This window comes from Apus apus, chromosome 13 (genome assembly GCF_020740795.1).
Source record: "Apus apus isolate bApuApu2 chromosome 13, bApuApu2.pri.cur, whole genome shotgun sequence".
NCBI lineage: Eukaryota > Metazoa > Chordata > Aves > Apodiformes > Apodidae > Apus > Apus apus.
In genome coordinates this window covers 2098736-2387093 of record NC_067294.1, presented here as the reverse complement: position 1 = coordinate 2387093, position 288358 = coordinate 2098736, and the positions used below count along the sequence as shown (strand labels likewise).

The window sequence follows — 288358 nt, the reverse complement described above, 5'->3', positions numbered from 1 at the left end:
ATTCACAGAGCGGGGAGATTTGTATTATCATTAGAAATATGATTACGCCAACATCTTAATGCAGCATCAATATCAGCTCAGCAGAGGCATGAATACAGCTAGCTTGAACTCCTCAAGAAGCTATCAGCACCACGTTCAGATGTAGCTATATGATCTTTGAATCATGATAGACAAGGTTTTGCTTAAAATTAGTGTCATGTTTTCCCATCATAAATCATTTTCTACTTACCTGCCAGTCAGGCTTGGCTTGGTCGGCTGCTGCATGGGAACAAATCAATTTCTGCATAGAAGTAAGACAGAAATTGCTTCTAATTGTTTTCTGGGGGAGCCATTAGATCACCCACGTGAAACCTAAGCCTGTACAACCTTGGTGTATTTCCATGAATAACCCGTTTCAATACTTTAGTGACCCAATTATTTTAGCTCTTGAAAAAATGAACAAGTAAGTTTGACTCTCACCAACTTTCCAAGGACAAAGAGCCAAGTACTTACATGTATTCTCTTTACTGTCAGATTGATGTCAAAATACCAGTCTGCTGGGGGCAGAACTCCCTCCTCACCTTGTGCTGAGCAGAAGAGAAATAGCATAAAGTCAACCTGTGCAGTGAGAGGAGGGGAAAACTCCTCTGTAGCACAGCTCAAAAACCGAGGTTGAGCTTGTCCAGCTTCCGACATTAAATTGTCATTATACTTTTCCTTAATGTCATCTCTTCCCTAATACTAAACATCCCTGTGTGTGAGTATGTTTGCTACCCCTGTGTGTTGTCCTTGGACTAACTCAGTGAGTTCCGCTCCATGAGCTTCATGCATAAATAAGGTGTATTTTACTTTTCAGCCACTGGGTACATTCTGGTCATTCCTGCAGTTTCTGGGTCCTTGTTGCAGTCCTTTCCCAATAGTTCCATGTCCTTCTTGAACTGTGAACCCAGGGACCAAACACAATGGTTAATTTAATATTTAACAGCAGTTTTGCTACTGTTGCTTTAGGAGTCAATATCACCAGGATGTGATGCTTCCCATCTGTTGAGGTTTTCAGGGAGCTGGGTAAGGACAGTCAAACCTCTAGTGGAGAAAACTTAGTGACAAATGTCCTTAATGTTATTTTAGGTAACATGTTCCCTCTGTACAGATATTGACAAAAAGGCCATTAAAAATTACTAGGCATCAAGAAGGTTACTGAAGGAAAGCAAAGATCTATTGATTTCTTGCTTTACAAATATGCTATTTATCCTATTTAGCAGTTGCAGTTTTGCTGTGGTATCTGTTGTAAGGGCAATTATCAAACCAGTAGAATTAATTACAGGGCCAGAAAAATCCTATGGATGTTTGTATAAGGAGAGGGCAAGAAGGGAGGGAGCAGCCCTGGGGCTGCTGAGGGGCAGCTCTTCCTTTTGGCTGTGTGGGAGTGAAGCAGCCCCCCCAGGCTGGGCTCCCTCATCTCTCCCTGATGTCCCAGTGCCTCATTCAGACCCATAACCAGGAAAGCCCCCAGTCATGGGTGTGCAACAGGGTCCTCCTTTACATGAGCACTTGCAGCCAGGTGTGCACATACACGTGTATCCTCCCTGTTTACAAAGAAAAAGGACAAGACTTTTCAGCAGGTCAGGAGCTTCTGCTTTTCATTTGGCAATTCCGTGGCAGAGTCTGTTCTGCTTTTTCCCTTCATTTTCTCCCTTTAACACTGGATCCCAGTTTAGGATCACCTGTGCAGTGTGTTTTGAATTCCTTCTTTCTCTCATTTTGGAGAAGTTGATGATTTCATATAACTTTTTGTTTCTCTTGTCTGTATTGAGCAAGCAGCTGGAATCAAAGCAGAATCTGTAACATCACAATTCAATGAAATATGTAAAGGAAACTCCTGGAGGCTGCTCTAAGCACAGTCCTACAGAAAGCTCTCCAGATCTGTTCCCAGAGGTTACAGAGCAATGGAAATGGAACCACCAGTTACCAGGCTGCTCAGTTGTACATCAGCCTAAAACCAATGGAAAGTTTTGGATGTGAACTTGACTTGTTCAGGAGGCAAAAGGTCTCCAGAGAAAGGGAACAAAACATGAGGCTTATTCTGCTGGCAGGGACCCACCAGCTCAACTCCACAGCTGCCCCTGTGCCCTTTAACCCCATCCCCACCTCTGTGGAAACCTGCCTCACCATTGCTCTTACAATTTATTTTCTCCTTAAGTGACCAACTTCTCCCAAGTTCCTTTGTCATGTAGTCTCATCAAGATTTGTCTCTTTATTAAGTTGTTAATTGGCTCTAATAATTCAGACCTGTGTTCTGTCTATACTCCTGATGTCTGACAGGTTGTTTCATTGCCTCTTCTCCACTTTCATCTTCTTCTGGAGTCTTCATCTCTCTGCCCTACCTCCTCCACTTTTCCTCATAGCCTGAAAAATTTGACCCTACTCTTAATATCTCTGCTGACATTTCACTTAATGATCCTATTACATGTTCTTGAAGCCCTTTTCACTCAAGACTCTCAGGGCTCTACCAGTATCAATTAATTTCCAAACACCTCCCTTTTATCACGCAGATTTTACACACAGATAAACTGGGGCATGGAAAAGTCAGACAGTGCTCAGCATTCCAGACAGATCTTCAGTGCCACGGAGCGTCTCCTGCTCCTCTAGGCTTCATTTGTAGCTCTAAATGGTAGAAATCAAACTAGAATAGATTTCATCCCCACACACTCATCCGTTTCCCATGTGTCGATGTGAATGAAGCCTCTCTGTGGGTCTGTGCATTTACAAAATGCAGAGTTGCAGTCAGCTTGATGTGCAACTGAGCACTTCAAAAATGAGCTAAAGAGTGCAGGGGAACATTTAAGCTCCTTAGATAAAGATCAGTGTCCCGAGCATCCAGTGACATAAACATTTAAACATCAGGAGAGCCACTCTTATCACAAACTTTTGGTCTCTTCCACTTTATCTAGTTCAAAGTACCTTGAACACATTCATCATGATTGAGCTGAAATTTGCCACTTCAATACCAAATCCTTTAATGGCTTTTTCATGTGACCAGCACTGCAGGGGTCTTGTTTTGATGTTTGACAAGAAGAACAGATAAACATAAGTGCCTGACTCCTGTCTTTTGCTTATTCTTTTAAATCGAATTAATGAGTTTTCCTGTCAATACAAATTAGATAAATAGCTGGAAGAACTTGTTAGCTGTTTCTGGTGTTTGGGGGTTGTTTTTTATTTGGTTTACTAGACTTGATTACGAGTTTGTTGACAAAGGGAAGGGAAAGAAAAAAATCCATCACAATTATGCACGTTTTGCTGCAAGGCTTGAAAGGGCAATTTGGAAATCAGAGGAGAAAGCAGATAAACAGATATATTAAAAAATGGCTAGGCAACCAAATTCCAGTTTTTAAACTGTCAGGCAAATGCTTATGCAATTGCTCTATGTATGTAATCAAATTAAACAGTAAAAGATCTTAATGTCCTAAAATATCCAGCTAATATCTGGTGATGACCATCAGGGATTTTCCTTCAATCTGTGCTGGACCAACTGTGATGGAATATGGTGAGCTGGTCATTGCAGGAGGCTTGAGCAGAAGTCAGAGCTCTCTCCTTCTCTGATTGAAGGCAATGACAAAGCTCGTGGTGGTTAATTGTAGCAGGTCAGGGGCACCAAAAAGACCCATGATGAAGTGATGGTTTAGAGCAAGAGGTGAGCAGGGAAGAGGCAGCTTTGTGATTCTGGATACTGTGAGGAAGCAAGAAGCAGACACAGTTCCTCCTCCTCGATTAAAAGTAGAAGGATGTGGCCAGGCAGCTTTATTCTCACTCTTTGAGATAACTACTTATTTGCAAACAGTCAGCACTTGCCTATTAAAAAGTAATATGTGGCAAATCTTGTCCCAGTGTGGCACTCAGATAATGAGCTCATTCACCAGAGGTTTCATGTTGTGGTCAGAGAAAACATGTTTCAATTAGGACTTTTCTGCAGGAGGAGAGAGAGTTTATGAAAATTAATTTGTCTCTCTGATCATTACCCCTTCTGACCATTTACAGTGCATGCTACTCTCCTACCCATGGCAGATTTTTCTCCTGAGCTTTCTCTAGTTCCTTTTGTGGAACTTCTCCCCTTGTTTCAAAGCTTGTTTTCAAGGTCTAAAGAGGAGAGCAGCAGTATCTGAGCCAAACCCTTCTCTTGGAATCACTCAATGGAAAAGACATGTGCTCATTCATGCATATTTGATACATCACTTCTAAAAATAAAAGGACTTTTTGTCTAAGAACAGCACGTTTTCCAGTTAAAGTCAGAAATAAATCAGATGACACAGCTATTCTGATCTGTCTTCATGCACCTGTGACTGCAGGGCATGTTTCCTGAGCAATACCTGTGGAAAAGGAGAGCAAAAGTTGATTCTCAGCTTGGCATTTTTCCCATGATACCTTAGGATGCTGGGGTAGCCTGAAAGGAATGATGGGTGTTTCACATCCCATAAGATAAAGTTGAAGGACACAGCAGAAGCTTGGAAAAGAAACATGAAAGGAGCTGCTTTCTCATTTTTCAGGAACAGAGTAATGGCCTCTCCTATGAGATCAGGTTGTTTCCCCCAGGCTGCTCTGAGCCTTTGTTTCTCAGAGCTTAAGAAAATGGCAGGGGGTATCTCTGCTGCATTTCCAGGCTACACCAGGCAGATGCTTTCCTGTCTGCAGGTTGCAGTGCTGCCCCACCACAGCTGGCTGCTGAGCTGCAGGAGACACCATAATTAAAAGAATTTATCTCCTCATCCCAGGATCCTGCCTACCATGGCAGAAAAACATTCCTAATAAAATGATCTGAAGGAAAGGGAAAGCTTTCTGTGCTCAGTGTTACTCCACAGAGGCAGAGATTGCCATTTGTCTGGGTGAAAGCAGCTTCACTCATCTGAACATCAGAAGCTTAGGCTGAAACTCTGGGTTTAATTCATAAAGCAACCCAAGTTAGGGGCTGGGTCCAGCCTTTCCACCGTGGAGGACACTGTGTCACTGTGGTTTTTGTTCTCTCTGCATAGATGTGTGCTCTTGTATTGTTCTTGCAATTGCTGGGAGAGGCTTTCCCTCTCCCTGTTTTCCCTCCAGTTGTAGAGATCTTATTATCTACCTCAGACCACATAAAGTCACTCTCTGACTCTTGCCAGCCCTGAAATGATGGCTTCTGTTCTACAGGAGCTACATTTTGTCTGCTACTGCATTCTACCCTTTGAGGAAGCACTGATATTGTTCATATTTCTGCCCAACACTGTTACTAGGAAATGCAAAGGAAAGGCTTCCTCTCCAAGACACAGCTGCTGTTTTCTTAATAAGAGAGCAATAGGTGGAAGGTCTTCCAGGCACTAAGAGAAAGGGAAGAGTAGGAGCAGCATCCTTTTCCTCCATGCCCTGTTAGTGTATCCTGAACTCCCTTCACCAGCACAAAGGCAAAGGCCTGAGCTGTGCCTTTGTGTGCACAACAAATGCAGATATTCCTGGTAACTGTATTTTCCTTTATTTATTTTTTTTTTCTTCTTCTTAATATTCTTGTTTTTGTAGTCATTTGGTATATTTTGTCTGAAATCTTAGTTAAGCATCTATTCTTGGTTATTTCACTGCAGTTTCATATAGACCAAGGAGGAAAAAAAGAAATTAGCTTACAGAGGCTGGCCAGAGCAGCAGAGTTGAGAGAAGACAAGCCTGGAGTGACTGGTGTGCAGTGTAGAGGGTTGCTGGAGAGGGCTGTGAGTTATGTCAAGTGCAGTTCATCAATTATAGAGCTAAAACTGTGAAGGAGAGTGCTTTGTCAGAAAAGATAAGAAAAGAAAGAGTGCACCTAGATATATATCCTGTGCTGATGATCTGGTCATTTTTAGAAGTGAGAGGAGTCACTTGTAGAAGCCACTTAATAAATTTAATTACTATTGGAAGGGATGGGATAAAAAAGACCTAGGATAAAAAGTTATGTGCACTTGCAATTGGAAAATCAGTGCCACTTTCCTTTAAGTTTGCTGATGCCCGTAGGTGTGATCTGCATTCAGGGCTGGATTTGGGTAGAGGCATCACCCAAAAGACACCTAGGCTCATCAGAAGGTGCTTTCTCAGGTAATTAGAGGTGAGAAGGTCAAGCACTTCCCCCCCTCCAGGGTTACATTTGCTTCCAAAAAATGTGGCCATTTTATAATTTCTTCTCCGTTCCAAATGGAAGGAGGGCAGCAAGAACAATTTGCACATCCACAAAACCAGACAGAAACATCCTTGAGTACCAAAATAACTTGGCCTGGATTTTCTGGTATTTCTCCTCTTCCCTTACCCAGGAGTTGATGTCACCTTGTGCCTCTTTGCAGTGGGGAGCTGTGGGGCAGAGCAGTTTTTTGGTGAAAACCAAATCCCCCCTCCTAGCTCTGTCCAGCTGGCATTTTTCTGGAGCAGAAGACAAAATTACCTCCTCTATGTCAATGACAGAAAGTCCTCTGAGCTGTTTCAGAGATGGGCCCTGTCCAGGGGGCAGTGACAGGGGTGGTTTTTCTTTGCTGAGTTACTCTGTGGCTTTGGGAGAGGGGAAGGTCCTTTGGGAGCAAATAAAAATGACCTCACCTGAAGAAAAACAGCAACTGGGAGGAGGAGAAGGTGTAGCCTGAAATGTGCTGTTGTCTGGTTTTAACACGCTACCCATCCAGTTGTTTAATTGTCTCATTTCTGTGGATAATAAATTGTAATGCTCAGAGCCTGTGGATGGGATTGATGGGGTGTTTCATCAAGGCTCTAAGGAAGTCCTTAGCATTAAAATACCAGCACATCTTAGCAAACCCAGCCTTATTAACAGGTGTTATCAGTGCACACTGCTCTGTGGCTTTATTTGCCAAAAAATGCCAATAGACGAATATATAAACTTTCCAAAGGGTGAAAAAGTAGAGGTTGCCACTGTAGTGTGACCAGTGCTACCTCTGCTCTGTCCTGGCTGGATGATACTGTCATCTTCTAGGGCTGAATTACATCCTTGTCACCTCTTGATGGTGATTTGTGGATCTCACAAAGCTGAATACTAAACTACTCCAGGTGGGTCACTGCGTTTTAGAACACATGTCAGTGCTCTGGGTCACCTTGCAAGGATCAAGGGTGACCTTACAGCACAGACACCAGGGTGCTCACTGAGACCACCCAACAGGCAAAGCCTGGCCAGCTCAGGAGTCTCACAGAATAATTCAATGGGCAGCTTTTCATTAGCAGCAAATGAGTTTGAGAAAATTCCCCTCTGTTCTAAATCTGCGTGACTGCTGAAATTGTAGCAAGTTACATCCTCAGTCAATTTGGGTTATTATTTGATTTTGTAACTTGTACCCAGACAGTATTTTTTAAAAATTAAACCAGATCATTCCCATTTCTGTGTCTTACTGCTGACAGCAGGCTCTCACACAGCAAAGTTTACCTTTCATTTGTTCCTGTGTGATAGCCCATCAGGTCTGGTGAGAAGCACCGTGCTTCTTATGCAATGTCAACACCTACTTCCATTTACTCTTCCTCTTCAGAAAACACAGCATGAATCCCAGATGCTGCAGCATGCTGGTGCCCTTGACCCATTGGAGTGCTAAGAGAAAGTAATTAAAGGAAACAAATTGATGAGGATTTAAGGCTGGTAAAACTTACACACAGCTTTTTGTTTTCTCTTCCCTTGTCGCAGTGAAGCTCACTGAGCAAAGTGAGGTTGAAGGGTTTCCAGCAGGGTCATAGGCTCTGTATTGGTACTTCCCAAAGGCCAGATGCCTGAACAACTACAAGAATGCTTTACTTTATTTTTCAAATTTACTTTCTATCGTTTGCATCAAACAGACCTCTGAGATTTCCTCTGTTACTAAATAATTTTCTCTGCTGAGGAGAAATAGGCAAGGTTAAATGGAAAGATGCCATCTAACATTTTTATCTAGGCTGTTTACCAACAGAATCTACCAGCAAGTTGTTTTCACCTCTAACTCCTGCCTTCAAATAAAAATCTACTGTATTTTTTTGTGGAATGTGTCAAAGTCATGAGATTCATTTCAGATACTTGAATAACTCAAGCACTGGTGTGCACTACAGCCCGTATTTCCCTAGTACAGTAACACAGACTTTAGGCTGTCAGTTTTAAGTGATTCATCCCCGTGTGTTAATAAAACAATGATTCTGAAAGACTCTTCCAGTCTCCTTTAGTTAAACCTTGAGTACTCCACCAAGTTGTCCCGGTACCATCTGCCTGTAAATCCAATCCAAACACATGCTTTTGGGGTTTATTTAAAAAGATACTTTTGCTTGAATGGTTTCTTAACCAGTAAGACTGACAGTGGCTGCCAGGTAGCTTCCAAAAGCTGCCAAAACCAAAGTTTCAGCCAGAATTAATGTTTCTGGCTGGTATTTTGGGGTTTATCTCCATGTATTTTAATGTTGGTTAAATAAACACAGAGCAGGGGCTTAACATCAACCAGCTCTTCTCAACTTTGAAATGGCTGCGCATGTATTTATTCTTTGAAATCTGAGTCTTATTTAGACCCAGAAAATATCCCCTGAAGCTCCTCCTATCACAAGGGATCCCCAAAACATCTAGAAAAGCTCTAATAACTTTATTTATTATTATTATTTTTTAATATGTTTAATTGGATTTATGCTTTTCAGATTCTTTCTAACTAACAACATGCAGCTCCTGCAGACCTGATAGCACTGAGCAGGGGGACAGCTCAACCCTGCTCCTGCTGCTGAATGTTCTAGTCTGGTTCCATAATGTACTGTTTGGTTGGGGTGAGGCAGGTTGAGGCTTTGGAGATGGCTTGAGGACAGCTGACTCCATGCAGAACAGCTCCCTGCATGTTAGAGACCTCCTACTGCAGCCCCCTAACTCTGCAGAAATGTTGTGCTGTGACCCTGACCTCCTGCCAAGTGGGTTTTAGGAGTGGATGAGAACTGGGATAATCAATGATTTGCCAGAAGAGGTAACGGAATGAGGATGGAGACACAGCTGTGAATATTTGGGGTGGAGGATAAATGTGGCAGGCCTGGCTGTTGTATAATCACTTTCTTGCCATTGGTGAGACTCTGCTCCTGTGGAGAAGCTGACTGTTCTAGCTCAGTGGTAGGTGTTCCAGCAGACAGAACCCTAATCAAAGGAGGTATTGGGTTTTTTTAAGTTTTGGAGCACAAAGTTGGTACGTAGGCATTTGAATAAGCAACATTTGTGTATCATAAGTTAACTTCTGATGTTGGTGTTTAAGGAGGGTGGCCTGTGTGGTTTGCTCCAAAGTCAATCCAGAAGTCAGTGAGGCAATTCGGAGCAGACCCCAGGAGTTTTCTGCAGTTGGCCTGAGCAATGTCATCTCCACCCCGTTTGGGACTCGTTCTAAATTAAGTGTTTGAAATTCTAAATTTATAGTGTATAATTTATGTTTTTAATATGATTTAAATGCTGAAACGTTACTTCTACTGGAGTCTGGGCTTGAGAAGTCCCTTGAGCACTTAAGCAGTTAACTTTGAACAAAATGTAAGTCATGAAGAAGGACCAAATTAATTCCCAGGTCACTTGATTTCTCCTGGTTCAACCAAAGTAGCACAGAGTGTGTTTTTAGAATTTTCTCCAGTTCATTTTTTCATTAGTGTATTTTGGATTTGAGCCCACAAAAATCCCAGAAGAATGTGAACTTGGATTGCACGGCTCTTTATATTGAATTTCTGCTCTTTTTAGGGTGGGTAGGAGGAGGTCATTAATCACATACCTTAAGACATCAGTAAATGTAATACTTAATATGCACATCTTCCTGTGCAGTTACATTGAATATTATGTGTACTTAAAGACCCTTACTAAGCTGGTGGAGGAGGAAGTTGCTTTATGCCAGCAGGACATTGTAAGGTAAAAATACCTTGGAATGAAAGCCCAAACAGGCTACATCTGTAGCACAGTGTGCTTATTTCACCAGAGGACCAGTGGTCATTAACCCATACTCCAGAGTTCATTCTGTATTCCCTGGAGCTGTTGGGCCAGTAGGTGTTTTCCATTTCATAAGAATCACTGATTTTCCACCATCTTTGGCCAGGATGGCTGGCCCAGCTGATGGGGTTTCTTCATGGAAGATGCAGCTTTTGGGTTACCCCTCATGCCCTTGTGGTACTGGCTGGGAGGAAGCAGGACTTGCCTTTCAGCTGCTCAATGCTCTTTAAACAGTTTCTTTGGGCACAGCACACTTTAAAAAGTATTTGTGCATTAAGCACCATCACACACACAGACATGCATTGCTTTATCTCCTCTTTCCATCTGGCTCTATATTTCTAAGTCATCATCTGAATGGACCAAGGACAGTGAAGGATGCTTGTTTTGGAGATGGGTATAAATGGACATTTACAGGCCAGACACTGGGGTTTTTATCTCTTTGCACTTGTTACTTCTTTACTTTTTCTCACTTCCTCTTACATAATAACAGAAATATCAGAAATAAAAGACACCCCATGTCCTGGACCCCTGTACCCTGCCTGGGTATCTGCCAGTGCTATAGAAACATGAGAGGAACCAAAACCCCAGACTGGGGTTATTTCCAGTGGCCAGTGAGACATTTCAGCCAGCCCTGGGAGGGTCTGGAGCCTCTCTGCAAAGCTCTAACTTAAACTAAATTATCTTTATTTTCCTAATAAATGCTGAAAAATAACTGCAGGTTATTTTTAGAAAAGCAGCATGGGTTACATGTTGAAAGAAAAAACCTTTACATCCAGTTCTTTGGCATAATTTTGGAAAATTCTGAAGTAATTCCCATCAATGAATGTTTATGAAGGCTCTGCCTCTTTCTCTAATTTTTTGCTTTCCTACTTAAACCCCTAACACTGAAATGTTAAGGAATGGAATTATTTAATTTGGATGCTTAGGTCTGTGAATTCTGTGGCATTTTGGCAGGAGCTCAGGAAATTGCCCTGGGGCTTCACAGGTGTTGTCTGATGGAACCAGTGATCAAAGGATTTGACAGACGGATCCTTGTGAATTTTACAGGATGTTCTTGTGGCCAAGGACAGACCTGGTAAAAACAGGGAGGACAGTTGTGATCCAGGTCTTGAAGATGAACAGAGAACCACAGCTATAAGAAGTACTAACTTCCCTTCTCTTCTATACGGGGTTTAGGTTAAAGCTTTTCACAGGCAGATCTCAAACCAGACAATTTTCTTTCCAGATTTTGAAGATATTTGGGAGTTCTCAGGGAATATGGAAATCCATGGAAGGGCTTCACTGTGGATTAAATCCTATGGAAGAAAATAGTGACTGGAGCCTATGAAAGGATGATTTAATAGATGAGCTGTAGGATTATGATTTGTAAATGAAATTTTTATCACGGTGACAGACCTCATCTCTGGTCAGTCTGTTCCCTTTTGGCTAAAATAGAATGATGTTCCCATTTGTCAGGGTGGTATTAAGAGAACAAAATCCAATAACTGAGAGTGTTTCAGATGCTGGTCATACAAACTGCCCAGGGTTGGGGTTAGTGAAATAGAAAAGTGGTCACCTTCTGGTGCTTGGTTTCCTTCCTTTTAATTTCACCATATGCAAAGAAAAAGAGTATTTGAATGACACCTGGACAGTAAAACACTTCTATTGCTTGTTTTTCCGATTCTTTAATTTCTCTTTTGCTTTCACTTCACTTGTAGTTTACAGTGTGTGCACCTTCTAATTGTAGTAAGAATTTGTGCAAGATGTGACAGGCTGGAGAAGAAAACTAGAAACTATTGAGTGGTGAAACTTTTTAAGAAATGTGTTGACTTGGGAAGGTTCTTTGCTGCTATCATGGTGATGTTCACCAATATTGGAAGGAAAATTCACAGATGCATCTAGGTTTTTGTACATATATGTACAAAATGCTGCTGAATCTGAAAGACTTCCAAAGAAGTGACAAGCTCATTTCAAAGTAGTTTTTAATCATCTTGGTTGTTGGGAATCGCTCCAAACCAAGTAAATATTTATTGAAGTCTCTGAATCACAAAAATAAATAACCCAGAATTGAATATTTTAAGTCAGTCTTATGTTTTTTGATGCAGTCTTGTGATTTTGGGAATGGGGTGGGGGCAGGGGCAGCTGATGCAGGGTATCTTCACTTCTGGTGCTCTCAGTATTGGCAGACAGGGACAGTATTTTCTCCCAAGCAGTGACATTTGTCATGGGTGGGTGTTGAGATCCAGGCTGAGCTGCTCACAGGTGGCAGTTGAGAAGCTCATGCTGACAGGTTTGCATACAGTGGGTTTTGGTGCCTCCAAAAGTTGGGAGCTGGAAGAAAGAAATTCTTCATTTAATACCATAAGGGCTGCCTGTGCACTGAGTGTATCTCAACAACCACATCCATGCAGATCTCCACAGCATAAAAAAACCCCAAACTAGACTATGCAATAGCTGTCCATTCTTTTGGGGACAGTACATCTTGTTTGGCAGGTGTGTGTAAAGATGCTAACTTCGTGGAAGGCATGAAGACCCTTCTCTCTGCCTGGGTGGGCTGATGTTCCACACCCAGCTAAGCAACCCTTCAAGGAGGCAGCTGTATTCCCCTTTCTACTGTGGGTAAAATGGATATCAAGAAAGAGAGAAAACACTTCCCTGGGTGGCTCTGTATCTTTGAGTATTTGAGGTTTTTTTCCATGAGGCTTTTTCTTTTTTTTTTTTTTTTCTTCAGTGTCACTCTTAGTCCTTAAGTAACTCTTCTAGCATCTTCAGCTCTGCTACCTTATTTTCCATATGCTAATGAAATTTGGGATGTTTGTTACAGTACCCTAATCAAACTTTAAAGCATCTTTGTATTTAGTGAGTAGTACTGGCAGTCTTAACTAGTCAGTATGGCTGGATGATGAAAACATTTAATTTTCTCAGTGAGATATATACAAGTCAAAGCTTCTCTTAAGAATGGTGCAATTAAATCCAAGTGGTCTATAGTTTTCCCTGACAACAAAAAGCTTGGTTTAGTTTTTTAATGTACATATGCAATAGAGATAGTTGAGGCAACCAAAAACTAATCACAGCCCAGGAATTGACTTTAAAATTCATGAACTCTCTTGTATGCAAAGCCTTTCAGTGTGGCAGATGAGAACAAGTAGGATTAATGCAAGTGGAGAGTCTGGGGCTTGTGACCATCTTCCTTTTTCTTTTGTGCCATTTCAGACCCATTCCCACTATCCCTTAATTTTACCTGTTTCTATGACAATGTTCTAACACCAGCATGGAGCAGCCAGTTGTGTTTCTTACCCGAGTTCTTCACACCAGCTGATCCTTTTAGCTGAAATTCCAGTTTGCTGTTGTTGTTTTGCTTTTCCTGTACAGGGACATAATTGTGGATCTTAATGTGTTTTGTTGTTTTATTTTGTTTTCTTGCTTAATGTTGATTGCACACTTGACTTCTAGCAAGTACCATTTTACAACCTGCCACATAACTCTGCAGCTGGAGATGCTCCAGCTGATCCTGACCTGGTGTCCCAGCTGTGGGTGGCTGGGGTTGGGTGCCTGATCTGGGCAGCTCTTCTCTTCTGGCCAAGAGAGACACAAATATAAAAGATGAGATAATCTAATAGTGAGAAATCCCAGGAGAAGGCATTGCATTGCTTCTATCATAAGGTTGGACTTGATCTGAAGGACCTTTTCCAACCTAAATGATTATATGATTCTACATAAAACCATGAAACCCCCAGAATATAAAAGAAAGGGCAGGATAATTTCTGAAGAGGAAGCCAGTGTGTTTTCATTAGGATTTGGAGATGTCTAGATGGAAAGAAAAAAACAAAACAAGCCTCTTCTGAAGGGTTTTGTTTTCCCAGAGAAATGTCAGTTTCCCCAGAGCCATGACCCATTGTTTTGCAAGGAAATCTATCTTGATGACTAGCATCAAGAAACATATGGACCTGGAATTGTCAATAAGAGGCATCTGAGCTCCCTTCTGGGAATATTCTCAGAAGCTACTAATTGTTGGTGAGGAGAAGCAGTGGGTCTTTTGATTAAAGTGATTAAAGTAATCTTCTGATAGAGAAATTATCTGTTTGATACGAGTCCTTCAGACTTCATCCCACTTCTGTGCCTATCAGTAAGAGCAATTATTTATTGCCCTGACAGGGGGCTTGCTGCTTTATGGCTCTCACCACTTGAACCAATAACCCCAATTTTGCTGCTACTGCTGTCATCACTGCATGACAGTGTGGATATTTCCCCCTTTTCTGTATCTCTTCCTCCTTCTCCTGCTTCTCTGAGTGTCTTTTTAAATGAAAATATAAATTAAAAACCATTTCCAAGACCTTGAAATAATTTTATGAAACGAATCTTTGTTTTCCAGCCAGTCTTTATCAAAGCCCCGAGCCCGGCTGTGTTTCTCTGGTTTGCTTTGGGGCCAATTTTAGTTGTCTTTAAGGCAACTTGCTGCCATTGCAAAGACCCCTCAAAGTTCTGCTGGGCATTTCAAACAACGTTTACGTTTGCTGGAGGAGCAGAGCATTTGAAAGGCTTTAGCAGTTTTATCCGATCCTTCTGCTGTTGAATTATGTGCCCTTGGTTTACAAACATTTACCACAGACCCTCACTAAACATTTAAGAAGCTGCTTGGATATTTTTCAGAGACTTCATTCACTAGGAGTACTTGTAGTTTCATGTGAATAGCTCTGCATTTTCCTTTCTGTCTTCCCTTGAGTTTACTCCTTATCCACAGTTTTGCTGATATTTAAGTTGCTGGCACCATGATTTTCCCCATGTTTAAGATGGCAGAACATGGCTTTGGTTTCCCTTCCCTGTCCCACCATTTTGATGTACACTTAAGCAGAGCTAAAACTGGGAACTCTTTCTGAGAAGTGTGTTAGAAACCCCAGCAAACAGAGGCTGCTCAGCCCCCCAGTTTCCTCCAGCCCTGGAGTGACAGTTTCAACAGGGAACTTAATCCCTGTTTAATCCAGTCTTCCCAAGCCAAGTATTTCTTTTGATGTTTAAAGAGAAAAATACATTATTTTCTGGAATTCTTTTTGTCAGAGGAATATATCAGCTGGAGACAAAGCCCTTGGTGTGTCAGAGGGTCTCCATCACCTGTTATTGTAGCATTTCACATCTTTCTTTCTCAGCTACATGTTCTCACCCCCTTCCTTGGGTCAATGCTCAACTGGAAGAAGCTGCTTTGGCAGGTCTGTGGTAAACTGGCATAAGGTAGCACTCTGTAAGTTGTTAAGTTTCCAAAATACTGGTGTTTGCTTACATCTTAAGGAAATTAGCTGCTTATAATGCTGTGAGTGGCAATTAATTTCTCTAAAGAAGGTAGCTCATCTCTGTCACCTCTGGAGAATCACTTCTTCCATTGGACCCTTTTGGGAACGTGGCTCTGGGTGCTACCTGTAGCCAGAAGCAATAATGCTGCATCCTTTGAGTTGACAATTGTAATTTTTTCCTTTTGGGAAGACTATGAAACTTTGTTTTACTCTTTCTTTTGTTGCCTTTACTTCTGTTTTTGTTGTGGCTTTGGTTGTGGTTTTTTTTGCTGTTTATTTTTCTCTCTGTGGTGCTTTTCTGTTTTGCCTTTTCTTTCGTGTCTCTGTTGGAAGGAAAGAGGAGGAGAGGAAATATGTCGAGTTCTACAGCATGTTGTAGTTGCTGCTCTGTTCTCAGCTTGGCCATTTACCAGGACTTCCAGCTGTCCTCTTTGGATGAAATGCATAGCAGAAACAGCTGGATCTGTAGTATGGAAACACTGATAATTAATCCATGGCAAACAGCAGTGCTGATGGTGTTCTGTGCTGTGCAGGCCAAAGTCTGGGTGTCACTCATAGTGCTCCAGGGAAGCCACACAAAGGGAATCATGGGAACACCAATGATTACTTTTGTAATTTCTTACTATTCCCCACATATTTTCTTTTTCCTCTTTATTTATTTCCTCCCTCCTTGCTGCTGTAGTTGTATGAATTATACTGAGGAAGCAGTAATACTTCTTTTTGGTCATGAGAAGTTAAGTTTTCCTCTCAAAGCTGAAGGAAAAAGCAACTCCCTAGCAATTTCTAGTTCTATTGTAAGTCCAGAATTTAAAATAAACAGTAAGCAGAATAATATCCTGGTTTATTTGTAGTCAATCCTTTTGTTTCTTAAAAAACCAAATCTATAATATAATGCTTAAGGACTTTAGTAGGATTTGCTCCTGTGTAATCTGTTCTCCCCCATAAATAGCTACAGTTAGTATTGAACATTTCCTCACATAATTGCACAAGTGGAAATGAACCCCATACTTACCACAACTAGCTGAACCATCCGTGAGCTCATGGAATTAATATGCTTTTACCTCAAACTGCAGCCTGGGTTATGTTATTTAGAGGCGTGTCAGTACAGTGACATTAAGATTTTACTTGCTTTGCTCACTGTTTGCTCTTTATTGATCAGACCTGCTGTACTGTGGATAGGTTAGTCTCCTAAGCTGTATGTTGTATTATTACTAGTGATAGCAGAACATCCATTCATGCTATTTCTGATATACATCTTTGGCCCATTAAAATGCAAATTTTAAGGTGTGCAGCAGACAGAAATCTCTCACCTTAAAGCACTGAAAAAGCTGGCTAATTATGACTCCAAATATTTTTCAGATCAGTGAACAGTAAGTCATAGTAAAATTCATAATGTGAATCCTTTTCTTTCCCTTGTCCCCTGCCTATTGAGTTGCAGCTAATCTCATAAGGCAATCTCTTGTTTCCAGAATTAGTGCCCAGGAGTTGGTTCATTACTATAAATTTGAAAGCAAATAGAGCCTTGAAAACCAACCCATAATGCCTGTTATTTGTCCAGAGCTACAGAAATAGATACAGCCCGAAGACAGGTAATTTGCATCAACAAGATCAAAGATCAAGGTTTTTCTCATCGTGTAGCTATTGGATGCCTCTTCTGTTTGCAGAAATGATTTTTGGATAGTCCTGTTTCTGGTATCTTCCATCTCTGAGGCTAAGCAAGAACTTACAGATTCATGCTATTAAACATGACTTGGGGACAGACCTGACTTGGTTTCCAGCAGAGAGCTGCCCTCTGAGGACAGACCCTCTTGGATGTTGCCTAAAACCCTTCCATACACCAGCACCCTGTGGTCTCCCAGGCTGCAAATCTCCTTGGGAAATTTCTGCCCTGAGCACCAAACTATTAAACCAATGTCTGCAAACATGTCAGCAAAAATTAGTACATTTTAATAATAATTCAATAAGAAATGGGTGGGATCATTTGTGCAATGGCATCGAAGTATGAATGTCAATTTTTTGTTTTTGTATGTGGGAATACTCAGTGGGCAAAGCATCTTATGGATTTCATTCCATCTGAATTTACTTTCCTATTGAAGTGTCTCCTGATCTGGTTGCTCTGGTGTTTTTGAGAGTCATTCCTGTTTGAACATGGGTGGCCCTGTAGTGTTGCAGTCTCCAGCACAAATGCAGTTGCTGTGATTAAATAAAGTTACAGGGAAAAATCCAGCCTTCTGCTTTGCAACTTATGATCTTCTGCTTGAATATTACATTTATGATGATGATTTTTCCTTTTTTCCCCAGTTTTTAACTTTTTGGTCAAAAACTCTGTATGTGTTAAGGCAGAGCTAAGCCCTAGGCCATATGGCAGAATCACTTTGTAACAAAGCAGGTCCCAATATTTGTTCCAAACTGAAGAGGAAACTTTTATTTGTGCTAAAGTTAGTTCACTTTCCCCACGTCGATTTTTCTTTGACTCTCTTTGAAGAGCTCACCTCCAGCTGGCTTTTGAGACACAACCAAGATCTTTGAACAATCAGCAGCTACATTAAAGGAAGAACAGAGCAGTTCCAATACAGCAGGTTAAACAGGAAAGTCTACGTCAGGAGCTTTAATTACAAAAATGACACTGTGTGGCTACTCTGAGGTACTTTGTATAACTTGTATGTGGAGCCAGAGAAAGGAAAACCAGACAAATCTCTCCCTGCTTGTCTCCTGTGCAGAGGTTATAAATGATGTTTCTTGTTCCAGCTCCCACTGAATTTGGGGCTCTTTCCAGTGGGAATTGGGTACCACTTATCATCAAGGTGGGTTTAGGATTCTCTCCCACAAAAATATCGTCTCTGCCTCTGGGATTTGGTGGGACCTGGAAGGCAGGAGGCGAGTGGTCCTTGGCCAGAAAATGTTTGAACTCACTCATAAAGACAAATTCATTTCCACGGTCCTGGCAACAGGATCTGCAGCTCATTTTGGGGAGAGAAGAGTGGAGGGAGAAAAAAGAGTTTCTGTGTTAAAAAATAAAAATAATAATAAAAAAAATCCTGGTTTTGAGCTACTTTCTAAATGTAGCAGGACAAGTGCAGGTCCCTCAGAGGCTGCTGCCGGAGCCTTCCCAAGCAGGGAGCCGAGCCCTCCTGCACAGCTGCTGGATCACCTGGGGCTCCAGCCCTCCAGTGCACCTTGTGGATTGTGGGGCTTTATTTTGAAGTTCTTTGCCAAATAAAGGAATAGAAATCTGGGTGGCACATGGGGATCGGTGCCTGTGCAGATTACAGAAATAGGAAGCAGGGGAATAAGACATCCAGACCTCAACTCCATTTGTGCAGGGGTGAGCTGTGGGGTGTCTGTTCCCCATGGGCATCATCAAGAACCCCTGTCTGTAGGGGTGCATGGGCTGATACCAGTTAGGATTTCTGCCTCACTGGTTTTGGAAGCATTTGACTTTCTGATTGGAAGAACCTGGCTTGAACCCTGCTTTCCAAGGCAAGTCTTTGGCATGGATCCATTCTGGGGTGCGGGTGGCATTTCTCTTTTTGTTAAGCTATAGTGGAAGGAAGACAGGATAATGCAGCCAAAATTGGCTTTTTCTGCCTCTGGCCGCTTCAGATCAATGAGAAGATCTATGGAAACCCTCAGCCTGGAGAAAATAAAGAAAAACAAAGGGAAAAAAGGAAACTCTTTTCCTGAGTGATCGTTTAAACCTCTCTGACAGCCTGGAAATGGAATTTCACTTTCTCCTCCACAAGTCCAGCCCAGATTGTTTACTTTTATCTGCAGACTTGTCTTCACTAGTTTTTCACCTTGACTTAATTGATTGATTGCCACAAGGTAGTTAGTTAATGCAACTGCAAACCTGGGTGCTCCCCAAACATTTGTTGCAGTGCTGCTACCACGAACCCAGTCCCAGCACTAACACTTTGAGCATATTTGAACAGCAAAAAACCTGTAGCATCTTTCTACCTGTTGGTCTGTGTCTGTACAATTGCCACAAATAGTTTTTTAGGTATTACAAATATTTAAGCCAAATTTGTAACAGGGGGAGTAAAGGTGACCTTTCCTTATTAGATCTTTGTAATTTTAGTAGCTAAGGTAAACGTCAGCAGGACAAAAGGAAGATGAGAAAATACTGATTCCTGTGATGGAGTTTGTTTAAAAGTATAGAGTAACAGTGTACAGCACAGGCAACAGGCTGGAGAGGAGCATCTTTAAATTAAAACTATAAGTTTTAACTGTGTCTTAGCAGAAAGCAATTACCCAGGCTGAAATCGGACCCAGGCATCAGGATTAATGCACCATCATTCTTGAAGAAAATGCCTTTGGATATTTAGATTTCATAAGCAGATAGAGGGCTGGTTTTATATCTCAGCAGAAGGAGATAAATAGTAAATAGCAGTAGCTGTAGCAGTTGGCTTATTACAGGAAACTATTAAGATGTCATCCTTTGTATGGCTGGTGCCACAATTCCCATCACCTCTCAGGCAGTTTGGAGCTGGATTGCAGATGTGGGTAGCACCTCAGCCCGTGCAGCTATGATGTTTGCATGCATAATATAGAACATCTTGCCCATAGACCATTTTTTTATCTTACTTAATTTGTTGTGCCTCCATAACAGTATATATTTTTATTCAATCTTTTACATATAAATGAGTTTTATTGAATAAATGTTGCCATTGTCCATTCTCCACGCCATATTTTAGCTCTGTAACTCTAGTGAGTTTATGATTCCTCTTCAATTCTATTGCAGTAACAAGTTTGTTTATAGCTTTTTAAATCTCCTGTGCTGACACTGTGCAGCTGTAAGGACGTGGTTACATTCTTTATAGTTTTGGGGTATTTTTAAAATTTCACATTTCCATAACCCTGAATGGCTGGTGTCACAAATCACAGCTGAGATGTGGTGGCTAGCTGGGTGCAAGCTGGTGGCAAGCTGCTGCAATCTGCAGGGCTGTGAAGGTTTCCTAGGCAAAGGCAGTGCCCTGCTCAGCTGTGAGGAGAAGGACTGAGATCCTGTACAAGCATTTTTCTCTCATGTTATAGTTTCTCCTTTTGCTTTACAAGTCTGTGTAAATCCAGGCTGGAATCAGTGGAGGTGTGTGGCTGGCTGTATTTAAAGAGTTTCTCATAAGGCAACTTTTTTTACCTCTTGGCTGGCAGAGAATATTTGTCTGTGTATGAAACATTAAGATCCCTGCAATGTGGGTTTGAACAGGCTCATCAGCTACTAGTATTGACAGAAACTAATTACACAGCCAGTCTCAGGGCTAATGCATGCACAAATAGTATAACTATAACAAGAGATGTCTGCAAACATTCCAGACGAAATGAAAAACCACGGGTCCTAATCCATCTCTTCCTTAAGTCAACAGGAGTGTTGCCTTTGGTGGGGAAGGTTGTGGCTGTGCAGCAGGGCAGGGGCAAAACTGGCAAAGCCAAGGGGGTTCCTCTAATCTCTGGCTGGTGGAGCTCAGGATGGGAGTAAATTGAGGCAGAAATGGGCTGGACAAAGCCTTCTTGTGCCACTGGGGTCAAGCCAGTATCATGCTGAGGGCAAGGTCAGGTCTTCCTTGGAGAAGACAAGCATTGTGCTAAGTCCAGGTGTTCTGAACTGGAGGTAGACCACTTCCAGGACCTTTGTATCATCAAGTTTTAATCTAAAGTTAATTAAAATGTGGTTTATAGCAATTTACTAAAGCAGAAAGGGTTTTTTAAAATAACATCATAGAGACTGAAATGGTACTTTCGTGTGTGCAAATATGTGAATGTGCTCTGTGTGTAGCTCAGGCTTTAGCAGAGAGCCATCTAATAGCTGAAATGTTAATTAATAAATGCAAATCAGAGGCTTAGGCAAATGGAAGGCTTTAAAATGGTCTTTTCAGTAGCGTCACTAACACACCATTTTCCTTTTAATTTTTGACCAAGTAAATGGGGAACGTTTCAGTCCCTTTGAGTGCCACACTGGAAATCAGGGCCACTTTTTGGCTTGTGAATAAATCTTTGTGGCTATTTGGCTCCATATCTCCCGTGCACTCTGCTCCTCCAAGTGTGGAGATGCTCCTCCCTCCTAAGGTGGATTTTGAACTCAGGAACAGCCGAGCCTTTGCTACAAAGTGTTTCATTATGGGGTCAAGAGAGAGGACATCAGATAAAAAACGAATCACAGCCCCTACGTCCCCAGGTAATTCAGTATATTAAGGAAATGGAGGAATTTCTATGGGAGTGAAATAGCAACTAAATACCTGTTGAGATGGATGGCAGGACTCCCACAACCAGTGGGGGAGGCTGGCTGGGACTCAGTGGCTGCTAAATTATGGCTGCTGCTTCAGAGGATGTTGGTGAGGTTATTACAGGCACGGTAATAGGGAGGAATTCAGGGGGAGAGGAGACATTTCAGGGTGAAATGAAATAGCAGAACAAGCTGGTCCCTCTCCTTCAGCTGGGAGTGAATGAGCAACACGGGGGCTGGGACTTGATTCCTGACTGCCTTGATCTGCCAGAGGGGGGAAAACAAATTAACTCCAGCAACAAGGTGGAGGCCAGTTTCTTCCTCAGGATCCCCAGGACACAGGAAAAGCAGGAGCAGTGCTGCAGCTTGTCAGAAGGACAGGCTTGCCTCTGCTCCCCAGGCTGAATGCTCCTTTTGCCAAAGCAATTTAGGGAGTTTTTTGGATGAACTTGGTTTTGGCTTTTATGCGCCTTAGCATCAAAACCAAGGGTACTAAATTAAACAGCTATAGGCTGTATTCAGGTCTTAAAATTGTAACAAAGTGGATTTAAAAGGTTTTTTTAAAACTGGAAAATATAGGTGCCAATCAACTCCTATTTTATACCCCTTTCCTTGCTGCACTATCTGCATTTCTTCCAGTAGCACTTTAAGTGTCATGACTAACATCTGGCATGTGTATCATTCTTCCTCTCATGCAATATTCCAAAGATACCAAGAGTAAATACATAATGTAAGGGATGCTTGCCTTGGAGGAAAATCATGCCATGCTTCAGGGAACAGCCTCTGCCTGCTGCTCAGTGCCACAGCCCTGCTCTCACAGCCCACCCGCAGCTTCCCCATGAAGTAGCTCATGGCTCTAAACATGAGGATGGTTCCTGGGGTCCACCCTCAGCCTGTGGTCTCCATTGCTCCCCAGCTGCTGCTTTCGGTGGCTTTGCTAGAGGTGAAGGTGCCACTGAAACCCTTGCAGATGGAGCCCTGGGAGCTGTGAGGTTGCACAGCTTGACCAGGAGTGACTGCAGGGAGCTGGGAGACACCTCCCTCAGGTAATTACCTAGAAAAGTTGGACCAGATGATCCTTGAGGTCCCTTCCAACCTGGCATTCTATGCTTCTACGAAATCTGCCTGGAATATAATTAGGTGGCAAGTCCAGGGTGAGTCACATGCTGCTGCAGTGACCCTGGCTTAACTAACCAGGTTATCCTAAGTGAGGGTAACCACAGCTTTGGTCCTGCTGTAGGGATGCAGTGAGAGTGCAGCCACATGTGGGGCTGCAGCAGCATCCCAGGGATTTCTGCACTTGGCTGCATTATAAGAGGAAAATGACATTGAAATGAGTTATAGAGGGGCTACAGCTGCTAGGAGGATACTTCTTTGCAGTGTGGATGTAACCATTTTTTGGAGCTGGTGAATGATGTTAAGTCAAATACTCCAGGGGTCAGGCCTAATTAAGATGTTAGTATCAGATTCTGAACTAATTATGCAGGGAAAGTGAGCTCCACATCATTATGTGCAAGTTGTTGCACACAAAGGTAATGCTGATTTGTGTGGTGGAGGAAGACGTGATCCATACTGCACGTGTTGTGCTGAAGTCAGACCAACTACCCAGCCTGGGCTGAGCAGAGAGGGGCTGAGGGACACAGGAAGTCCTGCTCCTTTGGAGCTGCAGACGTTACTTGGACAGTGACTTATTTATGAGGAAGCCCTGGTCTGCTGGAGGATATTCCCCAAGGGATGAACGAGGCCAAATTCATCAGATGCCTCATTCACTGTAAATTCCCTCTCTGTAGCTGTGGGGCGAGGGCACCTGCAGCTGCTTTGCAGAGCAGCTCAGAGCACAACCAGCTTCTACATGCCAGCAGCACAAAAATCATAGCAGTGTGTTGAAAGGTCTCACTTCTAACAGTCCTTCCTCCAGCTCACCACAGCTATTTACATCTTGGTGATGCTGCTTCTCTTGTAAAATGCACCAAAAATCCTGTGTTCAGCCCAAATGAACCATTTATGAGCAGCAACATTTAATGGCTGTTCCTGCTGCCATGGACACCAGTGGCCAGTTGAATTGATGAGTAGGTCTCCAGCGACTTTAGCCAAAAGTCAGAAAACCAGAGTAGAAATTATCTTCAAGGATGTAAAAGGCTGCTGAGAAATGATGGGTGTAACCTGTTTTCCCTCGTGTTAAAAGGCTTATACTGAAGGAAAACCAGGCTAGACATTAGGGAAGAGATTTTCTAATGTTAAAGATTGGAAAAAGTGGGAATGGTCTTTGAATTAAAAACATCACCCCCTCCATACTGTACCTTCTAAAAGGCTTCAAAACTAGGTTAGATAAACATCTGGGACTACGACCCTGTGACAGCCGCAGTATCAGTCCTGCCACTGCAACTTCTGCTCTGTGGCTTTAGCTGTTCCACTCTCCAAAGCCTCATGTCCTTGAGCAAATTTCTTGTAGATCATCTTTGCAAATAAATAGCAATGATTTAAGACAGACAGGTTTGTCTAGGTCTTTCCTGCAGGCTGTGGTACAGAATGAAAACTTCCAAAACTGCCATTTTACAAGAGTAATTTCGAATCTTAATGACATTTTACTTAAGCCAACAAATTCATCCTCAAAGCAGTCAAATTTTGGAGTTACTGAATAACTTACTTGAACTCTTTGTGCTCTAGAGAGTCCTGGTAGACAAGACAGTTACGTACAAATGGAGAGCAGGACACTGTGTCCTGGTTTCAAAGAAGCAGCCCCTGTAATTTTGTTTTCATCAGGGCATTGAAGTGACCCAATTTTCTCCTGCTTTGCTATTATCCTCCTTCACTTATAGGTATTGGTGATATTTAAACTCATCCTTCTTTGCAGAATGTCAGGTGCTAAGACATCAGGACAGGTGGTGGAAATTGCTGGTGGAGAAATAGAATTAAAAATAAAAGGTTTCTGGACTAAGTGGTGCAGGTCTCTGTGGGGAACCTGCTGTGCTCGTGTCTGTGCTGGGATGCACACTGCTTTCCAGGCCGGGCTGGTGCATGAGCAGGCAAATGGTTTGGGGGGGTGGCAGCTGAAATAAAGACCTGGGTAACAACAGAGGTTGTCATCTTTGGATCTCAGCCAAGGCAGGAAAACCTCTGATACTAGCACTGGATAAGAAATGCAGTGTAATCAGGACCTGTTACAGCCTGCTGCTGCTTGAAATCCAAGTGGTTTGGAACAGAGTTCATTTTATATATGCCCCTAAATAAATTTAATGTGGTCCCTACTTCCCCTTCTCCCTTAGTCTGTACTCTAACTTAATGAATAACAGGTTCAATCACTCTGGTATCAGAGTGATACCTTTTTACAGCCATGCAAATGTTCTTTGCTATGTAATTTGTACATGCTTCACTCATCTATTATCATTGTTCTTTCTAAATGAGAAAATGCAAATGTTATACCAAGGGCCCCATCTTCACAGCTTACTGAATGTTCCTGACAGCAACATGAAGCTGTTTAGCATAATTTTTCTGTTAATAAACTGCCAATTACAATAATTTAGTTCTTAGCTTCAAAAGACAAAAAGGTATATGATGATTTCCAGTGCCCTCCCAATTAATGTCTCAGTTTATTATTTTGGTGCGTCTGAGAAAACAGAAAAATGGGAAGGATTCAGTTGGTTAAAGATAATACTAATGCAATTGCCTTTCACAAATTCAGGAGCTTTTCTCACCTGAGAGGCAAAATGCAATTTGTGGGTATATATCCCTCCCTTGCACATGCATATTTGTGCATGTAAAACACAAAGAACAGCAGCAGAGAAATCTCTACTACACATGAACGCGAGTCAGCTTGAAAAACTACCAAATCGAACTTTGCAAAAGCTCTCAGAAACACCTGCTGGCAATGAACAACTTTCTTTTGTCTTTTTTCTTTCCCCCCCCCCCCCGTAACTTCTGTTTGTTGTTTAAATTCTTCCCAAACTCAAACGGTTACACAGCACTTTAATAAAGTCAGTGGGAAATACTGCAAGAGAGAGGAGGGGGAAAAAGAGAATATTTAGGGAAATGTTTACAGTTGTTGGAAATGATTCAAAAATATTATATTTAGAAGCAATTATGTTTTGAGCAGCTCTTCACGTACAGTGTTTTCTGTTCAAATCTCTTCTTCACCTTTTTTATTGAAGGGAATTTGCATGAAAACAGAATTCTTGTTTCTTAAGAGCTTATCTGATCTTCCTGCTTGTTTCTTCACTCCCTGCTCCATCTGCTCCTGAAATCATCGTTCTTGGTGATAGAACCAAACAGTTTTGGAGGCAAGTCAGGCTGATTTTAATTGAGGAGTAAACAATAGAGGGGATCTCAGGAATTAAAAGTCCTAATTGTAATGCAAGTATCTCAGGGGGTAAATGTAGGAAACAGATGATCCTGGTTTGGGAAGAAGCTGAAGAAAATAACCAAGCTTGATGGAGCCTTTTGAATGGTTTGGTTTGGATACTGCCTTTCCCCCCCTCCTATTTGCCCCGTGTTTCCTGATCTATTATTTCTTTCAAGAATATACCCACAGATCGTGTGAACAAATTTTGCAAAATTTGTTTTGGGTAATTACAGCTCAGTTAAACCAAAACTGTGTGCAATTCTAAAGTAAGAAACTCCCATCACCTGCTGGAGGACAGAGGCAGGCAGGGAGGGATCAGACCCCCACTGTAACGTTTATTAGACACTCGGGAGTCAGGTTGGGCAGGGAAGTTTCCATTACCTGTAGAAATACTCACGTGAAAGTCAGCTCCGGCTCCTCTGAACACCCAGAGCGCTGTTGCTCAGGGCTCGGTGCTGGTGCTGCTGTCCTTGGTAAGGAAAAGGAACAGGCTCCTGTGGCTGCATGGGCAGGTCCCTGCTGAGCAGCTCCTCACAGCCCTTCCTGCCAGCTGTCTTTGGAGCACCAAGCACACCTCGTGCCACCACCATGAGCAGGAACGTCTTCAGCTAGGTCAGGCTGCTCAGTTCTGAGTAAAGCCTTTGCAAAGCCTAGTACTGAAGTTTGGAATTGACAAACAAAATAAAAATTAAATGAATTAATGAAGAAAGTCTTAGAAATCACAGTGTAATTAGTGAGTTGCCTAAGTCTTGACTAATAAGGAAACGTGAAGTATTGTGTTTTAGATCCTTCTTGTACCTTTGTTTGGACCTGGATGACAGGAAAGATGTTGCCCTTTACTCATTATCATTAGAAATTAAAGAGAGACAGAGAGAGTCCACAAGAAGACCAGAGACATGTGTCCTGTTTCTTTATATTCATCACTTGACACCTGTAAACATTTGTCATAAAAAGAATTATGGTTATTTGTTGAGACAAGCAAGAGATCAACATCAGGACAGTCCAGTGGGAGCTGATCACTGCAGCAAGGCATGGTCTTTGTAGAGAAATTGCAATAGCTTTGAGGAGGAAAAAAAAAATTAAACATCCAAGAGAGCTTGTTTGGGACTTTATTCAAACCCTGCTAAGCTGTTTGTGTGTCTTTGATGTTGTTGATGGTCTTGGTCTGCTCAGCCAACTCCTCCCCATTGCGATGCCTCAGGCAAGGGCTCAAACAAGAGAGGTTCCTCCAACGCTGTGAAAGCTAAATTGAAACCAAGTTACTGAAGTTATTAAACTTTAAGAAAGGCCAAGTGTATGTGCCAGCTATTTTTTCATAAGTATATTCTATTAATAGCACTTTAAAAAAGCCAACTCAAATCTGCAGCATGGGTGTTCTTCAAGATACTTTTGACTAATATGAGATTAATGGATATGGGGCAGTTTGGACCTGATAAATTAATTTTAATCACTTACCTCAGTTTGTATTAAGGAGAGAAGTGGGCAAATCCTACAGAAAGACTGGAGAATATATATCTTAGAGGCTTATGTGGTGATTTTACATTGTGTGTTAGAAAGCAATTGCAAAGCACTGAAAATAACTGACAACTGAATTTATCAGATGGACACATCCAACACACAAGGCACTGCAGCATTATCTATAACAGCAGCAATGCCACTTTTCTATTAGGTTAGGTCAATCCTGAAATAAATCTGAGGAGTGAAATAATTGTATTTTTTCCCACCAAAGACCTTCACATGAGCCTGTTGGGAGTGTGCTGGGGTGTATTTGCCTGTGAGTGCGGCCTTATGGCCATCTTATGGGTTTTTATACACCTGAATGTTTGGTTGGAGCTGGATGACTGAGATTTAATCACATTACTTTTCAAGTGCCTTTCGGTATCAGTTGTTGTTTTCTTGTTGTGTTCGGTTTTTTTAATTTATAGACTAGAGACTTAGGGCTCTATAGTATTTCCTTGCTGGCTTCGAAGCAAGCAAGTGCTCTTCTTTTCTAGCCTGACCTCTCTCCCCTGCTCTCGCTGGAGGCTCATCTCCATAGCCTGAAGCTGGAAAAGCCTGACAAGGGGCTGCCCTGGAACCAGTGCCAGCTTATTAAATGGAACAAGGAAAGAGCTTTATCTGGCAGTGACACCCCTGTGAGTCTGCCCGGGGGCACCATGAACACGTTATGTCTAGATCTTGTCAGCCTGAGGACTGAGAGCTCCAAGATAGATGCTGCTGATGTTGTGTAGCACAGGCTGAAGTGCCACTGCCATCTTTTCAGGCTTGGGCTTTGCTCATTGGGCTGCCCAGAGGTGATTTAACATGATGGGATGGGCTTTCATCACTAGGAATCCTACAAGTGCTTGCTGTTATCATTAGGGAATGTGCTAACTTTCTTGTTAATCTGATTGATGAGAGGGCTTGGTTGGGCAGCAAGCTGATTTTTCCCCACATGACTGCGAGAGAAGATCCATTTAGTTTGAAATGGGTGTTAGCCAATTTCTGATGGTGGCTTTAACCAAGGAACAAATGGGTAGGTGCATCTTGAAAGGTTTGTAGTGAGGGAAGAAACTCCAGAATGAAGATATGTGTTACAGGAGGGCAACATTTTTTTTTATCCCATACCTAGGACCACAGCACAGATGGACAGCCCCTACTCAACCACCATGCTCTGTCCCAGTGCTGGGCTGTGTCACCAACCCAGAGCAAAGCTTGCTGACATTGCACCAACCCCACCAGCTATCAAATTTAAGACGTCTGTCCTTCCAAAAGGATGGGATAATTTTAAAATAACTGTGAGTAGAAGAACCACGTAAAAATCTAGGCTGATTTTACCAATGCACCAATCCAGGCATGTTATTTGGGACCCAGGCTGGTGTTTGCACAGCATCGAGCTGGCCTTGCCACCTCGGGTCAATGCTGTTCCCTACCTCTCTGTGCTGTGGGCTATGGCACTGTGAAGATGTATCCTTGTTGACCTAACAGAGTAATAGAGAAATCTGCTCTCTTTTTTATGCAATTCTGGGAGAAAATGGCTTCTTTTCAGAAATAAAATGGTTTCTGCTGAAGGTTTTGCCAGCACAAATGCACTAGTGCTGTAGCTGTGCTGTACAGCTCTTCACAACACAGTTTCTGACCTGAAGAAGAACTTGGGTGCTCAAAAGCTTTTTTGTTCTCCAGCTGTATTCACTGGTTTAATAAAAGATCATGGCTCTCCATGCAAACCTTTGTCTATACGGTGAACTAAACTCCTGCATCTAAAGGACTCCATTTTGACCTTAAAGACCTTGAAATCCTGTTAACATTAGGCAGATGGAAGGAGACATGTAGAACCAGAGTGGGTTATCCTTCACTTGTACACAGGCAAACAAAGCTTTGTAATATGATCAAAAGCCAAAAATTAGTTCTAAGTAGATACAATAGAGCCACAATGACAGTTATTGGACAACACTTTGTCCCATTATTATTATTCATGTATTAGTTGAAGGCACAATAATATTAAAGTCACCCTCACTAAACATACACCACTTTGTCTTTTGACAGCTCTTCATAAACATTAGTGAATTAAGCTGAAGTAAACACTTCTCTAGTATCAACCTTTCCTGAACTGATCTGCAAAGGCACATTAAAGGCAATGAGGAGCATATTGCAGTTCAAGTGCATAAAAACCCCTTATTGCCCACCCAGGGCTTGACAGGAAAAAAAAAATTGGACCTTCCATCTGCTGTAGACCCATTAACAACTTATCACAAATGACTTTTATGTGCCTTGTCATTTAGACATTATACTAATGTGGGAGAATGAGAAGGGTCAGGATAAAAATACAGCTCAAAAGAACCTCACAGAGCTCAATGAATTTGGACTGGCAGTGAGAGAGAAGATCTGTGCTTGTGTGCTGAAAAAAAAAGGGAAATTGCACCCCAGGTTAATCTCATCTCTCACTGGTTAATTCTCAAAATTCAGGTGGTGCCACCTTCAGGGATTTTATTTGAAATAACCCAAGTGACAGCAGCAAAGTTACACGGAGGCAGGTAGCAAGGACTGCATGTGCTGAAATGGGGATTTGGTGTCTGTAAGGACAGGGTCAGAGCACCTCGCTGGCCCTGTGCTTTGGACAGCAGCTGAGTTTGGGAGCGAGCTGTGCTGTCACTGTGTTCAGCAGGAGGGACAAGTCCTCCGTGGTCCCAGATCCATGTCACAGTCAGAGCCAGGCAGCACCAGGCTGGCTTTAGCATGAGGGGCAAAGTCCTTCACACAAAGGACTTTTTGTGTGAGTTTTGGACAAGCAGAACTCAAACATCTGAATGGGGTTTTTTGCTGACCTAGCAAGAACTTCTAGATGCAAACTTAATTCCTCCCAAAATATAGACAAAAAACTTCCTTAGAATCTTAATGGTCCCTTTAGGAGAGCTGGCCAAGTCAGAAGGTAATGTTCAGTAAATCCTTGTTATCTATGCTTGCTTTACTAATGAGCCTGAGTATCATCTCTAAATCCCTGTAGCTACATCTCATATATTGACTGGAGTGAAAATAAAATATTTTTATTGGGCATTTGGTGTATATCACAGGCAGCTCTGCTCTGCTCCAGAAATGCCTTTCATGTTATTAGGACGTGGTGGGCTTTTGAAGGGTCACCATGATGAGTAAGATGGTGAAAGCCATTGGAGGGGAACATTTCAAACTGAAAATGTTACAGCTATTGGAGGGTAATTGAGATACTGTGTGTTTACACAGGTGTGTTTAAGAAATACTCTTTGAGCAAAGGCTGAGTTTGGTTAAGGGCTTTCCCCTTGGATCAGGGCAAAGACAAATTGAAAAAGCAAGAGGAAAGAAAGAGCAAGGGAGGATGAAAAAGTAAAATGGGACATTTCCAATATAGCCCAGTTATGCGGGAGCTGTGGGGTTATTGGTTGGGAGCAGATGGATGCAAATCTACTGTGGAGGCAGGAGGTTTTAGTGTCACCTTATCTGAGTTTATCACGACCCATTTTCTTTTGATCAGATTTGTGCTGTGTTACACAATACGTTTTAAACAGTGTGTTCCTCAAGGGATATTTTTGGTAGGATTAAACTTCAGGAATAAGCCTTTATTGGGCAAGGCCTTCCTTCCTTGATGTGTTTTTCTTCTTTTCCAAGTTGAGTTAAGAGGAAAAAAATATTATTTGAAGGTTTATGGAGGTCTGTGCTCCCTTAGGTCATTAGTAAAACCAACCGGCTCAAATCCATGCTGAGGTTATGTTTGGGAAGCTGTGTTTGGTTCCGCTGCTCTGCGTAGGGACTCGAGCTGCCATGGGGAAAGCAATAAGATTTTAGAGGACAAACATCCAAAGATCTTAGAGGGTAATCTTATTCTTTCACTTCCAACCTCTGGGAATGGTCCTCAGTGGGATGGAGGAAGTGGCATGTACAGTTTGAAGAGCAGCTCTCCATGCTCTCAGGGAAGGTTTGCTTCCAAGGGAGTTGCGGGGTCTGAAAACATGGGCTTGCTTTGTACACAGGAGTTTTTCTGTCCTGCTGTCTCATTATGTCTGTAACTTACTATAGTTTCATGTCTATGTTGTGCTGCAAATGGACTGCCCATAATCCCCTTTTTATAGACTTATTCTGGGTGGTGAAAAACGCCTGTGGGGTCAGCATAGCAGCTTCCTGTGGGTGGCGGGGGCACAGCCTGTGCAGTTCCTGGGCAAGATGAAAGCACCCCTCCTGTCTGCATTTTTAAATCCTTTCTATTCCAATCTGACTTTAAAAAGGTGTTGATATTTCTGTGTGAAATACCACTGCGTGTTTACTTCTGGAAGAGTCACTGCCAGCTGTCAGAGCTGCCATCTTCTGCATGTGCACCACAATGGTCTGATTACCATCCCCTTTGCTACCCGGGAGCTAAGGTGGGACAAGTCTCTAAGGATGTTTTTGGAGATTTTAGTAGCTTGGGTATATACTGAGACAGACTGGATGAATTTTAGAAACTGCCTTCTTAAACATTCCCTGAAATAACTATTACTATTTCACATCACCTGTACACATAAGCCAGTTAATTTGTTTTCAGTGAACATTTGTACGAGTGAATTATTCACCCATCTGCAGTATTTATCTTTAAAATGACTAGACAATTCAGCTCTGTGTGGAGATGTGTCTTCACATGAATTCATAAATCCAGGATCACTGGCAGGACATTTTCTGCCAGGCCTGATGATCTATTTATTCTCCCTTTTCTTCTCTCCAAGGGTTGGTCCAGGCCCTATTGCTTTGACATGAACTGCAAGCAAACAACTTGTATAATATTTTACTACTTCTGGTTTGAATATAAAGCTCCAACAATGCTCTCTGCAACTGCAGCCTGGCAGGTTAGCAGCTCTCCCAGTTGAGTATAAGGCAGCAATTTTGTGTGAATTTTTTTCCCTTGCACACAGCAGACATAATGAGCAGAAGGGATTATGTGATGTGCTGAAATTACTGAACTAAATGAGGAATTGCAAATGCAAATCTGGAGCCTTCACAGCTTAGGGGTTGGAGCCTGCTAGCAGAGGGATAATTTTGGGAGGGGGTGTCCCTTGTTCTGTTCAGAGGTGCTTGGAGCTCCCACACTCTGGGACAGCACAAAGAGGACATGGAGGGACATAAAATTTCTTGTCTAGATATTGAAAATCCCTTGTCCCAGTGGCTGGAATTTCCGTAGGGCTAGGAAGTAACAGGGCTTGCTCTGTATTTTGATGGCAAATGCTTTTCCTGGAGGGGAAGGGGACGAGTATTAATGGCAATTGATAGTTACCTAAACTAATGATTCAGAAAATTGTTCCAACAGCTTCATCTTAAGAGAGTCTGGGTATTAAAGAACACTGAGGATCTCACTTAAACGGCATTCCACTGTGGTCATTAATAAAGCCATTTTTTGTCAGGGAAGATCCAATATGATGAGGATGAGGGACTTCATCTTACTAGGCTGGAGATTTGGGGCTTGATCTCAGCTTGTGTGAACTAGAGAAGTTCCAGTCAACTGAGCAGTAATTTCCATAACCTTAGGAAGTAATCCTGAAGATCCATGTTTTTGAAGAACAAATTTGCTGAAGCATTTACTTAAGAAAATGCATGATTTGAACAGACCAACATTTATCCAGGTGCAAAGAAGCGAGTAGTGCCCTGTGAGGGAAAGTTTTCCTCACGGTTACTAAATGTTACAGACACACTTTTGTCTAGTTGCTGATACCTAGTGTACAAAGAACTGTACCTGAATTTCTCTCCTAAGAGTTTCTTTCCACACATACTTTCTTGAGCCCTTTCCAGAAAAAGAAAAGCATGCTTCTCTGTGAGAAGAAAGTGTGGATTTTTTTCTTCACCTACCAAGGAAAGGTTGCATTTGCCCCAGCTTTAGATTATTCTGAAATGACTCATGAATCTCACCTTGAAAATGAACTGGTTGACTACATTAAAGAGCCTTGTGAAGAAAGCAGCTGAAATACTGTAACCTATTTCCACTGATTTTTTTTATTTAAGTTCTGCTAATGCATATGTACCCTTTGTGAGTGTCAATGTGTCAAGTGTTTCACACTTGAACTTCAGTACCTGACAGTGAGAACAGTGCAGCTGCAGTTGTATCACTGAGCAGAAATGATCATACCCAGCCTGGCTCTGACTACTCCATACCCAAAAAATAACCTGAGCTGGAGTAGATAAACCTTCTTCTGCTACAAGAAAGACTTGCCCAGTAAAAGAAGAGTCTGAATTGAAGTTGTCCAGGATTCACTAGACACCAGCTCTCTAACCTGTATAATTTTCTTATCTGAGCTGTTATCTGTGGTGTGCCTCCACCCATGCTGCTCTAATTAGAAGGATAACTAACAGAGCAATGTGACACTGCTAACAGGGAGGCAGAAGTTTTAGTTGAATGCACAAATTAGCTTTGAAGTTTCCTGCAGTCCTAAAGATTTTATGGTAATTTTCCATTTCTGCATAGGCATATTTGCATTTTGCATGACAGTTTAGCTCTAATCATTTGACAGATAGTGCCAATCTGCAGTCAGCAAGGTAGAGCCACCAACCTAGAGAGCTTTTAATATCACTGTGATCTTTGTCTGTAATGGGCATCTGGGAGCTGGCTCCTGGGGACTGAGCATAGATGTTCCAGAGCAGAAAAGGCATGAAGGCATCAGTCCATCCAAGTGAACAACCCAGACCAGGTCTGCAAAATGCTATAGGCAGCCAAGCAGGTTTGTGGTATCTGACCAATAATGCATTGTGGAACATTTCTTACCTCCCACTCTAATTTTTCCATTTGACTCTGTGGGACAGATGATGCTGACCTGTTCAAGCATGGGGCATTGTGTAACCCCTGGTTTTGGCAGCAGTTACAGATGTCTGTAGGTACTTACCAGAGATATCAGTTGTGTGAAGAGCTCTACCTTTGGTTACTCCTCTTGGAAAATGAAGGAGCAAATTGAGAATTAACTCTGGAGCATAAATTCTCTGGATGTGTCCTCAGGCAGATCCTGTTTTCATCACAGAGGCTGGCAGAAGGCTCTTGCTCCTTCTGCTGTGTTGAAATGCAGATTCTATTATCAAACAATTAAAAATATGGTGCCTGTCACCTGTCTTTTATTTATTTGCCAGACTGGGTTTTTTTGCAGTGCTGTGCAGTGTCCCTTCTCCCCTGACCTGTCACCTCCACTTCATCATGTCACAAATTCCTTTGCTTTTCCACACTATCCCTGTTGACTCAGTTCCACCTCTTGGTCTTGCTTACACATCACCTCACCCAGCAAGTTGTCCTGGTGGTTCTTTTCCAAGGTAGCAGCAGATGGTGATTACAGTGCCCTGCTACATTTCAACATCAGGCATTCCTTGTGTGTGCCCCCAGCCCAGCAGCTTCACTCTCCCCTGCTCCAGCTCTGCTGTTTCTTTCTTCAAAAGATCATTCCCTCAAACTGGGGTTTCTCTTTCTGCCCAAGCCCTACCCAGCCCTGTAATGCAAAAGTATCTCCCTAGATCTCTGCTCACCCCCCACACCTCTCTGGACCACACACACCCAGACTGTTGCCTTGCCTTGCGGTGCCTCTTCCTCATCCCTCCTCCACCAGCCTCCTCTCTTCTGCTGTGGTGGGAAAGCTCCACATTTTCCTGCCTCACTGTGTTCAGATCATGAATTATATTCACACTAACTCCCAGTTCCTCCTTCCACAGTCCTAATTGAACTTTAACCAGCTGCTGTCACAGCCCAGGCCTCATTTGTTAGCCCATTCCTTGTCCAATTGATTATTTCACTAGCCTTGCTGGTTTAACAGCCTTATTGAAGTTCACGTAAATCATCTCTCCAATCTCGCTCCTGTTCTCTTTTGCTGTCCCTTTCTCAGAGATATGAATCAAACATTAATATTGATCAGCATTTAATGCCAGGCACAAAGGAAAATCCACTTTAATATAATATGAAATATTAAGAAAACATTAATGAGGGCAAAGAAGAAGGCTAGAATTATGATGGCCAGCTCATCTCTTTCCTCCTACTCTGGTATGGTATGAAGACATGCCTGCCTTGTGCAGTGGGCTGGGCTTTCAGCCTGCATTGAAATTTGGATTTGATTTCTAAATCCAGATCTGGAAAAGTCAAGGGACTTATCACTCAAAAGGATTGACGGGGAGACCTAGGATGCTTTTATCCTCTGTACACACAGGATGGCTCCTCAAATACTAGTGCTCTGAATGTTAACATCAATCATTTTATCACAGTTGGATGTGTTAGTCACTTTCAAATGCCATGGCTCATTTAGCTGGATATTTACTCATGTTCTGCTCTGTGTTCCCCATGGAGCACGCCCATATTTCTAACCGTGTACACTGCTGCTCAGGAACCAGCAACTGAGCTCAGTTATTCAAAGGGACTTTGACAGGTGAGGCCCCATTTTGATTTTGGATAGGTGTGGGCTTGCTTTGGATGGTTCATCAGGGAACTCTGAGGTATTAAGTGCTGAAAGTGCCTTCTCCTTATTAGCTTGGGTCTGGTGAGGAAGAAAATATTGAATTCAGGTGTGAAGAAAAGAACCAGTTAAATCTGTTTGGAGAATCTGGTAATAGAGAAGCTGAAATGATCTGTAAAACTGTACTTTGATCTGATTTACAAGCATGGCAGGGAGATCACATCTGAGCTGCAGCAAGACAAGCAGCCTCACTCTGCTGGGTGAAGGTAATTGGGGATAAAATGAAGAGAAAACAGGTAGGAAAAAATGAAAAATAGAAGAGGAATACAGGATGAGAAGAGCAGAGAGCCCATAGAGAGGACGAAGACCAAAAACATAATGAAAATTGCATCTATAAAATAATAAAAAAACCCACAATAACCCAGAGCACTCTGTGTTGTGAAATTAGTCTGTTCAGTGTAGACTGCTGAGCAACTCCAATGGGTGCATCCAGGGTATTTGGATATACAGAGGCAGTGCTGGATGCACTTTTGGTGCATTGGGTTGGATGTTCTGGGTTCCGCCTGACTTTGATGTGGTTTATCCAGGTGTGTGTGAGGGAAGAAGCTGTACCCTGAGAGCAGTTGTCAAGTAATGACAGGGTATAAGACAATAAGAAAAATAATGCTAAAAAAGATTATGAGAGCCACCTAATCTGGAGATCATTATACTTCAAACATCAGATCTTCCTAGGAAAAAAGCCACTCTTACCTCAAGTTGTTTTTTTATCATGAACTTTGAAGATGCTTCAGTGTTTACCATTATCTGCTGATTGTTTGATCTTGAAGTTAAGTGTAATCCCTGCCAGATTTATGATCTGCTGAAAGAAAGAGAAGCAGAGTTATATTTTTTCTGCACTATGGAGTCACTAGAAATGCTGCAGTCTTCTAAATCTTTATTTCTTGTTAGGAAAACTTTTGTTTTCACTGCTGCTGGATGACAGCTTGTTTTAATTTTGCTTTCTGAGGATCCTCTCTATCAATGACCTGCACTCTGTTTAAGTGAGAATATAAAGCAATTGACATGAAATGGATATTAATTCAGGAGTGTTTTGTGTTTTTTCCTCTGTAGCTGATACTTATCAGCGTGTTAAGAGCTGGAAGTTCACAGCTGTAGAACTTCCAAATGCAGGACTCTGAGGTTCTCAGAGGGATGATCCTGAATGATCACAGGCAGTGTCCTTTGGGCCATGGCTGTGTTCTGTGCTCAACTAAATACCGAGATTGCAAGTCAGCTTTCTGTTCCTGGATTTTATCAAAAACAGCTAACTGCAGTTATTTCCAAGACATAGAGAAACTGGTCTAGACTTCACAGCTGCTTCTCTCAGAATTGTGTTGAGCAACTGTTTTGTTTGGTCAGTGTTTGACTGATCCGTTTTATTTTGCTTCATTTTAAGTAGAAGTAAATGTAGAGAAGGAGGTTTTTAAATAGGTTTAAAACAGAGTTTTCACTTGTGAATCCAGGATCAGGACTAGACTTTCAAACCATCACAGTAGAGATACTAGAGCAAAGTTTAAAGGAAGCTCAAACAGAAGTAATGGGGATTTTATTGAGGTTTCTCCCAGTGTATAAGATGTTAAGTGGTAGGAATCCCGGGGATATGAGAGAGAAAAGCTGATGTCTATGGATCAGTCTGGCACTGGAGTCACTGCAGGACGCTCTATCTGTTGGCCATGCTGGAGACTAAGTTATGAAGAGTTTCCTATTTAAAGACAGGAATATGATATTTGATGTAGATTGGAAGCTGGTAACTCTGGAAGGACTCCAAGAGGAACTTGCTGTGCAAAGAGCAATAAGCCAGGATGATTTTAGGGGCAACGTCTCAGGAGACTGAAGCAAAAAAAAATCTTCAGTGTAGATGACAGAGGAAAACATTCCAATCTTTTATTAAACAGTAATCTAAGCCAACCTTGTCAACAGAGGCTTGTGCTCAGGAGATTTGAGGTTTATTTCTGGCTTTGTAATTTATTTTTCACCTTAAGCAAGTAATTTTGTTGCTCTCAGCCTCAGTTTCCCATGCTTAAAAAAGGCATTCTTGATACTGTTCCCCTTTACAGCATACTTTGTAATGTATTTGATTAAAGTGTCTAATAAAACTTCAGCACTATTTCTTGCACCTGGGAAAAGCTTTTCCAGTAGCTGTAACCAATAGAGGAAAAAAGGTCCATCATCCAAGGAATATGGCCACTAAGCATCTCTCTCGTCAGTGCTTGGGGACTGATGAGTCAAAAGGCTGCTGTGCAGATCTGCCTCCTGCACACCCTGCCTCTGAGAGGGGTGAGGGCTTTAGGTTCCAGGGCAGTTAATCTGGCATCTTTAACCAGGTATCTAGAAAAAATTGAGAGAATGATGAATCATCCGTCTCAGGTGCTTGTTAAGTGTTCTTGTTAGAGCCTGTTTGCAATGGTCTGTAGCTTTGGTCTGCCCAGAGTGATTCTGTTCTGGCTCCTGACTGCCCAGCACATGAGCAAAGTGACTGACAGCAGAAATATTCCAAAGCACGGGATATTAAGCAAGCACACTGATGACTGATGTCTGCTGTTCTCCCAGTGGAGTTATCACTTATGTGATTTAAGTTGACTTCAGTGACATTTTTGCCCTTGAGGATTTCTCTTTTCCTGTGCAGAACCATGTGTGCTTTACTTGAAGTTTGTAAAGAGCTTGATGCCACAGACATCAATCAAGCAGGGCTCTTCCACTGACAGCAAATGTCACGCGCGTCCCAAGACTTGAGCTGTTCTCTGCTGGCCACTTGATCAAACCTAAGATCCCCATGTCAAGCTGTGGAGTCCCCAGCTGCCCTGGGGCTGCCCTAACTGAGACTCCATGGTGTTGTCTCACACTAAAACTGCAGCTTTTGGCAAAGGGAGTCAGCCTGATTTCCCACATTAAGGCAATGATAGAGACTGGGGAGGATCCTTAGCTCCAAAATGGGTTTTCCTCGAAAACTTTGGTGGCTTTGGGGACACTGGAGTGGGGTTTGCAGGGGTTACCTGTAGTGTGGCTGATGGGAACACAGAGAAAAGGAGGTGCAGCTATTCCTGCTGTATTGGCCAAGGCACAAATGTATCTTCCCGCATTGATGTATGCATCAAAGCATATAAATAGATAAGTAAAGTAACTTCATACAGTATCAAACCAGAAAGATGTGATGTAACAGCTTCATTATCATATTTATGTCTTCCTAATTGCACTCCACTGAGATCACTTGCAAGTCTATGATGGATTTCTGTATAATAGGATCAAGTTCTATTTGATCTTAAACCTTTTTACACAGGAAGCTGAAATGAAAGGTGAGACTCAGAAAAGAGCATGAAAATTATTGCCTAAATTTCATACCAAGAGTCTTTTCTCTTAACAGTACTTTCTTCCTGTAAACCTGTGACTCATTTTCTAGAGTCCATCTGCAAGTTTATAATGTGCTGTGGGAGCAGGAACTGAACACCAAGGACTTGACAGGTTGGGTTGGCCATGTGCTAAGCAAAACAGCAGTGGCACATAGGGAACCCATTGGTGGCAGGGCACAAGAGGAGGAAATATCCCTCCTGCATGCACAATACTGACTTAAATTAGTATCTGGTCTCAGAGGTCATCTCCAACCTTGGATTACTTTTGTCTCTGCGCTCAACGTTGGTTTTACTCACTGGTTATTTTGAGTGGCACTTATCAGACAAAAGTACGTAGAATTTCTTATTTGGGGATGATCAGCTGTTGCAGCAAAGAGCCAAGGAAAAGGAGCTGGTCTTTATCATAACATGGCAAAGCGTGACACAGTTTTGGAAGGGATGGTTTCAAACAACTGCTTGCGCTGCTGCGTGTGTCAGAGACTGACGGGCAAGTCTTCCAGGCTCTAAGTGCTGCTGACAAGATTGAAGGTGTGTTACGAAAACTGCTTTCTCCTGGGCATGAAATTATTCCGACAGTCGCTAAGGAAATGTATGCCAGTAATCTACTGCCACTTAATGTGCACTGCAGAGAGCTGGAGATTGCTTCAGCAAAAAAATACTGTCTGTGTTAACACTGTGTAAAATCATCAAAAATCAACCACTTGCTTTAGTCAGCAGTCAGGGAAGTGAATTGGTGCAATTAATGGATGTAGTGTTTGTTTCTGTGTGTGTGTATCCTTAGTCTGCCCGTTTCACAGATGCAGACCTTGAGTTCACAAAGAAGTCATCTTAGGAAGTCATGATTTCAGCTGTATCCTCATCCTTTGGATTTCACGGTGGGATCTCCCTCTGGCAGAATTGAACGCAGCTGAGTCTCAGGTCCTCAACCACCAACAACCAAAATCAACTTGAAGAAGTCGTTTGTGACAAACTGGTTGGTGCAGAGGACTGTGGCCCTACTGATGTGAGAGGTCCTTGCCAAAGAGGCTTGTTCTGAGGACAGTGAGCAGTGACAGAAGGAAACAAGAGGAAAAAGTTAAGGGAAGCATACTGAAGAGTCTTACTGAAGGCTATTTTGTTCCATATTAGTGTTATTCACAGCTGCTGAAAGTATGCTAATGCCAGAAAGAGGTGAAGACTTCCTGCTTTAGGGATCATCACTCCAAGTTGGTAAATAGTCCATGGGCTGGACAGATTTTTGCCCACTGCGTCTTGCTGCAGGCAGCCCAGGACCAGGCTCCCAAGGTCTGCCCAGGGGCTGAAGAACTTCTTATGGTCTGTGTTCCCAGTGCAGCATCTCAGCGTGCTTCCAGGGTGGCTAGCAAAGTTAAAAATGCCTTGGCATAAACCCACCAAGCTTTATCCTCCCTATAAATTCGTCCAAGGACTAGGAGTGTTTTAAGGCACATCAACCTAAAGAAGTTTTAGAGTGCACTGGAAAAGCGCTATAGTGCTGAGATTTACAGCCAGGAACATTCACCTGGACAATAAGAATCCTGGTGCATTGAGCTGAAAAATATGCTGCAGTGTTTGGTATTGGCTTGTTTGTAATAAAACACGAGCCTAGTACATTTTATTGGCTTTACAGCCATTTATCGTTTTGTTTTCAGAAATAAAGTATGTAAGCAAAACTGATTAAATAGTTTATTGCGTAGTAATTGTTCAAGAAAAACCTATCAGAAGAGCTATCTCTTAAAAAGTGTTCAGCGGGTCTCATGTATTAGCAGACAAATAGAGGAGATGGTTGAAGACTGTCCTGAGACCTTTGTTGTCTTTAGTTGTGCTGGATGGACAGTTTTCACAAGGTCTTGGACAAGTGTCCGTGACCTTTATCAGTGGGAGCCCAAACAAGTCAATAATCACAGAATCACAGAACAGTCACGGTTGGAAAGGACCTCTGAGATCACCGAGTCCAACCATAAAAACAAACAACCAACAAAACAAAACAAACAACCAAACCCCTCCCAAAAAAAAAAACCCAGAAAGCACACACCAAAAAACCCCCACAACACACAACCTGCAATCTTGGCAACTAAAGCGTGCCCTGAAGTTCCTCATCTTCACATTTCTTTCATACATCCAAGGATGGTGACTCAATCACCTCCCTGGACAGGCTGTTCCAGTGCCTGACCACTCTTTCAGTGTGGAAATTCTTCCTAATATCCAATCTAAACCTCCCTTGCTGCAACTTCAGGCCGTTTCCGCTGGTCCTCCCATTATTCACTTGGGAGAAGAGGCCTCCTCTTCTCCAAACTAAACATCCCTAGTACCCTCAGCCACTCCTCATATGACTTGTTCTCCAGACCCTTCCCCAGTTTGGTGGCTCTTCTCAGGACATGGTCCAGCACCTCAATATCCTTCCTGTAGTGAGGGGCCCAGAAATGAACACAGTGCTCGAGGTGTGGCCTCACCAGTGCCCAGTACAGGGCCACCATCACCTCCCTACTCCTGCTGGCTACGCTGTTCCTGATGCAGGCCAGGATGCTGTTTGCCTAGCTTTGGACCTGCAAGTTTGCACCAGCAGCTATGGAAGGAGTACTTCTCCCCAAAGGATGCCTTTGGGAAGTCAAATTCCTTCAACAAGTATCCTGCCTTTCATCCTGACCTGAACCTGTAAGGGGGAGTGTGTGGTGCATGACTGGTCCCACCTGCAGCCTCCCAGCAGCTCGCAATGCTTGCTGTGTCCCAGGTCCTGTTCTGCTTTTCTGTTTAGCTGCCTGTAGCTGAGCAGCTCTTCCCAGCACAGCCACCACAGCTTCATCCTTATCCTGCAGGAGGAACCAATTCCAAGCTATTATTGCACTGCTTAATGACCCCATGCAGGCTGTTTTGGAAGAGTAGTCCTTAGCTCTGCGTCTCACCCCAGGGATTTAAATAGGCTCGTACATCAAGGCCAAGCCTTGATAATTCCTTTATTTCTGGTGGCATTTTAAATCACAGAGAAACCAGGAGCTTCTGAGCAGGGAAATGACTTCCTGCCATTAGGCAGCACCTATCACCGACCAAGAGCACTCTTGAAATTTATATTCTTAGCTCTGGCACTTGCTCACATCTAATGAATTGGGCTGGGACAAACAAATCACTGTTTCAAATGTTACATTTCTCATCAAAGGATTTGCTTTCAGCAAAGTGTTTTATCACTGAGATGCTGGAGTTTTATTTTCTGTGGTTTTACTTTGTTTACAAGACCATGTGCAGTTCTGTTTGGCTGTTTCAGACTCTCTGAGAGCTCTCACACAGAATCCATGCTGTAGAATACTCTTTGCCCATATACTCTATTTTCTTCCTTCACCCTTTCATTTCTTTAGCCTTTGAGTGAAGGACTCAGGATAGTGTAGAGAGCAAAACACTCACATATTTCAAAGCAAACGAAGAACTTTTATTTTTAAGAATAGTCTGCATTATGGAAATAATAAGCAATTATAAGAAGCTGGTAACGTTTTGCTCATCGTGCTGCTATTGCTTTGTTCAGCAGACGGTAGTTCACGTTTTTGATTACTCCTTTGTATACTTATAAGATCTTCCTTGTAAAATAACAGATTTCCTGACCTTTCTCGTCTTCAAGGAATTTTCACTGAGCATACTTGTTCTACAGAATAATTGTTGGTAGCACTCCAGTTCTCCAGGTAGTGTCAGCAGAACTTCTAGCGGTGTGAAGTTCTTAATTTCCAGAATATGAGATTCTCTTGACCTTGTTGAGTGCCATCAGAAATAATTATAGATGGATTTCTTTGTAAATGTTGCTGTCTAAACAGAAGTTTATCAGAAAGGCAGGAGAGAATGAAACAGCTCTTTCCTTGGAGACATCTTTATGGGATTCAGAGCTTTCCTTACATGAGGGCAAGTGGATTGTGCCTGGAGAATAAAATTGTCTTCTAAGAAAACCACAAGGGTTGAAAGCTGTAGAAAGAAGAATTAATGTCCAATAGTTCCATTCAATCACAAAATCAGATCTAGATTTTATTTAGGATGCACCAAAAGCTGACAGCTGTCTAAATGTGTACTAAATTTTAACATGAGATTTGTTATACAATGCAAATATTCTAACACACTAATTGTTCAATTGTTCAACTAATTGTTGAATTACAATTACTAATTGTAATTCACTAATTACATTACTAATGTAGTTGGAAATGAATTCATTGATACAGCTTGCTTATGAAGTTCTGTTAAAAACACTCAGCACCAGAACCACAGAGCTGTGCTGTGCTGGTTAATGACAGGAGAATTTTTGTCAATGGTTCTGCTCCCTGATTAAATGCTGTAACTGAATTAAATATCCCTTTGCAGCCTTGTTCTGCCACCCACACTTTCTCCATTTTAGCTGCCTCCTCCTGGCCACCAAAGAAGTGGTCAGGATTGCTGGGTGTCCCCAGGGGTGTTTGTCACATGATGATGAATAACGCACTGAACTCATTTTACTGTGCGGCCATTCCTACTGCAAGCTCTTGAATTCAAGTACATCTTGGGTCTTTCTTTGTATTCAAGTTGATTGAGAGGGTTTAACCATACACAATATTCAAATTGCTTTTATGCATGAGAAGATTTTCAAGAAATCAATGCACTCTTGGAGTGAAATAATTAATACATGAACTGACTGCCCTTTAAAGACAGTAGTAATGCTCCTTACCAAGACCAATGCTCTAATCCTGCATTCACTAATGCACTTTTTAGAAGTTAAATTCTTCATCGTTGGTATTTGAGTAGGACAGAGAATTAGGCATGCTGAGCTGTATTTATTAGCAGAAAACTGATTATTATTACTGACCAATCTGCTTTTTAATGATTCAGTGAGCATGTTGGTTTTTACAGTAATGAATACGGGGCTCTTAATCAGGTGATCTGACAAGTGTGCCATTTGCCTGGAAAATTATGCTGGAATGAAAGTGGTTTTGTGAAGAATAAAAAAGGGAAAAGAACCTATAAAATGTTGGCATTTAGAGGAAAAAGAGGCAGGAGAAACTGAAGTAACAACATTGCAATGCTTTGTGTCTATCATATATATGCAGATATTTGGCCAAAATTCCCAGCTAGTATCAGGGTTGAACTGTGGCCAGTTCAAGGCAAGTTCCAGGTCTCTTTTTACAGTTTTCTACTTGGAAAGGAGCAGGAGGATAATGCTTTTTGTGAGCAGGATGGTAGTGCTGGTGCTGTGAAAAGCCACTGTGGAATCTGATGGCTGCAGTCCCCTTGTGCGCTGGCAGCAGGTCTACAGTCCTTTAGTTAAAAGAAAACTATTCATTTTCACTTTGAGTGCCTCTTTGTGTCATTCTTTACCTGCTCATGGGCCCCTAAGGCACCTTAGTCTTTCTACCAACCTGATCTGTTTTCTGATACTTTTCTTCTTTTGCATCACACCCCTGAAAGTCGTCATCTCCTACATCCCAGAACCTGGGCTGAAGGTACAGTGGTGTATCTTGTGAGCTGCTGTTCACACTCACCACAGTGTAAGCAGTTTCTCACACTGAGGAAGTCCATGAAATAGCTGACACACACGTGGCAGCAGAGATTGAATGAGGCTCCTTGGAGACTTCTTCTGTTCACTGTAATGGCCTTTGATCAGTCAATAGAGTCAGTGTCACCAGTGACCTTTATCAATGTACAACCTGAAAAATTAATATACTCTTAAAGAATACACCAAACATTTCTCTTTTTTTGACTTGCCTTTATTTAGCAATCTCACTCCCTAGTCTGCTTTCTCTGATTGACTTGATGGTACTATTCTATTTCATTCTGCTGATCCAGCTGTCTGGGGCTTCCTTCCTTCCTTCCTTCCTTCCTTCCTTCCTTCCTTCCTTCCTTCCTTCCTTCCTTCCTTCCTTCCTTCCTTCCTTCCTTCCTTCCTTCCTTCCTTCCTTCCTTCCTTCCTTCCTTCCTTCCTTCCTTCCTTCCTTCCTTCCTTCCTTCCTTCCTTCCTTCCTTCCTTCCTTCCTTCCTTCCTTCCTTCCTTCCTTCCTTCCTTCCTTCCTTCCTTCCTTCCTTCCTTCCTTCCTTCCTTCCTTCCTTCCTTCCTTCCTTCCTTCCTTCCATTATGTCCTCTTCCCCAGCCAATATGCAGAATACTTGATTAGAATTTCAAGGCAACAGGTGTGTTTTCCTTAATTGCTTTGGAAATAAGTCATCAAATGTGACAGGAAACAGAAACAAAACATGAAAGAATTTTACTTTCTTTTTCTACAAGGACTAAATGGAGCAAGGAGGCAATTTCAACCCTAGTCTCATAAAAACCCTTACTTTTCCTTCCTCTTAGGTTTAGTATTATTTTTATATTGTGCTCTGACCTTGTACAAAAAAGGGTGTGTGAAGCTGATAGAGAATAAGCACCAGCACTGAATCAATATGGGTGACTTAACTCCAGAAGTAAAAGTGCATTGGAGAGAAGCAATATTGCATTATTTTTGTATTGTCTGCAACACCTGAGCCTTGAGTATCATTTGGAAATACAAAAATGTCCTTTTATCTACATTGTTGAACTGAAAGGGTTCCTTGTCTATTTGCTCTTTGTCATCAAGAGCTGTTGTCCATGATTGCACGGTATTTTTGTTGTCTTCTGTTAAACCCTAAAATAACTGTTTAGATTGAATGCCTGAAGTGAGCACAAGGTAATTCAAAGCACATTGCATTTCCTTTCCAGGCCTAGGAGACAGATGTGTCACTCAGGAACATCTTTTCTCTACATTACAATCACAAGGGGCTTTAGTGCTTTTGTTCCTCAATGATGAAAATTACTCTTTCTTTTTTTTTTTTAACCTGTCTTGAAAGCCTCTTGGTGGGGTGAAATTTGGTGTGGAGAAACTGTAAAGCTTGTAGTTACATGTGAGTTGGTCACTGGTGCTGCCCATAGCTGACCTTTCCAACAAACACATAGCTCAGAACCATTCCCCATAACCTCCCTCCTTGCAGACAAAACTCCCACTGCTGCAAGATTAATTATTTTCATTATGGAAAAAACTTGGGCAGCTATCAAAAACTGGGCTATGTTCTACCAGGAACTACATAAATTCAGACTAATAGGGGCTTTCTGCTCTGATGAGCTTCCAGTCTAAGACAAGGCAGCCTTGGGCTGGGAAGTATAGAAGTATAACTATTTTTTGATAATCTCACATCAACCTATGGATTTTTTTAAGAGTGATGGAACACAGTCTTCAAATGTTATGATTCCCTGTACAACTTAATATCTTCTTAGTCTCCAAAACTCTATTTTCTTGACAAAAATAAATCAGTGATGCAGTGAGCACTTCTACACACATAGCCTAGCCAGCAAAAAACCAACTCCGCCTCTCTTCTCTAAGCCTCCAAGGCTGGACACCACAGACATCACTCCTGCCCCTTCTGTGAGAAACTGTGGCATCCTAGAGCAAGTTTAAATCACACCATAAAGTGCCACCATAGCTGACTGGCCTTTTCATGGAACATTCCAAGTATTTAGAGTGGCAGAAGGTGTATGTTTTTATTGCACTATTTGGTAGGTGTTATCTGACTCGTCCAAGATTTTCAGCAGGGACTGGCCATGGAGGATTCTCAGACAAACTTACACCTGACTTGGTTGCTGGTAGAGTCCTCTTCCAGTTGAGTAACTTCTGAGTTTTTCTCACCTTGATAGCTGCAGGCTGACAGTGATTCTGGAAACTTAGTTCATTACAAGCGACAAGAATTGGACCAGGAAAACCCAGCACCTGTCAAAATGCTTTGCTCAGGTAACATTTAAATATCTGAAAGTACCTTCAGTACTGTCAAACATTACAAAATGCTTCTTACCTGAAGTTAGAACTCTTTTAGCTTGGTGGAGAGGGAGGGGGAAAGATTAAAAAAATAATCATAATCTAGGGTAGGCTAAATGAGCTCCTGCTTTTACTATGAAGATCAATGATCATTCTCTCCTGTGCCACAGTTTTAGATGTTCTTTGTTATGACATGCTCAATGAAATAGCTTTCATGTAGTGACCATTGGGAACCAGTGGAGAGTCTCAGCAGCAAACATGGCTTTTTTAAGTGCAGTATCGTGCTGATAATTTGGAAGTTTTCTAGTAAACCAGCAACAATCAGTAGGAACCACCAGGAGGGGAACTGGAGATCTAATAATTCTATTTGCGTAGAGCTGGTAACCAGGAAGATGATAGGAATTAATAGATTTTAACAAGATATTTGTGTTTATTTCACTGTAAAAGATATGGATGACTAAAAACACTGTATGTGCCATTTGTGGAGGTGCTGAGCAGCTGCTTGTATTTTATGTTTTGGTTTTACTTGGGGCTCTTTTCTCTGTAGTCAATGCTTTTGTAACAAATTACATATACACTGTACTTTGTAAACTGAACAACTGCTTCCTGAATAAGAGCCTATGATGGCAATTAAGAGTCCTGGTAGCCATGGAAATAATCACTTTTCTTGACCTAACAAAAGAGATGTTCTGCTTTCCTGAAATAAATTGCAAAGCTCAGCTTTTTGGATAATTTACATGTTTCTCATTCCAATGATGCAAGACAGTTATTGCTCTTTGGAAAATATAGGGCATAAATCAGTGAGAGTGGTCGTTCCATGCAGGGCAAAGCACAGTCCTTGGATGTGCACATACCTCATTGGCTGACTGAAATCAATGCTCTTTTGCTCACCTAGGGACACGATCTGTCCCAGGCACCAGCTGGAAAACCTGAGCTGATGAAGAAGTGACGGGGCTTGCACAGAGAGAAAAAGGCTGATACCCAGTGCCATAAAAATCAAATAAGAAAAAGTTCATAATTTAAAGCTGCCTCAGGTCATATTAAATAATTCAGTCCTCAATTATATACAGTTTCTCCTTAACATAGGATTATCTTCCTAGTTTTTTTGTAAAAATCAGTCCATAGACCCTTATCATCTATGCATGTTTATATATGAGCAGACAAGTAAATATAGGTATATACACTCTCTTGTCCTGGTGATAATTTGATTTATCAAGATTTTCTTTTTGTCCATGAATGCTTATCTTTTTGGGATCTTTGTACTATATGATCTACAGTAACTCAAGCAGTAAAATAGGGGTTTTCATGTGTGAATTTATTGGATGTATATTCTGTAGGTATGGTATGGATGCATGAGGCATTGCCAGTGTGAGATTTAACTGAAAGGATAAAGCCGAACGTGTGCTTTGCCAGAGCCTTAATTCACCCTCACTCTCTCCTCCTCAGATTGTCACTAATGAGCAATGACTGCTCCTTAACTATTATTAAAGTTTAACAGCTGATTATTACTGCTTAATGATAGGAATACTTCTAGCTGTGATTGGCCAGAGAAATCACTTTGCATTTCAGGTTCCTGATTAGATATGTTTGCAAACATTTTGCCTGGCACTTCTATTTAGGAAGAGTTGAAGTCCACGTTTCATGAACACGCTTTCTGAGTCCTTTAAATTCCTTTTCTACGAACACATCAATTACTCTGGGAAAGGCTGTGAGCTCTTCTCAGATATGAGCAAAAATAATTTAAAATTTGGATGAATACAGGCTTATTTCTTTGCTTCATTGCTTCTTCACTTTTATTTGAAATAGAAAAACGTCTATTGAATTAGGTAATAGGAGCTGTCTTGGAAAGTCTTTGTCATGCAGCAGATGTGGAAGAGCAAGCAGAGCCAACAGGGCTTAGCTCATCCCACTGAATTTTAGGATTTAACTGAGGCACAAAACTGAACCTCCATTTTGGCGAGTGCCAGAACTGCCCTGTGACATTTGTCTCCCTCCTAGGGCAGAAAAGGACATGTTATTTTCCAAAGGAAATAACCTCCTTCCCAAATGGTCATGACCCAAAATGCTCATTTTCCTTTCCCAGGAAGTGGAAAACTCAGCTCTGTGGAACAAAACCCACCCACCAGTCAGCCAGCAGCCTTGTGTGAGGAAGAAGGTAAATTTTGCTCCTGTAGAGAGACTCGAGCAATTAAATTTGTGAGCTCTTCCACAGAAGAGTTATAATGCTAACACATTTGCTTCTGGGTTTCTTTTGCCCTCTCCACCTCAACTTCTCTTGAGCAAAGGCAGGATTGACTTCCACCAGTCCCCGGTGCCTCTGGGGCTGCCAATGGACTTGTTAAATTGGGATAATAATTTTTAGGCTGTTGGCCACACATTTGTTCTGAAGTGAAGGTAACTCTCTCCACATGAGCTGTCAGACAGAAATTACTTCTAGTCACGATCAATCTAAATTTCAACTGGAGACTTCAAGGTGAAGGCTGTGAACTTTGTTACCTACTTCAGGCCCAAGAAGCCATCCAAGCTTTTTCATTTTTAGCTAGAACAGTATTTCTATGCTCCTGTGCTGTAGAAAGTATTGTTTATATGCCAAAACTCCATGACATTAAATGCAATAAATCCTCTCTTTCAGGGAATGACCTCCATCAAAGTTGAGGTTTAATTTCTTCAGGCCAAATTCTGTTCTCCTCTCCTTCTATTCTTCAAAGCAATAAATGCTTTAAATAAACTCTGGGGGAAGTTTCTGGCCCCATGGCAGCAAAACCCAAGAGACGGATCAAAAAATTATGTATTCATAACATTTCATTAGGGTTAAAATTACCTCTGTTCTTCTCCTATGAATGTTCAGGATTCTCCAGGCAAACGACAGTTTCATTGTGCTCCTTATAACCCTGGAACCATCGAAGTACAGAGCCCATGAATTTTGTGGCCTTCAAAGTCATCTTGTGGAAGGAGCTTGAACAAGAGGCAGTGAATGTCCCTAAGCGTTTGAATCTACACTGTACTTGTCATTTGAGTATGTCTCTTTAATGCCTTTTGCTTACACTTCGTTTTTAATCAAGTGGGTTGAATGCAACCCAAAATAAAACCTTTCCCTAATGCTGAGTTTAATGACCCTTTTAAAGCCAGTAGTGTTGGCTGCCTTCTCTCTCTCCGTGGCTCCCTGGCAGCTTTGGAGCCTTAAATGTGTTATAAAAATGACTTTTTGGTAGCGTCCACAAATGAACTGAAAGATGCACAGAGGCAGGATGCTCATCCAGCATGAAATCAAAATCTAATCACTACAGATTATGTTAGATTAGCTAGCGAGTAAACAATTAACCCAGTTAATGTTACCTACCCTGTCCTTCAGCACCAAACAGTGAAGGAATTTGTCTCTCTGGACATGTTTAGTTCCAGTTTATGTTGGCGACATTGAAAGTTCTTGGATGAATTTTTCAAACTAGCAACTCCCATCATCCTGTGGTTTTCATTCTGGTGTGAGTCTTGGCCAAAAGTGAAGGGATTGTTGGTAGGAAGAGGGGGTCAGCTGCCTGGGAATGAGTTGTGGATTTGATGTGAACCCATGATGCAGACTAAGGAATTATTCTCAGGTTTGAGTCGTTGCACAGAGCAGCCTCTTCCCAGGCTGGATTCTGTGGGATTAGGCAGGATTACAATGCTCCTCACTCCTGGCAGGGGTAAGGGTCTGGGACCCCAGGCACCACCACCCCACTGTCCTGGAGGCTTGGGCAGACTAGGGAAGACAAAACTGCTCCAACCTGACATGTCATTCTTTTGGCAAATACAAAACCAAACCAAACCAAAAACAAACAAACAAACAAAAGTAGTTGATTTTGATTCTAATTTAGTTGATGTTTTAAATTATTATTATTCGTACTGACAGATACATGCAAGAGTTTGATTCCTCCTTCTGAGTTCCCCACTGTTCAGGTCAATATTTTACTCATTAAGGTCACAGAGAAAATGAAATTAGCAGCTGGAATGGTGGGGCAGAAAAGCCTGCTGCTCTATGGCTCTGCCCTTTGCTTCAGGTCTCATAAAACTCACTGAGAAGTGATGGTCTTTGAAATGTCTGTGGCATATGCACAAGTCTCTCTACAACACTGCATTTCACTTCTGATTTACTCTGCCTTGCTTCCCCTTATTTTTGGATTAAGGCAAACACACCAACAGAAATAATTAATTTTGCAATATTAAACCAGTTTCAGAGCATCTGTTTGCTGATATCACTGTTACCCACCTACAGAGAAACTGTTGAGTCTGATTTTAAAAGTTTTCCTAGTAATGCAGTCATTATATACAGCATAGTTGCAGGGTTGATTCCCTAAAACCAAACATAATCCACTTTTAGCTGCTGTTTCTACCAAACTGTTGATGAAATGGAATTCATCCAATGGTCATATCTAAAATATCACATGGATCTCCTATCACTAACACAAGCTGCTTCAACTTTTTTTCACTCTAAATAAGCCTTGCCAACATGATACACCCACCTTTACATCAGTTGTCTCCTTTACCTGCAAAACTTCTGGTCACCTCGATTTTTTTCATGTTATTATATGCTTTGGGAAGGATTACAATTCCATGTTAAACAGTATCACAGCCACTAACAATTTTCATACAATGTATTAGTATGTGACTCTAATCAGTGGCTGCCATACCAGGGCACCTTCTCACTCTTTTTCAGTGGGTTGAGAGGGAAATCACAGAACGTTTAAGATGTTTGTCATAGAAGCTGGAGTTGTTATTTAGTTAAACCAGTCCTACCTGCTTTTTTATGATCATGTAAACTGCTTTTTTCCTTTTAAATTAAATTTAACTAAGGTGTGACTGCTCAGGACCAACCACCATCAGCCTTTCCACCCCCCCCTCTTCTTTTGTTTGGATTTCCCCAGAGTTTCCATCAGCAGAATTTGCTCAGATTTGGTTTTGTTGGCTTTTTCTGGTGCTGGGGGGTGGGAGAAATATGATGGGGATATTTGCACCATGGATGGGTGGTATCTTCAACCTCCCAACATTAGCAGCCCTGAACAGCCTTGTGAGCTTGGCACATTGAGCAAGACAATCCTCTGCCTTGTGTGTTTATGATGGTTGTTAATATCTTAGCTGTTAAGTGAGATTTGGTGGCCAAGTGGCAGGGGCAAGCACAGGTATTTGTGCATAACCTGATGTAGTGCCATCAAACAGAGCTCATGACCTCCATGCTCTGGGGTTTTCACTTCTCTCAGCAGGGAAGATTCTGCTGGAGTGAAGTCAAAAAGTTTCTCCTCCCAGCAGAAAAATGCTGAAGGTCAAATACAATTTTCTTCACAGGTTTTGGGGGTGTTTTTCCACTTTAACAAATTAATTATGTTTCTTTTGATCTTCAAAGGCTTTGCTGAATCATAGTTTGTTCCTTTATTTTTTTTGTTGTTGTTGTTTTGGGTTTTTTTTGGCAGGGAACCTTATTAGCAATTCTGAAAAATAAATTTCAAATGATTTCTAACCTGAGGCCAAAACCTGCTGGCGTTTGGGTGTTTCCAGATGGCTAATATAAGAGGGATTGGAAAAAGTAAATTAACACCAAGGTCTACGGGATAGTTTTTTTCATTTTTATCAAAATCAAAATTGAGAAATGTGCCTAGTTATTATTAATGCATCAGATACTGGCTACAATTTGTGAAGATAATTTATTAATATTGAAATTGAGGGCTTTCTGGTCTACAGACTCTTTTTCCATATTTTACAATTTGCTTCCAGATTTGTTCTAAGGGCTATTTGATTTGAGACAGTAACAATTTGAAGCAGTCCACTGCTGCAGCAGCTCCTGGGATGCTCCTCATGCCCTCTGCAGCCCATCACATGCCTGGTGACTTTGAGCCTGATTCTGCTGTCTGTACTCACCCTGTGAGATCTTACTCAGTGAACACTCTGTTTGAAAGATGAGTGTAATCCCAGGGTAATGTACTGTTCCTCTCAGACTTAACTTTAGCTGATCCCTACAGAATGAATTTTTTAGCAGGAAGGAGTAATCTGTCTGGGAGATCTTGACAACAGGGTCCATAAGGAGGATGGAAGTTTCTAAATGTGCAATTTAAAAGCAAAACCATGAGGATGTTCTGTGGTGATAAGGACTGGGCAGAGAGGACCAAATTCTGCCAAGCACCAGTGACCTTTGCTCCTGAGAAAAGAAAAACTTGGCCTCATCTGGACACTTACCATCATGGTCCAGCTCCTCACAGACCTTCGGCAGGTGTTGTGTGTGTCTCCTGGCTTAGCTGCTTGGCCACGGCTCCCATACAGCTCTGGGGACTGAAACTGGGATGGAGTCTGCAGCACTAAAGGAAAAATGGGATTTGTTGTTGTTGCCAAGTCTACAGCTGGATCCTTGCCAAGCAGATCCTTGGGGCAGCTTGGATTTCCGTTTCTCCAACTGCTTGACAACATCTAGGGATCATTGCAACCAGCTGTCATATTGGTGAGACCAGGAGCCTTTGTTCTGTGACGTGGATCTTCTGGGGGCCACAACGGCACAAACAACCCAAGGAACAACACAGCAAAATACCACAGACCACAGCCCAGTGCAAGAGTAATTCTGAGGCAAAAGAGCCTAAATATGAAAGCAATCTTTGATACAAGTTTTACTTGAGTCATAAAGAAGACTGATTCATATGACAGGATTAAACTTCACCAAGTAATAATCATAGGCTGAATTCAGTTACCTGGAAGTCTGGACTTATTTGAGCTTTAAATGCAGTTGCCTTTTAAGTTTGTATTCAAAAAGAAAGCAGCTTCGAACAACTGAACTTGTAAGGAAATTGTACAGGGGTTCATTGAAGAAGTGCAGTTTTTTCAGGACTTTAAAAAAAAATGATCAAGATTTTTGCAACTTGTTTTAAGTGTCAAGCTCTACATTGTTGAAGGACTTTGATAGTGTAAACAAGTCTCCATTAGAAAAAAGGAGAAATTTGATTTGTTGGTCATTTTCCAAAATTTCTTCAAACACACATATTTTATTCTTTTACTCTGGAAAAGGAATCCAAATTATGAGACCCGTTCAAATTTAATAAACATTGAAGCCACAAAAGTGCAACTCAAACCATGCAAATGAAGAGAACGGATACTGAGCTGAGGGGAAGTGGGACTGGGGTGAGCTGCAGAGTATTTTGGCAAGAACACAGTTTGAGACTTGGACATTTTCATTGATATTCAATTTATTTGTAATTATTTTCATGTTTCTGCAATTCTGCAGCTTAATTTATTTTGGTGGACCACATTTTGATTTGTGGAGTTAGTGAGACAGAGTGCAAACCTAGCCCAGATTAGCTGGTGTTGTGTATATATGTGAATTAATGGACAAAAGAATAACCACCACCTGAGATTTATGGATGCTTCCTTTCTCCATATCATTCTTAATGATGTTTTCTGACAAATCTTATGGAACAAAAAGGGTAAGATTGTCTTTAGATCTAGAGCAGGTGCTTTTTGCATCCTGAGAGTCAGAGGAGTTCTACTGGTTGGCTGCCTTGACCCATCCAAACTGTGGTAAGTAATTGTGAAAGTTTGTGCACTCTAATTTACTTCAAACAATGTGTTGTGCAATGACAGCAGAGAACAAAAGCCTATCAATAATCAAGAGGTTATGGTTAGAAAAAATTAATGGCTCTCAGTATAAAATTGGATCTCCAGGTCTTCACTCATCCACTTCAGGACTAGTTCAAAGCTATCCAAGGTAATAAAAGACCTTGCTAAAATAAAAGACCTATCCAAGCTAATAAAAAACTTGACAGAGTTACTGTGTGTCATTTCCCAGGGAGCTGTAACTACTGCGTTATGGCCAGTTCATTGAGAACTAAGTACAGAGCCCAAACACTGACGAAGCTGTGGAAGAAAAATGAAGCACGGCTGGATCAGATACAGACACAAAAGTGCTGTGTTAGAGGTTAAAACCATTCCAGGAGCTGAATGCCTTTGCTATACAGAAAAGGATGTGACAATGAGTTTCATTTAAAGCCTGAATTCATTTGCCATGGGAACAATGTGGTTTTGCTTTTTTAATCAAAATGCAGACAAGTAATTTCTTAGGCACGCAAAGCTCTGAGTTATGCTAGGGAAGATACAACGTGAGTAAACAGCCTTTTCTGTAATACAGCTATAAAACATTAGAATATACATATACATGAAATAAAGAAGTGATTGAACTTGTCATTTAATTGTACTCTCAGATTTGTAGCTTGTGAAAATGTCAGGGAAAATAACACAGTATGTAGGATGGGTCAATTTATTAATTGTGGATAATTTTTGAGCCAACTCCAGTCAGCGCTGTTTTGTTTCTTATGTGTAAGTGTTCAGCAAGTTACTGAGACAAAGAATGTTCAGCCAGCAGGTTAGTTTTCTTTTATATTGTTCTATTTTTGATTACCTGGTTGTCTACTAGGATCAGTGGCTGGTGTCCAAGGTCACACAGCATCCTTTCTACTTTTCCAGAGGGAGAGTGACCTTTAGCGCCTGGCCAGTTTGACCTTTGCATGAGCTAATATTTCTGACACTGAAGATTTGTAAACTTCAAATAACAGGAGAAAAGGGTGAATTTTGCATATCTTCATAATTCTTGCCCACTTTCCCTTTCTCCAAACCAGCTCAATTATGGTCAGCTTCACTTCTTAATATTGAATCACAAAAAAACTGTACTCCAGGTAGACCAGTCCAACGGGGGGCCAAATCTTGGTCTAGTCATCTATTCTTACTCCCCCCAAAATTGGGAATTTTATCTGAATGAGAACTTAGGACTCAAAATTATTAATTAACAGAGCTAAAATTCCAGTCAAAGATCAAAATGACCTGTGAATACGTGCCTGAGGTACATGCCATTGTTGTTATTTTCACCAGAAAAAGGAAAATGACTTCGAATTTCTCCTTATGTGAGGAGCAACACTCATGTCCCAGCTCTCAGCAAGAGCTTAGAGAAACTGCCCCAACAGCAACACCAATAAATCTAGCTGCCCCAAATAAAGCCTCATCCATGCAAGCTGTCCCCATCAGGGTGTTTCTTTGCCTTCTCCATGATGCAGGAATGACAAGAGTATCTAGAAACCATTGGGAAAGAAGAGAGGGTCTCCAGAGATGCAGAGATTGAACACTGCTGGTGAAGGGACTGCTCATACTCTCCAGAGGGATTTACAAAGCCATATTCAAGGTAGGCTTTAGAGCACAAAATTCACCTGATTTTCAAAATATTTCAAGGCCAGCTGTACTCTTGGTAGTCTTGTCACATTTTTAAGTGAATGTGAGGAAAATGGGGAAGCTAATCTGAAGCTCTTTCTCCCTTCCCAGGAGAGCAGCTCTCCACAGGGAGATAACCCAGCTCCCCATAAATCTCACCTATGTCCAGTATGGAGTAAATGTTCTCTTCTGTGAGGGGAAAATAATTTCGTGGGCATGGAGAGTGAGGTAGGAGAAAAATGGAATATTTTATCCACTTCCCATGGGAATGCTGCTGTAAAAATAGATATCGTCCTGGTTGTAGAAGTATTATTTCATCAGGTTCGTGCCTTGACTCCAGCACCCCTAGAAGGGTAAAGCCCTCTAAGCTTGTCCATACTTCCTCTTTATGCTGTAACTCTTTTTAGCTTTAAAGCTCTATGTATTTCCAGAGACTTGTTTGTATGTTGTTCAGGAAGCCTGAAACAAACTATTTCCTGGTTTTCAGATTTCAGTTTGGGTTTTTAGGTTTGGGAGAGGATATTTAAATGCAGAATTAGATGGTACCTGTGTGACCCTGGACAGACAGGATTGCAAAATCTTCATGAAGGCCATGTGAGAGGCAAAAAAATTAAAAAAAAAAAAAAAAAAAAAGAAGAAAAAAAGGACTCAGCTCTTCATATTATTCCTAGACAGGAACACATTGTCTTGAATATTAGCTTTGGGTCTCATCCTTGGAGATCTGAACAAGCTGACAATGAGGAGTTTTTAACAGGTTCTCAAGCATTAGGGAGTTGCACAGTACATGAAGAAAGTGAAATGAGATTAGGGACTGGAGATGTCCCCATTTTTCCTGTTTAAAATGCATCAATATTAAAAAAAAAAAAAAGACAAAAAGAAAGTAAAAAACAGAATAGCAGCAGATTTTGTAAGCCTGTCAGAGAAAAAGCAGAAACAAGGATAGTTACAGCCTGCAGTTGACACTCTTTTTCCTTTCTTTTCCACCTGAATCTGAGCTAATAGGCATAATGACTATTCTGCCTGCCCACTGACCCAGCAGATGTGTGTTATGGTGCTAATCCTCTTCTACCAGTATTGACTGCTGGTCCCCAGGGGTTTGCCTTGCAGAGTCAGAAATAAATTACCCATCAGGACCAATGAAACTCATGGCTCTGGATCACACAGATGTAGCTCTGCCATCCACCCTAGGAAGTGACACATGCTTGCAGATGACTTCCATACCTCATCTCTCGAGTGTGTAAGGACATGCCAGCCACCCTCAGGAGAAGACTCACCAGTGTGTGGTCACTTTTGGATCATTGCTCTTGCTTCTTCGTACCATTGCATTAGACAAATTAAAGTATCTTAAAAACCAGCATTGCTTTTTCTCCTTGGTCTGGAAATGAAATAATTGAGTGTTGTGATGTTGGTAGCTCCAGGAGATTGCACTCCCCCAAAGCTTAAATTAAACGGTGAAAGCACAGCTACTTCCCAGCCTGTGTTGTACCTGGTACACCTTGACTTGTGGTTCGTTCAGCTTGTTGGTTATAAGCTGCCAGATGTAGACAGTTCAGTGACTGCAGGATCAGTGTTGGGAGTGAAGGAAGAACTAAGCCACCTAATGGGGAACTTGTGACTTGGAGATATCCTCTGATAGCATTAAAACCCACAGAAGAGGGACGTGTATAACAAGAGTGTACCATTCAGTTTTGGAAGAGATGGGATTCAAGAACTCAACAGCAGCACTAGTAATATTTAAAGCTAAGTCACGTAACCTCGAGCTGAAGAGAACTGTGTGTGCAAGAGAGATAACACTTGGAAAAGTAAAGTTGGTACATTGAGCATCTGCTGAGGCAGCAGCATCACCCAGAACATGCATGACACCATTGCAGATGAAAGGGCCGAGTTGAGACCTCATCAGGAGATTTCATTAGACTGAAAGTGAAATAATGCATTTTTTACATGTGATAAATCTTATTTAATATCACAGCAGCAACTGTTCAACATAATATCCCACATGTGATTTTCAACAAAACTTCTGCTTCTAGGTGGAAAATAAGACTTTCTGGCTCCCTTTTCACTACTGATTCAGAGTCTGAGCCTCTGTTTTGCTCTTTTAGTTAGAAGTCAGTTGGATACTCACTACTTTCAATAATGTTGAAATATCCATATGCCAGCCTGGTTGCCTGGAAGTGATCATGGGATTAGCTGTTTGCACTCAGTAAGTGGTGCTCTTTTTTCTAGAGGCTGATGTCAAAAGTGATTTATAAAATCACAGAATTGTAGACTAGCTTAGGTGGAGGGGACCTCTGGGGGTTGCTAAGCCCAACCGTTCACTCAAGGCAAGGTCTGCCAGAGCAGGTTGCTCAGAGCCTCATCCAGTCAGTTTTTAAATATCTCAAAGGAAACATGCCACAACCTCTCTAGACCCCTCTTCCAGTCTTTACTGCCTTCAGGGTGACTTTTGTCTACCCCTCCTATCTTACCAGAACATCTCCTGTTGCACCCTGTACCATGAATGTTTACTGTGTGCCCAGGAGGAGCATCAGGGTCCATCTCACTGCCCTCCCTCTCTGTAGCTTCAGATGCAGTGAGGTCCCCTCCTGAGCCTTTTCCTCTTAGGGCTGAGTAAACTCATTTAGAGAAGTCTTGATTCTTCCATTTATGGAGTTACAGCATAACAAGTGTCATTAACCCAGCCTAACTATAGAGATATTTGGGGTTTTTTCATTCATTGTAATATTTTCCCCATCTGTGTTTGTAGACAGCTCTGATAGGAAACTGTAAAAGTGCTGTTTCCTTTCATACAAAGTGTCTGTTGGTTTCTGTGCAGGCTGTACACTTACAATCAGGGTGGCCTGACATGTTTTGGCTTTATCTGTGACCCGTTGTGGTTCCTTCCACCCCAGAATAACCCCCAGCAGTGTGACTCTGCCCCTCCTAATGGCAGAAGATGAAACTGAAGTTCATCCTGAGGACCTGATTAAGAGGCAGTAGAAAGTTGCTTTCAACTGAAAGGATGTTGAAGGAAGAAGTCCTTGTTTCAGTATCTTGCCATGGACCATCAAACCCCCACTGCCCTGGGGGACACACTCAGGAGGCCCATGGCACCCTGCAGCACCCTAGCTGGGGGGATGGGTGCAAACAGTGCAAACCCTCAGGGCTCTGATGGGTTTTACAGCCCCTTGCTCTGCTCTCAGTGCTTCCTTTAACCCAGCTGAACCACTGGGGAGTCATGGTGGGATATTTGCACTGTAGCACAGATGTACCCAGTATAACACCACATACAACTTGGCAAGGACAACATCTGGTCCCATTAAATGTGATAGAAATACTGTTGCTGGTTTTAGTGGGCCTGGCAGCTCCTTCATTTATTTTGCTGGGGTTTTTTTGTGTTTGTTTTGTGGTTTTTTTTCCCCTACAAAAAGTAAAAGTCACTCATATGATTAAGTAATTTGTCTGAACTAGTCAGAGCTCTGACCCAAAGGTTTGGTCCATAGGAGCAATTACATGGTTGGTCACGTGATTTTCACAGATTTTATGCTTTCTTCCAAGTCACTATTTATTACCTTCAGAAGGGAAAATTCAAAGCTCAGAAAGAACCTAATAGTTTGAGAGAGACAATGTCTTCTAAAAATGTTATTGCTATTGACTTTGTGGAAGATTTGATTACAATGAATTGGCAGGGAAATGATTGAATACTAAACATTGACAACTGTAATATCCAAGAGTAATTCTGGACAATAAGAGACAGGAGAATAAAAAAATGTATTTTATTTTACTGTGGGAGAGACTGTTGCTGAAGGGATAACAGAGCCTCAGTATGGTGACTACTGAGAGGGATACGCTTCTAATAGCAACACAAAAGCAACAAAAATGGTTTGTGTTGGAAGAGTTACAGTAGAAATATGGCCAAACAAGAAAAATATATAAGGAAAAATAATTCTATAAGCAGCTGAAACAAATCTAAAATTAATTTTTATTCCTTAAAACATTTTATCAACAGATGTTACATGTGAATGGCCACAGATAAGGTGAAAGCACAAAAAATCAATATCTGCACAAGGTTCCATGGCAGCTTTGCTGAAGCCATCCAGCACCTTGCCTCCTCATTGATGTGTGGTTGAGCCTTAAGCATGACAAATTTCTACTACTGGCTCAAACTGTGGTCCCAAAAATTCTCTGTCAGGCTCGATTATTTCCCCACTTTCTCCTTGCAGCTGGTCACGTGTCCCAGTGCACCGTCCCAGCCAGGGTTCATAACTCGTTGGTTCGGTTCAGCTGGAGGTTGTGTTGCACTGCAGCCAAGCTGCTGCCTGCAGGGAAGTCAAGATCTTTGTGTGATTCCAGCTGGAGAATCTTTAACTTCAAAAGAACAACATTACCAAGCCTGATGTCCTCTGGTTTTATTAGCCGTTCTGAGGGTGCTCAGCTGGCAAGTGCAGCATCTGCCACCGGCTCATGGCTGCTTTAACCACCCGAGAGCAAACATCCCAGCCTGGGCACTAATTATATTTTATGGAGCTGATGGCAGGTGGGAATGGTGGGTTTTGTTGTTCCCAGGCTGCTGGTTCCTCTGGGATCCAGGCACAGCAACAGCATGCAGGATGTGACCCTTCTCTCAGCAAAGAGGAAGATGGGTCCTTGGTCCCTGCAGAGAGCAGTGGTACCTGCCCCTCCTGGTAAACCATCCTTTTCTGAGGGAATCCATCCTTTTTACCCTCTTGTAGCTCACAACAGTCAAGGGAAAAAGAGGGGTTGTTTTTTGCAGTTCAGGGACAATTTTTCTTGTGTGACCAGCAGGTATAAACCCCACAGTGGAGCCTGCTCATGCAGAGGGGGCTGTGCATAGCCAGTGACACTGATTTACCCTGAGGGGACAATTCCAGCGTAAGCGGCCTCCAGTGTGTGTAAAACATTCCGAACCAGTGACATTTGCTCTTCTCTTAGTGATAAAATATATTTATTTGGGAAGTAGATCTTAATCTATCTCAGAAGAGTGTTTTTAGTTTTTCACAGTAGCATTTATAATGATTGAAAGTGTAGGCTAGAGAGGACATCTTCCTGTAGCAATGAACAAAAATAAGAATAACTTTTCAGCATTACCGTATATCAATAGCCAATTATTTTTGTATGGATGGGTTCTGGCTGGCTGCTAATGGACTGACAGTGAGATAAGTCTTCTAGGAGAGAAACCATCATTTCAAAGACGGAGTGGCTGGCCTTTTAATTTTAAGGTATTACCAAAATCACACCTTTCATCTTTAAAAATTGTAAATGATCACAGCCTTGTCCTAAATCATTTAATTGCTGTTTGAACTGAGTCTGGGTAATGCTTTGCAGGTGTTTGTCTTTCTTAGCACTGATGGTGCCATTTACATTTCTTAATTTTTCTTGAAGAACGACGTCCTCCTTGCTTGTCCCCTCCCTCTCAGCCTGCCTTTGGGCCATCGGTCTGCAGAGGCAATTTCAGGAACCTGCAGCCAGTTCACCCTTGCTCAGATGTATTTCTTGAACTTGATGAACAGCATAGATTTGAACAGGAGGGAAGTAAAACCTATTAAACAAAAAGATGAAATACACAGATGTTTCAGAAAACTTTCAGATGTTTCAGCTGAGACCAGCTCACTTTTCTTGCAGTTTTTCTTCTGCTTTGGTGCATATTCTTTCAGCTTCACCTGTTTCATTTATATGCCTCTTTTTCTCTGGCTTGGGCAATTTTGACAACATGGCTTTGGAGTCCAGTACCTCTGACCAACTGCCTGCTCCTGCTGTGCAGCCTGTGTCCTACTCCTCACTCTGAATTTCCTCTTGGAAACAAGCCTGAAAGAAAAATCACCATGTGCTCCAGAATATGCACCAAGACTTTCCTGTAACTGAATTGTATGTACGGATAGCCAAGGAAAAGAATGAAAGCAACTTACTATTCACCATGCCCATGGATCAAAGCTTGTCTTCAAATAAACCCTGCCCACTGTCTTTCATGATCTCTCTTGTGCATCTGTGAGAAGAGACTAACAAAATATTCTGTGATGGGTAAATGGAGGAAAACAGGCTCTGTGCCCAAAGCAGCAAGTTTGGTCATTGGCCAGAGCACCTGCTCAGCCCTTAGCCCTACAGCTCACCTTGTGTCTTTGGTTTCCCAGAGCAATGGAGACAGAGAGAGACACTGGAAGTTGCCACATCCATTTTAATTCAAGTATCCGGGTATCAAGTATATTTATTTGAACCCTCCTCATTCCTCTACACAGACAGCTGCTCTGACAACTCCTAAGAAATAAGAAATATACCTTGAGTTCCTGTGATATTTTATATTCCAAACTTTGCCCAGTGGCTGATAGTTCCTTCCTCAAAGTGACATATTGATTGCGGGTACACGTAGGGTGTGTATGATTGTGTTCAGTATTTTGAGCTCATCATCTGTTATCCCATTCTCATTGTCATCCGAGGCCCAGACAGTATCAAATTGGAAGCAGTAGTGTAGAAAATGATGAACAAATCAAAAAAGACTACAGCTGTGAAATGAATTGAGCCCCTGTTTCTACATTTAGTATTTGCTTTGGTATAAAACATCTTTTACAATTTATTTTTTTATTATTTGGGGCTTTGAGCTACGAAAGCAGGTACAAGGCACAGCAATCCAGCATCCTGTGCTCTCGGGCACTTACCAACCAGAGTAATCGTTCACTAAAACATGATGAAGATGGAGTAGGATGGCTCACCAAGGGCAGCACCTACTTAGATCTGGGCCTTTACCCATCTTGAACGCCCAAAGGACCTGCCACTGCTACAGAGTCTCATCCATAGACCATCCTGGCTGGAAATGGCATGGAAGAATTGTACCCATAAAAAAACTCCTGCCTGCTTCCAGCTCTTGGCCTTGGTCCTCTCCATTTGTTGCATCTTCAATGGAGTGATGCAGCTAGGAAAGTTCAAGTCCAAGCTCCATGTCAGCTTTCCAGAACAGCCCCTTGGTGTTCCAATGCCATACCCTGAGAGCAGGCTGTAAATCCCTGTGTGCTTGTATGAAGATGGCCACATTAAATTTAAGCAGAAATAATCAGCAATTTAACTGGCACAGATACAGGAGGTTGACATAATCTCTAAAGGTTTAAGGCTGCTATTAAATTTGTTCTTCCTTACTAATTTGTGACCAAGAGGATCACGAAAAACTGGCAACTCTAAAGTTGACATACAAAGTAAGAGATATACAGTTGGCATGGGTAATTTAATGCGTTGTCAAAGCGAAAAGGCTTTGCTAAATGTATGTAGGCAAAGATACACGCTGCCATCTTAATGAGCAATTAAATGATGGACTCCTAATAATTGAATCGTGACTCTTGTCACATTTGTATTTGTTTAATATCTGTAGTTTTTGTTGAATCTGGTTTTGAGTTCCTATTTTAATCAGGTCTGATTTAGGCTTTTTGTTCAAATAACTAAAAGTAATGAGCATGAATCTTGTTGTCCTATTACCTCCTCATCTTCTTGTTCCCAGTGAATGCAATGTTCTTCTAAAAACTCATGTTTAATTACTGCATTTAGCTAGTAACAGAACAAGGGGGGTGAGTGGGTGATTTGCTGTCGTTCACAGTTCGAATTTTCAGACAAAACCTTAGCTTCCTCTTCTGAACATCACTTAGTAGATTTTGGACGTACTTCAGATGGCTCAGATGGTTACCAGCTAATTCCTTTGCTGGAAGAAATCAGGAAGTCTTGGCTATGTGCATTACTCTGTCGTGTGTGTGGGTTTCATTTAAAAAAAAAAAAAATAGTCCAATAAGGGAAGACCATCTGTTCTTCAAAACTTTTGCCTTTAAACTAACTGCTCTGGTCACCCTCGAGTGCCATAGTATCTTCAGTGGCACGGATTTCTGCTTTGTCAATCTGGTGTTTAAAATTTTGCACCACATTTCTGAAGTGGCATCAGTTGAAGCTGACAACAAGTTGCACATTTCCAGCTCCTCTCAGCAAAGTATGTGTGATGGGGCTGGCCCAGGTCTCTCCTCCTTCATAGTCCTCGTATTTGCCCACGTCATATTAAACATATTGTCACTCAAGTCCTCTAAACACCCAGAGTGCTTTTACTTGCTGTCTTGTTTTCTGGAGGGGAGGATGCTTAATTCTCATTTTAATAAACTGATTATCCTATATTTTAACAACAACAACAAAAATTAAAGAAATGGCAAACTTGGATTTCCCCTTTCTCTGCATAAGGCTCTTCCCTTCCTCAAATCTGTCCATTTTTATTTTCCTTCTAACTCCAATCACTGTTTTTGGGGCCTTTCCAATTCCCAGTTCAAAGGAAAGCAACAATTATTTTGCTTCAAACTCAGCCAGCCCTGAAGATGAGGAATTTATCAGTTCTTCGTTGCCAGCCCACCCTGGAACAAGCAGCAGTTTGTTTCTGCAGTTCTATCTCAGAGTTGTTTGCTTTGCCCAGCGTTTGTGGGTGGATGACCCAGCATGGGGGGACAGCAGAACCTCCCCCCCAGCCAGCAAAGGTCCCACAGCAGCTTTGCAAAAACACCCCTTGGGATGCAGCCAGGCTTCCACTGGGTTTTTAAAAGGTCTCAAGTGAGATTGAAAGTGTCTCAAAAGGAGGGGATTGGAGCTGAGGAGGCTGAAGGTGCAAGGAGGAGTGTCTGCCAGTCACTTTTTGTAAGTAGTATTTTCAAAAAGTTGGAAAACATCAGAAGATTTTGAACCAAAACATCTGAGAATTGCAAGAGAAGACACTAAGTAATGGCTGTTGCTACCAAGCAGTGACAACAGCAGGAAGGGGGAATCTGGGCATCCTGAGATACCTGGGGCAGGAACACGGTCACCTTTGGCACCCGATAACTGATGGAGGAAGGGACGGGCACCAGGAGCTGGGACCCTCAGTGCCCAGAGCTCACAGCACGGCCATGCCATGTGCTCCTGCTCCTCCCACCTCCTGTGGAAACTTCAGCCCCAGCCTGTGAATGTAGAACTTCATTAGATGGTGTAAAATGAGCAAAACGTGCCTCCTGCCTCAAGTGTGTCCTGGCGAGGGTCACCCCAGCAGGCTGCTGGTGGTGAGGAACACCACACCTCCTCCATGTGTGCAGATCAGTAAGTCAGGGCTGTGCAATACTTCAGATGTCTGCACCTCATGTTTATGTCCTTCTTCAAGAGACAGAGATTACTAAGTACTGCTAATTGTCAGAACAGACATTTCCACAGGAAAAAACAGATGATGTTGGTTAGTGGCAAGACTCCTCTTCCTTCCCTTTAGGAAATGGGGAGGAGTTGTCTCCTCTGATACTATTTTCCCTCTGGAAAGAGAAAAAAGATCTCACTGAAGATAATGTATTTGTCTTCGATTAGATTTGAGCTTTATTTTTCAAAAATCTCAGACCTCTTAAACCCTCAGGCCAGCTGTGAAACACGTACCCACTGCTGCTGGTAGGATGCTCTGAGACCTCCCTTATGTTGTCCACCCACAGCTCACAGTGGGTACTCCCCACTTTCCAACATTCGTGCTTTCTTTTTTAATCCAAACCTTAAATCAGCCATTGCAGATCGTTTCTCTCCTAAAGAAACCACGAAACCAAGAGTCTCTACAAGCTTTTGTGCATGATTTGGGAAGAATGAACTAAACTTTTTAATTTTTTTTCATTTTTTATTTTTTTTTGGTACACACTGCAAATATTTGGGAGGTGCTGCATTTAACAGGCCAGAACTAAAGGTGTGAAAACTCCTGAAAAGCAACCTGCTTGATCACTTGGTGTTTCTTGCAAAGAAAAAAAAAATATAAAAACATTAAAGCAGCATTATCTCCTGAAAGAGCCTCTTCTACAGCCTCGCACCTGATTTTGTGGAATTGCTTTTTAGAAAACAGATTTTCTACTAGACTAGACCTGGTTTCTGAGAATAGCCTGTGTCTTTTCTAAACATCTGAACTAGGGGATCCTGTCATGGTCCCACCAAAGCCAGTGAAAACTTCGATTTAATCCATCAGGATCCAGCTCTAAGATTCTTTATAGAAAGAAACACAAAACCTGGCATTTTTAGCAGGTCTTCCAGGCTGTTTGTCTCCTTCTATTGTTAAACTTGATGTTGTATCGTCTTTGCCATGTGCCCAGTTAGCCCCTCATCCTCCTCGCAGCCTTTGAAACCAAACATCCCAAATCCTGCAGCCCCGTTGTGTCCTCCTCTCCCTTAATCACCCAGCCCCGTTAAAAAATAAATGAGAAATTAATATATTAATTTTTTTTCTTTGTTTGTTTTTTCTTTGGAAACCAGATGCGACGCTGGAGAGGAGAATGAATGAATTTCAAGGTTTGCCTTTCCCCGGAGCCGCGGGTAGGCGGGAGCAGAAGGAGCGCATCCCCGAGGAGCACCGCGCTGCCGCGGGGAGCAGCGCGAGCTGGCGGCGGGGCAGGGCGTCCCACCGGGGAAACTGGGGGCCCCGTAAGCCCCCCTCCCGCCCCCCGCTTTGGGAACACATCTCAGCGATCGGTGGGCGAGAGGAAGCCCGGGACCCGCCTTGTCCCGCAGCCGCCCTCCCTGCTGGGGGGGCTGCCTGGGGGGACATCCCGGCGGGGCAGCAGCACCAGCACCCCGAGACTCTGCCCCCCCCCCATCAGGGGACACCCCCCCCCCTGTGTTTCTGACCCCCCGATCGGAATGCTCCAACATCCCCGTGAGCCTCTCGCCCCCTGAGGGGGCGGCCCTGCTGTCCCCCGCGTGTGTGCCGCCCCGGGACGGCCCCGCCGCCCGCGTCCCGTGCTCTGGGGTCCCTCTCCCCCTGCCCGGAGCGCCCCGACGGGCACCCCCGTCCCCCCCAGCCCCGCGTGCCCCCAGGGCCGGGCCCGCCCCCCGGCTCAGGTGCCGGCGATTGGTGGTTTATGCAAATGCGGCGCTGACGTCAGGCGGCTCCGGCCCAGAGAGCACAAATAGGCCCGGCCCGGCCCGGCTCGTCTCGCCCGCAGCCGCTCCCGCGCCGCCGCTCCGCTCCCCAGGTGAGTGCCGCGGGGACGCGCCCCGCCGCTGCTGCCGGCTCGGGCTGCGCGGTACCGCCCCTGCCGCGGGGTTCCGCTCCTCTCCGCGCTGCCCCGCGTCTCTGCGCGCCCTGCCGAGCTCTGCCGGCCCCGCCGGAGAAGGCTCCTGCGGCAGCCGCGCCGCTGCCCTGCGCCGTCCGCTCCGCGGAGCGCGCTCGGGGCTGGGCAGCCTTGGGATGCTGTCGCTCAGCGCGGACCTTCGGCCGCTCTCCGCCGTTCCCCGGCCGGCCCTCGCGGACCCCCCGTCCCCCGCTCCTCTCCCCCGGGCTGGACGCAGTAACAGGTGGGAGCCGGCGGGATGGGACGGGCTTGGACGTGGTCGCCCCTTCCCCGCTTGGCGTTGGCTCAGGGTGGGGAGCGAGAGGGGGAAATGCCACCGGGGGGTGCGGACGCGGCTCCTTCGCCCCGGGCGCGGGGTCAGCGGTGCTGCCCGCCCGGGGCTGCCGCTGCCCGGGGGGCGCGCGGCCGGGCGGCGCTTCCCCCTGCGGCCGCTGGGTGGCGCCAGTGGCCGCCCCCGCGGAGCGCCCCAGGTCCCTCCGTCCCCCCCAGGCACCCCTGTCCCCCCACCCCGGGCCGCCCGTCACCTCCCTGTGCCCCCCGGCCGCCTGGCAAGCACCACCACCCCTCCGGGAGGTCTTCAGCCTCCAGTGCCGCAGGTTAAGCCTGCAGCCGGCGGCAGCGCGGTCACTTCTTGACTTATGAAAGATCCCGAAATCCCTTCCCAACTTGTCTGAAATGCTCCTGAGTAGGGGAAATGACTCAGTGCGGGGGTTGCCCAGCGCGAGGGGGGGGATGGCAGGGGCTGCTCTGACCTCAGGGCAAACCTGGGAATGAAACGGACCAAAGCGTCGTGGAGGCAGCCTTGAAAACGCAGGTTTAATAATATCAAAAGTGAGATTTAGGAGCTTCTCGTCCATCCTTCATCCCTGGTGGACTGATGCACCCCAGATTTCCTTCTGGGAAACACTGAAGCGTCTTAGAGGCTTTACTCCTATCTGTGTGTTTGCTCACATGAAGTATCTAGTTGGTGCACCACAGCTGATTCCAGTGAGTTCTTCATGCATCAAAACTTTGAGTATTTCTCCCTGATACTGCAGGCAGCTGCCTGAAATGAGTATTGGGCTTCATTGTGGTCTCATCCAAGGGTTATCTCTGAACAGGTTTTCTTCTTAATTTTGTAGCAGTTGCAGCACTCGACAAGAAATTATGGACATTAAAATTATTTTATAGGCCATAGAAATGCTGTTTAGATAAGGGTGAAGAAATTGGAAGAGCTGATGGCAGAGGAACTGAGGACCAGATTCTTATCTGGTGTTAATAGAGACAGTTTGTACCGAGGGAATGGTTTGGTCCCAATGCTTTCCTTTTGCTATAGCAACAGCCAGAATGTCAGGTTATTAAGTGCAACCTCGTTCTTTCTAACGTGAAGCTTGTTGTTAAAAGCTGTTGTGAACTATTTATTTCTCAATTCCAAAAAAATAAGCCGCAATTCAAGTAGCCCTGAAAACAAAACCGAAATCTGCATGTAACAAATTCTTTAATCCTTGTACAGTCCCTGGAATTGAATTCCTAAAGCTTCGGTGTTGTTAAGGAAAAAGTTGTGGGATGTCGGCAGCAATCCAGCGGTTGGACAGCTCACCCCGCAGGGTTTGTCTTGCTCTCCACACAAACGGCCAATGTGCTTAGTCCCCTTCCCTTCTCAAGGTGACCCTTTTTGCTCGAGTAGCTCTAAACCCTCTACCTTTGGCTTGCATCTGCTTGCTGCTCCTCTGCCCTTCAGAACCGTTGCACGGATTTCCTTGCCAGCTGAGGCTCTCCAGGTGTGTTGGTGCCTGCAGGAGCCCAGCGGGGCTGGGGTGGGTGATCTGTGCTGGCTGGTGCCGCAGCAGCCCCGGTGGGGTGGGTCGGGGGGCAGGGGCCCGGCAGGGTGGGCACTGCCCGTGCCAAGGAACTAACCTGGGAGTGCTACAGATGAGGCTGCTCAGGGAGGTACCGCTGTGCCATGGTGGGGTCTGGTGGGAAAGCAATGCCAGCTGCTGGGAAGGCTGTGATGCTGCTCTAGCTCAGAGAAGAAACCACAGCTTTTGGGTCAACTTTAAGGCTTGGCATTATATCTTCTTTAAAGTAGGAGCCGTGATTGCTTTGGTGCTGATTCCTTTGAAACCAACGGAAATGCTGGAAATGGATGCGATGCTAAACTTTGTTGACTCTGAAACAGTCTGGTTTTATTCTAGCATCTGCATTGCAATTCCTGATTTCTGCATTACACAGTAGATTAAAATCTGTTTGTTCACATGTATTGCTAAGTGCAAGCGTGTGATAGACTGCCCCTCCACCCCCAGATCTTGAGACTTAGTGTTTAGCCATGAATGTTGTTCATTTATTTTTTCGTCTGAGTACAACTGCTTATTTTCTGCAGGCATTCCCATAGGCAAGCTCTGATTTATCTGGGCAGTGATGTCTATACAGACTCACATGCAAATCTGCCCCTCGTTCAAGTGAAGAAAGGAAATCAGTAGTAAAACTTGTTTGAGTTTACAGAGGTGGTCTGGATCTATTAGATCAATTTGAATTTTCCTGTCCATTTTGGGAACTTCAGGCTGCAATTCAGTAGCTGTATTGCATGATGCAGCTGCAGAGCAGGTTCTGCAAGCAGAGAAGCTTCCACTAAGCTCAAGGTAAGGTGATGCTGAGCTGTGATTTAGGATGCCAAGTGACATGGAAATGCTGTATGATTTCAGAGTTGACCCGCAGTTGACATCTATGGTGCATTTTTGTTGCTTGATGTGGGCTCTTCAGATACACAATGTATATTAGTGTGCCCTCCTCTTATTATGAGTGAGAACACTTAGTGTGCTGTTGCTCAGTATGCAATAAAAATAAGTAATTCCTAAACTGACTGGAGAAAGGCACTCTACAAATTCTATTTCTAAAACAGAGTTTCTAGCAGGTGGAGGCTGCCCTTTCAGTTTCACCAACATAACAGGCATCCAAATCCAAACACCATCATGTTTTCTAGCAGTTATTTACTAAACATATATAAACCAGCGAGTCCCCTGTTTTGCTCTAACATTCTAATTTCAAGCAGTGTGTGAGTCTGAGGTCTGGAACTGCAAGCTGAAATAGTTGTGTTTGCTGTGATGGTATCAATTGAGGATACAAAGTACCTCTATAAACAGACGTGAGAAACAGTGTTGCTGTGCGAGAGCAATTAATAATGTAACAATGTACTTGTCGCTTATTGACACAGTGACTTGCTTTATTAAACATTTATTTGGAGCCCCAGTGACATTACATCTGAGGTTTCTAATTGGAATTTAGAAAGCCTAATACATTTTGATTTCATCCTGAGTGCTCTCAATTCAGGATGTTTACATGAGTGCTGAGGAAAAGCAGTGCCTGAGCTCCGTGGGTGTTGTGGCTGTGGGCTCTGCTCCTTCCACTGACCGTGAGTCTTGGGGCAGAGAAAATAGCTGAGCCCAAGTCAGTGCTGGTAGAAATGGTCGTGGCTCCAAAATTAATAGTGATGCACCAAGGCTTGGATGTACCCTGCAGCAAGTAGCATGAAACCCTGGAAAACGGGTCCTGTCAAGGCAAGGTGTGTCATGGTGACTTAATTCAGGTAGGCTTAATTTTGCCATTAGCAGGTAACTTGCCTTGTTAATGTCTATTGCTCACACCAAGCAGCAGCCTGGCACTTGCATGCTATAGAAATGCCATTGCTGGCTTCATTAAGTGATCATTATGTTTTGTTATGGGTCCCTGTCAACATCCTCTGCAGCTGCTGGGAAAGGTCAAAACTTCCCTCAGCTACCACAAAAAATGGTACCAGGTCTGAAGACTCCTTTGGTATTTTTAATGTGAAAAGGAATAATACTGTCTAGTGTTCTGTTCCCAATAAGGTTAAGATGAAGCACAGAGCTCTCCTGGCTGAGATTCCAGGGGGCCAGCGTGGGGCCGTGAATGTAACACCTGGTAGTTCCATCTGACAGTCTTCTGAGTAACTGCTCTGGTTTTACTCCCAAATGAATAAAAAACAAAACAAAACCTGCACAAGGCAGGAACCACAGCTTAAAGTGGATGCTGTTGTGCTGGACACCCTGGCTTGCATCTTCCAAGTCTCCTGCAGCTGGTGTGGGGGTGTGATGGGACACTACCAGGGAGATGGTGCTGCTGCTGAGTAGGATGATTCTGGGAAGGGTTGAAAATGTCTCTGGGATGGAGGCAAATGAGTGGAGAAATCACATCCCTAGATGTGGGTCACCTACAATTATGTTGGAGAAACACATTAGTCCTCTTCAGCACAGAGTGTGTTTCAGGTCTTGCAAGTTTTAGTGGGTTCAGTGACTATCTGTGGGAAGAATGACTCTTCCTGTTTTTGGCGTCAGCTTGCTGGCTGGCCCTGCAAACCTGATTGGAGCCTAAGGAGATGACAGTGGCTGTTTCTGCTCATGGCTGTGACCTCTTCTGAATCAGAGGAGTAATGATGGTTTTGTCACACTGCTGGAAGCCTCCTGTGGTCAAAGAAGTGGGGCTTTCCTGAAAATCTGCTGAGTGGACAAGAGCGTGTCCCTGGCTGTGAGTGACCCAGTGCTGCTGGGGGTTCTGGAGTTGGGATGAAGTCACCCTTTGGCTTTCCCAGTACCATAATCTCATGTTTTAATGTGATTTGCTCTTGACTGCAGTGGTTAGATTTAGAAATCCCAGAGATCTGGTTCTGCAGGTGCTACATGAGAACAGCATGTCCTGTGGAGGAGAGTTTTGGGGTAGATATCTCCCAAAACTGCTACTGTGGGAATTCATTGCTAATTCACTGATGGGTTAGGAAAATGGGTAATGTTTTGCCACATGTACCTTGGGAGTCTGCACAGTCTGCCAGCACTGGCCAAGTGGGATAGGTGCTGCTGGCTGGAGCTTTCCTTGTGTTATTGAATCTGAGCTGAGTTTTATTGAGATGATTGTTTTATGACTCTTCTCTTGTTTTCAGCAGACGTGACATGATGAAATCAAGAAGCTTTTGGTTACCTCTCGTATTGCTTGGGGTTTTCCCGTCGGTCACAAGGGGATGGATGGATGTGGATGGGAGCAGAAGGCTTTACTCGGATGCAGGGAGGTTACACCAGGAGGTACTGTGCATCTGCTGCTGCAGCTACAAGTCTTGTGCTTCTGTTTTTGTGCTGTGTTCAGGCCCCCTGTGCTGTGAGAACAGAAAACAAGTGAGGGCTTATCCATATATATTTGTATTAAGCACCTGCTGAGGAGGCTAAGGAAGAAACAATGGTTGTGTACAAGTTGTGGAGCAGAAACTCCAATATTTTTTGAGTTTACTGCCACTGTTCAGGAGTGAAATTGTACATCTGGTTATCGGGGGCTGGGGCGGAGGTGTGCTGTCTTTGTCCCAAAGACTTTCTGGTATGCTTTGTCCTGGGTCTGCTGAGATCAATGAAACTGCATTTAACAAGTAAATTCCATTCTGGCTGTTCACTGGGTCACATTTTTTTTTCAGGTGAAACCTGAAAAGACTCCTCTTGCTCCTTGCAAAAAGGAGCTCTGAGGTATGGGTGGTTCTGAGAGAACCAGCAGTTACTGCCCAGGTGGTTCCCTCCTGACTTTTGGATTCAATCCCTGCAAAGCACAAAGTTATTTGGGAGAGACCCAGGGACACGGTGGCCATAGCAAGGGACGATGAACTTCCTCCAGCTGGAGGTGCCTCCTGGGGAGGTGGGATTCCTCACACATTACTGCAGGATGGTAATTAACTCTTCATTCTGTCCCTGAGCTTGTGGGAGTGGAGAAGCCACTGAACCTCTTTTCAGTGCTGAAGTGTCAACTTCCCTTGCAGTGCTGTGGATTAAGCAGGTTCCTGTTGTGACAAGTGTCCTGTGCAGGATGTCCCAGCAGGATGGTGGCTTTCCAGACCAGAGCTTGCAGTGTGGCTTGCTGCACAGATGTGGATAGGCTCAGACTTTCACATTTCTGAGTCTGAGGCATCTGAATAAGGCCATAACAAAAAATAATCAGAAATGTGACTATCATGAAAGGAAAACTGTGAATGCTGAAACAGTTTGTTATTTAATTAGTTCCCAATTGTCATGACTTTGCTAAATGGTTGTTCCAATGCCTGAAAGTGGGAGATGAGGGGGATGAGAAAAGAGACTTGGGTGGTTTTTTTTAGCTGCCATTGCCTAGAACACTAATGTGCTGGCAGACAGTAATATTAGTCAGTGCCAGGGTGATGATGAGCCCTTGATGGATTCACACTGCAATTGGATCTGTTTAAGCCTCAGGATTTTGTTCTAGTTGGGGAATCCCATTTGTCCCAGTCACATCCCATCTACAAATACTCATAGTTGTGTGTGTTCCTTCAATAAAGCCATTTAAGCCAATTTAAAAAGGTGCTTTTCCCTGCTCAGCAGGACTTGAAAATCATTTCAGTGGAGCTGGAGATTCTGCAGTTCTGCCTCAGGTGCACATTTTCCTTGAGGTATCCATCCTCTGCTGGGCAAAAGTGAAGAAAAACAATTGCACTCTTCACCTCCAGTGCTTTATTGCTGTGTAGACTTGGGCACTACCTTGGTGCCCTGTTAAACACATTCTTGTATCATCCCAGATCACTTTTTTTTAAAATAAAATATATTTCTCATGCTTTTGCATTTTAAACCCCCTCATTTTTCACTAATACATGTTAGTTTTGATTTTTTTGTTACTCTGAGGAATTAATTACTCAAATGATTTACTTTAATGTAAATTGTAGTATTACTAACTGTATTATACTACTTGAAAGATATTAATTCATTTGATCTTCCTCTAAAAAACATGAAATTATTGTAGCAATTACTTGATCTTGCTGGAGGTGAAAGGATCTAAACTAGAAATATTTGTTCAGATCTGCACAGGATTTCTAAAGGGGGCAAATATTTAAATTTTTCATGCACAACGAATGCAGCTAAAATAGCTTCAATGGCTGTAGGTTATAATGCAGATGTAAAAAATTGTACAGGAAGCTTGTTCCAGAAGAAATGGTGTTTATACAGTGTGGGACCAAGCACCAAGATCAATCTCTGGCAGCCCTTGAACGTGGCTTTCAGGTAGGGCAGTGACACTGAGACAGCTGCTGTTTTCTTTCAAAATTTTCTTTTTTTCAGAGAACAGTTTAGCTGTGGTAAGTTTTCAATAATAATTAAAAAATCACATTAAATCCTTTTCTAGCAAGACTTGGCTTCATTCATTTTGGATTCCTTACTTATGAGAAGTGTTTTAGTTCCCAAATTCATGGTTTGTTTAATATGTAATTCCATTACCACATGCTTCAAACTTTGAATGACAAATGGAAAAGCTGCTGGCAATTTCCCAAAATTGCTTTAGACATGCAGAAAGGGTTAATGTATGGGTCAAATAATTTGAAGTGTGCTCTGATCTAAAATTCCTATCAACTTCATGGAGGCAAATACTTGGGTATGGGTCACTGACCTTCACTAATACTTGTTCTGATCTACATAGGAACAAGTTTACTGAATCAAAAACATTGCTTAATTTATGTTCAGATTGCTAAATCGATTTCTTCATGGTCTGTGGTAGAATTATTGTCGTTGTGCTTTGCATTTATAAAGGAAAAGTCTTCAGGCCACAGACTGAAATATACAGCCCTTCTGCATGAGAAATTAAGTCTCTAACAGAGCAGTGATGTGTGTTTTCCTGATGCTCAGCCTTCCAACTCTGAAATTTATGGGGTGTTCCTAAGAAGAGGTTTATTTTCTGAAATATTTTTAGTCCTGATTAGAATATCTAATAAACATGTGTATGCAATCTGAAATTCCATGGGTGGAGAATGAATGAAAGTAGAAAACCTAATTAAAAAAAGGCCAATATTCTTTTTTTAACTGAGAATCTGCCACTTGCTTCTTCCCTATTAATTTTTGGAAGACATTGTTCTCACTTTTATGCTGTGAAACTTTACATGGTGAGGGTGCTGCCAAGCTCTTGAAGCTTTTTGATGTTGCTTGTGGACTTCTGTGGAGCTTGGAGGTGCAGCTTCCCAGGGCTGAACCATGGCAGGACTAAATCCTGCTGAGTGAAGTACATGACAAGATACCTGAACATAGAGATCTCCTGGTCTGGGGGGATGTTTCTGGACAGGTTTTGCCTCTACCTTTACCAAGGCTGATTCCATGCTAAAATTCAGAGGTGACCACATTTCATGGGCAACTCTGTGCTGGTTTAGATGTCTTAGAGTTGCCCATGAAACACCAGGTGGTATGTCCTGGGGTCACTTCTCCTTTCTTGAAAGAAATTCTCAGAAACATAACTCTTGTCAGGCATTGCCATTGGCGGTTGGTGAGGGGAGCTTCCAGTACAAGTGCTGCAAAAAAGACACAAACTACCTGGATCTGAAATAACCCTGGAGCTCAGATTTGAAGAATGTGGCCAGGAGATTCTGATGGAAAACCAGTGGTACTACTCCACTCAAACATAGAATCACAGGGTTGTTTGGGTTGGAAGGGACCTTGAAGACCATCCAGTTCCAACCCCCTGCCACGGGCAGGGACACCTCCCACCAGACCAGGTTGCTCCAAGCCCCATCCAACCTGCCCTTTAACACTTCCAGGGATGGGGCAGCCACAGCTTCTCTGGGCCACCTGAGCCAGTGTCTCAGCATCCTCAGTGAAGAATTTCTTCCTAATGTCTAACCTAAATCTACCTTTAGTCTTTACCAGTTAATTCACACCAGAAGCTCACACTGATTTTTCAACCTACTGGAGTGCTTTACAAAAACATCTTATTAAATATTAGCCTTTGACAGGGATCTTCCCTTTTCCTGTTCCCTGCTTTCTGTGTGAGAGGCTGCTTTTCTGTATGTGCCAAAGCCAAGCTAGTTTTGCTACAGTTCTTGAGGCAGGTTTCTCATTTCTTCAACCTGGGGTGCAGCAGAGCAGCTCTGCAGGTCTTGAGCAGCTTGATAGGTCTTCATCTGCTCTTCCAGCAGTGAGGCTCCCATCTGCTGCAGGGAGCTCCTCAAACACAAGTCAGCACAGCACTCTGTCTCAGAAATTGCATTCTGTATTATGTTTTCCAGGGCCCTGCTGGCAGGTAGCCTGAATGGTAGTGTCCTAGTTGGATGGTGTGAAAGTGGAGAATAATCCTGTGTTGGTACATGCATAGCTGGTTTGTGCTGAGTTGTTAAAGGAAGTGTTTGAATGTCACTGGCTCCAGAGTGATTCCAGTGCAGAGTGGCAGGTGTCCTGTGGCCTCCTTTGAGCTACACAACCAGAGCTGCTCTGTGATTGTCCAGAAATACTTGATTGCTTTCATTTGGCTTTCATGCCATGCTCTCTTTTTGCCCTCCCCTCTCTTATTTGAGAGGTCTCTTGAGACACAATGTGCACAGCCCCCCTGCTGCTGTGGGCAGAGCTGTGTCCCCGGGGAGGCTCCCCAAGTGCAGAGCCCCAGGGGATGCTCTCAGGGCTCACACAAGTTCTAGTGGCTCTTGCAGATCCAAGCCATGGCTTGTTTGCTTTTCCTCTCTCCCTGCTGTGAGCTGTTCGTACCTCACTGATGCACCTCTTCCCTCTAAGGAGCAGGACACTGGTGGCATGCAGTGGTGCATCTAATTTAGGCTGACAACACAGTTCAAGGCTAAAGTAGACCAGCTGTGCCATATCATTCCAGTTCCTTGCTAATTGTTACCCATTGTATTGGTTACCTTATCTGGCTTATGCCTTAAATCGTATTATCAACCTGAAAGTATCATGTGTAGTTACACCAATACTTATTTTATGCTAGTGAATGTAACAAACATGCTCATTTCTTTAAGGTGCTATAACTTTCTGGCTGGCATTTTCAAGGCATTGGCTGTATAGACTCTCTGTCACTTGACTTGTTCATTAGTTACTACTTCCATGGCACCTGAATGGCTTAAAATCCTCAGGTAATAAATGTCACCTTAACCTTCACTGTGACAGCAAGCACTGGGTCATGCCAGCCCTCACTGCCATCCTGCCCAGGACAGAGCATCCCTCTGGAGTCCAGTTCTACCTCAACTGCACTTCTCTGGGAGTATCAGTCCTTGCTGAAATTCCTAATTATCTTCAGAATCTTCAATGTTATTTCACTTTCTGCTGTGGCTGAAGACCACAGTTGTCTTTTCCAAGCAGCAGAGGAGTCATGGGGGTGATTTTGTGCTCCTGCCCCCAGCAAAGCTGTATTTCCTAATCTGACAGACTAGGAAATGAGTGCTTTGTGAAGTGAGGCACAAAACTGCAAAGGCTTTTGAGAAAAGCTTTTGCTTATAATTCAAAAGAGGCATAATTTCAGAGTGTGAGCTTGGAATAAGACAAGCATAGTCTATCAATTTTTATATGCACTGGAAGATCCAATATCCTGGTATTTATTTTAAGAATTATTAGTAGTAATGTATTCTCTGCCATGTGTGTGCTCTTCCTGCTTGTAAGTCAGTTTGGAGAAAGGAAGGAAAGAATTAGGTTTAAATTAAAATCTGTACTGGACCACAGCCTGCTTCTGTTTTGAACATTCATGAAGGTAAAGGGAGGCAAGGCTTAAATTTCTTTTTGTGTCACTTTGATATGTACTGATGATAGTTCCCACCTTGTCATCTGATTTATGATATCTCTAACAAGCTGTAATTGCTGTTTGTAGACTACTCTAAATCTTGACTAGTCTGTTATCCCAGTGGAGATGAGAAGCTTTTACCCTAGGTGCTGCTTATCAGAGTCATCTGCAGTTCAAGGTGCTGTGAAATGTTTTCACAGAATTTGGATACATGTTGGGGTCCTTCCTCTGCATCCCCAAGCCCCACCTACCCCTTTTTGTGTACCCTGAGGGCTTAATAAGTGCTGTGTCTTATGACATGCTATTATGCTTGAAGCACTAGAAAACCCAGAGTGCCCAGCTCTGTGCTGAGCTGTGCCACAAACTGACCCCAGGAAGCAAATTTCACTGCGTTTTTCTCACAGTTGGGCAACTGTGAAAAATCATACCTGGGCAGGGAAATGCTGGTATGTTCCTGAAGCAGAGAGTAAGATCAGAGTAAAACACCTTGCAAATAATAATAATAATAATAAAAATCTAAGGCATTTTTCGTTTGGGCTGTGATATGGCAGAGTGTTATCTTTTTGGATATTCTGTTCAGAAGCCACTTAACCTTAAAAGGCTAAATATTGACTAATTTTTTTCCAATGTAACATATTCTCCCTTCAAAAAAAAAAGAACCTGTAGCAGCAGCTTCCAAAGGAAGGCACTTCTACTTAAAGTGCTTCCCACTATCAAGCAGGGGAATTTTTAGGGTTTTTTGATTAGCAAGGGTACATCTGCATATCTGAGATTTCTAAAACAGGCATCTCATGAGCTTTCCTATGACAATGTGGAAATTTATGGAGCTAAACCTGATGTTTCTCATCTCAAGTCCAGAAATAGTGGTGAGTAAAATCGGAGATGCAGCAATTATCTCAATTAGGTACCGTGTGGCTGAGCAGATGATACTGTGTGATGTGGGACATCAGAGCTTCTCTCCATGTTTATACCAGACAGGACAAACCTAAATTGCCAGTGCCTGTACTAATAGCAAGCTTTCTCTAAGCAGCAGTGCCTGATTTATTTTCTTCCTCATGCCTGGCTCAAAAAAATAAGTGGATATTCTCTGCCTCATTAGCATATTTTTTGAAAATATACTGTGTTCATGGCTGTAAACAGAAAATCCTGACTGTCAAACTAAGCTGTGTGTTAGTCATAACCACTGCAAATGCTACAATCTGTATGCAGAGTGTCTCACCTAGCCCTGTACTGGATGTCATTGTCATTTTCCTGACCCTTCACTTGAGATAAGGAAGAGCATGTTCTGAAGGGGAGGGAAATAAAAATCCCCAGGATGATAATCTCTTAATAGGAACAGCCACCTCTTCATTAATTTGCTAAATGAGTCAGGGCTGTATATTTAGAAATTGTACAGCCGTTAGGCTGATCCTGAGAGCAGGTCCCTGCAGACTTGGTGTGTGCAGAGGTAACACCTAATTTAGTGATGGACCCAGCATGAGCCCAGCTGTGTGTGCCAAGTTTTCTTTATCACCCTGCACAAGCACTGCTGCCTCTTCCACTAAGTATCCGGGAAGGGAGTTGCTACAGTCCAGCAGTGCAGACATCTTGTGAATCTGAAATGTGCCACCTATTCTTCTGCATCTCTTCCATCTGCTGCCTTCATTGTTTTTGGCAAAGTGCCTTATATTAACCTCTGCTTATGGGCATGAAAAGGGACTCCTGACTAAATCTAATACCAACGTATGTATTAAAGGGCAGGAGACTGAAAAGACTGCAAGGTTATCCTATTCATTGCTGTTCTTCAGGGCAGTTGGGACCTGTTTGGTACCAGACTTGGTGGTACATGTTAAGTACCACACTGGTGGGATCAGAGGCTGCTGAAAATGACAATGGCAAATGCACAGGCATGTACAAATCTCTGGAAATACTGGTCTGGAAATGGAGGAATTTGGGAAAGAAACAGAGCACTACAAAGAGACACTATACTGTGAAGATTTACTCAAAATATTACATTGAGCTGTTGCTCTGGTTCCTGCTTATGATGTGCCTCTGTGCACCTCTGGGTTGTCAGCACTCATCCTCTGGCCTTAGCCAAAAGAAAACTAGGAAGAAACAGCAGACAGGAATTTGTCTTTCCTAATTTCAAGCCTGATTGTTACTGCTTAATTACTAACCATGCAAAATGTGCTCACTTTTCTCTTCAAATTAGAGGGCAGGAACTTGCATGTGGCCACATGTGGATGCGCAGAGACAAAAGGAAGAGCAACTGTTAGAGAAAGATCAGGAAAGAGTCTTATTTCCTATTTGCCATTGAAGTGTGGGAATTAGTTTTCTGCATGACAAGTCAACACAGTTTGGTACAGCAACTTTTTTGGCTTCACAGGTAGTTATGTTCCAAATGAGAAATAAGCCCTGCAGTGCATTGGTCCTGCCTGGAGTTATAAATCTAAGAGGAACATGCACATGGTCCTTCCTTGCCCAGCCTCCCTACCCTGTTTAGTTCAGGTCTAAGAAGTGAAAACAATCAGCTGCTGGTCAACACTGGTGTAAAAAAGCTAAGCTCAAGTGATCTTCTCAGAGAAATTGGCATTCTTAGTGTAGTGTTTGTTCATTTGTGTTTCCTGAGCTTCCCTTATTGAAGCCATTCAGGAACAGCACCCTAAAGGGTGCACACCAAGACCCTGAAAAGGGCTGGCCAGTAAACTTGAGTTTGTTTAACCAGAGGAGAGTTGAAGGCAAGCCTTCCATTATCCAAGAGTACAAAAAAAAAAAGCATATTAATTCAGTGGAGGCTGAAGTAAAATATAGCATTTGAGAAAGGAAACCTTTGACCACAAAGTGTTCTGTTGGAAATGGAGCCTAAGGTAGGAAGCTGCTGTGTGCTCCCTGAAAGCAATGTGATGCTCCCCTTTTCCAGCAGAGTTGAGATGAGGGGCCTCATGCTTCAGCAGCAGGAGCTCCTGTAGCTGCCTCTCCCTGCAGCAGGGATTTGCAGGCAGAAGAGAGCATTGCTGTGTTTTATAGGGCAAAATATATCCTTTGTAGGTATATGGGTCAAATGTAGATATGTTTTTATACAGGGGTGGTAAAAAGTTTTATTTACACTGATACCAAACAGCCTGAAAGGGGTTTTGCTGCTTGGATCAGTCATTAATGATTGTCAGTAAATCAGTTTGCAGCACATGGACTGCCAAGCTCTGTGCTGTATTGTGTATTCCCCCTGTGTAGCTGTGTTTTAATACTGCACGATGAACTTCCCCCTGGGTATGTTCTGAATGAAATCAGATTCTTCGTTCTAGAAGTGCTCTGCTCATCTGTGGGCCCATGATTCAGCATTAATGAGGAGCCTATAATACAAACCAACTATTTATGGCTTGGCAGGACATCGAGATGCTGTCTTCTGAAAGTCTGGCATTCCCTTTCTGTAGGAGCAGAAACGGGCTGTATACAAACCTGTTGTTAAACTGTTCCAGGTTCAGGCGGGTGTTGGATGTGCAACGTGGCAGCTTTGGGGAGGGAAGCTGTGTAACAGCACCTGGTCAACTGTAGTTCTGGTCTTTGTTTTTACTTTTGACCCTCCTAATCCAGGTAGGATTAGTAGCCATACTTGGCGATGCTATATCTGCTCTCCTGTGCTGACACTGGGTTGGTTAGTCTTTTGGAGACATGGCTTTTCAGTAGCTACATGTCTGGTGGAAAGCAATTTGGAGCAAACATACTACATTGATTTCCACATAACAATGATCAGGCACTTCAGATGCACCACAAAAGGACCTTGTATTCTGCATTCAATCAGCTCCTATTAGAGTGAGTTGCTGAAAGCAAACCTTGACAAATAAAACTGTTGTGTTGCATTAATGAAATGCTATTTAGAATGGTATTAATGAAGAAGCTTTATAGAAGGAATAAGAAAGCTGAAACAGATATTTTCCTTCTAAGCCTATGATTTATGCACTGATAAAATTGGAATTTTAGTTAAAGGAATTGGCAGTCATTAAATGGTGCCCAGGAAATAAGTCTCATTTATAACCATCTGCTTTATGGCTTCTGCAGAAAAGTATTCTTCCTTGGGCAATGCATCCGAGAACTTTAGTGTCATTTTTATCAAAATAGTTTAGTTCTCTACTAGTAACACTATTAATACCTCTCTGTGATTTATTTTATTTTATTTTAATTTTTTTTTACCTGAGAACAGGATCTTGCACTTCAAAGAGGGTGACTACTCCTTTTTGTGAAGAGATCACCCAAGTCATAGCGTGTGGCACCGTGCTGTGCCTGTGGCCAGACTTGCTGGTAATGTCTCTTCGTGGCATATTAGATCACTAATAGAAAGGTCTTATGTTCAAGATGCCCTTGAGGAGAAAAATTAACATCATTTCCTCTTTTCTGTGTTACAGAAGAGAGAAATTAGTTGGCTAAGGCAACTAAGCAAAATGAATCCTTGCTTTTTTTTCACTTGACTAGAAGCCACGGTGGTGTCTCTACCTGGAGTTGGTGCCTTTTTGTGGCTGCTCTTTAAACCTTGCCATTTTTCCCGTTTTCCTGAAGTGCTGATCTTTCTCAAAGCCACTGGTCTTTTCTCCGTGGAATGGGACATTTTGCAGCATGTCCCAGGTGCTGATATTCTCCCAGGTAATGAGGAGCAATGACTTGCAACCTGTCCTCACCTTCTCCCATTGCATTTCTAACAAGCTTTTCCTCTGACACCCGCATCTGGTTTTGATGTTGCTTACATTTGTTAGAGCTTAGAATCCTAAGAGGAACAGAGTGAAAGGGAAACTTTGAAGACTGTCCTTTGTTTTTCATGATGTCTGTGCAGTTCTTTTCATGGAAATACCAAAAGTGTATTAAATACAGGGGAGCTGGCACTTGAATTTTTATGGAATGTGATTGTCTTTTTTTTCTTTTGATCAATGTAATAGTTGTAATTAGTTTTAGTGTTTCTGAGCTTTTGAACTGCAGAGAATTCAAACAGCTTTTCAAAGTGAGAGACTCCAGGGGAACTTTAAAAGTACTCTTCCCTTTTGCATATATTATGTGTACACGGGCTTAATGACAGCCAGCTGGATCTGATTTTTTTTTTTTTTATCCTGTGCCCCACCTCCCAAACTAATATTTGGAAAAGCTCTGAGAGGTCCCTGGAGTAGCACTGTCTGTGCAGCTCAGAGCTTTGATGCCTGGAGAGGATAAATGCTTTGAAGTCTGTACTAATCCTGAATGCCATTTTACATATTTCTCAAGATCATTGAGGTAGCATCCTATGGGGAATAATAACTTAGTAATTTTATAAGTAAATGCTCTTTTATTTTTTTATATGTTTATCCCCCTCAGTTGACTTGGAGAGCACCAAGGAGATCATTCCCAATGTCCTGATCCTTCTTGATTTTTATGGAAGCTTTGTGTTCAAGAAAAACAGGTTGCTGGTCGCTTGTAGGAAAGGGAAACACTGTCTCCTGCTGACACAGCAAATGGGCAAAGCAGAAATGGTCACCATGTTTGAACAGAACTGGGTCAGTTGATGTTTGATGTGGTGTGGTCCCCAGGGCTGGAGGAGCTGGGTCCTGGCAGAGGGACAGGAGGCAGAAAGCAGCATTTCTGTAGGCAGTAAATGAGTAATTACAACCCAGTGTTGTGTCTTGTGCGTGACATTACACCCATGCCCAAAACACCTCAGTCTGCTTCACCTGAAGCTGCCCGATGCACCCAGGTGAGGGAGGTGAGACCTTCAGGAGCTCTCTGAGCAGGTACTGTTCTTACTTCCCTACACCAATTTTTTTGTTTATTTCTGTCTTCCACTCTGAACAGCCCTCTTTTTGATCATGTGCCTCAGTAACAGCTTTCTGTATTCCAGTGCCCCTGTGGCAGGGCACTTGGCCCTGCCGTGGGGACTGTGGACATGTTGCATGACATGGGCAGCATGAGACTTGGCTTCCCTTTGTCTAAACGTGGTCTGCAGAGAGGTACTTTATTTCTCTTTAAAAAACAACAACAAAAAAACCCAAATAAAACTACAATAAGAATCAAAAGGGCCAGAAAGCTCCCATGTCTGGGGAGGCTGTGTTATTTTTCTATCAAAAGCAGGAGAGAAACAAACCTTTTTGCTATTTCACTCTCAGAGAAACAAACATCTGAGAACAGTGAGGGAATGAAATGAGCTGAGAAAATGAAATGAGGTTAAACAGGGCACATCCACAAGAGTAAAAACCTGCCTTGTGAGCTTTTGGCAGGAGAGCTTGCTGCTCTTCCCTGTGTCTGTGCTGGGGGGGTTATTGTGGTGCAGATAGTGCTGAGCCTGGTGGCACTTCAGGGTCTTCCAGGTTGAAGTTTGCACTCAGGGGGGTTGATCCTGGATTTTCCATTCATGGGCACTGTCTGGGTCAATGTGACTCCAGGCAAGGTGGTCTTTTAGAGTCCTCTGTGATTCCACTGTTTCTAATACTGGTTGCAAGAGATAGCTCAATTGATGGAAATTATAAGTATTTGTAATTAACCCATAAATAATGTTCCTGCTTGGAATTAAATATTTATTCCTCTGGAGTCTCATCATTAGTATAAGGAGATAGTGTTGTCTGGGAATGCAATACCCTTTGAGACTATGCAATGTCTTTTAAGAAGTTTCTTTATTAAAGATGGTAGTGATGCTTGGCAAGCAATAGGACAAATGCTGTAGGTGTGCCAAGGCTGCCGTGAGCCCTCAGCTCTGAGCATGAATACTCTGGTTGTTTTGAAATTATTCAGTTATTTGAACAAGCCTCTGCCAAAAATGTCTGACTCCTCCCTCCTCAAACCTAAACCCTTAGTATAGTGATAATAATCCTTGTAGCTGCTCCCTTTTAACATCAATAGGGGGGGGAAAATCCATTTTAAAGGAAGATATCGTGCTCTACCAAGTAACTTATCACGGACACTGAATCAGATTGATCCGCTAAATATCTGTGGACAAACTGAAATATATGATTGCAATTCCTCCTCAGTTACTGTGCACAGCTTCCAAGATGCTTCTCTAGGACAATGACTAATGTTTTTTTAGGGTACTTCTGTTTGTGCTGCCTTTGAACAGTTCTTGTATTTAAAAAAGAAAACCACAAACAAAACCAACACAAAATTATCTTTTTCCTTATAGGACTCCAGAAGGTTTGAAGTTACACGAAGAAAAGGTAGGAAAAAATATAGTTTTCTTTCAATGTGTGTGGTGCTGTTGAGTATTCTTGCGGTAACTTGTAAAAGCAAATAGGAGTTCACACACCTGAAGCCATGTCCTGCTGTGGGGCTTCAAGGAGACTACTGATCTTCTGATGCTCACCTGAGTTCTTAGTGTCACAAACTGTAGATGGGGTTGTTTGGTTTTGTCCATGAATGGTTGTTCTTCCAGCACAGAACTGCCTGATGGTGTTGGGGATGCATGTTAAAACTTGTTGAGTGCTGGCCGAGGATCTGAACTCTGACCCTGGGGCATTGTGGGGAGAAAAAGGTCCAGGCAAGGCTGTCCACGCAGCAGCACACTGCAGATCCAGCCAGCGCTGCAGCAGGGCTCAGTGCGAGTTGTGCTGGTGCTCTGAGCTCAGCTTCTGGAAATTATTTTGTGTTGGTAACTAATTGACTGCTGCCATGAGTGGCTCCTTGATGGTTCCTGGCAGGTTGGTGAGAATCAGCCATCAAAGAGCTTATTCTGGTTATTGTTCATTTGAGTTTTGTTGAGCAGAGGTTTTCTGGATCAGGCAGTTGTTTGCCTCATCTGGCTTGGCATGGCACGGAGGGGGTGGCACTGGTGGCACTGTCCTGCTCAACAGGTTCCTGCATTCCTTGGTTTGTTCCAGCAGCTTCTTGAATTTCTTCAGGCATCTTGTATATTGGGAAGAGGTTGTAACTCCTACTGTCATACTGCATCACTGGAGAAGGTCAGGTCCAAGGGTAACTTTTCATTTGGGTAAATAATCTCCCTCTGGGTCTCTTGTGGTTGTTTTTCATTTTATATTTTTGTTTTCTGTGAGGCTGAGGCAGCAGAGTCTGTTGAATAAATGAACTACATTACTGTTGCTAAAGGTGAAATCTCTCTAGCTCAGGTATCCAGCATGTGTGTGTGTTTGGTCAAACTCCTGCCACTCTTCATGAAGAAATTCCGTTTTATTTGACTTCCTTGGATCTCAGACTGAGGAGGGCTCTTGGGTGGTTCAAGGTTGTCTTGAGATGCAGAAGGACGTCTTGGCATCCTGGATGTGGAGACATTTCAATCATGTTCTAGTATAGAGGTTTTAGTGCAGGTCATCATAGGTGTGGAGACTGAATCCAGTGACTGTGAAAATGGGCTTCATTAATAAAATTGGTGGAAGTACCCCTAGTCCTGTTTCAGATATGATGTGGGTCTCCAAAATTTACTTCCCAGTGACAGTAGCCAAGACCAACAAGACCTTAAATATAGTAATTTTGGAAACCAGAACTGAGTTTACTGATCATGTGGGTGCTTGGGAAGTGTTACTTCAGAGCAGCAACTGGATTTTGGGTTTGATGCCTCTAGACACCGAATTTCCAGGCTCAGCTGTGCTGATTTCTTACTGCCTTTGCAGGATGGGTAAGACTTGAGTTGCATTTGGAGGGGTGAAACCATACTTCTTCTTTCCAGAAATTAATTGAATATAATGAACTTCTCCATCAGAAGGCTTTGCAGGTCCACGAGTGCCACAGAGAGAAGGGGTTAGCAGTGTGGGAGTTAATGGCTAGAGATAAATTGGATTTAAGCCAAGCAACACAATCTGTGACTAATCAAGTATGTCTGAAGAACTGCAAACTCCTCAGAAGTCAGGAAGAAAATGCCAACAAACACAGTAAATACATCTTGGTCACAAAGGCCTGTGGATTTGCGGAGCTGCCTGGGGATTTTTAGCAATGATTAAGTATCTTCCTCTCTAGAGTTAGTCCTCAATAGTGCCTGTGAAATAATTCAACAGAAGCTTCCTTCAGAAACCCGTTCAGTATTGAAATGTGTGCAGAGCAGATACCACCCAGTGCAACAACAAAAAACAACAGGAGGGTTGAAATGTTTGTTATGCACATTAGAGGATTTCTAAGTTTTGTCATTTGGTGTGATCTAAGATTCAGGTCTTTTTTCCCCTAAAATTATATTTTTTCTCAATAATGGGTTTTACCTGAGGAAATTAGATAACAGGAAAGTGTTTAAGGGTGGAGGGTTCTGCTTGTGGCCTTTCTCTGGAGGGTGATTTGGCTTTCTGTTGGAAGGCTGTAAAAATTTGGAACTTAAAAATATCCAATAGAAACCACAACAAAGGTGGTGTAGCAAACTTGCTCTGTGCCTGCTTTTATTATCCTATCCTCATGGATGAACCAGGATAATTAAAGAGCTTTTGGTGAAAGGGGGGGAATCCTGGTTTCCACTTGTCAGAATTTTTCTTTTTCTTTGCACAGAAGCTTTGAATCCTTTAGACTGAAAGGAGACACTTTTCTTTGAAGGCGAACACAGCCTTGCTGCTTGTTCCTGTTTGCTACTTAGTGCACAGGGAACTGAACAAAAGTGTTAATAACCTGCACATTCACATCAGCTGCTCAGGACAGTGAAATAGAGAGCAGATGGCGAAGAGCAAAATAGGAGCAGGGAGCCAGGAAAAGAAGCAGTTTGTGCAGATCAGGTGGACACAAAGGATGGAGAACAGCATGCAGTGGAAAATGGGGAGCCTAAAGGATTTATGGTAAATTGGAAGAAGCACTGGACCGAGCTCTGAGGGCAACACCTGGAAACATTTGGCTTAACAGGGGCAGGGCTTAATTTTAAAGATTGGTGAGTTTTCACTGTGTAGTGGGTGTAGATGGATGTGTGACACTTCTCTGTTGCTGTAAATGAAACCACACAATTTATGTATGTCACAGCCATATTCATTCACGTCCATCAAATCCCCCAGTCCAGCAGAACAGGGTCTCCAGTGGTTTTCCCAGCTACACAGGAATCAATTCTGCAACTTCTGGAGCTGACAAATGCTCCTGCTCCTCTTAGTGTGGGGCTAAAGGATGCTCAGTACTAGAGTGAATAGTCTGCTGAGTATAACCCTATACTCAAGCATATGTACAGTCACATCAAGCATAAAGAGCCAGATCCTCAGCAGATAAAAATGAGGAAAGCCATGCTGAATTTAATGGACCCACTTTGCTCTTTTACTAGCTGAGGATCTAGCCCTAGCACTTAAAACTTTTAATTTGTTTTTATGTTGCTCACAATCATCAATTCAACAAATTAGTGTCAAAGATGCTTTGGAAATCATTCAGGCAAGAAATGTTCAAGCAGATTGCTTCCACTCTGTTTGTCCTGGTAATCTTATTAAATGAGATGCAACTCCAGATTTATTCAGTCAGATGACATCACACCACCATAAATGTCTGAACTTTCTCTGTTTTGAATTAGAAGGAAGAAACCTTTCTGAAGTATTCACAAGTTCTGTATTGTGGATGTCCTGTTTGTTCGTATATACACTGATTAAGAATACACAATCCTCATTGTTAGTGAGGAGCAAAAAGAGCACACCTTGAGCTTTCCCACCTTGCTGTGGTTTTATTGAAAATCTATGGAGCTGCATCATTCAGCAGTGGTGGAGGATCCAGCCAACAGCTTAAGAAATATTTCATTACTTGCCACTTGGCATCAATTCTTATGTCCTAGCTGAAAAACTGACTCATGGTTATAAAACAGTAATGCCCTTTAGAAATCCTATTCACTTCATCCTTTCTTCTTTCACATTTCAAATTTCCACCTATCTGTGGAAGATGAAAGGCTCTCAAAGCTTGGCAGGAATGGCAAATTTCTTCCCCCAAACCCTTCACGAGCACAATGAAGTGATCAGCTGTAATCGCTTTTGTAGTGAATCACCTAGTAATTTCCTATCCTGTTGTGCTGTTCCTATTGCTGGAGTCCAAGAAATCTGGTTTTGTTCCTTGTGACCTGGTCAAAACACACCAAAAATCAGTAGCTGTGTCTGTGTTGCTCTTGAGAAGCAGCTGTACCCCCCAGATCTTGGTTGTCTGGCTGTCCTGGAGGCTTGTAGATGATATGATACAATAAATATACATATCTATATGGGTGTGCTATGTATGGATAGAGCTGGATTTTCAGAAACACACTAGCTGTGTCTTCAGGACATGGCCTGGAAATTCAGAGGGCAGGTTTTACGTTAGAAATGCCTGTTTTGAAGGATCACAAGTAGGAATATTTAGACTGATTTTAACAAAGGTTTGTGTCTGTTCATCTCAACTGCTTTATTTCATAGGCATTTCTATTATCTCTGCCTTTTCAGGGCGTATGTTGCCAGTGAATAGTAATCTATTAGCTGTGGAAGGATATTTGAATGGGTCATAATATCAATCTGATGTTCAGCTCCTATTTTTCTAAGCTTGAGAACTGGCATTTTTTTGTACCTCATCCAACTTGAATGTTATCCTGAAAAGACATGATGCAGTGGGGATGCCTGATTTTGCAATGTTGGCAGGGAATTAGGTAGAAATGATGAGGATAAAAGCCTAAGGCATTTTTAAACTTGGATTTTATTTTTAGACTCAGGTGAACCCAAATTTAGGAGGGGGCAAGGGGCAAAACTGTTCATTCCCAAGTATATGTCAGCAGTTAAAAAATGGAACATTTTGTAGTTCTAAGTGACAAGAGTTAACAGAGGGAGTAAAAACATGTGGAGGGGGTAGAACCTCAACTGATCAACTCGTTAGCTGGTGTTAGGCACAGTAGTAAATTAAACAATAATGCAGATACTCCCAGAGAGTCTTGCTATAGCTGTTGTGCTGCACACGTGTGTGGGCAAGGACGAGTAGCTGCAAACACTGAGCAGGGAATTGCAGATCAGCCAGGGAGTTTCTGAACTGTTTTCTAAACCAAACAACGCTGGCCCTACTGGTCCTGTTTGACTTCCAAATGACTGTTCATACAGATGGATTACTTCTGAGAATGTGGATACAGCTATGGTGTTAGCCCAGCTCTGCCAGCAGACAGATGGCCAGCTCTCTCACTGCTGGAAGCAGAAAGGTTTTGAAGACTTAAAGCTCTTGGAAACTGATACATCAGTTTCTGTAGTTAAGTACTTTGGGGCAGGAGAAGGAATGAATTCTGTTCATGGCAGAATGGCCGTGGATGTTTAGTAAGTAACTAGTAAATAGAGTAGTATGTGGCTCTGCGAGAGCAGCAGATTGATGAACACAAAGGAGATGAAATGAAAACTTCCTGAGCAGCAGGAAACCTACCTGGTGCTGGTAACAGCAGCGAGTAGAGGAAAGGAGCTTGTAGGCAATGTTAGGAAGTGGCCAGACTTCAGTTCCCTGGGTGGGAGAGAAAGAAGATGGAAATGAGCCAGAAAACCACAAGACTCTGTGAGGATTTACAGGGAGATGCAAAATGCTATGTGTGTTTCATACTGCCATGATTCATAAACAGGAATCCCCAGTGCAGGTGCTGAGGCTGGATGTGCCTGAAGGCATCTTTCCTTTTCCATCTGAAAGCAGAATGAGCTGTGCTGATCTGGCAGCAGAATAAGCCCCTTGTGCTGCCGGCTTCTGTGTTGCTGGGGGTGGCTGCCGCACGATGCTGCCCACCACGGCTGTCCTTGGCCACGTCCCACCTCTAAGTCAAAAGCAGGCAAAAAAATATAAAGCCATGTTGAGGGAGGCAGCAGAAAGCATGTAATGTCCAAACTAGAAAGTCCTCCTCATCAGTTAATGGAATTTGGAAACTTTGGAAGACAGATGAGCTTTGGAGTTAAAAGGAGAGGAGTTTTGTCCTGCTACCCACCGAGTGCTGTGCCTTTGAGGGCACTCCCAGCAGTGTCTGTCCATGTCCCCCAGCATGGTGTGTCAAGGGCACCCTCCATGCTTTCAGGGAGGAGATCAGTCCCAACAGGTCATGGTGCTGTGCTGATGGTGCTGCCTGCTGCCAGCTCCTGCCTGATATGAATGACTTCCTTGCTAGCTTGAATGCCAAATTTTTATGAAGACTTAATAGAGAGATTTGTTTTATTCCCCGGGGCAGTCTCTCCCTCTCTTTTTCACTTCTCGCTCTAATGTCTCTGCTACACAGCCTGTAAATTACCTGTCTTTCCCCAAGAGAGAACCACTTTAACATTTTTCCCTTCCCTAGCATCCCTTGAATCCACAGATTTCTCACTTCTTCTAGCTAAACCAGGCAGTCTTTTGGAAGATGCCACCTTCTCCTGCAAACCTTGTCTGGTCTGCATCCTCACTCCCCCACAATACTTCTCTCCAGCTGACCCAGAGCTGCACAGTGGAACTGGTTTGCACTGGTCTTTTAAGACAACATGTCTTTAAGAGAAGGAGAGTTTTGCAGACAAATGGGCTTTTGTTGACTTAAGCATCCTTGGCAGCAGCAAAGTTGAAATTCAAAGTGAGATTTGAAGTTGTGTTGGCCATTGTTCCAGGTGCTGCACTGCTATTTGTATCAAACACAGCAAATACTCTTGTCAGGCAGAGCAAGGCATGACATGAAAGGGTCTCATGTGGGAAGGACATGTGCTGCTTGCACATAATGCTGAAAGGTGAAAATGGATTGGAAAACCCAGAGTTTTCAGTCCAGCCGCAAAATAAACATCTTTCAAAGGCTGGATAAAAAAACCTGGCATCAGATATTTCTGATACTGGCAGTATAATGTAATATGCAAATCCTCTTCAGCAAGTCAACTTATCCAGCAAATCTCAGAAATTAGTAAAATAAGTAACTCAGAGTTTGAGCCAGCAAACTTGAAGTTCAGGATCATTCATGAGCTCAATCAAGTCTTTGAGTCACAATTTTTGAATGTGCTGCTATTCTATTTAGTATGTAAGAGCCTGGTATATTTTCAATAACAGACTTATTAGGTGCCATTTCTTCCTGAACTGAGCTTAAACCACAAGGCAGAGCACTTGGGTTAATATTTCCTGAGCTTCAACTCACTGCCCATGTATGAGATAAAATAAGACAGAAATTACCCTCTCTGTGCTCTCTTACTTGAGGCACCTAGAAGCAGGTGGCTGTGGCAGCTGAGGGTGCTGAGCTGCCTGCCTGGGTTAGCCCAGCTGGAGGACTGGGCTTTATGGTAGGGAAGGCTCCAGGGCTGTCCTGGTGTCTTCTCCTGGAGGTGCCTCACTTTGCCAGGGCAGTGGCTGAGGGAAGCATCAGTGGACTTTGCAGCACTTACCTGTGGGACCTTTATCTCCTTCCACCACATCCAGTTCTCACCAAATCCCACAGGATGTGGAAAGTGAACCGTTCAGGTGGTTGGTGCTATAAGCCACACCTCTGGCTGGTGCCATAACAAATACTCTGCTTAAAATAGTGATTTTTCAGGGTGCTCTGCTTTGTTTGTAAATGTTTCCTTTGGACTTTACATTTCCAAGCAAGATTTCAGATCAGTAATTAGTGTGTGTCAGTATATTTTTAATAAGAACTTATGAGCCTGTGAAATGGTCCAGTTGTTCTTGTTGTTTGGGAAAGAAAAATCTACTGTGTGTAAGGTAATGTAATTACTTTTCTAAAAGAGTTTTTTATTATGCACCTAACTGCACATTTACTGTACTTGATAGACCAAAATAAAACCAGAACAGAATGAATAAGCCATTTTGGTCCACTGGGTAAATAAACCAGCTGAAGTGTTTATAAATATGTATTTAGTCAGCAGAGCTGTTGGCGACTCTGCAACTGCTCCAGTGTCTGAGATAAGTAATCCGAGTTTAATAGCTTTCCATAAATATTTCCTTGTTTGTCACTAGGCAATATGTATTTATGCACACCATGCTCCTCGTTTGTGCTGTTTGATGAGATCTCTTGAAGAGTATTAGAGGTTTGTTGTTTTGCATATAGTAGAAGGACGGGCACTACGTGTGGTTCCGAAGTAGCACGAGTGTGATCCTCATATCTTGTCCCCTTCTCCTCCTCCTTTCCATCTTTGCCTCTCCCAGGCAGGTGGTATGTGTTCTTGTAATTCTTTTTGCTCTTTTAGTTTTGGTGAGGTTAAAACATGCCTTCTTTCTGCTAACCTTCTGAATTCTGTCTGCTAAGTTTTCCCCCCAAAGACGGGACATTCAGTAGGACTGAATCTCTGCCCAAATGCCTTTTCTAATTGAGTATAAAACTATTGGACACATATTGTGAAGTTCACCTAGTAACATGTCTTACCAGAATGAAATTAATATATGTGAAGAGTGGTTCTGGACCCATGGACTTCAAAGCCTGTTCCAAGTTGTATTCTGGCATTTAAACTTGTACAGCACATTGGTCCAGCTCTGCTGGAGTTATCAATAAGTGTCTGTTCCTGTGGTTTGTTGTGTGTAGTACTTGATGGAAAGGCCACAGCTGAAATCCACCTTGTGCAGCCAGCAGATAATGGCATAAAGTTATGCTTTTTCTTGGAAACTACAATAAGAAGTGCTGTGTTTTCCATCAGCAGAATTGGAAATTTTTCAAAATGTCACTTCTTACAAGATTTCAATTTAGTTTCTCATTGCAACTGCAACGCAGGTGACAATGGCACGTAGTGCCCCTTCTATTTGTTTTGCTTCTCCCATTGAAATGCTATGATGTGAATACCCTATGATTTTTCTCTTTGCTTTTCATATTTGAATGTTTTAAAGAACAACTTTTCTCTCAGTTACTTAAGTTAGATTTTACTATCCTTCCTAAGTTTCCTGTTTTGTTTCCATAGTGTCGTTTCTTCTTTACCCACATATTTTTTTCCAGAAGTATTAGTTGTCATATTCAGGTTATAACTCTTCTTGCCCATTAAATGCAGAAGTTCGTCAGCAGCTTTTTTAGCAGAATCAAAATTGTGGCAAACCTTATTCCCTTGGAAGTGAGGCAGTGAAGCCAGAAATTGGAAGCAGCCCAATGCAGCTCCTCAGCTGTTATCAACACGTCCAACTCTGTTGGCATCCTTGTCAATGAGGGATGATCCATTGCCAGAGACATTTGTATGGAAAAACAACAGTTTGTGAAAACAGAAGGTTGTTGCAATTACAGCAGATGAACTGCTGAGCAGGAGAGTTGACCAACCCTGCACCCCGAGGTGCTGGTGGGGCTTGTCTGGTGTGTGGGGTCAGGATCCAGCCTGTCTCCTGACACTGTTCAGCAGTGAAATAAGTGTATGACCCATAGGAAACCCTAATAAGGAAGAACTATATTCTCCTAACTGTATGCTACTGCTTTATGCAATGATTCTCTGCAGCAGCCAACAGCTGAGCTAAATTGGTGGCTGAGCCTGTGTGTGGGTCTGTCTGATGGGTGAGCTCACAGCCCCTGCTCTGCTACAGTCTCCTCAGGGGGCTGGAACCCGTGCTGGGCTCCTGATGGTGGGAGTTGGAGTGAGGCACAGCAGCCAGGATCACAGAGAAGCTGGAGAGAAGGCTGTTGGAAAAACAAGGTTGTTTCTGCCATTGTAACAGGGTGAGCTGTCCATGCTGGGCTGCAAAACATGCTGGATATGTGACTGCCACAGCTTACAGTGGTCTGTTGGCCTCAGAACCAGTAAGAAGCATGTCCTTTCTGTAAGACACAGCATGGGAAATAAGTCAACGCCCTTACAAGTACATTAAATTATCCTGGAAGCCCTGACTGCTCCTCAACACTACAAGGCATGTTAATTAGAGGGAATTCTCATGGATGTAGCAGTAAAGGAGCAGAGACAGCAGAAAGCCCTCTCTTTTTCTTTTGGAAATAAAACGCATGCCTTCCACTTTTGGAGGTTCACGTTTGGTCCTCTCAATGTGTTCAAAACAGGTCAGCTGGATTACAGGCATCTCTAAGTGAGCGTTTTTGATAAGCCATGGAGTTTGCAGTTTTCACTGGAACATCCTAACACATTTCCTGGAAGTGTGGAGATGCTGCTGAAGTGATCAGGCTCTGACTGAATTTCAAAAAGATTTCTGTTTGAATGTGAGACAATGCTGAGAATGACTCTTTGCCACCTTTTAATGTTCACCCATCACCAGAACTAATCCTTGCTGATCTGGGTATCAGAAATTGCAATTCTGCCTTCAAAGGAAAGGTTTCATGAGGGCTTGTTTATTATAGCTGAGCTGTACTTGCCCTGATTAGATGTGACCCCATGATCTTTCAGGCATCTTTAACTGAGCACCCTGTAGTATTTTAAAAGAGAAATAATAATTACAGCCCTCTGTCTTTTCTTTCACCCCTCTGCCTTTCCACCAGCCAGAGCTCTAACGTGATTATTTCACAAGATGATGTTTGTTGACTGGAGGGTGAGAGGCTGGCCTGGCTGAATGTCTCTGCACAAACATGGACTTTGCTGTGGTTTGTCTTCCTTTGGGGAACCTGAAGCATTGTTTTCAGTTCCAGATATCACAGCAATTAATAGTGGGGGTGACATAATCGAAATACATTTTATTGTATTCATTTAATAACAGGAACATGATGAAAATCATTAAAAGCATCCAACTTGTTTTTCTTCACATGGAGAAACTAGTATTGACTCAGTGCTCTAACGGTGGAGTTTGCATTTTACTTCTGTGGTTTTGTAGCAATAATTTTCAGATCTTCCTTAAAAAAAAAGTGAGATTTATTTTTTTTCAATGTGTTCCCATGGGATAACAGGAATTCTGTCAAAACCTCAAGAGAATTCCGGAAGCTCTGTGAACAGCAGCAGCTCCAGTGGGAGAGCCATTAATATCCAGCCCCTCTGCCGGTGGGAGAGGAGTGTAGTGCATTTATTTAATTTAGACATTAAATCTTAAAAATCTTAAAATTGTCCTCTGCCACTTTGGGGACAGAGTTTTTTTACTGCAAATCTGCCCTTTTGGGAAGGCCCGTATGGAGGAGGTGGTGGGTCCTTGGGAGGTCTTTTGAAGCCCTGCTGACCCACACTGGCTGGTCACTGCTGGGGCCAGGGAAGGGGACTGTGTCTCCTTGGTGGCTCCAAGGGCTTTAGGCCACTGAGTGGCTGTTCAGAACTCCTCTGTTGAGTTTGCAATTGAAAAAAACAAACAAGGAAGAAACCAGCCCCTCAGACCAGACAGTTTTAGCTCATCCCTGCAGAATCCCATCTGCAGTGTGTAAAGAGGCACCCTGTAGCTTTACTTCTAGCTAAAGCCCATATAAGCAAGAATAAGATGAACCAATAGAGCTAATAGCTGCTAAAATCGGGTCTTCTGCTGACTTAAAAGAACAACTTTGCTGTATTTAATTTCTAGTGAGAAAGGATGAGTTCAGATCTTGCTTCTTCATAAACAGATGAAGCTAAGTGATGAAGCTGAGCATTTTCTAGATCCACAGAGAAACAAATTCCTCATCGTTTGATGCTGAACCTGTTGCTGTAAAAATAAATGTATTGTTTTCCACAAATACCACCTATGCTAGTATTTCTTTTTAATTAGTGGAAAAATTGCTGGTACTACCACAGTTTCCTTTCAGACATGCTGTGTGGCAAAAAGATGAGCTAAAGGTTCCAGGAATATACCCATGAGCTATTGGGAAATTCTCTAAAGCCCAAAGGTTGGGTTTCATTTAAACAAGATTCAGTTAGTTCGTGGAGAGAACATACAAAATTATTTTTTAAATTCAGATAAAAATTTGTGGGTTTCGTGCTGGTTATTTCTCAGTGCTGGAATGTGGAAGTCAAGGTTTGTAGGGAGAAGTGATATATTTTATTGAGCCAACTGAGACAGAATGGAACCAAGGAAGCTGTTGAACACAGGGTATGTTGGTCAGGTCTGGAATGTTAGTGGCAATTGTCAGATACTGGGTTCCCTCCTTTCATTCTTGAACAGAAATTGCTGATTTTAAAGTTAATGTAAACACAGCCTTTGTACTTGCTATCAAAATCTAATGATGTGTATTTGCCAGCTATTTTGGTAAAAATGGCTTTCAGGTCTCCCACCCTTATCTCCCTTGTCTGTGTGTCTTTTTTTTTAATCTTTCATTTTTGGATGAAAAAAACAAAGATAACTTTGGTAGAGAGTGTTTAATGTGATGCTGATTGACTTCAGATAAGACTGTAATCTGGCAGCAAAAGCTTTGGGGTGACCTGTAATGGTGGGACATCAGTGGAGTCTGAGCCTGGCACCTTTCTACATTGTACTTTAGAATTTATTCTTGATATCTTGGAATTTCCTTTTTGCTGGTGACATGGACAGGGCCACCCTGCTGTGAACGGCTTCCAAGGCCAAGTGATAAGTTCACATGGTCCTTTCAAGTGTGTGGCCAAGGTTTGTGTCTGTCCATGGGTGATGCTCCTTGAGGAGCAGTAAGTGCTGCTGACTTCTGGCCAAAGCAGAACTGCTCCCTGCATGGCTGCCAGTGTGGGGCTGCTGCTGAGCTGCCAGCACCTTCCACAGTCCCTGCATTAGCTGTCTGGGGTATTATTTCACCCAGAGTTAAATCTTACCTGAGAGCTGAGCTGTTAGAAATGAAAATTCACAGAGCAGATTGTCAAGCCAGACTAGGTTTGTCTGGGGTACTCATGGATCCCAGCTCTTTCCTGCAGCCAGGCTGTGCCCTGCTGTTAGCTGGCACCAAGTGTAAATGTTTTAGTTGAAGTTCTTTACTTGTTTCTTGTCCTGAGACCTCACGTTTTAATAGGAATTAGTTCTTGTAGAAGTTAAAAAGTAATAATCACTTCTTCAGTCATGTTCCTGGGTATTTTTTTTTCCACTAGAATTTCTTCCTTTTGCATCCTCTGATAAGAAAAAACATGAAAACATGATTCACTGGAATGCAAACACCACCAAAGCTGGAATGATTTTTGAGATAAAATGAACTTAAAACTAATTATCGTAATATTTAACTTCATAATACTAGCACAGAAGTTAGTGTCCTGTAATTTGAGAGTCATGACGTGCCTTTTTCCTTACAGAGTGGTAGCAAATCCTGGAGGTGTTGGTTGGGGTTTAGTTTGTCACTGTCTGCCAGTGGCTGTCCCATCATCATTGCTCATCCAACCCTATCGACTCTGGTGAGCTCCAGATAAACTAAAATTGTGTGCACATATTAATAAAAAGGGCAAGAAACTTAAGTAGCAGAACACTGTCCAAAGCTGGAGTGTAGCTTTTAGTATTTTCCCCTGTAACTGGGGTTGCTTAGTTGGCAAGACAGATGTGAGGCTCTGAGGAAGACGTGGTGTCAGCCAGAGCAGAGCCCCAGTCATTTGTGTAATTGTGTAATTATTTGTCTGAAAAAGGAAAGGTTTTTTACATGGTGTGAAGAAAGCTCCTCTCCCTAGGTGGGATTAATCTGTAGCATGTTTTTGGTGTATCTCCTGGAGGAGGAAAATGCACATAAAGGAACTTTTGCTGCCATTTCTTGTTGCTGTTAGTGTTCGGTTTGTAGGAGGAGGAGCACAGCAAAGTGGCTGATGCGTTGAAGGCTGTGAGCTGTGACCCTGTCCCACTCTGCCTTTCTATGGCTTTTGCAGAAGCAAACCAAAGTGCCATGAATTAGACTCTGTCGGTGCCTGGGAGGCTCCATCTTTTCTTGTACTTCCAGTAGCAGAAGCAAAGAAGAAATTTATGAGAGTGGTTAAAAATACTCCTATTGATTCCCGGAGCTATATCAGTCTTAGTGATTTGGTACACTTTACTTTCTGTGTGCAAACCTTATTCAGTTGCTGTTTTGTGCCTTTGTCATGATTTCAGTGAGGCAAGTTTAAAAGGAAAGTCATATCAATTGACCTATTACACATTGTTGTAGTTGCAGGTAGTGCTTTGGAAATTGCAGCAGGGAGATGCTGGCTCTTCCATGGTGCTGGTGCTCCAAAGCTTTGTCCTGTACCAGCACTTTTTATGCTGAACATATGGATTTACTGGATTGGTGCTAGTCATTTCACTGATAAGCTGCTTTGCTTAGGCAGTTAGGCTGTATCCAGTAAGGAAACCCTAACGTTTGATCTAATGGGTTTGGAGGCCCTAAAATCTATCTTGATTATTATGAGCCCGGTGCCTGTAACTGAGTGTCTTGGATTCAGAAATAATTTAACTCCTGTTCACACAATTTTGAAAAGAACAGGAGTTATCAGAAATTTTTTGTATCTTTATGTTGACTATGTATATGTTCTTGGATGTATTTCAGCATTGTACAGTGAACTTTACTGACTTGGGGTTTTGTCCTAAAAGCCACTGAATTATCTGAATCACAGCAAGTAACATTTCCCTTTTTCATGTGTGAAATGGAGGTAAGACTAAGCAAACTTAGAAACATTGTGTGGGGTGGTTGAAATTATTTTGACATCTTTAAAATTAAGCTGTGAAAGAAACTCTCTCTGTGTGTTTGTGTGTGCCACTTGGCTTTGGCAGGCAGCAGCTTTCTGCTGAGGTGACACTGAGTGGGTCAGTGACAGATCAAGACAGCTACAGAAAGTTGCTAAAATTCTTAGATGGGTTGGGAACCACCCTGATGGTTGGGACAGAACCTGCCTGACTTTGATGAGTGGGGTTTGGATGTTCCTCAGCAGCATCCCTTGCAATAGTTGCAGGATGTGTCTCTCTTATTTAAGTCCCTGGGGCAGGAGGGGCTGGGCAGGCTCTCCCTAAGGCTGTTGTCCCCCAGTGATGGAAGTGCAGAAGGAAATGCTGTGGCAGCAGTGGGGCTTGCCTGGAGAGGTTCCCTGCCCTGTGGGAAGCTCTGGACTCTGGGGGACAAGTAAGGACAGTAATTTGCTGTGCTCCCTGGTGCTTCTGCTCCTCTCCCTAGCATAGCTCCTCCATTTATAGATTGAAGTGTGCCTGATGCTCTCAGATATAAAATGTAAATTTATGTGGAGACATTAAGTCTTTGGGAACTTAATTAAAATGAAAAAAAAAAACAAGCTGTTGGCTTCTGGCCTTGTGTTGCACCCATCAGTGATGCTGGAGGGTGTTGGGGCTGGCAGTGGCTGGGGAGGAGGTTGGGTCTGATCCAGGCTGGAGCAGAGGTCTCCACTGTGGGTCTGCTCTCAGCTGCATTTCTTCTTCTGCAGAGCCTGACCCTTCAGAAAGGCTTGTTCCTGCTGTGTTTGCCCTGCTGTGTTTGCCCTGCAATACTGCATCATGTGTGGGTGGTCAAAGGGATACTTCAAGTCTTTAACGAAACAGCTATAAAGTGCTCTTCTCTGGAAGGAAATTTATTGGCTAAAGGGAAGTTGAAGGGGATCATTTGTGAAAGAGGAGCAGCAGCAGAAGGCTACGGCTGCCAGGAGCCTGCCTGCTGCTGGGGAGGGAAGGGCAGGAGGGTCAGGGAGATACAACTTCTGTCCTGTGGCTATTAGAAAGGGTGAGAGAGAGGACTGAGTGGAACAAAAGAGAACCAACCCCAGGTCTATTCTGATTTACTGCTCTGAGCCTTGCTTGAGGCAGCCAGTCCCGAGGCGCTGCGGGGCAGGAGCCCGGGAGCGGGGTTTGCTCCCGGCAGACGCGGTTTCCTGGACAGCTCCCGCTGCTGATCGCTGCCTCCCGCTGCCTCCCGCTGCTGATCGCTGCCTCCCGCTGCTGATCGCTGCCTCCCGCTGCCTCCCGCTGCCTCCCGCTGCCTCCCGCTGCCTCCCCCCTGCCTCCCCCCTGCCTCCCCCCTGCCTCCCCCCTGCCTCCCCCCTGCCTCCCCCCTGCCTCACCCCTGCCTCCCCCCTGCCTCCCCCCTGCCTCCCCCCTGCTCACGTTCGGAGCAGCTCAGCCTCCTGCTCAGGAACTCTGACTATTGCAGAAGAAAAAAGCCTGGCATCCTTAGGTGCACTCAGAGCACACATGTAGGGAAGCCCAGGGCACTTGAGCAGCAGCACGCCCTGGCAGGGGTCAGCGTCCTTCAGGGCTGAGACATTGCTGCATGCTCCAGTCCACAGGCTGTTACCAGCCTCACTTCTGCATGAGGATCTTGTCCTTCTGCCCTGAAGTCCCCTGCAAGATGTGACCTGCTTCCTGTAGTGTGGCTGTGGGCCAGGCCTGCTGGTGGAGCCTCCCTTGCTCCCCCCATCCCGTGCTGCTTGCTGCCCTGCCTCAGCCTTCTGTGGTGGGAGCTGCATGCCTGGCTGTGTTTGCAAATTTGGCCTTTAGCTGCTTGGGCTCCTGTTTTGTTGATGGCTGGAGAGATGATGCAGAACATTCAGAAGGATGTGGTTGTGTGCAATGAATAATTATAAGTGCCTGGCTTGTTGTTGCTTGAGCCAGGTTTGAGACAACCTTTGTGGTGTTTCTCTTACAAAGCCTCTGTCGGAGCAAGGGCAAGCTCAAAAAAAAAAAAAAAAAGAAAAGGTGACAAAATTCAGCATCTCAGCTGGTGCCTTCAGGTCCAGCACTCTCCTGTCTGTTAGACATCTTTGTGTGCCCTTCCAACAACCCTCCCTGTATTTGATGAATAGGACCCAATATGCTGGAGGTGGAGCATCTTTAGAGGAGGACTCCACTGTCAAAGTCGCTCCAACTATTCTGTTCAGCTGTGCTGAATTGTTTTTGATAGATGTTTCTGTGGAATGGACCAGTCTCAAATGACTTCCTTCTGCACCTCATCGTGATACACAGCTCTGCAAAATAGCTTCTTGCAGCTTTTTCAGGATAAGGCAGTATTTTACATTGAGTGAGAGATGAGATTGCAAGGTCTGCACTTATCTTAAGAACAAATAAAAACCATTTCAACAGCCTGAGGCAAATAAGTGTTACCCTCTTATATTGTAGCAACCTTTTTATGTAAAGGGAGGCTTTGTTAATATCATAGTACTGGGGCAGTACTCTACAGCTGACATCTGCAAAGTCTCTTCAGGTTTGTATTGCTTTATTTCAGTAGGCCTTACTCATCCCTAACCTGATTTAGTTTGATGAAAAAGCAGATGTGTGCACGTGTGATACAGAGTCACAAGAGAAGAACATAGGTATGCATGCTTGCTTTTTTCTTATGAGTAGGAGATTCCAACAGAAAAATGCTATAACTTCATGACTGCCTGTGCTCTTCTGCTCAGTTAAACCAAGAGACCCCAAATATAGTGGGTGCAGGAGCTGGTGCACAGAGTGCCAGGGAGTGGGGGCTTGCACGCGTGTTTGCATCATTGCAAATGCTCCAGCTGGAAAGACACAGCAGAAACCCACCTGCTTGTTACATTTTCTGTAAGACTATATGGGATTTTCCTCCTGATAGCCCACCTACAGGAGGTGGGAGAAAACTGAAGCCTTTACAGATTTGTCCACGGCCCTAGGGAACACAGGAAAGGGCTTGGGTAGCACGGGCAGTAATAGATCATGAGCATGGCTCCTTATCTACAGCTTGTGAAGATTTTGCCTCAAATAACTCATCCTGCTCTGTCCTTCCTATCTCTCCCTCAGCTTTGGAAAATGTATTTCTCATACAGAGTGTCTCCCTGCTTGAGCCAGTTATCTGGCTCTCAACAGCTACTTATTCTTTCAAAGTATTCTATTACTGTTAGGATTTGATTTTTATATATACACAATCATTTTGCTATTGTGCTGCATGTGTGTGGCTATGGATGCAAAATCACCTTAGCTTCCTGCCTTCCCCTGCTCTCCATCTCCTGCTGCAGTATTGATATTTCTATACCTGGTGGTAAAATTAATTGCTCTCTACTTATGAAGTAGTTTATGGCTTTAATCATTTATTGCTACTGCTGCTAATTTGATTCAGGCAATATTTAGTTCTGTTTCAGTAACTTTTCATTTTAAAACAAACTGCTGGTTTGAATTCATTGGCATTAACAACCTCTTATTGATTAGTTTGGCCTCAAACTGTGTCATGAGGAATGAGTGGCTGTGTGCCACTCTAAGCCTTCAGAGCAGAGTTAACAGCAAGTTAAAGCATGTTTTTCTGGGAGTAGATCTTTGGAAAGTGTATGACGACTTGCAGGTGGCTAAGGAAGTCCAGAGCCCCTCAACAATTTCTGTGGCTTGAGCTTATCTTTATAAGAAAGCAAAAAGTAAAGGGTGCAGAACTAAAAGACTTCAATAACTCCTCCTACTTTTGTAGCTCAATCACAGCATCCAGGCATGCCCTTTACTGCAAAGATTTTTTTTTACAATTGGTAATAGTAAGTGTAGTGCTCCAATTCGCTCTGCTAGTCTGTGTCACTCTTAAGGTCTGCTCTCCAATTTGAAGAGCTTAATTTAAAACCTATTAAAATCAATGGGAAGGTTGTCTCTTCCACTTGTGCATTATTTCAAAGCATATCTCCAATAATGACTTGCCAGCTCTTCTCTGTGTCCTTGCTCTCTACTGACCATTCATGATTTAAAAGACCAAGAGGTTAAATAGCTTCTCTTCCACCATCTCTGGTTATGTGTGAGAAAAGCTCAAGGGCTACACTTGAGAGCAGAAAATGAAGGTCTTGTTTGTAAATTATAGTTCAAGGTCAGTTTAAAGAGTGTTTCTTGAGGGACCAGGGCTGGCCCTTCTTTTCCATTCACAGCAGAGTGGCATAGCTTGCATTTCATGTGTCTGACACCAGCACGACTCTGGATTTGGTGAGGTGTCCTGTCTCTACCCTGGGAGCTGTGACCAGAAGATGAGGAAATGAGCCCATATTTAGAGGCACAGACCATTGAGGGCTGCTCTGACCTGACCAGTGGACACAAGGGAGAACATCAGTAAGAGGGTTTTAGGTAAATGCCCAGAGTTTGTAGCTTATAGGCAGTGTATGGTCTGCCCTGTTCTGTTGTAGAGCCCACAGCTGGGTGGCCTTTCCACCCTTCAAGTTGCTGTGGGGTAGCAGAAACCTTTCGCTAAGGAGATCCTATGAACAGGGCCTTTTGATCTTTTCCCTGGTCACTCCATGATGATCGGATATCCATACAATCATCTCAACACCCTTTGTACCAATTCTTTTGGTCTACAGCAGTTTCTCTGATCACAGTCCTTCTCTTTTGAAGTGAAGAGGGCCAAACATGGTCAGAGAGGGGGAGGTTGTTGTCAGCTGGTTATCATGGCCGTAGCATTGGGTTTGTGGTCAGCCAACCTGAACTTGTGCCAAGCCCAGACCACTCCTGGGGCCGAGCTGTCCCGGTGGTCAGATTGCTGCTGCCCACCCAGTGAGGCTGGGGCCTCTACTCTGCTGTGTGGTCCTTCTGTTGGGTCTGACCAGCTGCAATTTCATGTCTTTGCCTCCAATTGAGCATATGCTTCCTGATGGATATAGAGTGCTGCAGGTTCCCATACTTGTCCTACCTTCCAGGGGTGCAGGTCATGACTTTTTTCTGTCCTTGGGTTCTTTTATGGAAAAACAATAGAGTGAGGGAGGCTTTCCTGTAACCTCCTCCTTCCCCTGACAAATATCCTTAATTTATTCCATACTGCAGTGTGTTGTTTACAGCATATGCAGTGATATGAAACAGCTGCCACGTCTCAAGCCCGAGGTAGCTGCAGCAACCCTGGAGTGCCTACATAAGCTCACATGGAATCCCCAGGGATGAAGGGCTCTATTAAAAATGTAAGATCATTATCACTAATCTTGAAAGTGGACCGATGCATTTAACATAAATAATTATAAACTTTCAAACAAGATTATTTCATCTGGTGGAGCATCTGGGAATTGTTTTTTCATTATCACATTTCAGAGAGTGAAAAATCTTCCTATTCTCTTGGAGGATTTGGTGGGATTAGTTGCTTCTGTTTGCTGTTCTGTTTTCCTGCAAATGTTTCTGTTATTATGCATATCTCTCATCTGTTCTGCAACATTTTGGAGGGCCCTGAGTTGCCTACCCCACTGATGGGCTGGGATGGTCCCCTACAAATGGCAAGGAAAAAAAGGACAGGCTTTCCCCATGATCAGTTTGAAAAATGGTCTGATAAGATGTGCAGGAGTTTACTGATGTGGGAAGGTTCTTGCTGGCACAATCAGTTTGGGAATAACTGCACTAACTCAGAAAATCACTTGATAAATGATATTTTCTGCATGAAATCCAATATTAAGCACAGACTGATACTTTCAGCCAAGGGTTGTCTAAATTCCCTCCTAAGCACCTGATAGCAGCTCACACTGTCCAGGCAGCAGCTCTGACCACTTGTGTGCAAGGGCAAAGTGTAAAAAGAGGGCTCTGTCATCCTGGTGATTGCAAATTTGGCCTGATGAAGGAATTGATTCCTCAGTAGGATGTTAAGATAACTGGTACAGCCAGTCAAAAGTTGCTATGAGACTGCTTTTTCCTGATAAGAACAGCTTATCCCAGTTTGGATTTTCAAAGTATAGGGCTACTGGCTCTTGTGGCAACTACTGATCTAAAACTTTTCTATTAGAATAACACCCACTAAAGGCAAGACCAAGGCATCCATATTTTGACAAACAAGGCATGAGGAAAAAAGTCTTTTTGTAGACTTGAAAAAGTTATTTTACAAGGGTAAACTTAATTATCAGAATCCACTGACACCTGCAGTTGAACTGGCTTAAGTCATCCTCTTTCCTCAAATGTTTCACAGAATCATTAAGGTTGGAAGGGACCTTGAAGATCATCAAGTTCCAACCCCCCTGCCATGAGCAGGGAACCCTATCACTAGACCAACCTCATCCAACCTGGTCTTAAAAACCTCCAGGGATGGGGCATCAATAACCTCCCTGGGCAACCCACTCCAGCACCTTCCTACCCTCACAGTGAAGAATTTCTTCCCAATATCTAACCTAAATCTCCCCTCTCTAAGTTTAAAACCACTCCTCCTTGTCCTATCACTGTTTTCTCTGATGAAAAGTTTCTCTCATTACTAGTTTACCCGCTTGTAATTAATACTATTTTGCAGTCTGCTAAATCATCTCTAACTTCGTTCAGCCTTGGAGAAGCTGGGGGATTCTTTTGTAAGAACTCAACTGTAATACCAATTTCAATGCCAAACCTCTGCTTTTACTTGGAGGTGACCAAGTTCCAGTGAAAGAAGGATCAGAAGGGTTTGAGATGCGTTTTGTTTGGTTGGTTGGTTTTGGTTTTTTAATGGGCTTGCATGGTTGCTAAGCCTGAATGCAAAATGTCTGTCTCTGCAGCTCCACATGGAGCCCATTCACTCCTCTAGAAATCATTTCAAAGGTAGAAATTCAGGAGTGCATACAATATGTGAATTGCTTGAGTGACTTAACACTATTTAAAACAAAGGAACTCGTGTTATGCCTCTCTCTTCCCTTTCAAGCATTTCCATCAAGAGCATTTGAAATCAATGACTTAAACTCCTCTGTGCATGTGAATGTCTTGAGAAAGGACTGAGGATGTTGCTGAAAATTTAAATGGTGACTTTGGAAACGAATAGCAACATGAATTGAGTGTATCTGACAGTCCCTGCAGTCCCCTCGTGCAGCAGGGAAGGAAAAACAGGCTTTAAAGTGCACGTGGCAAGACAGTGACCTTAGTGACCTTGCACACCTAAAGTGCAGGGTTTTTTTTCTCTGTAAGCTCAAAACAGGTGATTAAAGTCAGGTGAAGTTTTGCATATATACAAGGGCTGGATTATAGCTTTAAAACATGATGGTTAAGAAAAAAGATCAGAAATAAAAGGGGATATTAATTTTACTTAGACTGTAATATTGCAGCAGTTATGTTCAATCACTGCTAAGTCAGGAGGCTGTAAAATACACCCTGTGATGAGGTTATAGTAAAACTAACACAATCATAGATAAAAAAATTAAACTATTTATTTGCTGATCTGTAAATAAGGTGTGATTGGAGTAAATATGATGGGAAAGATTTAATTAAATTGAATGAAGAAATTTTGTAAACAAGACAACATTGCCAACAAAACAGGAAATTAATGTGCTGGCAGACCAAATAGCTAAGACTCTAAAATTCATCTGTAACTATGTGCTTCTGATAAATGTTTCAGTACCCCTGTGAATGCTTTTAAATTGATTCAAGGACATCCAAGTGCCATAATATCTTGCCCAGCCTCTCAGTCAGGGCTGTTGTGCTGCTTAAGTTCAGTGAAAAAAATTGCAAGAAAAGACTGTATTCCATAAAGAGAAAACTGGCTCCTACCCACACCTCTATAAAATGAAAATACCCTTTGCATTTGAAGGATTGATGGGTGATTGTCACAGATGTCAAACTCTTCTGGTCTTGGTAGTAGTAAATATTTTCCTCTGGACTGGTTCTATTTAATTTTTTTTTTGTATATTTTTAGTAAACACACCAAAATACATTTTAATTGATCCAATGTCTGCTTGTATGGTTCTGCTCTGTTCTCTTGTTTTGTTTTGGAATTGCTGGGTCCAGAAAAGGGGAAGGATTCCTCCTGTGTCACAGAGAGCAAACCTTCTCTAGGACGTGGCTCCAGGTGGAGACAATGCTGCCAAAATGCAACCCAAAGTCTTCTGCTTTGCTGCAGTAGAGTGTATTTCTTGTCCACTCCATGCAAACTGCTCTACTATCTGCATTTAGACCCCTTCTCTGTTTTTTAATCTTTGAGGGCAACCTGGTCATATTCAGGTTCCAGTGTCCCATCAGACAACCTGACACTGTCCTGGTGGTTGTAGCATCACCACAAGGGGGCTGCTCAGGGTGCACGAATGAGTCTGACTCTTGAATCATCTGCCTTTCACAATGTGAACAAAAGCAGCATCTGTGTTTCTCTGCTGCTTCTCAAACCAGATCAGAGCCTAATTCAAGGGAAGTCCCTGTGCAGTCTACAGAGCTCTGTTCACTAAAAAAATCTCAAATTCCTCACTGCATGCCAAGTAGCTAGTAGGAGTTTGCATTCACAGGAGAGGTTTCAGAATCATCAACTCACCAAGTTGGTAAGTGCTGACTTTGTGCTTTTGGAGGACTTTCTCCATAAAATGAAGTGGAAAGGAGCTGAGGTTAGAGCACCAAGACAGATCAAACCAGAAGTTGTTAAGCCCCATGTCTCTGGAAGTGTGCTTTGTGACAGAGGTACCAGAAAACCCCTCACTGCAGGTTCCCATCTCTAACGGTGCTAATGGAGCTTTGAATAATGCAGTGCAGCACTGCTGCAGTCTCAGGGTTTTTTCACTCTTTTCCCATTATTTTTACCTTTTCTATGGGAACCAGGCTATTTTTTTTATTTTTCTTTAATATTTTTTTTTTTTTGACATGGAGGCTGCAGGACACTGCCAGGTGGGCATCCCTGCCAGGAAGGTGGCAGCATTGCCCTGTACCTCTGCAGGCACACTGAGTTGTCCTGTGCAGGTTTGCACATCATGCAGTGCAGATCTTGTGCCCAGCAACTAATTTCTCTCTTCCTGCCATTCTTCTGGACCTGGACTGAGTAGGATGTACAGACTGCACCCTGGGGAAGCTGGGAAGCAGAGCTACTTGTTTCTCACTCTATGTGTATTTAAATAAGTTGGGAGCAGAGCCCCTGCACTTGACATTTTATCAATAGTGCCTTCATTAGAAGTTCACTTCTGTTCATTAAATTTCCCATTTTAGATGTAATTTGTCACTTCCATTCAAGTGAAAATAAGGGTATCTGGAGGAACAGAGTGGTTGTGTTATTTCTTGATGTTGTAGATTCACAAAGAACTGGGTGGTGTCAGCAGGTCTGGTACTCCTCTCCCACTGCTGGAATTATTTCAGGTCTGTATAAACCCCCACAGGTTAAGACCCACCAGTAGTTTTGTCTGGTAACAGTCAGCTGAGCTCCAAATGGCTGGTTTCATGGAGCCAAAACATCCTTCTCTTCCCTACCTATGTCTTCCATTTGACATGCAGCCATGTAAGTCACCTCACTGAGGGCAGGTTTCAAATTCAGTGTATATTTGTAGTGGTGGGTTTGTTTAGAGTCATGTTTTTTGCTTAAATCCAGTCTGAGACTTCACCTCATGATTTCTGTGATGTCTTTTTTTAATCTGGATATCTATGTGATGACCTGCAGGCTCCTGAACTACTAAGAAAACACTGAGGAAGATATTCAGACTTCATTAAAGGCTTCAAAATGTTTGAAGTATCTGGTATGTTTTTAGCTGTAAAGAAATAGTTGCTTTTCCCTAAAACCTACAACAGTCAATCTGAATGTGGAAAACTGGATGAAAGTCTCTTATCTACAAAAGATCTATTATGTGCAGTACTCTGAGACTTCCCGCTCTGTGCAAAAATGAGCTGTTGCAGGTAGATGGTTGATCATAACAAAATGCAAAACTGACATACTGGGTCAAAACTACTGGTGTGGTGTGTGCACATGCTTAAAGGAAGGACTCAGCATAGCTTTCCTTGCTCTCTGAAGTGACTGTGCCTTGATTCCTGTTTATTAAGTTATGATAGAAAAGCTGGGTGGCTTCTTGAGAAGCAAATTTAACACTAATGTTGACAATTAACCCAGTTGTTCTACCATGCAAAAAGGTGCAGTTTTCCTCTTCATGAAAAATTAAGATCTGCTTTGATCATTTGGAAAGCATGAAGTAAACTAATAGAGCCACTTCTGTGCATGAATTCCAACCTTCCTGGGAAGTAAACACATCACATCGCTCCTCGTAGGCCCAGAGGATCTAACTACAATCTCAAAATAGAGAATCACCAAAGAAATGTCAATTACATTTGCAATACATGCAGGGAGGTGAAAGGGGATGGTGTCAAGCTTGAAAATGTATCATTTATTCTCTTTGGCAATTTATACAGTTTTTCCCCTCTCCACCACAGCCAGCACCAGCTCTCCAAGTCAGCAGAGAAGCTGGCACTCAGATGTTTCTTGCTCATTAATAAAGTCAAGTGTTTCAAGCACAGACTCAAGAGCCTGACAGAGCAAACTGCAAGGTGAGCAGGAGGGCTGCAGGAGCATTGCAGGAAATGCAGCAGTGATGTTCTGCTGAAGGGTAAGACATGTCTGCTGTGTGGATTCATCTGGTGAGAAGAAAAGCTTGCTGGGCTGTGCCTGTGTGGGGGTGTCTTAGGGATATCTGAGCTAGGTGATGAGTTTGGAGTTAAGCCTACATTTTGGTTTGCCATAAATAGTGATGCCCCTGAAAAGGAAAGGGGGACTTTTGATGCAAGGAGAAGCCTGGCAGAGCTGTTGCTCATGGTGCTGGCAGCAAGCTGGGACTCAGGCAGCCTGTGAGCAGCTTCAGTAGGTGCTTCTTGCAGCTTGCTAAAGTGCCTAGAAGACAAAGCCCATCTCTGCCTTATGTGGCTTAAATGACTCCTTCAGGAACCTGCATCTACTCAGGAAAAAAAAAAAAACAAAACACAAGAAAAAAAGAAGGGTAATCACAATTGCAGCAATTGTTTGCTGTGGAAAAAGTTCATATCACTTTCATTCTGTAATTGAACAGTTCAGCTACTGAAGCAGCTGAGGAACATTCATGCCCATCAGCATTTGAGGACTATGTTTATTTAAAAACCTTTTGGAGAGAGAAAAATGATTGCTGCTGTGAACCTTGCAATAGAGCTGTGAACAACTTCTTTTTGAGCTCCAACAGCTGCATCAAAATAGTGAGAATTAATAAGTGGACGTGCCAGCACAAGCCTTGCATGGTGTCACCAGGAGCCCATCTGGGGTGGCAGAGGCACCCATGCTGAAATAAATACTGCTCTCACTGGAGCTAGTGAGAAAACTCCCACCAAGAGAAATGCAAGCTTAATGTGACAAGACAGAACACAGCAAGGAGAGTTCAGTTCTGAAAAGGACAACCCATCCAAGGATTATTATTTTTTATACTTCAGTATATGCTTCGATGTGTCTAATTGAAGAAGAAAAGTATTACATTTGTTCAGAGAAAAGTGCCAAGATGTATTTTCAAAAGCATTCAAATGTTTTGATAAGTTCTGGAGCACTTCAGAAAGTACCTTGGGGTTTTTGCATAGCTTGGCTTGATATGAAGAGTATCTCTGCAATGTGGAAGGAAATTGTATCTTGAAAAGGCATCTAAGATTGCATTGACTTGGCTGTTATTTTCATGCTAATAGGTTATTGGAGGCTGAGTTCAACTGAAGACAGGAAACCTTTTGGGTCTGTTTAAGCCATCATAAATTGGGATACTTTTCTTTCCTATCTTCATGCAACTCTATTAAGAAAACAAAGTCAAAGAGTTTTTCTTCTAAAGACCTCACTAACCAGAATGATTAGTATGTTAGTTGATTTTTTTGGTATTTTTTCCATTCAGAGAGTTCCCGCAGTCAGGGATGTGGTCCTGCCCACTGTCCTGCTGGACAGCTGTGCTTATTTGGCACTGAGGTTGCTGACAGGAATCTGATTGATGGTACTGGTGGTACAGGAGGTCTGGCTGTGCTCTGAGCTCCAGGCAGAGGGGAAGGCTCTGCCTCAGCAATCCCAGCAGAACACCAGTGAGGAAGCCCTGTGTACCTTTTGCAGAAGGTTTAGTGTCACCACCTCACTTTGCAGTGTCAGGACTCAGCAATGGCAGTTGTGTGACATCCTACCATCCACTGGCATTGGGCAAAGTGGGATTGGAAATCAAGAAAACATATCTTCAGAGACAGCTGAACCTTACAGAATTAATAGGAAAAGAGGAATGGTGAGCTGCTCTTTCAGCTGCTGAGCAGAGCATTTCAGTTTAATTACAAACGTTAATACTTTTCTCGTGGTTCAAGATGGAAAATGAGGTCTGTGTGTTAGAGTAGCTTGGGATGGGGAGAAGCAACCCACCTGTAGTGCTTCAGATCGTGATTTCTAACCTCATCACTATGCCAAGAATCCACTTGCTATTAAGCACTGCATTTTGATAAGCTGTTTATGCACCAGGCTGCCAGATGAGCCTGTTGTCTCCAAAACCCCCCACTCCTTCCTGCTGTCTGTGTCTTGCTCCTCTGCCTTTTTCTGGCCCAGTCCCATTGCAACAGTTTTGATGATGTGACAGGGAAATGCAAAAGAGTTTTAGAAGGGTTTGTTCACTTTAGCTGCTTAAGGAAACTTTTCTGCATCAAGGATAACATTCATTAACATCCACTGTACAGCAATTGAGCTAAGTAAGGCTAGCTAATATTTACATGACATTTGAAGGAGCATGGTGTTAAATTCCCATGTGGTTTTCCAGAGATAAACTTAATATGAGATCTATGAATAAACAAGAAACAAACCACAAGTAAGACAAAGTGGGTGAGTATCAACCATTTGCATCTCCAGCCCTTCTGTCATCTATCCTTCTTGTTCCTACCATATTGCAAAGCAAAGGCAGTGGAAGTTGGGATTTCTCCATCAAAGAAAGTTGTTTACTCTTTATTCTGATTTCTTTACTCCAGACTGACCATTTTGTCTTCCAGACTTTAGAGCTGTGTTAATGGATGTTTGTTCACTTTTCTGTAAATAGATCAGATAACAAATAGTTATTTCAGAGTGCAGGTCTACACACTCAGCAAAGCTACAGGCAAGTGAAACTTGCCAGAAGCAAAATCAATTGGTTAAACTTGGAATATTTCAAAGAAGTTCAGTGCTGTGTGGGAACAAAGATTAAAGATGCTGTAATGCACTTAGGCCATTTTTTCCAGCTACAAAACCATATCTGATGGAACGACAACATTGCTCAAATATGCAGAGGTAAACAATGCTGCCCAAAAATAAATTACCTATGAAAATGGCTGGTCTCAGTCCTCTAATAATCCTGCTCAGATGCAGAGCTTTAATAGTCTGTAACTGTTGTAACAAGCCTGGGCTGCAAAGCTTTGAAGAAGGAATGGATTAAAGCTGAACCCCTGTGAAATGTGTTCCCAGTTGTGGAAATGAGCCGAGCACTGGCAGGGAACAGGCAGTGCAGCTGCCAGGGACCTGCAACCTGGAAGGGCCTTTCCCAGCCATATAATATGCCTGTCCCTGCCCTGGCACAAGTGAACGTGCTGCTACAGCCTTTGGCTCCTGCAGGGTCTCCAGCATGGGTTGATTGAGCAGCAGCAGGGCCCCTGAGCATGACTTTGACACTGTCCCTTTGGGATGAGCCTCTGGGTTGTGGCTGGAGGGACTCCCTTCAGTGTGAAGCCAATGTAAACAAGGGACTGCTCCTATGAAAATTTCTAGGACTTTTTTATTTATTATTGGTTTCTTAAAGGCCCTTGAGGTAGTTTTTTTAAGGATGTTTTTACATCCTTTGTTGATCCTTAAAGCTTATTAAGCATCAGCATCGTTAAGGTCCATAACGTGAAGACAAGAGCAGTGAGCTCTCCTGTCCTTGAGTTAATGTAGTTCTGTTGTATTCAAAGATCTGGCCCTTGCTCACTCCAAAGTCTATTGCAGTACACCCTGGTTAGTGTTAAGCAGAGCCATCAGGGAAAATGCATTACTGGGGGTTTATATTTTAATTTAAGTATGACAGATGGCCTTGGTCTGCAGGTCTCCACTGCCTTTTTATTGCCTCATGCAATGCTAAGTGCTCTTCCTGAACAGTCTTTTCAATGTTTGCCAGAAGTTCTTCGCTGTACAAACTTCTAGTAGTAAGATATATTTAAATTCCCTCTGGAAAGAGGGATAAAGCAAGGAATTAATTTTATTCCTTATATTCTACCATAGTAATTCAAAAGTTTTGTGAGAGAAGACATAAAATAATTTTGTGTTTATCTCTGAAATTCAGTAGGATAACATTTACTGACTGAGAGCACTGGCTTTGGAGCCTTTCCATGCTCAACTTTTTTTTGCATACAGCTATATAAATTTTCTCCTTTTCTATATCCATTTCATATTCAGCAGCAACTAATTAAATCTTTTCACTTCTCTGGCTTCTGTGGTTGCTGTCTTTTCCCTTTGGCTTGCAGGATTCCCAGGGAGCCCAGCAGTGACCAGCACACAGAACTGTACAGCATCTGCAATTAAAAGCATTTTAAAAATGCAACTCAATACACAAGGAAAAGATGTGCATAAAAACTGCATGTTTTTGAAGTTTGCTTGTAAGTGCAGTTGTATTCTTCTGAAATAAGTTAACCTGAACATGAAAATGTTGTAAACGATTCTCACCTGTTGAGCACAGGGGGTTGAAGAGTAGCATGTGGGGAACCCAGGCTGTGGGGTTTTTTAAGGCTGGAAAGCTGGCTGCTGTGCTTACAAGAATGATTATCTGCACTTACAATAATTTTATCTGACAGCACAATGTTGAGTTCTGGCTCAGTATCATTGCTTAGAAACTTTCCAATCCGGTGCAGAAAGCAGAGTCTCCCAGCAGGGCCTTTGGAATCATCTTAATGGATGAGGAAACCGATTCTCTGTCCATCGGTTGTGCTGCCAGGAAATCCCTATTCTCAGCAGTGAAAATTCCCCCAGGTCTTGTTTCCAGAGGCGGGAGACCTGCCCAAATCACAGGGGAGTTTCAGCACAAAAAACATCCTGGGCAATTAATAATTTTTCTCATCCCTCTTATCTCCCTTTTTCATTCAGAAAATGCTGCAGTTCTGGCAGAGGCTGATGCCTCTTTTGACACTGATGGTGTCTGACACAGCATTAATGTGTAGTCAGACATGAAAAACAATGCAAGTAGCATTGATTTGTTGTTTTCCAGGTTGGTTAAGTTCCTTCCTATTGAGGAAAGTGATTTAAATATAGTTTGGTAGGCTGGAGGGAATAAATAGAAGCAGGAGTTCTTGTTCCCAACGATATTCATAGCAAACTTCCCACTGCTTTCAGGGGATTACAGATAGGAACCTCATGATGCTTCCGGAAAAAAATAAATAAATATGGATTTTTAGTTCCTTTTTAATTGTGGCAGGTGTTAAATGCAGCACCTGCCCTCCCTCCACACTCACACCGAGCAGCACATTAACTCCAGTTTCTATTAAATACAGTCCTGCACATGCAGTCAGAATTGCAGCTGCAGGGTGTAAAGCTTCCTCAAGATGAGTCTGGATGATTCTCCTGCACCTCATGTCACACTGAAATTTTCTGTATATGAGCTTTGCTCCTTTCCTCCAATGATGCTCCCAAGCTGAAATGCATTGAAGGTGCTTGAGATCCAAGGCTCTCACTTCACTGAAACATCACTAGGATCTGTGTGGTGTAGTGCTGATGAGATTTCCTTTACTTTGCTGTTTCATGTATGTAGCAAACTGGTTTGGGAAACCCTTCATTTGTCCCAGCCAAGGCTGTGGCTGGTGATGCTACAGAATGGGGCAGTGGCTGCTTATCACCCTTCTGCACCAACTGCTCTCTCCATATCTGTACTAATTCCAGCATTTGGGGGAGTGAGTGCTAGTTTCTGTGGGTGGAGATCTGGAATTTAGCCATCAAAATAACACCAAGCAGTCAAAACCATTATTTTTTCCTAAAGAAAATGAAAAAAAATTCACTATGCTAGTGAATTTTTTCAGCTAGTGGCTGAAGTAACTTAGGTTTTATTTTTTTCCCCACCATTGTTGTGTTCTTGCAAGTGAGAGAGAAAATTTTTCCAAAGATCAAATTCACAGCTGCTCAATGAGGTTTTGCAAATTGGTGTTTACAAAGCAAAAGCCAGTGGGGGCTGCTTTCAAATATGTTGCATTTGCAAGTTCGTCTGGCACTATTTTTAATTAAAACTAGAAGTAGTTTGTCCATGATGCCTTAGGAACGAGAAGGCACTTCCCTTCTTTCTTGAATTGTATTTGTTTTTTTTACTAAGCCTTGGATGTTACATTTTGTCTGGGAGGTTTCCAGGCCTCTCTTCCCCTTAGGGATCTGTACTGCAGGGAATTGTTGATCCATGGGGTTTCACAGCTGGTCAGAAGATGATGCATCTGAGTCTTATGCATGATACCAGAAAATCACAGCATAACATAAACTTATTTGCAGTACTTCATATCATGTAAATTGTATTTCTGAAGTACACTGGGAATGGACTTTTTAATTGCCTAGGGGTGTGGGTGCTGTGTGACATTACATCAGGCACAGGAGAGGGCCCTGGGTTTGCTGGGTTGGGATGGAAACTGTGTGTTATTTGAACTAGTAGGAGGGAGGAGAGTCAGGACCTGAGCAATTAGAGCAGTTTCCCTCTCCGTGTTTCAAAGCTGAACAGACAGATGTGTCAGAAGTCAGAGCAGACATGAGTTTGCTGTGCAGCACCTCCTACCTCCAAATACTGTTGTCCTGCTGAATGAGGGAAAGGTCCAACTTCTCAGCTCTAACTGCAGGGTGAAAGCACAGACTTGTGCTGAGTGTGATGGAGAACTGGCAACAGGGTTCCCAGTACGGGCTGTGCTGGAGTCCAGGGCTGGTGGCCACTGGTCCTGCTCCCCTGTGGTCAGCCCCAACACCCAGGCTTCATGCTGTGGGGTAGGGACTGTGCCCTGGCATTTTTAAGCACACGTGAGAAGCAGCACTGAAGGTCTGTAGCTCCAGATACTTTAAATGTTAATGGATGCAAGGATCAGGAAGGGCAAACCTTCACTGGGTGGTTCTGCAGGCAGCCCATGTTTGTAGGAAGGGTGTCATGAATAGAATCACATTGCCCCTAAAATGTTTGGGATTTAAAAATTGTAAATTTGACACTTCCAAAGTTTCATTTTTGTGCTTAATTTGAAGCGAGAAATCAATTTCTGCCACATGACCTGGCTTCACATTTACTCCTAGGAACACAGATCAGTTGTGTGAACATGATGGGGCTCAGGTGTGAGTTGGAGCAGGTGAAGCAAGGTGGAGTCTTGCTAATGCATCCCAGCTGGTGGTGCTGGGGGAAGGGGTGAGGAACACTTTAGTCCTGATAAATTCAGGCTCCCTTGACTTGTTCCTTTGCTGCTTCTCTGTGTGCTTATATACAGAGTCAGTATGGAAGAGGCTTTGGAAGAGCAAGCAGGAGGTGAAATGCCGGGCAGAGCTGGGTATCCCAGGTGAGCAAACTTTGGAGTATTACAGTAGCAATGGCAGGAGCATTCATGTGGCAGGGGTTGTGTCCTACTGCTGAGGACACTACAGAGAAAGTAGGTTGGGAGAGGAGCAGTTGGCCAGCTGAGACATGAATGCTGTGAAATGGCTCTGCTGAGCTTCTCAGGCAGGCATTGTTTATACCCCCCCCTCAAATACAAAAACAAAGTAAGCCTTGGGCTGGTTCATGTTGGGTGATGGATGGTTCCAGCAGCTGGAGCAGCAGCTGTATGCCCTGGGCTGTGCCTCTTATCAGCTCAGGGAGGCAGAGCCCCATTCTGCCTCAGTGGGGGAATATCTAAGTGTGATCAAAGTACTTCAAGGAGTAATTCTGACTTGCAATGAGAGACTTCTCTCCTCCCAGGTCAATAAAGAAATGCTTCTGCAGAAGGGATGCTTTATTCTCTCCTGAATGGGATTTTTTTAATAACCCTTTACTATCCATAACCCTCCAAGAGCTTACAAGGGTCATTGCAGCAGCCCTGGGCTGGATGTGCCCTTCTGGTTCTGCCTCTTCCACTGACCCCCAGATAAAACTACCTTTTAGTTTATTGGCATTCATTGCTCTGCTCATGCCCATGGCTTTCAGATGATTTGGAGAAAAATGAATGGACCCTTCATCAGAGATGCCTTTTGGTGCAGAAAGGAAGCTGCAGAAGTCCTGCATTTGGTTGTTCAAGCTAGAGTGTAGGATTTTTGTGTGGTTTTTTCCCCCCTCCTGTTTTCATTACTCAGCTTTCTAGCTCAGAGAGAGAGATTTTACCAAGTCACTCATCTTATTAATTTGCTTGGAATTTTTGCTAGTTCCAGATGTGCTGCTAATTTTAACACTATATCAGTAGAAGGTGGCAGCAGAGATGCCATAGATTGTTTTTTCAGGGGATAACATAGTCCAGAGCTTTCCCTGAACTTCATGGATCCAGGGAGGTTCAGGTGTTCAGAGAAACACTGGAAACACCTCATTTAAATTCTTCTCTAGCTACTGGAAGAAATAAGATAAATCATAAATGAACCTAAATGATGTTCTGCCTTCTTTGCAGATTCCTCTCCCCACCTCACGTAGTAGAAAAATGTGTGTTGTAAATCCCCTGTGAAGCACTTTCTGCTGGCAGTTGATGTGGCTGCGTTAGAAGGGACGGTTGCTGCCGTATTTCAAACCTGCCCCTGTTATTTTCCAGAGGCAGGTGTGCTCCTGCCTGCAGCTGGGGGGGAGCCAGTGATTTGTCTAGACAATGGGCTCTGCAAGTTCAGATAAGAATGTTAGATCATGACCTAGAGAAAAGAAAAACGAGGGAGGGGGGGAACCCTAGTAACTCAGGGGCCCTCATTTCCTCAGATAATATGGGCGCTGCTCAGCACACCTGGGGATGGTGTGTAGTGAAAAAGTGGTGGGGCTGCTAGAAAAGGGGCTTTTTGACCAAAGATTCAGGCTCTGTGCTGATGCTGACTTTTTTTTTTTATAAACACAGCTTAGCTTTACTGGCCAGCTGAGCACAACACAAAGGAAGCAAAACCCTGCAGTTTTGGTGCTACAGCATTAACTGCAGAAAAGTGGTACTTGGACTGATAATGGTGTGATGGCATCAGGAGATGTCCAGGATACTGTGAAACCTCAAAGATGATGGTAATCTCCATGAATTCTCCCTCTTTAGGGGTTGTTCCTAGTTCTCATGTGGCTTCTGCAAAATTCCTCTGTTATACAGAGTTTGGCTGGGAGAGCAGGAGCTGTGATAGGCTTGGCTTGAACTTTCTAAGTGGGGCGTTCACTGAACAGCTCTGCATTTGTGGATGGTATCAGGTATATTCTGCCTCTTTAGAATCATTCTACGACTAATTGCAGAGGGACTGATGAGACAGAACCAATCAGATGAAAAAGCTAATTTTCTTTTACTTTACTGATTTACTGGGTCTTCTGGCAGCTCTGTCCCCAGCAGCCTGACTCCTTCCTTTCTAAGGAGTTGAGGTTTTTCTCTGAATATACATGCTATGGATGAACCTGAGGATGGTGGGAGAAAGTCACCGTTCCAGCTTTCTCTTTACCAGGAAGAAATATTGACTAGAAGCTGGTTTAGATTGAACAATCAATTAATACCCCTCAGTGTGTGCACACACTGAATTAATTTGATAATCCCTTGTGTAGAGTCAGTGGAGAGAAGAATCTTTTTTGTTAGTTTACAACAGGAAGGACACGTGTCCTCTGAGGGTAAATGTCACCCTGTCCATCAACATTCACAGCAGCATCTCCAGAGCTTTGCACCGTGCCTGGAAGACTGGCTGTATTTTTAGAAGAGCTGCCAATACTTTTCCCCTTCCTTTCCTCCTTTAATTTTAAAGGTAGCACCTCTCACAATCAGTTGCACCACAAAAGTTTTCAAGGAGTGGGTTGTTTTTGTTGTTGCAGTTAGGTTTGGTTTTGTGGCTTTTTTTTTTTCTTTCATGCTGGTTTCACCCAGTGGTTTGTGCTTGACTGATCATTCCTGGTGAAATCCTGCATTAAATGGGCTGCTGGTGGGACAAGGGTGGGGGTGCTGAGCTAAGGAAGGGTTTGCTCTGTGCTGTGATGAAGCTAATGGCAGAACACTGAGGACAGCTGTGGGTGCATCTGGTGTTAAACTACCTTTATTTAAACTTTATGATGCAGGAGACTGCCAGCTCTCCCACTTGCAGCATATAAATTATGTCAATTGCTCATGCACTTTTTTTAACCCTGATTTCTCTTGAATTATGGATGATAGACATGGCCAGAATTTGCTTTTAGTGTTCCCTGGTGACCGTGTGTGTGCTGAGTGCACTGAGCAGTGATAATCTCAGTGTGTGCAGTCAGGAGAAGCATAATAGGGTTTGGGCTGTGACCATGTAGCTTGTATCCTAACCATTAAATGGGTTAGAACATCTGAAACTTGGAGCTATTTTGGGATAGGGTGGGTGTTTTGATCCCAGGTTTGTGGGAAAAAGGCTCTGAGGCTGGAAGGGTTTGTAGCTGTGAGTTCTGTGTCCCAGATGGGTTTTTGAAAGCCAGCGTGATGTTCCTTTTCAAGACAGCTCTCCATTGTGGAGACTAGAGACTGTCTTTCAGGCTTCATTGTAGGGAGGAATAATAGCTTCTGTTTTTAATGAAAATAGTGTGGTTGGCTTGCTTTGAAGTTTTCAAGCCTGTATGTGTGGTGGTGGAGTGTGTTCATCAAGCCACACACTTAGTTGACTGAATACTCCTGTGTGGGCAGGGAACAGGTCTGAAAGAGGGTTGGTCTCTTCCTCCACGTAACAAGCAGATAGGACAAGAGGAGATGGCCTAAAACTGTGCCAGGGGAAGTTTAGATTGGATATTAGGAAAAATTTCTTCCCCAAAATGGTTGTCAGGCCCTGGCACAGGCTGCCCAGGGCAGTGTTGGAGTCACCAACCCTGGAGGGATTGAAAAACATGTAGATGTGATGCTGAGAGCCATGGTTTAGTGGTGGTCTTGGCAGTGTTGGGTTGATGGTTGGACTTGATGATCTTAAAGGTCTTTTCAACCAAAATGATTGTGTTTCTAATTGAGAGCCAGAGCTGGTGGGGACCCTGCTGAAGCTGCTGCTCTTGCTGTGACTTTGTCTTCTCAGACTGTTGCTCCGAAAGGGAAACCTTTACAAAGAGATAAATGCAGTGAGTGGGTATTGTAGCACTTCTGCAGAAGCCAGGCAAGGCACTGCCACTTCTGACATCATTTCCACAGCGTTTGCTGAATAATGTGTGTTTTGAAGGTGTTCTAACAGCAGGTGTTTGTAAATTGTGTAAAACAGCTACAGATGCTGACAAACAGCATGTCTGTGCTCCTGTTGTTGCATTTGAAGGCTGCATAAAATTTAAGACTTTTTTTTTAATGCTTAAATATGAAGACAGCTTCACTCCCTGGCATATTGATTTCACAACCATTAGGTCTTTAATCAAACAGGCCTGAAGTTTTGCACTTCATTAACTGATCTTTACTCCTAAAGTGCAAATTATTCTCAGTGGGATGCTTGGGTGAGATCTGTCATTGCTGAGGACAATTGAAATGCCCAGTGCTGGAAGATTCTAGAAGAAGGTTGTGGTTGGAGTGGAGACAGCAGAGGTTAGAGCTATGGAAATGACTGAGTGGAAAAAAATGAGAATGATTAGGTGTTGTGGCAAGAATTGCTAAGGGAAAAACACAGCAGTTAGTAGAAAGAGTCTTCCAAGGCAGTTAAGTTGTACGGAAGTGAACCCTAGTTGGACCTGGAGGAGATGGGATGAAAAATCCTTTGCTGTGGCCAAATCCTCCTGTAGAAGGAGGGGCTGTGGTAGCTGCTTGAGCATCAGAGTTGGGCTGTGGGAACCCTGACTGGGTGCTGCTGTCTGCCCAGCCCTGCCTGCACATGCTGCACACCTGGCTGTTGGGGCCCTGCAGCTGGTTCTGTTTATAATGCCAAGGGTGAACTGTTTGCACACACAATTATCAGGGCTTATTAATACTAAGCTTTGTATAACAAACACATTTGCAAATAATTACTTGATATTTTTGCCTAAATCATTGCTTTAAAAGTAACTACAGTGTTATTAATGCTTTTTTAAAAAAAAAAACCCACACCACCAACCCAACAAACCTATGCCATCAAAGTTGATTTTCTTTTGTATTTTCTTTATTTTTCTGGTTTTCAATTTTTCTTTCTATGCTGTTTTTTACATTCAGGCATATCCAGACCATCACCAGTAAGACACACTTGCTAAAACCACTCTGGAAACACTTCCAAAGTAGGAGCTGTCTCCTCACAGCCTGTAGTCTGTCACTTCCACATACATGTAAAATACTGTGTCATGAGCAGCATGTAATGGGTACAATTAATTAAAAGAGTAGAGAGTAGAACCTGCTTCTCACTGCCAAGAGCCGCTTGGTCCCCAGGATGTTTTGCAAGCACAGCCCTCTCAGAAGGAAACCACTTAATCCTTGGGTGAGCAAATATGATGATAATGTTCTGTGCTTTGCTGTGTACTATGATCTAATTGAGATTTAATGCATTCTGCCTTGTCCCTGCCGTGGACTCCCTTTGGACTGTGCGGTACAAAGCTCAGTGTTAGCAGCTTTCTTTGCTCTATTTATGTCTTCAAAGACATCTAGGCATTTTTTACTTTGAGTGCATGAAATAGTTGTGCTGGTAAGATACACGAGAAGGAAAGAAACGAGATCCTAGCTTTTCCTTTCAAAATGCAATATTTACTTTGAGGAAAAGAATTGAATTATGAGTCTTTCATTCTCACACCCTCCTGCTTAATAACTGTGTTTGTTGCTGATTGTGTTAAATACATATGCACCTCACAGGATGGTATCTAATCCCACAGCAATATTTCAGTATAAAATCAATTTAAATTGCCAACACAAACGTGCATAACGAATCCAGAGGGAGGAAGTCTCGGGCAGCTTTTGCAGCCTGCTTGCTCTGCCTGGGGTGACCCTGTAAGGGGGTCTGAGCCCTCAAAGCCAACTCTGTCTGCTTGGGGACACTGAGCCCAGTACTTGGTGGTTGCCCTTTTGTTGCTGACCAGGCACGTGCTTTGGGTTTTCATAGTGTAAACCAAGAAAAATTGTCTTTTTCCTTCACCCCTGAACTCTGTTCCAGGGAGTCTGAGCCGTTTCTAATGGAGAGGCATTTACATGGGAAGAGATCTTGCATTTTGTACATTTTCATGCATTTTTCCCCACTTAGGTGGGCTCTGTTGAGACAGTTACAACTTTAAATGTGGACTTTTGGGAAACTTGGTTTAGGTTCAAGGTGGCTCCTGCCATGACACACTGATACTAGTTTGCTTCTTCCTCATTTTTCTTTCTTCTTCCCTGCCCCCTCCTCGCCAGCTGCTCATTCACTCCACTTCATACTGAGACTTGAGGGATTTCTTTTCATTGACAATTTCAGACCATTTTCTCCCCCAAAATGGGCACGGTGCATGTCCTTCCACCTGACTAACCTGGAGGGAGCCATTTAGTGCCTGTGAGTTGTGTTGGAGTCAGTAAAGCACCCTCTGGGATCTCTGTGCAGATCTGCTCTGCAAATGCAGCTCCCCTTGGCATCAGTGAGGACTATGAACAGGAACAGTTGGTAGCTCTGGTTTGTACTTTAGCTAGAGAGCAATATTTCCATGGAGAAGCACAGGTTTTTAATGCAAAGCTGTGCAACGTTGTTTAGTGCAGATCATTTTAAAATAAAACTTTTTTAAACATTAGCTCTGTCTGTTGGGCAATCCCAGCTTGTAGCAGCTCAGAAGTTGTTTGACTCTCCCCATGCTGGGTGTTAATGGGAAGGGGAGCAGGCAAACACATGCACATCAATGGGAGACTCGGAGGCGTAAAAATTGAATTCTCTCCCGCCTTTTCCTTTCCAACGGAGAAAATGGGCCCATTATACAGAAAGCTTTGGCAAGATGGTATTTGCAGGCCAAGGCTGGAAAGCAGCTGCAGTCCCCAGTGGGTTGTTCAGCAGAGGACTTCACTTTTCATTGCTGCCAGTAATCCTATTTACTGCAAGCACAAAATTCCAGCTGAATGTTGCCTGCTGGATGTGTTCTCCTAGTCCTAATGGGTCAAAGTAGTTTCCTGTTGCAGTTGATCTGATGGAGTCATGCATGGGGAAAACAAGGATGTGGGGAGGGCTGCACTGCCTGGCCGTGGCTGGGGGCTGCCAGCAGCCACAGAGCAATGTGAGGAGCCACCCTAGGGGTGAATGAACTCTGGCTTTATCTCCAAAGCAAATGTTTTTGAAAGTGAACTTTTCCCCAGGTTGTTCCAATCATCTCTCTCTTGCCACTCATGTGTTTCCTTGGCAAGCTATGGGCTCCTGTACCAAAATGCTGAGCTGCAAAATACTCCAGCAGGCGTGTGTGCATACCAGGCTCACAGGGATGTGGTGGTAGGTCCTTCATGGACCCTTCAGGATAGGAGACCCTGGGTGCTTTGCCAAGGAGCAGCACCAGTTTCTTCTCTACTGATGAGTTTGTCAATTGATCTCAGTATGCACAGTGAATAGTGCTGTGTCCTTAGTACAGGATGTTCCTATTTGCCTCATTTTACTCCTATAGAGCCCAATACAGGGTGTCTGGTCAGTGGTCCCAAGGGACTGGAAAAGTTCCTGCCCCTCCTGCATTTCTTTTGGTCTGATTCATCATCTCTTCTTTTCCCCAGAGCCCCCTGAGAGCTGTGTGTGCTAATCCTCAGGAGCTGCCTGCAATGGCCGAGGCTTGGATGACAGGCTGGGGAGCTTCTTGCATTGTACCTCAACTTTAGAACAAGTAGATTTCCTTAGAATTTTCTAAGGCAACAGGGAAAGAGTTAGAACTATAAACTGGTGGAAAAGCCTAATTCCAGCCTCCAAGCTGAAATGCAGTTGCCCACCTGTTCTTGGTGCACACCACTTGCTCTGTGGCACTGGCTTTCTGGGGCTTTCGTGGCACTCATCTAACCTACATTCAGATGCAATCAAATGCATTTTATTCCATTCCCTTTCTTAAAGGATTAAAAAGCCCCAAAATGCTGCTTTTGCCCAGTATACTCAGACGTTGATGTCCTATGAATGCGGCTTATCCTGCTTTTTATCCCGAGCTTCTCCTCTTCTGCTATTAAATATGACCCTCTTGTTTTCATTGGATGCCTTTGTATTTCAAGGGAAACAATGGTTTGTTGATTGTGAGTTGTTGCTTGGTTTTATTCCTTCCACAGAGCACTTTCAAAGGGAAGGCAGTGGATGCATGTACTCTTATTTTCTGTCTACCCTTTCAGATTCAGCTGTCCACATGCTTTCCTGGCAGGAATGAATGAGAAACTCTCCTGCACCCCAGGTACAAGCTGCTGCCTTTGTTTAGCAGCAAGATGATTCCTAGATGGACTCTCCGCGTGGCTGTGGACCAGCACTGATGCTATGGGGGGCATGAAAGTTGTTGTGGATGGCTGCAGGGTTCTGGCCTGTACAGGGCAGTTTCCCAAAGCAAATGTCTAGCTGTGGAAATCAAGAAGAGGCAAATTAAGTTAAAAATGTTGGAGACCAAAACATACCCACTGCAGAAACCCTTAATTTGTCAGTTTTTAAATTTATTTTCACCTCTTCTGGATTTTTCATTTTACACTGAGTCTCAACCTGAGAAACTGGTGATATTCCTGCTCCTCAGAATAATAATAAAAAAATCAGCTGATGTTAGTGTTTCAGTGCTAATGTTCCACTTCTGCACTGATACCCTCCAAGCCAGTTTTAACAGTTTGTGAAGTTTAAAGGCTTTTCACTTTGAAAATAGCTTTTTTAGTAGGTTTTTCATTTTACTGCATTATTCTTTCAATAGCCTATAACTCTTCCAGCAGGTAAATGCACGTTAAAATGCTTCCTCAGCACAGAACAAATACTGAGGGAGTAAAAGGTTTGTAATGCAGTAGAAATGGCATTAATTTTTCTGCCCTCCTTTGTATAAGAAGCAGAGGGAGAAGTAACTGCTGGAGGGTAAGTGGAGATAAAAAAGATTCTTTTGTTTAATTTAGGAGCTGAAGAACTTGATGCATGTACTTTTGACCAGTTGGTGCACATCAGGGTGATGTGACAGAACTGGCAAAGGAAGGTGGATGTGTAGGGGGGGAGGGGGAATATTTACCTCAGAAATAGAAAGATGTTGAAATCTGATATTCAGGAGCAAGGTTGTTAGTCAAATTGTCTTAAGAAAGAGATAAATCTTCAATCACAGGGTAATTTCCTTTATTGATGAGAAAATAAAAGCCTCAGGCAGAAAGTGAGAAGTAGCAATTGCCTGAGGATGGAGCCTTGAAGTGCTTTGGGTTAACTGCAGGCTCTTTGGGCTGGGGAGCGTTTACTGACAGCGACCAAAATGTCCAGGGTGGGTCCTACAGAAGATGAAGGTTTCTGTGCACTGACGCTGGCCCCGACAGAGCAGGGAGTGAAACAAAATGATGTGTCCACAAGACATGGGAGTGCTGGAGTGTGACGGTGTCCTGGAGTTAGATGAGACAACAAATAGAACATGAAACCAGTGGAGAGCTGCAAAAAGAACATAAGGCACAAAAGAGCTGGATGTGATTGCTTAGAAAAATCAGTGTTTTTCTGTATTTCTTAGTCTTGGAAAAGAACTTCATTAAAGATAAGGGGGAAAGGGAAAGGAGAATGCAAATAGCTATTGATAGGTGGTGTGCTGTGGCAATGTTTCAGGCTGGCTTCAGGCTCACGGAGCATTTACTGGTCACTGCCTGACCAGCATGGAATTAAAGCTTGGAGGCACTGTGGGCTCTTGTGCTGGAGGATGGGGAGTTGCTAGGGCACATCTGCAGTCAGGGAATTTGGGGCTATATAATATTTTTTTTCTGTGTTTTGGTGACATCCCAATTAAAACTGGCTCCCTCAGCCCTGCAGTGCCTGCTTCTGGACCCAGTTTTCCCCACAAGTCTTCACTTCAGCAACAATCTGAACACATCCTCAACCAAAGGCCAACACAGCTTGGTTCAGCCTTTGAGCTGCTGAGCTGGTCACAGTGGTTGGGCAGCAAACTGCTCATTTAAGAGTTACTTGTGGTCTCAATGACATGCACCTTTGCCTTTTGTGACTGTCCTGCAGGGCAGACGCTGGCTTTGTTGATTTGCTCTCATTTTAAGCAAACATACTTTGTTTTGGTAGAGCTTTGAAGCTTATCTGAGAAGCATGGCATAATGCATTAAAACATAAGTATTTTAAAGAAAACATCCTGTTCTTAGAATTTTAAAGGCAATGCTGCTGTTTGGTCTTGCTTTGGATTTTTCCTCTGCCTCTCTTTCTAGCAACCAGCTAATTTTGAAAGCCTTCCTTTGGGCTCAAGAAGTTGGGCAGGTTTTTGTGTAGTGAAGTCCTTGGCACAGGCTGCAGTGGGTACTGGCTCCGTGCAGCACTAGCTCTCTGCCTGTCCCCTCTCTTCCTTGTCATCCCTCCCAAGGTAGGACACAGTTCTGGACACGTTGACAATGATGTGCCTGCCTTGCACAGCTCTTCTGTGTGTCCCTGCTCAGTGCAGGCAGCGAGGCAGTGCTCCTCTTTATTAATTTAATATTTAATTAAATTTCTCTGGTGTAGCATGTTTGGCAGCAGGGCTCCCAGCATGGAGGGTTAGGAGGAAAAACCTTGCCACTAGCTTGGAGGAGGTCTGGGGGTGGTGGGCTCTCTGATCTTTGAAGTTCAAGTTTCGCTTTTATTTTAGAGCAGCTGAAAAAAACGTTCCAGCTGTTTGTGAGCCAAACCTGGGGAGGGTTTGAGCAGTGCTTTACTCTGATGAGACACCACTTTGTGTTCAGAGACAGTTTTGGCTCATGTTATGGTCAGAAATGGTTGAGTCTTTTCCTGCAGTGGTTCTTTTATTCTAAAGCTAAATATATAAACATGTAGAGATTTCTCTTTTAAGTGAGATCACAAGGTGATTCCAGCAGCTTCAGTTGGCAAATTGCTGGGGTATCTGGTGGGATCTGTGGCTGGAGTATGTACTGACCCAGCCCCCTTGCTTGTGCTAGCACAGCTGGTGACTGGAAGATGCTCATTACTTTCTCCTCATTGTCCCACTCACCTTCTCTGGAGTCTGCAAAGTCTTTTCAGCCGAAAAGGTTTTTGTAAGGGCAGGGATCCCCATGGATGTGGTACCCCAGAATAGTTATCCTGCCTCTATCTGGAAGGAATTCCCTCACTGCATCAGCTGCTCCAGTGTACACCTAGGTCAAACTTCAAGTAAAGCCTCAGTTATAACAAATGAGCACCTTGATGAGTCTGGTGGGTGATCTGCAGGACACCTGGGGTGCTCTTGGAGACCACAGAAGGGTTGTAGACTATCGCTAGGAAATCCTTGTGTTCCACTGTACCGGCCAAATTTCTCTTCAAGCTGATATTCCCCAGGGAACCTTCACCTTCCCCCTATGTTATTTTTCTTTGCAAAGCTGAACCAGCAACAGAGAAAAGAATCAGAGGTGGTGCAAGGGCAGCAGCCAAGCTGCTGCTTCTCCATTGTTGCAGGCTCCTGCCGTGGCTTTTGTCTCCTTAGACTATTTGCATGCTGCAGTTTTCTCATTGGCTAAAATTAAATAATTCACTAAGAATGACAAGAGGAGATGCCTGCAGATGAGCAAATAGCCTAGGTGCATGGAGTCAGATCCCTCCAGCAGCTATTTTTCCGTTCTGAAGACTGGCTCAAAACTGATTTATAAAAAATGTCCTTTCTTCCATGTCCCAACATAGATGTAATGCATCTTCCTTCAATATTTGTGTGATTGTAATTCTTCCCCTAATGGACCTGTTTGGCTCCTGCCTCGCACCTCTGGTACATGTTAATGCTCCTGAGCTTGTAATCTATGAGGCTTTAAGGCATCTCATTGGGAAAACAGAAGTGAAATGTCTTCAGAAGAAAAAAAAAAAGCTATTGTGCAGCCTCAACAGTTTCCAGCAGGAAGGTGATGCTGATTCAGGTGTGACACAGGAATGCCACTAATTCCACTGCCTCATTCAGCAAGTAAAGTAGCCAAGCATGTACTGCACTTTACCAGAAACTGCCCAGACACAAAACACCTGCACTAACACAAACCCCATCACAACTAAATAGCTTTAATACTTTCCTTCCTTTTCTCTCCATTATTTTTTTCAGCAAATGGCAACTTTCACAGGAAAACATCAGGGCTCAGAAGTAGACTCACCAAATGACCAAATGCAGTCTCCAATTTTCACAGAGCTGCCTGCCTTTGTGCAGAGCACTGAATGACAGAGGTGTCCCAAGCTGCACATATATGCAACTTGATACACTCCCCACAGAAACTTCTGTCCCTGAAAATGTATCTAGATTGGGAGACGAGAGGCAGGAGACATGACAGTAGAATGTAAGAATGTGATTCAAAGTAGCTTGAAAAATGTTTTTCAGGAGTGGCTCTTCATTGGTGAGGTTCAAAGCTGTGACGTGTCCCTCTTAAAGAAGCAGAAATGCTAATGGAAGTGCTGAGGCAGGTGGTGACACTTGATGAGGTCTCAATAATCAGTCACATTGATGGATTGTGACACTTCTACAATTTGATGCAAGTCAGAGGATCCTTTTTTTACTAAAAGCAGAATTCAAGAATAATGCAATAAGGAAACTGGATGATTATTAATTATAAAAGCACATGATCTATTTCTCTTCCAACCAAAAATAAATAATCAGAATAATGTTCCCTTTTTTTGAGACAAACAGGATGGCTGGCTTTCTGTTCCTATTCTTTTTTTCTCAATGAACCTTTAAACTGATGCATTGAATGAGAAAATAAATAGGAAACTGAAAATGTTCTGTCCAGTCTGAAAAAAACACATTTGGTTTATGCATATGTAAGAGGAAAGTATGTGTACAATAAACAAATGCAATTATTTTCTGATAAATGGTCTTACTGCAAAACAATGAGTCAAAAAATAAAGGAGAGTTTTCTATGAGACTGTAGAATGCCCCTTGGATGGAAACTTGACATCTTTTGTTCTTAAACCATTGCTTGTATTGCAAGATGTCCTGTGCTTTTACTCAGGTGTGGTTAGTGATGGCCACGCGTGTCCCTCTGCCACTGCAGCGTGGTCCAACACCCTTGGTTTATGGATTTCACCCTCCTCCAAGTAGACATGGTCAAAGTGAGGGTAAAATTGTTTAAGGTTTGGAATCGGATGTTGAAAAATTGGTGAAAGTGAGAGACAGCTGCTTTGTTCCAAGGAGGTGTGGGGTTAGCACCATGTGGAGGACTTTGTGTTCATGGTGAGTTGTGGCCCCAGAGGATGGAGCAATCAGTAGAGGTGTGAGCAACCTGGGGGAAAAGGGAGAGAGCAAAAGCCAACGTGCATGGACAGATGTAAAGGTTAATAATGCAGACAACTGAGAAGTTCCAGACTGTTCAGCTTGCCTACAGCAGCTCCAAGGGTCATGTAATTGGAGAAATTGCCAGGAAAACAGGCAAGTCCTCTACAGCAATTTCATTATTGGATTCTGACCTCCTTGTAGTCACTGCCACAAGAGTGTCATTGAAGGAACAGCAGAAGAATGCAGGACACGACGTTATTGATTTCTCATGTCTTTTATGGTAGTCTGTGGAGTGCTGGGGCTTGCTGTGCTGGTCAAAGGCCAAAAGACCACTGAAAAAAAGGAGGGGAGTAGGGCTGGTCCTGAGAGTGAGAGTGAAGGAATGAGGCAGGCAGGAGATTGATGAGCAAGATTAAAGGCAACACAACTAATTCTGAGCAGTGACCCACGGGAATTTTGTTGCCTTCCTTCAGAAGAGTGTATTCTTCTAATATGGACTCCTACAAAAGAAACCAAATAACGATGTGATATGTTCCCTCCAGTTCTGATCCCGGAAAGTTTCTGTGTTCTTTGGACTGTGCAATACTGAGATAATGAAATACAGGTTCAAGCAAGATGCAGGTGTGTGCACACACTGCTGCCCAGCTCCGCCTGCTGGCAAGGCTGTAAATTATGGGTGCCCAAGGGAACATTTAACTAAACCCTTCTGATCGATGCAGGCAAGGTGCTGCTCAGATACTCAGGGTGTGATGTTTCTTGGCTGGCTGGTTGTGGGGATCTGCTAGGGAGCTTGCATCCCAGGGTGAGGGCTGGTGCCAGCAGAGCTGTGCAGCACCTCAGGCTTCAGTCTGTACTCTCTGCACAGTGACAATGCAGTAAAACTGCCTTTGGTGGGCAGTGCCTATCACAGAGAACTTTAAACATTGAATAATGGGCAATTTTATGAATTGCCTCTTTAGTAGCTCTTCCGAGAAGAGAACAATCAAGCAAATTGTGCATGGTAGAGTTTCATGGCAAGGATCTAAATATACATAGTCTCATTTTTTGGCTGGTATTTTGTTCTTGGTGATCAGTGAATGTGCTTTAAGTTGTCAGGATCTTTTGATCTGTATGTGTCTGTTGCCTCTCTTTTCATGTTAATAGCCTCATAAACCATACCACCCAAAAATAATATTAAATGAAGCTTTTGACATGGTGATGGTTAAATGGATTAAAAATGGGCAAAAATTGGGCCAATTATGTTAGGAAAAATGTTATTTTGTTAATTAGTTACTTGAAGCTTTCAAATGGCTTTTCATGGTATCACCTAATGGATTTGAGTCCTGACAGATAAAGTCAACACTAAACTCCATTTTCACATGTAAAAAATCATATAGAAAATTATTCAGTGATTTCTGAGAGTTTCCTTGCTGTTACTTGCAGAATAACTGTGCATTGTTGCTGAGCTGTGGTTGAGCTATTCCAGTTTGTTTGTATTTAATATTAAACTGTGGACACAGATGAAGCAGTTCTCTTGGCACTGGTGTGGTCAGTGTCACCATTTGCTGCAATGTTCCTTTCCAGAGTAGATTTTCCTGTCTTTTTGGTGTTTGTTTGATTTGATTTTTTTTTTTTTTTAAACTCTGCAAGAGTCCTCCTGAAATAATGTGGCCATCTGGGAAGGTGTGTTTGGTTTTGTTTGGGAAAGGCTTTCCATGTCATCCTGTCTCGTTCCATGTAAAGCATCTGAATTTAATAACAGTGACAGATTTTCTGTCCTTCCCTTCCAAGGCTGATGTGTATCTCTCTGTCCTGCTCAGAGGTGTGCACACACGTTTATCTCCTGGACCTTGAAAGAAAATAGTTTGCAACATTAACAAAATGTAAGCTTGAAGCATATCTCTCTTTCTGTATTACTCTCCAAGTTAAGTCACTGGGTTTGCTTTGCAGAAATCAATTATTTCACCAAAGGTTAGTAATGGAGATAACAAACGTGCTGCTGCTTTGCCCCTGTTCCAGGTGATTTGCCAGAGCTTTTCTGTCTCTCCACTTCCATGACAACCTTGCAATGAAAACCAGAGGAACTCAGAGAGCAGGTTATTATGAAATTTCTGCTTCCTGTTTCCTTTCTTATTTTATTGCAACAGTGTGTATAGCACGTGCGTCTGCTGGCGGAGCAGCAGGCGGGTGCCAGAGTCAGGTGTGTGAACTTCTCGTGCTCCCAACCAGGAGTTGTTCAAGATGTGTGTTAAAAACGTGCTGGGGAAGGAGGGTTTAAGGCACCATGCTGCAGCACCTGACTTCACATCATCAGCAAAAGGGAAGCTGGGGCAAGTCAAGTGTGTGGGAAGTGTCTAGTGACGTGTGACCCTGAGTCATCTGTGCATGTGAAGGGAAGTTTCTGTATATATATGTGTGCCTGTGTGTACTGGCAACTTCTATTTTTCAGCAGTAAATATTGCTTACAGTTGTGACATTTTAGACTACAGAAGATTATTTAATGTGGGAAAGGAAAAATATTGGAAAACTGAAGTCAAGATGCTGGAGGAATAGCTCGTCACCTGGTGATCTTGCCATGTTACTGAAAGGAAGTAACAAAGAGTTTAGAGACTGAATATTTTCATCACTTTACAGAGGGGTTGATTTTGTTTTGTACATTTGCAAGGTGCAGCAATGCCTTTGAAGGACTTGGTGTTGAAGCTTCCAGTTTGTTATACCAGTCTCCAGTGTCCCATAGTTAAAGTTTCCAGTTTTGGCTCCAGTCCTAATGTGACACCTAAACTTTTTCCTTCAGCAGTAAAACTGGGTGTCCAGCTGCCTGTAGGAGCTCATGGTTACTTGACAGCAAACTGGCTTTTTACATGTAAATGTAGTCGTTTACATTTCTGCAGTGTATAAGCAACTCTTTATGAGTGGGGATATGATACAGCTGTTTGGTTTTTGGTTGTGCTGGATACATGCTGGGTTTGTCTGGTTGGTCTTAATTGAAGTCAGTGCTTGCTGGAACAGCTCAGGCTCTGGCCATTTGGGGAAACTTGATTAGTGTTGAAAAGTGACTCGTTTTGTAAGATGATCAGTTTTTTAACTGAGGTAAATTACTTTCTTTGTGACTAATAAATTAAATAAATCATGCCTTTTTCTGTGCGGTACAGTGGGGGTCATAAATACTCTGAGTAGCTGATAGTTTCACTTGATTGCCTTTCCCATTTCTGTTTTTAATAATCCTTGTAAGAATGGGGAATTCAGTCACTTTTAATAATGTGACAAAACAGTAACGATGGCAGGTACAGTTCATGCTGCTGAGCTACACTCCTGTGTCCTTCCCAGCTCAGGGATCAACTGGAGCAGGCACCTGATACAATCCAGGAATCCCTTTCCATGGGGCATGGTAATTATTAGGATTAATTCATTACCTGGGTAAAGACAATAGGGGTTTTTTTGCTGTCAAATACTTTCTTTCCTCTTGGTTTCCACTGGCTCCCCTCTGTTTTGCATCCTGCTCCTGTCTTTCCAGGGTGGAAGGTCCACCTGTATGGCTGGTGCTTAACCAAATCTTTGATGTATTGTTAAAAAACTTAACATTTCCTTTACAATGGGGATAGTGCTTGTATTCAGTAACCTTAGGTTTGCCTTAAAAACCAAAATACCAAAAATACTTGAGGTTGCAAGAGGGTTTTTGCTGCTGCCAGTGGCTGCTGTAGCTGCTGGAACAGGGTGCAGATGTGGCCTGCCCACATGTGCAGTAAATCTGAGCAGCCCCCCCGAGAACAAGGAGGCAGCAATAACCTTCAGGGAGATGCCTGGTGCAGTCCATGGCTGGTGCTGGCTCTGAGAGATTTTTAGCAAGCAAGACAGCACAGGCTTTGCTGTAGCTGTATCTGAATTACATTTATAGAGACAATATTAGCTCCTGAATCTTGATTGTTATATATCTTTAGCGTCGACAGTGGTGTGGTCTCCAAAACATGGCTTTGAGGCACATTGCAATGGACAAGCCAAATACCTTTATAGGTGCAGATCCTGCCACTGAGAGGAGGAAGATTTTTGGCTCCCTTGGCTTCCTCAAGCCCTGATCCTTTGTGCTGCTCTGATCTCCAGCACACAGTGTAAACGCAGATGGTCTTGGCAGTGAAATGTCCCATTGGTCACCAAATTTGCATTCTTGAGGACATGTTGCAGAAACTCTGGGATAATTAGTGAAGTAAATAAAAAAATATTCAGATACTCTTTCCAGGGACTGTACTTTCTGCACTGCTCAGAGGTGCTTTGACCTTCTAGTTTATTATAAGTCAGGAAAAGTCAATATATCTTCGCTTGCCAAGTTGGAGGAATCTTAATGAGTTATTGAGTCAAATAGTTAATCCTCCAATAACAGATTTTTTTTCTCCCTTTCAGATTTACAGTGATAAAAACAAAGGCTTAACAGGGACCGAACAAAATAAGGTTCTGTAGAAACTTTAGCTTCTCTTTGTGCATGCACATTAACCCCTTGATCACCAGTGGTTGAAATGAAGCTTCAGTGCTGGGGCATTTCATGTTGGCATGACATGCTGTGCAAGCAGGGGCTGTGCTGATGGTAGCAAGAAATTTAGGGTGATAAAAAGGGATTGATAGGCTGGTGGAGCTAAGTGCTGGTGCTCCTCACATCTCCATCAGCTGTGGTGGAAGGTCTTTGGATGAGGTCCAGTCTTCTTCCCTAGGATGAATGTTCTGTTACTTGGAAAAACTTTGAAGGGCAGAGCCCTGGGTGCATGTTGGAGGATGTTGTGGTGCTACAGTTGATGCAGGATTTGTCCCACTGGGTGCTGGAGCACATCTGGAGCAGTGCTTCCATTTGCGCTTCCTCTGAAAGCTGGTGCACACCAAAACCTTGCTGAGAACCAAACCTACATGTGGTAAATGTGGAAAACTGGGATTTTTCTTCAGAACTGGTGGAGGACTAGGCACAGCTGGAGGCTGCTGCCCTTGGGAAGCTGCAGGAGGCTGGCAGTGGGTTCTGCACTAAGACATGTTTATTCCTGATTTCATTGTGCCTTTTGCTGCATCCCTTTTTTATTTCTCAACTTTTTGTACTCCAGTTAGCAGAGAATGATCCAATTGCCTGAAACTCTTCACTGAGTGTATTGCTGATTGTTGCTCTGCGTGCTGCCCTGTTGGGAAGCACCTTGTCCTGTATGAATGATAATAATGCTTTAAGCCTTTAAGTGGGGAAAACTTCAGAAACAGAGCATGTTAGAGCACAAGGGTGACTTATCTGGCCTTTTAATAGCATCAAACAGCAGAGAGTGCAACAATGGTCAGAACATTATATCAAATGAATTCTTAAAAGTACTAGGAAGTCGTACTATGTGCCATTATTCGAAGTGTAGGGCTAGATACTGATGGTCGCTTTTACATTCCTGTAATATTCCCTTGACTCCAGTGATGAGTCTTCCTCGGGGGTTAATGTTTCAAAGGCTTCCAGTGATGGTCTGTCTGAGATCTCATTGAAACCCATGTGAGTTTTAGCCTTGGGGATGTTTTGCTTCTGGCTCGAAGGGTGGAATTAGAGTCTGGATGAGGACACAGGTACAGAAGCTGGAGTGCCAGCAGTGAGGGAACTTTGCTGCCCAAAAAAAAGCTTCTAATGGGTTTTGTGGCTGGAGGAGTGTAAGTTTTCAGAATTGCTTGTTGCGTGTAACTCATGGCCAACATTTGGGCACTGGAGTCCTCTCACCAGGTCTAGTTTCACAAAATGCTACAAGAACAAATGGCTCCATGTCCATTGCTTCTCAGCAAAGCTCTTTCAGCACCCGCTTAATGTCCTGCTGGGTGAGAGCTGGAGATCTGGGAGCCCAGATGTGAAGATTTTCTCCAAACTGCACTTGTGCTGCTGTTCAAAGAGGGATGCTTTTTCCCAAGAAACCTAGTAGCTCCTGTAGCGGTTGTGCTGCTACATCAGACGAGGATGTTCTGTTCAACAAATATGGCTCACAGGGACTTTTTCTGCCCTCCCCAGTGCTCTATGGGCAGGATGGTCTGCACGCCTCCTGTGAGAAGAAGTACTGTGGCCGGGGGAGTAAGTGTGTGGTGAACAAGGACACCAACCAGCCCGAGTGCAGATGTGTAGAAGATTGCAAGTCCAGCTACATGCCTGTGTGTGGATCTGATGGCAGATTTTATGAAAACCACTGTCAACTGCATCGAGCCTCTTGTCTGCAGAGGAAGAAAATCTACATTATCCACAGCAAGGACTGCTTCTTCAAAGGTAGGACATAATTAAAAATAAATCCTTCTGTAGATCTTCAATCACTCATCTTACTGTAATCCTGATGAATGGCTGAATGGTGTGTTTTATTTCTAAGAGATAATTTTTTCCAGGGTGATTTGCTCTAGGGCACTGTAGAACATAACACTATGTTTTATGCAACTATTAAGCCCCTGAAGTGTCATCACCACCCAAAACGTAATCAAACTGGGAGCTGGTAAATAATTAACATCACTGTAAGCATTGTGTGCCCTGTAGCTGTGCTGCTCAGTACTTACAGCTTCTGGTGTAATAACTTGTACAATTCCAATTCATTTGGTAAGGCTCTGGACAAGACAAAGACATTAAGAAAAAGCATGTGGTGTTACAAAAGGTTTGCTGCAAAAGTAAGAAACTAGAAGCTACTTTGGCAAATGACACAATCAAAGGAAAGGAGCTGTTTAGATGAAATAAGAAGAGGGGGAAGTTTATCACCAGAAGAGAGCTTTAAATAATTTTAGAGTTCTGGTTACCAGTAGGGTACATTCATTTTCAGCTGTTTTACTGGTTCTGTAGTAAATTTCTTTATATCATTGCACCAAATCACCAAAGGGATGGAGTCCTGTGTCATTTCCATTAATATTTTGCATGCCATGTACCATCCTGTCACAAATCAAGTGAGGCTGCAATAGCAAGAGCATGTGATAAAATGTCAGGGAGTGGGAGAAGTTGTGAATTATCTTGCTTCTAATGAGAGGTCTTATAAAGGCCTCACTAGACTATATCAGTGGAACTCATTGTCAAATATGACTCCATGTATCTACAGAAAGATTTGAGCAGGTTGTTGCAAATATATGCAGTGACATTTATATGATCAAATATGAAAATAATTCCTTTATCTTCAGCTCACTGGGCACTCGAGTCCCTGAGGAGCTTGGCTGCACACAGAGCCATCCATCACAGCTCTTGTTTACTAACACATGCCAGTGCATGATGCTGGAAGAGCCTATTTAAGAAACAGGGCCCATTCAAAGAGTTTCATTAATATATCCTTGTGATACCCTTCAGAGAAAGAAAAACATTACTGTTCTTGTGCCTCGGAGGAGCCCCAGACACAGACCAATGTTTCCTGAGCTACCTCAGCTGAGCCTGGGATAGTTTGTCATAGGTATGCTCTGAATTTACCAAAGCAGGTAACTAGGTCTGGGACCAGTAGACCTCCTTGAAGTTGATCGTGGAAAGGGGTCACCTAAAGGCATATTTGCATGGACAGCACATCAGCAGATCAAGGTGAAGAGGGATTTTTGCTTGTCTCTTTGAAAAGGAGTGTCTGAGAAGGATGCTTGGAGCTTGCTCCTAGTGCTACTGTTTCTGCCTCAGGGTGTTGAGTCAGATGAGGACACAGATCTGGCTGGAAACTGCCTCCATCTCTGATGGGACTGCAGCATGGAAAACACCCCAAAGAGAGGGGACACACAAATCTTCATTTCAGAGGTGCTCAGCAGCCCCCTGCCCCCTACTGATGCAGGGAGTTTTCTTCCCCTGGCTCCCCAAAGGTGTCTCCAGGCAGTTTTTTCATCCTTGTACTTAGCCTACCTTTATACATCCATGCTTCTGGCGCCTGGGCTTTTATTCATTCCTTATCACATGTAGTGGTAAAGAAAATGAGTTCTCATTGCAATAATCAGTGCCTCTGCAATGCTTGTATTACACCTAATGATGCAATGTCATGCCTGAATGCTTTCCTGAACACACCATGAAATGATGTCAGAAAGTAGTTTTGTGTCCCAGTTTAAAGTCAGCCTTAAACTCTTGCCACGGAGCACTGTTGAAATCTGCTTTTCAGCAGAATAGCAGCTTTATGGAAGGGAAGAAAGAAACAAATTCACTTCACTTCCCACGTGAATAAATAAAGTGGTATTTCACACTGCTGTCTGCAGAGATAAAATGTAGGAAAAAAAAAAATTCACCTTAAGGAGGGAATAATCCCACAGAGTGGGACTTCATAGGAATACTTGGCCTCAGCTCTTGTTTCTGCCATGTAGTTCCTGAGTAAACTTCTGTGCATCCTTTAATTTCTTTGTCCTTTAGTCTCCTATTTTTAAATCAGGAGTGATAATGTTTCCTTTTGAATAGAATTTTGTAGTAAGCAATTCAGCTGCAGGCTTATAAGCAACGTTTTAAATGAAACAAAGGGTGAGATTATGACTGGAGAAAAATCTTAACAGTGCAAAATGTCTTGTTCCAGCTGGGTATCAGGTGCATGTCTGTCAGCAGGCAGGTGCTTCTGTTTGGTTGCTGTCAAGTAGATTATTTGAGTACAATTAGGCTGATGAGTGGGCAGCTTCATGGGTTTTTTGTCCCACTTGATTTCTTCAATCAAGATGTAAGTCCCTGTGTAGAGCTGGGGGACAGCACAGCTTGCATCTGTGTGCTCTGCCAGTATACCCAGTTATCCATGACAAACTGGCTGGCCTTGAAGTGTGACAGAGACCAAGTACTCCAGCTCCATGTTGGTGACTGAGCTATGTCTGTCCACAGTGAACTGATAACAAAGCAAACAACAAGTATCTCCTTTGTGTATTTTGGGCAAGAATTTTTTTTAGTTCTTTTAACATACTCATCAGGTGTGAAGTGATTTGTAAATATTGGTGTATAGCAACCACTGGTGTGTGACTAGGAGCACTGCCTGGCCTGTGCTGTCTCACTGGTGTTTCAATCTGTATGTGCAAGCTACTGATTTCTGCTTTGCCCAGTCTGGAGTGAAACGGTTCCTGGGAACCCTTGGAGTCCAAGAAGTTAAAAAAAATGTTTGTCTCTTCAGACATCCAGATTTCCCTGTGGCACCTTTTGAAATGAATGCGTGTTTCTTTGAGAGAAATCACACAGACCTGCTGGGTGAGGGTGGGCCAGCACAGACATCAGCTCTCTGGTGTCTAAACGTGGGTAGGTTACATCAATGTTGTGTTTGAGAGAGATTTCACAGAGGATGTCTGTCCTGGACTTTGGGCTGAGCTGGTGAACGGACACACTGTCCAGTGTGGTGACACATAGAAGTGTGGGCAAAGCAATGAGAGGTCCCAGCAGGAGAGATCTCCCCAGGCTTTATCCTGTGCCTCTGATGCAGCTCACATCCCCAGTGCTGCCATGCACAAAAAAAACCCCAAATGTCATCCCTTTCTTCTTGGTTGACAAAGCAAATGATGAATAGGTGAAAAACTTCACTTAGGAGTTTGGAGCCCAAAAGGAAATGCTGTAAGCAGAAGTCCACAGCCAGATGTCTCCAGAGAAATGTCACTGCTACTTACAGCTGTTCAAAATCTCCTTAATGCAATTACATTCCCTAGTATGAAACATTGTTTGGTTTTCCCCTAGAAAAATGTGCTATTTAAGACTTCTCTCCTACGTGGTGGGGTTTTTGGGGTTTATATCTTATATTTGTGAGTCTCTGCAGCCGTTTGATGGGGGTGCTGGTGATTTTGACTGGGTAACAAAATACATGAGAATCAAATGCTTTTGTTCACTGCCAAAGAGGAGAAGAAAGAAGTTTGTCTTCCCCAAAAGCACCCTCCATACTTATGAAAAGCTGTGCTCGCAATGACCGTTGTCCCTCAGGTGACCAAAATGGCCTGGAAAGGTTCCTGTTTGAATAAATGCCCTGGATAAGGCAGCTATACCATTCCAGCACAGGGATTTGGACAGTGCTTCACTTTTTCCCAGCAGTAGTCTCCTTTTTCCCACTTCTATTCATTTTTCTTTCCTTTTGACTTTTTGCACCCACTTGATCCCTTCACTCATTTTTCTCTCATTATTTTTGGCCAGCACGAGCTGCTCATACACCACTAGATACAGTTTTTCTTCCCTTACCTCCTTCCTTTTCTTTCTTCTTTCCTTCCAGAGACATCAGAGCAACGTCCTTCACTAGCAGTGTTACATACATTAGAGGAATTCTTTCTCTGTAGAGCTATGCTTTTCCATTTTCAGGATTTAGGAGTAATTTTTTTCCTTATTTTTTTCCCCTCCCCGTTGTTCTCTGTGGCACCAACAATCCTAAAGCTCCCCTGCATCAGCCCAGCCCTGGCTGGAGGAAGGCAGCCACATCATTTGCCCAAGCTCATTCCTTATGTTCTCCTGTTCTGACATCCTCCCTTTATCCAGGTGTATTGGGATTTTTATAAAAATCTCAGCTTTTCTTGCTGGGCTGTGTAGTGGGTTTGTGCCGCAGCTGGTCAGATTTAGTTAGTGCTCTGGCATGAACTCAGTCTAACTTAGTTACTTAGTTGACCAAATGCTTGAACTTTCCATTATGTAAATGCTCTGTACCTGTGCCTGTTTTGTTTTTTTTTTTATTCTGTCCAACTCCTCCTAAAGCTCTAATTTTATGAGCTCTGACAGGGTTTTATGTGGAAAGATGGGGCACTATAAAAACACATTCATGTCTGGTATTCCAGTCCTGTTCTTTCTCTGCCTTCAGTCTCTCCTGAAATGTCAATAAGGATTTTTTTCAATAATTTGGTTGCATTGCTTAAAATGTGTTTTCTTTTAAGCAAATACAGGACAGTGATTTTCCTCATCAAACAAGGTCAAGTTTTGCCCTATAATAAATTGTATTTTTGTACAGAATTTGGAAAGAAAACTCTATGGAAAACCATCTGTCTTTCTCCTTTTTATTTCACACACAATCACACTGCTGGGTTTGAGCATTTCACAACATTTCATACTATGAATCTATAGGCAGTCTTTAAAAACGTCTGTGTATTGAGGTGTATGTGCATGTACACAGACGTGTGTGCACATTGAAAGAGCAAAAATAACCTGTTATTTTTTATTCTGGCATCTTTCATCCTCAACTTCTCAGCTCTCTTTCCTTCAGCCTCCATAATTTTCTTTCTAATTATGGAAAATTATAATCTCTACATGTTGACACAACATTTTCTGTGCTTGAATGTAAATAAATTACAAATGTGGGGGGGGGAAAAACCAACCCAAACAAGCAGGGTAATAACTCATGTGATGCATCACTGCAGTAATCTGGAGTAGATATGAAACCAGCCTCAGGTGGTGGTGGTTTATTTCCTCTGTACTTTATTTGCTGTCCATGTGTTAGTTCAGTGCTTTGTTACTTCCAGAAGTAATTTGCTCTGAAGAATAACATTTCAAATAATCTCTGAGAAGGTGTTGAATGTTTTGTTCATTTAGTGGTTGCAAAGCAGGCAAGGCCACTGCCTGGGTTGGGTTGCAGACTGCAAAGAAATCTGCTCCATTTAACACTCTCTGGCTTTCCAGCTGGAAAAAAAATAAATCTGAGTGTGAACTAATGGCAGATTTCCCAGCTGGCAATTAATATTTGCTGATTTAACTTTGCAGCACTACTGAGAGGCTGCTTTGGTGGCAGTGAGATGGATTTAAAGCTGTTGGGAAGGGATGCAATTAATCCCTCTGGGGAGGAGGCTGAGGTTTTGACATGTAGTTCTGGCCTATAATGATCATGTCAGTGTCCAATGTAAATATATTAGGAGTTTAAAATGTTGTAGAGATAAGTGCTCTGTGTAATGGAGGTAGGTATTTGATTTCAACACAGCTGATACAGCTCTTGCTATATTGGACACTTCAGGACTAAGTACTAAAGGGATTCCTTCCTAGTCCCCTTCTGCTTTTTCATCTCCCTCCACTGATTCTTTTGGGGAGGGATCAGTTTTACCTGGCTTTTCAGGCTGAATCCTCTTAAATGGGATTGAGAGCTTAACTCCTTATAAAAAGACTGCATCAATCTTTGGGGTAAATTATGGGAATTTCATTAATCAATGTGTGGATAGAAACATGAGACAGTCTGCTCCTAGTTCAGGTAGTTGGAATTTTGTAAGAATGAGTCTAAGGTCTTTAAGAGCATTTTCCATTTTCCAAGACCTTTGCTCATGTAACTGAAATTCATGGAAGGGAAATCTTGGCCCTCTAAGGGTCAGTTGTGAAGCTCTCCCTGATATAGTTGAGCTTGCATTGTAAATGAAATGTAAATAACAACAGAGCGTGGAAAGTGTAAGCATAAGAAAAATCAAAATTAGCAAAGGTCCTAAAGAAGTGCCACAAAAAGTCCCCAAAGAAGAAATGCATGTGAGAATTTGAAGATAAAAAAGAAAAAAAGTTTTGAAAGTTGATAAATAATAGTAATAGGAAGCCTTTGCTGAGGACCTCAGTGCCATAGAGGTAAGCCAGTGTGTTCAAAGGCAAGAAGGACTGAAGCACTGTGACAGACTCTCAACCTGGCAGTCAATCAAAAGGTGAGTTATGTCCCCTCTAGCTGCTCACACGGGTGCCATGACCTGCTTTTGCTTGGCCAAAACCAGATCTCTGCTTCCCAGTTGCTGTGACTCTACAGAGACACAGCTGTTCCAGATGCAGTCAGTAAAGCTGAAAAGGGGGGTGAAGCTAGTTTTAAAAGCAGTGTTAGCTAAAGTGATCCCTATCCAGCATTCCTGGTGTTTTTATAGCTCCAATTTGAGGCAGTGGCCATTTGGGGAGTAACTGTAATGTGGCCTTTTGTTTTTAATGTGTAATTGTGCAAAGTGCGTTTTTTACAACAGTCATAGACTGGGGCCCCTGTGAACAGTTTGGTTTGGTGACTGTTATCTGTTCCATCTTATTTAAGGACCAGTCTATTAATCTTCTGCAGTTGCCAGTCTTGAGGTGTACAGCCACAGCATATGCCATAAAACCAAACAGTTTCATATTATATGTCAACTAGTGAACAAAGGATTAAACGATATTTCAGCTACAGTATTAACATCTTAAAAAAACTAAATTGTATTGAGTGGAAAAAAACACTGATTAATTTAAGGGCTTCACAAGTCACTTTTTGAGATGTAAGGTGCAGCTTGGTGCCTGGCAGCTCTCCATGGGACACCTCCAGCTCTGTGCTGAGATGGAGGACAAGGAAAACCTTACTTAAAAAAACGAACAAAAAAACCCCAAACAACAAAAAAAGCAACAACAAACAAAACCAACAAACAAACTCTGAGAGAAACCAGGAGATTGCTTTGAGAAGAAAACTGAAAAGGTTAAAAGGTAGAGATGAGCAGTAAAGATTAAGATGATTAGATCATGGCAAAGGACACTGGAAACTGAATGGAGGAAAACAAATGAATAAATTTTAGAGACAGGGCAGACTCAGCCAACGGGATTTAGGAGTGCTTTAAAGATGAAAAGGACTGACATTTGAGGGCAGCTTTTTAACAGCTATTCATCACAAATGCTAATATTTCTGGGTGCTCAGTATAAAAATCCGTGGAGCAAATGGAAATTCTGAGTGCTGGGGAATACCAACAGGCTGAATGCAACAGGTTCAGTTGAGTGGCTGCAAGGAAAAAGCCAGTGCTGCTTCCTGCAGCTCCACTGCCTCCTTGCTTGGGATTTAACACAGGCATTTTTGCTAATTTGCTCAAGAGGGCTAAATCCTACCTGAGGTGTGGTGAAGCCAGAGGAATACTATCTGAAATAAGCACTGCTCTGGAGCTTCACAGCACCAGGTACTCATAAAGCCCTTTGTAATTCCCCAGTTGATTTTCTGCATATTGTATTGAAGCTGTTTTCTCCTTGGAGGCACACGAGGTGCTGCTGGTGAAGTTATCTGCCTCCCTTTGCCCACCAGAAATGAAACTGTTCCCACAAGCACTAGGACTTGGCACACAGAGCTAATGCCTGATCTGCAGATTTGCTCTGTCTGCTACTGACTCGGAGGCTCTTTGGGTAGAAACTTCATTTTGTTTGTAAAAAGCTGAGTCATGGAGAGGCTTTTCAGTCTTAAATTTCATAGCAGATTAGAAGTTCAGCCCTTGTAGGATCCTTGGATGGGTCCTAACCCTTTGCCCAGCTCTGATTTGGGTGGTTACTGTGCAGTGCAGGGATGCAGCACCCAGCTGTGGCTTGTTGAGTTGCAGGTACCAGTTGTTACTGGGTGTGAATTAGCACTGATGATGGTGCCTTCCTGTGGGGTCTGTTCCACTGGTGGACTGTACATGCTAATCCCATTACCACTAATTGAGAGGGGATCAAATGCAAATTGAGGAGTAAGAGGAAGATTTCCAGGTGAGATTTAAATGGGAGGCTTTTGCTGGTAATATTTTGCACTTTCTATCAAGATATCCTAGAATGCTTTACAGTGATGGCTGAATTAGTCCTCACAACACCCTTGCATGCCAGGAAAATTGTAACCCACCCGTTACAGAGGAGGAATTGACATCTAGAGTGATTTTTCCCAAGGTGAATAGAAATTTTTATCTTGCTAAATCATCCCAATTCTAGGCTCCCTGTCCCTGCAAGATCCCCTGGCACGTGCTGGTTTTCCTATAGGTTTTGCAGAGGTGAGGGAGGGGCATGGACCAGCTGAGGCTACTGAACACAATCTCTGTGCCCAAGCAGGGCTGCAACAGGCAGGAAACGGTAGGGATGTGATTGTGGTGGGTCATGTCTCTGAGGGTGGAGTTGGGCTGTCCTTGGCACCTGGGATGGCAGATTTTGAAACCCAGCCAGCTGCTGAACTCGCATCAAGAGTTGCCCTGTGTTTGGGGCTCTGGAAGGGAAAGGAAATGTTCTGCAAATGCAATTGCAGTCTCCTCATCTCATAATGATCTTTCTGAACAAAAAAAAATCCTCATGGTAATGAAAGCATGTGATGGAGCAAAGCACAGCTCATTCTTCTTCTGCTTTCAGTTAAAAACTGCACAATGTGGGGGAAGAAATTTGCTTGCTTACAATTACATGGAAATGTAACCTTTGTAGTAAAAAGCCTATTGGTGTGACAAGTCCAAAGGAAGATGTTTGTTTTCCTTTTGAGTGAGGGCTGTTTTCATTGAAAACAGTCTGATGGGTTTCACACAGCTTCACCTCTAAGTGGATTGCCATGTAAATATGTGGGGTTTGTCTCTTCCCAAAAGGGCTGCGGTCTTCTGGCAGGGTCTGTCAGAGTTTTTGTCTTCCCTCCTTATTTTTCAGGCTGTGTTAACAAAATGTCAGGCTGCTGAAGTCCCTGATCATCTGCAGGTTTCTGATGCTGGATGGTTTTCAGGCAATTTGATCAGCTGATGGGTACCTGGAGCGTGGGTGTGCAGTGGAGAAGTCATGCTCAGGCTGCACCTCTCCATCCATGGCTTCCCATTATTTTCCCATTTGTTCCACACAATGGTTATCATCAGATTTTATTCTTCACCCTGCTAAAAGCATTTGAGATATGTGGCCGTTTTCTGCAGAAAATTATTCATGAGAATAGTTTCCCAGAAGCAGAAACTCAGGGGTCAACCCATCTAAATGCAGCAGGTACAACTCGGATAGCATTTTGGAAGTCTGCATCCAGCATGAGATGCTCAGCACATCTGGAAAACACCTGTCTATGACTCGTAATTTGGCATTGTCATTCTTGAAGTCACTGTAAAACAGGCCTTGTGGAAAATGTTTAGTACTTCTGGACACGTTGTGTTCTGTTTTAGTGGTAAAATAGCTTGTTAGGTCCAAAGAAACTGGCAGGAAATCTTGCTGAAGCTGTACAGTGTAGAGAAAGTAAAAGGCCATTAAGACAAAAACCTCAGCCCCCCTGAACCCATGAGATTTTGGCTGCATTTTTGCTGGAACAGAACTGAAGGATAATTGAAGGCACTTTGTGGCCCCACACTGGCTTTCAGCTGGGTTTTATTTCACATAATGAGTCGGTGCAAATCAGAGTACAGTTACTTTGGGTTTACTTTAAAAATGTAAACAGGTTGCAAGCTGCCGTTCTGGGCTCCTCAGTTACAGCTAATTCCTCTGACTCTTTTAAAACTGAAAAGCTTTGTTTTCCTTTGCAAGAGGCAGTGTGGGCACGGGCAGCACGGGGCTGCTCCAGGGAAGCCATTGGAGTCCTGCTCTTCCCAAGCAGCTGCCTCCCAACTTCTCCTCCCCTTTCTGGTCCGATGGGGTTTTGGGCACATTTTTTTTCAAGTCAGATTTTGCCACTTTGTTAAATTGATGGCAATTTCTTAATGGATAGAAATGGTACCATTATTTTTGTGTTTTCAGTAATGATGTTGTTCCTTTTATTTGCTTTATTTTCTGCATTGGGCTGAGGTGTTTTTTGTAGTGTTGTACAGACATTTGGCTCAGGTTTTGGCTTTTTCTTCTCAATCTGGTTGTGGAGCATGTGCTCTGGAGCAGAGGAGACCACATTTATCTGCTTAACACTTGCTTGCACTCACCTTGATTTTGAAGCCTTCAGAAAAGGTCAAGAATTGCAGAAGTGTTTAAGAAATGCTTTGTTATCCTGTTGGGTGGTGTTGTGACTGTGATGAGCAATGATTTCTGATCTCTGCTGTCTGATCTACACAACTGAAGGTCTTTGGTAAACTAAGATCTGGGAATGTAGTAATACAACTTATTTTTCCTGACTCCAACACAGAGAAATACTAACAGTTATTCCAAAAGAATATGTGCCTTGGATCCCCAAATTTTGTCTCCTTGCTCCTCAGGAAAGCTTCAGAAGAAGCTGTCATCCCCAACGAGGAGCCAGAGAAATCTGACTTTTCCAAGTAACCAGGTTGAATTACTATCTCTCCAGATATTTCTTTAACCTGTTTACTGACATTTCATTCTCATAATCTCATAACATCCATTGGATCAGGAAACACCCTAGAGCCACATCTGCAAGATGCTTCATGAGGTGTTTTTAGCTAGGAACACAAAGTCTTTGTGGAAGTTTCTTATGGAATATCATATATCCATGTGAGGGTATTTTTTATTTATTTCTATGGTTTCCCCAGTTTATTTAAAATTCTAATCTTCTTCTCCTATTGGTCACCCAGCGAACATTAGCGTAGTCTTGGTGCCAGGCCATAGACTGCCATGCTCTTGGAGAGGATTTTAACCCTGTGTAAACTGGAGTCATCTTGTAAGAACTGCAGAGATCCTGACTTAAAGAGGTTTTTTGGCATTATTTCAAATGCATGGCTGAGTTAAAGGATTCAGTTAGGACACAGAGCTCAGAATTGCTGCTGGAGCTGTTGCTGCCAGGCAGGACTGAGAAACAAATATAAATGAGGATTAAAAGAAAGAGGTGCAGGGTAGAGGGAAGCATGATCAGTGGCAACATTGGGTCACTCAGGCTCCTCTGTGGCTGTATCCCACAGGAGAAAACCCCACAGTGGCTTTACCCAAGCATATCTGATGGCAAAAGGTATCTGCAACCAGTAAGTTAAAAGGAAATGTGAAAATGATTGTGAATGCTTGACTTGCTTGGTTTTGTTTGTTTGTTTAAATGGAGTATAAATGTGTAGTTGAAATGCAGGGAGAACTTTTTGAAAGGGTGTTGAAAATTATATTCCAACTCTGGAGGTGGCTGTAACTCATGTCTTTGGCAGGAGAAGGGATAATCTTTGACTGTTATGACTGGAATTACAGAGTTGGAAAACCTTCTAAAAACTCTTGTTCTGAGGAAGGTAAGAAAAAGAAGTAATCTGGCTTAGTGTGTTGAAGAAAACACTTGAAACTCTTGTAGGAATAATGTTCTAACTTAGTCTTGGGCTGAAGGAGCTTTTGAGTGCGTAGGTGGTGTCTGAAGCTCAGCCAAGTGAGGTTTATCCCTGTTGAGACAATTCAAATACCACGTAAACAGGAGATTTATCTGGGGCTCAGTTTCTATAAGTCCTGCCTTTGTACCCTGCATGGAGTTATCTGTGTTTCTAAGGGAAGTGCTGGCATCTGAATTAATCTATTTTTAAAGGGTTAAAACCCCCAGCCAAGCATTTAACATGACCATGTATCTTCCTTTCTCAGATCAATGATAAATAATGTGGAGTGAGGAAACCCCTGAGCGCATTGGAACATCTTGGTCTTAATTTTTCTCCATGATTACATTTAGCTTGCTACTTTTTATAGTAGGAAAAAAAAAAAAAAAAACAAAAAAAAACATTAAACCAAGAGCACCCTTTAATGCTCCATACCAAATAGCACAGAATAAGTTAAAATATTAGCTATGGGTTTATTGTCGTTAGATTTCCTCTGGCTGTTTACAGTTATCTTTGATGAGGAAAGAAAGAGCTCAATGATGAAAATAATTTATTGACAGTAAAGCTGTTGTAGGAGCTTAGCCCCTGTGGCAGGCAGAAAAGGAAGGGGTTTTCCCCTCTCTTTTGTTAGTACCATGGAACGTCCCCAAAATTCCAATAGCAACGAGGAGCCCTAAGGCTGATGGATGACCTGAGCAGGTTTTTATCAAGCCACTGACACAACTCCCTGCTCACAGTGACTCTATAAAAAGTCACTTTGCCACAATCTTCACTCTGTGCTGCTGATCAATGCAACAAAAGGTGCTGCAAATGGAAAAATGGATTTTGTCAGCCTAGAACAGGGAGGAGAATCGATGTGCTCTTTCTTTTTTTTAGGCTGTTTTTGGCTGTCCTGCATGTCCGTGCTATAAGGGATCTTCTCAGCAGCTTTGATCCAAGGAGTCTTAGATTTCAATCTAAGGAATCTGGGATCTGGTCTGGGGACCTGGTGTGGACCCAGCTGTGGGAGGGACAGCCTAGCAGGCTGTTCTCATCAAGGATGCAGTGAAAGGCAGGAAATAAAACCAGAATGGGCTGTTTGTTTTCTGCCTGGGCATTATTGGCCCATTTTTAGCAGACTGTTTTGAAGAAGTTATTATTAATTGGGCATTTTAATTAGCTGCTAAATAGTTCCCTACTTGATTAATCTAATTACTTTTTCATTATTTGTGCTTTCTTCATCCAAGGGAGAGCCTGTGTCAGTGCTGACTGCAGCCTCCCAGGTCTACCTGTACCACTGGACAAAATCCATGGAATGGGCTCTCCCTTAGTTTTATTTTCAATTTTTTGTGCAAGTTGAGGCACTATAATTATTTTTTAGTTTGTAAATCTACTTCTTATATGCATCAACTTGAAACATGAGTTTCCCAAAGCTGAGTGATGCAAACCTTTGCACACTGGCATGTGGAAACCTACCAGCAAGGTAAAAAAGGCTTTTCTGTGCAGGTTTGTACCCACTTTTCTCTCTCATGAAAGGGCTGAGAGCACCCAGGGACTTTTGTACTATGACTGGTTTTCTGTCCCTGTTACTCCCAGATGTGATGGTCAAATGCTCCTCCATTAGCAGAAGACAGGCTGGAGTTCTCTTGCTTCTGCTGAAGCAAAGAAACACTGAGAAGATGCCATGCTTGGCTGGAAAACCAACCAGTGGCTGGGGCAGGAGGAAGGGCCTGAGTAGCATTTGAAGATCTGCTCCTTGTGCTCATAGAAAATCACTCTTCAGAGAGTATGAAAAATTAATTTAGATACAGTGCTTCAGATGAACTCTGTTCAATACATTTTATGGTTTTATGTGTTGCAAAGTTCAGCAGCATGAGATGAAATCTGCAATAATCACTGAAAAGCTTCAGCTTCCCTCTAAAACTTTTCCTCTACTCTCCCCTGCATTGCTCTCATCCTTCAGGTCACAGGGATGAGCTGGATAAGTGTGAGCTGGGCTGTTTCCCTGACCATACAGGTCCCCTGTGACTAATGGTCCTGTTTGATGTGTGTCCTTGTCCCTGCTCTGGCACTGCTTTGCCCCAGGGAATCCTGCCCCTTGCTGGGCCCCTCTGCCAGCTCTGCTCATCTGCCTTTTGCAGACTCTTGCACAGCCCTGTGACAAAAATCACTCAGAAAAGGTTGTTTTCTCTATTGATGTGTCCAAGAGTTTAATTTTTTTTTCTTTCTTTCTTCCACTGTCTTTGCTGTATATCCTGGGGCAATCCAGAAGTTGTCCCCTGCCCCACTTTGCAGGTCCTCAGTCACCTCCATACACCTCCTCTGTTTCCGTGCACGACTAGAGACTGCATTTCCATTTCTTCTTGGAGCTACTCAGTTGTTTTTTCCAGATGATCATCTGCAATGTTAATACTTTTTGTAATGAAAATGCCAAACTATTTGAGTTTTATGCCTTAGCATAAAAATTATTGAAGTAGCCCAGCACTGATCAATAATAACCAATAGGAGGTGGTCTCGGGCAGGCTGGAGTTCACTGTTACTGTTAGACAAGGGTTTTCATCCTTAACTAAAGAGGGAATACTTAGGAGAATATACTGCTGGGAGACTGTATTCAGGTGAGGTACTGACTTTCAGAATTTCAATAAGGTATTAAAACCCTTTTAAACCATAAAAAATGAGAAAGTTTGTGAAGGAGCCTAACTCATGCTTTTTAATTCCAGTGTGTGAAGTAATTTCCCCTCAAAACAACCCCTGTGAATGAATACCTCAGTAATCAAGTCTGTCATTTTAAAACAAGATAAAATTAAAATAGTTAAAGAGCGTAAAATAAGATTGGAAATTTGTGGGAAAATGCAGTTTATACAAAAAAAAAAGTCTTGGCTCAAAGGGTTTGAGTCATTGCAAGAAGGGATTCTCTGCATGAATAAACCGTAATAATTTTTAAATAATCACTTTTAACGCTCTTGGTGACTACCCCAGTACAGGATGGCATATGGCATGTCAGCGTGAAGAGCTGATTTAGGGTTTGATATTGTGTACCAGTTTTCAAGCTGTTAGTTATGAACTAGAAGCAGCTTTATATAAGCAGACAGGTGGCAAGTGTTGAGCAGCTTGGCGGGCAGGTGGGATGCTGCGCGTGCTGCTCTCCGTGCAAACCCCGTGCTTTTCCTGCTACACCATCAGCCTTTTTTCCCCGTCTCCAGTTTTCTTTTGGTCTCTGCAGCTGGTTATTTCCAACATCCTGTGCCCTTGAGGCACCCTTGGCATTATTGCTCATCTTGGGGCAGAAATTTAAGGTTCCTTGGGTTTGGGGTGTGAGAGGATGAGGAGAAGGAGGCACAATCTCCTTTTATGCCAATAAAAAAAATTCTAAAAGTTGCAGGTGATCATTGTAAACCAGCCTGGTACATTTGCTGCTCAAATTATGTCCTATGGATTGCCTTAAGATGCAAGCACTTGTTCCTCTGTGAGTTAGAAAGCTTGCATGCTTGAATAACCACTTTTTTGTGTAATTTCTTTATGCCACAGTTGCAAGTGGAAATGCTAGTTGCTGTCTTCAGAAGCTTTAGTAGCCAGCTTTGGGAAAGAAAATACTGGCAGTTTTCCTGAATTTCAGCCATCTGTTTGGGATAGCCTTCAAAAGTATAAACTTGCACCTTACTATGTACAGAATTTCCAGGTGGAAAGTTACCGTAGATAGAGAGCATGTTACAAGTCATGTCATGTAGCGAAATACGCTTCGTGCAACTGCTTTCCTGAGAGGGAGAGCTTCCAGCTGGACCAAACCCAGATGTGGTTTGGGTAGAGCCCTTGGGATCACATCCTGGGTGAACATTCCAATGCTTTTTAGAAACAATTTATGGAAATTGCTTCACCTTCCAGTAGAAGTATCCAAGATGATTGCAGAAGAGAAGCAGCTGATGTGAAGCATGGTCTCTACTGTATCCCAGTAGAGTAGTAGTTTTGCTGGTGAAGCTGTCACTTGAAAGGAAATTACACCCTGGTGTAATCAACATGGCCTTGAGTTCTTTCTTATTAGTGCAAGAGGGAACTTGTTTTTCTTGTGGTCAGGGCACAGAGATGGAGAAGGACATCGTGAGTACCTTTCTGCCTGTACCTCTGAACAGGAAGGTGCTGGTGAATTCATAGTGAATTTGGGTGAGTTGGTATCACAACTTCATGAACAACTGCACTGAGGATGAGGTGGAGAAGCAGAGGCTGTTGGATATGACTTCTGGGTAGAGAGGCCAGCAGAATGCTTTGTGGAAGTTTAAGCAAAAATTTCCCCCTTTTTGCTTTCCTTTTTATCTTTTTATCTCAAAATGCTGCATTATTTTTTTTCCTGGGAAGCTTAATAATAGAACTGTGCTGAGTCTTGAGCAACAGGAAATCCAATCTGTGATACAAGGCAGAGTTGAAACTTCTCAGCTGGAAGCAAAGCTCCATGCCAGGCTCACAACAGCAGAATTTGTTAGTGCTCAGCAAGCAACAAGCTGTTCAACTGCTTTTGAAGGCAGCCAAGCAGGACTGAGCTGAGCCTTGGCAGAAGAGGGTGAGGATGGCAGGAGGAAATTCTGGAGCTCACCTTCAGGGGGCAGGGAAAGGGCATGTGCTGGCCCTGGGGCTCCCTGAGTTGACAGGAGGGGGAAACTTGTGTGGTTTTTGCTTAGACTCAGGGCTTCAAAATCCTGAAAGGGGAGGACTGCTGCTCCATTGCTCCTTGCCACGTTTGTCTTTTTTATCTCTGTGTCATGGGAGATCCTGTCTGCTGAAGGGAAGCATCTTGGCTGGATCGGCCTGAAGGTGTTTGCCAGATCCCACCCATGGGAGCAGAAGACAAGGATTTTCCCATAGGTAGTTGCTGCTAGGTGAGGAGAGGTGCAGGGCAAGAGGAGGATGCTACAGAAGATAATGCCTTAATAATTAGGAGTAGTTTTTTCTATGCCCATTATCTATTGCACAAACCAGTTGAACTCCAAATTTTATATATAACCTTTGTAGGAGCCTCGGGTGCTGGTTTTGAGCATGTGTTTTAAAGACACATGTAGAGCAAAAGGGGAGTGAGGCAATATGAATAAATGTATTTTTATAGACTGTAATGATGTAGGTTTCTCATGGGGCTTGTGCTTTTGGGGCCCAATATAACTTTTGTTGAAGTCTGGATTTAATTTTTTGCATTTGCATTTTACTATGGCTGGATTAAGCCTTAATTGTCACAGCTTTCAACAACTGCACCACAATAAATGTATGAAAAGGTGAATGTAAATGTAACTTAGAGAAGGGAATGCAAATGTGTATTTGTACAAAATGTGTGCTTATATCTTGTAGTCAAGCTTACATTTTTAAGTAGCTGCTTTCAGATGTTGTCTGCAGAAATCCCTTAATATTAAAGAGATAAATCTTTATCTTCAGACTGGATTCACATGTAGAAGTAGCCAAATAAGTCCTTAATATAAATAACTTTACAGGGTCATGCACTCTATCTAATGTCTTGTCATTTTAATGGATCCTGTTTTAATTGCTTGTATCCCAAAGCTGAAAGCAGTTTTTCCTCATTCTTCAGAGGAATTTTGCTACCATAATTTGGGTTACCTGCTCTAGCAGGGGGATTGGCCTGAATGATCTCCAGAGGTCCCTTCCAACCAGTACCATTCTGTGAGGAAATATTGGCCAGGGGTTGTAGCTTGAGCTCCAGCACTTGCTGAGCACTTTCCCGAGCACTTTCCCTGTGTTTGGAGCAGAACTGGAGCCACTGAGTTTTGCAGCAAAGCTCTAACAAGAGCTGAGGGTGCATGCAGGGCTGTTGGGTGCTCATGGAGGAGGCCCCCTGGTTTGCAGGCCAAGTTGCAGCTGGAAAAAAAAAAAAAAGGCAACTGGTGCCTCATTCTTTGCTCCAGAAATCAATGCCCTATGCAGAGGGAGCTCAGTCAGAATAGTAATAATTCCTAATATCTCTGTAAGCCTCGATCTAACAATGGAGCTTTGCCAATTGATTATGTAGGCTTATCCCAAATCAGCCTGTGTTCAAACGGACTCGTTGGGTGGGAGTAAGTCATCCTGGAGAAGCTTAGTGGAAGGAGATGGGTGATCCAGGGAGCTTTCAAATCCACCAGTGGGTTCTAGTAGCTATTCTCAAATTCGTGGCTGCTGAGGGCTTGAGCTGAAAACCAGCTCTGTGTGCTGCTTGCAGGTCTGTTGGTCTTGGGGGCTGAAGTTCAGTATCTGTTAATGAGAACTTGCCATTAGTGCTGATGTTATTAGAGGGCATTGTTCCTGTTTCAATAGGCTTTGTTCTAGGTATATAATAGAAAAAGGGAAGCTTTGCTGCAAAATACTCCTGAATGATGTATTTGTGGCTCTTGTTACACTTTGATGGTTGTGGGCTGCTTTTTGCTGGGAAGAAATGTTTTCTGTTGTATTTTATGAAGAATTGGTGACATCTGGTGATCACATATAATGAGCCCTCTCAAGACTGCTGACAAAAATAAACCTTTTAGTCACAAAGACTTGTCTTGTGGCACATCTAGGAGAGCGACTGCAATTAGCACGTAATCCCTTCCTGCTGCTCTGCTTGGGGAAACCTTCCAAGTCGGTGTCAGAGCAAATATTCTGTTTTCAGCATATTACAAAACGAATAAGGTTGTTCCCTGGCTCTTAGGTCTAATTGAATCAGGGCCTATCCAGATGAAAAGGGCAGTGGTGATGCTCTGGTCCCTGCGAGACAAGCGCATGCAGCTCCTGTTAATGTCAGGGGGGATCGATACTGACTGCATCTTCAGTTAAATGTGGTTGTATTTGTGGGCAGTGCATGCAGGCTGCTTCATTTTAGGGTTTTGTTGCTTGTCTTTGAAGTATAATAACCCCAAAGTGAAAGAATTAGGAAGCTGGCTTGTGTACGGATTAGGAATTGATCAGGTCGGGAGGTGTTCTACCTGCTCCACCCTGGGTTTACTGATAGTGTCAATAGAGATGGTTTCAGTGTGTTGCCTTTGTTTGCAAAACAAAGTAAAATTTCAAAAGGGTCCTCATTTCACTTGAAGTTACTTTGACCTTGTAAAATGCTTTGTGATAGCTCGAGAATTTTACTACAATTTTTTCCATTTGGACATTTTTTTATTCAGTGAAATCCATGTGTATGTCAGAAGTCTGATGATTGTTTTGGTTTTTAAATAGCAACTTTGCTTGTACAAAGCTATCATTTTATTTAAAAGAAATCAACTTTGAGGATAATTACTATCCATGGCTTAATTAAAACACTTAATTGAAAATTCAAAGTATGCTGTGAATGACTCCTTGTCTCTGGCTGTGCTCTGCCTTAGAGCTGTCTTATATTTTTAAACAAACAGAAATTAGGATTCAGGAAAAGGAAAAATACCCCTCAAGTAAGTCCCACCCATTTTTGCACAAAGCTGGTTTTATTGAAGAGGTTTTGGTGCTTCAATTCACTGAATGCAAGTGCTGAAGCTGGGGGAAAATAGAGGCATATGATGCATCTACCAAGAAGCACAGTTTTAACTCAGTTTTGCCTGTGGTGTTTCTGGGGTGGGGGAGGAGGCAGCTCTTTGGGTCCTTTGTAGGAAGCCAACCTGCACCTGCTTTCAGGGAATGTAAAGCTCTGGAAAAAAACTTTGGTTGGATTTATTTTTAAGAAAGATCTCTCTGGGTTGTCTGAATCATGCAAGCCTAAAGGCTGCCTGTGTGATCCCTGGAGAAAACACGGGCTCTGGTGACAGATCAGATCTGTAACACAGAACTAATGGCCACAGTAGCATTTATGTTATTTTATTGAACAAGGTGTGCTCTTGCTATTCAGTTTTGTAGCCATTTTGAAAACAGCACCTTTTTAGTCAAAACCAGAGCTGTGTTTTTCTTTCTCATCCTTGTGACCTGTTCTTTCCAGTCCAATTAATAGATAATCGAAGGAAGAGGCTCCATGTTAGCCCTGGCTGACCCTCTGCTGCTTGCTAGTGCCACAGATAGATGAAGCTATTGATGATATCTCTGGATTAAGTGAAAAACAAAGCAATAGCTGGCTCCTTGCAGACACAGGGTAATGCACACACTGATATGGGAACCAATACATGTAGCCTTGGGGGCTTCTCCTCTCACTGGTTTGCCAGGGGACACCAGTGCAAGCAACAGCTTTGAAGCAATAGTCCCTCAGTAACTCCTGCTCTGGGCTCTTAGGTGGGACTCAGTGAAGTGACCTTGGGATGCACTGTCTCCATGTAGGGTAGTCCTCAGTGTCTTCCTAATCTTAATGGTCATTAAGAACTGGACATCAATGCAGTGTGCTCTGTGCTAATTACACATTCTCCCCAATGTGTTTTGAACTTTCTGACTGATTTCAACACAAGTTAACAGCAGAGGCACAGAAACCCACACAGGTTTCATGAAATCTGAGAACTTGTTGCAATTGCTTGTGGGAGGCCAAGGCAAAAGCTGAACTTGGTGAAAGACACTGCAGAATTGACACGAGAAGAAGTCATTAAGTATGAGAATACTTGGAAATTAGCTCAGTAACTCCCAGTGCTCTGGGAACAACTTCTTGCCTGTGCAGTTGCACAGGAGGAGACACCCCACTTTTGTTGCCAGGGCTTGAAAGGAGAGGGATGGAGGGGCTGTGCTCCTCTTGAAAGTCCCCAGGAAGGGGTAGCGTTTGGGGCATGATGTCTACAGATCCAGTTTCTGCTGTAGCTGCTGCTGCACATCTGCTTGATTGGGTTAGGTTTAGTTTTCCAGCCCTGCCAACTGCAAAAAGTGGTGGATGTTGGGGCAGAAGTTGAAGGATAGAAGGAGGCAAAGTCCAGGCAGTCCTGGACTATGGGTGTTTTGCTGCTTATTTCTTCTCAGCTCTGTACAATTTTAGCCTGGACTTGAGTGGCACACCTTGTAAAGGACATTTAGCATATTAGTAGCAATAGCTGAGGAAATAGGATTTTTTTTTTTTTTTCATTTTTAAAGACACAGAAGGACTGGAACCTTTTTCAAAAATTATCTTGTTTTGTCTCTTCCGAGAGATCAGTGCCAACTGTCTCCGTCCCCTGTGGCACCCCCAGCATGGGTCCCCACCTCCCATTTGATAGCTAAATTGAATTGTTTTCTGCTTTATCTTTGAAAGCAAAACCGTGTTATCATCTTCTGGGTGTATTTGCAGACTATAACCATTTCCATTCTTCTGCAGGATACGATATAGCAAACCTTAATCAGAGATCTGTACAACTTGAATTTATGGTGCCTCTCAGTCCTTAAGCTTTTCCTATTAATTAAGATTTTGGAGAATGTCTTTCAGGTTTCTTGTCTGTTTTATTGCTGATTTTAGCACCTTTTTTTGTCCAGCTGCTAGGTAGTTTTTTGGTAGTCTTGAGATCTCAAACCTCACTAGGGACACAGAGCTTTGTCAGCTTGTAATCGGGGCACGTCTCCCAGTGCTGCAGGGGTGAAGGTCTTAGCCCAGGTGGGACCTTGGGGCACAGGAGGCATTCAAGGGAGGCAGCAGAAAGGCTCTAATGTTCTTGCAATGTGAAGTCAAATGGAAAGCTGTGTTTAACCTCACTTTTTATACGTCTTTTCTTTCCCACTGTGTTATCTGGCTGTATGGTGACTATTCTTCCAGGTTTCTACTTACAAGCTTACTGGAGGTAGCAAGAGGGCTGCTCAGCCACATAGGACTGACCTGCTGCCACCTTTAGCTCCATCACCCCAAGAACATGTATCATGATGCTTGAACAAGGCATCATTTTAAACTGGAAAGACAGACCCATGGATTTTATTATTTGATAGTATTATTCCATCTCCAGTTATTTACATAACCAAAAGAACAGTTTGTGGCTGTTTTGAAGCATGGAAAGCTTAAAATACCCTGGAAAAGATTGCCAGCGGTTATTAATGTGGATAATTGCATGTGGCCTCTCTTCTAGCTACACAATTTTCCCTGTAATTTTGTCCTTTTTACTATTTTTAGTAGATTATGTTTATCAGCATTCATTACCCATCACATCAAGCACTGCCAGGAGTCAAGGACCTGCTCTGAGTGCTGGAGCCTGCCCCCCAGACATAGGTGGCTATTTCTGCAGGGCTGGACAACTTAGGCACTTTTCTGCAACACTCACCTGCTGCCAGGCTGGATTTGAAAATATTGCCCTTGTGATATTTCTGATGCTACCAACACCCTCTAGATAATGGGAAAACCACATAAGAGGAGTCAGAACCAGGGCATGAAGAGACTGCTCCCAAAATGTGGAGGGAGAAAGGAATGAACGTGGGTTTTAAAGTTATTTTGTAGGATGAATGTATTAGAAATAGCTTGTATTTCCTCCCCTTCAGCTCAGTTTTAATTCCTGATTCTTCATGACATTGAGGATGTTGCTCTGTCTCCTCTGAAAATGAAGATGATATCTTTGGGATTTTTTGATGAGAAGTCACTGCCCATAAGGGAGATATCATCTACCTGATATATATTTGAAAAATGTTAGCCCTGGAGAAACATTCTTTTCATCACATTTGGATTATTTATTTAAGAAATGGAAATAGAAAATCTAAGGTTTGTGGGGTTTTTTTCCTATTTCTGACACTTTTTCTGGCCAGGAAAGGAAGAGATGCCAGGTCCTCTGAGAGCTGCATGGAGCATATTTTTTCTGAGGCTGCAATGGGAGTACAGGGAAGGGATGTGCCTGACATAATCTGTGTTGGTTCCTTCCTTTTTGTGCTCCTCCTGCTCTGGTGCTCTCTGCCTGTGCCCGCAGGCTCCTCGCAGTGAGGCTCCTTTCAAAGCTTGCCAGGTTCTGGGTCCCTCATGCTTACCCTCTAACAAATTCTTGCTTTCTGTTCTCCTGCCAGTGAGAGTCCTGGAAGACAGTATCTGATTCCTCTACTGGCTGATTTGTTTCAGGGGTCAGAAAGGGCAGCTCTAAATTACTATGTAGTTCCTTATTCATTGTCTGGATGAAAAGGATACTCTTGATGTTGGAAGAACAGACTTCTCTGATTTTTTTTTTTTTTTTTGTATGTGGACTAGATCCTCCTGATCTTGCTTTGTTTCAGTAAAACCTTTCTGCCTTTGCTTGTGTCTGTAAAACCATCTGCTCTAGTGGGAATGTGCAGAGATGGGCAGATGCTGGGTCTGGTCATGAGGATGCTCCAGGTCTTGATTGTGGCTGGTTGCAACAAGGAAAGCCCAAAGCTCCTGGGGATAACTGGGAGGAAAAGTCTGTATAGGAAGATGGCTGGAAGTTTGTTGCCCTGAAAGACTGGAACATTTTGTGTACAGATTTTATTCCAGCTGCTGTGCTGCTAAATGTCTGTCTGGGTCCACACAGTTAATCTAAATCCATAGGAGTCATAACTACCTGGATATAGGAGTGCAGATTTAATTGAACTGTGTGATTTTCTTGTTAATTTAATGTTTTACTAATGAGCAATGGAAAGAAGAACAGAGGGAGGTGTCCAGCCACCTGAGAGAGTGCTGCTGACATACCAGCTACTTCTGTTGTGTTCTTTCCTATAGCTTCAGCCTTCTCCAGAGTCTCTTTATCCTACCTTGAGTTTAACCTTTCCTGAGTGTTGGTTTATCTCCTGAGCCACTGGGGTTCGCTCAACCGATAAGTAATGGTTTTTAGCTCCCTGAAAAAAATCATGTCTAGATCACCTCAACCCAAAAGCAACTCTTGGAAAATCTTGGTAATGAGGAGACGTCCCAGGGCTGAATGTCAGGGAAGCAGTGGAAACACAGACAAGGTGGTGGGTCCCAGTGCCATGTCATGGTGCCCAAGCCTGTTGTGGAGTGTAAAGGATGGAGCAATGTATGTTCCTGCTTACCTGAGCATCAGAGACTGGAATGGAAAGCTGAAAGGCATCTCCCTCTCAGCCCTTGCCTTTGTGCTGCCCTCAGGATCACTTAAATAACTATTTAACACGTGAAGCTTGAGGACTGGAAATAGAGCATAACCCATCATGACAAGCACACCTCTATAAACTGTGTTTTACAGACTAGTGTGTTTGCTATGTCCAAATAATTGCACTCAAGAGGAATCAATACCTTATAGATCTTACAGAAATACAGTGCGTTTCCTGTCTGGCCCAAGTAGCTGAGCCTTGGGTTGGATGTTCAGGTATTGTCCCTCTTCTGGGCATTGCTGTCTGGCAGGCTGGGTATTTAGTCACTGAAATACTTGCTTTTAATTTTAATTCAGGACTGCTTTTTCATCTCTTAGTTCCATGAAGTTACAATCACAGTTATTTTGGTCATAATATATGGACAGTAGGCATGGTATAAGTAAGGCCATCTCATTATTTCTATCCAATTTAATGTGCTTACATTATCATATCAAGATACTGATTTGAATTTAACACTGTTTAGAAAACAAATGTGTCCAAATTGGCTCCAGATGTGATTAATTTTGTTTTGTGCCTTTCAAGATGTTTTTAACAGCTGATGTAGGAGTGTGGTGGGAGATTGCCAAAAGAGATGCTTTCTGATTCAAAGTCAAACAAGCAAAAACTCTTCATAGCAAACAAGATAGGATTCTTTCTCAGTGTTTAAAAGGAACCCCTAATTACATATTTTAATGACAGGAAATTTATTTTGGCTCTGCATATTAAAATAATGAGCGTCAAACATAAACAGTTCTTCTGCCAAAACACTTTCCTTGCCAGGCATTGCAGGCACTCAGGTTGTGATGGCCTCAGGGCTGGAAGGGTGACAATGTGACCAGCTCTCCATGGTGTGAGCACAGCTACATGCCCAGGTGAGCTGAAAAGAGATGGTTCCCTGCTGAAGAACACCATGTATAGACTGCAGAGGAAAATAAAATAATTAAGCAAGCAAGGACAAAACAGGTGTAAGGGATGTTTTGAAAGCTGATGGCTTTGGCTCCTTAGGTGTTGGGTTTTTTTGCTGCAGGAAATTCTTAACGTTTCCGTCGGGACTCACACAGAGCGTTAAGGGAAGAGAAATTCCTAAACTCTCATTGCAGTTCCATTCCTAAGATTTTTTATTTTTTAATTTAGGATGTATTTTTCTGAGACCTTAAGCTTTCCCAGGGAGGGGATGTTCACTGCAAAAGCAGATATATGTCCAAAGCTTCACACCTATTAGGGACGCAGCAGCCAGCTAGTACAGCTCGGGGCACAATTTCTGGTGATAAGGATGCCAGCTCTGAATTAGTCAGCAAACAGCTGCTCTGTGTCCTCCCATCTCAGACCCACTGAGAGTCTGGCCCACACTATCGCTGCACCGTGTCCTTGTGTGTGCAATCAGGGGCATAAATGTATATAAACACATTAACATGACGTGCCCTGCGGAGCTGGCTGGATTTTGGGTGATGTGCTGCCACCAAGTTCAGGAGAGTTTAGATTACAGAATGCCTGAGTTTGCAGGTCATGATGCTCCCCAAACCCACTTGTTCTGGCCTCAGTGGACAGGAGGAATTGTGTAATTGATTATTTTCATAGTCTGAATCACAATATTTGTGTGAGTGCCTTTCAGTTAAGCTCCATACTTAAACATGAATAAAAATAATCCTACCCGTACAGATCAGTGCCTTCTCCAGGTTCACAGCAGGTGCAGCAGTTCACTTAATTTTTGTAAGTTTAGCAGTCATTGAAACATTCAGCTGCAGTCTCGTAAAGGCATTTCTTACTGTGTTTTCCAGTCCACATAATTTAGGATGAGCCGGGAGGCTGTTGAGTGCAGAGGAGGTCATGCTGGTAAAGTTTGCTCAGGGGGAGAGTGACCTCCCTTTCCTACAGACACAGAGAGTGGGGCTTCTTGAGTAGTGATAGGCATGGCTGTGATTTTTAGCAGCAGCTTGGGAAAAGTGCTGTTAAAAGGTGGAGTCAACTCCTCCCCTCATCCTTCCCAAAAACCCTTGATATGGATTTGAGATCCTTTCAAGCTCATAGTGTATTAGAAAAGTAGAGGTGCAGATAAGCAGGAGCTGTTGCCTTTGAAGCTTCATTAATGACATCTCCTGATAGTGTTAACCAAATATGAAAAGGGTCGTAGTGTTAGGAGGCTTGCCTTGATGTTGTGGGCTGCTCCCATGTTTTAATTACTAGTTCAATCTCTACAGGGTTTGCACTGTCTCACAGCAGTACCACCGTGGTGGAATGATGGAGGATACTGCTGGTAGCATCCTTTCTTAGAATGTCCCTAATCTATCAACCTTCTTATCTCCAAGGCTTCTGTAATTGTAGTTTTTCTGCATTTCACCCCTCAAAGGAAATACTGTATCTGCAGTCTTTCCTTTTATGGCTTTAAGGAGTCCCATCTGCAGATACTTCTGCCAGGTGCTGTTTTATAGGTGCCATTATCACCGTCTTGAACTGTGATATTTGTGTTTTATCTCAGGTTCTTCTCTGGTCTTCATTGCATCCCTCCCTCACAGCGGAACAGCTAAGTGAGTGTGAGGGAAGGGGAGTACCAGGGAATATGACATTAGCCAAATGCATATTAACATTCTTCTTTCTTCAACTCCCTCACTTCACAAATCCTTACTCATGGAAAAAGCATGCTCTTGGAGCATAGGCCTTTCTCAGATAAAGCTTTTCTAAATGTCTTTTGAGGGATTATTAAATTACAACTGGAAAAATGAATTGATTTCAGGGTCTCTCTGGCTTCTAATAATGGTTTGGGCTGCGTTGTGTTTTTTTAAGTTCAGACTTAGCTTTCTTAAAATATCTTTTAACCTGAAAGACAGTGGAGATTTTCTATCTGACATGAAAATTTAAAATTTTTTGTAAGACTTAATGAATAGAAGCAAAGAAACTGTTGTGACATTTGAATATCTCCAAGAGAGCAGTTATGCCATAATATGCCATGAAGCTCACGAGACAAAGGATCTTGATGCAGTGTTATTGCAGAGAATGTTGGTCACTTAGCAGGATGAGACTGTGCGTAACTTTCTTGGGTGAGAATGTGGTTTATAAACTTCTGGGGCTGGCTTCTCATGAAGGTTCAAATGCTCGAGGTTTCCTATAATGGCTTCCTCCAGCCTGAATGGGGGGAACAGCAAGAGTCTGTTAGAAGGGAAGGAATGACCTGGAAGCCAAAGGCACTAAATAACAGATTTAAGAAAACACGGATAAAAGGTGGGCTAGGGAGTGGCACAGATAGCCAGAGAGCAGTTCTTTGTGTGTCCTAGCAAAGGATGATCAAAATTTAATGAGCATCATGAAAAATAGTCGGCTGACATTTGCTGCTTTGCTCAGGTTCTTGGCATGTTTTGTTGTTTTCCTTGTGGATCCAGGAGACAAGAAATGGAGGACACAGTGATTTGCAAATAAACTTCTGTCTACAAGTGCATTTCCATAGTTTCTCTCTGTGTAGTACATCTCAGACTGCTTGGGCTGAGTTGCTGCTGGCCTTCTGCACCCCTTAACAGAGATCCAGATAGGCAATCTTTTTAGATATCTTTTTTTTAAGCACTGCGACAAGGTTACACGGTTGCTACAAATCTACTCATAAATGCCACCATCACATTCTGTGTGGGGGTCACTTGCAATATCTCTGAAATATGAATCAAGCCAAGGGGCTGTTGGCTGCTATCTGTTGCACTGACAGGATGCTACCTTAAGTTAGATAGCAAAATAGTTTTTTCACAGCTCAAAATAAATTTATCTGACAGCCACAGATATATATTTTGCTTGACAGACTGCAACTCTACACATTTTGAGATATTAAAAATTCCAGCATATGAAGCATAGAATGTCAGAATATTACTTTTCTAAGTTTTCAGATATTTGGCTGCCATTATTTTGAAAATAAGAACAAAGCTCAAGAGGTTATGTTACTTGCTCAGATAAGCTTGAGCTGGGAGCTTAGTCTTATTAATGTGACTGGCAGCTGCTTGTCAGGGTGCATCAGCCAACAGAGGGAATGGTTAATTTATTGTTATTCTGTTGATGTGGGTGCAGACAAAGCTATCAAATGGTGATCTAAGTCTTCTGCTGTTTTTCTTAGAGAGGTCATTCCAGCCTAGGCAGAAGAAATGACAGAACTAGTATCATTCATGGATTCATGGAAAGTAAACAAAGAAAATGCATTTTTATTTATTTATCGACTGCAAGGAAAAGGTACTGAAATATATAAGCACAGATCTTTATTCCAGTCATCTTTTCTGTGCTGCAAATGAAGGCTCAGTCCTGGAAACTCACTGATGCTCCACCATCATACAACTGGGGTGAGCAGAGGGGGAGCAATCCTCTGCTGAAAGGGCAGGACATGGGAGAAAAATGCAATTACTCTGTAATTGCAACATTAATGTCAGTTACTTTTATCTTCCTTAAAAGTGGTAAAGACATGGCAGACAACAAATGTCACTGTTTTAATTTGCCTGGCTGTGGATTTGAGATACTTGGAAGGTAGGAGGGTGATGGGGGTCTTCCTTCTCTGCTGCAATATTGAATTTTAATCTCCCAACTCTAATGAACCTCAGAGTTTTATCCTCTTCAGTGGTTTGAGATTCATTTGTGCCCTTTGCTGTTTGGCCACAGCTAGGTGGGATGTCTCTGATCTCAGTGGATGGGAATCGGGAATGAGTCCAAGCCCTTGTGTCACTTGACCACTTGTGTGAGCATAAGGGTGTGGAGTCCTGTCACCTCATTGGGTGGCAGAGCCCTGGGAGCCAAGGGATGCATCACTTGTGTCTGTTGCTTGCGTGATAGTTAACACACTTGAAATAAATACTGAGTGTTCTGAATATGGAGCTGAGAAATGAAACAAAAATATTTCCTGGTCTATGAAACAAGTTCACCATTGTAGTTTGGGATCTCTCTGCTGTAGGGATGTTTGGGCAGGAAGGTGTTGAGATGGTAAATGTCTTTTGAAAGCTTTCCTGTAAATGGCTTGAATGCTTTCTTTTGGAAGAGCCTAGTGATGGATTTACCTTTTCTTCCCTCTTTCCTTTCTAACCCAAAGGCTCTCGGATCCTGGGGGGGCTGTCAGGACACAGTGGGGCTCCAAGGTGCCTCCATCCTCTTTGGCATGGCTGTAATTTGGGGGTTTCAACTGCAGCTGAGGCAGAAAGAGGCAGTGTGTGGGTTTCCCATGGGAGAAGCAATCCCATCCAAATGAGAGGGGGAAATTGGGGGAGCCCCTTTTCTTTTAAGGGGGATCTATAGTGAGCCTCTTTGGGCAGTGGACGAGCTGAAGCTTTGCAGCTGAGGACAGAAGTGCTGCAGCAGCAGTGCTGTGCCTGGGTGGACAGCTCCCTGGGGACTATCATTCCCTGCATCCCAGCCTTTAAATGCCTCTAATTCCCTCTCAGGAGAGGCTCAGGGTAGTGATCTGGCAGATCAAAACACAGCGATTTGTCAGCCGTGCTTTACCCTGGGATATCTGTCACTCTCAGTGCTGAAAATCTTCAGGAAAAACATGCTTTCATCCCCTTATTTTTGCAGTAAGAAGCTTCCCTCTGTACTTAGTGACATATATAATGAAAAATCCTGCTGCTGATGGTTCAGTGTGGGGATATTGTTATCTTGACAGGCCTCCAGCAGATCCACTCCAGAGTTGGTACTCTGAACTGCAGAAAGGTTATGTGCCTTGTCAGCAGCAAAGCACTTCCAGTGCTTAGGTAACTGTCCCATTCACCATCCATCATTATAGTGTTTAAAGAAAAAAAAAATCCCAGGAATTAAATAGGAGAGGAACTCATGCCCAAAATTCAGCCTGTGGCATTGGTGAGCTTTTATTTATTCATTCTGTGATATTGATCTGCTGCATTTGCTCCTTATACATGGATTTAAAGTAGAAATACAAGTGTAATTGTTTCTGTTGTCTGGGCTCCCGTGTGAGAGGGCAGAGGGAGCAGCGTGAATTTGTGCTGTAAATGGGAAGTCAGAGTAGTTGTGTTTATATTTTTCTCTCTGTTGGAACCCTGAGAGCTGTAATGTTAAAGCTGCCTCGGTACAGGCAAATCAAGCTCTCCTCGGAGGTATAGCCAGGCTGGATGTTGTTCTGTTGGTGCAATAGGGATCAGAGGTTGCTGAGAGAGGATTTGATTTAACACTTTATGGATTCAGGTTGTTTTATCATTCAATCACAAATGTTTACTCTCTGTCATGGGGGGGTCTATTGATTTCTGGGGTGGGATGTGTCGTGCAGGTGATTATAATAATCATCCAGCTGAAGTGTTGGAAATGCTTGAAACTACTGCAGTGGAGTAGTTTTGTCCTCATGTTCTGGAGGAGTAAGTGGACTCTGACCATACATGTGCATAGTGTAAATGTTTCCCTTCAATCTGTTGCTGCTGGACCAATTTTAGAGTTTTCTATAGGAGGTTTCTTAGTCCCTTTTTAATATTATTTTTTTAAAAAAAATTTACATTAGAAGTACTTTCTCCCTCCTCATGCATGTTTTCTTCTTTAGAAGTTAACATTTCATAATTACAGTAATGCCCTTTAGGATGCACATTACCATCTACTGATGAGATGCCTGAGAGGTCTCCTAATGAAGCCTGAACAAGTCACAGCACAACATTATTAGGCCCTTACATACATCCCTAACAATAATTAATACTCCTGCTTGCTGTAATCATATTGTCCTTCTGCTCTTAGCAAGATGGTCTCAGGGACTTCACAGCTCAAGTGCAACATGGAGAAGTGCCTAGAATCAGCAGTTGTTTTGTGGTTGATTATGAGATGTGCAAGGAGACAGTATGGGGAGGATGATGGTGCAGTTGGATTGGAAAAGGCCATGTTGCCAGCATGTGTGTACCCTCTGCTCTCCCTGCCTGCAAAGGCAGTTGTAAATATCAGGTACCTTCTGAGTGAAGATATTGCTGAGAGAAACAGGGTAACTATAGGCAATGGCTGGCTCAGAACTGCTTAAAACACTGTTGTGACAGAGGGTGAAGTCATCCCAGGGCAGATCCTGCAGTCTTGTGATAGAAGTAAAAGTTGCTTCAAGAAAGCAACAAGGAAAGCCTGTTCACACAAATACCCAAGAGAAAAATATCATGTCCCTGACTCCACCCATTTTGAGGGGTTGTAGTGAGAGAACAAGGGGTAGTGGATTAAAACTGAAAATGTGGAGATTTAGGTTAAACTTTAGGAAGAAAGTCTTTAGTGTGAGAGTGGTGACACCCTGGCCCAGGTTGCCCAGGGAAGCTGTGGCTGCCCCATCCCTGGCAGTGTTGAAGGGCAGGTTGGATGGGGCTTGGAGCAGCCTGGGCTGGTGGGAGGTGTCCCTGCCCATGCAGGGGGATTGGATCTAGATGGTCTTTAAGGTCCCTTCCAACTCAGACCATTCCACGATTCTCTGATCCCCAAGGATGACATGCAGCAGCCTTTATCCTTCACGTTGCTGGCCACGTTCCCATGCATAGCTCAGGCTGCAGATAAGAAACCAGGCACTATGCAATGAAGTGCCTTTACCAGGGAGTCAGATTCCTGGGATCCCCAGGACAGAGTGCTGGAGAAATGCTGCTTCTGATACAGGAAGTCAGTGAATTGTTTGGAGAGGCAAGTGTTTCAGAAACAACAAGATCAGTAAAATTTACATTAGTGCCAGAGGGCTTTAACATTTATTAAAGCTTCCAAATAATACATTTGCTATCTAGAACTATTTGACAGATGTGCCAGTCAGCTACAAAAAAGTGAGGATTGGTTACTTCCCAAAGGAATCCAGACAATTTTGCTTTCTCTAATAGGAATAAGGCAGAGGATTGTAAAATGTCAAACAGCAGATTGCCTACCATCATCAGCTGGAGCAGGCAGAAGGAGAAAACATACCATTTATCTAACAAAAGCCTGTTTGGTTAATTTAAATTATAAATGTCTGGGTTAAAGTTCCAGTTCATGGTGACAAGTGGATGTGTCATAGTTGCAGAGGTCTTCAGGTGCTTCAAATGGCCAGAAAGAACAATTTATTTTTTTCCTGCAGATTGTTCATGAAGATTTAGTTTCAATGTTAATAAAGCAACACTCCCCAAACATTAATATCTGCCAGGCCTATTCCCTTCATTTAGAAATAACAGTCCCAGGAGCAAAATTTAAAACTGAAGCACAGCACTGGGTGTGAACTGATGTTTGCATTGCAAAAGAGATAATTGGCTTTAAAACAAGTCTTGTTTACTCGTTGATGTGTTTGGTTTGTTTTTCTCTCTTGTCTCTGGCTTCCAAACTATGGGCATCAAACCAGGGATAATGGATCTTAACTTCTTGTCCATCTCCTGCTTTTTCTGCCCCTGTACTTGAAGCTGTAATCCTTCACTGGCAACCACATCTGATGTTTCTGTGTTTGTAGACAGAAGGGTCCCAACAAATCTGTTGAGCTGTATTTATTCTCCTCCTGTTTTGGCAGCACTTGAAGGCTTTAACCCTGTGCCAGGAGCTCTCTGAATGAGTGATGCCTCTAAATGGACTGGCCAGACACAGGACAAGGAGAAGTCTGAATTAGTGTGAGCTCTTCCCCAGCACCACTAAAATTCCCCCACAGTCCTACAGCTCCACCCAGATATTCCTTTCATCCACCACAGCTAACCCACGCTGCTCGGAGACTTTCCTGCCAGCACCACTGGTCCATAGGGTTCACCCTGCAGAAGGAAACCTCTCTCAGCCCATCAGTCCTTACAGCAAAAGCACGAGGAATACGTAGAATAAATATAATCTGGTTAATCCTCTCTAAAAGCAGAGGTTTTAGTGATATGACATGGATCACACAAGTGGAGATGTCAGTCCTGTGCAGTAGGATTGCCTTAAACTAATTACCTTTGATTTGTTGAAGCAATGAAACAGTAATCAGTCTGGATTTATGCAGAACACCCTGCTCTGTTTTCAGGAGCTCTGCTCAGCCCCCACCACCCAGGATCATGGCTTTTCATCAAAATGCATTTTTACCTTTTTCTTGTTTCTTTGCTGTTATGGAGTTTTTTTCTATGCTGGAAAATGTAATAATATGAAAACTCCCTTCTGGGCCAGGCTGAGCACCACAAAGTCCTGGGCTCCTGTGGGAAGAAAAGCAGTGGTGTCTTTCCTGAGGAACATGATCTAGATAATTCCTCGCTGAGAAATCACTTGTGTTCAGGAAGCAAACAGTTACTTCAATATCTCATGACAAGTGTGTTGAGCCCCTTCTTCTCACCTGACTTGGCTCTTTGCCTCTGGGGTTGGGAGTTGAGAGGCCCTGCAAGAAGAGCTGGAAAAAGGAGCAATTTTGGGACTTTCTTTGTGGCTGGACCTGTGCAAGCTGAGCCAGGTGCCTTGCTGAGCTCCCTCTGAAGTGCCACCAGGGGATTCATCCTCAACATCTCAGAGAATATGCCATTTGAGTTCTACTGTGTCACTTCTCTGCATTTCCCCCAGGCAGCTGGCATATATACTTGGTTTGACCCTCTCAGTCCATGTGTGTATGTCCCTCCTGGGGGTGGCACCACCAATGTCCACCTGACATCTGCCCAGACACCTCTCTTGACTTATCATCTTTGTTTTTCTTAAGCTTTACAAAAGCCTCCCTGTCTTTCCAGGCTATTTCAATCCTGTGTTTCTTAATGATTGAATCGATTCATTACACCATGAATTTGGTTTGGGTTGGCATCTTCAGTAATTAGACACTGTTAAGCTCATTTTGTTGTCAATGTTAAAAACAGCTGCAGACAGCACGTTGTCTGCTCCCCACCCCCCATGTGCCACTCAGGATGCAGCATTGCTAATTTAGCTTAATAATTTTTATAAAGAAAATGAAGACCATCTGAAGATCAAATGTGATTTGGGGTGAGCACGCAAGGGGCATGGAGAGTTGGGTATGTGAGTGTGTGTGTAAGATGGTGTCTCTCTGCAGAGCAATAGATTCACAGCAGAGCAGGCTGTGGTGGGAGTAAATTAATCATTAGAGCCAGTTCTCTGTTTATGAATCATGCATAATTCACTCGTGATTTCTATTGCTATATTTGCACTCACTGAATAGTTTGGACAAGCAACGTAGAGGTTACTTATGAGTTGTTTGCCTCGACTGCATGGTGCTCCTTCTTCATCTGCTTTGGTATTCAGGGCATTGTTTCTTCTCTCAGGTTTGACAAACACTTTTAATTTTTTAATATGAAAATAACAGCTAATACTCAGTTGGTGGCAAATAATAAAAGCAGCAGTAGGAATAGCCTTGTTTGCTTATGGTGTCATGTAGAAAACTTTCTCAGCCCAGGCACTGCTGTTAGTTACAGCTTCTATATGTTAGGTAGCATTTGAAAACGCATCTTTGGGAGTGGTGTCCTGGTGGGATGAAAGCAATTGCTCACCATAATCTTCTAGAAATCTCTTGCCTGGGAAAGGGTTTGAGTTCTCTATAGGTCATGGAGCCTCACCTTTTAGCATCACAAAGGGTCTGAGCCAGCTCAGGTGTGGTGGGTACTGAGTTGTGGTAGAGCTATTGACTAGAAGCTGGAGGTTCTTGTGAATGTGGCCATGGTCATTTTGGTGCCCACCGTGGGGTGATATAATTCCCATAAAAGAGAAGAAAACAGTAATTCAGAACATGAGTTGCCTTAGTGAGAGCCACTGTATCCCACAGCTTGTTGGAGGGGACAGGTAAGGAGTCAGCTGAGGACAAACCCAGGAAACTGATGTACCAGATAAATGCACAACAAAATTCAGTAGATGGAAATTGCATTGAAACAAATTAAAAATGTTTCCCCACTGATGCTATGGAATAATTAGAAAAATTACTCTTATGTGCTTAAATCAGGGCTGAAAGCCTCCCTAGGAGGTGTGCCATAGAACAAACAAGCTATCCTGCAGGGAAAATCCTGTTGAATTTGGTGCCTGTGGAATGGAGGAGGTCAGAGTGTGCACATGATCCCTTCTGGCTTTAAAATCTACTAATCAGTGGCACGCAGCCTGGGCAGCATCAGGCACTTGAGAAATCACATTTATAGCACTTTTTCCCACCTCCAGGCTTTCTCCTGCCTCCTCCCTCAGGGCTGCTCCCAGCATCTCCTGCCTGCACCACTGCCTGCTCCCTCCTGGCAAGGATACAAATCTAGAACCTGCTTTCAGACTTGGTAAACCAAGCTGTGATTGTTGGGCTTCCCGAGAAAGGCTGCAAATCCGTCTCTTTTCCTGTGCATTTGGTGCTAAGGTGTGTGGTTCCCTCAGGTGTGTGCAGTGTGGAAGGTAATGGCTCGAGGTAGGAACAGAGGTTTTGTTTGTAGAACAGGGAATTTATATTCTGATGCTGCAAGTTTTTGATATATTTTAAAAGCTTGCAGAGTAGTAAATGGGTGCTTTTTCTTGTAATAAAATGAAATATTGAAATAAATATGCACTGAGGCAAGTTTTAACTCTTCCAGGTTGTAAATGTCTATTGTTTAATAGTATCTACTTCCTAGTGTATATTCCATTCCATTTCTGTGATCTATTCTATGAGCTCCCAGTTGCTGCTAAATTATATATGGATACCTGATAAATGTACATCTTATTAACTGAAACATATCCCTGAGATAAGCAAGTTAGTTTGGGCTTTTATTGTTAATTGAATTTTTCCAGTAGTAGCAGCTGAAGGATTGCTAATGTTTGTGAATTTGCATGATGTTTAAACATCTGCTCCTTTTAGTGGGAACTTTTACCAGAGTTTCACTTAACTTGTAAATTCAAATCAGGAATAAAACTGGGACTCAGCCTTGGAGGAGTTCAGCTGTGTGTGAAGCAGACATGCAGGGAGCACTGTGCTGGGAGCACGGTGCCACCAGCCAGCTTTGCCTCAAGGTCATGTCTCAGGCACGTGGCTTCCTCTGGGAACAGGGATGATAAAGATCACAGTGGTCTCCAGAGGTGTTTGGAGCCAGCAGGAGGCTCCTTGTGTCACTGCCAGACATTATAGAAGCATTGCAGTGTGTTTACCTGCAGTGTAATTGCTGCAAAGCACCCCCTGGTATTTTATAGGATGTTTGCTCTGAGCAATTAAAAATCAAATGATTGTAATCAGGCCTTCTTATAGATTATGACTTAGGTTAATTCTTCTGCATCCTAAATTGCCTTTCTTGGACCTGGTACTTATAGCCCATAAAAATTAGACTGGGGAAGGTTCAAAACTCACAGATGGCAAGAAATCTCTGCATTTCACAAAGCTGTCTTGATAATCTCCTCTCTCACTGCAGTGAGTTGCTGCGTGTGCTCAGAGGAGCTTGTTCATGCAACTTGCTGAGAAAAGCCAGTTTTTTTCCATTTTTCAACCATGCAGGGAGAAGTAGGAGGGAAGTCCATCCAGTCATTCTATGCATGTGCAAAAAAGAACAGTTAAAGGAAGAGGAAGATAGGTATAGGCAGAAGATTTGCATGGAGGATTGGGGATTTGCAATGAGACACCTGAAGAACTGAAGTCCTCTTTAATCTTCCTGTCCCTGTGTAAACCTGCTCTGTCAAGTCAAAGAGGCTGTGATGTCATGGATTATTGGTGTAAAGAGTTCACATAATCATCTTGCTCAGATTCAGTAGTCTGATGTTTTGGGACCACATTTTACAGTTCAGGCATGCCAGCACTTCCATTTCATATGCATGGAAAGGAGCTGGTGCTGATAGGCAATTTAGCCATAAACAGCATAAGAATTAAGGAGCCACGCTCATAAATAGATGTGTATTCCCTAACAGTTGAGTCCTTTTCTGATGCTTCTAGCAATACTGGATGAAGTCTGAGTAAAGCTTATGAAAGGTTTGTCTATTTGAAAACAAAACCTTTCTCAAATCCCTTCAATTTGGTCTAGAAATGTTATTTTTGATAACCATGTGTTTTTTGCCCCATGGTTAAGGATGAGAAAACAGTTATTTCTCCCATCTCCAGCACTGAGTTCCTTCCTGGAGCTAAAAAACCACCCTAGGAACAGCCAAAAGAGGAACTGTCAAATAAAATGACAACCCTGGTGCCTCCTGCCTAGAAATTGTACTATGCAGTCTGCTCCAAACTGCTCTTTATTACCCCATTTGGTGGTGGTGAAGGTTGCCTTGGAAAGTAGTGCCTCTGGAGCCCACCTTGATGGTGGTTTGTCAGCACTGGGTTGTAGTTTCCTTGCCTATGGTAGCAGTGAGCAGGAGCACACTCTGGTCCTTGTGGGTGGGTTTCTGGCAGGTGATGGTGTGGGACCCAGGAAGCCACACAGGGCTGGCAGGTCCATGCAGAATGCCAAGTAGTGAGATCCTAGCTTCCTGCACACCAAGTCTAGTCTTGGTTTGGGATTTTTGGGATTAGGAGCACCAGTGAAGAGTTCCAAGGACTGGAGCCCAGACTTGAGAACACATGGGTTGCCATGGGTAGCTGTGCCCAAGCATGCAGAGATGCTGCCCAAGAGAACCTTCTCCAGTGTTTTTGGAGGGCCACAGGAAGTTTAAATGTCCGTATTTGCTGCCTTGTGCACATAATCAAATGCTTTTTTACTTAGCCTGGATGCTAATGGCCATGCAGCTTTGGTCATGGACTTTATGAGGAGCTGCAGATGCCACCTGCCATTCCTCAGCCCTTGGGATTGTGCTGAAAACTAGCTCAGCAATCAGTGGGGCTCACATCCTCTAAGGGCTCCTGTATGTGTTCAGGTTCACACCTACTGTCAGGTGAACTGTACACCAAGGACTTCAAGGCTGGTGCTCTAGAGGTGTTATCAGATAATTTTGAATATGTAAAGAAGTATGGGCATTTCTAGCAGTCCTCACATCATAAGGCACCTTGCACAACAGTATTTTACAGGGAGATTTGTTCACCTATCAAAGCAGGCTCTACACTTCCTGACTTCATTTTTGCTTTAGGTTACCTGCATTTCTTTGCAGGATACTTCACCCCCAGACTTGCTGTTTCTCCTTTATCTGCTGTGACTCTGAAGTGGGTTGAAGATTGCTCAGGGATCCTGCTGTAAAAACCTGCTACAATTCACAGCAACTGGGAGTAAAATTCTTAAAGAGGGCAATTATTGAGGGAACTGAATTAATGATCTGTCATCACAATTTAGCCACATTCACCACTGACCTTTCACAGAGAGGAGGCTCTTGATAAATGTAGTTCATTATCGAGTTCTGACATGAAAACAGAATGGCACTCTGTGTTTCTTGGCAGGCTGATCAATGTTTTATCTGCCAAAGCATGCAGAAGTGCTAAACAGGATGACTTTGCTACTGCAAAAGAGAGCAGGAAGCAGCATTGCTGGGAGTGAGCAGAGCATGTAAATGTGACAGTTATTGGCCACACTTCAGCAATCAGACCTTAATATGTTGGATTTTTCTTTCACTTCTGTCTTACTGTTTTTCTTTGCCCATTTTGTTTTTTAAATCCAGCCAGTGCTGGGCTGGACTGGTTTTGAAAGGATTGTAGACAGATAAAAAGGGCTTGTTTCTTCAGATTTCTCCTCATGTGGAGGGGACACTTGTGGGCTTCCCTGGCCAGGGGTGTTGCAATGTGGTTTCTTGCATTTGGCTCCATCCTACATCACACGTTCAGGGACACTGCTGGATGGACTTGTGGGTGGAGAATCACTGCAGGGCTGCTGCTGGAAGATGGATTTAATGGTCCATTTCTATGAAAAAAATCCCCAGGAATCCCTGGTTTTTGAACATGGCAGGTATATTGAAGTTTTATCCAAAGAACACAGGAGGTAGCTGCACCTTATGTGAAGTTTATTTGAAAATCACCGGAGTTTTCTTCTGAGGGCTACAAAGTGGGATGTGGAGCTCACAGGAGGAGGATCCAGGCTGATCTCTAGCAGTGAGATGGGAACAAAGGCATCTCTGCCCAGAGCATCCTACCACAGGACCAAACACATGCAGCTTTTCTTAAGGAAGGCTTGTGTTTGTTGTACAAAACTTTGCTATTGAATTAGGTTTGTGTTTGAAAAGTAGAATGGCCAGCAGCAGAAGTGATACAGAGTCTCTAGAAATGGTGAAGGTGGTCTTCTATTATTCTTTTTTAATCCCTAAGCAGACATTCAGAGAGAGAGGTATTATGTTTGTTATGAAAGTTCATGTAAAAAAGCACCAACCCAACCCTGTGTTAGATGATCACCATTTTAGTTTTGATGTCAGATGCCTCTGGTGTGCCCTTAGCTCTCCTCTTCCCTTGGAGCAGCAGAGTAAATCACACCAGAGTCATGGTTAAAGATGGAAAGGGAACATGGTTGACTTTTTTTCTAACCAGTCCTTTTAAAAAGTAGTGAGGAAAGACGATCAAGTGGAGAACTAGTTTGGGGCATGGAAAACATCCCAAATCTCTGTCTTTGACTCTCAGTTCTCCAGCTATGTGGTAGGAAGGGTACCCTGAGCCCATTGGCAGGTGATACAGACAGGGGATGTAGTACAGATAGTAGTACAGGCAGTAGTACAACACAGGGACTTAAGCAGACATGGTGGCATTTCTGGTGTTCCAAAACGGGCAAGTTCTTCCAAACCCATCTCAGAGGACTGGCGGTGGTTACCTCCCAGTGTGCAGGCTGGGAGACCCACCTCCAAGCAAACCACCTCTGGAAATACAAACCCTGTTTGAGCTGGTAGCAATTGTGACCAAAATCTGGGTCCTGGGAAGCACTAACAAGGAAACCAAGCTGAGAGACATCCATTAATGAGACCTACAAAGGAGAGCAGTCTGAGAGGAGATAAACTGCTAATGATGAGCTCGTGTGCAAAGGAAACTGCTGAGGACACTTAGCAAAGCAGAGACAGGAATGGGGATAAGTGGGAGGGCATGTGGGTGGCTTTTCTCTCATCCTTTTAGTTTAACAGCTGTGGTTGTGATACCTGGCAGGAGAGCAAACATGCAGAAGGCAGCAGGGCAGTCAGAAGCCTGAGGAGGCAGTATTTAGTAGATAAAGCTGGGGGTTCCCAGGCACAGGGTAAGAAGATTGAATGTCATTGACAGCAGGAGACGGGTGGATGGGAAATGGAAAATAGAGTTGTCCTTTGCAAGCCCTGTACAACAACTCTGAAGAACGACTGGCAGCCTCCATATGGGGTGGTAGATTAAAACACCAAAGAATAATGCCTAGTAAAGGAGGAGAAGGATCAGGACAGCCTGGCTGTCCCTGACTTGCCAACAATTCAAATGACCTGACTGTATCTCCTCCCTTCTGTGGCAGAGGAGCAGGCAATGTCTTTTATAGGGTGTCTGCAGTATCCTTGTCTGAGCACTGCAATGCCTTGAAGTGGTTGAAAGAGCGTTACGTCCAGGTTATGTAGCAAAACACTAGCTAAAACATCCCAAACATGAATGATTTTGCAACTAACACTTTTGGCCAGACTTGCTATAAAGTCATAGTTTTGGGACAGAGTATTTCCTGTGACCTGGAGTTGTTTTCCCTCCAAGTGCAGAAAATAAAATGTCTAGAGGGTGTAAATAAAGAGCTGTTTTGGCCTGTGCTGTTGGCAGAAGTTGATAGGAGGAAGAAATGAGAAATCAAAAGGGCTAGAGGAGCTGTCAGGGTTGTCCCCACCACAGGGAGGACTGTGTACGTGGGTCAGCCCACCCTGATGTCACCACACGGGTTGTATGTAGCTGTGCTCGTGCTCACAGGGGTAAACCACAAAGCAGAAGAGATGGAAGGAATTTAAATACATTTCCCTGTCTTCATTAGCCTTAGATACATCACTGCAATTAAGATCTGACTGAGGAGAAAGGAAAACTCCAGCTCAGAAAAAGCTATTACAGTAGCTAAAACTGCATTAACAACAAGATTGTAAAATTGCTGGATTGTACTGGGTAAAGCAATAGATTTGTCTCTTAAATAGGCACATGACTGGAAGAAAGAAACTTTTTTATAGTACCTTAATAACAGCCATCAAATTACATGAATGGGGGGAAAAAAAAAAAAGCAAAAATAGTAAACATGACTAATTGCAGGTGAGTAGCCTTGGGTTGTTGGGTTTTTTTCATAAAATGGAACTGATCTCCTGTGGGACCAAGAGCTCCTTAGAGGTCATTTAAATAAGAGGAAAAATTTTGCAGCTACTCAATATCCCTGAGTGGTGAGAAACTCTCAAAACTAGAAGAATCTGAGTTCAGGGTGGAAAACAAGGTTTGTCTTGCAGTTACTGCTCATGTGGCAGGAGGGCACTGACCTGACTGGTGAACACATGTCCAGCCTCCTTGTCCTCTCTCACCATTTCAAGTCATAATGCTTTTGAAGCTATGAGCACAAACTATGAAGGGTGGAAAAAAATCATCTTGATAGTAGATGGGTTTGCTATCAGAGAAGTGCCTCCCACTCAGGGCTTTAATTGAGTTTCAGTTGGAGTGGGACCAGAGGACCAAAAATGGTGCAGCTCAGCAAGAAAAGGACAGCAACACTAGTCAGCAGTCTGCCAGAGGCTTCTGTTATTTTTCAGGGGAATAATCTTTGGAGTCTCTGTGGAGCTGATCTACAAAGGTATTGTCCCTTAAACTGAGGTGAAACCAGGTTCCCTCAAGTTTAATCCAATAGAGTCAGGGACAAATAAAAAGTTGTTTTAAAACCATAATTATAGAGAAAATACATCTACAATTGGCATCTAATGGGAACAGCTGAATGTGTCAGCACTGTTGGTGGGTGTTGGTTGATGCCCACACAGTGGGGGACAGCCCAGAGCATGAGGGTGCTCTGGGGCAGAGCCAGCCAGGTTCCTGTAAGGCACCAGCTGCTGTGATCTATGCTAAAGCAAACAGATTTGCACAAAAAAGGCAGCTGCCATTCATCATTCTGCCAAGCTCTGCCAGACAGCAGTTAAGCAAAATAAAGGGCTGTAAGATTTTATACCACTCTGGGCACAAGGATACGTTTCTCCTCAAAGAGGGGGCCCTTAAATCAGAGCAAGGCATTTCCTGGAGAAGAACCAGGGGACAGCAGGAGCTTTCAGGGTCATGAAGGTTCAATCTGATTCCTCCAGCCAAGCTGGTGTCACTTCAGAGTGAGTGGCTTGAGGGCTTTTCTGCAATAATAACCTTTTTTCCTGGCAAGGGGCTGAGGAAAGCATTTCTGTGGGCGGGCAGTGGGGTGATGTGCACTGGCACAGGTGCCAGCCCTGCCACAGGTGCTCCCTGCACTCCTCAGAATCCTCCATCTGACCACCTTGGGCTGCCTTTAAGGATACCTCAAGATCAGCTCCAGTGGCACAGGATGACACTCAGGGGTGCTCTTTATTTTATATTTGTGGCACTTCCTAAGCATCAGCTTCCCCAGGTTTATTTTTTATTTTATAACCACAGGCTAGATGACTTTCTTTTATCTTTACAAAAATGTAGAGCCAATTTAATATGGATGGGGATTACAAAGCTGAGATAGGAAGTCTGTAGCTGAAGCCCTATAATCTGGAAGGTAACATGCTGGAGAGCATCCTTGACAGCAGGATTTAGAAAAACTACCAGCTATCACAGATGGTAACGGTGGCAGAAGCTCCTCAAGCCCAGAGCTGAGTGGTGATATATAGGCAGCCCTGCCCATCTTTGACTCTGCCTTATTTTTCCCTTTTGTCCTTTAAAAAGATCAAGGCAAATATTTGTGTGTCCTGGGTTGAGCCAGGATAGAACCAATTTTCTTTCTTAGTAACTATACTTTTCTGTTAAGACTGCTTTAAGAAGCTGTGCTTGCTGAAATTACCAGCATGTTTTTCAGTCAGTGTCTGCTCCTAGGACTGATACCACTGCATGCTTAGAGTCACTGCTGGACCATGGTGTGCAGAACCAAGGCCACTCCTGGGGTCTGCAAAACATCTTACACTCCAGAAGCAAATGGGAGTAAAGGGGTCACACCTGGGACCAGACAGGTGACCAGAACTGACCAAACACAGCATTCCATCCCATACGTATCATACTCAGTATAAATCTGACGGATCACAAGGGTTAAGCTCTTTGTCCCTGTCCAGGGTCCTGAGGGGACTCCGTTCATCCGCTTTTGATCTCGATCTCGATTCCTGAATCCCTGTGTTTCTGCACCCAGTTCCCACCTGCTGCTGCCTCCAGTAGCCCAGTCTGGGACTTTCCCAGGGTCTGCCCTGCAGCCTCAGTGGTGATGTGAGCTTTGTTGGCAGGGGACAATAGTGGTTTTGTATACATTTATGTGTGTGTATGTACATATATATGTGTGTATATATATATATGTATATGTATGTATTGATTCCCTTATTTTCCTTGTCATCATTAAAGCTGTGCAGCTTAGTTTCCAGCCCATCAGTCCCTCTGCTTTATTCTCTCTCCTGTCCCCTCTAGGGGAAGGGAGAGGGGTTCCTAGAGAGCATCTGTCAGTCGTTTAATTGCTGGCTGCAGTTAAACCAGGACCCTGTGCTCCTGTCTCTCAGGTGACAGCTGTACCATGGCAGACTACAGCCGGTTGAAGAACATCCTGCTGGACCTGCAAGCCCATCGGCACAGCCCCCCAGCCCGCCCGGCCCAGGACAGGGTCTCCCAGAAGCGCCTCTTAGTGGAAGAAATGTTCCAGCACTTGGATGGGAACAGCGACGGGCACCTCAGCAGCTCGGAGCTGGCTCAGGTGGGTTTAGTGTTGGGTGACAATGGAATTACAAAAGGAGCTGCGTTTTTCATTCCAAGTGCGAATGGAATGGGACTCAGCAGCACTCTGGTGAGAACAGTGGTTTGTAGCTGTCCTGCCAGCAGCAGGTAAGGGAGGGAAACCTCCTGCAGTGCCCAAGTGTCTCTCTGCACCTCTGGGGAGACTGTGCTGCCTCCAAGATATGAAGTTCCTCTATGAACAAAAAGCCTGGCAGCTTTCCAGCCCCATCCATGCTCCTGAAAACAGATACCAATCCTTGCTGCTAACCATCACCTTCTGAAGTCTTTCCAGCTAGCCAGCTTGAGGAGAATTAATTTGGATTTCTTTAGACGTATGTTAGTTGGGGCAAAATCTCTCATTTCCTTCTCCCTGCCTTCTGTGCTGTGCATTAGCATGTAGTAATGTGACAGCAAAGTCACAGGTCACAGTAGTTTTTAACAGGTTTATTTTCCCAGAAATCATAGGCAGATGCTAGAATATGGATTAGTAAAATTTGACAATGATAGAAAAGATGAGAGCTTGAAAAAAACAGTTATTTCTAGTGACAGGCATGCTGTGATGTTCAGATTCATCTAATTAGTAAAGTGAATAGAACATGCAGCCCAGGCCCTTGAGCTCACTGCTCTCTGTCCTGAACTTGCTCTTTGCATGTGCAGGCCTGACCAGACCATCCTGTAAATATGAGAAAACCCATTATGGGAACTGTGGAAAGACCTTGTCTTCTCCATTTCATTGCATTGTGTGTGAGAAAAATTAGAAGCACACTCCTTTCAAGAGCCTTTTGGAAGCCAGTACCTGCCTGGGAGCTGTTCCAGTTTCCAAAGCTGGCCTTTCACCCTTTGCTCTGCAGGAACATCTCATCTGCACTGCTGTGTCCCCATGAACACAAAGGGTGATGCAGTTGCAGAGTGTCAGTGCAAGCTGTGAGCAAGCAGGAGGACAGACACGAGCTCTCTCCTCCCTCTCCTTGCTCCTCTGTAGGATGGCTTGCTCTGAATTTTAATCCTCTGGCTGTTGACATGATGCACGATCCCTCCTGCACAATGCAAAGTGTCAGTGTAAATTCCCTTAGATCTCAGAGATATTAATATATACAATGCTTCATCTAAATGCCATGATTTCTTTTAATAAAGACATGGTAGATAGAAAACACTTTTATCTGAATTCAAAGTCAGCTTTTGCGTGGTAATATCTAAGTGCATGTTCTATTCTCCCTTTTTTTTCCCCCTTTTTACATGAAGCTTATTCTGCCAGGATATTAAAACTCAACTCACATGGAAATCAAGGCTTGGCAGCCTGCAAGCCATTAGCATCAGCATTAGGAAGAAACAATGACCTGCATTTTAACAGAGCAGGATTCAGTGCTCTAAGGTCTGCTGCCAAGTTACTCTGAGCTTCGTTTGCAGATGTGCTTGGAGCCCAGGTCCCTCACAAGAGCAAGCATAGACTTTGGCTGCTGTTATTTTAATTCTTCTCACTGTTGTCAAAATGGGTAAAAGTGGTTGCACATCTGGAGCATGTTTCAGTTTGATGGACCAGAATCAGTTCAGCCCTCAGCTCAGAGCCCTCTCACCCAAACATCCTGCACAAAGGCTTGCCACCAGCATTGCTGGCAGCATGGTCACCTCTCAGAAGACAAAATGATGCTACTTACTGCAGAATACAGATAAACCATGAATATCTTTAATCCTGAGCAGAGTGACACAGATCTGGGGCCCCTTGGTGGAAGTGTAGCTGAAGTCCTGACCAGGATCTGTCTGCAGGGCAGCTCTGGGGCTCTCACAGCCACAGGTTCACAGTTTACATGTAATATGACATTTCTTTATTTTTATTTTTAGCTTTAACAACCAGATGATTTTCATGTGAAGAAACATATGACCAGTTTACTCATCCAGATTTCAAGAGAATTTTTTTAGGTTATGAACAATGTTTAGTTTTCCGTGTTACAGTCTGAACAGAATCTTTCTTGCCTGGTTGGGTACTTTTGTGATTGGCCCTTTAATTTGAAGCTCTTTGCAACTTAAAAATTCTCCCAATGATGGGAATTTGTTGCCCATGGGTAGATGCAGCTGAAATGAACGTGGTGCAGTGGGATCTTGTTCTCTCTGGCTGCTGGATGAGCTGCTGCTGTGCATTTTCTTTGTTCTATTTAAAGGAAAAATAGTCTCTCAAGCACTATAACCTTGTCTGCAAGGAAAAACTCGAGGCAGGTAACGTGCACTGCTGCAGAAAAATGTCATTTTTAAGACCTGAAGGGGGATCTTTAGGAGACTCGTTGCAGAGGGATTAATCTCAAAGGAGAACCTGGAAGCACAGTCCTTCCAGAGAGGACGGTCCTAGCACTGGGAGATGATGAGGATCTTTGCCCACTTGTTTTTTTTCTCCACAACATAATTTCTTTGAGCAAAAAAGTAGCAGCAGATGATCTGTTCCCTCCTCCATTTAGAGCAGCTTTGTCTCTTGGCTGCTGGCAGACCTTATTGAATGGTTTTCCTCTGGACCCAGCAGTGCAAAATGCCCCTGTACTTTTGCAGTCATGGGAATTCAGGGCTATTAAAAACAGTGGTAATTGGAATGTTATTTCCATATAAAGCTTAGACGTATTTTGAAGTCAGATTCATAAATCTGCTGAATTTGTTGCTGCTGAAGTGTTTTGTGTTGGTTCCTTTTTTTCCCTGACATTAAATCAAAAGGACTAGTAAGAACTTGTCAGTCTTATGAAAAGTTAATCAATTTTCGATACAAAGGTAGACAAAGGGAAATTTCCATCTTTAGAAGATTGATCTTGGAAGTTATGGTTGATCTCACTTTTATTGAACATTTTTACTTGCTAGGTGAAGGGTCATTTTTTTAGCATTATTACTTTGAATTGCTTCAATATAATGGGCCAAGACTAGAATAGTAAATGCAAGAGTCCCTGGACTATAACAAAAATCTTTCCTGCCTGGAAGATACAACATTTCAGCAGTTTTCTTCATGTTTTACAACAAATTCAGAGAACTCAACATTTCCATTGTGCTTAGGTCTGATTTTGACTATTTGCTAACTTGGGTGTATGACTTCTTCAAGCTGTCTTCATTTTTCTCATAGAATGTGTGAAATGTTTAGAATACATAAGAAACAAACTGTCAGGGGCTGGAAAAACACAGTGTTGAATGCACCATCCAGTCTTGCTCATTCTAGTCCTAAAAGCAAGGAATAAAACTTTGTCCTCACCTACAGAGGAGAGAGGAAAAATCAGACTTTCCTGTTTTCCTGTTGAATATTTATTTTTCAATATATGTGCAATGTGTTTTGCTGCTGCTGAAGGAAGAAGGTCCTCACCCTCAACAGTCCATGGCCTTGAGGAGCTGCAGGAATGCAAATATCAGTTGTATCTCGATACAAAGCAAATATTTGACACTAGATATTTTATATAAATGTATCTCCTGAAAGGTCATTTGATAGGGAATCTGCCGGTTGAACCAGGATGCCAGTGGGTGGCTTTACATCATATGTAAGATCACCGGTTCTCTTTGCTACAGCTAATGAAGAGGGAGGACCTGGAAGATGATTTCCTGGGTTGTACACTGGAAGACCTGCTCCGGTTTGATGACTACAACAACGACGGCCACTTAACCCTGCATGAGCTCTACACAGCCTTCCGTGAGTCCTGGTGCTTTTGTTTGTCCTGGGTGTTGAAAGCACATGAATATCTGTGATGACAATGTTGTCTTCCCAGACATGGTCAGCAAAGATAATCCCTTTTTGTATTTCATGCCATGAAAATGCTATGGAAGGGCTTGTTTCTGAAGGTTACTGTGCTCAAAAGGGTAGGCATGAACTTGGAGGCTGGTAAAAGTGTGTGGAGCTCGTTATTTCCTAGTGCATTTTGCTGTGCTGCTTGTTGGTGGCAATGGGGAGATGTTGGTGAACTGGCCAGGTCTGCAGACCTGAGTATTTGGTTTCTGGGTAACCCTGAGAAAACAGAGTGGAAACCTGTCTCGGCGTCTTGTGGTAACGTGAGTTAGTTTGCTGTGGGGAAGGTGTTTTCTGAATAATCTGCCTGGGAATTACATCTTCTGCATTTTGTTTCCATGTTAGGAAGTGGATTCCAGTGTGTAATCTCAATATATGGCTCAGCACTGTTTGCAGTCATCTCTAGATCACTGAGCTGCTTAAAGACTGTAACAATTAAGTACTTGTGTTATCCCATTTATCTTCATAACTCTGTGCTTCAAGTAAAACACTCATTTAAGTCCTTCCCTAGAAAAATGGAAGACATTGTCATCCCCACCTGGATGACAGAAAGTTCTATTGATGCTTATTCCTTTGGGATACTGAAAAAAAACAGAGAAAATGGTGGATTATTCAATAATCAGGACTGTGAGCTAAGAGTACTTGTGTATGGTTAATACTCTTTAAAAAAAAAGTCAACCATTGAACTGCTGAGTGCAAGCAAAAAGCCAGTAACGAGCTGGTTGCCTCTTAGGCTGTATTCTCAAAACTTTGCATAGGATATTTTATAGGCCAAATAATTTTAGTAACTCTTGATTTTATTTTCTAAGCCGGGGTATCCTGCTCAGTAAGAAAAGCCTGGTTTGTGTGCAAGAGTCACCACATGTCCCTTGCCAGCACGTTCCTTGTTGATGTTCTTTGGCAAGCTGTGATGCTGATGTAGAATCTTTATTTTTGTCAAATATTCTCTTTTCTAAAAAGAGGGGTTTCTGTTTTCTTGACTTTGGGCTTTTTGTTAAAAAAAAAAAAAAAAAAACCACAACAAAACAAGTCAAACAACTTGGATAATAATGTTTTAAGCACTTTAAAATTAGCCCCGGTTTTCACCTTGGACCTGTTTGAACCCCATATGCATTTAATTCAACATAGCACACTCCAACCAGCAGATATGCAGTAAAACATAAAGCCCCATGCATTAAGAAGGCCATAAAGTGAATTAACCCAGCTATAAAGGCTTGACATGCGGTTATTTGGGAGCATATTTGGATCAATGGGTTCTCAAAGTCACAGCAACTCGAAGCTCCGTTCCAAGAGTCATTGGTATGAGTTTTTGGTTCAATGAATTTTAAGTAGGCAATGAAAATAAGACAAGAACAAAATATTAGCCAATGAATAGAGATGGTAATCAATAAACTGCAAAAATCTTGTAACAAAACCCAAGGCATAACAATGAGTGTCCAACAAAAGGATTTAGTATATGAAGAGAATTGTTCTCCACCCAAAGCTGAAAATCAGACTGACTACTCCATTTCCAGTTTTCCCAGAATAACCAGCTTTCTCTGGTGTGGTTAATGGCTCATCAGCTTTTAATTTAAAAACAAAATTTACTGCTTGCAGCTTTTGAAATTCTGGGGACTCTGTAAGCCGCCTGGAGTGCTCAGTGCAAGTAGATACTTTTCCTTTGGTACAGGATGTAGGAAGAAATGTCAAAACTACTTCAATAACTTGCCCTAAGCACTCACTTTGGTTTGCAGTCCTAAAGTGTTTATGAAATTCCTGGTTGTTGTAATCCAGAATTTGGCTTGCAATAACATCCTGCATGTAGTTCATATTTTTGGCTCATTGGGGTGATCCTGTTGTTGCTTGAAATTCACCCCAGCCCCTGGTGGCAGCAGGCTGTGGGGATGGCTGCTCAGCAAGCTGAGGAACGTGATTACCTGAATTCACTGACATCAGAAAGTCTCAATCTAATTTGTCCTCTCAAAAACTCCATTACATCTGTTGTGGTGTATCAATGCTCTGGTGTAGTGCAGCAGCGTTGGAAAGGTTTGAGGACGACCTTGATAATGTGAAGAGCTTTCCAGTTTGTAATTTTTGTGCTGCTTTAGAAGTTGCATTTCATTTTAGAGTCTCATGGCCTTCCCGTACCTTCCAGAGCCAGGTGGCCTCTTTCTCTCTGTGTGTCTCTTGCTTTCCCTTGACCCATTGTTTCTCTTCAAGACCCACAGAACTGCAAAGGGCATTTTTGATCCCCGTCCGTGTTGATCAGTTGTAAATGAATGAAAAGTGCACAGAGAGAACAATCATACCTTTTCTGAGACCTGGTTTCACCCTCACAAGCACTTCATTTAATAGGTGCTGGTTTTAATAATGTTATCTAATCATGCTAAGAATTTGCATATGCATCTTAATGCACAGTTTTGGACATAAACCTGTCAACTATCTTCTGATTTTCTGGAAGTTCTTCTGTTACTGAATCACAGGAATACAATTTTTTGCTGTGTATGAGGATGACTAGAAATAGATATTAACACAGGATTAAAATATCACTTTTCAAAGCACCCTAGTCATCCATACGTAATGTATGAGACAGATGAAATACTCTCCTGGCAGCTTTGGCAAGAGCAACTTGTAGCTTTTCTGATTTCCCATTAATAAATTTTATCAGATAAGCAGGCTCAGGACAATAATTTAAAAAAAAAATAAAATTAATCTGGTCTCAAGATTTTCACACTCCAAAACCAGAGAGAATTAGGAAGTATATTTGTTGTCCTGTCTTTATATTGTCACAAAGATTCAATAAGCAAGTAATAAATGAAAGGCTTGGTTGTCAGAAGAGCTAAAGCAGAGCACGTATCTAATTAATCAGCATGGAAATAGTCTGGTGACTTGGCAAGCACATCACCAGGCTGGGTCAGATTTTAAATACACTCAGATGAGTGGGTTTTGGATATAACTTCTGGAACCATATCTGACTGGAGGTCATTGGAATTAGGAATATCACTTTTGGCATTCCTGTTGTCTTCCCTAATGAGAAAGGAGCAGGTTGGCAGATGTGAAAGCGCAGCTGAAGAAAAAAAAAAAAAAAAATCAGTGTAACCTTCTAGATCTGTATTATCATCAATGTGGACAGGTCGATTTGTAACACAAATATGTCAAGGGGAGCGAAAACATGCATTCCATCAAAATGGCCTTATCTTGTCAGCATTGTTTAGCTAATCAGTTATTAACCTTCCAGTGAAACCCTCTTACATTCCAGCTCGTTGCCAATTAGAGCGTACTCCCAAGCAGCATCCCCTGCTCACAGCTTGCCTTTGCATTTCCTTACAGTTTTAAAAGCACAGAAAAGGCTTTTGCAAGCATCTCTACTGCCCCACAGCAGCTCTTCCCAGTGGGTCATGCTGGGTTTAGAAAGTCTTTTGCCTGAGGTTGCATAAAAGGCCTGAAGTGTGTTTCATGAGGTCAGGTTAGAAGTTCTACCCTAGGATGATTTCCCACCTCATCACCGTTGTGACTGACAAAGGTTGCTCTGCTTGCTCTGCACTTCCCAGCCTGGCTCTTGAAGGCTTCTGGATCATAGGGTTTCTAGTGGCTCTGCAGCAACATTTTGAGACCCTTGATGATGCAAAAAACCCACAGACTGTGAAAGTAAAATATTGAGTTGGTATTTTTCACTCTAGTTGTTATTTCCCAAGTATTTGTGTCTATGTTACATGTAAACAGAAAATTGCTGTTTCTCTAAGATGAGAGCTCTGTCATCATCTATGGGTATGTTACAATCTAAAGAGCATAAATGTTATTTAGGAGGAGCATATTTCATGCAGGAGGGAATACAGAAGAGGCTGAAGGATCAGCATCCTCTTTATAACACTGTTAAACTCTTTAAAAGGAGTCTGCTTTCTTCCCTGATTCTGTTTTAGTTCAGCTAACACTTGCAGCAGGAGGTCAGGGCACTGCTGGACAACAGCCAGGGAGGTGGTGGTGCCAGCCCATGGCATGGACCCATTTCCTGCAGCTTTCCCAGCACTGCAGGTGGGGTCTGGGAAACCAGAGACAAGGGTGCACTGGAATGTACTGGGTGAAAAAAATACATCAGGAGCCTCGGCTGGGCATAGGTGTTGGATAAATCAGTGGCAGTGTAGGGAAGCAGCCGTGAATGGTCTTAGATGGCTCCAGATTTCCTGCTGTGATCCCAGACTCTCCATTAGCTCTTCCACCAGGCCATGCAGCCACCTGGGGCAGAGGAATGAGCCACCCAGCCCTGCCCCCTCCAGCCAACCTCTGCAGCCTCCTCAGAAGTAGCGAGTGTACAATGGATTTATTTTTGAGATGTGTATGTTTCTGATTTGCTGGGAAATATTTTAGGGCAGGGCTTTGTAGCTGTCCCAAAAGCCTTGAGATTGAGACTTGCTGGGGAAAAGATGAGCTGTGCAGGGAGGAAGAAGGAGAGAACCCCAGAAATGGACAATTGGGTCAAGTGTGAGACAGGAGTAAGAAAAGAAGCTTTCAGAAGTGTAACACTTCTTGACAGCCACCTCATCTTAAGAAGGGTGATAAATTCTGTGTGAGGAAAAGGAAACCCCATATTTGGAAAACTATGTCCATAAAGCATGTACTTCACGTACACCTGGTGAGCCAGCTGTTCCAGCAGAAACTGCATCCGTGTTCAGAGGAAGTGTTTACTCACATCTTTGCAAAGCTGTTCTCCTTGATGGCATGGCACATAGGCTTGGCTATTTGATACATCTACCTTCCAGCCAGATTGGTCAAGCCTGGTTAATTACATTGGACAACTATTTTGTGCGATAAAATGTTTTGCTTGCGGCCTTCTCAGAAGCGACGCTGCAGCAACAGTTATCTACAGGATCAAATCGGTCCTACAATATTGACAATTTGTGCACTATGCTCTGCCTCTTCAGCTGTAATCTCCCCTGTGTGTGATTCGTCTCTCATGTTGCTGCAGATATTGGTACAAACTTGGAAATAATTTATGAGCATTGATTTGCTTCTCCTGTGAGCGACGTGGTATCTAAACTTCAAACGCGTCTCAGCAAGCAGGGGAGCACCAGCCTCTGCTTTTGGTTTGAGGCAGTGTTAGAGGTGCTGTGAGCTACTCAGGAAAGAAATGAGATTTCCTTCAGTTGGCCAAAGCCAACCATTCCTGCTTGCCTGGAGATACAACATGCAGCCGTGCTACTGAGGATAAAGGCAACTTTCAGGGCGTTTTCTGGAATTCTTAACTTATTAGTGCATACCTATAGCAAAAGCAAAGCTAGAAGTTAAAAATCAAAGCAAAAAGCAGAAATTTAAAACTATTTATCTTGATTTCTGCAGCGACATGGACAGGCTGAGGAGGGGTGGCAGGAAAAACCAAGTCCTTGCAACAGCACTTAAGATCCAGCATTTTTTCAGCCAAGCTGTGATGCTGTGCTGGGTTTTCAGGCTTTAGTAGCACTGAGACGGCAGCGCTGGAGGCAGGAACAGCAGCTGGGAAAAGGGGAGAGGCAGCAGTCAGAGCTCAGGGGCTCTCTGCCTGGGCTGGTGCACAGGGCTGAGCTCCAGGCATCCTCGAGAATGGAGGTACCTTTGATCAGCTCAAGGGATCTCCCTGCTCAGTGTGGTTTGACTTCTCAGACCCTCTTCAGAAGCACCTACGTCCTTGTCTCATTGATAAATGGTGTGTAAATTGCTTGGCTTGAGCACTAGGAATGATTCTGTTCCATTTGGACATGACATTTTTGCCTGGTAGGATGTCTCATTTGAGGCTAAGTGAGTTCATCCTTGCTCTGTTTTAGTGGGCAGGTAATTTTTGAATGTGGAAAATTTTCTTCCTGTGCTACTCTTTTTCCCTTGTTATCAAAGAAACATATTTTTAAAAACAAAAAATCCCCACCAAAACAAAACAAAAATATTTTTCTCCTTTTCAAAGCTTTTCTCATTGTGAAAATCTTTGGTTCTGAGCTTCAAGTCCAAAACATATTACTGGACTCCAGCAAAGTGCCCTGCATTGTTTGCATGTCTACAAAACATCTCTCAGGAGTCAGGTTTTGTTGTGTATCCTCAATAGTTTTGCTGCATTTTGAACAAAGTAAAAGGTATTTTCTGGTATTAAAAAAAATACCAAAACAAAACAATAATTAATTTGTAGCCAGCAAGACAAATTTAATCTAAGCAATAATGGTTCAAAATCTAAAATATGGTGCCAGTGGAAAAAACTAAGATGCTCAGATAAAAAAAATCCTTTGAATGAGGATGTGTGGAAAAGAGAGAGGTGGTTTTCCTTGGGCCAGTAAGGGGAATTTTTCCATGTTGAGAAGAGATGTTAATTTATGTAACTGGGTGTGCTGGTCAGTTTGGTACTGGGGCAGTTTCTATATTTTGGTGTTATGATTTGAATTAGAAGAGTCTCCTGAAATAAAATGTTGGCAGAATTAATGTCAAATGTAGACATGGTTTAAATGACTGTGATTTGCTTTTGTGTCAAGAATTGCTGTCCAGATTTTTTCAGAAGACAAGTAGAGTGTCTGACACTGGCTTTGCTGTTTCTTTCTGATATGTTGGTGAGCTGAAGTGTGAATTGCCAAACTCCAGTATTATTCAAATATCTCTCATTTCAAAAGATAACCATCTGTAAAATGTCAATAGGCTTAATATGTAATGACTGAGTAAGAGAAAACAAACTAATTGCAAGTTGTTATTGGAAATCTATTGTCTACAAATTGCAGAGAAAACTCACTAGAATACAATGATTTTCAAATGCTTTTCAAGGTGCATTGATTTGTTAGTCTTGGTTTGAAATGCAAGAATTTGCCATGTGGAGTAGTGCTTCAGAGGTGATGTACTACAAACCATATCAAATGTCTACACATACTCTTGCGGGAGTAGAATATTTAAATATTTATAAGTCCTTATGAGCGACTCACTGGTGCATAAAACCAGGCAAATACCATTTCTCCAGGAATTCTTTGATCCATTCTGGCAGTGTTCACTGAAGCAATTTCACATACACAAATAATAGTACTTAAGGCTGCTTGCAAACACGAAATTACATCAGCGAAGAACAAATTAGCAACCTGGTCTAGTGGGAGGTGTCCCTGCCCATGCAGGGGAGTGGATCTAGATGACCTTTAAGGTCCCTTCCAACTCAAACTATTCTATGAATTACAAATGCTGGTGAGATCATAACATGGCAGACAGTCCTAGACATACATGTGCACTTTCAGATCACGCAGGGAGGGATCTAAAAGGGTAATTTGCATTTTCAGGGAGCTGGGACTGAAGAACTGCAAGTATTCCTGTGGTTTCATTCTGGTCTTGCAAAGCCAGAGGCCGTTTTTGAAAACTGGACCCCAGCTTTCTGCATTGCATGTGCTTTTATTTTTTCAGCCAACATCTGTCTTTCTGAGGAATTTGTGAAGCAAACACAGGGTAGGAGTGAAGCAAAAATATAAAAAATGGGGAGAATCATAGTTAAAATGCAGAAGATTTCACACAAAGTCAAAGGCACGATATGTAGCATCCTGGGCAGGCTCTCCTAAGGCTTTTGTTATTACATAGAGACTAGAACATCTTAGCTGTTGTTTGCCTCTTGTTTACTCTACCTCCCTGGTCACTAATGAGTAGAGCTACATTTTTCTATTGAAATCTGCCTTCATCTAAGAAAAGTGGCTGCAGATTTTCTTTTTGTCCTTTCAGCCATCTCATGGATGCTTTGAATTCCTTCTCCATCTGTTTGCTCTTCATGTTTTCTTTGACCAGGAGAGCAGATTCGTAGCTTTTAGGGCAAAAAGTTCCTTAATATATCAGAAAAAATTTATCTAGCATCTGTCTCAGATGTGTCTACTGCAACTACTGCTCCTGACTGATGTTTTGTTTGTCTTGGGTAGCTCGTGAGGAGCCTTTTAGGTTCAGTACCCACCAGCCTTGTTGCAGAGGGTAAAATCTCCCATATTACCCTTCCTTACTATCCAGGCAGAGATGGCACTGGTCTTTGGCTTCTGTTGTGTCACTCACTGACCCTTTTCCCTGCTAAAAGTGGAGGCAGGATTAGGTACCTTGCCTGGTTTTCATTTTATAGTTTTGTTCTGTGTTCTTCATTCCTGGGCATGTGGCCAATGTGTTCCATGTAACTCTATATGTGCTTGTATTTAAATACTTGGTTGTGCACAGATGCAGCTTACCAGCCAACCCAGAAAGCTCAGCACAGGAGTTCTGCCTTCCACTTCATCCCTCTCTGGTGTCTGCAACATTTAGTTGGGCTTTCTGTGTGTGTTCCAGATCTCAGTGGAGATGTTGGACACATTTGGGCTCTGGATGACTCTTCATGCAGTGCCACTAGAAACAGCCCTGTTGGAATGGTCCCCTCTTGGAAATGCTTTTAGAGATCTGTCCATCAGCCAGTTCTTAGTTCATTTAGCATCTACTTTACTGGTATTGTATAGCACTACAGAGCTGCAGTGCTAATTTTCTAATCAAAATGCCAGAGCAGCCATCAGAAAATTACAAGTACACTACATATCCCCAGTGCAATGATACGATTTATGTAGAGCCACAGCCAAGATGTTTTTATTTCATGTTCTTCACAGGAGAAAATCTCCTTGACAAATCCAGGATGTCCAGATAGAAACTAAAAAGAAATAGGAAATTGAATAAGCTGAGCTCAAAGGTTGGTTCTGCTTTAATACTTCCAGAAAGAATAAAAAAATAAAAGTGCTAGCCTATAGAGAGAACTAAAAAGGTTCAGAGATGCTTCAGTGGCATCAGAATTTGAGGTGAAACTCAGCTTTTGCCAATGTCTGTCTTTAGCACCATCATAAAAAGTTCATTCTCAAGTTTCTTATGATCAAAACTTCAGAAAGAACATCAAGAGCCATCAATAGAAATAAATAACTCAGAGCTCAGGCCTGCCATGCCTCCCCAGCACAGCTTCTGCTGCCTGACTTTCCCTCTGCAGTAGATAAAATACATCTGCAGAATTTGTGTTTCTCTTTCTGCAAACCTGTAGTACATGTCCCACTGAAGTCCCACTGTAAGGCACATTTAGATCCTATAACATTCACCACAGTCCAGGCACTGCCATCCCAGCAGTGTTGTTAGCAATTTTGCTGCTTAGAGAAGTAATTTGTGACCATGATTTATCAAAAAGAGGGAAAAAAAATAATAATCTATATATGTGCAGCTTTTTTCTTTTCATTTCTCATTCTGATCATCATGCAAACCCAGATAATGTGTTGGAAAAAGTGACAGGTACCCTTCTGGATGCTGGAATGCTTGGAGCAGAGTCCTGCTCTGCAGCCAGCTGAGACCTGGCACCAGTTTGCAGTGCTGTGCATCTCAGCCCCCAAAACTGCTGGAGGGGGTGATGGAGGGACAGCAAAGGGAGTGGGAAGGGCAGTAATTTCAAAGCCAAGCACCAAAAAGGAGCAGGGTGAAAAGAGAGAATAAAAATACCTCCAGCCTGTGATTTCATGTGGTGTACACACCTTTTAAATATGAAATCAAATGGGAGAAACGAGTGCTTGAAAGACCAGGGGAACATTCAAGCTACACTTTCAGGCTGTACAGCAACATGAACTGTCTCCCAGGGTTTTCCCACAGCCTGATTCCCTGTAGCCCAATGCAGGGGGCTGATCTGATGAAGCTGCTGTTGCAGTTGCTTTCAGGTAGAGACTGATTTTGAAGCTTTTCCTGAAAGATGCTGCCTAGACCAACTTTTCCCATGTGTTGGTTCTCCTGTCTGGCACAGTGACTTTTCTCTCCGTGTCATTTCTCATGCATCATTTTACCAGAGGAGCTGCCCACCCTCCCCCTTTGCTGGCCCTGTACCTGCAGCCTGCATTGCTGTCCTGCTGGGCAGACATGGAAGCAAAAAAAAAAAAAGGCAGACTAGCTTGTGGTCTGTGCCCACCCAAGAGTCATGGCTGGTCATGACCCAGCATCAGCCAGGCTCAGGCACTGTCACTGCACTATCTGGTTTTGCAGCAAAGGCATTTTTTGCATATTTTTGATACCCAGTCTCATAGCTAGTATTTGATAGCTCTTGCAATTACTCATAAAAATGTTGCTGTGCAAATGTCTCCCTTTTTATATTCAGCTCACCTCCAGCAGGCTGTTGGTCTAAGGAGCCTATTGCTGGTGGGGGAGCAAAAAAAAATACATAAAATTTTTGCCATGAAAATTGAGGAGCCCTTTGCAATGTAATGAGAGGAAGTGCAGCCCTGCTACTGCTGGTCCAGGTTTAATACTGAGCTGGGTAGCTAACCTGTCTCCATCCACACAGCCCTCCTGGAGGGCCTTAATAAAATCAGGAGCTGGAAGAAAAGGCATTTGCTAATACTTGTGTGGTGAAACAAGAATGACACACTGGGTCACCTGCTCTTGAGCATCTTCCCAAAGACCTTAGGGCTTATGTGCCCAGGATTGGTTTCCTCTAGAGGATGACTAACTCATTTGTGGGTATCAGTCCACATGTGTTACAATTTCCTGCAGTTTACAGCAATGAAGTGAAAACTTATCAATCCAGCAGGGCCTGAGTGGCAGGATGGACATCTCCTTTCTGTGTTATTCTTTGGAATGCTGATGCGTGGGTTTTTAACATGCTAGTCCTGCAGTGCCAGACTTTGGCTGCCCACTGAGGACACTTAGGCTAGGGTGAGGAGCATGGACCTTCCTGTTTTGCGTGCCTTCCTACAGCAGGGCAACCCAGATTCATGAACAGGCCAAACCAGATGGAACCAAAACTCCTCTTTCTGCCCTAAAAATCTGAAGAGCAAGGCAGTAGCTGGCATCCAAGCATTGCTAGATAGGATTTATATTCTTGTAGAACCTGGAGGCAAAGTTGTTTCAGATGTAGTGATACCATCTGGTTGCATTTGGTCATTACTGGTATCAGAGGCTGTTAACCTTCAATCATTTCACTTCAGGGTGCTGCAGTTTGTTGTAACAACAGAAAGAGCTCTAAGCCAGAGTCCTCTGCAGTAACCAGCATAAAAGTCTGCACTGACTGTCTTGGATGGTAGTCACCAAAATCATCTCCAGCCCCGTAGACAAACCCATGTAGTAATTTATGGGTTTAAGAAGGTATAAAATGGGCATGTGTCCTGACTGTGTTAGAGAGTACATCTGCACTTATTTTAACACTAATTGTTACTGGATTTTTTTTTCACCGTTAGTATATATTCAGTGCAATATCAACCACAAAAAAATACATGTATCTCTCCTAGGTAGACTAGTCTTCTATGAGGGGTAATGCATCTTCTGGCAGGACTAACTAGTTTTGCTTTTATTACAATCTGCTAACCAATTATCTGCTAAAATATGAGATATAAACAAGTCTAAATTTGTTACAGAATTGCTATTATCCTCCTTATTTTGTCTTAAGATGTGTTTTTATGAACCCATTCACTCCTAGTCAGGCAAGATACATTCATGGAAAGACTCCAATAAGTTAATTGGTATTTATTCAATACTTGGGTGAAATGGGATGAACAGGCACTGTGCATTGTAATGAATACATTGACATCCAGTGAGTGTAGCTGAATGGAAGATGACAGCAATTTGGGACATAATGTGCATTCATCTTGCAGTGCTCCATGGACACCCACCAAGTCAAATAGCTTTCAGAGACAATGGAAATGTACAGGGGGGTTGTGGCAACAGGGAAACACATTGAGATGACAGAAATGCAAACGTATGGGTGTTGGAGGGGCTGATTCCTCTGAAGACCAGCATGTCCCTGCAGTGTTACTAGGCTCCCATGAAGGAGAGGGATGTTTGGGCCATGAAAGAACAAACTGATCCCCTTTCCACATTTCCCTTACCCTGCACTGTTGCTGGCTTGAATTCAGTGGAAACAAGTACATCGATGGGAGAGATTTGGCTGAGAAAATATTTTTCTCCTGTCTTAAATAGAGAGTCGCCCACTTACTCCTCTGATGCATTAGCACAGGCAGTCTCTTGAACAAAATGCATTAAACAAATTATATGAACTGCAAACTATATAGTTTGTAGTCCAGCACATAAACACAGCTTCAGAAAATCAGTAAACCCATGGCAAAAACTGCTTTCCACATTCCACTTTTCCAGCCTTGCAATGAGGCACTAATACAATCATGTCAAAAGTGTGTTGAGTAGATAGAAGTAATGAACTGTTGGATTCCTCTTCTGTAAGAGCTCTTTAATAGAGGACATTGGGGAATAAAAAAACTTTCCCAGCAATAGGCATCATGTGTCCAAGAGCTTTAAAAATACAAAAAAGAGTGGCAGGGTAACTCTTCTTCTGGCTTCTGGGAGAAGACCAGAAGCTCTGTGCGATCATTGATCAGCTTTCCTTTTGTTAAACATTAGGCAAGGGATGACTTGGCAGGTGTAATTTCTTTTAAGGAGAAAGCAAGAGAGAAGGGAAAGGAAAGCTGGGGGACTTGGTACCACATTGTGCTGAGCCATTGCTTTAATGCTCCTGTAGCAGATTTTCCATCAGGCTTTGCAAGCTCTTCTACCCATGAAACAAAAAGTGCTTCAGTAAGTGTTAATTGATCCACTAATTTCCTATAATAAAAGAAACTTTGAAGAAACCAACAGGGCCAGTGGCAAAGTAATTTCATTATGTGTCTGTTGTCAGTGCACTGGATAATTTACTCTGAGGATTAGATACCAGTTGCTCACAGAAGAGGTTGAAATATCTGATGAAGCAGTTATACGACTTGTGGGGATGTCTGGGTTCCTATTGCTATTATTGTTGCTGCTGTTGTTATTAGTTTTTGTGGATGATACCCCATAGGAGCTAGATTGAGAAGCCCAACTAATTTCAAATTGTCTTCAAAAGTTGTCAGATGAAAACTATTTGAAGTCACTCGAAATAACAGAGTTGTTTCAAGAGGGTGGAGATGAGTGCTGCAGGGCTCTGTGAGTACCCAAATTAATGTTGCAGGTTGTAACAGCTGGATGGAGACAGGAGAAGTGGTACCCAAGCCTTACTGTTTCTTGTGAAGAATTACCTAATAATCAGTCAGACCATGGTTTTGCTGTGCTGAAGTGTTATTTCATTAGTCCTCTGGGTCATTTTGCTGTCAGGCGCCTGGGTGAGCCCCAAGTTACCTGGGGACTGTCCTCCTGCGCTTGGCTGCAGTGCCCAGTGCTCAGGCTGCAGCAAACACAGCAGTGGCCAACTTTGCAGTATGTTATTTCTTGTAAATCTATTATCTCTTGTCTCAGGTTTGTATGTGAAATGCAAATTCTCCAGATGCTGATGGTCTTTGCCTATTTGAGGTCTAAGCTGGCATGACCTCTGGCTAATTGCCCTCGCATACACCTGTAACTTCAATCTTTTTTAAAAAGCTCATTTGCTTTCAGTGGAATTGCTCACATGTCACAACACCCCTATCTATAAATATTTGTGGTCCCAGGTGCTGAGAAACCTCCTTTCAATCCATTTCTTCTGCCCACTCCATAAAATTGCTAAGGCATCGCTCATTGGGGCAGCCTGCCCTGTAAACAAATAAACCAGTGACAGCCCTAGAGGAGGGGTGGGGGGTTGGAACAGCACGAGGAGTAACAGAAACTGCTCATTTATTTATTTTTCTACTCTCCCCTGCCTTCAGCAAGCTAATAAAGTGCAATAAGGAGGAGCCCACGTGCTGTTTCTCTGCCTCCTGCTCTCTGCTGCCTGGGGCTGTGGGAAGGCTGCAGTCTGCCTCTCCACCCCCCTGCTTTGCTTGCCTGGTTTTCTCTTCTCAGTTAGCTCAGTTTTTTTCATACCTACCTCCTTCTGCTCTTCTGGAAAGAAAGTGAAAAGTTTTCAAGTGAAGGCACAAGAGGAAATACGTACAATTCCCATTTTGGCAAATTAAGGGTTTTCTAAGCCTTCTCCTTGCATAACTCCTGGAAAAAAAAATGCCTACCAGTGTTTAAGAGATGTTTCAAAGACTTTTTTTGATGCTTAGAAATTATTCTGTGTCAATAGCAGATGGGTTTTGGCTGTCAGGGGTTATAGCATCTCTCCTCTCACAGACACTGAAAATCTGCAACATTCAAGGGTAATTTCTTTCTCTTATCTCACATCTCTCTCTAACCGGCGTAAGAAAGAAACCATCTCTTCACCATTTAAAACCCTCTTAAATGTATCTGCTCCAGGACTTGACGTGTCTCAAATGTCACTGTCCTCTCTGGAGCAGAAAGAAATGCACTGGTACTATCCCTAAAAAGATTGCAGGTGTAGCAATTCCTGTGCTACAAACTTCTTAGATGTGTCCACATCAGCATTAGCTCCTTATGTTATAGCCAGTAAGATGTGGAAGTAAGTGTGACCCTGTCAGAGTGAATTAGGTGTTACAAGCTCAGCTTGGTTTCTAAAAAGAGCTGCTGATGGGACATGTCCATGCTCTGGTGGCTGGACATCATCTCTCTGCCATGATGCTTTCTTTTCTCTCAATTTAGTGGGCAGTAAATCAAGAACTACACCCAGATTTCACGTGACGTCATTGTCTTATAGCTGCTCATAACATTGGTAGTGTGTCCAGTGCTGGCTGGAGACTGGTGGGAACCGTGTGAAAATGCCTTCCAGGCACCCAGGTCTGTCTTATCAGAGTGTTAGTTGGTGTGAGCAGTAGCTGTGGGAGTGGTGTTCCCTGGCAGAGGAGAGAACCAGCCATATATTGGAAAAATACTCAGGATTGTGTATGCCTGAACAATGCTACAATGTCAACATCACAATCTCGTCAGATCTCAAGGATTTAGTTAAATCAAAATGATAGGAAATTTCCTGGGTTTTACCCATCACCTGAAGAAATGGGTTAGAGTCTGAGTTTGTAGAGCAAACACAGGAAAATGAGTTTGAAGAACTGCTGGAAATGGCAAGACCTACGTGGATAATTTTCTTGCAGCTTCTTTCTGCTACTAAGATTTAATTTCTACAATTGCCTGCAAACGATGACTGGGAATCTTTTATTACACCAACCAAGAAATTTGTTGGTCTTCATCTTTTTATAAACTTTTTTTTTTTTTCAAATTTGTTGGGTTTTTTACTACCCACAGCAAAGGGACTGAGGACCTCTCTGACATAGCTGCTCACAGAAGCTTCGCATTGCAAGTGAGTCTGTTGCTTGCCTAAAATCTAGAGTAATCCAAGTCCCTGTGAAGTGGGACTCGGGGTTCCCCCTGGGCCTCTCTGTGTTGCAGGACAGCAGAGCAGGCACTGGCCAAGGGGACAGAAGGGTTTGGTGCAAGGTTGATCGTACTCAAGCTGTCAGTTTTCAGAAAAGTGTTTGTTATTTTGAGTTTATATAATAATGTTCAGCTTTTTGCTGTTTCCACCCTTCAGAGTTGCATTTTTTTCTATACTTGTCTTTGAAGCCCCTTTTCCTGCAACCAGCACCAAATGGGTCAGCTGTTTGGACTCTCCCATGACGGTTACAGCAGGGCCAGTGCTGAAGATCAATAGCTTCATGCCAAGCCCAGCAGAGCTTTGCCTGGGATCCACCCGTGGCCCTTTGCCAACAGACCCCATTACCATGCTGCTGCTGCTCGATGCTGCTGCAGGTTTTCATGCTGAGCGTTGCATATTTTATTTTTTTCCCTGTTAGAAAAATCCCTTGTAGGTCAGATGAAAACTTCTGAAGAAAATTTCACCTTTCCCTCATTTCCAGCATCCCTGCAATATGACCTTGCCATCACTGCTCTCTTGTGACCCCCTGATGAGCGTGTTGTGTGAGCTGGGGGTCCAGGAGAGTCACTGCCAACAGCCACTGTTTATCTTCTCTGAAGTGTGACACGCACTGTCTGAGACAGCCACCCTTGTGTGTCACACACAAGGACTGGAGTAACTTTGAAGCTGAGATGACTGTGTTGTTGAGGAGTGATTTACAAAGCAGGTAAAGGACCATGCTCTGGGTTTTTAAAAGCAATGTGTTTGCTGAGGTGGTTTCTCTCAAAGCCCCCATCCCTCCAGAAAGAGGAGACTAAAGGACAGAGGTGCCAGGTTTTCCTATGATTTAAATGCCATCAATTCATTGCAATATGTAAACATAATCTAACTGTGGCTGTAAATGTTAGAGGACTCTAGACTGTGAAAGAAAGTTTTTCCAAGAGAAGATACTGGTTCATTTTGACAGAAAAGAATAAGCTGCTCACTTTGTGTTGGGTGCACAGCAGCTCTGAGGCTGGGGAGTGGTGGGACTGGTGAAGTTTATAACCATCTTCCTGAGCTTGCAGGAAGATGATGAGTGTTTGGTCCTGAATGGTGGATGCCAAGAGCTAGGGCATGTCTTTCCAATTAGGAAGGTGGGTGGCTGCTACCTCCAGCCATCACCTGCAGGAATGGGCTGAGGAGGCCACCCAGGAGAGGGATGGGAGCGGTGAGAGGGTGACCGTGGGGAGGAAAGGGACAGATCCTGGATTCTACAACTGACCAGCACTGTGTTGGATCAGAGTTACACCAAATAGGTGAGACAAGGGTGAGATCTGCTCTGGGCACTGCAGCATTAGCTGCCCCCAGCCCATCACACCCGCCCAGCTGGTGCAGGGCAATAGCTGTGGCAATCTGGGAACAGCTCAGTTAGCCTCTCCTGCAGCTAAATGGTGGCAGGAGATGAAGAAAGGATTCTGGAAAAAAACAAACCCTGAGGCTGAATTGAGTAACTCTGCCCTGCAGAATATGGGACGGTCCAGCCAGATTATCTGCCAGAAAAATAGTCTCTTGTAGAAAAGAATAAGGAAGGGAACCCAGAACTGCCTGTGCTTCAAGGCTGTGGCCTTAAATCACTGAACTCGAATTTATACAACAGAACCACCAGTCAGTTCCCTTGGAGGAGATTTTTTTTTTGAAAGCAGCAATGCCTCTTTACATCACTAGCCTTGTTAGGGCAGTACAAACACTGGGTCTTTTTCCATTGTATTACCTGGTTAGAAACAGCAAATAAGAACATATGAGAAGGTTTTTGTCTGAGCAAGCTCTCCTCCAGGGACCGCAGGGTAGTGTCCACATCTCAATCTCACTGTGCTGTCTGCAAATGTTCTGTCCGGGAACTAATGGCAATTTTTCAATATTGCTCATTTTCATGCATTTAGCAGTTTTTGCTTCATCTTCTCCCCACTTCCCTAAACTTGTTGGGCCTGTCTGCCCCCCATGTATGACTGGGGGCAAAAAGTTTAAATACATCAAATATTGTTAAAAAAAACCTGAAAAGCAAACAAAATTGTATTTTTTTTCTCAACTGAGGGAAACATTAGAGAGTGAGAGAATGGACACTGGAGAATGAACTCACTGCCTGGAGACACATAGGGGAACATCCTGAGGAGAGGACCTCTGGCAGGCAGGTTTACAACATCCTTGGGAGCTCACAGCATCTTAGATATTAAAGTCAAGCCCCCTTGGGCTGACCCTGCGTAGTTTCAGTTCCACTGCTGATGGAGATGCTTCTTTGCAAGTAGTAGCAGATAGTCAGATGTTTGTTGTAAAGTTACCTATTTACTGTAGTCATCTGTAAGAGCAGTAGCAGCAGTGACATAGTTGTGAACCATGTTTTACTTTCCCTGGAAGAACATGCTAGTTAATGATGAGATATCTGCTGCTCCTCTGTTTTTATTTCACAAAGGATTTTCAAAAATAATCCTTCAAGCATTGTGCCCAACCCCATTTAAACATGTCTCCCTCACAACTGCATTTCAAGCTGTTCATCTCTCCTCATCACTGAGCATTCAGATTCAAAGATGTTAAATCACCAAGATAGGAAGCAGATTGATTGATCTGTCTTTAAGTTGTCTGTTCCCCTCCAGAAGCCAATAGCCTAAACAGCTTCCTTGCTGGCTGAGAACAGATAGAATTCCATTTCATTCATTTGTTCCTTCCATCTAGACACTGTAATATAAAATAATTAATCCTGATGCAGCTCATATGACAGTTTGCAGCTTTTGTTGGTATTGCCCTATGCTCCAAGCAGAAGCAACTTGCATGGTTGCTTAACAAATTGCTTAGGATTGTTTAGAGTATTCATTTTTCTCTTGGACTGTTCTTTTCTTTGAGGGCTGAAAAGCTTTCAGTAGGCTGCCTTTTATTGCATCTAGGGGCAAGCAGAAATATGTGGAGAGGACAGAGAGTTTCTTTAATTCATTTGCATAAAAATACAATTCAAACTATTTTCTTTTTCTAGTGCTGTTTTCCCTGTTTTCCACTCCTCCAAGATAGCAGTAGAAAAATCAAAACAGAGTTATGTTGAATTGGTGTGTGCCATAACATGGCAAGATCTTTCACACCATAGGGTCCTGGGGGCAAGAACCATGCCCTGGTATGTTCTTGAGGAGTGCAGAATTCTTGCACTTGGGAAAAACAGTTGACTTTGGGTATTGCTGTGTGAGGATACACTGCACATTGCAATCAGGTGCTGTCCTGTGTTCTTGGAACTGAATGGAAATTTTTTAGTAATCTAAATGTGCTCACTGCTTGTGCTGTGTAACAATACCCACAATTTTGGTGTCATCTCATTCTCGCCACCTTTCGGGTAGATTTAGGCTGCCTGCTATTATTTGTTGAAATGATTACAATATAGTTCTTATTTTGTTGGGGTTTTTGGTTGATGTGACACTTGAATAAAGCACGGGGTATTCTGACAGCTTGAAATGAAATTGTTTCCCTCTTAAAAACAGTCATTTTGAGTAATTTTAGATAAAACTCCTCTCTGTGGTTTTCCACTTTCAGGTATCCATTTAGACTTCAAGGAATTAGTATGTCCTCTGTCTTTTGTTTCCCTTTGCCTATTATCGCTTTAAAAAATGTAGTAGCTTTCCCATCTAGGTTTTGTGACCTTCACTCATTATGTAAAGTATTTATTTTAGCAAAAATAAAATATTTACTGGTTGTACTTGGGTGTTCAAGCTAAGGGGGTGATAAAAAGACTTTAGGGTGTGCTGCAGACATGACGTGTCCTGGAGGGTGACGTGGGATTTATTTTGCCAAATCCTCCATCCCACATCTTAGACAAACCATTCTACTGTGGTGACAGGTAACAAATGCAGCTTTATTTGGGTGTTTTTGTTAATTTTTAATCAATTTTTGCTCTTGCTTCAGTTAGAGGACAGTTTTACTTAGGGGGATTGTTTGTGTCAGCCCAGAAACCAGAGAGAATAAATGCCTACTGCTGTTTTAACCAGGCATACTATGAAAATACAATTGGGCAGTCATGCTGTTGTTATCACTTTAGATTCACTTATTTAGGGTCTAGCACTTCTCTGAAAGCTTCACTTCTTTTCTGCTTCATTAAGTACTACCATCTCCTCCCAGCTCTATTCAGATAGATTGGACAGATCTTATTAGGTTTCTCCTGGTGATGATGGGGACCAAAAAGTCATTTAAACATATTTGGCAGGCCATACATCTTAATGCTATCCAGCAATAATTCAGCAGAAAAAGAAACCTTGTGACTGCAGGCTAAATGAAATGCAATTAGGGCTTGGTGCTCCCTGAGGGCCAGAACCCCCTTGTCTCACTTGATGTAGATGAGACGGACATTTGAGCTGGGTAATCAAGATGGAGAAATGATGTTCAGGGTTCTTCACTGGAGAGCTGTGATCGGGACATCCTTAGTTGGGCAGAACTGCAAACAGACTTGCAGAGGTGTCTCAGTGCCCCAGAGTGCTGGTAGCTGATGGGCAAATTCTCTGGAAAGTGCCAGCCATACCTGGAAAACTTGGAGTCTGCTTTTCTGGCAGTAAATAGGAGGAGAGAAACCAAGAGCAAACAGGGATGGCAGACAAGAGTCTTTCCATACTGAGAGATACCAGAAGTGTCGCTCATCACCTCTGTTGCAGGAGAAGATGATGAGGTATAAACAGGGCACAGACACTTTGATTACTGTGCCATCAAACCCTGCCCAGGGAGATTTAAGGCATTACTGCTGGAGGTAGCAGTCAGCATAGTCAAAGCAGCAGCTAACTGCAGTGAAGAAATTATCTAAGCTTCTTGCTCCAATAAAATTTATTTTCCCAGCATGAAATAAAGGGGCAGGATATGTGTCCGGGGTGGGAGATGTGCTGCTCCAGCACGCTCTGTGCTGCCACCCGCTGTCAGCTGAGCTTCCCTTTCAGCTGTAAACTTACCACAGCAGTTTCATTGCTTCTCAGCTTCTCCTGGGTTGCATTTATTGTATGAGCCATACAAATTTAGGGGCTTTATTACCCATCTTGTGGCTTATGCCTAGCTCAGGTTGAATGCCACGTGCAGTGCCCAGCCCAGCAGGGAACTGAACTGTCCAGTGGTGCCGGGTGTCCCTTACCAGGTATCATCAGGGTTTTACTTTGGAGCTAAAATTAGTGGTGTGTTAGATACCTTATGTGCAGCTCAGCAGCTGGGTGGCTGTCAGAGGCTGGGAAGATCCAGGCAGGCTCTGCCTCTGAGGTCAGGCTGGTGTCCATCCCTGTGAACTCAAGCCCAATGAGCCTCATTGGGGGCCGATGGCAGCGACACAGGTTTGAGGTGTGCAAGTGCACGGGGACACGTAACACCAGCAGAGCTGGAAATGCTACTGGGGTTAGTGGAGCTTTTTCTACTAAAGCACAGCCAGCGTACATCTGAAATGAAACTTGGGGCTGCTGAGCTCACCTGTGCAGAGCTGGCAGAGCCTCTGCCCATGCCCAGGCAGGTATTCCGGGCAGTGCTGCCAGGCCACCCCTTCCACAATGGTTTCTGCCACTGTGAACTGATTTCCACTGTTGTGTCATCAGTATTTGTTCTCCTTCTTCCATGAAACTCTTTCTCCATCCCCCTCTGCTCTTATGCTTCAGCAACAATTTGGTTGCTGTTTAAGGGTTTGATCCAGTTATTAATAGCTTTGTGACAAAAGAATCCCAAGTTGTTCCAGGCATCAGAGCTGATCTTGGATTCTGCAAGTTCTTCTACAAGTGTTTGCGTGGTTGTAAAAAAAAGCAAACACAAATAAAACATCCAAAAACCCCCACGCAAGTAGAATCCTGAAATTAAAATGACAGCCTAGAAGAATAAAGGTGTAAGAGAAGGGGATTTCAGCTCTATTGTCATTTTAGAAACTTCATTATCCAGTTATGGGCTTTGATATTGCTATTGATTTCACATAAAAGATACTTAGATACTATAGTGATGCCAATCATATAAAACCCTAAGACAGATCACAGGAAAAATACAATAAGGTGGTGGTTACAGCTTACATTCTTAGTGAAAACTTCCACTAATAGGTAGAAGTGTGCAATAAGCTTATTCCTTAAATGAATTATTATTCAGGAAATTTCTGATTAATATAAATCCCCTCTTATGTCATACTCCAATTAAATTAGACAGGATATTATCTTATGTGAGATTGTAATTAACTGAGTTGGAATTTGGCCAAGTAGCCATAATTTCTAGCTGGCCTGTGAAGAGATAAATGAGTTTTCTAATATTTACAGATGATTGAGAACTAGCTGACTTCTTCATTCATCCAGAAGGCAGTATTTTGCTTCATTCAAGTTAATACAGTAGAAATTACTTAGGACTTTTTCATTACTCCTACTTTTAAAGTTTACTTTCTTTCAGAAATCTCTGTGGCTGTGCAATGTCACCTACATATTTAAGGGGTGATGCTTCAACCAAGTTGATTTTTTGAGGTGGTGAAAAGAACAAGGTAATGACAATGTTCTGCATGTGTGAGACCAGGCTGTGAATCTGTGCGCAGACGGGAGCGATGCAGGCACCCGGCTTGAAGGGAGGAAGATAAAAAGGTACCTGGAATCGATATTTTGTGAATTAGGTTTCTTATTTTATAGGATTAAAAATGTTTCCTGAGTGACCCAGAAGAAAAACATAGACTTGAGGCAAAGTAGGAATGATTACTGTACCTAATAACTTCCAGGTGCTCAGCAATGTTTTGAGTAAAAAAAAGGTGAAGTGCTGGTTTCCAGCTGTTATATATGATGAGTTTCAAAGCAATGCTTTGGTTTTGTTGTGGATTGTGGGTTTTTTAAATTAGTGCAAAGGAAGCCTTTGCAGGAGAAGTGTTGAAATAACTGCCTGCCTTCTTAGAGATTAATTACTTCATAAACAGGATTCTTAGCTGTTACGAAATGGGAAGAATAGAATCTATTTTCTAACGTAGTTTTAAATCTTTCTAGTTGCAGATTTAGCACTTACACAATCCAGATCTGTTGTAGAGGAGTATCAATGAGTGCACAAGGTAGCGGGGCCATGGTCTGTTCTTACAGCAGCCTTGTAGGGTTCTTTATGTGACTTAATAGATTTGTCACAGACTTGACATTAATAATGGCATAATACAGTTGAAAAAATGGCCCATCGTGGTGGGGTTTTATTTCTTTGCTGTAAATTGGCAGCAGCAGAGATGGTGGTTCTCTGGCTCTGTGCTGACTCCACAGAGATTTGCTTGGCAGTTTTGGGTGCTCAGGGGTTACCAGGTGGGAGGAGAAGGATGGTCCATCATGGTGATGGAGAGAGGAAAATTCTTGAAAACTCCACTGTTTGCATATGTGTCTTGATTGTGTAAAAGGAGTCCTTTGTGTGGGTCTGGAATGGGGCTACCAATGTGGAAGCGGCTGTTTCTTCATTTTAAGGCAATAGTAAGTACGACAGGTCCAGGTCATACACCTGTAGACAAATCCATGAGATCTGTTGTGAGCAACAGCTTGTTACTTCAACAGCAAGATCATTTTATAACCTTGCAGAAAAAAAAGGAATCAATATTATGCCTAAAGATTGACTAAAACAGCCCAAAATGTTAAACTTGTCAGCATATATTTGCTTAGATATCAGTGAATAAAAACCTATTGGTTCTTTCTCTGTCTTTAATAAAACCAAAACTCCTTTCTCACTTGGCAGCTGTCAGCAACAGGGAACTTTACCCTTCAGATTATCGTTTATTGAATCTTCAAGAAATTGAATTGTTCATTATATGTGTCAGCTGTAGTTTACCAGAACACTTCTTGTCGCTCCAGGAAAGAGTTGATTGCTCTACACATATAACTGCTTTAGTCTAAAATTTTAGAAATTCAGATGCAGTTCTAAAGTGTGTGTATTCCTCCTTTCCTTTTAACATTATTAATAAGAGTGGATGGCGTTGACTGCCCATCATGCATAAAAGAGGTTTAATTTAAAACACAAAGATGTTTTTTTAAATTAAAAGAATCCTTTCTTTTTATGAATATGGCTGGAGTTAACCTCTATCTCTTTCTCTCCTGATATCAATACCTCTTAATCCAAACACACAGTTGATATCTCCTTGTTTCTGTGTGCATCCCAACCAACAAAACTCCCTCTCAATCTAAAAGGTCAGTGATTTTTTTCCAAAGAGTTTCAATTTTTACATAGAATCATAGAATGTCTTGGGTTGGAAAGGACCTCCAAAGATGATCTAGTCCAAGCCCCCCAACGTGACTAAATATGGATGTAAAGACTTGTTCACTTCATCTCCTTGGCAGAGCTGGAGGCTCCTTCAGCTCCAGGTGCAGTTACTGGGCAGGATGGGGTTATTCCTGATGTGCAGCATAATTCCCATTTACTTAGCATTGCTGTGTCTGGCTCATCCTTTCACATACAATGACAGATCCAGTGACAGATACTGTCAGTGGTGCACTGCTTTATTCTCAGCACCAGTGAGATAACACCAGTTATTCCAGTAAGTGCAAAGATACTGTCTTCCCAGCTTAGGTCAGCCTCCAGACAGTGAAAGAAAACACTGCTGCACTTAACTGTGAATATTTTAAAACAAATTACCTGATTGGTATTGGGATTGTTAGTTCCTTCTTGGTAGAACATCAATGGAAATTATTTCCAAGCTGGGTGATCACATACACTGCACTGTGCTGGGCTCATTGTGTTGCCTTGATTCGGTGGAAAATAATATTTAGTAAGCAGCATGTGGGGTTCTTTTGCAAATATTTTACATGAAAGAATATGACTGTGAAGCTACAGGAAAGGAAACATAGAAGAATTCGCATGTCAGAGCTGAAAATCAGGTAAAGATTCAAATCCTAGCTCACTCAACATGACACAATCCTTTTTCAGTCTTTAATGATTGTGGAAAATAAATGCTGTGGCAGTAGCTTGTACAGTATGAGAAATCTTGTAAGATGAGGAAAGGTGGTTAAGGGAATTCCCAGCAGGAACATATTCTTCACAAATTGTGAAGGGATTTACGAGGCAGAGGGGAAGAAGCAAAGCTGGCTGCTCCCCGCATCAATTAAGGGGCTGTGTGTGCTGCTGGGGCCTGCAAAAGGAAGGGAGCCAAGTAGTGCTTCGTGGGACCTTGGCAGAGGACTTCTTTGTTGGAGAATGAGGATATTTAGACAGTACTTTTGGAGAAATCCTGTCTGTGGCTTTCAGCAGGAGACTGAAAATGGGATTGAGGCTTCAGGAAAGAGGTTTTCTGACATCTCGTACTAGGTAGTGTGCAGAGAGCCTCTGTTCTGGAGAGAAGTATCATGAGATTTTGTTTGTGGTGCTGCAAGCAGCCTGTAGCTGGTGAACAATTATCCAGCAATGGAGTCAGGCTCTATGGAATATCTTTGAATAAGAGTCAGTGCTGAGTTTTTATGTGTGTTATACAGTAATATCTAATACAAGGCTGAGCAGGGGATAAAGAAAATCTAATCCTAAAGAGATTAGGTTAAATGGTAATGGCAGGTACCGGACAGGGTATTTTGGGACTAATGTGCCCTTGGGCTTCTTTGGATAGTGTTGTTTGGTGTATTGGTGTTCTAAATTGCACTACAGTGTGTTCCTTACAGCCAGCTGCAGCAAAAGAATTATCTAAGCCTCATACATGTCTGCGTGTGTGTGTGTATATATATATTTTAGGTTTTCAAAAAATCTTAATGCTAATATAGCAACTTCTGTGTTTTTCCAAGACGTTATGTTCAGACCTTCTATACAAACATGGATATGTTTATTTTGCAAGTGTCCATATAACACGTGCTCCATTAAAAATGTGTGATTATGTAGAAGCAAGAGCTGTGCACATAAAACAGCTGCCCCAAAAAGCACTCTTTGGCAGTCTGGTGGCCTTGTTATTCATAATTAAATACTGTAAAATTTGTAGCAAAAAATGTTGGTTTATTGGTAACGATCCATACGTCTGTCAGGTATGGGTTGCAAGCTGTTTCCTCCTCCTCATCCAAGGCCTGCTGGTGAGAACCTGCCATGCAGCCCTCAGCTGCCTCCTCACTACTCGTTCATTCTAGGACAGTACAGCTGCTGTAGGACACTGTATTTTTCTTATCTCATGAGAAACATTGCCATTTGGAGTAAATATTATGTTGTTGCTAATGGGTTTAAAATTCATTTCAAGTTTTTCAATTACATATTTCATTTATTTCATGAATGTAAAATGACACTGCAGAGAGCAAAGCTGTTAGCTGGCATGTGCTGGGTCAGGACAGGCTTCATGTTTTGCATTTAAACATGCAAAATTGATTAATGAAACAAAAGTTGTTCTTGTTTACTGTGAGCTGCCTTGCATTTCCCTGGCTCAGATCCTGATGTGTACCTGCACATCTATGTAGCAAGGAAAAAAAGGATGGTTTCTCCTGGCCCTCACCTAAGGTCTGCTGGACTGACCTTCGGTGGTGGCTGGTGTTGTGTTTGGGAGTTGCTTTGGGGGCAGGAATCCCTTGCAGTCAACAACTGGAGCAAAGTAGATTTTGTTAGTTATTTTTCCCATGCTATGCATGGCTTTTGCTAGTGGACGTATTTGAAGGCTGGAGAATTTTGAAGCAGAGTGAGGTGAAGAAGAAAATGGTGCATTTCTAGTTATTGAGTACTTTGGCTTCTTCTCCAGTGCAATCTGCAGTGTGATCTTCTTGTAAGTCAGATGGAAGAAATAATCTGATACATCGTGACCTTCCTTGGCATCCTTGATCTCGCCTCCCCTCTCGCTCCTGCACGTTTGGTGCAGACCAAAGGTTGACCCATCTGCATTTGAGTCTGCTCTCATCTGTTCCAAAATCTGGCTTTAAAAGCCTCTTTGGAAACAGCACCTGTTGTGTGTTGCAGCTCAGTCTTTATTGGTTTGTGGCAGTGAAACTACTGCTCATGAATCAGGGGAGACAGCAAAGCCCCAGCCTGGCCTGGCTGCTGTGCAGGAGGCTGTGGTGACAATGTCCACTGTCACAGCCAGCCCGGGCCAAGCAGAGGAGGAGGAGGCTGGCTGGGGCTAGCCCAAGCTTTCTATTGCTTGTCCAGTGCAAGTTTGGCACAACAAGTGTTTTAGGGCTGAAATAATTGCTGATGGAGCATATGAAGCTCAAAAAAACCCGAGGCAGTTTATAGATTCCCCCAGTGTTTATATTATAGGTTAAACCTGTGGCATTAAAAAAAAGCTTCTCATCAATTACCTTACATTGTTACTTTTCTACTTAAATTAGACACGGTGCTGCTCCTTGTGCCATGCAGTTCAGTTAAAGGAGAAGGATTATAGGGGGTCCCTGAGAGTTACTGCATACTGGGTGGCTTTGTGCTCAGTACAGAAATACCTGTGGAGCTGGTCTAACCTAACTTGTCCTCTGCCTTTGCTTTCCAGGATGTCTGGGTTTAGATTTGGGGTCTCTTTTCTCTGTGCCTCCTCAAGATCATGGTTTTATGTCAGTTTTTTCTTATAATGTGCCTGGCTTTGGCTGCCAAGCTGTTCCTCACTGTTGTGTAATTATTCTGTTAATTGCATATATACTTTTGAAAAACAAAATATCTTGCTAGTCCTCACTTTTTGCTCCAAGGAGTGTTAGAGGAGAATACCAGGTGAGATGGGCCATGTTGTCAAGTACATTTAAGGATCAAAAAAAAACATAAATACATGGTGGGAGTTCAGAAACACGAGAGCAGATTTTCAGTGGGAGCTGGGGATCTGCTTGGGTGCTCCTGAGGTTGCTAGAAAGTGTTTGTCCAAATCTTTAAAAATCCAAATAACTTTTAAAAAGTGGAATAACTGAGAACAAATAACCAAAATTAGAACAAAAGAAAGAATAGACCATCCTGGCTTACAATTCTAGTGAAACAACAAAATCCTGCCTATTTTTTAGCTGTTGAGGAACTGTGGCAAATTCATAAAATCCCATTTAGAACCTGGTCATACAGATTTTCTCATGTGTAATACCTGGGGATAGATCCAAAGGTGTGTGAATGTCACTCACTGCTTGAATTTGCAAACCCTGGTCCTGGGAGTACAAAGCCAGAGACAGGCAGAGGAGATGTGGTTGGTCTCACCTGCAATAAAGAGTTGTGCCACCTTGGAACATGAAATCTGAGTGTTCAGGAGGTTTATTCTGCAGACTGAAAAGAGGAATTCAAGTTCTTTGTTCATTGATCAGAAAGAAGCATAAAAAAAAAGCACGTCAGAAAAATGCATTCACATCTTTATTTTTCATTTGTGCAGCGAAAAGGATCAATGAGAACAAATTATTGGTGCAAACATTACAGATGATAAATTATTTTGGAAACCTTTTTCACAAAGCGTAGGAAGCAGCCAAGTCAGACCCAGCAGCTAACTATCCCAGTGTTTCAGGTTCCTCCCCAATCTAAGAGACACAAATAATTGAAGTTATATCAGCTCAAGCTGGAAGTTTTGCCTTTTAAAAACTGGCAAACTGATTTACAAGATTTCTCTTGTAAGTCCCTTAAAGTAAATTACCTGTCAGAAGGGTTGTGAGTCCCTGCCTGCATGTTTGAATAAAATGTGTAACAGATTTATAACATTAATAATGGGGCTGTCTTTGGAAAGCTCTCAATTTGCAACAGTAAGGGTGGAAAGATGACAGAGTGGTTATTTAGCACCTTGCCTCTCTGTCTTCTGAAGTTCTGAGAACTCCTCAACTGCTGGTTATTTAAGTTGTGCTCAAGAACATTAACCTTTACTGAAAAGATGAAAAATCCTGTTACATGAACAAAGTGTCAGCACTGGCAAAAATTTTGGCTGAAGAGCAGGGATGTTGGGGAAACTGGGTGGTCCCATAAAGCACTGCCTCATCTTGAGATGTCATTATTTATTCTCCATGACTAGAGAAAGCTTTTTGTGCCACTCACACTTGTCTTGTTGAACTGAATAATTTTATTACAAAATTATAGGAGGAAAAATATTTTGACACCCCCAACTTTCCCCATCTGAGGTAGAAGAGCACATCTGCCTATGTTTGCTTCTGTGGAAATTATCATGCAGAAAAATTAGCATGCAATGTAATTAATCAAACATTGTGGGAAAGTACATGCAGTCCATCTTTAGCCCTGATGGGGGGGCTGAAGTGACCAGAGTGACCTCTTGAGCCTAACCATTAAAAACCCTCTGGCTGTCCTGGCATTTCCTCCTCTTTGGACACTCACTGATGTTTGCTGGGGACCTCCCTGCCCTCAGCTGTCCTCCTGCAGGAGGGAGGACATAGGGCTTTGCAGCCCTGTGTCCCCAAAATGAGCAGTGCCCATAGCTGCCCACTTCCTGCTCCATAGAGCTGGTGGTAGATGCTGAGGGCACGAGTTGTGCTGCCTGGTAGATGAGGTGAGGGTGCGCATTTTCATTTTCTTCTCCAATTCTTCAGCTGGCAAAAAGCTCCAGATCAACCGACTGATTCAAGCCATGTGGATAAAATTTGTTACCATTCTTGCAGAAATGGAAATAATGAAATTGCTATTTTAGAGCCTCTCTTTAATAAAACACACTATCATCAGACTGAAGTTCTATCTCTGCAGAAATTCATCTACTCCTGTGTACATCCCTGTGTACATCTCTGGAATTAGTCTGGAGCACTTGAAATAAAATCTTGCACTTTATGAACAGTTCCAGCTGGGCCCTGCTGTAATGGCACTTCTGTATCAGACAGGGATGAGTGTCACCACAAAATAGGAGTAGCTGCTCTTCCATGCATGCATAGGCTGTTGTTTTCCATAAATGCCTGTTGCAGAGCCCAAGTGACACAGCCTGTACACCCGACTCATCTGGCAGGAGTTTACATTTCATTCTTGTTTATCTGTAAACAATCCACAGGGCTCCGTGGCAAGTGAGAGATGGATGGAGTCACTGATGGGAGATTTAATGCGTAGCTGGAATTCATGCAGAGACATGCAGATATACATCCTCTTCTGTCAACCAGATCAGCCTGCTAGAAGGAAGACAACCATGGAATTGTTAATGCATTCTAGAAATGTTTAATGGAATACCAACATTAACAGGATTGTTTCAACACTATTAATAGTCCCAAAATAGTATTTCTGTATCATGCTATTTAATGAAATACCAGTGCTGGGGATTTTGGCTTATTTGCAAACCTTCTTCCACCTGGATCTGGGTAAAAAACAAACAAACAAAAACAACCACAAAAGCTTCCAGGGGAGTAAGAAGTAAGGCATGCATAGAATATTAGGTTTCTACAACAATTTATATTTTATTATTTTTAATTATACTAGTTTTCCTGCCACGTAATGACCCTGTAGATCTATTCCTGAGTAAAAGGTGTGTAGATTTGTTTGCACTGCATCTTCCATTCAAATGTATAACAGTACCTTTTGGTATGTTTTGTATGTGCATAACCTAACTGGGAAATTTCTTAGATCTTTAAATAGGAACCAAATTCTAATAATCATTTGTGTTCTTTGGTTACTTCTGCTGCTGCTGATTTTATTGCTCAGTTCAGGCTCTGCTGCAGATGTTACAGGGAGTGCTGTACTGGCCAGGAAACTTTTATTTTCCTGAGAAAATAAGCAAATGAGACTTGAAAATGAATGCACTAGGAAGGTCTCCTCCACTGCTGTTGTAAAAGGGAAGTTCAGTGAGGGGGATGATGATATACTGCCATTAAAGGTGGAAATCCATTGAGAAAGACACATCTGATGTTGACTTCACCTAGCACAGAACAAATCAATTGATTTATTTTCTCAGTTGCACCAACCTCTAGTGCATGTGGTCACTATAATAGTTTTTTATCCAAATGTCGTGTTATATGTAGCATCTGGGTAACATCTATTCATGTTGCCTTGCAGTAATTTCAGATCTTGTTTGCTTGGTCGATGTTTAAATTAAATTGTCATAATTTAAAATTAGACTATTCTAAGCCATTAGAGCCACATGTGGAGCTGTTAATTTAATTTCTTTACCTTATTACTCATCCATTCAAGTAGCATGTATGGTCCTTTCTGAGGAGTGTGACACTAATAATCCAACTACAGTGAGAAAGGAAATTATCATTAAGATTTGATGTGGTTTTTCTATTGATTTGTGATTAGGTGTTTTCAGGAGTCTGCTGCTAACCCAGATGGAAGTCCTGGACAGAGGAAATGAGCTGCTCAGGATCTGGGAAATCAAAATCACCTTTCACATTTGCAAAGCATAAGGAGATTCTGAGCAAACTTTCCTCTGTTCCCAGTGGTCTAATACATGACATTGTATCTAGAGGGAGAGCTAAACTGGTCCCTTAATCAGCACTCAGGTACGGTTCCATGGGTTTGGTAGAAAAGTGGACATTTAGGACTGTTTAGTGTGTGTGTCTGAGCTGGGAGCATCAAGTGGTGTGAGACGTTGTACTCCTGCAGGAATGACCATGTCTGGGTTGAAAAGCAAACCTTAACTTCCATTGTTTTGGAGTTCTAGCACTATGTAGTTAACAAAATACTACTTACCCGTGCCAGATAAGTTTGGGTCTTGATATACTGCTGTAAAAGTAACAGCATGCTTTGTCCTGTTTTCCACGTGTTGCTGAGGATTTTGAGATGTTTCCTGACCTCACCATTATCTGATTTACCTTTCCCACCTGCACTGAGCTGCTTGTGGGTGATATTTTCCGGCAGGTTTGCTCCCTTTTCCCCAGTGTGTTTTTTCCCCAGGTTTTCTTGGGCTCTGAAACTCTGTGTCTGGCTTTTCTTGTGTCTAAGGAGGTGGAGAGGGTTTATCTTTCTCCGGTGTGGGCTGAGCCTGTCCATAGGAAACACCCTTGTCCTTCCCATGGAATGCTAAAGACCAGTGCAGCACACTAGCAGCATCAGTATTACTCTCAAATATTATGGGATCTTGGATTCCTTTATGTTATAAAAATATTTTATTCATGCTGTGCAATTAGGAAAAAAAAATAATCATTCCTAAATCTGTAATTTACCTACCAAGTAATGTGCAATATTCATTCCTGAATTTGGGGTTTCTCTGTACTCAGGCAAACTAAATGAAAATAAATCTGTAATATCCAGCAGGGCATTAATGCTGAATTGCTGCTTTACATCTATTGCTGGGATTTAAACACTATGCAAGAACCATAACCAGAAAGTTGGAGGTAAGCTCTGCTTAAACAGCAGTCTGCTAATTAGCAGAGCCTGCAGGTAACCTTGACTGGGTTTGGTGTAGGTTTTTACAAGGAAAATCTTTCAGAATTTCCTTTATAATCTAAGTGCTAAATTTACTTCAGAGTGCTTTGACACAGCAGTAAAGATCACACTATAACATTTGTAATATTAAATTTACTGTGTGCAATTACATTTATCACTGTCATAGTGATTATCTGCCTCTAATTAGGAAAGAGCAGAGAGATGTCTCAACCCTCAGTCACCCCAGTGGTCGGTGGGAGGGGTGAGCTGGTGAACCTGATGTCTAAACCTGACCTGTGGAAATGACCTGGCTTTTCTGCTCTATCCACGTGGCCCTCCCCTGGCACCAGCAAGGTGCCAGCCAACAGAAAATCATTGCCATGCATTTTAAAAATTTCTGATGTAAATTATCCCCGAACTGTGGTTTCATCAGATATAAGTGGTAAGAGCATGCAGCTTGGAGTTCCAGCTGTGCAGAGGTCCCCAGGCTGCACAGCCACCATCCCCAGGCGGGCTGTGGGATGCTCTTGGCTGCCCACTCCTCCCTGGGGTTTTGGTGCCAGCAGGTTGCACGGGCTGGTCATTGCACAAGATAGTTGTCCTAAGGGTGAGGAGGCAGCATGTGTTGCTGGTGTGTAAGAGGAAATTTGGAGTGGTTGCAACCTGATGTTCTCAGGGTCCTCCTGGGACAAAAGAGATTGCTCTCACCCCCTGCCCAACCTCCGTGTGCCCAGCCAGCACCCATTGGTGAAATGCCTCTGACTTCCTCAGCAGAATCAGAAAGAGCACTTTGCTTCTTTTTGCCCGTAATTTCTAGGCACGGAGACTATTTCTGCTCACCTTCAGCTGTGGTGAGTGAGGCTGCAGACACGAGCAGCAGCCGGGCCTGCGGCGGGAGGCGGCGTCTCCTCACGGGAGCTGCTCATGGCGTCCGGCTCTGCAGCCTCACCCTCTGCTCCCGTGGTCCCGTGCCAGCGTGGAGAGGCTTTCCCTGGTGTTGTTGGCTCAGCGCCAGGTCCTCGAGTTTTGTATGTCCCTGCAGAGAGGTAACCCTGGAGCATTTTCTCTTTAGAAAAAAGCAGCACTGCTGCAACGGAGCCTTGCGTAAGGTCAACGCAAGAGCGGGAGCAGCCGCCTGAAATAAGAGTTATTCTGGAGTCTACTGAGGGAAAAGGCTTTTGGCTTCAGTTTGGAAAGGCGTCTTAAGGTGCATGTCTTAAATCTTTCCGTATTTAGCAGCCAGTTGAGCATTTCTCTGGAATCAAAACCCAAGCCCCTAAAATGGCACTTCTGTGTCTGCGTAGATCCAGAGGGAGAGCGCAGGGAGCACAGCAGGCCTGAGTGATTCTCAGTTGAGAAAGAGGTGCGGGAGCCAGTATGGTTTTCATTATTTCCAGAGATTTATGGAACAGGATTTGATTTGTTTGTTGATTTATTTCGCTCTACATAACCGCGAGCAAAAAAATACCCAAGACTGTGCTTTAACAAATTGAACCTCAGCTGCACTGAAACAATCAGCAGGATGAGAAGTGAGCCAGGCTGGCACTTGGTTTTGGTCCTGCTCGCTGTTTTAGAAGATGCAGGGGATCACTCCAGCAGTTGTCCTGCTCTGGGAATCGCAGGGGGAGAGGGGAGCAGAGCCTGGGAAGCACCAGCCATTGCCTTCCCACTGCTTGGCTCTGCTGTAAACAACACTCTGGAGCCCCATTTCCTCTTGGAAATGTTCAAAGCCAGACTGGAGGGGGCTTGGAGCAACCTGGTCTAGTGTAAAGTGTCCCTGCCCATGCAGAGGGGATGGAAGGGGATGATCTTCAAGGTCCCTTTCAACCCAAACCAGTCTGTGATTGTATGACAATGAAACACCATTGCTGCTGAGATTTGGTCTGCTCTGAAGAAGGTTGATAGTGGAAGGTTGTTACTGGTCAGGGTGGAAGGTTTTCTGTAATATTTTTATACCTGGAATAAACCCAGTGTGGATGCATTCGACTCAGCACATTAGTGTTTTGCTGGGATAGGCATTACATTGAGGGCTGGTATAAGCTGTACCAGCAAAGCTCATTTTATGCCCCTATAAATGGCCAGCAGACAAGGGAGATTTGCTGGTGTAGCTTATTGTTGCTGGACCACTCTCAGCAGACTTTTCCTAGCAGGCACCTACCTTAATTTAGTCTTTGTCCCTGAGCTCACTGAATACCCAGAAGACTTTTGAAAATTTTGGAGTAACTCGCTGAAGGCCTTTTTATCCAGCACTGCTATTACGCATTTAGTATTTAAATACCTTTTAATCATGCTAATATTCTTATTATTGCCTACACATGCTGATGTTCCCTGGGGTCTTTAAGGATGCAAGCTGATGGAGGAGGGCTCAAAGGCAAACCACTCTGCTTTCATCCTGCTGCTGGTCCTGGGTGCATCACCCAGCACAGCCATAGTGATAGGTGACAAGGATTTCACAGTAACAAGCAAAACCCTTTTTAAATGTAATCCCAGCAGATGGTGGAGAAAATGCAAAGCAAGCTATACCCAGCTCTTCCAATGTCTGTTGAGGCATGAAATATAATTTATATTTTTAAACTGGAAAAGGGTAGATTTAGGTTGGACATTAGGAAAAAGTTCTTTAGTATGAGGGTGGTGGATCACTGGAACAGGTTGCCTAGAGAGGTGGTGGAGGCCTCATCCCTGGAGACTTTCAAGGTCAGGTTTGGTGAGGCTCTAGCAACCTGATCTAGTATGAGATGTTCCTGCTTGTTGTACAGGGGTTGGACTAGATGATCTTTAGATGTCCCTTCCAAACCCAAACATTCTATTATTTTCCTGGAGCAGTATAGTGAGGTACATTGCTATATGAAAATGCCAAAAAGTCTACAGGATTCCATTAATAATGAGCATGAAATAAATTATCTGCAGGTGACATTTTTTAATTGAATTGCAATGTAATATCCATGTAATATATTACAATAATAAGAATATTAGGATAATTAAAATATATTTAAAACCTGAGCCAACTGAAAGGATAAGATCCAGAGCTGGATAAATGGTATATGACATATATATCTCATTCATTCTCAAAAATGGGCAGGTAATTGGTAGTGGTTGGCTCTGTGGTGTCATAAAGTTTCTCTCTGATGTGTGCTTGAAGTCTATTTGTTGTCAGTTTTAAACGTTTCTTCCCCACAACAGCAGTACTCGGGGCTACCTTAAGTGCAAGCACAAGCTGTAATATATTTTGCATATATTTATCAGAATGCATAGGTAATGATGGCATGGGAAAACCCAGGTTCCTTCCCCCTTTCCTCCAGGTCTGGGTATGCAACACGAGAGCCAAAACCCTCTGGAGCAAGTGAGAGAGTTTCTGTTGGTGAATTAACTTTGTTTTTATATGCATTTAGGTTTGGTGACTCTCCCTGGGGGGGGGAGGGTTGATCCCAATGTGATGTAAATGCCCTGGAGATGTGATGCATCACGTAAACAGACCAGTCCTAGGCTTCTGTACAGCTCATGTTAATTACCGGCAGTTAAAGCAGTTGCTGCGAAAGCTGCAGGTAGGAAAATTATCAGACTAGCCCATAGCACCTGACTTGTGTTCATTATCTTGTCAGCTTCCTTCATGTTAGCAGAAATGCAGCAGCCTGCAAAGGCAAACACAAATAAAATACATCATTTCATTTATATAATATATAGTGTTTTTTTGAAATGGGCTTTTCTATTTGGCTTCCACAGGAATAACAGACACAACTTTAATTGCATCCCTCTACTCCACACTTCCCATGGAGAGATTTTATTTCCAGTTCTTACACCTTTGCCAAACTGAACTTGTTCAAGATGAAAAGCTACATGCCAGGAACCTGCTGAAAATGAATTTGTCTTTTTTATTTGCTTTCTGGAAACTGCTGTGAGAACTGCTCAGCAGCTTTGGGTAACAAGATTAGAGAAATGTCCAGTGTTTAGTCTGTGCTACTGAAAAAAAAAATCTTGTTATTACCACTACAATGTGAAGCTCTAATACCGGATATTTCGCAGTATGGGATTTAAACGGTGAACAGTGAGGATTTCTTCTTCCCCTCCCAAACTTTCTTCTTTTATTTTCTACCCAGAATTACATTGTTAGTACATTTCCATCTTGCAGAGCAACAGGCATCAAGTATAATCATCTCTGTCTCCTTAGCATGGTGCAGTTTCCATGAACATGGAAGAAAGTCATCCTTGTTTGGAGAAATATAATACATACAACCTTTGGTTGTACAGAGATGCTCGGATTTAAGTATAAAGATTAGTTCTACACCACCTGCAAAGAGTTCAAAATATTCAGTTTTCATCTTCTCTGGGAGGTGAGAATCAAAATCTATTAGGGATCTTTGAGACTGTTGGGGTTCTAGCTCTTGAAAGATGAGGATATTGGAGCTGAATCTGCTTTGGGGTGCTGTGTGGGAGCTTCCATGCCCCTGCAAGCCTGGGCAGGTTGGGCTTGCTGCTGAGATCCCCTTTCTCACTCTTCCCAGGGTATAATAATTAAATGTCACAGTTGTTGAGGTGCTCACATGTTACAGAACAAGGCATTTTCTTGGTGCCGCTGGGTGGAAATGGTCAGATTTACTCAATTATTTCACTATTTGAGTCAGTGTCTTTGGTCTTCAGGTATAAAAGTCCTCTGGTGGTAGGTTCCAGTGAGAGCCAGAATGAATCCTTCAGTCACTGCAGATGGGGATGGCTGGTGGCAACATGACATTGATGTGCCCGCCTTCCCCTCTCCAGGAAACCTTGATGAATAGTTATGCTTTTTAATTATAGCTCCACTCAGAGCCTCGTGTTTGCCCTTAGAAAGCACTAAAGATCCTTGACATCCTGCATGGGGTGTTTCTGTGTCTGGTGCTGATTTCAGGGGCTTTAACTCAGTTTATAATCTCACTTCACCTTAAAGCTCTACGGTTACAAATAAACTGAAGGGAGCCACTTTTCTGCTGTTTTGCATAAGAAAATGTCCCCAGTCTGCCTTGCCTAAGCACTTGGCCGAACCCTGCCAGCCAGAGCCAGACTTTTTAGGGTTACAATTAACTCCCTTGCCACCCTGCCTTTTATTGCAGCTTTCCTGGTGGGCCAAAAGTTCCAATACTTTTAATTTATGAAAAGCCTGGGAGCTAAGGAACACGACAGGGAAGAAAAGAAGCAATCACAGCTTTGTCATCTGAGGGTGAGGCTGACCCATGTGTCCTATCAAATTTAGACCTAAAAAAATACATTTTCCCTTTCTTGTAAAATGTCCTTCAGCTGGCACAGGAGTGCCTCGTGCCCTGAGCTAATGCATTCACCAGCCCAGGCTCTTTAAGGAGAGAATTGAATCTTGTTGCCCCTTGACAGAGATGAAATAATAGTGTAATGCAACAGACCATTTTTGAAATGCTAATACTTGCCACCTGCAACTTAATTTTATTTTTTTTCTTACTGCCTTTTTTTATGACATTTCACAGTCCCATAGTCTCACTAGATGGATCTGCATCATAAAAATGACATTCTGATGATTTAAGAGGGATAGACAGTCTGAGTGAAACGGATGGAGGGCTTTAAGAGTGTCAGTTTAGCACCTATTACATAGGGTCAATGTTCATTTTCAATACATCATTAAAGCATCCTGCTAAATCACTCAGAAAATGTTCATGTTCTCCTTTCTGAGCCACCATGTTAGATTACAGGGATAATGAAGTGTAACTGCACATAAATGGCGGTTTTACACAAGCATATTTTATTGTTTTCAGGGCCACTGTTTTAGGTTATTCTGAATATGAAACATTAAAAAATCCACAATGAAATACTGAGTACCTCCTTAGGTGATAGTTCCCATACTTAGGTTTGCAGTCAGCTACCAGCTCCATCAAATTTGATATCTAGTGAAGTCATTTTCCCACTCTATCAGTTTTACAATATACAGTGTTCACTAAACTAATATCAATAAAATCAGAACTGCCATCAGCCTGGTAGCTAGTCCTTAAATTACATTATGGAAGATGTATTTCTATTATTTTGAGAAGAACCTGAGAAACTCAGTTTCGTCAATAGAAGTCACTTTGCCAAGGTCATTTCAAGGGCAAGGTGATTTTGCTGGCCCCAGATGCTGTTAGCAGTGCAGAGGCTCAGTGACACCTCTCTCATGATTAAAATTTTCATTATCCAGGCGAGGCTGAAAATCAGATTTTGAAAGACAAGAATCTGGACTTACAAACACAAGACGTTAAATATTTAACGAAATCATTGCAGTCTCTGCCTAACACTTCTCACAACAGGTACTGGTAACCACTAGGTATGAACTTGGATCTGTGGATGTGTATACTAATACTGAAAATATTAACTTGTGTTGTACTGAAACACAGGGAGCACAGTGCTGGCTACAGCTACCTTCACACTTGTAGGGAGGGAAAAAAATGTCAGGTTCCATCAGGCTTATAAAATATTTATTTTCTTTTATTGCTTTTTGTAATGGAAAACATGACTTTTAGTTACAGAAATGTGATGCAAGTATGTCCCGCAGCACCCATTCCTCATCCCGCCTAAGCCAGGACATCTAACTGAGAGACTTAAATTAATACCTTGGTTACTCTGGGCTTTCGCTGCCTTCTCAAGTCAGGGACAGATACCTCAGGCTTTCCCTGTGTTAATTATGGAGGCCATCTCCAGTTTCAAAGTCCTAGCTTGTAGACCTCATGAATCAGGACTCATTTACTCTGTTGGTTCAGGCAGCATCCTTGTGGTGTGTTATAAGTAATAACATGGAGACAGAATGAGCTGTGATGTAGGAATAGAGAGTGTTGAGGATATCATTATGGGCAGGATGGGCATCAAGCAGCTGAACATGCTGCAGGCCATGACGTGGTAGTCTTTCTTCTAGTCTTCTTGTGCTCTTCTCCACTTCAAGTTAGTGCAGATGTTCTCTTCGTCTGCAATGCAGACAGGAAGAATCAGCATGACAGAGCCATGACAGGCTTTGAAGAGGGTGGGAACCACCATGGGAAAGTGGCACAGATGGGTGGAGCAGGTGGCGACACTAGCCATTGTGACATGGAGCTGAGGAGTGTGGAGGAGCTTTCTGAGGCAGCTAATGGTGCAGGCACTGCAGGTTTTTAATGCTTCAGTTGGGAAATTCCTACCATTAACAAGACGTTTGTCTTAATGACAGGCTTATTTTAGAAAGCATTCAAAGCTAATAACTATACTTGATAATGACAGAGAACATTATTGAGTTTTCCCCATTCACCTGTAAAGGGTTGTAAAAGTCTTCTACTTTTACTGCCAATAAAGTCTTCTGCGGCCTGTATATACTTTGCTCCTCAGCTTCTCTAGACCCAGCTTCTTACCAGGGCTTGCAGGGAAAACTCTATTTGAGAAGGTGTTGGTGCGCAAAGCAAGGAAGGGTTATGGAAAGAAAGGATACTTAAGTAAATTTTTTTTTTTCCCATTACAAATAAAACAAGTGTGATCTGCAATGGGAAACTGCTGTGTGAAGAGCAGAGAGTCATACTTCTCATTTCTGTTCCCAAGAGCAATGAGTATTTAAGCACATGGTATTCCTTCTCCAGGACAGATTTACGCGTTTGCGCATCCCCTCGGGAAGGAACTCTGCTGTTCTTTTTCCAAAGATCAACTCTCAACTGTGGTTCAAGGTTGGCACGTGGCCCTTGTCCCTTCTCCCCCTCTTTTGAGCTGTGGGGAACAAGCCCTTCAACATGAGCTGGGGTGGAAGACGTCCCTGCTCTCCAGGTAGGGAGAATCTTAATTTGGGTCCAGGGAAGGACATTTTTCTTTTTAGAGCAAACTGACTTTCTACAAAGTCAGTAGAAACAGTCTCATGTGATCCTGATTCAGAGACCATTTTCTTGTCATTTCGATTTATTTTCTAGCCCTCCCTTTGGAAACAAGCCAGTGCATTCTCTGTATTCTTGACTTAATTCAAAAATAGTTTTGAAGATCTGTTTGTTTTATTTTATGAAGCTGCTCCGAGTTGGGCAGTCTGCCCACACTTCCTGATTACAGCACACTCTCATAGTTTGCAAGTGTGGCCATAGATCAGTGTTACCAGGTCTCCAGTCCTTTCCCATTTTGAAAGCTTCAGTGGGTAATCCCTGTGTTTTCGTCTTAAGTTAGGCCTTTTTTTATGCCCTACCTTCAACCTTTCAGGGCTGGTTCTGGAGCTGCTGCATCTGTTTCACAGGGCAGTGACACTATGTTCCTCACCACGGCCACCCAGGTACAGCAGGCAAGAAGTGGAGTCACAATATCTGGTTTGTTTTCTCATGCCATAACAGTGTTGCTTTTGTTTTCCTACTGAGCACTAAATGGTGGTCTTGAAGTTTTCTGTTAAAAATAAATAAATTAGTAGATTAACGCTCACGTCCTGTTGAGTGCTGCAAATGACTGCAGCAATTAGCAGCTGCTCCCTCGATAGGTTCTCTGCTCATGGGCTAATTATTTCAAATTTGTCTGCACGGATAAGCAGCTGATATCTGCAGCTGCAGTTTCTTGTGTCATGCAAAACTTCTGGAAGTTCTAGCATTAGCCTTCCTCGGGGTTTATTCTGCTTCTGGACTGCAAGAACCTCTTGACCTTTGTGGTTTTCTGTTGCATGGAGAAGGGGCCGCACTTGCGCCGACTCCAGCTTGGAGTGTGTAGCCCCAAATTTTCAAAGGATTTTACCCTTAGTTGGCAAATACAATCCTGTCTTTTTTCCTTTTCTTCCGAGGAGGGCTGTGCCCAGGACAGCACTGGTCACGGCTCATTTCATGGGTTGTGAAGCCAAGGGGCCCGAGGGAGCTGTGTGGGAAGTAGAGCAGCCAGGAAGGCGTTCGCACAGGCTGCCGTGTCCTGCAAAACCAGCACCTGGAGCACAGGAGCTCCTGCCATAAATACAGCCAAAGAATTTAAGTATTACCTTGAGGATTACTGTACCGTCTGATTTAATTCTTCTGGCATTTTACTGACAGGTCAAAGACAAAAGTGACTCTGTTGAGGAGCGCTGCACTTGCACAGAAACGCTGCAGCTGAAGTTTGTAAAGGATCATTATCCACCCTGTTGTATGTAACGCTGCTCAGCCAGCATATCCTCCAGCAGCCAGCCCTCAAACATCTTCTCTAAACCTTTGAACCAATGATTTGTATAACATGTCATTTTTCTGGCAAACCTTGTTCCACAAATGATCTTAGCATGAATTAGTCAGAAGAAAACATTGTACCTCATTCAGTACAAACACAAGATCCAGAGCACTGGCATAATTCGGTTGTAGAAGCCCAGATATGGTCTGATAGCTTGGAAAAGTGGCACTTGTGTCTGAGGGCCAGCATAGCTCAGCCTCCAGAGAAGCTCAACTGAATGGAACCCTTTTGCTCTGATTCATATATATGCCTGCATCTGAATGTTATGCCACTGTAAAACAAGATGCTAGAGGATGAATTTCTAAAGGTTGGTAATAAAAAGGTAATAAATGGGGATATACAATAGGCTGATGAGAAACTTCATTTATTTCCATGAGTTACAGATGACCCCATAACTCATGAGTGGTGGAGCGAGGTGGAGTTATGAAAGTCATGAAAGGTCATCAATAACAAGTGGAATTAAGTGAGTTAGTCTGGTGTATTTTCTGTTTGTGTGCATCACCTGATGATAAACATACCAGTGATGTTGGGATGATGAGGCTGAGGGAGCACCCCACAGCAGTGCTTCTGGGACCCCAGCCCTTACCTGCAGGGGGGGGCACCTGCCTAAGTCACAGGGTCATCTTCCCCATCAGAAATGGGGGATGAAGAAAAGCTTCTAGCTGAAGCAGAAAAGAGGCAGGAAGCAGGGGCAAGGAAGATGCCAGCACAGCCAAGGAGGTGACTCATCCTGGTCCCACGGGCCCCATTGCTATGGGGTAGCACACTCCATTTTGCTCCTGAGAGGAGCAGCTGGAGGAAGTCTTCAGAGCACATGCAAAAGCTGAGCGAGGTTCTAAAGACTCCAGCAATACTGGCTCAGGTGACTGACTTATAGTGTAGTGGAACAGCATGAAGGTGCAGAAAGTCTTTTGATGACATTGCTTGTGGTGCGAGGTTGGCAGCTCAGCAGTTGTATATTTTAATCCAGCTCCCAGTCTCCTCTCAGATTGTTTTTTCAGTTCAACGGTAATTGTCCCCACTCTGCCCTTCTGCAAACCCTTGCAGAAGCCAAGGTCAAAACAAGGCATGACGACCACTGAAAACTCACACCTTGTTCACATTTAAGACAAGTGCTCCAAGAGGGCAGCTGTGTGTATGTAGTTATTCCACCCATAATGGGATTGTAAAGTAATCTCAGAGAGTCTGGAAGAGTAACCTTGGGAAATAAGGCATGTGTCTGGTTCTGGTTCAGAAACACTGTATAACTGCCTTTAAATAATGTCTGTCTCTGCTCCAGCTCACCATCTGTAAAGCAAGGATTTTTACAGTCTTTCCATAAAGGAATATTACTGGGGAGAGAAAAAAAAACTAACTATGAGCTGTGCAGATATTCTTGTCCTGGAGAACCAGCCACAGAGCAGTACTCAAATGGAAAGTCACTAGAGGAAACTAAAAGAACAGTAGTTTGATGAGTCAGTTAAAGAGCCAACACTCTTCCTGCTGACAGAGTATTGAACTTCAAAATTTGGTTAGAAGGCACTGTTTTGCTGACAGTACTGTCTTTCAAAGGACATGCAAAATCAACACCTGACCATCTGTAGTCATTTAAGATTCACCCACATTTTTTTATAATAGAGATGTTATTGTTAACCTTGACATGCTGGACAAGTGCCAGCTTCTCCCACTCAACATTAGTCATCAAACATAAGCTACTTGCATCCTCTTCTGTCATCAAATACCCTTTTGAGTTCTTGGACCTTTACTGTGTTTCTCACCTAAAGAGCAAGTGCAGGTTTGTGTCTCCCATTGCAAGGTGCAGCAAACTGCATAAGCTTCAGTAATACAATCCGTGTAGTCCTGGAGTGAGATCACTTCAGACCTAAAGTGTTTCCCAGGACTGTGTTCACAGGAGACCATCCCATGCAGGCTTTTTTCACTAGTGCGTTAGCCTGCTCTGACAGGCATGACAGCCTGGCTTCTCCTTGGGCTGGTCTTCAAGAACATAGCTGGTGTGCAGAGCCCTGGTGCCATATATTAATGGGAGACTTGGAAGGAGGCATCTTCTGACTTTTACCTTCTAACCTCTCTAACCCTACATGAAATGATTTTGCCTTAAATGTACAGCATAAATTTCTATGAGCAGTTCGGTGGTGCTAAGTGAAGAAGTTAGGACAAAGCAGTTTAAGCAAGTTTCCACCCTGCAGTAGGCTGTATTATGGAAGATCAACGTGAAATATTTCTATGCCTTCCTGCTTTAAAATATCGGGGAGCAGTGATTTACCTGGCTTAGTGTCCTTGGCTTTTCTCCTTCCTTCAATCACTATTATCTGCAACTTGGGAATAAAGGCTCCATTCAGTCTGAAAGGAGCAGTTCTGCAGTGGTTTATGAATGCTTTGTTTGCTCAAACATCTGAAATATATTGCTCTGAATCATTAAGAGCCTTTTTTCACAATATGTCCCTGACTTCACTACTTCATCCTTGACGTTTCCTGTATAAGCAGTGCTCTTGATTTATACTGAGCGTTAATGATTTGCAGTGCATGAAGTATAATGAGATAGCCAGGGCTTCAGAGGGGGGATATAAAATTACAGGCACAGCTTTACCTTGGGGCAAAGATCCGAGGACCCTATTCACATCAGTCCTTGGTGCACGCCTTGAGACATCCCTGATGTGCTTCACAGTCAGGTACCATTGGTGGATTGTTGCAGGGGACAGCCAAAGCACAGAAGAGCGTGGATCATTTCAGAGAGGGCTTGAGTAGTCACAGAACCTGATCCTATACTTCTCCAACCTATCTGGCAAAGTTTATCAAGCATTGCCTGCAGCCTTTGCTATGCTGTGAGCACATGTAATGACCCAACTGACCACCACTTTGCAGATAGTCTGGAGGCTTTGTCCTGAAAAGTTCATACTGCCCACGGTGGGAGGTGAGGCAGTGGGTAGCGCTGACACTGTTGTCCTCTGGTCTTAATGAAAAGGGATGGAAAATTATGGTCCCCCTTGGTGTGACCCGCACTGAAGGAGTGGTGTCTCTTGGTTTTTGACACTAGTTGGAAGCATTTTCGTTTGTGGGAAGCCCTTCTTATAGGCTCAGAAGCAATCTTCTCAGTTCCACATGTTGGCATTTTGCTGTCTTGCTCAATGTAGCCTTAGAAAGGGGAAGGGAAAAGTAGTAGAAAAGAGAGAGAAATTCGAGGTTTGGTCAAAGACAAATGAAAGAATATTTGTGTCACATGGTTCAAATAGCATAATTTAGCTAATGCTTATTAAATACTTTCCAACTACTTGCAGCTGAGTTGCTCACCAGAGTGAAAACATCTGAAAGCAGAATTCAGGGGTAAGATATCAACCATTCTTCCCACATCATTTATGCCTTTTTGGGGGGCTTTGCAGTACTGCTCACAAGCAGGGAGACAACGTTTATTCTGCTTGATGCAAGTCATTTTATCTAACCATGCCTTGGTTTCCCAGATTGTGTGCTGGCACTTTTGTGTATTTTCATTGCAGCTCTCTAGGGTATGAACCATTTTTTTTAGTATATGTTTGAGAAAAGCTTTGCACTGAGAATCCCTGATTGTTCTTGGACCCTTTTGGTGTGCTTTGTCTCAGTCAGATATAAAATCTAACCCAGACCAGGTCAGGCATCACATCTGGTACCACAACAGTGTTGGGACTAACTAAATAATCACTCATTAAATTTCAGTTGGTTTTTTACAGTTAAAAATGTAGGATTTGAGATTATTTTGAATGGATATAAGCCACAAAGGACTACACATCAGTTAAAGTACTGCAGAAAGCTTCTCACTGAATGCCCTGCAGGTATGTGTGTATCTTAGTGAATGAATGTCATGTTACATTTGTGAAGATCGTTTCATTATCAAAGCCATGATTTACACAATGGATAATACATACTGGCATGTACAAGCCCACCACTGATCTTCTTAATACTCCTATTGGCTGCAGGTTTTACTTTAGAAATTTGTAGCTGTGACATTACCATCGTGAGCAGTAGCTACACGTTAATCCTGTTTGGTGTGATTTTGCTATCACAGAGATATTATTTAGGTAAGATATTAGCAAAAGCAATTGAGCCATCAGTACTGATGTTCTGCACTAGGTAGACGTACTCATTTGTATGTCACCTTTGGTGAGTGAATGAACAGTCTCCCAAGGGAAGTGGTAGATTCCTCCATGTTGGACAATTTTAAGTCTCGGCTTGACAGGGTGCTGAGCCATCTCATATAAACTACAGTAATACCTAGAAAGGTTGGACTAGGTGATCCTTGAGGTCCCTTTCAACCTGGCATTCTGAGATTCTGTGGTATTTTGGACATTGTTTCTGTGTCTCTGCATAGCTGCACAAAATAGAGGGGGAGGAAGGTTTGGCTGGAGCAGACAGGGGAAGCTCTTGTCGAGGGAGGAACCAATGTTGTGGAGGGAACCATGTTAACTGCTCTGGATTGTGGTGTTCACATGTGCACATGGACTTTTAGCCTGAGAGAATTTTCATATTTGTTGTTTTTTGTTTGATTGGGTTTTGTTTGTTTGTTTTGTGTGGGGGTTTTTTTGTGGGTTTTGTTGTTGTTGTTTTTTGGGTTTGTTTTTTTTCCCTCACATTAAGAGTGAATTGTTTCTTGGAAAAGGAGAGCATCTGGTTGATCATATTTGTGATGAGCACTGTGCTAAAAGTCTTAAAAAGAAACTATCCCCAGACTCGATGTGATGAATATTGTTATTTGTAGCACTTGGCATATGGTGGCTGTGCTGGCAAATAATTTAGCATTAAACAAGCTTTCATTTGGCCCACTTGATTTCCAGGCTGCTGTAAATTAAGTAGATGGTTAAAGATTGTGTTTGTATTTAAATTGTAGACTTAACCAGCAATAATTCATTAAATACAGTGCAATGTGTATTCCTCAACTGTTCCCTTTATTGAGCTGATTTTAATTTGTGATCATTAAATGTAAATAAGACATGTACCTACTGAAATCAGCTTTAAAAGTCAATATTTAACAGCCATTACCAAAATGATGATATCTCACGTTGAATTCTCTAAGTACAAGAGAAATCTCTGTTGTGGTCTATAATCACCTCTATAGGGAAGCTGTGGTGGGTAGCACAGAGGTGTTGAATATCAGATACCAATAGCTAATGAGATACAGTGGAAATTGAGAAGGAAACAACCAAAAAATTGGAGGGTGGGGGAGAAGACAGTTTTCATAGGAAGAAGAAATTAGAAGTGTACTTGTTATTTTAAAAATTGTTGCTTGGAATGGATGACTAGGAACATGTTGTGGCAGGTTGGCAGGGCAGAGGAGCAGAGGTGGGCTGAGAGCTGGAGGGGCAGGAATTGCTAAGCTTTAAGATGCAAACATGGGTGCAATTGCACAGACTCAGGGAAATATTCTCAGGTATGGGTAGAAGAATTTCCTCGGGTGAGAAGCTGTGGAAGCCAACCCCATAGAGCCAGGAGCAGGACCATGCCACGTTTTGTCCCCGTCAGCCTCTGCCACACCTAAGAAGTGTGGAGGTGGCAGATGATAATTGGGAGGTGATGAGAAGAGCTGTATCTGTTACAACAGAGAGAGGAGACTGGGACCAGCCCGCCATAGGGCAGCTGGAGCTTGGCAGGGATAGGAGGTCTCAGCCGGGCTGGAGCTGAACAGAGGGGCTAAAAAGTAATTTGTGCCAAATAATCCTGCTCTGACGCCACAAAACTCACTCAAAGCAAACATGTCAAGGTGCTCATGAGCGTTTCTCAAGTGGGTTTAATGGTGAAGGATATTAGAGAAAAATCCGGAGAGACATGAATAATTTCTGCCTTCGGAGCAACATTGGAATACTTGAAAATAAGGCTGAAGATAGAAGCTCAGAAAGACAAAATATTGAGTAGCTGCTCTCTAAATAAGCCCTGTCTGTTCTGGGCAAAAATAGTGTATGCTGACAGAATTAAGAAGGGCAGGCGTGCGACGCAAGTGATGCAGCCTGTCCCTGCTCTCCTTTCCTGCCGTTGCTTCCCTTCACAACCTGAATGTTCTTCTAATGCCAGGGGGTTTATGTGACATAAGACTTATAAGCCTGAATGATAAAGAACAGCCTCTATAAATCATTTTGCTCTGCAGATTTAAAAGTTTCAAGAAGCTAATGTGGTTTGGTACACAAAGTATGACTGGCCACATTGCTTTTTGCCAGCATATCTTGCTTTTCAAAATGCCTTTTAATATCATAGTCTGGATGATTTGTTTTTCCTGTTTCTTTCAAGGATGCAGCATTTATCATTCTTGCATTACTGGAATTTAAATTCCTCGCAGCAGTAGCTGCAAATCTCTGCTTCAAAGTATTTGGTGTAATTAAATTTCAGTTTTATATGTGGATTTTATCTAAGGGTTTTTAATGAGAAATCCACAGACATGACACACTTGGGAGTGTTTGTGTGGCTCTTTTACCACAGTTGCTGAGAAATCTTTTCAAACATAGTATTCCTAGAATGGCCTGGAGATGTCTTGTCCACAAGGGAAACTGAGGCAGAGCAGAGCTCCCTGTCTTTGTGGGTTAGGACTTAGATCTGCTTCTCCTGCTGTAACCGCTATTCATCCCTGCTCTCTGGAGCTCTGCAGAGATTTCTGCTTCATTGGAAAAGCTGCTTCAGTGTCCATGTGAAGCCAGTATTTAGCCCTTCTCTGTTGGTCCCTTCCAAACATTTTGTTGACCATCCTGCAATTCTCGGTAGACTAAACCCAGGGAAACACTGAGTTACGCTGACTTTGAAATGCTGCTTCAAAATGTTGTTGACAGGTCTCAGCTGCCTGCTGGGCACCATGCGGGAGTGGGGGCAAGTTCCTGGCCCTTTCCTGCCACTGTTAAAGGCTCTTATCTGCAGGGATTGGCCTGGGAAAGGTTTAAGCAGGAGAAAACCTGCCCGCAACAAGAGATGTGCTGATAGCAGAAACCAAGGGATTTTCTTTAGGTCCTGTGCTTGGCTCTTTGGTTTCCTTTTACCCAGAAGGGAATGTTATTTAAGTACCTCGTCTTTGCAGTTCACTGCAGTTCGTCTGCACATTTCTGACTTTCTTCTGAACTTTAGTTAGGCCAGTTTGAATATGGGAAGGACATGGACTGGGCTGCTGACACAGATGTTTTTATCAACTAATGCATTTTTAAAATACAAGATGTTACCTGGATAAATGTTGCTGGAGAGCAACCTTGCAGTGACCTTGCACTGCTCCCCCAGCCAAATGTGCTCCAGAGCTGCACATCACTGCAGCAGGCACAAAATTGGTCTGAAGTCTCACCCTCCAAGGCAGGACTGGCAGCAACATCAGGATGAGGAGAAATGCATCTTCGGGATGCATTTTAGCTGAGCCCTGATGTAACTGGAGTCTTTATGTCCATAATGCAGCTTTGTAGCCCAGGAGGCAGCAGTTCTGTGTGACATTATTCAAGTCGCACACCCAGCCAGGGGTGCATGGCGTAAATATCTGGATATGTCCCAGAGCCCCTTGCTTTTTATTGCATTGTTTTTCCCCTGCTTCTGTAACTATAATTTACAAATGAAATGTGTTCAGGTTTTATACTGCTGGCCTGGGACCCAGGAAGCTGTAAGAAAAATCACCAAAAGCCTTGGAGAGAGACTGAATTCTGACTTTATTAAGGCGAAACCCAGCTGGGCAATGGCTGGAGTTAAAGTTTTAAAAGGAGGGGGATGGAATAGCTCAGGGTCTGGCTGGGGACAGCATGAGCACAAGCAAGCAGAGTCTTTGCATCTATTAAGTATCCTGAGTATTGCTAGAGTCAGAAAAAATTTGAAATCCATATAATCATCACAGCTAAACTTGGAGTCATCCACAAGAGTGGTGAGATACTGGCCCAGGTTGCCCAGGGAAATTGTGGCTGCTTCATCCCTGGAAGAGTTCAAGGGCAGGTTGGATGGGGCTTGGAGCAACCTGGTCTAGTGGGAGGTGTCCCTGCCCATGGTGGGGAATCGGAACTAGATGGTCTTTAAGATGCTTTCCAGTCCAAACCAGTCTGGGATTCTATGAGTCTACAGAAAGACAAATGAAAGCTCAATGAAAAATATTATTAATGCCTTTTTACAACTTGAGAGGTACATGATTGCTGAGCCACTGGTGTATGAACACAGTAAATGTGGGAAGAAGAAAGAAAAAATACACTTTATTTTTAAATGCTTGGGTTTGGTTTTTTTAGAAAGCTTTCATATGGGCTTTGGAGGCAGTGTGGGGATTTTTCTGAGGCTCCTTGTTTCCTGGCTCATGCATTTTTCAGCATATCACATTCATTGCATAATGCTGGCTGAGAGTTAGATGCAGCCATTTTTGATGTCTCGGTGGTTTTAAACTAGATGTGAATGCTTCTTGAACCTCAAATACCCTGTGGTCTGGCTTGGTTCTATTTTTGAAGTAATATAGGTACACACTACAGCTGTTCCCACAAGTCATGCTGGACTTAATGGTCTGACAGTATTTCTGTGATAAACCCTAGGGGTTTATAGAGCAGCCGTAAAAATTCACTCCAGGGAGAAACTTGGCTTGCCACATCCTGCCCCAGAAGCTATCTTTTTCTGCCTTAAATCAGGTATATATCAGTTCAGCTGGTGTATTTTGCAAAAGTTACAGAAAAAAAAGTTCAGTGGTTTCGAATGGTTTTGGTCCTCTAAAACACCATAGTTTAAATAGAGAGAGTGGCAGTTCTTAAAAGTTTCACTGCTTTGAAAGAGCCATGCTAAGGAGTTCTGTTTGAAAACTAAGGTATTTCTGAAGGACTGGAAGAAACTTTTAAACTCCTGCAAGTGCTGAAATAAACTTTTTCACAAGAGACAACTGTTGCTTTTGTGGTAGAGAAACAACTGGTCTTAATTCTATCAATTCAAATAGATTTGAGTAGGGGGTGTGAAACACACAAAGCAGCTGCAACAACTCTCATCTGTCCCAAAAATACAAAATAATGTTTTTCTGTGGGTTAAGTTAGACATTTTAACATTTCTCTCCCATAGTTATTTGGATTGTAAGCATACTATGGTATACAGTATCTATAGAGTAAGTTTTTTACTCTTATTAAGAAAGACACAAATCTTTTAAGTCAAGTGTTTAACTGCCATGACTATTACCAGAAGTAATTAAGAGAGCTTCTTAGACCATTAGCAATTTTACTTTTCAGATTAATAAATTGACTGGGGAAATGTGTGGCTGTTACAATCCAAGCAGGACACTGTTGGCACAACATGGGAATATTTTATCAAAAATTAATCATCTCAGCATTGCTCTCAATCTGTGTGAAACAGGAATTTCAAATAAAAACAAATGTATTTATGTAAACTATTCTCTAAAATAGACTACTTATGTCTATTTACATAATGAATCCATCACTTTTCGCCCTCATGAGATTAGATAATTAAGCACCGAACAACTTATATTTATTCATGTACTTTCAAGAATGAATGAATTATTGCCTTCTGCACAGACTAAATGTTCTCCTTCTGATTAGTAACAGGAGGGCAGTGATGGGATGGATAGAAACTATGTTGCTTGTTTTCTTTAAAAAAACAAAAAAGAGACAATAAATTGATCTTTAGAGTTACAGTCCATGAAGAAGCTGTGTTTGGTTAAAAGTCAATGTAAGTGATTTTTAGCAAATTCATTAGCTAGCTGAGTGTTCTTGATACAAATTCATATAGGGAAAGCTGGGCTTCTTTTCTTGCATGTGTATGATTTTTTGAAGAGGTTTATCTATAATGAAGATAAAAATCTAAACAGCTGTTGAAGCAGAGTTTGTCTCTCCAGATGTAGATGTTTCCAGTGCAGGTGGCTCTATTGGAGTTACTCACTTGAAGCTTCAATCTAGTCAGTGTGAACAATTGGCCTTCCTGGGGAGCAAATCACCCCAGCCCATGAAGCAGCCAAACATTGATGACCCAGGGCTCCAGCAGGCTCTGGAGAGGATGGAGACACCAGGTCAGGAGATCTGAACCTATCCTCACAGAACCAGGAGACAAACAGCCTTGGTTGCTCTCAAATCCAACAGCTGGAAAGGAGGCTCATCCTCCCCAAGGACATTTCTTCACTCTTTCAGAGGGTTCAGATAATTCAGAGGTGCAAGGCTAGCTTGGTCTGCGTGTGAAGTCCTTAATCCCTCTTAGAAGCTGGATCAGACTCTGACATGAGATCTTTTTCCTCCTTCAAGTTAAGCTTGGTTTTATTCTGCATATTTCACTAAGTAAATAATCAACTACTTTGAACAACCTGGTCTAGGGGAAGATGTCTCTGCCCATGGCAGGGGGTTAGACCAGGTGCTCAGTGAAGGACCCTTCCAACCCCCAGTTCTCTGGTACAGCAGTGAGAGTGCAATACAAACACACAAAATGTCTCAGTTGCTGAAAAAAAAGTAAAAGGCATTGTAAATCTTAATTGTTTTGATAGCTGCTCTTCTCTTACATTCAATCTAGAAGTCATGGTCACACAGGTTAGAAGAGTTGTTCAGCCTGACAGGGATGAGGGATGGAGTTTTGTCTTCCAGCCCCAGACCAGAGCTGAATATCACTGGTGATTTGCATATATTTATTCTGAATTCCACTAGACAGGTTTTAGCTTTCAGTGCAGGGTTGGGACCTACCTCAGGGAGTCCTAGCCTGTGGCCTTTAACAGTAATGACAGGAGAGGGATTGAAGCACTAAATTCTTTCACACTGCTAGAAATATGAGTATGCCTTTTTATGACTTAAAAAACAGCATTACTAATTTAGCAGAGAATTTACAATAAAATGCTTCCTGAAGTAGTACACCCAAGGTCCTGAGGGTTTATAAATTACATTAAGAGCCTGAATTATTACAGTTACAAAATAAAGCTGAGAGATTAACATTTCTACTTAGCTTTAGAAATCATTATTCCCATTAATTAAGCTTACATGACTGAGAAGAACGGTGCACTGTGGTACCTCTTTTTGAGGGAACCCAAACTCGTAGCATGTCCCAGGGAGGCCAGCTGGTTGGTGGAGGGGTCACACTGAAGGTGACCAGAGGCAGAGCCAGCTCTTGGTGGTGTTTTTCACAGGTTATAAAGCCAGAAGCCTCATGCCCATCATTTGCTCTCAACTGATGTGGGAGCTGTAGGAATTCTCTGGGTTAATTAATTGTGAACAATTTTAATCATGATCATTAACAGTTCTAATACTGTTAATAAATAACATAAATATTTTTACTAGCATGACTGACTTCCCTGTAATTAGTTGGTGTTCAGAAAATTGAGTTTTCTTTTGGGGCTGGGTGATGGAGAATCCTTTCACCTGGCTCTGGGCAGATGAGAAGGCAGCGAATACATCCAGGTAAAACTGGCTTGTTGAACCTTAATATCAAGCACAAGGTGATAGCACAGCAACATTTCTTCTGGAGATAATCTTAAAAACAGCCAGTGTGACAGGTCTGCAAACGCATGCAAACCTGCGGTGATCTGCGTACCAAGGTTTTTTATTAATTCATTTATTTGGTCTGTAGTGTAGGATAGAAAATAAATCACATGCTAATAGAAGTGATTTATAAGTGTATTATATCGTGCTTTACAGATTCAGACCCACTGCGAACTGCCCTTCATTTTTTTAACCTCTCTCTGCAGTGTCTAATTAGATGACCACATCTCAGCCCAGGGTCTGCCAAACAGAGTCACCTGACTTACACTTTGGTTGGCCCTATTTCAGGTTCAATTCCATGTTTATAAATACATCTCACATATAACACAGTCATTTAAAAATCAATTAACTGCAGTCAGCTAAGATTTAAGAGGGTCTGAAATTGCTCTACCCTCTCTATGCAAGGCCAAATACATCGCATAAAAATTATTGGGGAAAAATAGTCATAAAAGATATAACTTGTTTGTTTGGGGTTTTTTTCTTGTTTTTTTTTTTAAATTTATTTTCATTTTCTTGGTTTAAGTTGGGTCCTAGGATCACCACTGACCTTCTTGATGCAATATTGGGCCATGAGGCAATAAAGATATTTTCCTAATGCAATGCAGGCATAAACACAGCTGTAGGACTTGGGGAATTGAGTGGAGACTTAAGTTTTCATCCCTTTAAATCAGTCCTGACTTGAACCATTGCTGGAGAAACCTGATTAATTAAGGGCTGTGTTACCCAGGCTTCAGTTCACAAACAGTCTCTTTGCTCAGGAGCATTAATTTGGGGGCAAGAATCTGTACTTGAGACTTTCTTTGAAAATCACCCTCCCATTGCTTCAAACAAGGCTACATTTTGGTTCTTTGTCTCCCACTGAGAGCAAGTCACAGCATTCAAAGTCTTGCTTTATGCCCTAAGCAGAATCTGAGCAGTAGAGTCAGTAATTCCATATCCTGGCTTAGCAAGGCAAGATATCCATGAGCAAATGGAACAATGATTAAAGGTGGCAACAATGTATTAAAAAGTATATTTTCCTGAGATTTAAGAGAAAAGAGCCTAATTAATGCTGTTAAGCACTTTTTTAAAGTGTAAAACCTGTGTCTGTATGGGGTGTAGCTTGAGCAAAGGCAGGCAGGCACCCAGCACTTACTATGTAAATTATCTCCACGCGGTGCTAAATCAATGAGTTTTCCTCCGTAGATGCTCATTCCAGGTTGCTCCCTATAATGACCTCAATTATACATGTCTTCATTGTGAAATTATGATTGCCTTTGGCGGGCTCTAAATGACAGCAGAGAAAAAGATTTCCAAGATAAAACAGCACAACAAGTAATACCTGCTCGCATTAGTATGCGCAGCTTGCAAAGGTGCAGAGCAACTCTGGCTTAACACCTTCAGAAATAAAATTGGAGCAAAGGAGGGGCCGAGGAAAATGTTCGACAATATCTTGACATTTTGAACAAGAAAAGGAATGAATAAGACTTCATGTTCTCCAATGTGTCGCCGTGGGACCTGGTATTGCAAGAGATTTAACATAAGAGCATCAGAATGGCTATGCCTGGGTCACCGCAGGTCCACGGTGCTTTGCAGCTTCTCTCAGACTGAATATAATAGCAGAGAGAAAAGGTGTGAGAGGCAGGACAGAGAGATCCTTCCCATCAATAACCTCTTGGTGCCAACTGGCATGCAAGGAGTGACCCCTCAGCCTCCTGAACGGGGGAGAAAGAAGCACAGAATCGTGGAATGAGTGCTGGGTTGGAAGGGACTTCAAAGATCATTTGGTCCAACCTTTCCAGGTAGGAAAATGATTTAGATGAGATGGTCCAGCACCCTGTCAAGATGAGTCTAAAAGTGTCCAGTGTTGGGGAATTCATCACTTCCTGAGGAGATTATTCCAACATTGATAAATATGATTGGCTAGGACGGAAACAGGTTGTATCCAGTGAATGCAGGAAGCTGTTTTGTATGCATCACCCTGCAGAATTTCCAAATGAACATAAAATTGCTTGATTTGGGGACCAAATTCCATTCCAGTCTCTGCTCTGCAAGTGAGTGCACTTTAAATATTACTCATTTGTTCTGTTCAGTGTTATACCCGTGGTAAAAATCCTTTTAACTCCTAAAGGTTTTGAAAAATAAAGTGAACAGTGTTCAACATTTAATCTAGAGGTTCTACACAAAATCATTGTGGTCACTTTAGTAATTTGGACAGATAATCCAACCAGCATAAAGCGTGACTAAGCTCTACCACTTAAGTACAAGAGTTTGAGTCTTTTAAAAGATTTTTTAAAAGCTCAGCCCTCACATGCTCTTTAATAATCCCTGTTTCCTCCCTGATACACCCAATCACATAAGGAAATCTTTTCTATGACTAGCAATAAAGCAATGACTAAAGCCCCACAAAATAATTCTGTATTAGTAGAAGGACTTTTAGATGGTAATAATGTATCCTCAAATGTACTGGTAATAATATGCCCTCAAACATACTCCCTAGAAATACTCAGCAAAGGAGAGTGTGTGTATTGTTGAAGTGGTCGGTACTAATTACAGGCTTTAACATAAAAAGTCATTTATTGGACTGATATGGTTCATCCAAGAATGGCAGCTAAGCAAGGTGTCTTCTTAATTAAAAGTTAATGTATTTTTCATTAGTGTGCTTCTAAAATGTAAACCCAGTGCTTCTCTAGCTAGCATTTGTAAGACGGGCCGGGAGCCTTCAATTCTACTGCAACAAAACACTCCAAAAATGTTGCTGAAGAGGGAGCTGATAGAAGCCCAGCGGGAGCCAGGAAACTCAAGGCAGTATGAGAAACAGCAGAGGGAATTAAGGAAAACAGCAGCAAGATGAAAAAACAATTCTCTCCTAAATGAATGACCCTCTATTTCATTTCTCCTCAAGAAAAGATGTGCTCATTAGCCCTACTGCATGCTACAAATTATTGCAATTACCAGTTTTTTTATCCTGTCAAGTGCACTCCTCATATTTCATTCATTATAAGGAGCTCTCTCTTCAGCAGAAAAACACTCCATTCTTTGCCCCTATATGCTGGCTACATGCTTCAGGCAGCTGGGTGAGGGTGGTGGGGTGGGACATCACTGCTCCTAGGGGCACTTGGTCCTCAGTGGCCACATCTGAGCTCTCCAGGAGGTACAGAGGGCAATGCAATTTAACAATGTGTTTATGTGTTCCTAGCTTTGCTGCTCTCCTGCTCAGTGACCTGGGGTGGGTAATGTTCCCTTTCCCAGTTCTCCTCCATCTCCCCATTTGGATTTTAAGGCTTCAGGTGTAGAAGCTGCTTGATGGTCCGTGTCAGGCCTTATTCTCATGTAGTGACTGTGGGAGCCACCACAAACCAGAGAACAGCAGTAAGTTGGTCAAATAGTCTAATTTTTCATCACCCATGTGTCAAACTAAAGCTACAGTTTCTTTTCAACAGCTTCCTACAACAGTTCTGGAAATACCAAGTCAGGGAGCAGCTCACAGCTGGCAGCTATGACGTGTATTGATCTCTGCAGCCTCAAGTCAGCCTCACATCTCCAGTGGCCAATGCAATTTGTGGCATGCTCAATTTACTTCTTGCTTAAGTGGAAGGTGCAGGAAGAGGCAGGAGGCAGAGCTGCTTGGTACTGCTGTACAAGCAGGTTTTACACTGTGTGTTCCCAACCAGCTGTGAGGGCAGTGCACTGCCCTGAGTGCTTTCAGGCTTCCCCAACCTACTGAGAGGGATCAAATGTTTTAGTGAACAGATTTAAGAGATTTACTGCTCTAGAGATGTTAAAGCCATTCTTCCATTAAAGAGCATGAAGAGATGGAAAGTGATCCTTGCAGAAGGAGATGCTGGAGATTTTCTGTTTTTATTCCATGCTTTTCCATGGTGTAAGCCTCATAAAAGGGTGCAGGAATTTCCCACAAAAAGTGTTAACTTTTAAGACAAAGTTATGTCTAAAGCTGTGAACTGACATTATAAAGATGAGTGTTTGCATTCACTGGAAGTCAGCTCTTGTTCAGAGGGCTGGAAGAAAGTGCATGAAGCATTTAGATCTTAGCCAGGCAGATAGACTAAGTGATACACAGACCATGTTCAGATCCTAATGACAGAAATGAGAAGCAGGTGAGGAAGATGAACAGTAATTTTGTGGTAGGTTCAATTGCCATGTCCCTTGGCTTTATTTTTTGGGATTTTTTTTACAAGGGTTTGGGATTTTTTTTCATCTCCTTGCCAAAACCCTGCGAAGTTATTCCTGGAATGGGGAAGAAGCAAGGCAGACTGGGGAAAAGGGGAACAGTTCTCTTTGTGCTCTTTGGTGTCTGATTCCTGAGTTGTTGCCTTTTGCAGAGGTGGTTCAGCTGAGCCTGCCAGAGGAGCAGAAGATCAGCCTGACCACCATCACCGTTGGCCTGAGCACCGTCCTGACCTGCGGCATCCGCGGGACTCTGCGACCTCCCATCATCTGGAAGCGCAACGGCGTGATCCTCAACTTCCTCGACCTGGAGGATATCAATGTAAGTCACTCTGGTCATTTCTTTTGTTGGGCATTCAGTATGACTTCATTTACAGATGATAGTTTTAAGGGAACAAGATTTATTTCATTATTGTTACTGGAAAACTGGAAGCTGGCCTGATATTTTAGTCTTATATGAATTATGAATATGTGTCAGGAATAAAGGCAAAGCAACGTGTGTGCAGCTGAGAGCATGGGCACTTGGAATGTGTCATCAGGAAATTAAAGCTCAGAATGGTAGTTAACCCAGCACTTACGTTGCCTTGGTACTTCATCCCTTTTTGCTCATTCAGTTTGTTGCAACCTGTGGCCCACAGACAGCAGCCCTGGAAACCCAGGACTCCAGCAGCTCTACAGACCATTTACTCCTCAGGGATCCCATTCCCAGTACAAAGAAATGGGTTCATGGAGAGCACGAAACAATACATTTATACAACACATTTATAGTAGGCAATGAAACCTCTCCTCTATCTAAATCACATAATACATTTTTATCTCTGTTCCTCCAGTTTCACTAGCCTTTCAGCCAATTCTCATATCTCATTCCTCTCCTACTATTTCTGATGAGCATTTTAAAATCTGGGATTATTCAGCAGGGTGTGACAATGCCCTTGCAGGAAAGAAGACAAATGTCTCTTAACTCGTGGTGTTGGTCTGATGTGCAAGTCACAGTTTGTAGTAAAGACAATACCTGAATGATGGTATAAACTTACTCATTTATTTAATAACATTTAATTACAGAGAGAGTGGAAAGTAGTGTACGAAAAATACAGTGTGTATTTCATTTCTCTTTGCATTAAAGTACACAGTAAATCAGGTTTTATTTTAATTACACTGCAGCAAGAGTTGATTTATATTTTTGCTCAGCTTGTGTTAATTTGATAACCACTCAGTTTGGAGTTGTTAAAGTCAATACTACAGCTCCCAAAATTGTTGTGTATCCAGGATTGCTGAAATGTGAAAAATCCTTGTTTCACTCTTCTGCATTAGTACATGAAATTACAGCATATCAGACAGAAATTCCTGCACCTTGTTATTTGTTGACTCTACCTTAGCAGGAAAATTGTGTGCCCTATGTATAGGTGATTACTGTGTGCCCAAAATCAATATTTCTAACCATCTAAACATTTTTAATTGCAACCAAAGCAAGCATTACCCTTTAAAAATGCATTTATTGTCACCATTGGGAGCATGACATTGAGATGTGACATAAAGCCAGCAAACTTCCCACTGGATCCTGACACGCAGGATTGCACAGCCAGCCCAAGGCTGCTCTACCTGACCAGATTCCTCACAGACATCCTTCAGTGACAGGGTTAGAATAATGACCTTAGAGTTACTGGCACTAAAACTGCCTGGAGAGCTGCCCAGCTGCCACACGCAAGGTCAGGGGCTCCCTGCTGCGGTGGGAGCCTGGCAGGGCCATGTGGGTGGCTGCCCTGGCAACTCACTGCCTGTACCACTCTCTGCAAATGCTCTTCAAACCAGTTTCTTGGCACAGAGTAAGCTTTGTGAAGATTACACACACTCTCAGTGTGCTTAGTTTAATCTGCAGTGAGCAAATCCAACAGCTTTGTGCAACCATGGTCTAGAGAGGGCCTTTTCTTTTGAGCGTTGTATTCTCTAGATAGTCTGAGGTGTTGTGTTTTTAGGGTGAGCTTTCTTGGTGGGTTTAGAAGAGAGGTTCAGCTGTTCTGAAATCTTATTTCCACACACTACAGAGGCTCAAGAGAGGTCTCTGAATTATTATCTTTTTTACAAAAAAATAAGGAAATTCCAAGTATTAATCTCACCTTTATGAGATATTGGTTATCATCACATTAATCTTAAGAGATTAAAAGTTCACATGTGAACTGGACACAAAAATACAGTACAGGAATTGGAAAAGAAGCACATCTTTGAAGGGCAGCTAGCACATAGCTCTGGGGCTTCATTTGCAACTCCTGCTATGTTAAATAGAATCTTGAGGAGCATGCTTTCAGGCTGAAATGGCAGTTCTTCCCTAATTTAGTGCCACCCAAGTGGATTTCTGGTTTACTTATAAGTAATTCTCTTTCTCATTGGTTATTAAATGTTAAGAGAAAGAGTTATATTCTTGTATATGAACTGGTTCCTGAATGATTTAACACCCCCTTGGACAGTCCCATGAAGCAGTACAAAAATAATCACTTTTTTATCTGTTTGAACTAGTGTATCACTGAGAAATTGTATCAAAGGAGCATTCTGAGATTCTTGCATGAGAAAAACAGATTTATGCTTCAATTTTAATGTTTCACATGTCAGTTTATGATCTCTATCACCTTGTCATACACCACCTGCTACTAGGGTGCATCAACTTTTTTCTATCTAATAAACACCTCCACACCTTTTTCATCTTTAATGAAAGTGTAAAGTGTTTGAGGTTCTGTATATGTCACTGCCATCTGCGTTCTGGTCTGGTTACTTGAAGTGACACAGTTGGGGGATTACCATCTTTTATTTTCCCTCTTCCACCTTGGGCAGTCTGTAGGACTTGGATCTGTCCCCTCTCTGGCTACCAAGGACAGGCACCTCCATGTCTGAGCCCTTGTTCCTAGCAGGGATGAAGAGATGGTCCTTCAGCTGGTAAATTCAGTCTTTTTATTTAGATTAATCACAACTTTAAAATCTAGCAGCAACATGTACTTAGAGGTTTACAGTGTGACAATGTGTGGAGCCCAAGAGCATGGGCTGGGACAGGTGGCAGCAGATGCTTCAAAGCTTCCACTTCTCCTAGGTACAGAAACTCACATTAAACAATAATCTATTTACAGGCATTGGCAGCACGAAAGTAAAGGCAGTGTGCTCCTTAATACACTTGAAGTCAGTAAATTAAATTACTTCAGTTTTCTTCTAGTGTGCCTTAAGCAGAAACTCAATTGAATTTTGGCTTTCCACAATAAGGGTAGCAATTTGGCTAATTGGAAGTGCAACAGGAGATTAATTGTACCTTTTTAACTTCAAGAAAATCCTCCCTGCTCCTGGCGTGGTGGTAATCACATACAAACCTACAGGATAGTCACACACATGGAAAAATCCTTGTATTATATTTCAATTAAACTCATTCTCCTCTAAATGCTGATTCACAAAATCAGATGAAAATAGAAACCCAGCTGTGGGGAAAAAAAAATAACAAAACAGAATCGTTCCAGCAAGGTATGAGAACAGGAGAGGCAGGGCTAAAAGGCCTTTGTGGCTTTATCCCCTCCAGATTCTTGACAAATGTGGTATGAGAAACTTCACTGTGTTTCAGATTAATACTAGAAGTGACAAAGATGGTCCACAAAAACCTAGATAATCCTAAATTTACATAGAACTGAGAGGCTGAAGATTACTGTAAAGCCTGCTTGTTGAAGTGCATTACTTAAATCATTTTTATGTGATACCTTGATTGGCAACAAAATACTAATAACTTTTTATTGCTCTTTTAATCAGAAGCCTTCATAAGCAACATTATTAATAATTTGTCTTGTCCTGTCTGTGAGGAATGCTGTTAATGAGTTGTCACATAGCTACTGCAAAAGTGCCATCTTAATGGTACATGTAATTAAATAATTTTTCTTGCAAACATTTAGGATTGCTTTTAGCATAGAAATATCATTTATCCATAAATTACCCATCCATATTATTCATCCATTAGAATTCTCTTTGCAGCTGCACTTTAAAAAAGTAACATCAACTTTTCTCATGCAGAAAATAACTATAATGTAGCTGAAACTGTTGAGATTGTGATAGCTCCAAATTGATTTCTGACTACAAATAGTGAAGTGGTTAAAATGTGTCATCTTCCACAATAATATACTTTTGTCCCCTAGGAACAAGCAGGATGTTTTCCTAAATCTGTTGTTATGAAAGCATTCCTTGATTTGAAAATATACTAAACTCCTCGTGGAGTCAGATGTACTTATTCAGTATTTACAGGGTATTGTTTCACATGATTCAACATCATCTGCAGAGAAACAAATACATTTGTAAACAAAATTTATAAACAAAAGATTATGCTCCAGAAGCATGGTGGAATCATAAACAGACAAGAGAGGAGAGAGTATTACCATAAGAAAACAAATGTTATGGAATACAGGTGGATAAGAATCTGGTGAATTACCAAGTGTAATGCAGGTAGCTGTAATATTAATTCATTAGTATTCATTTCAAATTAATCCATACATTTTACCTCAAATCTGCATTAGATCATTGGTTCAAAAAAAAGCTTTTCATTGCAGATTGTGGACGTTCAGGTTTCTTCATTTCTACCAAGTTTTTTCTCTGTTCAAATCAGAGTTTCAGAAATTGCACAGTGCTTATGGTAACTTGGGTCTTTGCAGGCTCTAAAACATAGGTTGAGTGGAAAATTAATACTTAGAGTGTTTTCAGGATGTGTATCTAATCTCTCACTTTGCTTTCATGAAGATCACTGAACTTGCATCCACTTGTGCCCTCGGTGGATTAGCTCGTTTTTGGGTCTCAGACCAAAGTTTGTAGGCTATGATTGCACAGCCAGAAGTACCTTCACAGAGAGTTGTTCACTGGCCCTCAACAACCAGGGGCTTCACCTTCCTAAACATCCTGGTGTGGAGGAAGATGTTACTCCAGGGTGGTTTTGTTTTGCTTGCATTTTTAGAGGCATGTGGGGCACACACATTGGGACAGTTTTGAGAAACCTGAGCTGTTAGATGGACTCTCCTAGACATGAATCCCTCAGGCTGGGTGTTCTAACAGAAAAGCAGAACTACGAGCATAGCTGGGGTTTGCTAAAAATGAGCAAGAAGGAAGGAGTGAGCCCATCTGATGCAAAGTATTAAGGTAGCTAGACTGGCACACTTGAAAAAATGCATTAGAAAAAAAACTGAGAATGAGATGAATTAGGACTCCCTGAAATCAGTTGTACTCTCTAGTATCTGCTCTGTTGGAATGGATAATTGAATTACAGACCAAAATCCATGAATCCCAGTTATCTACCTCTGTACTGTAGGGAGAAAGTTGGAGATTATTAATATAATTTCCTCCCAGGATTGGTACTTATCTGTTCAGTCATGGTCTTTGCATTTCTCTGAAGTGTCCAGTACATCCATTTAAGAGAAACATTTTAACTAAATCCCTGGTATGCAAACTCCTCCCTTTCAGCAGCTCTGGCCAGAAGAGCTACCACTGATTTCCCTCGTATTGTCTCTTAGTTTCTCAGGACAGAAAAGCTATCCATTTTTATCTATATTATAATGCACAACTATCTAACAAGTTCATTTCCATATGTTCCAAAAACTTTCCTGGCTCACCAGCAAAGTCTTATGTTGTGCAAAGTTCTTGGAGCAGAAAAACAAGAAAAAATAAATTAATGCCCCATCAGACTGTGTTTGCTATACTTTTCTGGCATTTGCTTAAGGCTGAATTTTTCTCCATGTAAATTACTGAAGTGATAGCATGTATAAAACCAAGAACAAATAATATTAATGAAGCATAAGTCCTCAGCTTGTCTCTGGAAATGAATAATTAAAAGCACCAAAGAAAGTGATTTAAGAGCCCATGACTGATTTAGTTTTTATTATTTTTATCTGAATCACTCATGAATCTATTGTAAAAAAGATCAGAGACATTTGATTAGTGAGAAGTTCTTTCCAAAGGGTTAGTCATTGTGGTAGATTTTGCATAATAAGCATCTCATTAAATGCTTGGGTACGTTTTGTTTTAGAATCCTGTAAACACGGTCAGAGATTTCTAGGGCTCTGGGGATCAGACAAGCTTTTTAACGTGAACTTGTTGAATCAGTTTAGTTGTTGTGTTGATTACTATGAAATTGTGATTGTGTTTGTCTTTGTCTGCTGGAAAGTCTGTGACACCAGCCTAGCCCCAGTGCTGGGACTGGTTTTGTCAGTAGGGAAGGTTTTCAGTTTCCCTGGGCTTGGCAGGAAGGGCTGAAAGGGAAGGGTTTAGAAGCGAAGATGGTGACAATAATAATACTACTATTAATAATGTTAATATTATTTAACATTATTATAACAGTATGTTAACATTAATGTTAACATTATTTAGAAAGAGATCCCAGCATCTGATGGGATTCTCCTAAAGGAAACCACTCGGGGAGCTCCATTCCATGGGACAGGTGCTGGGAGTTGGGGAGCTCATCTGCTTTTGTGCCACTGGGACTTGTTGTTCTGTTCCTTCTTCCTATTTTTACCCCTAAGGCGAGTCTTCCCCCCACAAATAACTGGAAGTTATCCTACAAAAATATTAAGCCTGGAAATCAAATTTCCTGGAAAACAAGAAATTTGCCAAAAATGTAAAGCTTTTAAATATGTTTCCATTCTGTATTGAAACAACCCCAAGAATGGGAAAAAAGGTGGGTGGGCAGTGCCTGCATCCCTGGGCATTGGCCAGTGTGGCTCCCTCTTCCCCAGCTGCTCCCTGGGTGTCAGAGCAGGAGATTTGTGGCATTACTGTCACACAGTGGATTTCACTTGAGACAGAATGTGAAGGAGATTTACAAGCAATATGCAATGTTTTACACATTTCTAAGTGTGGTGTCTCCGAGCCGTGGCAGATTGCATGGCCAGGGAATGCATTAGAGGGGAGGAATGGGATAAATAAATATGAAAAATCTTCTCTTTGGAGAGACTGATGCCTTTGGTAATCGGTGCTGATGGAAAGGAAATACAATACACACACAAAAAAAAAAAAAAAGAAAAAAAACACATACCTGTGTGCTAGGATCTGCTTTGTTATTTTTTCAAATTGACTGTATGCAGTAGTTACTTCTTTTGTTGTTTAGGTTTTTTCAGATTACTGAGCTGTTATCAATTTAAAATGCAGGGTCGTGCAATTTTTTTTTTTTAATGCTGAAAAGCTAAAACCTATTCTGAGATCACTTAATCAGTCCTTTATTTGAAGGGTATCTGGGAGACATAAAAGAAGCTTATGAAGGGCAGAGAACTTTTTATTCCAAAGAGGGAGAGGAAACATCAGGCAAACTGCTGGAGAAGTCAATTTATCATCTGCCACTGGTCGACCTTATCAATTATAAGCACAGCTTGGTGATTATTTTTTTTTTTTTAGCAGAACGTGTAATGTTATTTTATAATGAAATTCATAAAATAGAGGTGATGAACATCTTATCCTTATCTGGCTGCTTTGATGCAAGGCTCATCAGTTTCATAGAATGGTTTGGGTCACGTGGGACCTTTAAAGGTCAGCTTGTCCAACCTCCCCCAACTTTGTGGGTGTTCCAAGGGTTTCTGCCTCTTGGTCACACTTTTTCATCACTTCTATTTTGTTCTCTTCACAAGAAAATTTCCCTTCAGTGGCCAAGGATGAAAATCATGCTCCGCAAGTTTTCTGCCTTTCTCCTGGTTGCCTGTGCTGTGTCATGGGTTGATATATAAAAATGCCTTTTCAGCTCACAGTTGCACATTACTGGGGGTCCCATCTCCTGGGGGATGTGCAGCACTCGCTGCCTTACTCCTGGACAGCCCTGAGACACTCAGCTTTATGGGTAGGAGACTTTTAGGGAGAGAAGAATTACATCACATCATTTTCATAGATGTTTATGGTTCCCTTTGGCTGCTTTCAGGCTTGTGGTGACATGGAAATCTGGTTTTACGTAAAAAAGGCTCTGAAAAAAAAAGTCAAAGCACAGAAGAAATGTTTCCTCTGCCTTTTTCCAGCATGAATTCTTGCTGTTCCCTCTACCCACCCCCTCCTCTTCCCTGCCAGTTATGTTCTCTTCTTCTCTAACCTTCTCTCAGCAAGATTATAGGTTCATGTTCATGTTTGGATGGTGGGATGGAGTCTCTAAGCATGTTTTGTGCTAACCAGTTTTTGAGAACTTTTTTTCAAACAGCTCCCATGTGCCTTTTTTGAGAGGCAAGGTGTCCTCATCAGCTGCCAGGGCGAATTTACACCCTGCTTAATCTAGTGGAAGTGACAAGAGATGCACTGGAGCAGCTGCTGGGAGCACCCAAAGGCAGCACAGACGGAGGGAGCCAGGTCTGCCATGGGTAGTAAGATGTAGAGTTAGAAGCTATTGAGGAATCAAAGACTGATCATTTCCTAATGCTCTAGGGCTTGGGTTTTACAACACTTCCAAATACACCTTTATAAATTATAGTCAGAAAGTGCTTGTGCATAAGAACGTGTGTGTATGTATAAAATGTAATCGTGAAATCATAGAATCATTAAGGTTGGAAGGGACCTCTGAATGTACTAATTATATCGACAGGGAAACACAGCCATGAGCTGTAATAAGCAAACACACAAGAAGAGTCATTACCTTGTTAGAGAATTCAGAATTCTTGTTGTAGCAACAAAAGTTTCAGTATTGAACCTAAATTTCATAATCGTTTTTTTTCCTTTCCACATCTACTACTGGCCATTCTTACTGATGTTGTGCTCTTAAAGGAATTTACTGCATGTGTGCAAGTTCTAATGCAGGGCAGATCATTTCTTCCTATGCCTGACATAAATGATATGGTGTTAACCTGAATCATCTTTGGTAATCCTCCTTAAGTGCTAGAATTCAGAAACTAGTTTTTAAAAGTCATAAACTATCCTTTTACCAAGAGAGGCTTCTCCTTACAAGAAAAATGCATTTGGAGAGGAATAGAATAATGCTGTAATCTTGCAGTTTGATTTTTTCAAGGGTCTTTACTTATATTAATACATTCGTATGCATTGGAAAAAAACAGATTGTCCATAAAAAGACAATTACAGAGCACAAACCAAGCATTCATAATATTTTTCTGAGACATCTTAAACAAAGCAGCATACTTAGAACAGTGATGATTTTATTGTCCTGTTTTTCCACTGCTCCTTATAAACCATTCTGTAAAAGTAGCCATCCTGATTTTATTGATCTAACTCAGTTTGAGTTGCTTTGGGATTAACTTTAAAAACTGTTAAGTCCCCTCCACTGCAGGCATTTTCTCTATCTCACAAATATTGTTTGCACAGGGTTGATATCTTTTCCATTTGCAGTTACTCATGCGTCTTTGCTTTGCATCAGGAAAGATCTAGCTGACCAGAAAACAGGCAGATGCTTGAAATGGGAATTTTTGAGTAGGTATTTGCAATAACATTTTTTGATAGCTTAGCCAGTTTATCCGATGGTGAGGATGCCAAATCTGCCTGCCACCCAAGGTGGCAGCAGTATCTGAGGTGGTTTTGATTACAGGCCATGAATGTCAGGAATATGTATGGATTTACTCTTATTCTTTATAACTGTTCACACATTTGCACACTGGGACAGCACATGCCTCAGGGTAGCAGGGAGCAGAACCAGGGCAGTCATGTCTGTCCCCTTTCCAGTCAAGGTCTGTGCTTCAGGAAGGGTTGTTGCTCTGCCTCTAAACTCTGCATTCCTCAGTGCTCACTCTCAGTCTCCCTTGTAACATGTCTAAAAATTGGGCAAGTTCCCAAACTTCGTTCCCCCTGCCAGTGCTGGCCTGTGACTGAGAGGAGGGACAAGAAGACATTTCTCTGGTGCCACACAGAAGTTATTGGAGAAGATTCAAAAGCCAGCAGAAGCAGTGCCAGATCAGTCCCATACTGCAACAAGATGGGCTACTTTGTACTTTTCTCTAAGGGTGCCAACTGGCATTGCAAGTCTGCATCAGGATTGAAACTTCCTTCAAAAAATGTTCAAAATGTAAGGGCTGGAAAGGAAAATACAAAACTGTAAAGCCAATTGCTCTATGAAGAGGCAGGAAAAGTGCAACACAAGAAACCCCAAATAGTTTTGATTTAGACAGCAGCCTATCTGATGATCTAACAGCTCCTGCGCATAACTTCTCAGTCCTTGGCAGGGGGTTTGGCAGTAACAGCACAGATGAGGATGGTCCCTTGTAGCATTGGACCTGCTGTGGGCACAGCAGGGAATGGAGCAGCATCGGCACCTCTGAGCACACATTCCCTTTCTTCATCACAAAGACTTTGGGAGACTCAAGTTCTTGACTCCCAACCAGCAGAGAACACTTGCATTCCTCTTTTATGCTACCCATGCTGGTAGGTTTGATCAAGCCATGCTGGAAGACCCTGGACGTGAGTTTTCACCTTCTCCCCCACTCCAGTGCTATGCTTCCATGTCACTCCAGGTGGCTCTGCTGGACAAGGGTGGCAGAAGGCAGGACATTGTGCAAGGTTTATCCCCACATGCCCCTTGGCTACAGGCTGCTTTTCCATCTACAGGATGGAATTTTGAAAAGGAATCCTTAGGTTTTCAGGAGCAAAACTGCCCTTCAGCACTCACTGTTGTACCAGGTTTCTGCCACCCGAGTTCTACGTTGAATTTTGCTGTACCTTTGCAGTGAAACTCTGCAAAGTGTTTAGTTTAGCATGGGAATAAGAAAAATCATTCTCTAAGCTCATTAACTGTTTTTTAAATGTATTCGTCTGGGTTTACATAGAAGTACAAAATTCTGGAGCTGCAGAAAGCCTAAATGTTAATGGAGTAACAAGAGAAGCTGATTCAATCACCCATCAGTGCTGTGGTTCTGTAACTATAATTTGAAATCAATTCCTAAGCAGGGCACTTACACAAAATATTCAAGTGCCAAAGCCTCTCTACTAACTCATATTCTCCCCATCTATAATCAAAAACTGAAGTAATGCAAAAACACATCTAGGAGGATGAAAGGGATAAAGAAAGATCCTTGTCAAGCAGTTACAGATGAAAGCAAGTTTCTTTGAGAAAATGCTTTTTTTCTTCTTCCTTGTCTCCTGCCTAGGATATTGTCTGAGATAAGTGACGAACTATTTTGGTTCTTTCTCATGAAGTCTCAAGGTTACAGAACATTTTCTAAGAACCAGCATAGATGAAGGAAACCTTAACCCCCCAAAGTTAGTATTTTAAACATCTGAGGTTAACTGGTAGATATTAAATTCCCCCATAAATTAAACAGCTTGCCATCTTTTTATGTGCAAAAAGCACCTTGTTAGCAACCGGCACAAAAGTTCATGTTCTCAGATGAGTTACTTTGCCTTACTCTTAAATTGCTGCTCATTTTCTCCCTACGTGTTGATTTATGAACTTTAAAAGCTCCTGTTCAAAATTCAAGCTGTGTTCCCAAGCTGTGCTGCTATCAACACCACTGCACAGGTAGCCTCCCTTCACATGCTGTTTTAAAGTGTTCTTATAGTAACAGTAAGGCACCTTTCCTGTCTTTTGTTGCATACAGGATTTTGGAGAAGACGATTCCCTCTACATCACCAAGGTAACAACTATTCACATGGGCAATTACACCTGTCATGCCTACGGCTACGAAGAGCTGTATCAGACCCACATCCTTCAGGTGAATGGTTAGTAAATGGCATATATGACAATCCATGAAAACATTCCCGTAAGCAAAGTTGTGTGTTAATCTCATTTGCTCACCAAATTGCCTGTGTAGGAGAGCGACTGCAGCTCGCTCAGGGTTTGCTCACTCGTGCTGTCACATGGGCAATCAAAAAGAAAGGTACCAAGGGAGGGGGGTGTATAATTACCTGGGCTTCAGCACATATCCTAATGGTAAAACAAGCTGTCAGTAACCTTCCCATAGAGTTAAGAACAGTGTTTCAAAGCATCTCTTAGGCTAATGACTACTTCTGTCAGCAGAAGTGTTGCTTCAATAATTTCTTCTGCCAGAAAATAGTTTCTGTTGCGTGAAATAACCCAGGACATTTAAATAAATACAGCACAGTGATTCCAAAACCAGCTAATTCCCAGCTATGTATCAGATTATCACCTGGCTGTAGTCAGCTTGGTTGGCTGGGAGCTATTTACATTGGCTCAAGATCTGGCCCACTGGGTTGTAAAATGAGGGCAAAGCATTTTACGGGGGAGAGAATCACAGGGGCCATATTCCTTGTTCACTTCCATCCCCTGGATGTTATATTTGTGCTTGGTGGAGCTTACATTCAGGTGTTTACTATCCTTCTTCTGACCTCAAACTCAGTCAGTCAGATTTAGCTTAAAATTACATTAACTTAATCTGGCTTTTCACTGAGAGACCAGCCATGGAGTATCCACATCCCCAGCTGCAAAATCATTGTCCACCTTCATATTTGCATGTGTTAATACAACCAACTGTACCTGCAGAACAGGAGACAGGGTAACCTGCTGCTCACTATGGGTAGGTTTGATGTGCTCTGGTATGAGAGCATGTAGTTTTATAGGTAAATTCAGTAACTTTATTACAGCGATATATTATAAGCAAAATTAACATTTGGTTCTTTCTCTGTACGTGTGCAGACCTCTATGAAGCAGAGCTGTCAACTGGTAAGAGCAGACAGGTACACACAGGCTAATAGAGAGGGGCTGACACGAGGAGAAACAGTAAAAAAGGAGTATTTATGCAGTTTAAGAGGCACCGTGGTGGTTGTGGGGTTTGGGTTTGACTGCAGCTCAGGTCTTCTGGATGTAAGTGCTCCCCACCCACAGTGAGTACCTGGAGGGGAGCACAAAGCTTCCAATTGATTTGAATGAAACCTGACTTAATGTTTCTACATAATAATTTGTCATCTTTTGAGATAGTAAACTGCAAAGTCTCGACAGTGTGGATAACTAGATTGTGCATGCTGCAGCTGGGAAAATAGGTTTCCTTCCTCAAAGTGCTATTTGTTTGATGAATGGCAGTTGAAAGAAAAGCGAGTTAACAACTTAATCCTGTGTATATTATGTGATATATTATGAAGCCTGGATGGAGTTTAGTTGGCAGACAACAATGTAGACTTTATCATCACTGAGAATATAAGGCCCAAAGGCTTTGAAACTAAAACCAGAATGAGAGGAAAGGTGGATAGACCATGGGGAGGGGTTGATTTGTTTCACACTCATGCCTGCCACTTAGGTTTAACTTGTTGAGAGATCCCACTTTCTTTTTAAATGGAAGTTTCACACCACCAGCTGCATGTGTTTTTTCGTATTAATACAAGAACACTGTTATATGAAAAAAAACCCAATACTATCCATGTTGGATTTTAAGGTTGTTATATAGTTACTAAATACTACAAAAAATGCCATGCATTTTGGTATCAACCCAGGCTTGCTGAAAACGTTGCACCCACTTTTCCAGTCCTGCTAGCTAAATGCAGTAATTAAATATGAGTTTTTAATATTCACTGGGAAGAAGAAGCTGGGGAGGAAATAGGACAGCAAGATTCATGCCCATCTTTTCCAGTTATTTGAATGAAGAGCTTTAAGAATCAGACCTGATTAAAATCAGAACTCAAAACCAGACTCTACCAAAACTAGAGATGTTAAACAAATAGGAATATGGCAAGAGTCATGATTCAAGAAATCTTTGCCTTACAGCATCTGATATTCCCATATGAGCCATCAGGCTTTGCAAAGCTGGGTTGTTGCAGGTTTTGGGGTGGGTGTCTGGCTGCCCACGTCACTAAATTCTCTCCTTTTCTGCCTGCATCGTGGGTTTCTCCAGCAGCTGATGTTGGGGCAACAGCACTGATGACAGGACAACATTGCTTACCTTCAGATACATGGTGAGGCTCCAGAGGCAGAGCCCTGCTCAGAAAATCCTTTTCTTTTTTTCAGTAACTTAAAGGACAAATTGAGGAATTTGTTTTGACAGGAGTAGAGGGAAGAAACTGAGCCAAGCTGAATTGAGTGAAGATGCTGAGAATCTAAGTATAGTTGATGGGCTCTGTGCAGCACTGGGGATTGTCTCTGTCTGTCTGTATCAAACTGAAAACTCCATCTTCAACATGGGAGTTTTTTGTTCCTTTTCTGTGTTGGACTGAAACAGTAAGAGAATGTGACAGAACCATGTCAGCCAGCGCTCGGGTGTATCTACTCGCCTATCTCCTCCAGGGAGGGACTGATACTCTTGTAACATCAAAAACCCAGGGTTTTTTACTCTGTGAAAGAAATCAGAATGTGGTTTTTGTTATTTTTTTTCTTTTGTTAAAGAAAACTCCATGTTTCTCTCTCAGGAAAGAGAGAAAGGAGAAGCAACTGGAAGTATTAGAGTTTATTCCCAATTCTCCCCAAGCTCCCTGTGTCTGTGATGGCAGGTCCCAACTTTTAGACTGTGTTTTAGTTCATTTGGTATTTTTTGAAGCTACAGTAACTCTTTCCATGTCCTTTGTTCCTTTTTCTAACCCCTGGGACCTGACTTACTGAGGCCCATCAGTCCAGCTTACAAAATATTTTCCTTTTATTGCCTTTTTCTCCTTAAACTGATCTGAGCCTAGTTATATGCACTCTCTTCACGTGCTTTTATCCAATGTTATCTTTATCTTACTTTCTCTTCTGTCTCTTTCTAAAATGTATCACTGGTATGTAACTGCTCATTGATTAGGTGATACAGGAAATTAGCAAATATAAACTTAAATAGAAAGCTTAGAGACCAATTTTGGAAAAATCAAGTATCTGAGATTCAGAGCTCTAATTGAATGCATTACAGACTAATCAAATGTATCAGAAGCTTTCCCATAGAAAGCTTTGATTTCAGTCTAGTATATTGTCATGGTTTTCTTTTCTTCCTCAAGGAAATAAATTCGCTTCATCACAGTAAAATCCTGCTGGAACGTGGGCAGGTGCTTGTCTACCAGATGAGTGTTCAAGGCCAGGCTGGATGGGGCTTGGAGCAACCTGGTCTAGTGGGAGGTGTCCCTGCCCATGGCAGAGGAATGGATCTAGATGATCTTTAATATCTTTTCCAACCCAAACCAGTCTGGGATTCTATGAATGCCCCAAACCACTGGCTCATGTATTCTAGGCAAAAAGCATCAAGCACACATGTGAAATGCCGTCTTGATGTGACATTTGGTGTGGTGGGTTTGGGTTGAGCTCATCAATCTCATAATTCACAGCAGTGGCAGAGTTTAAGTCAGTGTATTTATTCAGCTGGACTTTAATGTCTTTGGAAGGAAAGAACATGCTAAAAGGCAGCACAAAGTTTAAGGATGAAAAATTCATCCTGCATGCTGGTATCTTTGATCAGGAGAAGGCAAGCATGGCAGGAAAGTTATGTTCTCTCCTACCTGTGGATATTGCTTGGGAAATGTGTACAGCAAACACTAACTGAAGGGAGGAAAAGCCATTTATCACTTTCAAGAGGAAAAAGAGTTGCTGAGGATAAAGAGTCACATAAAATTGTAATCAACTATGAAAACTGGTAGTTTGCAAATCAAGAGGCTGCTGAGTGTAGGGCATCCTTTTCCTTGGCTCTTGCACTCTGAAAAACATCAGCATAAATCAGAGTATTGTATTTCTTGAAAACAATTTTTAAAAGCCGTGCAATCCTCGACCCAATTATAAGGGTCCAAAAGGACAAATTTTCCACTAACAGAGAGGTACTTTAAACACAGGATATTTTTTTTTAATATGGCTTTTCAAGACAAAACATAGAATGCTGCAAACTCCTTCTAAATCATAAATTGAAAGATTGAAACATCTCGAGTGAATGCTTAATCTAGCAATTATTATTAAGCCCTGGAGTATGTAGGTCCTAGAGTAGCAATGTCTTTGGGGTTTGATACCACCATCTGTGCTCATCCTGTGCTTTATCACCTGAGCAGTTTTATTGTAATGAATCAGTCTGCTCACGAGTAAGCTACTACTCAATATGCAGTAGTAGGCTATCTACCCCATCTCTTACTTGTTTGAATGCCTCTTTTTTCCTACTTTGCTTAAGATAATAGCATTTTTATATTACCTTGGCTGCACACGCAGTAATGGCTAGCAATGATATATATTCACCAGGGGAAACAGCAAAGGATTATCCGTATATTCACAGTTTGGAGCTGAAATCTTTGCAATTTTAAAGGAAAATGTGCTTACTTGGAATGGATTAATTTGTAGCAAGGACAATAAAAATGCATTCTGCAGTTTGCTGTTATCACAAGGCAGTTGCATGCAATGCTTTACCTGTGCAATGAATTATGTAAGACAAGGGAGAAGAAATAAAAAGTATAAAAATGGAAGGAGCAGGAAAATTCCAAGAGAGCAGGCATGGAGATGAAACACATTTTTGTAGGTGAAAACAAGCAGTTTCCTAATGAATCACTCTTGAAAAGACACCTTGCTGTAATTTCAAGTTAAACTAATGTTCCTGTAGAACATTGATTCAGTGTCTGTGATCTCTGAGCTACTTTTTACAATATAAATCCCTTGTGTTTTCAGCTCTGCAGCTAAAATATGTGGATCATTCACATGCAGACTAACATGGTATGAGGCAAAAAACTGAGAAATGTGAGTAGTGACAGTGCCCTGTTTGTAGGAAGCATGATCCTTGAGGCAGTCACTGGAAATGCTGACATGAGTGTCCATTCTAAATGAGTCATGTAGGCTTTTAATGGGGCTCAGTTCCTAAGTCATTTTGTTCTAAAAATGTTACTAGTGGCAAGCAAATCATAGGTGAGACAAGCATTGGGTGCAGGGCCTTCATAGCACTCTGTCAAAGTGGACCAAAATTACTATCTTTATCCTACCGTGCCTGGAGACACTGACTCAGACCAATTTGATTTTCTGAGGTGCAGACAGGATTGGAAGCTCATGACTCTCAGTATTATTCCCCTGAATTGCTTGGGCACTGTCCCTTAAATGGAGGTGGCTCTGGCAGGTGCCAGTCATCTCCACCAGCAGATCACTCCCTTCGCTCTCCCTCCCCTTGACCAGGCGACTCCTGAAGTCAGGAGGAGCTCTGACCCTGACAGTGATGGACAGAACAGAAGATAAAAACCTAATAAATGCTTTTATTCAGAATTTGCAAACTCAGTTTAATAAAACGAACCTTGTTGTTTTGGTAACCTACTGATTAAATAGCTCTTATGTGGTGTGCACCTTGCATCACTTCTTCTTTTTATTTCTCAAGTAAAAGAAACAGGATAAGGAAGCCCACACATCAGTGCAGAAGTGGTGTTTAAAGCCATTCCTTTGCTAAAAGTCCCCATTTTTTTTTTTGTCTCTCCAATTGCCTCGAGGCATTTCCTCTCAGATTACACTTGAACAATCTCTAGCTTTTAAAGCTATGAAAAACAAGTAGACTTGAGGGTTTTCTGTCCTGCCTTTTTTCCTTCCAAGATGATGACTCAGCTCTGGGTAATACTTGGCAGCTGGTAGTTAAGACAGAAATAAAATAAATCTCTCTGGTAAGACCCATAAAAAAACCAGAAAGATGGAAACTATATGCTAGTGAATGTAACTCTTTAAACCATCCCCATATGGATCTATAGACACATAGCAAGCTGCAAACACAGATTTAATTTTATGCTAAAGCAACTGTATAGTCATTTAAATTATTCCCATCTTGGAGCTTGATGATGGACTATATAAAACCACAGAGTTAGGTCCCTTAAGGCAGTAGTTTCTAGTGGAAAATGAGTCACTCTGACCGTGGCTTTACAAAATGACCTTTCAACAGTTTTATCATGAGACCTGAGATCTCCTCATCTGGTAGAAAAGTTGACCACTTGATTATGAAACACAGCAGTCCATGGCCACCCTTCAAATGCCATCAGCCATGATATGGCACATCTTGATGTTTCTTTATTAAGTCTCTTTGAGGTGAAAGGAAGAAGAGACCTGCTGATCTTTTTCACTGACATTGCAATATTGCAAATTCTCTTCAAAGTATGTGAGTAAATTGTTAAGAAATCGTTGCTGGGTGATACTAAGCCTTGTTGATTTGAGCAATGAAGGTAACATGATTGAAAATCAATGAACAATCCTGAAATTGTAATATAATTACTAGTTCTGCCAATTGAGTATATTAAATAGAAGGGCACTCCTGAAACAAGGTAAGTCATGATTTGAAAATGTCTTAGAAAAAAAGTGAAGTAATTTACAAACACTTTATTTGTTGAGAATAACAGTGAGTGAAAGTACAGGCTATTTCCTGATGGATATTGGGTTAAAATATTGAATAATAAGCTACCTCTGATAGGCACAAACTCCAGTTCCTTCCTCACTAGACTCAGCGAAGGTTTGGAGTGTGTGATTTTTACATATATGAGTACCCACCTTGGGTTTAAATTCAACTTCAGTTATATTTGACCAGTCTCTTAGTGAAAGAAAGCAGGAACAGTCCAAATGTAAAATCAGACACTGAGGTTGCTCCCTGGTGTTGCTTTATGAGTTTACTCTTTTCTATTATTTTTTGCTGTTTTCTGCTCCCAAAGTTGACCTGTAGAAAAATAATTTCTGTTGCTTGCCCTGAGAGCTGGGATGTTGTTTATGTTGTGATCTAACCTCTCCCATGGCGCTGGGTGATGGCTGTGGCTGGCACCAGGTGGAGGAGCTTCAAGTCCCTGGTCCCTTGTCTCCTGTAGTGCCCCCAGTGATTCGTGTCTACCCGGAGACGCAGGCGCAGGAGCCGGGCGTGTCGGCCAGCCTCAAGTGTCACGCCGAAGGGATCCCTAATCCCCGGATCACCTGGCTGAAGAATGGCCTGGATATCATGCCAAAGCTATCCAAACAGCTAGTGCTCCTCGGTAAGAGCAGTTGGGATTAATTAGAGTTTTGTAGGTGGGGATTACTGGGGATTATGTTGCACTTTAAATTAGAAGTTCTTGTACTTTCGCTAAGCCGCCCTTGTTGGGAATCGTGCTACAAACCTCTTGTTCATCCTTTTTATCTTTTTCTCCTGTGAATTTCTCAGGAAATACAGTATTGATTGCTGTAAGTGGTAGTGGTGTTGTGCTAAAAGTCAGTGTGCCTGGCTCTCCGCTGCCTTGCCTTTTGCTCATGGCTGTGCCAGTCAGAAGAGAAATATATTGAATTATTTGTTCAGGAATAAGTGCTGCATTGGATGTAAATCAGCAGAGGATCAGGCTGCAAGTCACCCATCTTCTCCCACCCACCTCTGCAGAGGGAATCAGCCTCTTTGCTCCTCTTGGTCCTTGTTCAAGTGAGGGTGCAAGGAGAGAAGGCAAAAATACTTCATTTGTAATTTTCTGTGAAAAAAATATTAAAAATCTCCCTGCACTCCCCCCAGTCTGGCTGCATTGCAGCCCTCAAGCAGTGTTGGAGGCACAGAAGTCCCTGCCTGGTTGGGTGTGATATCTCAAAATCTTCCAAAGGTTTTAGGCAAGAGTCCCACTCCAGAAAGCCACAAGATACGAGGAACTTGGAGAGGGATCCTTCCCAAAGCTCAGTTTTTGGTGATCTGCTGAAAAACAGTTTGCAAAATCAAAGTGAATTTTTCTCCACTAAAGGCAAAGTATTGTTTTGTTGTTTATTTTTTTTTTAACAAGAAGAAAGAAATTCAATGTCATTTAGTGTTGGCACCTGGGATTGTTCTTCGTTCATTTCTGGCACAGAATGTGTATGGGCTAATGGGAAGAGGGAAAATATCAGCTCTCCTCAGAACACCCCAAATACCTCTACTGATGCATGGGGAAATATTGTGGGGTGAAACCACCCTGGCAATTAAGGGCAGTAAAAGTAATTAGCAGCAGTGAGAAACACTCCTTCTGGATGTCTTCTTACAGCAAACGGAAGTGAACTTCATATCAGTAGCGTTCGATACGAAGACACTGGTGCCTACACCTGCATTGCCAAAAATGAGGTGGGAGTGGACGAGGACATATCTTCACTTTTCATAGAAGACTCAGCAAGAAAGACCCGTAAGCTTGATTTTCCATGTATTTGTTTCTTTAAAGAGTATTTAAATGTAATGGTATACGTGCAATCTAATAGTTCAGTCCATTGCATGTGGGAAGTTGTACTCAGACTTGTAAGGTAATGAGAGTTTTGTCTGTGCTTTGATCAGAGGATTGGATACTGGTTTGGGAAGGTAGAACTCCTTGTCCAGGATGATGGTGCCTTTCATCTTCCAGAAGTGTAGTGAGTGTGGTACATCTTCACTAGAGTAACAAATTGGCAATAGTTTTAGATAGAAAAGAATCCAGGACCTAATGGCTTGTTGAATTATGTGTGGTTTCAGAAAATAGATTTCACTGATTTCTGTACAAGATGACTTCTTTCAAAGCCAGTTATGAGTCAAAGTTCTCAAATATTTAGATGCTTGAAAAAATGTTCTGATTGAATTATTTATTTTACCTGCATTTACATCACTAACTAGCAAACTAGATTTCCCTTGGTGTGAAATTTTCTTCCACTTCAAAGACAAATATTCTTCCAGGCAGTCTTTAGCAGCCTGTCTCCCGTAGGAGTGCAGCAGTGTTATCTTGCTTGCACTGTCCCCAAAACACAATTAATGAAGGAGATGATTAGTTGCCCATGGGCCTGGTCCTTCCTAATTCTTCTGTCTCAACTGCTTGGGGGATTGCCTGGGTTCATGGTTCATTTTTGTTACTCTTTTGGCTGTTTATATAGTGCAAGAATTAAAAACAAAGCCATAAATATGCACTCCTATAGAGATTCTTTGGAAAATATATTCTATTCCTTGTTAAAAAGATTTATGTTCTCTTGTTGATATCAGCCATTTTCCCTTGGATACTTGAGCAGGGGAAATTACAGTATGTTGAGAAATAATTGGATGTATCTTGCACAGAAATTGAAATACAGATGTACTTTCAAAGAGTATTTGAATCCTAAAGGAGAATGTGGGTGCATGAAAATTCCAAGAAGAAATGCAGCAAAGTGAGTACGTGCTGGAACTGCCAGTCTCAGGCTTCTGAAGGATGTCATGTTTGCTTAGTGAACCTGTATGGAGTATCACAGCCTGTACCATGTCTCCAGATGAGTTCTGAGATAACATCTTCTCTTCAGTAAGACTTTGATCTTTGCACAGGCTAACGTTGCCTTCATTTCAGGGAGGATTTCTCTCATAGCAAGGTTTCAGAATTGTCTCTACCAGGAGCAAACGTACCTAGAAATATCTATTTTTCCAGATATTTTATTTGAATGAATTTTACAGAGTTTTCACAAATTAACCAGTTCATGTAAACATGAGTATTAATTCAGTTACTAACTGCGATGAGAATTTTGACATTGTTTTGTTGTTTGTTTTGTTGTGTGTTTTTTTTCCTGATTGTGTTCTGGCTTTCCCCATTTTCTGGTGCTGCAGTTGCAAACATACTGTGGCGAGAGGAAGGTACTGCAGTAAAGTTCTTTTGTCGTAGTGATAATGTGCTTGTCTGCTTTAATAATTCCATGATGGGCCATTCTCCACTGACTTGCCACTAACTCTATCAACTTTCACAGTTACCAGATTAAGTACAGACCAGACATTGAAAAACTAAACTATTCAAATAAGATGTCATTCTCATAATATAAACCATACCTGTAGCTTCTTACATTTTCCCACTATCAAATAATAGATGACCATAAAATATAAAATGTGAGTTGTGTATAAAGTGCCAGCAACGTGAGTAGCCTGAGATTCTCAAGTGGCGTTAATAATTGCGCAAGTGTCAGAAGTGCTCCCAAATTACCATAATTGAACAAATAAGACACAAATTCAATTTACTGCATTTTTAAGCAAGTCATTCAAGCTCTTTCTCCTCAGTAGCACATATTGATGTTTACTAGGTGAGCAACAAAAATTGTGTTCTTGACTGTTAGGCAAATAAAAAACCCACAATAGGTTTTGCCTCCCTCAATCCTTTAAATCCATGCAGGGTAAAGGTTGCCCCATTCCTCCTTGTTTTAATTGGCAATTAATATCTCTAGTTTGATCAAATTTATAGCGTGCCCTGCACGAGGTCAACATCTGTGTATCTTGGAAGCCAATTTAGGAAAAATCCCCATCTTTAACAGCTAATTGACCTGAAGATACGGAGGCACTTGAAATGAAAACGTATTTGATTTTGTACATGCTTGTGCTGTCATAATTTCCAAAAGGGACAGTAAGACACATCATGTAAAGGCCCAAGAGCTCAAGCATCTCTCCCATCTGTCTCTGGAGGTGTCGTGCCCAGGCACGTGTGTGAGGAGCCTCCCAGCTTCAGGCTTCCAGGGGCTGTAAGCAGGAAACCCATTCACTGGAGGAAGGTTCTTGGATTGAGGTCCAGGTGTAAACCAGTTCTTACATCTGCCACTCACATATGAGGAAGCTAGGACCTTGGTGTCCTGCCAGCCTCATTGGAAGGTCCCTGTGCACACCCAGACTGCTCTTGACCATGTTCCTCTGTCCACTGCCAACCCCCCTCCCTCCTGCTGCTCCTCTGGGGAGGGCTGCCCACTCACTTTGCCTTTGGAAGCTGCAGGGACACTTTCATGAGTAGATCCTGCAGGTACCCCAAATGTCAGTTGTGCTTCATGCCCTTGGCTTGGAGCTTTCTGATTCGCTGTGACTTGGCCTAGGGGATTTTAGGGGCAGAGAGAAAGCCCTTGGTGCCCAGTGCTACCTTGGCCAGGCAAGCAGACACCTGAGGTGTACCCCCTGTCCCACCCAGGGCTGCAGACCTGTTCCTGCAGCAGATGCAGCCGGATGGAAGTCATCTGATGTGGCACAGCCAATTCAGCCAGCTCTCCAGCCCTTGTTTCCAAATTGGCCACCTGCAAGTGCCTGGTGCATGGCAGTGAAGAACATCCTTACTGTTGATGTGGCAGTAAATGCTGTTATGGGCACTAAGAATTGCAATTTCCCTTCTGCTCAGAAGTGAAATCTCGAGTGCATCTAATCAGTCCAGCATCATCTGCATGATGCTCCAGGGCTGTTTATATACTGCATCCCTTATGCTGCTTTTTAAAGAAAGTACTTGGATAACCCCACCAGATGCAGAAGGATAGTAATATTTAAAGAACAACTAAGAAGCTGGTTGCAGAAATTCTTATTGTAATTCTACTAAACAATATGGACCTACTGCTCATTGACCTTGAACATTTTAAATAAAAGTATAAGCAACATGTGCAGGGAAGCCATGGGCAGTAAAAGCAGATTTACTACTGTTGTTCCCAAACAATTCAGCATCTTTAGAGCAGGGTTTATTCCTCTGCTGCTGTTATTGTTTGATCCACACAATCATTTCAGAGAAAGAAGCCATTAAAAGTACTTTAGCATGTGAAAACTCGGCACAGAGAACACTGGAAGAGAGAAATGGTATTTTTACATTTTAATGTGTTCTTTCAATTCTGTTAAAATGAAAAGTTCTGTGTAAGCAGCAGTGTCAACAAATGGATTGGTAGACTTGAACTCCTTCAAAATGATCACATCTCATGCCCACAGGTCTGTTGTAACTAAAGCTATTGGGAAAATGCCTTGACAGAGTATTGCCTAGAACAAGCTCTTGCTGCAAGTCAATGTTTTAACACAAGTAGTTGGTCATTTTAAAAGTCAGTCTGTTCTCCAAACCCTTCACACTCAAGAAATGAGTGCACATAGCATGACCAGCCAGTTACAGATGGAACTGGGAGCACACACAGTATTTACTCAGTGTTCAAACTAGTTCTTAATTTTGTACAGAGAAAAAAAACTCTGATTGCCCCAAATGTAAGGTAGAAATTTGTTTTCATGCCCTTGTTCATTTCTGCAATGAGTGTTGCTGGATAAAAGGAACATACAGTGCCAGCAGGCAATCATCATTTGTACATGTATGCACTTAAAAAGCTCAGTCTTTTTGTCATCAAATTTAAGTTCTAAATAATTCATAAAATTTAGATTAAATTCAGGACAATTATTCAAGTTTCAGATCAGAGGACACTGTTGCCCAGTTACAAATTAGCCTTTTGATCTCAAAGCAGGAAATACAAATGCACACTCAGAGACTGTATTCTTCAGATAAAGAAAACTTTTGTTGTCATCTGGTGTCCTCCTGAAGTTTTTAAAAAATGAAGTTAGAGTCAACTTTATCTGAGTGGTTCAAATAACAACTGTTATGTTTAAGAGACTCTCCCTGTTCTTTATGGGGTTTTTTGTTATATTTGGGGTTTTCATTATACAGATGAGGTATGTTGCCTTTTATAAAAACTTTAAGTTTTGAACTAGTTGTGTCATCCAACATGAAACATCATCAAACGAAGGTGAAAAAAGAAAAACCCTCCTCATTATTCCCCCCATTCCCAATGTAGTGTCTGTCTCAATAATATAAATAACACAACTGAGCAAAATTCTCCAGTGCCTACCTCTGTACTGAAATAATTTCCCAGACCAAGGAGTTGTGGCAGTAGAATCAAGAGTGGAGTTTGTGTTACCTGTGACCAAGAGATTGTTTAGAGATACACCTTGATGGAGGCTTGGTAAATACTTCCTAACTCACAATAAAACACCTAGTTTCTCTAGTAATATCCTGCTTTGTCTAAAAATCGGTGTGAAGATGACTCTCTAAAAAAGCATTTTATCTTAAGTTGGTAAACCTTTTTAAAAGAGAGTACCTGAATGGGATTAGTAATTTCAATCATATTTTAACCAGTCAGCAGGAAAAAAACTGCATTTATTTTGAAGTAAAATAAGTGGCTGGACTTGCCAGGTCACTAACTCTAAACCTACTGGGATAAAACCATTAGGAAAGGTTTGGGTGACTAATTAAGGCCTTAGTTTGGAAATAAACCTTCATTGTAGTAGGTTCATCAGACAAAATCACGCTACTATCGTGCATGAAAATAATAATAAGCATTTTCACAATGGTCATGATTTGTTGCCTGCCTGTTTCCACTCTGTAGGATTAAAACCCTTTACTCGTGACAGTATGTGCACTCATTCCAGCCAGGGTCAAATTCTGCCCTCGGATGTATCCACTCAAGTCCCACTGAAGCTGGTGGGAGTTGTGTGTGTGCTGTGAGTGCTGATTTTGATCCAAAGTGCCCGAGTGAAATGTTTGAACAATATACTTGGAGGAAAAAAAAGTAGCCCTTAGTCCCTAAAGACAGCTTGGCTCCTGATGGAGGTGCAGGAGCTCTTTTCCTAGTGCATGATCCCTCACTGTGACATCACCTCTCAGGATCACAGCTCCTGTGGCCACCTGGTGCCCTAACTGGGGTATTTCTGTCCTGTGGTTTAGAGAGACTCCAGCTGAACATTGTCAGTACAGCAAACACCGCCTGCCGAGACGCTGTACTTGAAGCCACTTATTTGGCACAAAAGGAAGGGGCTTTAGCACGAAAAAAAAAAAAAAAAACCACCACAAAAAAAACCCATAAAAAATACGCCAAACCCTTCTAGCCTTATTAAATACTTAGTATTTTACAAAATTTTCAAAAAATGCATTTCTCCAAATAATACATATTTTTTTCTGTGGAGTTTTCCTATGATGACCTAGACCTCCCTCCTGCAAACACTTAAGAGATGTGAGAAACTCTGGAGATGGGAGCAGTGCTTTGAGCTGCCAGCTGAGGGAATCCTAACGCTGATCCTTGTTCAGATCTGTAGAACCAGGACCTTACTCCTTCACGGGTGTAATGTAATTAATTAGAAATTACAAATTGTCTCATCACCATATGGTTGGCAGATAAGTACACTATCAACATTACTGGGGGTGACAGTGGTCATTGCAAACACTTCTTGGTGGTGGTGTGAAAAAGATGAAATGATGCTTGGATCTTTCTTGAAAAGATCCTGAACATTTCTTAAAGATGCTCATTACTGCAATTGCATGTAGCTGAAGAACAACTAAATTATCCATCTTTTAAAGCATTTCTGCATGACAGAAATGAGAAAATATGATCCCCTAACAGCAAAGCAATGACAGGCAGCCAGTTTTCCAAACCTCCTGGAATGCCCCAGTTGGAGAAATGAGTGCTGTTGTGATACTGAACTACTCCACATTTGTGAAATACAGTTTGCAAGATTTCAAAAATGTATTTGTTTTGGTGGCCATAGTTTGTTCATCCAGACAGTTTAGAGAAAATAGATATAGATATATATTTTCATTCATGGAACAGATATTAAGCACTTCCACTTTGCAGCTCAGTTACCTGTAAGAGGACAACCTTCAGATTAATGTTAACTAAAGCTTCTCTCTCAGTTCTTAAATTCTTGGCAAGCTATTTTAAAGAGATCATAGAAAAAATAAATTCCTAATTTGAGGGAATTAACAATGCAATACAGGGGCTTCTTGTGATTAAATCCCCCCTTAGTGCACATGCACAAGACCTGAAGCACAAACTCTTTGCCTAAAACAGCCACCACCAAGGCAATGCATTTTTGAATGTGTCTGTACCTTTTCACTCCTTGAAGCCCTTGTTGTGACATGAAATTTGATTTTGTGAATGCACCAACTGCATCCAAATGACCAACTTTTATGCAAGGCAAATTTTGTTTGTTGGGGGAAGAGGGGGTTTTGTTGTTGTTGTTTTGGTTGGTTGGTTGGTTTGTTAAAAAAGTCCTAGCAGCTATGAATAAGTAAAAAAATTCCTGCTCCTTTTGCTTTATCCCCATTCAAGGCCTGAGTGTTGGGAACATGTTCTATGTCTTTTCTGATGATGGGATCACAGTCCTTCAGCCGAACGAATGTGAAATCCGGAGACACATCAGGCCTGAAGAGAGGATTTTCACAAGTTCTGTAAGTCCTCAACCCAGCAGCTATTGCCAACAGCTGGGAAACTTTCTCTTAATCTCTTCAAAGGTTGTTATTGCTAGAGGACCTATTTGACACAGTGATGTTGGAGCTTGGCGAGCTTTCATGTGGCATCCCTGAGGTAGATCATCTTCTCCTCTTGAAAATTAAGAGGCCCACTTATGTTATAAGACTGACATGGAGGATTTACTGTTGTGCTGCAGGGAATTTGGCTGCAGTTATCATGTCATAATGTAGGCAAAGATGTTCGCTTGTCCTGTTTGACTTCTTAACTCGAAAGTTGTAACTGGGCTGTACAGAAAGTACAAAAGTCAATAGCAGGGAGATGGACACGTCCCTCCCTTGGTACAGGGAGGACTGACTTTTTTTATTCCACTCAGATACCTGGGGCTGGCATTGCTTTCCCCAAACAAGCTCTGCTGCTCTAATCACTGTCCCCTCAGACAAGCTGTGCCATTATTTAAAGTGACCTGTCTGCTGTATTGACAAGATTTAAAACCAACAGTTGTGAAATATATATGCCTTTATTTATTTTTATGCTCATTTCCTCACCATTGCCTGGTTCCAGACAAATGTTCTTTCATAGAAAGCACCTTGACAGAAGGAAAAGCAATGAGGAGTAACCAACATGTGGTGTGGGTGAGATCATGTGTGGCTCTTCTGACTTAGGGTACCAGTCAGCTCCCCCTGCAGCTGATACCAGCTTTGCACAGGACTCAGTGAGTGGAGTATCAGAGACAGAATATGGCATCAGGCAGTTGTGGACAAGATTTGGTTCCTTTTGAACAGGGAAGTCTCTGTGTTGGAGCAATAAGCTGTAGGACCCTACTTGCTCTGCTACAGTTTCCCTGAGCACACCATCAGAGAGCATGCTCTCCTGAACTGGAAATGAAGACAGTGAAAAAATATAAAGCTGTGATTCAGTTGATACAAATTTCTGCTTTTTCAAAGCACAGAGTGATACTTGTGTTCCTAATAAACACTGACAGCACTACAAGTCTTGATGAACCCCAGAGTGCTTCAAAAGACAGATCCATAGACTGTGTGGTTATTTCAATTCTGTGTGAGTTTGCAGGAGGCCCAGCTGTATAATGTCCCTGGGTAGAGCCAGGCTGCAGTGTGCTGCCTGATAAAATCATTCTTTCATATTTTCCAGGAAAGAAAGGGAAAACAAATCATCTGAATGGAATCCCCATGAAATTTTTTTCTATGGTTTTCCAGGCTAAGCTTCTTTCTGCTCCAAGCCCTGAAATTGTAGAAATTAAACCTTTTCTCTTTTTCTTTTCTTTTTTTTTCGGTTTGGTTTGGTTTGGGGTTTTTTTTGGTTGTTTTTGTTTTTGTTTTCCCTCAGGAAGAGATCTGTCCTAGAGTGGAAGGGGAAGGCACTCGGTCCTGCCTCTGGGCTTCAGCAGTCAACGTCAGAGACAAGTACATTTACGTGACACAGCCTAAGCAGAACAGAGTCATGATAGTTGATATCCAGACTCAGAAAGCCGTGCAGGTACTTACAAGGGAAATGCTTTATTCAGTGATGGCAAAAGACTCTGATATGAGATCTTTTTCCAGTGGATCTGCTGGCATCACCAAGAAGTTGGGCTTGTGTTGCTTTCACCCATGAGATCATGCCGTTTGTAACCTCACTGGTAGGAAGAAACTCCTTTACAGGAGTTACAGATCATCATCTCAGGACTGCACCTGTAGCCTGGCTTGCAGTTAGAGTGGTAAAATACTGCTAGAAAGAATTTCTGGCTTGTGTTAATGAGCCACTGCCTGACCTCGCTTATAAGAAGGCTGGGAAGAATTAACTGGTGTGGGTATAATTCAAGCAGAAATTGGCCCCTGACCTACTGGCTGTAAGTAACAGCAGAAGATGGAGTGATGTCTAGCCAGGAAACAGCACCCAGAGGCCAGATTTTTCTGCTGCTGGTGCTGCTGCTGATCCCTCAGTTGATTTAAAGGTAATAGGGCAAAGCGGCACAACTGGGTGTTACAGTGGTGTGTGGGAACAGCCACAGGAACTGATACAATATTTGTCATGTGCATTTGTGTCACTATGTAAACATTTATCTATGTTTTTTTTAAGTACTTGGATGTTGACCCGGTACCAACCAAATTACATTATGACAAGTCCCACGACCAAGTCTGGGTGCTCAGCTGGGGTGACATGCACAAGTCCTCACCGACACTGCAGGTAAGTCCTTACACACCTGAGCCTTTGCTCTTCCTTGCCTTGGCATCAGCAGTAGCAAGCTGGTGGCTGGTTGGTTGCAGGTAATTAACAGCATTTAATGGTCCAGGTATAGAGCTGCTGTGTCTGAACAAAATTCTATTCTTGGGTGTCAGTGACTCCACTGGAGAAGTGCCAGGTGGTTCCCTGGAACTGCTCCATGCTCAGCACCCTCAGACCCACAGTGATATTGGAGGTTTGGACAACTGAATTAGCTTCTGTTTCTGGATTGCTCTGGAGGATTCCCTCTCCTGTTGACAGTACAAGACCACTAAGTGCAGGCATCTAACTGGCATTTTGCTGCTGCTGCTGTGTGTCGTATGACAGCGATGACGCTGGAGGTGATTTGATCTATCCAGACATACCCTTCTCAAGTAGTTATATTGCTGCCCAGCCTCTCTGGAAACAGGTGTCATGCCAATAATCCTTCTACTAGAAATGTTTGCTTCTGAGTCTAAATTAAAGCATTCCCCAACAGGCAGAGGAGAAGGGTGGCTGTGCTTTCTTACCTAAAAACTTACAAATCTGGAGTGTATGCAATTCCTGGGGCTGCCCAAGGCTTTGCTAGAGATGCTGCCCCGTGAAGGTGAGATGAGCCATCCCTACCAGCCATAAGCTCCAGCCAAGCTAAGAGCTGCAGCCTTGCAATAATAAGGAACGGACCAGCAACTCCACATGGGCATTTTCAGGAAAAGACACCACAAACTGAACAGAGACAAATAAATGAAGGTTTCTGAGGCAATGCCACCAGCTTGTCTCACCTGGCTGCCTCTTGTACAGCATATAAGGAGACAAAATGGGCTCTCTTTACCCTTTCTGACTTAGTTTCTTCAATCCAGCTGTGAGAGGGTTCTGTAATTAAAGGAGAGATGACACAAGCATGTGATAATTAAGAAGAGCACACCATCTGCACAGTCGGAAACTTGTTAGAAGACTCCTGCTCGCTGATAGTCCTTTCTGTTATCTTTATGAAGTGCAGTTGCACATGTAGAGAGTGAGATTAACATCAGCATCAACAGATCTTTTCTTTTTTCTGACCTCCTTTCCCAAAAATTGGGTGATGACTAATTTGGCAAAGTCCATTCTTAAATCCTGCAGTGGTTAGTTGCAGACATGTAATAAAATATCTTTTTACACAAAGATGCAACTGCAGAGGCTGATAAAATTTCCACTCATTCTTTGGAAGTTGGGATTTATCCCAACAGCCAAATAATAGGATGCTGTTGTTTAGCCATTACTGGCTTCTGGGAAGCAAATGTCTGGCCTCATGAAAGCACTCTGCAAGCCTGGGCATCTTTCTTGAGCAATCTAATTGAAAGAAATCTAAAAGGCATGACCAGAACAGCTGTCTGAACTAAACCTTGTAGGGTTTTAGCATTTCCTTAATGAATTATGTAGCTATAAATTCAAGGCAACTACTGTTTCACATTAGAGCAGCAGAAGTTCCTAATGAACAGACTAAAGTCATCTTGAACTGATCAAACAATTTGAGTATTTAACATTTTAATTATTGAAAACTTCTACCTCTCCTTTTCTGGAGCGGATGGAGGAGCTGAGCTGCCGTGGCTGTGTGTGCTGTGCTGGAGGACAGCACAGGGGGACAGCCAAAGGGCCTTTCTCCCTGAATTTTCTATGGTGTGGTCCCTGGATGAACAGTTCTTCTCCTTCAAGTGATAATGAACTCCTGTGAGTTAGTGTTTGACCCCTTAGGCTGCTAGGTTATCACTGTGGATTTAAGTGAGATTAATAAATATGACCGTGAAATAAATTATTATTTTAGACAGTGAGGAATAAGTTACTGTGGTCTTAGTGTTGTCATCCTGCTTCAGCTCCTGCATGGCTACTCTTTCTCAAAAGATAAGAATCTTACGAAAGTGGAAATTTGAACTTACCTTACAGATGTCAATCCTCAAATACTGTTAATTAGCACACCTTTTTCAAGCCAGCTACACCAAATAATATTTTGAAGTAATTTGTCACTGTTTGATTGACATCATTAATCAGTTTGAGTCTAGTACATCTCTGGGAGAAGCTGCTTGATGTCATGGACGACTATGGAATCTGTATTTCCCCCCCTGCCTCCCTCACTGCTTCTCCTGTACTCAACCTTGTGTGTGTTTATTGTAGGTGATAGCAGAGGCGAGCGCAGGGGAGGATCAGCACGTTATCCGCACGCCGTTTGAAGGAGTGGATGATTTTTTTATACCACCTACAAATCTAATTATTAATCACGTTAGGTAAGAAATGATCTTAATGAATAGCAGTAGTGACCATGCTGCTCTCTCCTAGTGGGCATCCTTCTAATAATCTCACAGCACTTGACAAATGTTAATGAATGAATTTATGATTAAGCTAGCTACTCTTGTCTCCATTTTCACATGCGAAAAGGAGAAATGACTGAGCAAATGTCCTATAGTTATTTGTCAGATCAATGAAACAGCAAGAAACAAACCCAGGCTTCCCTTAGAACACACACAGGCATCCCAACCTCAGCTTGGTCAGCCATGCCTCCTTGCAGCAGAGCATGACACTGCCCTGGCTTCCTTGTGCCAGGAATTTGATGGCCAGAATGCTGCCTTCCCTCCTCAGAACAGTTTTATGGATTTGGGCAGGAAACTGTGTCAAAGACTTATTGCCTGAAGCATAAAACATGATTCTTCCACATGTTTCCAACTATTTACTTGTTCAAATATTGGATCTCTGGGTGAGGTGTACAGTCTGAGCAGAAAAGTGACATGCACTGCGTATTAAAAAAACAACTCTACAAACCCATCAGGTTTGAATGTTAATGTGATGTAGTGGTTAATGAGATTGTGTAACTAACATACTAATAACTTGGAGTAACACTGGCTGCTTCCCAGCAGGCGCAGGAAGCCTCCCATTAACATTATCAATATTGATAACCTCACAGCAATTTATGCTGTTCTTACCACATTATAATATAACTGTTTAACCACCTTATGTCCCCAATATAGCTTAACTAAGTTAAACACAAAATCATAGTATAACTCCTTACTTTGATCTTGGGTTCCCTGTAGTGAACTCTGAGGACAGGGGAAAGTCACAGCTAAATGATGATGTCTTGAATCTGATCCAAAGTAAATAACTTGGCTTTCTGAAACACAGAATGATAAGACATACTTTGTGGCTGTCATTCTTAATTTTTCCCTACTTCATTTTTCCAGTTAGCTTTCAAAATACCATTAGTAGTGCCAGGAGGTAGATTGCTCTGCTGAATGTTAAAGCCTGAGCTGGGCAGGTATGGTCTGTGTCCAATGACAAGAAGATGGAACAATTACACTTTTTTGTTTGTTTGTTTTATTGTCTTTTTTCCTTATGTGTGATTAATCTGCTGTACACAGGCGATCTTCCATAGGAAATATTAATTTGCCTACAGTTTTCCATGCAGTTTTCCATTCTCCAAGCAGAGAATGCTGTGCCTAATTTCCTTTTTCATTTGTTCAGGGCCAGATCTTTGTCCGTTCTCTCTCACCCTCAGCACATAAAAATAATTGCTCACAGTCTAATGAGACTTACTGAGATCATGTTCTAAATTCCCCACTCAGAAACAATAAATGGCAGTACCAGCATTTCCCAGGGAGGTGAATATTTAAGCCATCTCTTCTGCAAGCCAAAATATATTTGTATGCAAATGTTTCTGCATATGTATTTCAGCTGCCTGTTATTTCAGATGGATATCTAGGAATGTATCCTTTTTTATTAGTTCCCAGGGTAGATTGTTGTCTATTAAAAACTCTCAAAGTGCAAGGTTTTCTTTGAGATTTCAGATCACAGATTTCGTGCCAGGGCTGCACCTCTTCTGCAGCTGTGTGCACGTAAAATGCACTCTGACCCACTTTTTTAAATTGAAGTTTATGGTAAGAACCATTTTTTAACTTCTTCAGGCATTTGGCCAAGTATTAAGGATATCTAGGGGAAAAAACAGGCTGTAAGGGAAAGCATTTTTTTGAAGTGTACTTAAAATGCATTCATCCAGGAGAAATACAAGTGTCGGATCCAATTTCCCCACACGCAGTGCACTGCAAATCTCCACTGCAGATATTTTCTGAAACCTCTAATGGATGTGAGTATAATGGGAAAATGAAAGGCTTGGCCCAGTGATTTTCATGGGATCATACACTACATTGTTTTTTTCTTTAGAAGTGAAATAATTGCTGAGTGTCTCATTGACAGACGGATTAAGAATAGAGAAATAAACCCAGTGTTTTAAGCAAAATAGGCATTACCTGCATGCATGTACATTGCCCTCCACATCTCACAGAGCAATTCTACATCTTTCAGGGAAGAGATGCAAAACTAAGTACTTACTTCATTTCCTTCTGTCTGCATTGAATGGATGAAAAGATACTCAGTGTAAAATTAGTTTTTGTAAGTCAGTATCAGTGACCTGTGAATACAAGGGAACACAAACAGGCTGTTTCTATGGACTCCCTCTCAAATTAAGCAGAAACCTTTTCTTGGCTATTCTTGACCTTTTCTTGTCTTCAGCAAAGGTCAGATGTGCTGCAGTATATATCTTTTACAGAACATTTATTCTCTGCTCACTGATATTTGCCCTCTCTTGAGACAGAAAGCAGAGGCCCTTTTTCTGCAGTGCACCCTGGCTGGTTACGTTCCTTGAGAAATGTTTTACGCCTTCCCTGGGCTGGTAGGTTGGAGCTTAACAAAGTCAGCTCTACACCTCAGCCCTGCCAGCTCCTGCAGTGGTCCCCAGGCACCATGGGCAGCAGACACACATCACAGCTGCCCTCTGTTGCTCTAATTTAAGAGATGAGCTTGGAGGTGTTCTTCACTCAGTGGTTATACATAAAGTTTGAAGCTGTGCTCTGGGCCCAACCTGGCAGGGTTATGCTTTAATTTGAACAGTTTACTATTTTGAGATTTAAGAAGTGTAGTGTATATATTGAATGTACATCTCCCTAGACCTGAAACAGATTAAATACAAAACTGGTCAACACTAGCCCATAAAACAGCCAAGCCTTGATGAAATTTCTATTGTAAATTGGGCTTCTCAAAAGAGGCCTCAGCTCTTGAAGGTGTTATTCAAATACCTGGGCACATATTCAGGCTTCCAGGACCAGGTTGCTACTTCTAAGTGAAATATATACCTCCTTTTGGCACGTTTTAGAAGCACTAAAATGAGAGAGATTTCTTACAGAAAAGAGAGACCATTCAAAACCGCGAGGGTGGAGTTTCCCAATTCTGCTGACTGTCATCTTTTCTCAAGCATATCACCATGTCTCCAGAGATGACTTCAGTGTCATGTTTTCTATTTCAGGTTTGGCTTCATCTTTAACAAATCGAAATCTGCAGTTCACAAAATTGATCTGGAAACTGTGACCCACATCAAGACTATCAACTTCAAAAACTACAGCTGCGTGCCGCAGACCATGGCTTACACCCACCTGGGCGGTTACTTCTTTGTCCAGTGTAGGAGGAGCAGGTCAGTGGCTGTGACACCACAGCTCATCATTGACAGTGTCAGCGATGCTGTCATCGGCCCCAACGGCGACGTGTCGGGCACACCTCACGTCTCACCCGACGGACGCTACTTGGTCAGTGCAGATGAAGCCAGTGGCAGGATCAAAGTCCAGGCTCTGACTGTCCGAGGGGAAATCAAGTTGATTTATGACTTACAGACAAGCATACGTGTATCTGATCTGACATTTCAACCCTCTTTCACTGAAGGCAATCAGTACTATATATATGCTACTTCGCATTTGCAAACAGATGTGCTTTTTGTAGAGCTGTCAACGGGGAAAATGAATGTACTGAAGAATCTAAAGGACCCTATCACATCCAAAGACTGGCCCTGGAGCAACTACAACAGAATTATGAAAGACAGTGGATTATTTGGACAGTATCTCATTACACCAGCTAAAGAGTCGTTGTTTGTTATAAATGGGAGGCAAAATACGTTACGTTGTGAGGTTTCAGGTATAAGGAGGGGTAACACAATTGTCTGGGTGGGAGAGGTATGAAAGGGCAATAGCAGTAGAGCCTTCAGCAGGCAAGTACCAGTTGGACTCGGACACTGCAAGCAATGGGCAGTAGCATTGTATATTTTTACACTGGGGGGGGGGAAGGAAAAAAAAAGAAAAAAAAAAAAAAAAAAAGGAAAAAAACCCAACCCTGTATAGGCTTCATGGTACAACACTGGTCTACTTGCAAGTTTATAAGGGTATGCTCTGCTAATAGGAAATGGTCTTGGAGGGATGTTTTTTATTTGGGAGTATGATTTATGGTTATGAGAAAAATGCTGGGAAGCAAATAATATCTCCACTGAGATGTGTGAGCCATGAAACCTAGTGATTCTGCAGAAGAGATTTTCAGTTTCCACGGGGAGGGGCTTTTATGTTATGTTCAAGCCATGAGTTTTCTTTCCCGTTACCTTGCCCGTGAGCTGTGCTGACCACCCCACCAACACGGGGACACTCCAACAGCAACCACTGCAGCTAAAACTCACCTTCAGATGATGAGGGAATCGAAGCATCAGAGAGCAGTTTTCAACCCGCAGAAACTGAGGGGAGTGATTTAATGAAAACTGATCAGTTTACCCTGCAGGGTGGCTTTGGGGGAGGATTCAGGGATGGGATGTGAGGAGGAGGGATAACAGAAATAGGAACTGTCAGCTTGCTTCCCTCTGCGCCTCATTGTACTTTTGGTACTACTGAAGGCAACGTGATGAGTCCCCCCCCTCTTCTAATGCATGTTTATGTGATTTTATTTGAAAAACTTGGCATGAAATATCCAGGCCATTAGAGGAGGTACAAGCTGGCAAACATTGGGGGGGGAATGTGGGTGTGCTTTCAGCAGCCTGTGACTGTGGTCAGCTTGGACAAAATATGCAAAATCTGCTCTGCAGGGGCAGAGAATTAATTACCTTTATTCCCATAGGAAGCAGCAACACTTCTAGAAATTGTTGGTTTCTCTCATGAAATATTTAGTAGCACTGAAGTCACTTGGTTTTATTAAAATAATAGCTACAATGACAGAAGATATTTTTTAAAGGAAACTCACTCATTTTCTAGTCATAGCTTTAATTTGCCTATTTCTTTTCAGACATCCTGGGAAACATTTTTTTCTTTGTGCTTTTCCCTTCCCATTTACAGTAACTTGTTTATAGTCAATTATTTTTTAGTTATGGGCAAAGAGATTGATGTAAAACCAGCTGGATTACCCTAGAATGCAACAGCTGGCATGGAGAAATTTCAGTTGAGTTCCCATAAAAATAGAGATCCACTTGCACTTTTGGAAGATAGGAAAACTTACCTGTTTGAGTTTTTGTAACTTTCTGTACCCATCAGCATGAAGCAGTCAGGGCAAGAGCATCTATGGCTGCCAGGTGGCATCTATCACTGCCACCGTGGATGGGCACATCCAAGACGTTGTGTCCCATGTGATGCTTTGCAAATGGGGTCTCAAGGTGGGTGAAAAATCTCCCTGAAGGTAGAAATCTGTTTCATCAGAGCCACCTACCAGCCTTTGGAGGGACCCAGCTTGTTTTGTGAATGATCTTGCTGCCCAGTGTTTGTAGGGAAGCAGCTGCTGGATGCATCCGGTGATGTCTAGTGGAGCTGTAATTATTTTCCAGCATGGATGCTTTAAAGTCACCCTTTTCACAAAGCACACGGAGGGATTTTAAAGGAGAAGGATGCAGACTAACACCAGTAGTCTTTGCTTTAAATGTTAAACTTTACCAAAAGGGTAGCATTTTAGCATGGTCGTAGACCTGACGTAATTGAAACCATTTTTGGTTCTCTAGCAAATACATAAAAATCTGTTCAGACAGACGAAGAAGGGGAGCTGAATCCTATGAATTCATTAAACATGGAGTCCTTGAAATTGCCCTTCAATACCCAGAGGCTGAAACCTCCATCTCTTTTCACTTATGAGCCATAGGGGTTAGAAGAGACTATCCCATCATTGCAACACAGACATAGAAACCAGATTGGCGTAGCCTTCCCCTAGCAATGCATGGTGTCCATCGTTTCAACTCATCTGGTTAGGAAACATAACCCGTGTCGAGGAAAGGAGAAGACCAGCTTTGTAAGTACCTTTAAATATGCACAGCTCCTTTCTTGAACAAACCTGTATCCATACATTGCAGTCATCCTAAATGTGTTTTACCAAGGCCAAACAATGTTCTCGTGTTCTCTTTTATGACTTCTTGAATCTTTTATTATGCCTATGGTAAGTTTCCCTGTAGAGACGTTCATGGTGTCATAGATCAAGCAAATCTTACTTTTTTAAGAATATTAAAAAACAGAACAAAACTGTATATATCTGTTCAGGTAAACATTCTTGAGGGTGGTTTATATATAGGCTGTGAAAGATGTGTAACAGACCTCACTTCTTCCTGTTTGTCTCAAAATATTGGAATAGTGTTCACTTGAAAACTCCCATTTGGACCTTCCAAAGATGTTCCCTTTCTTCCCTCTTCAGCCCAAGTTCTGGTGATGTGTTTTCTAAATTATCCTACTGGTTATCTATCATACTTAGAAAATGAAGTACAACTTAGATTGTCCACACTACTTGTGAACAGTTCCAACGACAGTCAAATCTGACATTAAAGTGCTGCACATTTGTTACTCTGATTTTATTTTTGTTACGACACAGAAATTTTATATATATTCAAAAAATGTTTCAATTCTTTTTTGCTTTTCAGCTCTGTCAAAAAAAGAGACTACCTTCCCTTGTTTGCAGTTTCTTTCCCCCACCCTTCGTGTTCCCCACCAATTCACGATTAATTCCTAGCTAATAAATTAATCACAGTGATTAATTGAAATGAATTTAAATTGAATTAATGAGCATTTAGTTATCCTATAACACTCATATATCAATTGAGTGTTCTGATGCTGGAATCACTGAATTAATAGTCCCTGGTTGGCAATAAGACCCCAGTCCCATGATGGGCTGTATTTCCTGTCCTGTACTTTCTGTCTTAGTATTTCCCTCAATATTTTCACTTTCTCAATGAATTAGAGTTTTTACTTAACATCTTTAACTATGCAGTTCAGTGACTAGAAACCATCCACTTTTAAATTGGAAAGAAATCAAGTGCCTTAATTTGAAATTGGTGACAATAATTGATGTGTTCTTATAATTTAATACTTTGGGTTTTTTATATTTTGTTTACTGCTAAAAGAAAGTCACCACAAGTCCCACAAGATTTTGGTGGGCAGCAGTGGGGAGGAGATGGGAAGCTGGCTGTGCTGTGGGATTCCTCTGGCCAGGAGACTCTTGGAGAAACTTTCTCCAAGGCTGATGGAGTTTGGCCCTTTGGCTGTGGTGACCTCCATGGCTTTGCCTGAGAGACACATGAGTCCTGATGACCTGTTGACAAGTATTTCTTTACTTGATTTATGCCATAATTAGGTTTTAATTACTAGAGTGCCCAGTAGTGTACTAGCTACTGCCTGAACTAGATAAAAAGGCCAAGATCTCACTTCTGTGAGGAGATAACAGCTATGAGGACTTTTTAAATGACTCTGAAATCAGAGAAGAGAGGCAGTCAGGCATCAGGCTCAGCTGGACTGTGCTGCCAGTGCTGGAGGTGCTGCAAGTAGAGAGCTGCAAGCAGTCATTAGAGTTTTTATTACATGCAAGGCAAGCTGGCTTTTGTAGCCCAGGCTAATGCATTTGCCAAAACACCTTAGCTGCTGAAATCCCAGGGTTGCCCAGCATGACAAAATGGGATTTAAAGCCCGTACAGGCAGAGCAGAATGGTTCGAGCATGACCATGGTTATGGTTTTGGCCTCATCTGCTCTCTGCACCAGCTGAGGTGATGCCCATGCTCAGTTCAGCATGAAACATCAGCCCTGCAGAGTCCAGGAGAAAATGATGCTTTCACACTGTGCTGTCCATGCCTCACACAGGGCACTTGGGTGACCTACAGTCCTCCCAGACACGACGGGCTAGTAAAGAAGCTCTGTTTTCCTTTGGGTTTGTTTTTTTCCTGGTAATTATATTTATCCCTCACTGTAAGAATAAAATAGAATTCCTGAAAAAGGGATGAAAACACATGCTAGTGGCACAGAACTTAAAGGTGGCCAAGGCTTTTACATGTCTCATCTTAAAATTGGGAGATATGGGTCATGTTTTTCAAATGCCTGTAGCTGCAAGACACAAAGCAAGACCCAAAAGAAATTGTTATTTTTTTTAACCAGTCCCCAATTTGAACTTAAACAAAAACAAGAGAAAACAGTGAGCCCCGTTGTGATGGTTCTGCCATGCAAATCGCCACTGCCTAGAGGCTTGTTTAATTAAGCACTTCAGCATCTAACCCTTGGCAGTTTGTGGTGTCTTTGCCACTTGTCCAAAGCCATCAGCTAAGGGCAGTAAGCCCAGCAGAGAGCAGGGACCAGCTGCGCCTGGTAAACAAGACAAGCAGCCCATCCCTGTTTGCAAAGGTCAGAGCACTGGCATTACCACGAGTAAAACTCCAATTTCCTGATTAGCAAAGGTTCCTCCCCACAGCAGCACGGGCCAGATGCTGGACATGGTTCAATGGCCATGTCACCCTCTGAGCCATCAGGTGCCTGACCCAAGAGTCAACCACTTTCCAGTTTGAATTGCAGCAAGAGGCTGCAAGAACTGCCCGGGGATCACGGCAGAGCACAGGATGATGGTACCTGAAGGGGAGATTTCTTTTTTTACTGCAAGGAATATTGCAGAGGGAGAGTTTTCAAATGTTTTATTTAGGGCACCAGTAAACTCCAGGTTCATTGACTTGCAGAAAGCAGAGGGAAGTTCACCATTTCTGCAGAGATTTGCTCCTAGGGCTTGCAAAGCCTGATCTGAGGGGTCAGGCAGGAGACCAGGCTGGCCTCTTGGACTGCTGTGCAGACAATTCAATATGAGCACCTGTATTATATTTATCTGTATTTGCAGTGTTGCATTGGGCTCCAATCTTGTTCGGGTTCCAGTCTTATTTTTACACAGAATCCAAGACAATTACTTTAAATTACAGTGCAAAGAAGTATGGGTGGACCACAACTGGAGGGTAACTACTTGGCTTACCTGTTACTCTTTTTAGCACCGCTTTCTTTCAAGCAGCTGATCTGAAATGGTCTATATCCCACCTGGTAGCTGAGCTTCAGGTTATTCTCTTCATCCAGACCATCAGCACAACCAGTCCTAGAGCAAACAAAACTCCCTGCTGTGTCGAGCTTTGCTGCAGGAAGATGCCACACACTGACACAGACAGCAAGCACCAGCCAGCCCTGCTCTCTTTCTATCTTGGCAGTTCTCCAGTTCCCAAGCTTGCTCAGCACAAAGTCAGCTCTGTATTAAACACAGCTCCAGCTTGGAAGCTGCCTGGCTTTGGCACCCAGCCCTTGGCACACAGGATGCCATCCTTATCCCATAGCCAAAATTACTCAATATTTTCTCTCTGTAAAACGATTTAAAACCAGTGGATACACCAGCTTCTTTCTGACTTCTTAAGCAGATTTTATTCTCTCTAGGCAAGGCCTTTTCTCAAGCCTGAAAACTATTTTTGTGACTATTTTTTTAAATTTATTTTCATCTCTTTTTTTCAATAATCTTTGTTTTGTAACGTAGACAATATCCTGGCATGTCATTGTCCTTTCTCCCTTCTCACGTGGACCACATGGACACAAACCACAGTGAGTACTAAGCATTTCTAAAGCAAATAGGGCAGGAAAAATGCTGGAGCAGGAAGAGCAGTTCTGCCCTGCATTGCTACCACCAAAGAAACAGATTTCTCTGTGGCCAGTGAGACCTGGAAGTGGGCCAGAGCCCACTGCTGAGTTACCAGAAGTGTCTTGCATTAAGCTAAGAACCCTCTCCATCAAACACTTCATGTATAGCACAGTACCATATGGGAAAGGGATAAGAGTTTGATGTAAATATACTAGCATCCCTAAAGTGCTGACTGCACTAAGTTCACCCTTCTGAAGGTGTGAAGTGTTCTCACACACAGGGTATCCCTGTCCCTCCTTCATGGACAAATATTTGGGCAAACCTATGGCCAAATATAACTCAAGAAGTTATGGTTCTCTCTAAATAAAAGGTGAGGAGGCTGCAAGATAAAAACTTTTTGATTCATTTCCTCAAACTTCACTGAGGACACTGAGAAACTAATGATAATTAGTGATTCAATCTGAAAGCTATGGCTGAGAAAAACCAAATTCAAACACTCTTAGCGATACTTAAATCATGAAGAGCAGGGAGCAACATTTTAACACTCATTTGCATTTTAGTAGACAAATATCTGTCTGTTTTGCCACAGCTTTATATTTTGGACACTCAAGTGACTTGGCTGTGTGGATTCCTTATTCATCCAGTTTCTCCTTTCAGTCCACAGGGAAGCACAAGTCTAGAAACTGCCCCAGGAATCTCAAGGGCGGGTGAGGGGAGCTCAGGGCCAGCCCCAGCCTTGTCGGGCAACCAAAGAGTGGATGTGGGACAACTCAAGTGAAATAATGGGGACAAGGCCTTCAGATAAACATGTAAAGTAGCCTGGTGCTGATGGAGCAAGGGTTGGTTTCCAAACTGAGTGGGTTTTTATGTTTTTTCTCTTTCCCTTGTCTCTGAGCAGCATTTCCAGGTGCTGGTTCCCCCCACCACCGACTTCGTCAGTCTCTGAAATCTCGGTGTGCTCCCAACTCACCAAACCTGGGATCCTGCTCTCATCCTGCAGAAAAAGAAAGCTTCTTCAGCTTTCAGATGAATCACAACCACCCCACAAGACCTGCTGAGAAAGCCTTGGGAGCCTTAGTAGATGACTTGGGGTGGTTTTTCTTCTACCTCTGTTAGAAGAGTCTCTACAGAGATGGGCTAATCCCCACGCTGGTGTCAGGGGCTCACTGTGCTGAACAGACACAGCCTCAGCACATCCCTGCCCCTTAAGACTTGCTAAAAATCTGATATTTTTCTCTCGACACAGATGGATAATAACTTTCAGCACTGAACACAAACACTGGAAAATATGCAATGGAAAAAAACCATAACATGACAACAACAAAAGCCAACAAAATCAGCTTTGCCTGAAAAAGCCTCCTCTTGTACATCTGAATTTCCCTCTAATTTCTGAAATATATAGACATGTTTTTAATAGATCATATTTTGTAGGTGTTTATTACAGACACAGTATTAGTGTGCAATGTTTGAAATTCATCTCTATTTACTTTGCTGTGTTACACAGAACTTCTCACACTGTGTGTTTGCAGTAACACCCAGGGTAGAAGAGGAAGGGCAAAAAAGAATCACTCAAAGTGCTCCCTGTAGATATTGTAAACACTATTTTTCTTCAAATTTTACAATAAAACTTGACAAAAGCTCATGCTGACAGCATCTGGTTTATCCTTTGGATGTTAGGATTACTGGTGGCAGGATGCTGTCTCCCTTTTGTGCTGGATAGAAGTCTGCAATCAATGGATGTTTTTAAAAGGGGGGATTATTTAAATGTTTTCAGCACATTCATCAGAGCTGGCACCTGCTCCTCCACACACCCACCTGCTGACAGACCTTCTCCTACCATCAGGGAGGCACAGGTGAGCTCCTGGTTTTCTCATGCATGAGAGAGCTATGGTTTTATATTTAAGATTAGCCTGCCATGTCTGTGTATTTAATTTATAATTCTGATTCTGGCCTGGGAAAAATTAGTCTGTCTTTGCATGGTGCTGTTGTAATGCTGAGACACAGATGGCTGATTATCAAAGTGTCTAATAGCATCTTTGTAGTAGTCCTAAGGCAAAAACAACCCTCTTTTGACAAGCATTATTTGCGGAAACAAATTCCATTTAATTAAGACATGAAGTCAGCACTGAAAGACTTCCCAGCTTGTCAACAATATGAAGTGCAGCTCATACTGCTAGAGGTCATGCTTTGCATTAAAGCAGAATGGTGAAGGACAGGAGCTTTCTGAAGAATTTCTGAAGTTTTCTGTGTAGCAAGGCTAAGCTGGTCCTTTTATTGAACACTCTTTTAGTTCAGAAGCTCAAATTAATGCTGATGAAAACACCCAACTCACTGTCACACCAGGGTATGGAGCACTCCCTGAAACCTCCCTGCCAAAAATCCCCTGTCACCAGTTCGTAATTGACTGTAAAACCCTAAGTTGAAATCAGCATGTTTTTTTGAGATTTTTTTTTTTTTTTTGGACACTACATGGGCCAGACAACTTCACCTTCCTGCAGTGACAGGTACTTCAGCCAAGTAGCATCAGTTAAGACGGTGATTAAATCTTCATTAAGCTCATCATTCCCATAATAAATATTCACAAGCTAGTAATAACATTTTAGTAGGCAATTTTTGAGTTATTGAATAATCTGTCCCATTCTTATTTACTACATTTTTAGTTGTGCCATCACATGATCTAATTATTTAGTGACAGGGCAAGGAGCAGCCTCTGCCATATAGAAGTAGACCAGAGAGGTCATATAAGTCTATAAGTAACAAGCATTAATTGTTCCTATTAGGACTCTGCAAAAAAATATCCCATGATGACAAAAGCACTAAAAAAATATTCTTTTCATACCTTTACTCCAGAGGCAAAGACTGGATTGTGGGTGCATGGCAGAGCTTGGAGTCACACTTCGTCGTCACCTTTGGGTCCAGGATCACTAGTTAAAAAAAAACAGCCAGTTAAAAAAAAAAAATCCAGTAAATATTATGGCATCTGGAAGTGCTGCATATACAGATTCTACCACTCCTTCCCATGCCCTGGCAGGTTTGTACCCCACAATCCCAGTATGGACCAGTCAGGTGTTACCCAAAGGTGGCCCCATGGGTACCAGGGCTGGAATCCTTGACTTCTGGTTCCACTTGAGCAGAGCAAGTCTCACTGCCCTGCCTTGATGTATGAGTGTGCCAAGAGGGAGGGGGGAAAAATCAGGGAATTTTAATAGAGATAAATAGGGTTTAGAAAGCTGTCAACTCCAGCAACTTTGGCATTTCAATTCATTAAAAGTCCAGAGAAATTAGATGTTTGTATTAATTTAATTTCTCCTCTTTTACCCAGCTTAATTTATCATTTTACACCTTTCTGCAGTGCTTAGGAGAGCTGCTGCTTAAATGAACCCAAAGGAACACACAAGTAAAATATTAAGTGGTTATCATTAACAATAAGGTACATTAAAACCCAGTGCCATAGCTCTCCTACAGCTGCTTTTGCCAAGGCAAACACAAAATGTTCTCCTACAGACGTAGGATTTGAATTTCTTGCTGTATTAAAGCCAAGACACCCTGTGACAGTTTCCACAACTAACATGTATCTCAGTTCAACCATACTCACTGCAGAGAAAAAGAAACAGCAAAGGGAAAATCCTACACTTCAACATAAATTAATTCTTATCCAAATAATACATTTTTAAAATTATTCTAATAAAAACTTCCAGTGGTTTATTTCTGCCATTTTGTACGTTAGAATTCTATGTGCTTCTACAAGTAGCTACATTTTAACTTTGTGCCTTCAAATATTTTCAGAAAGGAAAGGCTGGATAATCACCAAGCAGCTACCTGAATATTTACGTCTTCAATTTCAGAAATGAATTACTGTTTAGATCAGCCCTGGGTCTATTCTGGCAGGTCCAACACAGAATAACTTTTATGCACTCATTCAGTTCCAGGTAACCCACAAGTAGGGCTCTCTGCCTTAGCCATTTCTCCATCACCAGAAGAAGACAGTGTCCAAGAAGGCTACATAAATTGTATTTATCCAGTGGCCTTAAGCAAAGCCATGAGGAAACGTACAAAGGGCTGGTGATCTTCTTTTTAAAAGACACGTATTAATGTGGGTGTCAGGTGGAGAGAGGGATAAGGAAAAAGATACAGAACAGTCCTGACATCTTGAGCAAACCAGGGACAGGAGAGACTAAACTACTAAAGACAACAGAAATATTAACTAACTGCCTCAAGGTGATGTTACTGCTTTGTTACAGTGTTTCCTGCATAACACAAAAACCATAAAAAACTACATGCAATAAAACCTGCACAAAGCAGAAAGAATAAGTACAAACAAGCAAAATGTGTGTGTATATACATACATACATACATACATATATATATATATAAAAATATCAAGTGGCTCTCTGAAGATGCTGTGAACTTTCATGACATTTAGCAGCCAGGACATGCAGCCATGGATGTTCTTTACCCTCCTTCTCCTACAGCACCAAAGTCTCTAACATGCATAACTGCTGCTTCAGCCCTTCCTTATTAAAAGCTTTTTAAAGAAGAACTAATTTAAACGTACACTGTTGCTGCTCGTGGCCATGAGTTCCCCAGGTGAGAAGGTTGGCTGTTAATGTCACAGCTACCATCTGCTGACTGTCTAGGATGTTCAGGGGGAATCTTTCCATGTGGTCTGATTTGATTTCTGCTTAAAATCCATACTCCTTCCCTTGGATGACATCCAGAAAACACCTGAGATTTTTCATTTTGAAATACTGTTTTCAGCTTGCTACTACATGTTGGTTTGGGAGGTAAGAGATCCGTGGGGAAGTGAGAGACATCAGCTTCAGCAATTTGTCATAATGACCCAGAAAATTACAGGATAAAAATGTGCACAGCAGCATTAAATAAAAGGAGGGCTCATTTGTTCTCCCCTCCAAGTGTGTGGGATTTTCTGCTCCAGAACAAGACCCACTCCTACCTTGTTGTGAGCAAGAAGACCAGGCAATGGGTCACATGAGCATTTCCAGATGATGGACACAGGCTCTGTCTCCCCAACTCAAAAGATCAAAGAAATTAGCAAAAAAGCCAGTAGCTTAGAGAGTGGAAGGGAAGTGGCACTTTGTCAGGTTTGGAAGCAAAAGGGTTGATTAGGTGAGGAGAATTAACTAAGGATTAGTAAATAAACACTGTTTTGGCCATCAGCTAAGCCTACAGACCATGGTGGTCTGCTTGTGGTGTTCCTTTTTGCTCTGCACACGTCTTTGTGGGGACCTGGTCAGAAGGGACATGTCAAAGGTGTTGAGCAGAGCTGGGCTCTTGCCCACCGAGCAAGCTGCCAAGAACAGCAGGGCTCTGTCAGGTGACAGGTGAACAGGAGCAGGACATGTATCCATGGAAAAATATCTATAAATCAAAGTCATAGTCCAGTGAGTTCCCCCTGGAAAGGCTGTGGCCTCCAGACAGGTCTGTGCTGTGAGCAGAGGTTTCTCTTCACCTTCAGTAGCTGTTCAGAGCTCAGAGAGGGACCTCTGCCATCCTGCCTTGTAGTATAATAATAGATGTGCAATTTCTGAAGATCAAGGCCATCTCTCTATTAAATTAGCTAACAAATAATTAGATAATTATAATTTATTTTATGACTCTTCTGGAGAGTAAACTGCTTACAGGCAGCTAATGCAATGAACTTACTTGGTGAGTGGAGAGGAACATCTGTTACACGGAGGAGTCTGCAGCTCACATTAGGAGTCTGTGCACGCCCAGCTGTACTTAGAGTAAATGTATCATTAAGTTGGTTTCCCTTCCCATTCCAAGCACATTTTTCAAGATTTATGTACTGCAGACAATAAGATAGCAGGAGAATCAACTCACACTCCACTCTTCCTGCAGTCGTCCCCTGTCCCATGGCAAGATAAGACAAATAAAGAGGGGAAAACAAAACATGGACATTAGGTCACTTTAACAGATAGCAAAGGAAATAATAATTTCAGCCCACCTACCCCCTACAAAGGTATGACAAAGGCAGAAGCTGGGAGAAAGTGTGTTGTTAAGGTCACAATATCAAAAAAAAAAAAAAAAATCAAGCAGCATCCTCAGCCAGCCTTCCTTGAGTGCACGTTGCAGAGGTGTCACTGCAGGGGGTGTCCCAGGCCACAGCCTGCCCCGTGGAGGTAACAACCTGGATTGACACCACTTCTAAATAGTCTCAAGTATCTTAGCTGTGTGCAAACTGCCATTTTTCCAAAGGTTTTTAAGATCAGCAAATGAGGCAAACAGAAATGGTAGCAAGGGACAGTCTTGATACAGAAACCTTCTGTTGTGGCGGATGTGAAGGGCCTGCTCCAGACCTGAAGGCTGCTGTGAACACCAACAAACATTTTTCACTTGGGCAAAACAATGTATGTAAGGGACCATGTCAATCCAAACACTGATCGTTTCTAAAATTACAATGATAACTCATTTTCAAAAGTATCCAGTGATTTCTGAGGTGCCCTTGCTGTCTGACTGGCAGAGGAACCTCTTTTTGGAGGATGGATGCTCCTTGCCATCCATGCAGCTGGTCTATATTTGTCATTGAACTGGCAGCACAATATAAAAATAAAAGCAAATCAGCCAAGCAATTCTATTGTGCAGCTTAGCAGTAATAGAAAGCCACAATTGTCCCTTCAGGCAGATGAGCATAGCACTAAGGATATCTCCTGGTGTCATTTATATGAAAGTTGCATTTCTATTGTAACTTAATCTACCATGTCAGTCACACATACAAACCTTGTCAATGGTCATCACACATGCCAAGAAAATGAGCCTTGCTTGCTGCTGGGTTTGCAGTTATTGCTTTCCTGTGTGTCAGGAGAAGCCAACATGGCAGCAGGAGAGGGCAGGAGTCTGGAGGATGTGCAGGTTGTCTCTCTTGGTAGGACAGAGCCAGCCCCTGGCACGAGCATGGGGCTGCCCATGGGCTTGCTGCTGGAGAACCTGCTGGGAAACTCACAGAAGGTTAGTTGGGGAGGCAGGGGACTGTATCTGTGCTTTCACCAGCAATCATGGGTTCTTACAATCCCTCTCCTTTTCTGAGCCTGGGGCAAGTCCTGGTGAGGGTCACTGTGTGTGAGGATGGTTTGTGTTGACACCAACTTTGTGTCAATGTCTTCCCTCTGGGAAGGTTAAAGGCTCTGGAGAGAACAAACTTGAACAGCATGAAACAAAGCAAATTAAATCAATGTGGGAGCCGCATCACAGTCACCCATGTAATAAAATCTCTCCCAAGACTTTGTATGTGGTGGAAAAATCCAGCAAAGAGCTGATGTGCCCTTCCAGCCAGAGCTATGGGAGAGCTGCCTTCCCTGCTGAGCTCTAAATAAGATGCAATCAGAGTTTCTGTGCTGCTGCAAGGTGTCTCTTGCTCTGTGTAAGGACATGCAGATACTGGCATGATGGATGGCCAAGAAATGATCCCAGCAAAGCTAGGACAAGGTTATTGTGCCAGTTGCTGCACACCAGCACTTTAGCTAACGGCACCTTAAAGGTGCAGCACAAGGCCCTGGGATGGCCAAGACCCATTACCTGTGGTCAGGACAATTGATATAGAAACACCCGTGAAAGGGCTGCCCCAAAGCAGTTTCAGCCTCATGGGCCAGTTAGCAAGTTGCAGACTCCCTGTGACCCCTGGATGCACAGAAAAGCTGTACGAGCTGTGACCTGAGCTGCTCTGTGCAGGGGAGGAGGTGTCAGCTTCAGAGGCTCTGAACAATTGATAACTGGATTAGCACAAGAAAGAACCTCCTGAAGGGATGGAAAAATCCACATCTCTACTGAGAAAGGTTTCTAGACAAATCTCATTTATCATGCATTCATTTGTTAAGTAAATATTCATTATATATATATGCTAGTGTCATTTTAATATTCTGATAAGCATGGTACAGCATTTCCTCTGTCTAGATACTGGTGAAAGTCACACTAATTGAAGTAATGTTGTGTGTCAAATGATATAGAGCTGATTTACTTAAGACTTGCATGTCTGCTCCAATTACCTTCCCAAGTGAATTGAACTGAAGTTCCTTTTTCTGTCTTTTATGAAATAAAATACATAAAACATATGAGTTGCAAAGCAAATCTGCCTTTATAAGTCCTCTTATATTACCTCTCCTCGTGGCCACTGACCTTCTGCCAGGCAATTCCAAAGCAGAGAGGAGCCTGCAAAAATAGAACCAGTTAACAGTTATTGCTCCTGCAATAAATTAATCTCTTTTTGCAAACACCAGACCAGTGCATGGTCTAGTTCAGCTTTCAGGCTTTGCTGTGCACTGCTCAGCGGGTACAACAAGCCTAGATTTCTTGTTTAACTGTTTCTGGATGTGTTTATTATCCATCTCTGCAAGTTACACAAGGAAGCCTCACTTGGGTGGGTTAGTGAAAGCCTGACCATCCACTGCATCTTGTCTTTTGGGTCAGCTTTACTGGACTCTCTTGTACCAACTGCTACTATAATTTGGCAGTTCACCAGTGCCTTTGAAAAGAGGTTTACATGACAACCAAGCATCAATTTCAGGCCAAATGAATTATGAAATATGAAATAAAATTAAACATTAGGAAAGCACCAACAGGAAAAATAGGATTAATTTGGCAACGTCAGTTTCCAATGAAATTAAATAGAACAAAATACTGAATGGTTGCACAGATATTATTTAAGAATAAAGAATAAAAGCACAGGAGGCTGGAATCCTGTTTCTTTTGACTTTTAAACAGTGAAGCCAAGCAACTTGTTCAGGTTGCAGTGATTTGAAGGGGAATTTAGATACAGGCTTCATCGCTTTGCTGGATCAGCTCTTAGCAGATCTGCTGGACTTCCACAGCCTGCAGTGCCAACTCCCAGGAAAGGCTCTGAGCAATACCTGCAGTTTATAAGAGTGAGGAGGGGATGCTCCTCCAGGTGCCTGGACCCCCCAGGGCTCGGCTGGATGCCACCACCCCTTGCCCATAGCCCTGCCCTCAGGGCTCTCCTGCTGCAGCCCAGCAGCTCCTCAGTGTTGAGTTCCACTTCACATTCTCCTGGCAAAGCAGGAGGGAAGGAACAAGTAAATATTTAATCTACTGTCTGAGTTTTAACAGGTATTTCTGGGAAGAACTATTGAATTTCTATCTGGAAAGATAATTTGTGTGCTCAGAATAGCAGAATCTGATGCTCACAGAGGGGTGTTCAGAACAGCGAAGTCTCCCCAGAAACACCTGCATTACTGGCATTTCAGCTGCTCTTTCCATGACTCCTGCCCACTTCAAGGGTACTTTTATCAGTATTCATGCACTGGGCAGGCTGGGGAAGCTACAGCCATCCCACTGCCTCCTGAAGCCTGGGCATGGAGTTGGTTGGCACCGATCAGCCACAACAGCACTGCCAAATCTACTCCAATCAACAGCAGCTGACACAGCTGGAATAGCTTTGGCGCTGCAGACATGAGCCCAAGTCCATGTCTGTCATCCTGGAGGGTCTCAGCATGGCCACAAAGAGGCCACACACCACAGCTGGGCCCAGGGCACCACCTTTGGAAGGACAGAAGCCTCTTCACTTCTCAAGCGTGAGCTTCTTATTTTTAATTAAATTAATTCTTTAGGTTACTCTAATTTAGTAATTTGTATTTAATTTTCTCTTCAAAGGGGGCAAAAGATGAGGAGAAGCAGATGTTGCCCCCTGCAGTCTGTAGAGCAAAAAGAGCCAAGAAAACTCATCTGTCCATCTGATTGCTTTTCTATTAAGCAGCACAGGTGCTGGGAAGGTGGCAAGAATTGAGGTTTGTCCAAGCATTAACTTCTGGTTTGTTTGGTTGTTGTTTTTTTTTTTATCATTCTGATTTCAGTTACCCAGTAAAAAACAAGATGGAATATAAGGTAATAAACCTGCTTCCTCTTCCAGCCCTTGAATACACAACAAACATCTGTTTCTGCCTTTTTTTTTTCCTAACCTATGAAAGAGGAGTGTGA

The 288358-nt window shown here is 42.5% G+C and overlaps 1 protein-coding gene across 4 annotated transcripts; it reads left to right on the top strand.

Moving 5' to 3' along the window:
• Positions 1 to 66894: 66894 nt before the first annotated feature.
• FSTL4 (follistatin like 4) lies at positions 66895 to 273803 on the top strand. 4 transcript variants are annotated; one of them, XM_051631294.1, is made up of 16 exons: positions 66895 to 66937; positions 71967 to 72102; positions 84648 to 84681; positions 134942 to 135190; positions 177904 to 178094; positions 181640 to 181760; positions 237962 to 238128; positions 249308 to 249428; positions 256404 to 256565; positions 257565 to 257699; positions 259106 to 259132; positions 264361 to 264479; positions 265846 to 265995; positions 266578 to 266685; positions 268849 to 268958; positions 272021 to 273803. In XM_051631294.1, the coding sequence occupies exons 2-16, from the start codon at positions 71974 to 71976 to the stop codon at positions 272721 to 272723; spliced, it is 2526 nt and encodes an 841-aa protein (XP_051487254.1). In that variant the 5' UTR covers positions 66895 to 66937; positions 71967 to 71973; the 3' UTR covers positions 272724 to 273803. The 4 variants fall into 4 exon arrangements, with proteins under 4 accessions (XP_051487254.1, XP_051487252.1, XP_051487251.1 ...); XM_051631292.1 differs by lacking the exon at positions 66895 to 66937 and adding an exon at positions 67240 to 67259; XM_051631291.1 differs by lacking the exon at positions 66895 to 66937 and adding an exon at positions 68774 to 68796.
• Positions 273804 to 288358: the final 14555 nt, after the last annotated feature.

Excerpts from the sequence above, each read along its gene's own strand:
- FSTL4 (XM_051631294.1), top strand. The coding sequence starts at position 71,974 with ATGATGAAATCAAGAAGCTTTTGGTTACCTCTCGTATTGCTTGGGGTT. Across the intron at positions 135,191-177,903 it reads CAAGGACTGCTTCTTCAAAG|GTGACAGCTGTACCATGGCA; the intron begins GTAGGACATAAT and ends CCTGTCTCTCAG. Across the intron at positions 256,566-257,564 it reads CAAACAGCTAGTGCTCCTCG|CAAACGGAAGTGAACTTCAT; the intron begins GTAAGAGCAGTT and ends GTCTTCTTACAG.